Source organism: Lonchura striata, chromosome Z, assembly GCF_050655825.1.
Source record: "Lonchura striata isolate lonStrDom1 chromosome Z, ASM5065582v1, whole genome shotgun sequence".
Lineage (NCBI taxonomy): Eukaryota > Metazoa > Chordata > Aves > Passeriformes > Estrildidae > Lonchura > Lonchura striata.
The window spans coordinates 48,123,595-48,379,688 of NC_140740.1; the positions used below are offsets into that span (position 1 = coordinate 48,123,595).

Consider the following 256,094-nt stretch of genomic DNA (forward strand, 5'->3'; position numbering starts at 1 on the left):
ATTCCTGTGTTAGTCTAAATGTCATTTTTCTGTGTTTGACTAGCTCAATATCCCATTCAACATACACCTTTCCAGAGACCAAGACAGAGACAAACACCATCTTAGGAGTGTTTCTGTTACATCTGTTACACAACTCCCACACTAAGGGTCTTCACACTCTCCCATTGCTTTTCCCTTTACTTTTGAGGATCTTTAATGCTTCTATTTCCTGATTTATATCTAACTCAAGCAGCTGCTTGTGGCTGCCTCCTGGCAGAACACATGATGGGCTGTGTGCCATGCGGAGCCCAGCCCAATATCATCTGCCACCCCTCTCCAGTCTCGCTTCCTGTCTGATACCTCACAAGGTGAAGTCCTGTGACTTGCTTCACTTTTTTTTTCTTCCTTCCCCTCCCTCCAGGTGCATTCTTGTGTTGCGCTTTATTGCTTTCCCGGACTCTATCCATCAGCACCAGTTGTCCTATACATTAAGAAAGCCCAGGAGTACTGCATTCCCCGCAAAAAACAGAGAGCCCTTAGGTCTCCTCCTGCTTCCCAGATGATCAACAACAGCCCTGAAGAGATCGGGATGCGCTTTCTTCTCTTTTTTTCTTGCAGTAACAGCACCACCTTTTGGTTCCCGGCGCAATGTTGTGATTTCACGTCAGCAGCACAGCGATGCCTCTGCAGAATGCTGACCTATCCTCCCAAAAAAACCTTGTGTGCATTAACTGTTCTCATATTTCATCTGTAGCAACCATTGCCTAGGGAAGAGAGGACCCCACAAACCACTGGAGTGAGGAGTCATCCCCTCATCCAACCACACACCACCTGAGTACTTCTCCTAACTCAATGGCTTCCAGATAAGATAACTGGTTAGCAGGGAATTCAATCTCCACCCAGCACTGATCTCAACAAAGCAGATAGTAAGACGGCTCACAGCACACAGACCTTTTCAGCTTTTTCAGCTCTGAACATCGATAAACATACCAATCCTTTACCCTTCCCAAACTGGCCTCTAAACATGAAGTACTCAAAAGCAAAGGAACAGTGCTTATAAACCCATCTCTTGGAAAAAAATCAATACATAGTTGCCTGTTTGGGGCTGGTGGTGCACCTTGGAGAGGAATAAATATTGGGGAGTTTTCAGGGGGACAAGGCAGTAAAAATCTGATGCGCTAGAAGGGAAATGACAACACATAAGTATTTAAAGTAAAGGCTCAAATTCAATGTTCAGTCAAGGGCCTGAAACCCTGGGTGTTCACTTCCTTTAGTGGTGACATCAGTCCTACAGTTACAACACAAAAACTGCCATGGCTTAAATAACTGCTCTAACACAGTTTTCAGTCACACACCAAATTCCCCTTTCTCTTCCAGCACTGATAAATCAATCTGACTTTACTGATTCCCACCAGCTTGGCTCTGATCCTCCTGTTTGCCTTCAGGGCTAGCAACAGCAGCAGAGGTGAGGCTCTCCTAATCAGGCGCAAAGCAGAACAGATGTACCTCTTTAACAGTGTAAACTCAAACCAATTCCAGAAAGGAAAGTGTTTTGCTCAGAATTCAGCAGAATCTGCTTTATTTCAGGGATTAACCTTTCCTTTACACTCTCTTGTAAATCTCATTTGGGAATGCCTGTGACACCAGAACTTCTTAAAGATCAATAAATAAATGCACCTGCAGCTGTCTGATGATGCAGACCAGGTTACTGCTGTCCCTGAACTCTGAGATGAAAAACAATATAGGTTGACTCATGTTTTTTTGGACTATGACTGTGTGTCTTGGTCTCCACAGTGGTAGAAAGGGAAGTAATCAGGCATATTTGAAGATATACTCACCACTATTTACATTCTAATTTATAACGTGTTCCAGTATCTGTGAATTACATTTAGTATTTTAAATCAAATTAATATTCATTTGCAAGACTTTTCAAAATCAAAGCATAACTATCCAGTAACTTTCCTTAACTACTTCTCATTCACCTATTAATGATTCTAATATGCATTATTTTGTTTTACTTTTTTCTTATTAAGCTGATGATCCTGATTTCACAGGAGTAACATTAAAGATAAAGCATCAGGGAGTGCAGACACCATCATCAACTTGATATGTATATTGCCTGAGCTGAAATGCTAACAGTTTCAACAAAACTGGTATAAAAGTAGATAAAATGTCTTGTACACTTTTATAATTCCCAATTCATCTGTTCCAATGCATCTCTCAGTAGTTTTTCAGGGTCATAGTCTGGCTAATCAACAGCCATCTCTGGAATGAAAACTTGGTTGAAATGAGTATGTTAGCCTTCTTGTGAGTGTATCTAATCTCAATCAATTGAAAAACAAATATTCAAAGACTGGAACAATGTTTGTCAAAACAATCTAGATGACTGCAACATAGGAATGAAATAGCAAAGAGTTCAAATACACACAATAAAGTTGGCACAGTTTTTTCATGGTCTCTCCCACCTTCATAGCTGTACCTAGACAGGAAATTTCTAAATATCCTGCACTGCTAAACAGTAGCTCCTGAAGGAAAAAACAGAGCTTTTGCAAAGGCAATTGCTAATTCTTGTGAACAGTTTTTCTTTAGCTTCACTTACACCCTGATCCCAAACTCCTTGAGCTTATAGAAAGAGTCACATTAGCTACTTTAGGCTTTCATATGGATGCAAGTCCTGCTTTTCTAGTGGGGCTGCTATTAAAAAAAGGAGAGAAAATAAATTCATCTTTTATTTAGGTGACGGAATTTGTGATATTTAAATGATTTTTAGATTGTAGAAAGTTTCTGGTTTTGAGTCTTGCAATTAAAGAATAAGTTGTAATTGTTTGTGTTGGTTTTTAAGGTTGTTTATTTTTGTTTATTTATATCATGTTCTGTTGTCTTGTAGGTCTGTTTTGTAGGGCAATGTATGGGGTTCTGCCCTTCAATGGGATGTTATAAACATTATATATTAGAAATTACGTGTGTTATATTTATAATAATGTGCTAATATCTACCACTTACGTTGAACAGTGAGTTTTAGCTTAAACCAATAGAAAAATGTTAACACTACAGTGAAACATGGAGGGCACGAAGAAGAAGAAAAAGGACAAGACACTCCTAATTTTTTCTATCTTGTCTTCTTTGGACCCCTTATCTAGAATTTTAAAATTTTACTTTTGCACCCGTGCCACACTAATAATTACTTATATCAAATACTTAGAACTTGTAATTCATCCTGTAAGATTGAAAATTCTTTTCCATGGAGAGAGATCAGAGACAGTGACCCTTGGGGCTCTGTACAGGGAGATTCCTGACCTCCTTGCCAGGGTCCCAGGCCTTCCAGGGCGGAGGGATGCCCTGGATTCCTACATTTAGGCACCTGATAAAATATTTGAGTCTTGATCATAGAATCACAGAATGATTAAAAGGGACCTCAAAGATATCTTGTTCCAACCCCACTGCTATGGACAGGGACAACTTTCAGCAGACCAGGTTCTCAGAGGCTCATCCAATCTGGCCCCAGGGGTGGAGCATCTGCAGGTTCTCTGACAAACATAATCTGTGTTGGACTTCAGACCAGCTGGTCTTGTTCTGGAGCAGGGGAAGTTCTCAGTAATTTTTAATCTTATTACAGTACAACCTGAATGTATTTTGCTCACAAACCCAACAGCATTGGAAGATTTTTCTGCTGACAACTTGTTTTTGCCAGCAACCAGCAGCTTGACAATCTCTTGTGCTGACTGACCTCCTGGTTGCTCCAGCTGGAGCTGGCAGAGACCATCCAGCCCCAAAGAAGTTTAACGTATTTTGTTACCTTAACTTAATGAACAGAGTTAACTTAAAGCAGCTCTGAAATACCAATTGTTCCAATTCATCCACAGCAGAAGTGAGGCTAACAAGCCAATTCACTTCCCTGGAGGTACCTTTGATAAGATGACTGGCACACAGTCATCAGTAGCTTGTTTTCAGCCTGCAGTGGGAAGTATGATGTGATCATGAGAAGGGAAAGCCATCGCTGAATGAAAACATAAAACCAGCAAGGCTGGTAAGGAAACTAGAAAGAAAATGTTAATATATAAGCTAACTATCCATTAAAGCAAACAACTCCCCTAGCAATAAGAAGTGCAAATTTACATTGTTCTTTAATTTTATATCACGCTGCTGTTTAAGCAGTGGGAAGAAAATTAAGATCATCCCATAAGAAACTGGTAGTGTCAATTTCCCAGTGAAAAAACTGAGTTACTGTGAATGTTGGCAGTGGTCTCTCTGACCCCTGTCCTGCATGACCTGTGCTGGTGAAATACCTGGGGGCTTGGACACCACCAGCAGAAACAGAGCAAATTAATAAAAGCCGGGCACATTGTGACACAAGATCTCTTGTAATTTTTATTAATTGAGAGCCCCCTTTGATTACCCTGAAAATGCCATCCAAATCCTCCTGTCTCAGACCAGCTCATACACATAGCAGAAGGAGCCAAGCTACTAGAAAATGCCTCACAGCTGAGAAATGGTGTATCCCATGGTCAGCTCACTGACCTAAATCTTCAGTTATTCACTATAGAAGTTCCAGTGTGGTGAAGTCCTCACTTCCAACCCAAATACCCTTTGAATATATAGCTGATAATCAGTAGTGCATACTCAGTGCTTCTGACTGCAATTCTATGATTCTTCCCTTTTTCAGGCATTGTTTTATTTTTAGGATTTTTTATTTTGCAGATTTTCTTTTTAAGGAATTCTTTCCTTTCAGCATGTTTTGTTCTAGGTGTTGTATATAAATCCCAGTACTTTAAGGCACTGCAGCAACATTTAAAATTTTCCTTCTGTGGTCACTCTAATCCAGCTCCAGATTCCCTTCATCTGGCAGCAAGCCATGGAACTCTCCTGTGAACCTGTTCTCATGTGGTGCTGACCTTAACCCTATCCTAGCCCTGGTCACACCTCTCAGAGATGGGAATATCATGTCATAAACTCACAATCACTGGTACTCACAGGGCAGGATGATTTGTGGAACAGTCTTTTTACCACTACAGTGTGTTGCAAGAAACTGCTGGATAATCCTGCAGCACTGGAAAGCAATGACATAGCAGATTTAATTCAAAGACAGGCAACTATAAAAGAGTAGACATAGAGTGCAAGGGGGGAAAGAATCCCCTCAGAAAAAATTCAGCATCTCTCTCAGATGGCCAAACCAGTTCCCCAGACAATTATTCCCTCTTTGACCCTACCAGTACTTTCTAGAAAAGACAAGTTCCCTTAAATAGTGCATATGCCTTCAGTTTCAGCCTAAGAGCCCCATGAGAACTATGAAAACACAAAAGGTATAACCCTTTTCTGTCAGCACCCTCTCTAAACACCAGCAAATCCACCACTCTTCAGTAGGTGAGCAGTCATTCCTGTCTGAGTCTGGCTGAACGTCTCCACCAGGAGTCAGCTGTGAAGACCAAAAAGAGGCTGTAAACCCAGCAAATCAACTTGAAGAGCCACATGCTGTATTTAAGGCATCTTGCACACCCTGCATAGCCCAAGTGGTGTTGGCCTTGACATACCTGTATAAGGACCTCCAGCCCAAAAGCCACCTACAGCAGGATAGCACCTTTGTGCCTTGTTAGTTTGGGCTCCAGAACCAACATCTGTCAGAATAAAAATTAACATTTATGTACCCTATGTCAGATCAAGTTGTTTTTGTATCAGAATAGTTTGGGATGATGTATTTTTGCTAGTATCGTATGAATATCCTGCCTTTTCCACATCCACCTCTTAAGTTTTAATCCACAAAGGATAACAGAATCACAGCATCTTGGAAAAGTTTGGAGTGAAAGGAAACTTTAAACGTTATGAGCCATCTTCAACTCCATGAGGTGGGACAGAGCCCCATCCTGACCTTGAGTGTTTCCAGAGATGGGCATTTACCAACTCTCTGAGTGACCTGTTCTATCTAGTGTTTCACTACCCTCATTAGAAAACTTTTCCTATTTTTAATAATGAGAATCTACTCTCTTTTAGTTTAAAACCTGTGGAGTTGCGTTAATTACCCCTTGTTCTATTACAACAGGTCACGATAAAAAAAATCTGTTCCTGTCTTTTTTTATTAAATATTAATAATTGAAAGGCCACAATAAGTTCTCCCTAGAGCCTTCTCTTTCCCAGGATGAAAAATCCCAGCTCTTCCAGTCACAGCCAAGGTGCTCCCTCCCTCTGCTCATCTTGGTGGCCTCCTCTGGGCTGACTCCATTGGGTCCCTGTCCCTCCCGTGCTGGGAGCCCAGGGCTGGATGCAGTGCTCCAGGTGGGTCTCAGCAGAGCAGAGCAGAGGGGCAGAATCCCCTCCCTCCCCTGCTGCCCACGGGGCTCTGGATGCAGCCCAGGACACGTTTGGCTCTCTGGGCTGTGAGTGCCATGGCCGGGCCATGTGCAGCCTCTCACCCACAGCACCCCCAAGTCCTCCTGGGCAGGGCTGCTCTGGGTCTGCTCATGCCCAGCCTGGGCTGGTGCCAGGGGTTGTCCCAGCCCAGGTGCAGCACCAGCACTTGGCCTTCAAACTCATGATTTTTCTCATGGTCTTCTCCTCAAGCTTGTCTGGGTCCCTCTGGATGGCATCCCATCCTCCCAGTGTGGCAAACACATCACTCAGTTTGGTGTCATCTGCAAACTTGGTGAGGGTGCACTTGATCTCACTGACTGTGTCATTGATGAATAGTCCTGGTCCCAGTACAGACCCCTAAGGGTGATGAGCAATGAGGGACCACCTATCACTGACCTCCATCTGGACATTATGCCATTGACCAAAACATTCTGGGTGCAATCATCCATCCAATTTCTTATCCAGCAAATAGTCCATCCATCAAATCCATGTCTCTCAAATTTAAAGACAAGGATGTTGTCGGGGACCATGTCAAAGGCTTCACAGAAGTCCAGACAAATGAAATCTGCAACCCTTCCTTTGTCCACTGATGTGGTCACTCTGTTGTAGAAGGCCACTGGGTTGGTCAAGCTAGACTTGCCCTTGTTGAGGCCTTGCTGGTTGTTTCAAATCACCTCTTTGTGCCTCTGCCTTAGCAGAGCTTCTAGGAGGATCTGTTTCATGATATTCCCAAGCACAGAGGTGAGGCTGACTGAGTCATAGTTACCAAGTTGCTCATTTTTAAAATGCTTGCCATAAGGCTGTAATAAGGAATTTTAAACAGTAAGGAGTTTTAATAATTCTTCAGCTATAAAACACAATTCAAGTACTAAAAAATGTGGTCTTGATGCAGCAGGGAAGAAACCACAGGACTGCCACAATTTATGGTCAAGGGAACTGAATCGCAGAAACAGTGCAACATTTTCTTGTGAAATGTTAGTCTTACCCTTAGATGTCCTGAGTTTGAACTCATTTTGCTATAAATACTACAACAATTCCCCACAGTTCCTATTAGAGGACAGAAGTACTAGGGCTCTCAAGTCCCCAAAATAGCACAGTCATTGCAGTCATTTGCCTGAAAAGACCTGTTTCCAGATTTGTACGTCTGTTGTAGGTGATACCCAAATGTGTCCAGTAGGTGTCATTCCTGTCTACTCTTGCTTGCTTTACTAAAGGTTAATGGCAGTAAGAATTACTGCTTTCTGGTTTTGGAGAGAAAACTATGGCATGTGCAGAAATGACGGCGTTTGACCTTCAGGCTGAACAAGAATGCTCAGAATCTGTTTGATGCCAAATTATTTCTGGATTGCACTAAAACCTGGACAGGCAGGTCCAGATTTTGCCTGAAGTCCAGTTATGCAGGCTTTGGCATTCTAAAATAACTATGACCCAGTCCTTTCCATATATCCTCAGCCATGGTAAGCCACAGCAAACCCTCTTGGTACCTTTCCCTGTACTGCTGGGATATGAGATACGAAGACCAGAGATACAGAGATACCAGAGATACACAGATACTTTGGGTAAAATGTCTTACCTCTTTCCCTTGCTACAAACAAAACCATAAAGCACGGAAAAATAAACTTCTGCACAGAGAAGTTAGGCCATGGCTGCCAGGATTGGAGTCAACCAGCCAGAAATGGCTTCTTGTCTTTCAGATACACCATTTCTGTATTGCACAAACATCCGGAACAGGACATCAAGCACCAACGTCTATCATCAACCAGCATCAGGTCAACAGCCTTGACATGCAAAATCTGGCATGGCTTACTGTGGGCAAGCATAAAACATTTTATTAATTTCATAATTTTTTTGGTAACTTCTATTAATTATTCCCTTTGTCCCCATTCAGGAAACTTCTATCCCACAGGACAGCGAGTTAAGGAAACATATGCTTCCCCAGGGACACTTTAGAGCCAAGTCTAGTACTGGCTGCCATTGAAACCTTCTAGACTGGGAGTCTCAGCACTGGTTGGAGATGCTGGAGTTCCAGCCAGACATGATCTACCTTTGCCCTTTTGGCTGACACGATGGTAACCCCTGCCAGAGGGACACAGCAGCCATTGCTGTTCCCTGATCCCAAGGCAGAATACACACAGACATGTGTGAATCAACACCCACATGCAGGAGAACTCCTTGCTGCCTCCCACAAGGCTTGCAGATGGCATGAAGCCCAGATACAAGACTAAATCGGCAGCAGCCGCAGAGCTGCAGCTGCGTGGGGCCAGGAGAGCTGAACTCATCTGCTTCTTGTGGGCAGCTGGGGCCAGAGGGACTTGGCTTTGTTGCACCAGGGACTGTGCCAACACACAGGTGCCAGGCATGTTCCTCCTCTCAGTCACTGGACTGCTTGGAACACCACAGCTGTGAAAACTTCACCTCAATGCTGTGAATGACTAAAGTGAGGGCAAATGACTCCCCTAAAAAGGTCATTTTGCATCTACTGTCCTTTCTGGTGAAGTCAGAAAATTCATCTCTAAGTAGATGCAAACTACAACCATACATCTGAAATTTCCACACAGGCACCTTCCTGATGTTGAAGCAGAGCTTGCAGCAGTGTTGCTATTATGCAAGATGAAACCAGTTGTCTCCAGCTCCCCACAACTGTCCCCAGCTCCTCTACAAATATATGGCATCAAAAGCAAAAATTTCATCTGTTATTCTCCAATATTTCAGATTATTTGTCTTACTAAAGAATATCTTACTAAAATTAGTGCCCTCTTCCATGAACACACACTAGCCATGAGCCATCATTTTAGGCTAGACAACAGGGAAGCAGCCAGAAAATGTAATTTTGACAGACTTAACCAGTTTCTATGGTCAAGAAGTATCCCTAAATACAAATTCTACACTAAAATCAGTTTTTCAAATTCAAACAATTAAAGGCTGCTGTTGCTCATTTTTTCTCTTGCAGAGATACCATGCAGCTGTTTGCAAACTGCTGACTGGAATTTTTGTTTGCATGTCTAATAACAGGGTGTTGTGCCTGCCTCCAAACTGAAGGAATTTGTGCTGCAGTGTGAGTTTCAAAAATATAATAGCAAATTATCAATCAGAAAATACTTTTGTGAAGGGGCAAGCTGAATCTGAAGACCTCACACAGTCACACTGGAACTCAGTTTTCCAAGGTGGGATCCAGCCCCTCAAGTCATGTTGCCCAGACTCCAAGAAAGGTGCTACGCTTCTGAAGGAACTTGCTTTCTCATAACTGGCTTGGAGCCCCTTCTTCAGAGCACTTTTTTTTTAGCTGCCATTAAGTAAAAGCCTGGGTCCTGAGGCAGGCAAAACTCAACTACAGTTGATCATTGCTTTTTCAACCCACCAGCAATGATAAAGCAAGATAAAAGACATCTGGAAATGTCCCAGAAAAGGACAGTCCTTCTTTTCAGCAGCTCATTCAGTCACATAAACTCCTGACAGCAAATGCCTTCCTAATCAGACTACAGTGATCTTTGATTACAGCACACAGTACCTATGGAAAGAACTGCTCAGAGGAGCTGCTCAGCCCACTGTACCCAGAGGGATCTGTTACTGTAGCTGGTCAGAGAAAACAGATTTATCACCAGTCAGACAGGGCTGAACCACAAGGTGAAGAAAACCTCAGACATCAGCAACCATGCTTAATTCAAAAAGATACCTAGTATGGGAAGACTTCAAGGTGAGGGCTGAGGTTTTTCACAAAGTTATAAATAGAAATGATTAATGTACTGGGCTTTGGGGACCTTTCAATATATGTATTTACAGAAGCATGACATAGCCAGGGTGACCCATTTCACTGTGGTTTAAAGCTTTTCAGGATTAAGCCTTTCAACCAGAAAGTAATGTCTGAAAGGCTCGTCACATAGTCAAGAATTTCAATATTTATTTTCGCCCAGACTTGAAAGAGTGTGTGCTTTTTTTGTTAGTTTTGAATCAGTAACTTAGGGTTTGGTTTGTAAAATGAGGGCAACTGGATACACAACTCAAGCAAAGCTGGCAAATGGACATGAATTTTACCATGCTGAGGGCTGCTTCAGGGAATGACTCTTAGCTCCGCTGGGTAACTTCTGGCTGGCACTGATGTGCCCACTCATGCGGAATAATAAATTAACCCCCTGCTGAAATGATGCAATACCTGTTCTCTAGGTTTTACAGTCTCCATCTGAATTATCTCCTGCAAAGCCCGCATTTTCACAGGATTTTTGTAATGCTTGGGTTTTTGTTTCTATTATTTTTCCTTTCTGCAGAACAGGTCTGTATTTCTTCTCCAAGAACACAGAACTGCCCTTTCCTAGGAGCTAGCCTGGGAAAATCTTTGGTAACAACTTCCTGCTGTTGCACTGAGCTCTGTGCATCTCCTACAGGTTTTGCTTTACCAGCTATTAGAGAATAATAGACCATTCAGGTTTTCATGTTTCTGTTACTGCTTCCATGGGCATTGACCACAACAGGTGTAAACACTTCTCTCCTTTACCTTTTTAGCTCATACTTTATCATCTCTTGTACTTTTCCCTTTCACTCATTGATTTTTCCTCCTTCATCCCGAAGCAGCTTGAAAGGCTCTGGGAACTTCTCAACTTCCACGACCACCACTCTACCCTACCTGCACCCTTCCTCATGGCATCTTTCTCTCTTAAGTGCCCAGGAAACCTATGCAGGCAGCATAACAATGCAGGTGCTACATGGCATATTCACGGGCTTCTCAGGACTGAACTGAAAAACATCCTCAGTAAGCACCCATTCTCCATCGCTTTTGAGGGGTGGAAAGGCATTTTAAGGGACTATGCTCAAGTTAGATAGAGACCACTTGTCTCCCTTCCTTCATCTGGAAACTATATGAAGGTGTCTAAACAAAGGCTATTTGGAAACTTGTTGCAACAACATCACTGCATGAGCACTTGTGCATGCAAAATCTGCTCATGTTCCTCTGAAAATCAAGCTGCTTTCTGCCTCTTGTTAATTTCCCTTTGTTAAAAATAAATTCTTTGTAATTATTATGGCCTGGCTAGTACAAGGAAGAAAACTACTTAAATTAGTTTTATCATGCAGAGGCCAAAACACAGAATTTTAAAGCCTTTCTCAAAGTGTTCCTTACTTACAGTGCCTTTGCTGCCCTGTTGAACAGGTTGTTCACAGTCATGAGGGTATCTTCCTCAAACATGGGGTGGACCATGAGTCATTTCAGGTCCTCTTTGACTAAACCTGAATATCAGGCTTTTCAGGCCACTTCAGTGAGCAAATAAATTAAATTTTGCCAAAAGCTGTCATCTGCAGCTCCCCCATTCTGGGGCACAGTACAAACATTTTTTGCAGATATCTGAGCAGTCCTACAATGCAAAATGATGAGGTTTTAAAAGGCAGTATACAAATATGTCATCTCCCAAAAGCAGAAAACAAAGAGAAAGGGGAAAAAGAAGGGGAAAAAAAAAAAAAAAGACAAAAAAAAAAAAAGTAAGGAAGGGAGAAAGAAGGAGGAAAAAAATGAAGAACAGAAGAAATCAAACTGGCTGTGTAGTGAAGTCTATTGGTTGGGAGCTCATGAAACTGCAACACAGAGAGTTGCAACACCACTGAGAGTTCCTGTGATTATTTCACTTTCCTGTGGCGGGTGGCAGAAGCCACTGCAGAGGCGAACACACTTTTCTGAGCAAGCAACAATGTTTATCACCCCACCCCTCTGGGCACACACACAGAGGGGTTGGATCTCTCAGTACAACTTTACTCCAGTGCCTGTTATCCTAGAATTTGGATGGGGATTCAAGGAATATGCAAGCCAGATGTTGGAAGAGGGCCAAATTACTGTGGCCATGCAGGTGACCCACTGGAGCAGCTCTTTGAGGATACACAGCAGTATTTTAAGTCCAGGGGAGAGCACTGGGGGAAAGTAGTCAATTGATGTAAGTGTTAAACTGAGTAATTGCATTTGTTATACTGAGGCAACAAAGGAGAAGGTGATTTTTCCCATCCCCTGCTCATGCATTCTTGTCACAATGCCATGAGCCTGGCTCAGTTACCAGCTCTGTGGGCCAAAGATAAGAACTTAGAGAAGGAGTACAATTATTTATCTGATTATTATGTCCTTCCCTTGGGTGGCCTCTCCTTCAGTTTTCGTCTTCTGCAGCAATGACTTTGGGGCGGGGGGTGGGGGGGTGGGGGGCGGGGGTAACAAACAAACAAAAAAACCCCAAAACCCAAACAAACAAACAAACAAACCCCACAAAAACTCCCATGTCTATTTTGTAAAATAAATGCCAAAGGAATAAAGGAAAGAGAAAATATTACCTGTTGGGGATTTCCACTGAGTGGCTGTGGTCAGGCTAAAGCTCCATGACACAGTGGAGAGTAGAATGTATCAACATTAAACACAGACTAACTTCCCAGCATACTATCTACCAATTTAGTAATGAGGAATGAGCAGAGCTTCTGACCCCACACAAGAAGTTGCTACTCCTCTGGTGTCTGCCAGGAGGGAGAGAGTAGTTATGGAGGATGTCCATAAGGAGTCCTTGGATGCCTTTTCTTCTTTCCTTTTTTCCCCCCAGGTTTTGCATTTTAAGACTCTCTGAGAACGTAAATTAATGGTCTTAACTGAGTGCAGCTTTCCCCATGGTCCTGTTCATATGTATGTTTCATCAACTGTAAATATGTAAAGATTGTCCTCCTTCTAAAACTTTTAAATTTTATTCATTTAAAATGATTCATTTTCCCCATTACTAACATTGTCTTCAGCAAGTCTACACACAGAAGTAAAAATTCCTGATAATTCAGTGCTAAACAATCAGAGAAACACTATAAAAAGGGATTGTGGAGAGGCCTCTTACCCTTTTCTACCAGAGGTTACTGAAGTGTGGAAATATAAATTAAGGCCAAAGAAAAGAGAAATTAAGATAGATTTTAATTGTCTTGGGTATTGGCTGAAACATGTTTTAAACATGTAGTTTAAAGTTGCTCCATTTCCTCTGTTTCAGTAAATATAATATGTGTAGTCCATAATTACATAGACATGTTTTGATGACTGTTTTCCTCCCTTGCAAAACAGTTTTTCTCAGTTTTGTTCTTGAAGAGGCCCTCCCATCAGCTGATTTTTCATGCCAATTGATATAAATGAAACAGACTAACCAAACATCCTCAGAGAAAGAGCAGGCTTGGCCTAGGTTTTGTGAATATGTCTCATAATTTCTGGATTTCTGAAAGTTTACTATAGTTATCCAGCTCACGTGTCTTGCAAATTACAAATGAGTAATACTGGCAAAGCTAGAGAAAAACAATTAGGTGATAAATCAAAGCTAGGGTAACCAGGTTGCGGTTTGTTAACTCCTAAGTCAAAAGTGCAAACAGGTTTAGAAGAAAACTTCCTCTTGTAGGATTCAAAATAATTATATTTATTTAATTGGTAGCTCTTAAATATATTGTCTGAATAAAGGAGTCCTTATTTTTCTAAATTACAAGAAACTGGTAGAATAAAAGAAGAGAAATATTACTTCATGCCCATTTTGCTTTCAGTGGTCCAAACATCTTCTTTCTCAGATGTCCCATAGCCACCACTATTGGCATGTTTGAGCTGCCCCTGCCTGGCAATGATTTATGTGCTGTGCTGATTCTCCCTCAAACCCACAGCATGTGCTTGAATACTTTGCAACCACAGGAAAATGTACTGACCCAATTATCCCAGAGAACATAGTGATTTTGACCCTCCATTCCAGTAACATTATTGTCAAATGCTCCTCGACTCACATTGAGAATTTTCTTCCATCACATTTCACAGAATGAATCAGGTTGGAAAGGACCACACAGGCCCATGTAGTCCAACATCCCTGCTCAAGCAGGGCCATTCTAGGACATATTGCCAAGGATTGCATCCAGAAAATTCTTCAATATTTCCGGTGAGGGAGACTCCACAGCCTCTCTGGGCATCTGTTCCAAAGTGCAGTAACCCCACAGTGGTTCTTCTTCATGTTCAGGTGGAACTTCCCATGCATCAGTTCCTGCCCTTTGTCTCTTGTCCTATTGCTCAGCACCACTGAGCAGAGCCTGGTCTGTCCTCTGACCCCTCCCTGCAGACATGGACATTGAGGAGGTCCCCTCTCTATCATCTCTTTTAGAGGCTGAACACGTCTATCGTGCTCAGCCTTTCTTCATAAGAGAGAAGTTCCAGTCTCTTGATCACCTTTGTAACTCCCTGCTGGACCCACTCCGGGAGCTCCATGTTTTTTTTACCGAGGAGCCCAGAACTGGGCACAGCACTCCAGACGAGGCCTGGGCTGAGCAGAGGAGCAGGATCTCCTCCCTTGACCTGCTGCCAATGCTCTTCCTGATGCATCCAGGACACCATTGCCCTCCTGGCCGCAAGGGCACTGCTGGCCCATGGACAGCTTGTTGTCCACCAGGACACCCATGTCCTTGTCCTTCTGCTTTCCAGCTGTACTGGTGCCAGGGGCTGCTCCTCCCCCGGCGCAGGACACTGCGCTTGCCTCTGTGGAACTTCAGACAATTCTTCCCTGCCCACCTCTCCAGCCTGTCCAGGGCCCTCTGAAGGGCTGCAGAGCTCCCTGTGGCATCGGCCGCTCCTCAGCTTTGTGTCATCAGTGAGCACCCTGAGGAGGCCTCTGCCCCTTCCTCCAAGTCATTGAGGAGTAAAATAAATAATACTGGGCCCCGTATGGAACCTTGGGTGACACCACTAGTGACAGGCCTCCAACTAAACCCTGTGCCACTGATTACGACCCTTTGGGATCTAACCTCAGCCAGTTCTCACTCTGTGTTATTGCCTTCTCATCCAGCCCACACTGCCTGAGTTTGCCTACAAGGATGGTGTGAGACACAGCACTGGAGGCTTGCTGCTGGGTGTGACATACACTGGCTGTTGGTGGGGATGGAAGAGCAGCCAGATGCACCCAGCTGAAATGACCTTAACTATTAAGTGAAGGGCACAAGAAAATCTCTCTTCATGGCTGAGAGCACAGCGTTCCAGCAACAGCCTGCCTTGAGCACTCCCTCCAAAAAACTCTGCTCTGAAACATGCCTTAGCACCGAACCCTGGGACTGTGGACAAGAACTAAGTAGACAAAAAGAATATAGCAGTTAGAAAATACCTTTTTGTATGACAACTGCAATGCCTAGAGGGTCTGCTTTTATGAAACTTGCCCATTTTCTTACTCTATAGACAACACAGCATGTTCTGCTCCTGGGAGAAGTCTACCAAGGTCTTGGTGTCATGGGAGGTCACTGGACAGCTCCATTTCCGGGCTGCCAATGGCTCCATTTCTCAGTTCACATTTTTTCCATGCACTAGGTTTACAACCTCTTGAATTTATAGGGTCCTATTCTATTGGGGGATATAAAAAAATAATTGAAAAATGAAATAATAGAATCATATCATGGCTTGGGTTGGAAGGGACTTTAAAGATCATCTTATTCCAAACCCCCTGCCACTGGCAGGGACACCTTTCATCAGGTTGCTCAGAGCCCCATCCAGCCTAGCCTTTAGCATTGTCAGGGATGGGGCATTTGACACTATCACTTGACCCACAGCTTTTGTCAGCAACCTCTGCCAATGCCTCATCACCCTCACCTTCTAAGAAATTAGAATTTCTTTCTAATATCTTCTCTAACCTATTTTATTTCAGTTTAAAAGCAATATCCCTTGTCTTACCACTACATGCCTTTGTAAAAAGCCCCTGTCCAGATCTCTTGTAGCCCCTTTAGATTTTGGAAGGTGCTAGAAGATCTCCATAGTGACCTCTTTTATCCAGGGTGAAAAACCCCAACTCTCTCAAGCTGTTTTCACAGGGTTATCTTCCTGATCTCCTCTGGACTGTTCCAAGAGATCCATGTCCTTATTGTGGTGGGGGTCACAAAGCTGGATGCAGTACTCCAGGTGGGGTCATATTGGAATGAATATAGGAAATTGCAGTTAAGTATGTTTGCAATCTGTCTCTAGTAATGAACCCTGTACTACTGAAAGAGAAGTAATAGTGTTGCTCTGGTTTTAGGGGGAAAGCTGTGCCTTAGAGGTTTTGCAGGTCACTTTGCCTATGCATCCATGAAAAAATGCAATCTTCCTTTAAGCTCTTATAAGTATCAGGTGAAATGCATAATTTTGATGATTGCTCCAACTGATTGTATACCTCACATTTCCAAACATTATGTTATAAATTATCTGTAAATAAGACGTGCAATTTTTCACACTTTAATGAAATCAATAACAAAAATAATCATGATAAGAATAAGGATAAGGATAATGATAATGATAATGATAATGATAATGATAATGATAATTAGTGTCAATTCCGTGTCCTGAACTAATAACCCTCACCTCAAATATCTTACAACCTAGGATAGCTAGACCAAAAATAACAACAAATAAAATTGAAGATCAGTATGGTTACTGTTTACCAGATGTGCTTAAATACATTTTTTTGCTTTAATTTTTGAATGTGGTTGGTTGTTGGATATCATTCAGAAGGAAGAGACAAACTGCTGTTCAAAACCCAGAACTGCTGCTCAAAATGTGTTACAATACAAAAATATACTTAAAAAAGAAAAGAAAAAACTTAAGTAAGGAAATCAGAAAGAAACAGGCATTGTGAACAATACCATGGATAGATGCAATGATTTTTAGAGATGCCAATACTAGATTCAGTGCATTGCTTATTGTACATGCTTCATCATTTGGGGGATAAATTCACAAAGATGGCTTCTAGAGGTTCTCTGTGCTACCCAGAACTGCAATGGGTCATTGACTGAATGCTCTTGTGAGTCTGTTTTCACATGTACAATGCAAAGACATTTTTAACTGAGGCTTTTAAAAGCCTGACAAGGTATTTTACTTGTTGTTTTGATGGATGATGTCATTTTCCAATTTTTGACAATCACTGAGATACCACAAAGAAAGTGGTTTTCACAGTGAGTCAGCCCTTAGCCAAAACTGAAAGTTCACATTATTTAATTCAACTGAGCATCCAGACTCCTGTGGGTATTTCTCATCTGAGCCTCCTGGGTTTCTAGACTTGACACTATCACTGCCAATTTTATTGGCCAGATCTGCAGTTATGTAGGCCTGTGAATTCCTGGGTGGAGACCCAGATGCCACCATTATTACATATACTGCGACTTCTGCTTCATGTAGCCTCTGCTGGGCAGCAGGAACATGCAGCTCACGGTGCAATGATTACATTGCTAGTCCTGAGGCCAACTAGTCCCAGACCCTGGGACTTCAGGTAGGCTTCTCCACTTCTCACCCCTTCCCCAAGGTCCTCTGTCTCCTCCTCAGCACAGAATTCCCCACACCTTTCCCTTTCCATCACCATGCTATGCCATAACCACAGGTACAACCTGGTCACAGCAGCCTCTCCCTTGCTGGACACCTGAAAACACCTAACAATTAAATTGCTATATGTTAAAAACAAAATAGTACACAGAATAAAGAAAAAAAAAAAAAACCACACACACACAAAAAAAAAAAAAACCCAAAAAAAAAAAAAATTACAAAAAAGAGCAGAAAACCTTAAAACAACCAAACAAAAGAGAAACGACAAAACAAACCCTGACTTCCTGTATCTTTGCAGATTGAGACCTCCTTCAAAATTCACAGCCTGTGTGCACTTTTCTGCAGCTGCAGACCATAACCCACCACAAGATGATGAAATAGGCAGGGCAGATGGCATCATGACCACAAAACAGGATGCAACCCAAGATGCTGTCACATGAAGTCAGCTCCTACACCTGTGTCTGTGGGACACAACCCCCACTCTTGGTTAGACTGTCTTCCTTCAGTTTTCTCCTTCTGGGCATCCACACTCCTCCACTCCTCACCTGTACACATGGAGAAGGTGGGAATGGTGACAGCCCTGCTGAGGGGCATTAGCGCACACACACAGCACCCACACCCAAAAGGGAGGCATGGTGCAGCTGACATGGGTCTTTCCCATATCACATAGGGTTCAGAGAATAGAAACAGGTTATAAAGTACAAAAAATAGTTTCTAGTTAAGTGCAACCCTCTTTTTGCTGTTTCCCCTATTTACTTCTCCTTTATTCTCTTTGGAGTCAGCCGGTGCATTTGCAGAGAGGTCTCTGGTGAGGAAGAACATGGTGTCCTTACCCTTGAAGGGACACTTGTTATTTCTCACTTCTTTGTTTGCACTTTTAATGTCAAAGGTCACCCCCACAGCTTTCCCTCTCACACTAGTAACCAACACCCCTCAGCAGCCCCAAGTGTGTGTGCTGTGGGAAGATGCATCTCCCTGAAAAACAAAGTTATGGATGCATGACAGAAGTTCGCCGCCATGTTCAGAGCCAGCATGAATATGAAAAATCAGCTCTGTGCTGGTTTTGCATTCCCTGATGTTACCTGGAAAAAACACCAAGCAAGATCTCAAATGTGGGGTTCATTTAGCAAAGAGGGGATTTTCATAATCTACAGAGAGGATTATGACCTACAGTTGATGGTGCTACATGGAGCTGCTCCCCATAGGAGGGCTATGAAGCCGAGATGTGGGTGGATCCAATGACTAGGTCAGCATGGTAACAGGAACTCAGGGAGGACAGGACTCCTCTCTGTGTATGACCACCTTGTTCAACAACTTCCAGCATCTCCCTCTCTTCTCTGGGGGCTGATCCCACTCACAGAGAAAGCTTGGAGCCCAAAGGCACTCCTTTCTGACAGGAAGGGGCAAGCTTCCTTCCATTTCTGTGCAAGGTCATTGCCACCAACACATTTTTTATTGCAGCCCTTCATGCCTAAGGCCCTATGAGGCTTGTCTGCAGAGCAGCTGTGGGGGACTTCCCATCTCCTGGAAGGCTTTTGTCTCCTGTTCAGAAAAGGCAGCAAAAGTCATCCCCTTCTCTGCTGTGTGTGTCTGCAAATAAAAAATAGAAACGGAAATGAGCTTGTTTCAGTGCTATCAGTCATGAAGTTTAAAAGTGAAACTACCTCACAACATGGGATATTGTCAGCACTCACATAACTAAATCTGTTGTCAGACTAGTGATGATTCAAGTGGTCCCTCTGCCTTTGCGGTTTGTTGCCACCCTGACAGCTTTCACCAAGACACAGTTTCAGCCTGTGCCACTTCTCTGCCAGCGCAGCCCACAAAGGGACCTCTCATGTAGAGGTTTCACACTGCCACAATGCAGCATGCAAATTCTGAAATGGGAATGGTCCAGCCTCCCCCATCAATGTTCTGGTGGCAGGAAGCTGCTAGAATTCACTGCAACCCCCTAAAATACATACATAATCACAGCATGTGTGTGTGTGTGTGTTTATGTGTGCATGTTTGGAGTAGGGGAACAACTTGCTCCTATGGTTCTGACAAATCCTGAGGTCCGGACTGTGATGATCTACTCACAATAAAGTATCATACTTTTCACCGTGCCTTTTTTTTTTCCTAAATAGACATTTTGAAGTGAAACCTAAATCATATTATCTTTTTTTTTTTTCTTTACTATAGCAGAGATATGGCTCCAGGATGCACCAAACACACCTAATGGCTTATTCACATAAATCACAGGCAATTTGAATGGTAGTGGAGATCCTATACCGATTACATTGAACATACCATCTACCTTATTCAAATGTATAATTCTGATCTTTAGAGTGAATTAAATACCAAAACACTTCTCAAAGCCCTAAATATTTTAAGGAAGAATGTTTTACAAAAGATAATATATTCCACCTTGGTTCAGTCCCTGCATTGTCTTGTTAAATCTTTTTCTTTTTTGCTCTAAGTTCACATAATCATAAAAAAGCTTGGGTTGGATGGGATCTTAAAGATCTTGTTCCAACCCTTCTGCCATGGACAGGGACACCTCCCGCCAGACCAGGTTGCTCAGAACCCTATTCAAGCTGATACTGAACACTTCCAGGAATGGGGCATCCACAGCTTCTCTGGGCAGTGTGTTCCAGTGCCTCACCACCCTCACAGTAAAGAATTTTGTTGGAATCTGTGATATTTAAATGATCCCAAGATTGTAGAAAGTCTCTGTGTTTCTGCCTCATTGCCAAAGAAGAAGTCATAATTCGTCTGTGCTGGTTTTCAAGGTTGTCTATTCTTGCTTATCTCTAACATGTTCTGCTGCCCTGCCGCAGGTCTGTCCTGCAAGGCAGCGTGTGGGGCTCTGCCCCTCAGTGGGATGTTACAAACATTATATACCAGAAACTACCTGTGCTATATTTACAATAATGTGCCAATATCTATCACCTACACTGAACAGTGTGTCCCTAGTCTAAACCAATAGAAAAATGCCAACACTATAATGAAACATGGAGGACATGAAGAAGAAGAAAAGAACAAGGCACGCCCAATTTCCTCCATCTTGCCTCCTTTGAACCCCTTATCTAGAATCCTAAAATTCTACTTTTGCACCCGTGCCACACTAATAATTACTTATATCAAATACTCAGAGCTTTTAATTCATCCTGTAAGATTGAAAACTCTTTTCCATGGACAGAGATCAGAGACAGTGTCTCTTGGAGCTCTGTACAGGGGGTTCCTGACTCCCTTCCCAGGGTCCCAAGACCTTCCAGCGCAGCCAGAGGGATGCCCTGGATTCCCACAGAATTTCTTCCTGATATCTCATCTAAACCCTCTCTCTCTCAGTTTAAAGCCATTCCCCCTTGTCCTGTCACTACATGCCCTTATAAAAAGTCCCTCTCCATTTTTCGTGTCATTTCCCTTCAGCTACTAGAAGGTCAAAGTTAGGTCACTCCTAAGCCTCCTCTGCTCCAGACTGAACAATTCCGTCTCTCTCAGCCTTTCCTCATAGAAGAGGTGCGCCATTTAAAACCTTTTCCATTTCATGTCTGTTTTGTGGGATTTAGGGACACTAAGGAATTCTTTATCAAGGCAGAGATTGTTCAAAAGAGGCACTTCCAAAACCCAGCTCAAAGAAATCATTGTTCACAATAGTCTGAAAATTTCCTGCCCATGCAAAATAGCACCTGTCCCATCTGGAGAGCATTGGAAAGGTACAGGAGAGACACTGCAGCACTGTCTCTGTGCTACACTGGGAATCCCAGATCACCATGCTGGTGTCTAAGAAAGCTTGCTTGGATTTTCTACTTCTCCTGTTAGGCTTCACTGATTCACAGCAAGTCACCAATAATGAACCCTGTGGGGGTCAGTGGGTTGCTGCCTCAGCTGCAAGGCAGAGGCATGCCAGCAAAGTAGCAACTGTCTCACAAATGGGATTTCCCTTCTTTTTTCAACCCCATGCCTGCTGCATTGACTATACACAAAAATTATGACAAAATGCGGGGGAGGTGCAGGAAACAAGGGAACCAGAACAAGGGAGCCAGAACCCAAAAAAGATCTGGCAGAGCAGGAAGCAATGAAGAATTTCAGAAATGGAGCACATTCACATTCTCAGCAAAGATAGCAAGACAGAAAACAGCCGCAGTCATCGTCCAAGAGAGGACCTATGTGAAAACCCAGCAGTAATGGCACAGCTGTGCTAACACTATGCCTGGCGTTTGCACTGACACCTACACACATGGAGGAGAGCTCTTCAGCAAATACCAGCCTCATAAACAGCCATCAACGCCAATATTTACTTTACTAACCCCTACCACTAGATAGCAGTCAAAAAGACTGGCTTTTTTGAGGGTGTTGTCAACTTCTCAGGTGCTAAAACACACTTAACAAAGTACCTAGTGAATCTTTCCATCTTTTACAACCCTTTTTAGAAAGTTTAGAAACCTTTTTGGTGACTACTAATAGGATGAATTGGGAATGACTTTACAAGGAACCCCCTGCAGGAGCTCTTCTTTCTGCTTTCACAGAAAATTCAGCTCACCACATAATCTGCCCCACCTAATTTAAAACTGATCTTAGCCTAAGACTAGGAAAATTATGTCAACAAAAGCTCCTTAAAAAGAATTCCTGATTAAAGAATATAAAATATAAACTTTTTTACACTCCAGTTATATCAAGGAGTCTCTGCTATTCAGCCTCATTCTCAACCAAATTTTACTGCTCTCAGCAGGAATACTGGCTGGCCCATTCCGGCTTTGGTGGCCACCACATCAGACACATGTGAGTCATTTTTCAGTAGCATTTTACAAGTAATGAATTAGTGCTGCCTGCTTCGCACAGAGGCAGTCACAGAGAAAAAAGTGTGTGTTTAACCCTCTGGTAGTGACAGAGCACTGTAATATATGAGCAACCATGCAGTTCATTTTTACTGAGAAAATTATGCATTTAAGCTTTCAAGGGAAGCAGGCAAGAGAGAACAGCATAGGAGGGAAAGACTAAGAAATAATTGTGGGGCATTAAGTAACATTTAAACAGCACATGAGATCTGTGCAAGGGGGGGTTATAGCCCAGCAGTGGATGTGCAGTTCTTCTTAGTTTCTTTTCCTGGATGGTGTGGGATCACTTTGTCAAGTCAAAGACAAATTAGCTGGAGTATTTTACTTAACTACTGAAAGCTACATTAACCTTTTCCCTCACCACAGTGGACGTGTCAGCAGCAGTAGCTACTGGAGGCCAAAGTTTTACTGCAGTTGCCACCAGAATATTATTAACACAGAACAAGGCTATTTCCCTGAAAAATGAAGTTGAGATTAATGACTAAGGCTGGAGGACTTAGGAAGCTTTATTCATAACCATGAGAGAGATCCCTGGAAGAAAGATGTCTGAGAAGAGCAAACCAGAGAATCAGACTGATACATGAAAAAAACCCCAGCAAAAATAAAACCAACCCAAACAACCACCAACAAAAACACAACAATTAAAAACCCCCAATCCAAAACACCACAAAAACAAACAAACAAAAACTTATCCATGGCTCTCATCACACTCTTGGCATGGCCCATGGCCACATGCCAGTGCACTTTCCTGAAATGACCTTGGTTTGTACTCCTGACAATAGAGCCAAGTTTCCTGATCGGGTGCATAGACACACATGGATCAACAGGAACTGTCAACTCTGCAGTCTGCAGAAACGGGAAAAGGGAGACAGAAAAACAAACAGCTTCTCAGTTAACACGAGAGCTGTCAACACCAGTTTTGGGAAAATGAGAAGATAAACTCCAATGATGAAACAGTATCAGAGATTTATTTAAGATCTTAGAGGAAGGCGCAGAAACTGCTTGAAAATGATTCAGCACAAATAACTGTGTTCAGATAAAAAAAAAAAAACCAGCTAGTTTCCTTTCTCTCCCTCTCTTGATTTCGTTTCTGCAACATTCAATTTCCTTTCAGCAAGCCTGCCCACTCTTGTTATGTGTGGTGAGAATATGTCACATGCTGTCTTTTATGGACATGCTCCTGATAAAACCACATCACCCACAGCAGTGAAGCCTGGGGCACATTATCTAAAGATGATTTTCTCTTCTCAGCTGTGTAATTGCAATAATTTTAAATGGTACTAAGCAGAAATAAACTGAACAGCAGCTCCAGCTGGCCGGTGCTCCTTGAGCTACTGCTTTGTTCTCTGCCATGGCTGAGCCCACCTGGCGATCTGTGGTCCTGCTCAGTGTGGCCACAGCAAGAAAAACTTTTGTGGCTGCTCTGGTAGAGCAGACTCCCAGGGGTCTGTGCTTCCCACAGATATACTTCTTTGTTTAGGGGAATCAAAACAAGAAAACATCAGAGCTTGCCAGTGGCTTTTGAAACCACAATCAACTTCTTTTCGCTCAGCCTGTTGCACAATCCTATAATCAGCAGCGGCCCCAACATGCACTGTTCCCGCCAAAATGGGCTGTGATTTACACATCAGTAACTCCCTCACACACCAGTAAAACCCTGCGAGGATGTGGGCCAGATCTGGAACTTGAGGCAATTCCCCTCTAAGCAGTATTGAGTCTCCCTGCATTACACCACTGTACTCAGATACATGGCTCTGACTGTAGCAATTGGGAAACAAGCACTTCAGGTACTTGGGCTCACAGGATGGTTTATTAACCTATTTTGCACACCAAAGTGTACCCTTTTTTTTAACCTTTTATCCTTCTGTATTATCTTGTATCCTTTATTACATATTATCTTGTTTTTATTTATCTTTTTCACTACTTTAAAATAAAGAATATAAATTAATGCTCTCAACTCAACCATCCCACTAGTTTATGCACTGATAGGAAAGAATCTCTCCCCCACAGACTCAAAAGAAGCGCCCATCTCTTTGTGTGGCTGCAGGGGTATAGACAGAAGCTGCCCTTTAAGCTTATCTCCCTTCAGGGTGAGGAAGTGTTGCTGAGCAGGACAGGATTGATTGAGGTTAATTTGGTTTTGGCTTTACTTAATGAAGAGTAATTTAAATAATTTGCCAAGGATGTAATCTGTCTCCAGATTCACAAAGAAGAACAAGCCATAAGTCATAAATGGCTCTGTCTAAACATGCAAAATAAATGTGCAAAGTCACACACACATGCCAGTGGCATAAGAGACCAGTATGACCTCATGGCTTGAGTTTGTGGGTGCTTTGCCTGCACTGGGCTCTGCTGAGCACCGAGTAGGGCAGGAGGGGCATGTGGGGTGCCCTTTAGTAAGATGGCAGTCTCAGTTAGGCCCTAGCCCCTTGTGATGACATTCTGGAGCGGCTTCCATGATTTGTGGAGCAGCTCTTGGAGTGAGGCTATGAGATGCAGCCCTAGGCATCACATGCTGCAGACCACTACACCTCCTTCACGAGGTATGACACATCATGCAAACATCCTCCTGACCTGTTTACCTGCCTTGCCATCTCCTAAAACCCAACAAACTTGTTTTGAAGACATAGTTTCTTATGTAACAGGAATGCCTGAAAAAGGCCAGTTCTGCCTGAACAGGGCTGAGTTACTAACAGGCATGTTCATACAGCTGAAGGGACCCCAAACATATCGGGTCAAGGAAATTAGCCCACACGCCTTATAGGTTATATACCAGCTGAGAGACAAAGGCAATGCATCCTCAAAAACATTAGAAACTTTTCTGTGGCCAACCTAAGCTGCTCTGACACCAGGTCACGATCTGGCAGGGTGCACTGTGTGGTGCTGACAGAGCTGGTTTACTGCTTTGGGAAGGGCCTTGCAAAAGCTTCATCCAGCTATAGCTTTAATTTAGATGTCTCACCCTGAGAAATGTCTTGTCTGTGAGCTTGTATCACTGCCCCTCCCACATGCCAGCCCTGCAGCACCACTGTGCCAGATGCCTCCTGTCAGCACCAAGGGGCTGAGGTTTCCTACACAGGGAGAGAAATCAGCCATGTTTCAAGATGTTTTTCCATCATTCTGGGAAATAGCAGGGAAAAGGCTGTCTGCACTGTGCTGGTGAATGCTTCCCCTTTTAATGGAACTTCAAAGTCACCAGCATTTCTACACACTTGACTTCAGAGGTTTCTACCCCATAAAATGGAGCCTCTTAACATCCTGTTATGGGTCCGTATTACACTATGACATTTTAAGTTTTGTTTTGATGGGAGAGGTAGTAATTTACTGACTTTCAGCCATAAATCAGTTCTTTGTTATGTCTGACCCATCTGTGCTTTCTTTGCATCAAGCAGTTTTCATTTTCCCCTAAAAGCAGAAGTCCGTGGCATGTGTCACAACATGAAATATCAACTCTCTCAGAGACAGGAGGCAGATGAGTGATCCACGTATCACTGGCAGCTCTCCCAACATTCTGCAACAATCACAAAGACATGAGCGTGACTTTGTTCCAGCTCTTGTTTCCTGCAAAAAACACCATCTAAAATTACAGCAGCCACAGGTAAGTGTGCCCTGTCATGTGTCAGCCAGAACCATGCCATGCAGACCCTGCACTGCAACAGGAAATATCCAGCAGTGCGGGGGAGTGGCCCCCAAGCTGTTGCAAGTGGTACATGGAGATTGTTTCTCCATGGCTGGTGTGAGTGCAAGGTCACTATCACTTTGAATAAAAGTAAGGCTTAGAGAATTGGGGTTACTCAGCTTGGTAAAAAGGAGGCTCTGGGAATGCTTTATTGCAGACTTTCAGTATCTGGAGGGGGGCCTATAAGAAAAACTGGGACAGACATTTCAGAAGGAGCTTTTGCAATAGGACAAAGAGTCATGATTTAAACTAGGGGTGCATTGATTAGGTTAACTATAAGGAAGAAGTTTTTTATTTGTATGGTGAAGGTTGCCCAGAGAAGTGGCGGATTTTCCATCCTGGGAAACATCCAAGGTCAGGTTGAATGGGGCTTAGAGCAACCTGATCTATGTGACAATCTTTCTGCCGTTGTGGCTACAAGCAGCAAAATACAGGGGGACTGATCTAGAAAACCTTCAAGAAGTCTCTTCCAAATAAAGCTATTCTATGCTTCTATGATAATAACACACTCTGTTTCTTCTGCTTGTCCAAGCACTCTCCATCTCTCCACTTCTTCCTCCTCAGCATCATCATTGCAACCCTGTCCACGTTCCCTGGACCACCACCATTACAAGCGCAGCCCACCCTCCCATTTCTCTTTGCCTAGAGCAAGCCCAGCTCGCCCTTCTGCCTCTTTGTGCCCTGATGATACAAACCGCACTGTTCATCTCCCCTGACCCACCACAAACCCACCCCACGCCTCCATCCCCTTTTCGCTTAGCAGTCCCCATCCCTCCACCTCTGTTCCGCGCACAGCCCATCCTCCCGCTCCGCACACCGCACTGCTCCAGCCCTTTCCGGGCCGGCAGCGTGGGCGGTGTCCCGGCCGCGGCCCCGCGCCGCCCGGGCACGCCGCCGCCTGCCCGCCGGGCGCGGGGGGCGGGATCCCCGCGCCTTTTCGCTACGTCAGGACGGAGGGAAATCCCCGCTGGACTCGCACCGCGCTTTTAGCGCCGCGCTCCGCCCCCGTGCCAGCACAACGCTGCTGCCACCGGCCCGAGAGCAACCTGTGCGCTCCGTGCCCCGCCGAATCGAGCCTGAGCTCTCCGCGTCCCGCCGGGCCTGGGCGCCCCGTGCCCCGCCGAATCGAGCCTAGGCTCCCCGTGCCGAGTCTCGCCGAGCCCCGGCGCTCCGTGCCCCGCCGATCCTCGTCCCGCCGACGCGATGATGCCTGGCCGGACCCCGCGCAAAACCGCGCCGCCAGCCGCTCCTGCAGGTACCGGAGGGGAAAGGAAAGGCGGGGGACGGGACGGCATGGGATGGGACAGGGACAGGGACAGGGACAGAGACACACCGTCCTGCTCCCGGGCGCTGCTGCCCGGCTCCAGCACCGGCTGGGCGGCCAGCGCCTGGCGCGGCGGCGGACGCTCGTTTGGAGGCGAGAGGGATGCAGCTGCTGCTCCCAGTGAGTGGGGGCAGAGAGGGTGCGGGATGGGGTGTGCTTCATGATGAGTAAAAGGTAAAAAAATTGGACATAAAGTGGCGTACTCTGGGGGTCCCTTTAAAGCGGTATCCACGCGCGTTTCCGCAGGGCGCGAGGCGGCGGTGGAGTGCGCCCTGGAGCTGACCCGCATCGGCGACAGGTGGGACTTGCGGCAGAGGCTCCTGAACCTGCTCGCCAAGCTCTTCTGCCCCGGGACGTGGGCTGCCCGCGGACACGGCGAGCGGAACGCAGGAGGACCTTGGCTTTGCGGATTTGGAAGAAGAGGCTCCACAGACATTGGGAGATGAAGAAACTTCAAATGTCGCTGCACTGTATTTACCTGACTGCAGCTGCTGAGGATGGCTATCACGTGTTTTCTCTGAAGAATGTTACAGCAATACTGGCATATGAATGCCAGATGGGAAGAAAAAGATAACAATGGGCAGAGCCTCTAAACTGTGCTGTGGTGACTTCGGGCAAGCTGGTGACATGGGGAGATTTGGGACAAGACTGAACTTGCCCTTCACCATGGTCTGAGAACACCTTCAGGAACCCAGTTTCCCCAGTCACCCTCTGGTCCTCATGTCCCATAGCCATGTTTCACCGAGGAGTTCAGCCCACCTCCAGGATGAAATAAAAAAAAGTGTCAGTCTGTTGGAACTTCGGATCACACACCACACAGGAAAAGCCAGTTGCTGGATCTTTGACTGTTCCTCTTCTCTAAAGTGTGGATCCTGCTGGACAGGGATCAAGTGGTGTTCAAATTTATTCAAATTATTAAAATTTATTGAAGACAATCACTATCTTTATTGAAAGGTTTTTTGTTACAGGATGTTGTTTTGCAGACTAAAAGTTGTAATTCTACGAATCAACAGTGTTGCATAATTCTAGTCTATAGTATAAATATATAGGATAAGTTTATATATATAGTATGTATACATAAAATATAAATGTGTGCACTGCTAGTGCATGTCATGAGTATTTAATAGAGCTATTAATTGAAAGCTGTTTGTTTAATCTCAAAACACAGTATGAAAAAATGTTCAAAACATGACAAAACTCAATATTAAAAGGTATTACATAAACAAAAAAAGGATAATATTTTCTGATGATAAAGGAAATAAATCATGCTTCAGAGAGGGAATCATATTTTGGCATAATATATGTATCTGAATATATATAACACAAACACAGATACATAGGTAATTGTGGAAGGGTTCTTTCAATATTACAAAGAATTTCTTGATAACAGTACAATTCTGCTGTGTCTTTATAAGTAACAAAATAGCTTCAATAGAAGTAGATCCTAAAGTTGAATCGCAAGTTTTGCTGAGAATGTTATTTATTCAAAGAAGGTAACTACCTTCTCTTTGAAGAAATAATAGCAATAGAATTGAGCATTTGAGTAGTCCAAGAAAGTAACCTTAGATTTTTGAATGTTTAATTATACTTAAGGACAAAGGTTCTTCCTTGTACTTTATTTCCATTTCATTTCATTGACTTCTCATCTCAGTTCCAGAATGGTGGAGCTGTGGCAGCATATCCAGTGGATGGTTACATGGGAATGACCCATCTCACTGAGGGGATATTACGTTTGGCTGGCTTCGGAGGAGCTGAATTAAACACATTGGTTACTGTCAGGACAAACAGTAACTTTTCTAGTCAATTCTTGTTAGGCTCCATCCTAAACAATATTTTTCATGGGTCCAAGATACCAAGAAAAAGGCTGAAGCTGTTTCATAGCTACCTCTAAGGTCACTGGTAAGAGTTACTTCTCTTAACTACCCTTGTATGTGAGCACATTTGCATTTGATAAGGCTGTATAGTTACAGTTTGTTATTTGTGTCTATTCAAATTATGTGTCTTCTCCTGTCTTGTGGTGAATTCTTGTTTGTATTTATAATTTATTTTTCTGTTATATCTTCTTAATCTGCCTTTGCAAAATTGTCATTACGTAACTCTGGCCACTCTCACAACCAGCTGTGCAGGGGCTGTCATGTATTGACACTGACTTCTGTCACTCAGCAGAAGCTGACTGACTTTGCCTTCTTTCCAAATGGAAGACTTAGCTCCATCCATCCCAGTGGTGTTACAGAGAGATTTGCTGTTGGTTTGAGCCTTGTGCATGGTTCCCTTCCCCTCTAAGCTAGCCAGTTCCTTTTCAGGGAGAACACAGTATTTCAAAAATAGTTGTTATTTATCTTATACTGCAAAGCAGTGCATTTTCCTGACATGTACATAGGTGAGTTTTTCAGGTAATAAAAAGTAAAGGCAAAGAGTTTCAGACCAGCAGAACACCAGCTCCCAAGCTAGCACTGCATCCAGCTGGGCAAAACTTCATCAAAGACAGCTTCAGCTTCATAAGAAGGGTTGCAGTTGTGTATCCTCCACTTGGTGGAGTCTTGGAATCTTCATCAAGGACACCGAACAATGACCATGACTGTCTGGAACTCTGAGAATAATTCAGCATTAGCATTCACATTAGTAGCTGAAAAGTATGTGAATAAAACTGTTATGTTCAATGAATGCTACTTCCAAGGTCAACAGGAAACGAGGTGTGGATTTGTAGAACCCACTCTGTTCTTCAGGCTGTAGCACATATAAATATTACAAAAAAAAGTACACTCATACATGAATTGTCATGGGGATATCCAAGTTTACTGTTAGCATAGTATTTGTCTGCCTAGTTATGCAAAGACTATTTGGATTTTTGAAATGTTTTAGGTGTTTCTGTGCATTGTTAAGAATGGCAGTGTTCAACAGGAACTCAGGAAAAAGGCACAGATGCAAGACATCAGTGCCAGTATATGACCAAGTGCTTGCTGATGTCCATCCTAGATTTCTTTTGTTACTTCTGCAAAGGATCTGCTTTATGACTTTATCAACATGAATTTGTTTTCCGTAAGGCCTGTTCTGGATGTGTGCCAAATGTGTTGCTGTATGCCTCATGCATGTATGTCTTGAATTCTTGCTAAGATAATAAATATGAAGTGTTTACAAGAAAAATGAGTCACAAAGGTTGCTATCACTTGGGTTTTATTTTGTGGATTGTGAAAGCATGATTGTATTATGCAAATTCCGTCAATGCTTCCATGTCAACAGGGCAAAAGCAGGAGAGCAAGAGCAAAGTGCCAGCAGGTATGTTTTGGTGGATTAGGCTTTGCCTTCTGCCTTTAAGAGGAAAATAACTACAACCATGACCCTGAACTTCAAAATGATACACCTATTCTAGTATTTTTTGTTAACTACTGGCTGCAGAATATTTGGGTGGTATTGGGGGCCTATTATTTCTACCAGAGTAGCTGCAGCTTTGTAAAGGAGTACTCTTTGTAAAGGATAGACATCCAAATTAAGGGTTTTGTCTAAGATCCAGACAGAAAGGAATACAGCATTTTGTCAGGCAAAGTTTTACTTTCTCCACAGTTCAAAGCTGGAGTTTAGGAAGACTGGGAAATGAAACTGCTTATCACAAGGGAACAGCAGAGGAATAGTGCAGAGCACATTCTTCTTCCCTACTGCTGGGACCCAAAGATGTGTCCATGCAGAGGAGAGCCTGAGGTCCTCCCCTGCTATGCCAAGCACATCAGCAGGCTCCCTGCTCACTCACTGTACTGCTTTTTTTCAGCTTCACAGGCAAGGAACACCATCCCTGTAGCTCATAATCCCAATGCAAAGGGGATTAAGAATTTCTGGGCCAAAGGGTCTTGTTTCTAAAAACCAGGAAAAAAAAAAACAAAAATCAAAGAGATGCAACTCCCTGTTCTTTCCCACTTAGTCACCAGCAGAAGCCTGGAAGAGTTTTACTTTAGAGGGCATCAGTGAAGTGGTCCTGAGAAGGTCCTTCAGGATGCTACTGTAGGTGCTGCACAGAGGTCTGTTTTTGCAAAGTTTCACCAGCAAATCATTCTTGTGTGACTCATCAGACTTGTGAAAACATTCAGACACTCTCACCTGCTTCCCACTGGAGGCTGGCCCCTCTCCAGCCCTCCAGAGCAGTGTCCAGTCACCTACATAGCATGATGCTTGTGGCCTGCTCCTTCCTAAAGGATGGGGGGGGAAAATCCTATCACTGGGGCATGGCATTGCAATCTAAATGCACTTGACTCACCCACAAGCATCTGATATCAAAAAAGCAAAACAAACCCACCTAGTGAAGCAAACCGACGGAGCTGCCACCCTAAAACACTCTCCATTTACCAAAGCATCTGGCTGGACAAGTGCAGCCCTGGGTCATGTTTGCACCGTGGTTCCTAGGTGAAAACCTGCCTGGTCCCCTCAGCCAGCTCATGCCTTCATACCTGAGACTGGATGCACAAGTGGTATTTCCCAAACAAAGTGCCAGACAAGGAGATACTTCCTCTTCCCCTCACGGGATGTTTTTGTAAATCAGCTGAAAAACAATGTCTCATATGCTGCTCATTATTTTTAGTAGACACTGCTGTATGGGATTAAGTTTAATCACTTTCCTCCCATCAACATAAGAGGGTGTGAGGGCACGATGTGCATCCATGAAGGCATAAGGAGGCTGGACAGGAAGAGCTGGGCATATAATGTTGCCTTTCATTCTGGCAGGGTTTCCCCTGAAGCAGGTGACTGTCTGATGGTGGGACTGTCAGTGAGCAATAGTCCCAAAAGCTGTTACAGGTGTAAACAAGGGTCCTCACCCAAGTGCGTCAGGACACTGTCTGGCCCATGTAATAAATAGGCCACACCAAGGCAGCCCTGCCTTCTCACGCATGAGCTCTTTGCAATGCAATTCTCACCAGCCCTCTGAAAGCATGGATGTTGGTGTTGGTGTCACTTCTTCAGCAACAGGAGATATCCCATGAAATGGCAGTGACCACAAATAAAACAGTTTCAGCCATTCATCTTCAGCCATTTCATCTTTGGTGGCCTTGGTGTCATTCCCTCATCCCCATGGAAGTACGGTGGGAGCGCCACGAGGTTCGGAGGCTCAGCTCCTTAATGACATGGTCATCACTTGAAGGAGCAAGGAACCTTTTTGTAGTGGACAGGCCAGCTTGCAAATCTCAGAAAAAGAAATGACTTTCAGCAGCACCCCCAAATAAGGCCAGTAATAGGATGCTGGCACTTCCTCTCTCAGCTCCTGGTTCCAAGCTGGGATCCCTGCATGGCAGATTTTAAAGGCAGCATTCTGCTTCCACCTTCCCCTCTGTGCTCCTGACAGGGATGTGACAAAGCTGCAACAAAGGCTGGATGCCACAGTCATGTCTGCCCTACTTGGGATCAGGAATTAGGGAGGCAATTTTTGACAAGAGCAGGTGGACACTGGACATTACCCAGCACCACTGTAGCACATCAAGGAAATTGCTTTGGTATGTAGGGAAAAATCCAAGGAATTTCAGCATCAGGTAACTTGTTCGTTCAGTGCAATGATATTAGACTGATTCAGCCACAGAGGGGTGAGGCCAGCACATATGCAACTATCAGTGGAAATGCAGGAAATTCTGCATTTAATATTGACTAACATCATAAAATACCCTGACTGACACAAAATTTCCTTCTAGTCACAGCTTTACACTCTATGGGATGGAAGGGCATCTCCTTGTTTTAGGGCATGATGTTTATTTGCATGAAATGTTCTTTTTTATCATCATTAAAAGTGAGTGTTTTTTATAGGAAAACGACTTAGTTATTGCAATCATTATTAATTAGTGAAGTATTTTAGCTGCGCTAAGTGCTTTAATAAACATGGATACATAAAAGAGGAAGTAATGACTGGCTTTCCCTATAAACAGAGTCCAAAACAGGCTTTTACTAAAGGCTGATGGAGACTGTCTGGTTTCAGCCATGCTCCTGAGAAGAAGAAACACTTCATTTAACAGAAGTGGTAGGGAATCAGTCCTAGATAATGCAGATCATTCGTTCCTCAGGCATCTGTCGGTATGAGGCTGCTGGACACAGGAAGAAGGGGCTGCAAAAGCAGTTACACAACCCCGTATTGCATAGAAAGGAAAAAATCCAGCATGCAAATTCCAGACTAAAAATCTCTCAGCACCAGGCAAGAAAGCATGAGCCAGGGACTGGCAGCACAGAGGCATCAGGGTGGACATGCCAGCTGTGCAGCCATGGCTGGCTCTGTGGCTGACCCTGCATGGCCATGGGCACCAAAGTACAGCCCAGGGCCATGGTCTGGGAAGTTTTACTTGTAATTGCAGTGATGTGCTGCCCTATGGCAATGCTCTTGTGTTCATGGGTGCCATACCCAGCCACCACCTGCCCTGCTCCTGGCCAGCCACAGACTCCAGGGTGGCCTGTGGGAACCTTCTCCCCAAGGGTCCTCCTTCATAGCATCCCTGCTTGAGGACAGTGACCAATAGCTTCTAGTCAAATGTGGTAAAGTGGCATTTTTGATACATTCCTGGAATCAGAGATGAAGAAAGAGACATACCAGAATCACAGACCCTATTCAAATTTCATTCAGGGATGCCAAAAGGGAGCAGGAGAGCAGCAAAGCTGCAAAAAAAAGAGAAATGAAATGGGACTTTTTAGGTAAAATCATGCTTTAAGTTCCTCATTTTCCCATACCCTAAGGCTTTCACAACTGAGAGAAGTAAAAATTTTCTAGTACTTCAAATGTCTTGGTGGCTCAATGAAGTCACATGTACTAATCCATTTACAGGTAAGTTCATTGTGTCTTTTTGCTTTTGTATTCCTCTTTACTTAGCTACTGACTGTGGCAGTTAAGATTTCAATTAAAGATACTAAAGACTAATCTGACAAGAGGCAGGGTGCTTGGAGGTTTGAGCCCTTCTAACCCCACCTGAAGCCATGTGTTGGAGAAATCAGGACAGACAGGAGGATAGGATAAGGGGGGGATCAGTGAAAGAGAGGAGAGGAGCTTGGTTGGCACAGCGCTGGTGACAGCAGAGGGGAGCAGAAAGGCAAAGGAAAGGAAAACCATCCCACAGTTTCCCATCCATCTCCTTCCCAGTCTGCTTGTTTTGTGCCTTGCACAGTCTCACTACACAACAGCGTAAACTCTGCAGCATCCCTCATCATCATGGCTGTGTGCAAGGGAGAGGGATGGGGGGAAAAAAGGGTCCCAAGGCAAATGGAAAACTGGTATACCACAAAGCTCCTCCTCTTCCCCTCCAGCCCAGGAAAGAGTCCACGTGCCCAGAGGGCAGGCTGGGAGCCAGCCACACTGGCCTTTCCCACAGGATGAGTCAGCAGTAGCTGTGGGCTTATTCCTCCTCACGTGGCTTGCTTGCTTGGACCCTCACAGCATGGCACCTGGAGAAGGAAACTGAAAGCAAACACAGTGGCTTCTGGGGCACAAACCTGGGGGTGAGGGAAATGCCCGCTGCACCACTGGCATAGGAGAGCAAATGCCTTCCTTCCCTTCACACAAAACCCCACCTGGCCCTTTTGGGCAGCACTGTGCACAGGAGGAGAAATGAAGCTTGCCAGGCCTGGCACAAGATGCAGGCGAGTGCCATGGGTACACCAGGGAAAGGTCAGGAGTGCCCTGTGCCATGTGGGAGTGCTGCTTCAAGTGCCTAACCCACCAGGCAAACAAAGAGCAATGCACACAAGCCCGTAGTGCAGATATAAACACTCCAACTCGCCAGGCCCTGCCTCCAGCCCAGGCTTCCCTGCAGTGACCAGCTGATGTGTCCGTGTGCTGCCAGGCATACCATTTTGGGCACCTCTGGCATTCCACACATCAGAGCAGCTGAGAGGAGAGCTTTCTAGGCTGGCTCATATTTCCATGAGGAAAGCTTCCTTTGGTCTGCTGTGCAGTGACTGTGAAGTGACTTGTGTCTAAAAGAGTGGCCCACTTGGTGCAAACCTCCCCAGACAGGAGGCTGTGGTCTCCACCTCCCACTATGAGCTCTACTTCAGCTCCACTGCATCCACAGAGAGTTTCCAGTGCAGTCTATTCCACCAGCAAACTGTGGCTTTGAAGGGAATTTTATCCCCAGAGTAGGTGGGAAACTAGAACAAATAACAGGTTAGGCCTAGCCTTATATTTTAAGAGGGCACTATTTTAGTTCTAGCTTAGATGCTCACCCAGATAGCATTTACAGTCTTTGCTCTCCCTGACATCCTTGTCCCTGTGATGCCAGTTCCAACTGTGGACCAGACAGACTGGCATAACAAATCAAATATCTAGAAGAGTACTAAGGATACAATTTATTTTCAAAATCACTAAAAAACCCAAGCAAAACAGTTTATGGCAATACAGATTGACATAGAAGAGACAGAAATAAAAAAATGTACAATCTATTTCATGTTATTGCACTGACTTTTTTATAATATACAAGGCCTATTAAACAGTTTTAATTAAAAGAAGTTTTATTTATATAAATAAAAGTGTAAATATACAATATCATACAATAAGTGTATCAGACTAACACACAAAATCTACCTACAGTGGGATCCCCATTTTTCTCATGAGCTAGTCTACTCTTCATCAATATTTTCACTTGTACATTTACATAACCTAAACATAGAAACAGGTAAACATTCCCATCTGGGAACACTTCCTTCAGAATTTGACAAGAACCACTGCAGAACATTTATCAGGGTTAATTTTAAGTGAGGGTCATTGGGAAATATGAATCACTTAACAGTTTCTTAATATTTATCTATTCTTCTATTTTTATTTTTTTTTAGTGAGAAAATGATCAAATGTTTTTCCCTCCCTAATCTCAGAGTTTTCAATACAAATGCAGATCCTAGAGAAGCTGGAAAGAGCTTCCAGGTACAGAAGGTTGCAGAATATGCAATGGCAGCATCTCACTGCTCTCATATCCATGATGTGCACCTTCAGCTGCCCCAGGCCTGGATACACCAAAACTCTAAATCTTCTCCATCTAGGAGCAAACTCCCCTTGTCTGCAATGACTTCATCTCCCTGGTGAAGAAGTGCATAATTTCATCTTGATTTTTTGGTCTTCTAGGATGCAGCTGCCAAGTCTCTGCTCTCCTAGAATTTGGCCAACACTCCAGCAGGGTGAAGAATCACCACATGCAAACAGCAAGGCCAAAAATGGTTGTGATCCTACTGAACACTGATGAACTAATGCAACGTCCTCCATCATTTTAGTGCGACCAGGCTCTCAGAAAAATAATATTTACTTCGCCAGGTGTGTATAACCAAAAATTTACTACATCTGTTTGGTCTAACCATTTTGTCTGTAATAAAGCAGACACCTATACTGCATAAATCCTGGAGCTTTTTCAGGGCATGTCACCCCAAGAGAGATGTCAGGAAATGCTACTGTAATCATACCAACATCAGTGAAGATGCTGTTCTTTCATAAGGAAAAAAACCAAAAAGGTATTTTCAGGAGCAGAAACAACCAGGGCTAAATACAATTCTTCTGCTTGCTCTAATGTTAGTAGAGAAGTGTTATATTTCTACCCATAGTAACAATTATCAGATTTAAAACATTAAACCTATCTTTTAAATTATAGCCACTACTGAATCACACACAAAAATCCCCATTTCTGTTTGCTGTTACTCAGCCAACACTTATCTACGTGCATGTAAAATAAAATACTGAACAGTATCTGATTACTGAAAAAAAGCCTTCTAAATCACTCACAATGAACAGTACCTGCAAATAAGCATCTGAAAAAACCACCACGTATCATCTTAAGACACCTCAAATTAACTTTAATTTACGAAACTAAGACTTTACCTTTGAGCTCACACCGGTTTAGGAGTGAGGGAGACATATGCCCCCCTGCAATGGAACCTTCAGAATTCTAGACTGTGGACTGAAAGAAATGTCATTGCCTAAAACACAACTGTGATTTACCACATTAAAGTAGCAAAAAGTCAGTACTGCACTGCACGTATTATACGTATACAGGTATGCATTCACTACGCTGCATTAAATTCCACATGCATTTTATGTATCTATTATACACTCTATTACAGTCGGATTTTGGTCATTCCTGAACAAGGCCTCACCATTCAGCTGTCCCTGCTGAATTATTTCTCCTGTTTTTCAGCAAATATGCAGGGGTAACCTCTTCTATCCCACCACAGGCCTGGAATCAGTGTGGTCCTCCAGCCCTAAGAGCTGCATACTCCTGAAGCCTCTCCCACCATGGAGGTGACTGGAGGCATGGACCATCCCGACAGAGTGGCTGAGCTTTGGGTTCACAGCGGACCCAACTCCACAGTCATCTCACAGCATTGAACCTGATTTAGTTTCAGTAGAAATCCTGCAGGCAAAGGAGCTGTAGGACTACATACATACAGTATTGCCTTTCCTGTAACCAAAAGCTGCATCTCTCCCTGGATTCACATGCTAATACATCACTGAAAAAGAATTAAACATATTTATTCATTTTTAGGCAAACATTGCACGGCTTTTCTATTCATCTGGTCTCAGGTTGCCTTGCAGAACTGAATTTTCTTCTGCTCATAATGAGCTGCAGTCTAATGAAGCTGTCACAGAGATGAACCCAAGTGAGTGCTCCACTAACCTGGAAGCAATTGCTTCAAGCACTGTTGAATAAATGTAAATAAACCGAACTACAGTATGATCTTGGGGAAGGGCCAAGTGACAAGCCCAGACCTTTTTGTAACAGCTACGCAGTGTCTTGGCTTACTGAAAACAGAGGCAGCACTTCAGACTTGGACTGGTTCCAGGCCGAGGACTCTTCACCCTGGGCATGTTGGCTGCAAGCAGTCTCCAGCCTAAATGTGATGTACAACCTGAGTACTGTGGAACAAACAACTTGTTCTCAGCTGATAAGGACACTGGCCCATTTCCTCCTATATGCATTTTATGTTGTTTAGCTATCCCAGATGTAGGAAGAGAAATAACAGAGTCTAATCTCTTGCACCCATACACTCTCCTCCCAGCACAGCAGACTAAGCAGCATGGCTCACTACTGATACCTCTTCTGTGAATAGAGGTGACAAAATCTAAACTAGGCTCCTGTGGCACTGCAACCCTTTCTCTTTTGCTGTACCCAACACCATGGTTTCTCCCATCTACACAGTTTTCAGTTTCACCACCCAGAACCCTCAGTATCAGCCCAGTCCTGACACAGCTGGGGGTACTTGCATCATCCACACACATCATCAACCCACTGTCACACAAGGAAAAATAAATACTGGACAGGAGAAAACAAAGAAGACCAATTAAAAGCCACCACAAATATGGCCAGCTCAGATTTAATCTGTTATAATCCCCATTTTTAGATCACCACTTTTCAGTTTGAGTCTTTCAAGTTGGGCAGCCTTAAACCTCTTGAAGATTAATAAAAGCAGCCGAACCTGCAGACATTCTTAGTGGTCACTGAAGTCTGTGGGATCTGTAAGTGCTCAGCACCTAAAATTATCCCCCTTTAAAAAATATATATATTTTAAAGGTGCCTAACATTAGAAGCCTAAATTTGAAAATTCAGACCCCAGTTTTTTATCACCCCCATTTTAATCATAACTAACAACTCAGTATACACCTTGGTGGACAATCACCTATTATTGGGACATGATTTTCTTACAGATTTCTACCACATTAAAATCAAATGCTTTCAGATACAAGTTGCACCTCGAATTAGATTCAGTTGGGTGGATGCTGAGTTAGTTCATTAGTTTTAAGAGGACTTTTCAGCTTTGCAATAGAATTCTTGTATTTTAGCCATACAAGTTGTGCAAAATTATACTCTTTTGTCATGCACTTTTAGCAAAACTGCACTTAGAAGAATAAAGTGAGATTGTTCCAGACATTCTCTTATTACAACAAAAAAAAGGACCAAACCCTAAGGAAGCGTCCTTAAGTCTTATTACAGCTAAGTGATATAGTATAGTCTAAAACCCACCCTTGTCAACAGGATGGCAACCAACAAGTTCTACTACCAACACTCTGCAAGATACTAAAAATATCAGGGACAGGCACAGTGTTATTTATCTCAGTCAAAATACTTTAAATCAAACCCAGGAGAAGTCTTGAAGTTCCAATAAAACTGCCACATAATACAAAATTGTCTCTAACTTTTGTATTCCTTCATCCCCAGTCATTAGGTGAGATCTTTGAAGCTCATCACACGCTTGTTTAGTGGTTCTCCAAGGCTCTTAGCACCTCTCTGTAAAGCATTAAGACACTTCTGTGTGGCTTTATAAACAAAGAGCTTTTAGACAGTTATAAATGGTTTGTCTTAGCAAGTGTGATTAAATGTAGTGCTTCCATCATACTGCAGTTCTGTGTTTTCTGATTAGCAATTGAACAGGCCCCTCTGGCACAGATTTAATGATGTTCCAGGCATCGTAATGCATGAGCCCAATTAATGACTTCCCACTAACAGCAAGAATTTCATCTCCAGTTTCTATGTTTCCAGACTGCTCCGCAGCACCACCTAGAAGCAAAAGTGGGAGAAAGTCAGTATTAAAAGAAAAAGAAGTGAGCCCACAAAAATCTGACTTCCATTGGGATGAAATAAATAATTTTTTCCAACTTAATCCAATTTCAATCCAAGTTGCTAATGTTCACCTCAGCTCTATCAAGCTACCCCATGCCACATCTCACAGAAAAGGTTATTTTAACCAAGACAAAGCCTTGTTCTCAGAAAAGGTGTCTGGTTTTGAAGGAACCAACATAAGTGTATGAAATATGCTGAATGTTACTTCTGTAGCTGTAAGAATCCCTGGTTGATAAAATAACCATGAAGGTTGTATGTAGCATAGATGTACTTTCTCAACTTCAACAGGGTAATAGGCAGATAATGCAGCAGACTGTAAAACCTGGCATAACCACTGATCAAACACTGAATCAAAAACTGATAGCAAACTTTGAACAAACATGACTCATAGAAAGTTTCTAGAAAAGAGGCATACCCTTCACTGCTGATGAAAATATGATTTCTGTAATGATAATTAAACTAACATGAGACATCACAGGAAGGGGAAAAGGACTTTATGGAAGGATGTAAATTAATGAGTTTAAAAACTAAACATGCCCTTTACCCTAAGAAGCACTTTCTAGAGAGGGGAAAAACACACACACACAGACAAACTGACAAGCAATTCAGTAAATATGTGTTTGATTTTTTATCTTGATGAGGGAATAAATCACTGAAAAGTAATTCTGTAAAAATGCTGTGCACATGTAGATTCATCCAGAGTTTCAGTTGCCTTTAGAAATGGCCTTATTTTTCACTAAACTGACACGTGACATATGGAAGTCACAGCATAGTTTTGGGACTTGTTTCTTTCTATGTATGGTTCGTGTAAGTTTAACTACCTGCTGACAAACAAAGCACCCATGACTGGCAGCTTCTGACTACAAATATTCCATATTCTTAGGAAAACCTAATATTAACATTTAAAAATAAAACAATATGACAAAAATATGGTAAAATTCATAATTGAGCATAATGCAGGATGGTGCTTCAGTACCATGCTGATTATATGCACTATGCATTTCTTAGAAAAGAGAACTGGATAAGGCATGAATGTCTCAGACCCCTATACAGATGATTGCTGCTGTAGTCTAATGTCTAGAATAGTGGACAGACCCATACTTAGTAAAGCAGATTGCTCCACATTTACTAGCAGATGCAATTCCTAGCCATTGCCAGGAGAGTTTTTCTTTTAATGACCACTTTGGGCTAGTAAGTGGCAATAAATGAGAGCCACAAAACACACCCTTGCTTCAAAAAAATGCTGAGTACAGTAATTGAAATGTCTATACAATGCACAGACAAAAGGAAAACTGGGATAACATCCACTGCATGCATGTAGTACCTTTAAATATCCTTTTTACAAGCAAGGGCTGATCTCCAGCAATAGAAGCTTTTCCACCATCGAGACTGAATCCCAAACCAGCAGAGGTTTTCAATAATTCAACACAGATTACATCATTCATGTCCAAGTTTGGATCTGCAATTGAACATGCACAGCACCTTGTTATGCAGGTAACAGTAAACAGCAAGTTGTGTTTGGTTGGCTTTTGCTTTCGGTGCACTGACAGGACAATTCAGACAATTCAGTTATTCAGACTAGGACATGCCACAAAGTTTCTTTAAAGGGAATGTACTCTATTTTAGCTGTGAATGGGAGACAGTACAAAACGCATTTACACACAAGGACATTTTTGTTTTACACGTTCAACAAAAACCTGCCAAGGCATTTTTTGAGCAAAATTATAGCTAGCAAATTTAGCAAATACTCTAAATATCAACAAAATAACTGAAAAATTACAAAAACAGGGAGTGGAGAACATTTATTTTTCATTTATTTGCTCCCTTTGCTTATTAAATGAACTGTATCTTTTTAAGTAACAGGACTGAATGAAATGTTTAATTAAGCAAACATGTTCTAATCTCTTAAGCAAAAATTTGTAATCACTTACTAGAGTGAAAAATAGTTTCTGGTCTCCTATCTGTATATTTAATTATAATTAACTGTAGTTGTACGTAGCAGTCCTACATAGCAGATATTTCTGAAGTGCAGTATTGCTGTAGCTGACTTAAAACATTATTTTGTTTAGGAGGAAATAAATCTGCAGTTTTGGAAAACAGGATCCTCTTTGCCTTGTGTGAATGTAATAATTATGTAGTCTACGTTATCACAAATTACTGCTACTGTTATCTTGGACAACCTTAAACGTTATCTAAACGTCTGGCGATGTCCTTTGCCTGGAAGGGTGGAAAAACGTTCTGAATGACTCAACACTGTTTTGTTTGTGAGATAGTGTTGCCCCCTAGTGCCTGGACCCAGCAGATATTCTGCATTTGTCAGGGTGCAGGACGTAGGGAGTTTAGGGCAGAGAGGAATTCTGAAGTATTACACCGATTATATCCATGGGAACAATTCCAGGAAGGCTGATCCATTAATTAACAGAGTACTTTTTTACTTTTTTTTTTTTTAAGCTGTGTTACAAAGTCGTATCATAAAACCCAGTGTAAGCATAAAACAAAAGAAACTGAGAAGAAAAAAAAATCCCTGTGAGAACAGTAATTATTACATCCAACAGACTAAAAAGATTTGAGTGGCAGCTCCATGTCCTTGTTTTGGAGTGGACAGAGCTGAGTGCCTGGTGTTGCCCTGGAGGGGGAAGGGGGAAGCCCCTGGTCATCCTCTGCTCCTAAGCGGCACCATTCAGATAGGTGCTGAAGGGGTTTGGGTCTTAAATCTCAAAAAAAAATTCAGACATCTCTTCTCAGGTGCAGACTTTACACCAAAATGTTTTCTTGTTCCTGAACAGGAACCTAATATTCCAGTAATACCTCTCCACTTAAACCATTTGTCCCTACTTTCCAATGGATTGGCTGACTTCAATAGGCTTACTTCCATTTACTGCAACATAAAAATAATTTTTTCTATGTTTCTAGTAGAAACAGTAGGAAATCTGCTTTTACAAAGAACAAGCTCAGTCCCTACACTTAATAAATGGCAGGCCATGGGACTTCCTCTTTTAACATTTTAAAAAATGATTTCTGGTTGTTTTCTGTCTTGCTTTGACTACTGTTATTACTCAGCAGGCGTTTATCCTGGATTGGAAGAATATGCGGAACCACTTACCTAAGTCGAAATTGGATTAAGCCTTAAATTAGGTCTTCTAAGTTTGTGCCTAGTTACAATAATTAAAAAAAAACCCCAAACCACAAGAAAACCCCCAAACAACAAACCCCCAAACTGTATTTAGGTTCCAAAGAGAACAAATAAAATTTAAAGGTAATTTAATTTTCTCCCTTCAATCACATAAGGCACACATAAGACACTTTTAATCTAAAACACATGGACATTTTTCCCTTCAGTCTGCTCTGCAAAGGAATCCTTCCAACTATTCTTGGACAAAGATCATACCTGTTCCTATTTCCATGGAAACATCCTTTCCAGACCCCACACATTTTCTGCCAGTAGCTGATATCTCGAGTCTGAAGGAACTGTTTGTTTTGTCTTTTTCCTTCTGGATGACAATGACTGCATATTTGTACAGCTTTGCCTGATGAAGAGTATTCAGGACATCCCCGTGGACTGAGCTTGCCAAGGATTTGCCATTGATTGACAGAACAAGATCACCTCGATGGATAGTCCCTTCTTGAGATGCCACTCCCTTTGAAAACACTCTGTGGACCTACAAGAAAGGTAATTTTAACAAGGACCATAATTTTAACATGACCACACACAGCATTCTACACGTCACGCTGAACAGAAACACTCTACCAAAATTTGCAGCCAGTGCAAGCACACTGGCTATCAAGCATACAGCATTTGTTCCAGTGAACACCCTCAAAGTGACTAGACAGAGCTCCATCTGGGGATGGGGGAATTCAGAGGAAAAGATGCTGTTATTGCACAGTCATTTCTAAGCCAAAGATGACCAAAACTAGTAAGGGAATGTAATATCACAAATCACTTATGCTTTCATTAAACTCTTCAAAGGCCTTCATTTAACATATTTCAGGTGACACAGAGGTTAAATCCACTTTGTGTTGTAGCAACCACCAAGAACACTGTGGTGACTGACACCCACTCCCCCAGTTCCCACTGACTGGGACATGTATCCTGTGCTGTTTTCAAATGCATATTTCTAAACATCTGTGCACAGAAAGGCTCTGACTTACTGCAGCTGTACAAGTATTTAATTGTTTGCCTCAATATGACTGATCAAATATCATGCAAATAGATGGAATGGGATGACTTAGCAGCTTGAAATGCATTTTCCTAGAAAAAAAATACTCTATTCAGGGTAGATTAAACTTTGAGAAAACTTCCAGCAAGTTTAGATGTGTATCATTTACAAAAAGGAACTGACTAAAAGATTCAAGACCCAGTATTTAAGGACTTGCCTGTTAGGCACTCTAATTTTAGCAGCCAGAATATGGTTTTCCATGGAGACAGTACTAGGTCTGCCAAGCAAATGTTCAAGGCAGCAAATCTGTGGACACAATTCTGCATGGCAGTATCTTTAGGAATTTATCCTAATACCCAGACCAGCAGCAAGGCATCAGAAGCCTTTTGGCTCCTATTCTATCTCACTGTAGGGCCATGCTGAGATGGACACCTGCTACAACCCCACAGATCCAATAAGATAAATTTCCAGCCAGTCTAAGCCAGCATTCAAGGCTGGAATAACAGCCCCAATAACAGATGAAGGCACGCAAATGCAAGTGGAATACAAGGGTCATGCCCAAAAAACCTGCTGCCTTCCCTCAGTTGCTCACCTCCTCAGTACCTTGAAGCTCACTAGGCATTTCCATTTCTTCACCCAAGTGTGGATGTAACAGCCCATCTAAGCAGCACAGTGGCAACATTAAATCTAGCTGGGACCCAGAATTCCAGTAGGTCAAGAACATGATTAAGATCCCTTTACACCCTCCAAACAAAAAGCATTAGGATAGAGCAGGAACTCATTTGTTCATTCTGTTAGCCATGAGACTCATTTGGTCTCAAGGCTAACAGAATTCAGGAAAAGGACATCATCAGTTTCTCAGTCTAAGGGAGCTCAAGATCTTATATTTTAGGTAGAGTCACAGTCTCTAGGTAAGGAATTCTCTAAGAACTCTCTGTGGGGAGACAGACACTGTTAAGCTTTCCTCTTGTTCAGAGCTGCCACTGTTTGGGCCAGAGACAGGGAACAACTTCTATAGTGAGAGAAGTAGAAGCCTGCACTCTAGACTTTGACCATATTCTAACTTAATGACACTTCAATATAAAATACATTTATTTATATTGTCTTGTCTAAAAACCAGAAGATTCCTGCAAGGGCTTCTGCAGGCCCCAAAACTGAGGACATACCCTTCTTCTAACCTCAGCATTTAATGGATCTCTCTTTTTTAGGGCAGAATTTAAATGCATATTTTGTGTTAAAAAAAAATCATCACATATGAGTTTTCTTGGATTTTTCTGTCTCACTGATCTGTTTCTAAACAGTCTCTTTTAAGTACCAGTATCCTAACAGGACACTATCTTTGGTTCAAAATGCTGCTTAAGACTTAAAAAAAAACCCTAACCAGACAACAACCCTCATTCACTGACCCCCCACAGGTCTTACTAAGTCAAAACAAACTCATGACATGAAATCCATAATGTTTGCCGAGGTCTGCAAGAATCAGTCTCATGATCTGAAAAATTCTTCAAAAACTTTGCTGCACAGAGTTTCCTTTCAAGGGCTGGAAATGAAAGTCTCCCCTAAAAGGCTGTATGCACTGTAGCTGCATGCATAATTTTATTTACATGCATAGGATTTAGATCTAGCCCACCCCATCCAGTAACTTATTTTTAAAGCCTGAAAGTATAATTGTTATCCATCTCCAATAATAAAAATTACACTTCCCAGACACTCTGATTTCAGTAGCAGATGGTAAGCTGCTGCTTCTGAGAGACATTGTGAATGACTTGCAGTGAGTCTTGATAAACGAACACTTGATCTAATCACCTACTTTAAACTGAGCTTTGTAGAAACATGACTTGCAGCCATCACTTACTGTGACTGATTTCTGTTCCAAGTCTATTCCCCCAGCAACACTAAATCCCAGGCCAGCTCCTTCTTCTTTTTGCAAGACTACAAAGTACGTGTCTTCTTTGCTCTAGCAGAAAAAATGGAGGTGCACAGGAAGGGGAAGAAGAAACACAATACCAAAGATTAAGACCAAGTACCCACATAAATGACAAATTCCCAGTACCCACAAATTATAGCAGGTGAAAAAAGACAAATCAAGGAATTAAAACTGAGATATTAAATGCACTTCATGTTACAAAATGAAGCAGCCATCTAGGACTCAGGTGACAAGAAAGGTTTCTTCAGTCAGTCCAAGGCTAGCAAACAAAGTCAAACTTAAGTCAATGACACGGCATTAAACCTTGGGCAGTCTAATTTTTACAGGCTATAGACAGTTTTGCATTGTTCAACATTTTGCAGTCAATGTACTCTTCAGTGAATTACTAACAGTTCTGTTATCCAATTTCTTCTTCTTCAAAAGAGTAACATAGATGCAATGCAGTGCAATTGCATCACCCTCTTCTCAGCAGGCTGCGCAATCCTGCAAGGGGCAGTGGCTACATTACTGAAGCTTGGGAAGGTCAGATGGGACAACAGAAAAATCTATTTCACTTGGGATATGAAAGTAAGGAGCTGTAAGGACCTAAACAGGACTACAATGCTCTTGTAGAAATAGGAGCATCCTGCACAGGAAAAGGTTTGGTGCAGGTTCGCATCCAGCAAGTCTGACACTGTCACAGAGACCATAGTTTTTGGTGCTAGGGGTCCTATAGAAAGGAATTTGGTGGAACACAGTACCTATCTGTGGGGCAGAGCATCAGATGTGGGGAGTACAAAGCAAGTTTCTCAGCTTTTCCCCAGGATCCCATCTAACACCAGATATTTCCAGAAACTGCCAATACTCAAAGTAACAACAAATCATTAGAAACCAATCTCTTAATCTATTTAGTGTTATATTATATATTTAGTCCACTAAACTCAACATATTAATGCAGCATTTGCCTCTTGTTTCAGATGGCATAGGGAGCCAGCCACAAATCATTAGATTTTATGGTGAAACAACAGTCAAATTCTTGGTCTTATGACATGTTTCTCTGCCACACTGTGTCTGTGGAAGATTTTCTACACTAGAGGCATTCCTGCAATGTCAAAAATTGATGTCACCCTGCTCCACATCACTGATCCATCAGCTCTCAAGGAGAGAGGAGCAGTGAGGGCAGAATATCTTTATTCTCAATGTTTTGTAAATGCTAAGACTAGACTCACCTGTATCCAAGTGACAATGAACTTTACGCCTGGCTAGAAATAATAAAATCTAAGTAACTAGCAAATCTGCAATGGAAACACACATATCTTTGACTGTTAAGTACTGTAGCAACCCTTTTTCTTCAAGAGATTTCCAACCCTTAATATCTCATCTTAATTTGCTTACACTGGTGAAGGAAGGGAAAAACAGGAGGAAAAAAAAAAGTTCAGATGTTAAGAGTTATCTAAGAATCATATGGGTTGGGCCAGTCAACAACACAGTCTGGATACTGGCTTCCCATTCCCAAGGTGCATTCCCTCCCTCCTCAGCCCTCAAAGCTGCTCCTTGCCAGCACACATAATATTGGGCAGAGACCTGGCTGTAGATGCTTACACACAAAAGACACACCAGGCCTCCAGTGATCACCTCTGTTTAGATTCTTAGCCAAAGATACCAGTCACAGGGACCTAAATAAAATTACCTATATAAAATAATTATTTTTTTAAATTAATACCAGTAGCATTTATTAAATGTTAGCAGTAAATTCAGCACTGTTTAATTCAAAGGATGGTGTCAAACTCTTCCCAAGGAAGCTCTCAGTCCAAATCAGGCACTCCGTCTCATTTTTCAGGAACTGGATAACTATGAAGAACTGTTCTATTGTACATTCAATTTGAATAGCATAAAATTTTCCAGAATATGTGCCACACTGGGCTTAAATATGGATAAGAAACTATGCAGACAAAGAGTGCATTCCAAAAAGCATTCAGCTTTATAAATACTTGAGCTCTCAGGCTTTGAAAAGTGGCATAAATAAATAATCTATCCAAAAACACATACAAAATACTTTAGAGAACACTTAATTACCTCTGTCCAGTTGTGCAATTCAATCCTAATTTTATCAGTAAACCTAACTAGCCCTCTTGGCTCACCAAACTTTTCAGACTTGCATTCTTCAGCTATGCTGTCCCCTGGAAGGAGATAAAGCTGGATATTTTGGGGAGGTCTTTTCCCCCCCAGCCTGTTCTATGTTTGAAATTGCAATCTTTGTGAACAAAACTCAAGAACAGTCTAGATGCAGCTCAGCCAGCAGTTATGCAGACCAGATGGCAGTTTCCCTTCCAGCACTGTCATTATTTTATCAACTTCTGTTCTGATTTAAAAAGGATGTGGATGTATCCCACAAACAGAAACACCAAAAGCAGGGAAGTAATGTTCTGGCAAGCACTTCACTTTGGAAGCCTTCCTCAAACACCTACATAATGAAGCAGGTTATCTTGACACAAAAACCAGTTTCCACAGAAGAGAACAGAAAGGTCACAGGAGTCTCATAAACCCTTCAGCAGCTGCATTCTGGTGTTCAAGTTCAGCACTGAACAAAATAAATTCAATTTCTGTGACTGCAGCTTCTAGCAAACGACACCACGCACAAAGAGGAGCAAGCTTCCCCTCACTGGGGAAACTGAGTCTGACTCAGATGGCTGGTGAAAAGCTAAATTCTGATGTGCAGTTGCTGGGGAGCCTAGATGGAGGAATAGTTTTCCACTAAAAATAGGTCTATTTATTGTGACTCATAAATGCTTTTGAACTTCCTTACACAGAAAGCCATTAAAATCATCACAGGTTTATAGCAGGCATTTAAAACCAGCATTAGTAAAATTAACATCAACTGCAGTTGATAGTAATAGCCTGTCATGGGACTACTGGAGAAGCCCTGAAACAGTTTGGGAAAGATTTTATCTACCTTTAAGAAAACCCACAAAAATCCACCAATAACCCGGTTTTATCTTGTGGCTTTTTACCTTTACTTGTGCTTTGACTTCTTGGAGCATAGCAGCAACATCACATTTTGGTACTACCACTGACAAAACAGACTGCAGTTTTTGCTGGTCCAGAGTTGAGATGAGCAGCTGATCCAAGCTAAAATAAATGTAAAAAGGCAGAAGAGTTCTATATTTCCCAGCTTTGTAGAGATACATTTCATGTATACACTGTAGGCTGCATTAGGATACATGACAAACAAAGAATCTCAAAAAAACAGTAAGAAATGGTGTATGCTGGGGGAATGGGAAGGGGCAGAGAAGATTATTTAAGAATAACTCTGAAAGTCAGTCCCTGTTCTGTTCCCCTCATTCTTCCCTAATGGTTTTAGCAAGACATTAACAGGAGACAGCTACATCTGAAAACTACTTCTGGCAGGACAATAAGCTCATTTATCACCACAGGCTGTGCTGGCAGCCAGTGCTGTGCAGCCTCTTCTCAAACACTACTGCTGTGCTGTAACATGGCCAAAACCTGACCAAAACCAGCTAGAGGGGCCACAGAAAAAGAGCCCCACCATTCCAGGATAAAACGTTTAATTCTGTAGTAAAGCCAAGACACAGCAGCATGGCAGCTCCAAGGCATCAAGGTCATGAACCCCTGACCCTGAGGGGACAGCAGGCTGGGGTCACATCAGAATCTTGCTTTGGGGCAGACCTGAGGCACAATGGCAGCTTTGCCTTGGGCTGGGATGAAGCAATAATAGCAAAGCTGATACCAACCTGATAGACCAGCTGTTTCCCCCATCCAGAGAGCTGCCATGGGGTATGTCATCATCCGAGGCAGAACCTGGTGTCCCTGAGCTGCTGTCCCGGGGGCTGCAAGCTTGCATTCCCATCCCACCCAGCTCCGCGGGGCTGCAGTGGGCTGCTGCAGCTGGCCTGCTCTGGGCAGTCATGCCAAGGACTCTGTGGGGTGTGATTTCCAGCTCTGTCTTGAAGCAGGCAGGCTGTGGGGGCTCTGAGAAACCCTCTCCACACAGCTTATCCAGGTCAGGCATGCTGAGGGCTCTCAGCTCCCGCAGCCTGGAGCGGGACAGGGGTGGCCGCCCCAGGCCCCGGCTGCGGCGCACCTGCGAGGCCGAGGTGGGGAAGGCAGCCATGCCTGCCCCAGCCCCACCCTCCTCGCTCCTCTGGGGCTTTCCATCCCCTTTGCCACCCTCAGTCACACACACAGGTTCTGTGCCAAGGGAAGGCTTGGCCATGGCATTGGCTGGGCTGGGACTGCCACCGTAGGAGCTCAAGCTGCGCCGCAGTGCCCACGGTGCCTCACTAGACCTGGATGTGGCGGCCAACCCACCACATGACTTCCTGGCAAGGGGCAACCTTGCAGCCGAGCATATATCAATGGCCTTCACAATGGAACGATCAAAATTGGCCAGGTTTTCAAAGGATTTGATCCTCTGTTTGACAGAGAAGGATGAAATTGGCTCATGTGGCCAGTTCAGCTCATAGTAATAGTAATTCCGCCTGAAGCTTCTCAGTTTATCAGCAGTGGGATAGCTAATGTCACTGGCTGAAGGGGACATGTCATGGACCTTCTGGGCACTTTTGGAGGTGTAAACCTGCTCCTTTCCACTCTGGCTGTTAGGCAGATTCAGGTGAACCATCTTTAACATCTCCTTTGCTGCCTGTGGGTATTTCTCCTCTACAGTCAGGCCCTGGGGGCCTTGCACAGGGTGAACGTCTGCATCATGGCAGTCCTCCCGCAAGTGACCTGATAACTGGGATGGCATTGAGTAGGTCCTCATCACTGGTTTTGACAAGACACAGAGATGTCTGTCTCCAGCAGTATCTCCTCTTGAGAAATACCGCATGGTCCCCATCTCCTCGGTCAGCCGAGGCACTTCTGCGTTCACCTCTTCTGTTTTCTCCATCAATGGCAGTCGCAAAAACGACGCTGGTGAGGACGAGGCAGAAGAAGAAGAAGAAGGGGATGATGAAGAGGAGAGCTTCACCTCAATGAAAGTGCGTTGGATCTCCTGCCCTTCCAGCTGCTCCTGCTGAACTGCAGGGGACCCCAATGAAGAAGAGCAGACTCCAGCAGACGTTCCTACATTTTGCAGATCTAATTGCCTAAGGTCATCTGCACTATAGATGCTTTTGGTTGTGTTCAGGTCTCTTCCAGGGTTATCAGTCTTCCCTTTTATATATTCAGCTTTTGGTATCCCGTGAGGAGGTGAAGTGACTACGGACTGACTGTCTCTGGCTCTGAAATCATCCACCTTAGCAACCTTACCCTGACACACCACAGCCTGCATGGAAACTTGCTTCTCTTTTGACTTTCCCCATGATAGCTCCCCACAGCCACATTTCATTTCACCACTTGTGGTTGGACTGCTGCTGCCATTCAGGAGAGGCAGAAGTGGATCTTCAGAAATTACCAGAGATGGTTTATTTTCTAGCTCTGATTTCAGAGTCTTCGAGGCTGCTGAAATGCTCTTTCCAGGATCTGAGTTTGTAGGTGAGTTACGGGACAATGGTGGTTTTTTTCCCAGGAGTTTGGGGGACAGTTGTGGAGAAACAGAAGCCCTTTTCTGATCAGCCCCATTGACTTTGGTAAGAGTAATGCCAGAAGAATCTGAATTTGTCTTTGCTTTGCTTTTGATGGTGAACCCTTTTAGCTTTGGTCCTGCTTTAGATTTCTGATTATTTAAAAGGGTGTCCATTATACTTTTTTGTGCCATTGCCTTAGACTCCTGACAGGATTTTTTCTGTGAGGATAGGCTGTGCGGTACTGCAGCTCCTTTGCAGTGATTTGTGCCTGAGCTTTGGACTTTTCCATTTGAAGTCCTTCCTGAAGTAACAGAGTTAATTTTCTCATTTTTTCCTGGCAATTCGTGAGTTGCGTTAGCCTTTGGATCTTTAGATCTAGTGGGAAAGGGTGACCTGAGTGATATTCCTCTTGTTGATGATGCATTCACATGACTGCTGTCTGTTTTAGACAAGGTGGACAAACTATTGGTTTCTTTCTTCACCAAGCCATAATTAACCGCATGATTACAGTCATCAACTGCCATTTCACTTTCAGATTTGGATCTCTGCTCATCATGACATCCTTCTTTCTCAAACAAGCTGTTCTCCAAGACACTGATATTTCTAGCAGAGCAAAATGTCTTTTTGCAGTGCAGAGACCCTTTCTCTTCAATGGATTCACAGCATTTCTTATGTTCATTACTGCTCCCCAAATCCATCTGTTCTTCTGTACGTAAGGCACCATTATTACAGAAAGAGTAAACTTTGGGGATACTGACTGAATTCTTTAGGATGTCATCTTCCGGCAGGAGAACTGAGGAAGAAGAACACAAGGATGCAGAGGACACATCTGGACACTGTGAAGGACATGGAGTGGGACCACCATGATCATCCAAACCTAATTTGTTGATGCTTGTCTCCAGTGACCCACACATTGCACAGCCCTCATTCTGCAAAACTTTGCCACTGTAAGGGTGCAGCAGGGACAGTGAGGATGAGCTTGTTCCAGAGGTGTGATGTTGCTCCTGTGCAGGCTTCTGCGGCTCGTCGTTCATGCAACAAATCTCAATCTGCTCCTCATCTGACTCTGTTACAGTACAGCCTGTGGGAGCATTAGCAGCAGCACACTGCCCAACCTCACTAGCACTGTCAAACGCTTCTGTGACAGACTCTGCATCCGAGTGAGAATCCTCTGCAGCCCCATACATCGACTTTGGAAATGGGTCACTCCTCTTACCTTCCAGAGAGTTTGCTGCAGGCAACTCATCCTCATTTAAACTGCTAAAATTCCTAGAATAGTTATTTAAAGAGTTTTTATTCACAGTAAAAAGTTTGCCTGTGTTGATGGAGTCCAACACAGACAGCCCCCAAACCCCTTGTGCATTAGCTCCACAGTTCACAGTTTTTTCCAGCAGCTCCTCCTTGGGTGCTCGTGGCTCAGACCCAGGGCAGCCTTCGTCAGTGCCACAGCAGCACATCGTGGTGTACTCGTCGCGGAGGGGACTTTCTGCGCGTGACGGGGTGCGCGAGGCCCTGCCCTCGGGGGCACCCATCTGGCTGAGCAGGTCATCGATGTCAGTGACGGGAACGGCCACACAGTCCTCGTCACGGCTGCCCTTTGGGCTACCTCTGTGCACGTCCCTGCTTGTGGCATCAGGCGGCAGTGCTGCTCTCTCTGCCGTGCAGCCGCCGACAGCAGCCTGCAGACCTGCTCTTTCTCGCTTCCCAGAACTCTGTTCTTCCTCCGCTGTGAGGATGCTGTTGACATTGGCTTGATTTTGAGTGTCTACCCCCGGAGACAGGATGAGGTTTGTAAATCTGCTGACAGCTGCATCACGATTTAAAAAAAAAAAAAAAAAAAGGAAAATCCTGTCAAATATAAGAAGTGATATAGAAAACCCCAGGTTTTATTACAAAAATAGACACCCACATAGACTACATGTTTTAATTTTGATCCGCACTCCTCCTCTTCTGTAATGATGTTTACAACAACTCAAATTAATCACAACCATGTGTATTTGAGTAGTGCACAGAAGGGAGCAATCCACTTATCCAAGGTGAGTAGTCATGATCTGTTTAGGTCTCATCTTTGAAATTGCAGCAGTCAAGCAGCTAACTACCAAAGTGTCAGCATGCAGTAAGTCACGCTGAGCAGCACTGCTTCTCATCACTTGTTTCGTCTCTGAAGTCCCCAGCAGAAACCCCAGGGAGCACAGAAAGCCCTGACATAGCAAAGGTGACCAGATAACACAGTGACAGTCTGTGCATAAATAACTTGGCCCTGAACCCTCAGCACTTCTGCAGGTGTTCAATGTGACATGCATGGGTGACGTTATGCACACATTAAGCACATGGGCTTTACTGCATTTCTGGCACAGACCTCTCCTGGCTTCCAGTACATGTTTAACCTGTTCCTGGGCAGCACTCTGAGATTCCTGTCACTGCTGCACTGACACATTCTCCCTCACCCATTTTTCCACCTCTTTAGCTTCCAGCACTTCACCCTATCAAATTCTGCACTCCACTTCTCTACCCTGCTTCTGAGACATGCATCCCCATTCAAGCTGCCTTCCAGAGGTCAGTTACTATGACATGGGACCCAGAAACTGTATGGAGAAGGCTTATTCAGTGTCAGAATCCTTTCCTGCTCTGTTAAAGGTGCTTGCGCATCTCTGTACTTCTCACACAAACCTGCAGCATTATCCACATCACTTTACTTAGGAATCCATGTAAAGAAGTGCTGATTCCTCCTGGAATCAACAAGGGAAAAAACAACTCAAAAAGGCAATTCCAAGCAGCCACATTAGAATTTGAAGTATGCTCCTGCTTTAGCATGCTGAAGAGACTGCCTTTTTTGCAGAGTGGGATAGGAAAAGGGGAAGGCTGAAGTGCCTTACAAAGTACTGCCAATGTGTTCTTACCCCAATGTTATTGGTTCGAAAAGACACAGCAATCTAAGGAAACAAGAACAAGATCCAGCCAAGCCTGGAATTCCTTAAAGAACAACTGGAAGTCAAACATCTGGAAGCACTTTAAGTTCCCAGGTATTAATAGGTATACAAAGAAGATCATAAGTTAGAACAAAGCAAAATATTATGTTCTCCCTGAATTTGAAAAGTATGCTTTTCTTTTTCAAACACTCATTTCCACACCACATAATTTGTACAGTCTGTGGGGATTCATAGATTGCTGGAGAAGCATAAATCAGCCTTCATAATAAATCAGCCTGCATAAAGCAAGAAGGTATCAAGTATTTCAGGTCACACTAGAAAACTTTTTGTAATGAAACATAAAAATAAACATTTTTATAAGATTTTAGTTTTCTGTTTCATCTTCCTGCATTTTAGAAAATTCTGATATAATAAAAGGGAGGGAAATTAGTTTTTAGTGTCTTATTGTCCAATAAAAACATTACTAGAACTTCAGATTTAAGAGAGATAGATTTGATTATAAGGGGACTATATATTTTATGAACAGGAACAGCAATGAAATGAGTTGTCAGGATAAAAGTCACTGCCATTTTAGTTCCAGGACTGCATCAAATGACTCAGATCTCTGCAAACACTGGCAGGAGGGACCTACTCTATGTGGGAACTTTTAATACCTCACACACAGGAGTAGGTTTTCTCCCCTTATCATGATGCTAGAGATGACCCTGAAGCTTGACTTGGTGATGAAGTGCTTTGCTTGGCTCACCAATGCAGACACAATGTCTCCCCATCCTCTTCTCTGAATCCATGTGGGAAGCTAGGATAGCAGAAGGTCAGGCCCAGCTAATCCAAGGACATTTTGTTCACTTGTACCCAGAATAAATGGTTCAAAAGCAAAACTGCTTTCTCACCTGATGCTGCCTTCTGGATCTCCAGGGTTACGGATGTGGGAAGACACTGCATAAGCAAGCAGATTTCCTCATACATCATCTTGCTGACGGGGATGCTGTTGATAGTGGTAATCTCATCTCCTACAGCCATCTTGCCCATTGATCCCTGATGCAAAGAGAGATTCAAGGAAATTATAAATACACATCAGAAACCCTGCAGAGATTGCACTGAAGCAATTAATAGCTTACAAGCAACATCCTCTATTTCACGTCACTGCAGAGCACAGGTACCATGGCTGTCCGTTTGCCAGCACATAAATAAAGAACAGACTGTTTCTGCCAGGAGGAGAATTAAAGATCAGTCTGAAACAGGAAGGTCAGAAGATCTGCTATTTTCTCTGGGAGATGAGTATCATGGTGGATGATGTATCCCGCTTAGTTAAATGGAATGGGATGGATCAGCCCTAACTTCTTCAGTACTTGAACGCTGTGTGTAGTTTTTTTAATTCCATGCATGATCTACTTCTCAGGTGGAACTCTCTTAAACCAGTAAACAGACATGAACTGAGCTCTTAAGGTAAAGGTTTGTTTCTAAGTACTGTAAAATAAGTCCGAGAAGAAGGCAGGAACAATACCGAAATCCCCAGATCTCACAGCCCTATTCAAACTGCTATGCCACATCCCCTCTTACTCTAGTGGCTGCTAATGAGATTAAAAATGCTACAGCCAGGTTTGCACACCAGAGTATTACTCTTCTTTCTGCACTTCTGCATCTAGCAATTCTACAACCAGTGTGAAGCACATATCCATACTGGTATGGGCATGTACAAGATGCAGAAGAGAAACATGTTATCGGCACTACTGTAGCTCTTGGCAAACCTGGCCAGCACCTAAAGTCTCTTGGTTCCAGACCCTTTTAATACAGGGACATGCACATATAAAATAGTAAAGCATGTATAAGTTTGCTACTACCATTCTCTGCCACCAGGATTTACTTATTTTGTCTTTGCCCATAGTTAGAAAATAAATACAAAAATTGCATTCCCTGAAAATTGCAAGGGGGATGAGACCATCTCAGTGGATCTGTGTCCTGCTTCTCTTAGTTTTGAATTAGCCTGGGTGCACTCTGAATCAGAAATATTTTATTTAGCAGCAGCTCCAAAAAAACATGGGGTGAGACATTTTGCCCAGCAAGGACAAACACCTCAGTTGTGTTTTCTCTCAACAGACCACTTGCACAGTAATAATCATGAAAATAATAATCAGCCCCACAATGGGAAAGCACATCACTACAATGCACCCAAACTACAAATTACCATTTCGGCTGGTCCACCTGGCCGCATCCCTGTGACAACAACCTTTAAGGGCATGGCTTGGATTTCCAAATCCAGGCCAAATGACTCGTGCTCATTGCGAACCAGTGTGACAACTTCAACCTGGCCCTGTCCAGCCACATCAGGTGCTTCAGACTTCTTGCTGTGAGGGAGCATCCTGGCAACAGGCTTGCTGTAAGAGCCATGCTCCTCTGTCCTGTGTCTCTGAAGGCTTCGGCACTCAGTGCTCATCATGCTTTTCACTCTGGTGACTGCTCTGTGCTCAAGTTTTGGTGATCTCTTGGATTCAAGCTGTGCTTCCCGGAGTTCCCTCAAACTCAGGCTGCCAAGACGAACTTCGGGCACACTTGAATAATCAAAAGCTATGATGGGGAAAAAAGGAGATTCAGCTTGCTCCAGCGTGCTGTCTGCAGACTCCACAGAGTTGCTGAAGACAGGGGAAGATGTCTCCATGCTGCTGTATCTTGATGACTCACTGTCCTGGCTCTCATCATCAATTTCTACAGACGAGGTTGTAATGACAATGCCAGCATCCTCCTGGCTCTTGGCCCTCTGGCTTCTGTGCAAGTGGGAACTTTCATCATCATCGCTGGCATCACCATCATAGAAAACAACCCGCCTCTGTCGGTGAAAGGGGCTGCGGGCAGATTTTGGGCTGTCACTGAGGATGCCAGGTCGGACGGACTCCACATGCTTATTGTGATGGCCAGATGACCTCCCGCTAGCTGGAGAAGTCAAACCATTTGCTTTTGTCACTCCCACATCTCTAGCAGCTAGGAATAAAAAAAAAGTTAGACTTATGGATGATTTTTAACACCATGCATCTCACTACAGTGGCTCTGTTTGCACAGGAAACTTAACTTTTCTTCACAAAGCAAAAAGCAGGATTTTCATGTCCCCACTTTTAACTACTGTAAACATCAAGAGGACTGCAGATAGCACTACAATTTATGGGTACTTTCCAAAATCAGTTAATTGGCATGTTTAGTTCTATTTTTAGTTTATTTCTAAATTATGACTATGACTCAAAGAAGAAATGGATGCAAATTCAAATGTGTATTTTAGTTTAAGCAACAGACTTTCTTTCACATTTTCCTTATATCTAAGCTCAAGACTCCTGCATTTAACTCACAGAGAGTAAAAGTTGCTTTCTTCAACATAGACTGAAGCACACAACAAGCAATTTCAAACTAACAAGTAACAAACCTAAGACAAGGAACTGCATCTCACTTTTTGGGAAGTTTGTTTGTTTTGGTTTTTTTGGTGGCTAGTTAGAAACGTAAAAATGCTTTTAAACATTAAATAATTTCCACAGAAAATAAGATGTACACAAAGCAATTACTGGAGAAAGACAGGAAAGGGAGCCTTTGAATTTGTGATCAGGTGCACATCCATAAGGACAAACAAGGTTCTTTAAGTCAGTTACTATGGGGAGAAAGATACATGCAAAGTATCAGATGTAAAATTGCACATTTGTTCTTACTCATATATTGACTCTTTCAAAGTTTCTGAGGCAGCTATGAACACTTTCCATAAATGTAATAAATAGGATGATCAGTCATTTGAAAAAAAAAAAAACCTAACTCTGCAGTACTGTCAATCTAGTTTCATCCAAACCAATCAATGTAATTTTCACATTATCAGAACAGCATTTTGAATAAAAGAACATGGAAACAGGCATTTCTGTGGATGGTTGCAAATTCTTTCAATTTTCCAGAGCTTCATGCAATCAACAATGGCTTGCAATACACTGCCTGGCATTTCTTACCAGCACAGAGACCACCACAACTCTCCTGTACAGGAACCCAGCACTCAGTGACTCTCCCGCCACTAGCCCAATGACCAGACAAATTTGCAACACTTACTCAGGCTGCCAGCGAGAAGAGAGCCATCATCCAACCAGCTGTTCCTGTTCTTCTGACGGAGCTGATCTTCATCACAAGGGCCAGGTACAGCATCAGAGAAGGGGAGATGGTTCATACCATCGTGGGAGAAGTATTGTGAAAGCTCTGCCTCGGAGCTGACAGACCCCTGCTGAAGAGAAGTGACCCTGGTGACCAGCTGTCCTTGATGCATAAATTCCTTGCCGCATGCGAGCCCCACACAGACCACTCGTATTGCTGTGTCAATAAAGTACATTTAAACCCTATTTTTAAAATAGAGGACTTGTATATTGAGAGCCAAACTGTTGAAATTGGATGTCTGAAACATTGCACATCAACACATTTTTTGCCAATACAATAAATAAAAAAGGATTCCAAATCCCACTGCTTTGCAGGTGTGGTTCAGTGCAGAAACAAGGGATGAAACTATTCACATTTGCAGTTCCCTTTATACAAGTTCTACTCTGAGAGAAGGCAAGGCTTTGTACCTCTAGACACAATGTCTACAGCTTCCTTGGCTTTATGAGGAAAAACTGATTTTTCCACTGCAATGGCTACATAGAAGGACTTAAGTCTCAGCCTTCTGCCCACAGGCTCAGGTCCTTCCTGCTAACTTTGAATGTGTCCCACAAAGCAGCAGTGCCTTGGAGGTGGCAGGAGGTGGGACCCCACATCCTTCTCTGCTATGCTCTGCACATCACTCCCAAAGGCTACTGCCACACAGACAAACATGAGCTTGCTGCTGTCACAATTTAAATGCGTGACACAAGAGAAAAACTCTTTTATGGAGCTCATGTGACAGGGAATGAGTGTGCAGGTTTGGTTTTGAACCCTTTGTCCAAGTAAGAGCTTTATTAAAAGCTAAATTTGAAGCAGGCTCTATTTTTATTTCATCTAATCCTTTTACCCGGCTTGCTGGCTCCAAGAAGCGTTTCATAGTCCAGCTGAGGGGAGATGAGGTCTCTCCTTGTTTGGCCTTCACACTAGGAGATGGACTTTTTTGCACAACTCCTGTTAAACACAGATTAGTTAGATGCCAAAATTAAACTTGTGGTCCATATAATCAAACAGGCTTCTCATTTGTCTTCTGAGCTGGTGGTTGCATTTAATCACACTTATTTATTATCTGAATTGCTTTCCTAAAATGAGATTTATTCAACATTTCAAAAGTTCTCCCTCAGATCAGATGGAATGTTACCACCGAGACACATTACACCAGCCAGGCCCAGTGCTGTGAACAAGAGAGGAGCAGGAGATGGTCTTCCCCATCTGCTGGAGCATGCTGCTGACTAGGGACAACCTCAGAAGACAAATTAGCAGCCCTAGCAAGGACTTCAAAGCAGATCTTATCTGACACACATAAAAAAGGGATCATAACAAATCTAACATTTCTGTCTGAATATCACCTTACTGGTCACTCTGCCATTGACAAAAATTTGCTTTCATCTGCCAGACTTTGGGAAATGCTGGAGTTCAAACACATCACAGAGATGCCAGAGTACATATTTTGACATGACTTTAAAGATCAAAATGGTGTTAAAACATAGTCCAGTATGCAATACCTGGACTTTTTCAAATGGTCACAATATTTTTTTTGGGTTTTTTTTGCCATTAAGGGCAAACATACATAGATGAAGTAGATCCCTCCTGCTCTTTCCCCTACTGGAACATTGTGTTTCCCCTCATCTTGAAAAGAGTTCAGAAAAACCACCTCTTGAAAACCCTACTTTCAGGTCATGGCAGCCTAGTGAACAAAAGCAAGTTACATAAGCTGCAGAGCTGATCTATTTTAACTGGTTGTTTGTGCTAAAATTTCTGCAGTGGACAAAGTGATGATACTCCCTACACCGTTCTGCTGTCTTGAGGGCTCTTGAAGGCTGGGGAACTTCAGAGCACGCCCTTAATGCTCCTGCATCTGTGAGAGAACACACACTAGAGAAGGGAACGTGTTGCTACCTGTGACGTGAGAGGAGCTGGAGTCCTTGCTCTCTCGGTGGGTAGTACGTGCGATTGCTTCATCCATCTCCTGCTCTGAAACCTGAAGTGGGGTGGAAAACAAAGCTCAAACATGGTACAAGAAATAACAAGAGTCTTACCACTTACCACAAGTACATGATCCATTTCATATCAGCCACTATTTTTAAAGATGCAATAAAGACCTAGTTGAGCGCTCCTAAGCCCTTGTCCCCTGACACAGACTCACTTGATGCCACTTTTCCCAAAAACCAGGAAGTAGAAGCCTGCCAGCTCCATGAAGACCGCATCCAAGTGACACCCAATATAAACAAATAAAACAGCCCCAGACTTAAAAGTAATCAAATGAAGCTATTAGAGCCTGGTTTTAACTCAATTAAAAGCTGTGTATTGATTTCTTGAGAAAATATGACTTCAAAATAGATGAAGACTGCTTTGTGCAAGCATACATCAGAAACTTAAGCTATTCTACACTTAACCAACTGGAAGAATACCAGACTTCCCATAATATTAGCTATATTTTTAATTTTCTCCTTTCTCTCTTTCTTAAAAAGAAAACTAAATCAGTAATTGGAAATTAATGTTTTTCTGGTTTGAAAATAAATACTGCTTTACCGTATTTTCTAATTTAGCCCATAATTGCTGCCATACATTTAATTCTTACTATTGGAAAATGTATGATTTTATACAGGAACAGTGAGTCTGCAGGAATATAGATTTAAGATCAGAAAACAAATTAATTCTGACAAAAATACTTTCTATGCACACAACTTTATATGAATTAAAATTCAGCATAAATAGAGACTACAAATTTGAGTCTTCCTGAACCATGAAGATTTGAGAGATTCTGAAGCAAACTCAGCAGTTTAAACACAGCATAAATGCCATATTCAATCAGAATAACAAGCAGAAAGAAAATTTTGTGGTATTTCTTTTGAAAATACATGAAAACACCAAAGCAAACATATTCAGCAGCAAAATGTACTTTTGTGCTATAAAATAAGAAATTAGGTATAAGAATGTTCAAAACAACATGAACCTTTGTAAAAACACATCTCTGTTTTCAGCCTGTGTCATGACCTTACAGCAAACCAAAAGTCCCTGGGCTCCTGGGGCACAGGGAGTTCCTGTAGAACATGAACCAGATCCTTAGACTATGATCCATGGCCTTAACACAAACCTTTTGGTAAAACATATCCCAAGAATTAGAACAGGTCCCAGGCACACTGCAGTACATTTTCAAAGTTAACTAAAAATCCATGCTTCTGCAAACTCTGCCAGCTTTAATGTTTAGCATCCTTTATGCTCAGGCAGTTCAATATGGAAAGGGACAAGCTAATTCCTAACTCAAATCTACATGCTGGGGTATTATTATAAGAAAATTAAATAAAAATGAAATGAAATTAAATTGAAATTGAATTGAAATTGAAATGAAATGAAATTATAAAATACCCACACCTATTTATCGATCTACCATTGCTTTCAGAACATGGGTGACAGTAACATAAAAATAAATATGGGTTCCTATATGGACACTCCTCCAGGGATCCAGCCATGAGAGATTATGGATTCAATACTGCTAGGATTATGTATTCAGTACTGGAAAAATGCTTTAGGGTCTCTCAGCTCAACTTCTAGTTTTTCATATATTTCTTGGCAAAGGATTTGTTGTCATCTTAAATATCACTTATGGAAAACTGTAATAGGAGCCACTTAATAGTTTCCCTCTGTTACTGAGTAATACCAAGCAATTAGCTTAGCTCAGTTCATCCTTCCACCAGACACCAGGTTAGGTCACTCATCAGCTTTCAAGACCCCATCACAGCAACAAGAGGGACAGATGAGAAAGGGCAGGCTCTATGGCATAGCATTTTTATTTCATGCTTCTTACAGACACTCCAAAAGGTCTGTAAGCCTTAATAACACAATCACATTGAACCATTGTTTTGGTTCAGCACAGTACAGAGACTCACCAGAAATACTGCTATCTTAGGCTATATGCCCAATTCTTACCCTCGCCGTGCTTACCTTTAATAGGATCACAGCCTCTTTCTTTCTAGCAGCACAAGGCCTTCCAACAAAGATAATAAACTCTGGCATGTAGGCCCCTATTTGTTGACTGTATATTTGATTTAGCAGAAAATACACTATTAATTACGAAATAAGAACCCTGAGTTCTCTTAGATATGGCATTATTAAGGCTTGCATTTGTAGTTATGAGTTCAAAAGTCAGAGCTTTCTGGACCCACTAATGCAAATATTTTTACAGCTTCATTCCTGTTTAAACAGGAAGGTTTCGTACACTCATGAAATTCTTTGAAATACTGAAATAAAAGAAGCTGTTATTCCCTATAGCTTGCCTAATAGGCTTTCATCTTCTATCATCAATTTTTAAAAAATGCTTGAGAACACTTACTTTGTAAATACAGCCTTATTTCCAAACTGACTGTGCATGGATTCAGTAGCAGTGCACTCCATATTCTGAAGTTTTAATTCCTGAAGGAAAACTTTGATCTTTGGATAGATTTTACTTTATTACAGTTGATCAATTCAAGCTGTTGATACATATATTCCTGCCCCCTAAATCATATTCTACTCAAAGACAAAGTAACTGCAAATAACTTTTAGGAGGAAGAGGCCTTGTACTGTATTTGCACTGCTACTTCATCCAAGTACCAAGAAAAATGGGAACACTTCATTCAAGCAGTTCCAGGAAAATGCAATTGATCAGTGGTGACTAAGTGAAAAGCACAAGGGACAGTCCAGCATTGCTATGATTTACAAACCTGGGAAGCATCATTACAATCCTGACATCTTGCACAATACATGCCATAGTGAGAAAAAGCCATTTTCTTAATTTTCTGCTTTTCTGACAGCAAGACTCAAATTACAGGGCCAGATGAAAACAATCCAGATAGACTCACTCATTTTCTCCTCACCTTTGGGTTAGGATGACGACTAATGATTAGGCTGACTGGGCCTGGTCCACACTCACTGAGGATTGCGTAGGCTTCGCTTAATGCTGCGTGACGCAGGCTCACAGAATCTGCCTCCAGAATCTGGTCACCCCGGCTGCACAGAGACACAGAGTCACTTAATCACAACCACCTTCCATGCAAAAAAAACCTGTACTTTCAACTGATGGCCAAGATTTTTCAAAGACATAAGTGTTCTGGAAAAGATGTGACTTTCAAAGAAGGTGCTGCTACCAGTGATGTGAATGGTTTAAGTCCTCTTGAGTTCACAAAGGAGGCTCAGAGATCTCTTCTGCACCTACTGTCAGTGCAAAAATCTCTATTAAATCAACCAAGAAAACTGTCTGCATTTGGGCCAAGGTGAAAGCTTATTGAGCACAGAACACAAAAAATGGGATTCAGATGGGCTGTTCCTTAACACCACACTGAATTACTTAGCAGAAATACTGATAAGAAATTAATCATTTAGATATGACTTTATGAAATTACTCCAGGAAAGGATTGAGCCTGGTAAGCCTGTATGTGTTAAAAATTATCATATAGAACCCATTAAAAAGGAAAAAGAAAAAACAAAACTCTCCTGAAAAGAAAACACACTGTGTGATTTAAAAGTGCATGTAGTGATACAACAAGAGAGTATGGCTTCAAACTGAAAGAAAGTAGGATTAAATCAGGTGTTAGGTAGAAATTCTTTACTATCAGGGTGGTGAGGCATGGGAACAGGTTGCTCAGAGAAGCTCTCGAAGTATTTGAGACCAGGACGGATGGAGCTTTGAGTAACCTGACCTAGTGGAAGATTCCCTGCCCATGGCAGGGGATTTAAAACAAGATGATCATCTTGAATGTCTCTTCCAACCCAAACCATTCCATGATTCTATGATTGTTTAGCTCTTTTTTCTCAGTTTTGTAATTCTTGCTTATGATGCTCAGACATCGGGAACTATTCAAGAAAATATCATCAACTAGGGATATCATTAGAGCATTCTCCATAATTCCTGAAACATTTGCTTTGAGGAGACACTCTCAAAGAACCTACTACTGCTGACTTATGTTGGGCTACTTGTGACAATGACACTGTCATGTGTGACTCTATGAGTACACACTCCAAAGGCAAAGTAACAACTGCAATTCAGTCACCTGCATTTCTGGTACAGGCTCAGGAAAGTAAGGGTGACTTATCAGTTGTGCAATCATCACACTGCTCTGCCTATCCTTTAGACTTACACAAATGGAGTCACTTACACAGTCACATGACTGAGAGAGGGAGCTCAGATACAGAAGAGCTAAATTCAAACCTCCCCTGCCATTGCAAAGCCAACATTTGATTAACAACGTTTTCCAAAAATCAAAACCATCCTGTAAGTCTTGGCCTATAAAGCCATAAATTGCAAATGGGACAACAGAAGCAACGTCTCAAAAGAAGCAAGCTAAAAATCTGGGAAGCCTGCCTGGATATAATCAATCACATAAACCTAATAAACATTGCAGCTGTTACATACAGACATAATCAGCACTGCAATGTTTTCCAAAGGGGGCCTGCAAGAAAGCAAGTTACCCTTAAATGCTGTCTCTTGTAGACATTTCTATATTACAGGAACTTTCAAGGGTTTTGGCAGCAATGCCACTATAAAATTATCTTCTTCCCTCATTCCAAAAATTCAAATTTCTATCACAGTTTTCCTGGTGAGCCAGGAAACAGAAGGCACTCTCTAGCCATGTGAAAGCACGGCATTTGCTCAGCTTCTCTGCACCAGTGCTCACATCACACACTCAAAGTGGATCATACAGTCCCAGCACCTCTTCAGTATAGTCTCCCCTCTGGAGCCATGCTCCCAGCACCCACCAGCACTTATGGAGGAATGCAGAAAGCGGAAAGGTTTCCTGCAATGGTTTTCAAAAACGAAGCCTCCAAAAGAGGAAAAGCAAGTAAGTTTCTGTCACTTAATCCAATGTAAGGCACAAGGGAACCCTGGGAATGATTGCTTCCTAAAGACATCCCAACTCCATGACAAAGTGCTGCTGATCAGCCTGCAGCAATTCTGCCAGACTGAGTGCAAGGCCAGAAATACACTGCTGCGGCCACGGGCAAAGGCAGCTGCAGGAACATCTACCCCAGCTCTTTTTAGGAGACTTTCAGGTGACTGAGCTTTTAGCAGAGCTCTGTAAATTTCCTCCCAGTCAGGGGTCTCTGGCTACAGCTCTCACAAAAAAGCATGAGGCTGCACTTCTTGCTGCTCCCCTTTTTCAAAGGGTGCTATTAGGCTCTGATTTCTGTATAGAGAATTTTTTAAAAAAACAACCGAACAACTCAGACCTTAATGATCATGTTGTTTCCAGAACAAAGAATAATGTTTCCTGGGTATTTGATACTACTTTAGAATGTCTTTACTTAAATGCTTTCTTTTTGGTGAACTCTTAAGTATAAATTCCCTCCCTACATATCAACCGATTGGTGAAAACAAAATCTCAATTGATTTTATCATAAAACCACTACAGCATGTTTCTGCTTTAACCAACCTTAATCTGCCATCCATTTTAGCCACTGATCCTGGGGCCAGGCTGTGAATGTATATCCCGGGCGAACTGTTTTCCAGCGTGAGACAACAGGCACCAATGCCAAGCCCAACCCCTGGCTCTGTAAAAAACAAGGAGTACAAAGAAATGTGGCAGATTGTAATCACACAGGACACACAAGTGTTTGTGTTTCCACATCCCATCTGAGTTCAGGACTCATGTGATTGTTTTAGGGCTGGCCTTAGGTGCAGTTGTCAGGAAGCTAAGACCAACAAGTGGAAATCAGGATTGAAAATAGCTGATGCTGACTGTTTTCTGAGATTGCTGTATCTCAGAAAGTACTCTGTGCACCGTGGAAACCTCCTAGAAATGTCACACAAGGTCTGATCTGGTCCAAGACACAAAGGAGTAGAGGCAGCAGTCCAATCAAGATGTCATTTAAAATTACTGCAGAAAACACGAGCACAAAAGATGCTGCCAAATGTATTGCTCTCTTTTGTTAAATATCTGTATGGCATTCCTCAGCAAAGAAGCACAAAGGAAGGTGAGGCATTATCTCTGGTTCAATAGTCACCTCTGTCCACTTTCACCTCTGCTTTCCTTCAGGTAACAACATCCCTGCTGTAGGGATCACTGGACATCTTACATTCTCTCTCAAAATTTTTAATCCAACCTTTAAAATCACTATATTATAAATCTTAAAAATAGGCGTATTTGTCTACCACATATAACATATGCTTTAAGTTTATAATGAGCAATTATTAATAATGAGAGCAACCCTCATGGAAGAGTTCAAACAGGTTATCAAGGAACTTTTCAACACTGCGCAACTTTGCCTTCCCTGGAGATGCCCTTTAAGAGAAGGGCACAGCCACTTTGGCTACCACGAGGTTGATTTACATTTTGCCTGGTATCTCACAGCCTCCTTTTTTCAGCAGCACAGACACTGACTGCTACCCATAAGAGGCTTCTGATTCTGGAAAAGCAAAATGCAGAAAAGGGAACTCTTCAGAAGTTTTTGCATTAGAAGGTACTTTCCCCGCTCATCCTGTGGTTCCATGTCAAATGGGCATACTTGGGTGTACTGGGTACAAGAGTCTCTACCCTATTCCAAATAACTCCCCTAATAAGCAGAGATTTGTTCTCCCAGACCGTTTTGATGGACCCTCACCTTTATTGAGTGTCACATCCATGACGATCCTGTCCTTGGGGCCAGGTCCTTTGCGGCTGGAGGAGGAGCCCTCGGGCTCCTCGAGGCCGGGGACAGGCAGGCTGCTGCTGGCGCTGGGGGAGCTGGAGCGGCTCAGCAGGGTGGGGGTCACGCAGGGCGTGAGGCTGGGGCTGCGCAGCCGTGTGCGCACCGTCAGCGTCACCACGCCCTTCTTGAGTTGCTGCAGAGACAGCACAGAACCATCGTGAGGATACCAACACTTGTCACTAAATATGCACACAGTAACTCGTGGCAGTGTAAGAGTACCAAGTTGAGGGTAGGAGATGACAATGAGTGAAGAGGAACTTGAATCTCTTTCAATGCTAGATCCATGTTACCTTAAACCTCTGGATGGCCTCCTGATGGGTCAGTCCTTGCAGAGACTCTCCATTAACTTCCAGGATTTCATCCCCTGGTAAATAGATACAAAAAATGAGGTCAGCAATATAGAGATTATAAAGATCTAAAACATCTTTCCTGAACATGAGGTGATCCACTACTGTAAGGATTTCAGTTAATTATCCAATAAAAAGCCTTTTATTGTTCTCTATTTATTTTCACTTGTACTAATGTCTCTACAAGTTACTAGTGATGGAAAACCAAATAAAAAATTGTTCTTCAGGAGAGATCCTTAACTTGGTATTCCCATTCCCAAAAACAAGCTGAAAATGCTATGGATTTTAAATAAAGTCTGAAAATTATTATGACATGAAGTCCAAAGGTACTATAAAACTGTCTTTCTTTTGTAAGCATTAACAGGAGAAATGATGAACAAAGCGAAACACTACAGTACATTACTTCAAAGCCTGTTCAGAGAAAAAGAACCTTGCATCCACGTGCAAAAAGCAAATGTGTTCCCTTACTAAATGCCTGAGGAAAGAGAAGCATGTAGTAGCCCACACGCTGTGACAACAAATGTCTTTTTCACCAAGGAAATCCTGTCAGATTTCTAACAGCTTTCAGGCTCTGGGTCTTACTACTTACACCCAGCTGAGCTATCTACCTTCATTTTATTAATAAGAGGGTCAGCAGATCCAGATCCACTTCCTGAAATTTTATTTGTGTCTGTGCATAATTACATGGGGCAATATCACCAGCTAAGTCTACTCCTCCTCTCCTTTCCTAGCTTCGGTAAAGATAAAAAGAGAATTTGCAAGCTATGAATAGCCTGCAAATGATTGCTGGGTTTATGGGACAGCTGTTACTTATTGGCTTCCCATGGCAAGTGCACAACCTATGATGCGAGCTTCCCTCTGGCAGCAAGTGTGAGAGTTGGCACCAAAAGCAGCCTCAAATACAACAAGTGTGATAAGGCAGAAAAAGGAGAATGAGGATATGAGAAGTAACACAGGAGCAGCTTGAGAGAAGTAACACAGAAGCAGCCTTCCATGGAAGCAAAGTAACACAACCCCTGTAGAAGGGTTGTAAACCACCACTCTAAATTCATGGTCACTTTGTATTTCCAACACTAAGAGTCTGTCAGAATGCTGGGTCACAGCACTCAGACCATGGTGCAGCACACATGCAGCATGCTGTGCAATCAGCTCAGACACCAAGATTGGAAAAGCAGTAATAGAATCCGGCTATATCTCCTTCTCTAACCAGGGTGATATTACTGCCAATCCCATCCTTTTTTTTTTTTTTTTTTTTTTTTTTTTTTTTTTTTTTGTTTTGTTTTGTGGCTATGATTTTTGTCCTGTTAAAAACATACCAGGAGGCTTGGAGAGCACAAGGGCTCAAAAGAGCCTCTCCCAGACATGTCCTATATATAACGCCTTCTCAGTCCAGCATCTTTAAGCCACATGTTGTTTGCTATCTGTATTTTCCTGCTGTCACTGACCCAACTGAAGAATTGCAACTTGCTGTTTGGACAAATAAGAGTTCATGAAAGAGAAAGGGGAAAACAAAGCAGTCACCACTGTTCTGTAGCTCCCCCTGCTCAATATGAAATACAGTCAGGTTAATTGCTACCAATGATCTTCCACAGGACAAACAAACAGGCATTTTACATTTTCCAAAGCTTTTTGCTGCTGGCCAGGTGCCTAAACATAGCTGTACTTGAATTTTCCTCCTGGACTGAAATACTATCCCACTGTGGTCGTTTATGTGAAGTTGGATCCTCTCTACCATACCTTCTTTAAGCCTTCCATCAGCAGCTGCTGCTCCATTTGGGAATATAGTCTTCACAAAAATCCCCATGCGTCCACGAGCAGAATCTTGACCTCCCACAATGCTGAATCCAAGGCCCTACAGAAATAACAGATTTTAAGAAATTTTCTCTTTTCCTACAGAAAAGAGAGGAGAAGACACACAGCTGGCACCTTACTCTTACTTATCATCTGTGTGAGAAAGACTGCCAATAAACGTACAAGAAAAGGGAAAGATGAAACCTAAAATCTTCTGATTAATTGTTTGGCCAACCTACTCTCTTATTCCATTTCCTCATTTACTTTCACTCCATTATCAACACACTCATCAGCCCAAAATATAGCAGGAGGCATCCTAAGCTGATATAGCAAAAACTCTGAGAATATTTTGGTTTTTTTCAAAACATGGGGTCAATAGATTTCCCGTTTTAAAAACAGTAACACATTCAGTCTGAATTAACAGACAGTCAATTCCTACCCCTGAGATCTATATCCAGGATTAACTATAGGTTTCTTTTATGTCACAGATCCTACATTTCCTCAGGAAGAAGAAAAGCTTCAGAACATAACATAAGGTCAGTGCTGCAATGTCAGGAATGTAGCTCAAAGGAGAATGGCATGTGGGGGCTACAACTCACATGTACATTTTTAATTATTCTGGAGACATATATCACATTGTATTTAAATAAATCTAGATCAATAGATTCCCCAGGGCTCCATCCATTAGCTCTTACCCCTGCACTACCCCAACAGGCTATGGGACCATCTCGCAAAGTTGACCTGAGAACTGACAAACACAGGAGAATGAACCTCTCCCTCTTCTGCTGAGTTATTTCCTAGACAAAGCACCTCCTTGGTCTACAACCCTTTTCCGTATTTCCCCTATTGTCACTGCTGTTCATGCATTTTACAGAATAAAGGGAAAAGTCACCAACCAGGTGGACAAAGGATGTGGAGAACTGTTGCTCTTTAGTGATCTGAACCCAAGGACATTATTATTCCCTTGGGCAGTGCTCTCCAGCTGAGGGATGCTGCCAGGGCAAGCACGGAGTTTACAGTCCAACACAACAATCAGATCTTTTGTTTCACTACATGAATAGAGAGCAGGCCACCACAGTTATAAGCTTCTAGTAACTTGGTAAGAAAGTACTGATTTCTGGACAGGAAGCAACTTATCTCCCTTGTGCAAAACAAAACAACTCCGGTAACTGTTCAACCCTGTGTAATTACCAACTGCACATCAACCTACAGAAGGCAGGTGGCTCCTGGCACTCCCATGCCTGGACACAGGAGGTCTCCCCATGGCTCCATGGGAGGGTTGGGAGAAATAGCCTGTGAAGTACAGCAGTTCCTACACTAGCCCACTTTCTCAGAAAAGTGCTGCCACTCCACAGCAGGAAACCACCCCTTGCAGATCTGGATGCAAAGCTAAAGGCAAACCCTTGGCTCTCCACCACAAACACTGCAACTCTAAGGAGAAATGTTTCAAGTCCCAGGTTTGCACAGGGATAATAAACAGAACAGTATTGCACAAACTGTACAAGGTGCAATCTCTAACAGAGGACATCCCTCAAGAAGAGGGTGGAAGGTACACAGAATGGCAGCTGCTTTAGGCGGTTCATGATCACTAGGGTCTGCATTCTCCCATCTGCTTTCTAAAACCTTGCAGTTAAATGCAGAAAGGCAGGAGAGGTTGGCTTATACCAGGGGGAGAAAGAATCTAATTTCATGAGAAAAACAGAGTAATAAAATAAGTACATGAGAAATGAAGAAATGTTTGCTCATCATAAAAGACTCACAGCTCCTAAACCAAGGAAAGTTAAAGCAACTATAAGCCAGTCTACCCATAAGAGTAACCATTCCTGACTCTTTTTCTAACACAAAGCACAACCAGGAATTAGTTTTGCATTTGAGCTTGAAAGTCAGAACAAATCTTTTTAGTCCAAAACAAATCCATCTGATGACTTTAAAGACTATTTCACAAAAGCACATGTATATTTTTAGCATATTTAAATGACAACTCCAATACTAGTGTGGATTTGATTAGGGAAAACCATGTATACCTAGGTTAATGCTTATCTATTTTTTCTTAGCATTCAGCCAGCTGGTATCTAGCAAGTGTGTAAACACATTACTGGGGGAGAGAAGGCGACTCTTTGACCCATGGAATTCAGTGCTCTCAGAGAAGCAATCAGCCAGTAACCTCTCTTCAGGTTTAATGCTTAATTTGCAGTAATTTTTTTTTTAATGCATCTAGATTCCACAGAGGGAAAATATGCTTGTCCATAAATATACATGCAAACAGGTACTGTTCTGTAGCTGCACTGACTTTGCATAAATATACATGTTTAGAGATCCATTACAAATATTTGATATCTCAGTAGTGGCAAGATGCACCAAACCAAAATGAAAGCCACCCCATGACAAGGGATGACATGAACATCACTTCCCTTGTATTTGATAGGTTTGGCATTTATGTTTGGAAATGGGATTTGTTTATCATTAGCACCATTACCAGCAGCTGGAATTACAGGAGACACCTCTTAAATGCCAGCTCTTGCTACATGTGAGAAACATGCAGAAATCCTCACCTTGCCTTGCCCTTTCATCAGGACAATGTTGGAAATGATAGACGGCTGGGTCAGTCTCCATGGAGATTCCACCTGGGCAGCACTGAAGGAACGGGTGGATTTCTTCACAATATGGTAGTCCTAACATCAACAAACAAGGATAATTGCTCTGATTGCTTGGCTCAGATACTGCAGATGTCATACTGGGAAAATTGTATGTGTCAGGGAAGAGGGATGCAGTATCTTTAGAGATATATTTGGAGAAATGTTCAAGGGATGAAACCCCAGCTCACTACAATCAAAGTGAATCTTGCCACAGTAATTTTCCCACATTTTGCACAATAGAATAATTTTGAAATATATCAGTCACAATTTAAATTAAAAGGATTAAGGATAACCTCATGATATACTTAAGTCCTTATTTGCTTAAAAAAATGAGAAAGGAAAGGAGAAGGGAAAGGTCTACATTTTAAAATAATTAAAATAAAGAGCATTAGGATTTTTATTTTTTTTTTTTTTTAAGTCCTCAGATCTCTAGAACTGCAACTCCTAAAATGAACAGCCTTAGGACCTCATGGCCATAAGCAAGCAATACTCTCTTTCACAACACTCAAAGAAGTTGTCCACAGGTGGACAATACATCCCAGTTTGGTGTCCAGGCCTGTTTTCAGTCCCATGCTGTATCTATGTGATCCTGTTTCATGACCCTTGCCCACTTCTATGAGCTTCAGACAGATACCATAGAACCGAGCACCATGAGGTGCTCACAGCCAGCTCTGCCTTCCTGCTCACCTGTCTGGCTCCTGCTGACTCCAGCTGCTGGGGCAGAGAGTGCTTTCTTCCACCCCGGGAATATTTCACCGCTATTTCATAATTTGATTCACCATTTTCCACTGTCAGCTCATCATCTTCTCCCACAGACTCCAAGCGGGATCCAGCACCTAAGAAAAAACAGAGAAACACATCCAGCAACATCTGAGAGCTGCTTTCACCTCTCTCACCAGCATGCATAACCACCTACAGAAAATCCCAAATTAAAGTACCTTAAAACAATACTACACAGTTCCCAGCCAGGCAGTTGGGAACCAGTTTTGATCACACTCAACCAAGAACTTTTCCTGCTGTCATAGGTTTTATGCAATCTTTCATTGATACTGAACTCATGGTATTAACAAAAAGCAGAAAATAATTGAGTTGGTACCTCAAGGACAGAAAAAAATTCATCTGTTCACACCCAATGGCACTTGCCAGTGCAGTAAGCTCTCAAGCTTCATGTATTTAAAATTAAAAGACCTGACACTGCAGCACTATTCATTTCTGTAGGTGTCATGTCACTCTGAGGGAATTTTTTTCTGGAATGGAAAAAGTAAGAATGTGCCCAAAAAATGCTATTTTCTTTCCTTTTGGCAACAATTCTAGTTGTCTTAAAGAGAGGAGTGCAGAACTCATATAAGAAACAGAATTATTTGTCTTGAAGGACATCCTGTAATTAGCCACAGAGTATCCTACTCCTTGCACCAGGGCTCCTCCACTTCTAATTTTCTCCAAGGTCCCTGCAGAATTACCAGTCACAGCAGTTCCCACACATTTATCCCTGTCATTTGCACACCACACAGGTAAGGGCCACTAACCCCCTATTTTACATATGAAAAGCCAAGGCACACATCAAATTTGCACAAGCTGGATTTCAGATTACTTTAAACCAGCTTTATGTTGGAGATGCCACAGAGAGCAACAGCTTTGATTTCCTTTCATCCTCAATGTTTGTACCCCAGGAACAGGGAGTCATGGGCTGAGGTAGATACACTGAAAATTTGCCCAGGAGAGCCCCAAACACATTTTCTGCCACCTCTTCCTGGAGGCTGTGTGAGCATTGCTGCCAGTGCCAGGGAAGGATGGAGCACAGACCTGGGCCAGATGCTTTTTTTCACTCAGCATGAAAGCAGTTCTGCTGACATATCCATAGGCAGAATTTGCACCCACTGCCCAGAGCGCAATTTAAACCTGCTCCCTGCTTTGGGATCTGAAATTGGGATCTCTGCTTTTCAACTCCCCTTCCCCTGGCACACAGGCTGCTGCTGCACACAGACAGGAAAGCAATCTTGGCAGGACTGGCATCCTGGCATTATTTCATTCCCTGGCACCTACAACTAATCCTTTCCCATCAGTTCTCCTTCTCTTCAGGAGAACAGTTGTAATTCTGTGTTTTCTGCCCATCTCCAAATGAATCTTCATTTCTCATGCTGCAGTCCAGACTAGCAGATGCTCCAGGCTCACCCACAGCCCAAGGAAATCAGCACTCACAGCAACAGGGTCTGGATCCCCAACGACCACCAACTCACAGCCTCAGGGACTACAAACAGAGGAGCCCCCTGGAGTATCCTAAAAATACCTTAGTAATTGGAAATTAGGGTGAACAGAGGAGGGAGGGAGCCTCAGAAAGCATGAGGGTTGAGAACCTGATCAAGCTCTGCACACAGGTTAAGACTTGGGAACAAAGCAACAGAAAATCTGGGGATTAGTCACCATAACTGGCATTTTGATCAGAGCCCACTGAAATATACAGACAACACAAACAATCAAAAATAAAAAAAAGAAAGAAAGAAATGAACAAAAAGCCACTTCTAAAATTTGCATCACATTTCTGTTCCTACACTAGCTCAGCTCAGGAGGCTGAATACAACCATCCTACAGATGGGATTTTCCTTCCAAAATAAACTAATACGATTTCAAATAAATTCTATCTCACTTTTAGAGAGTTAAAATAAATACACTCCAGTAAAAAAATCTACAATTGCTATTTTCTATCAGTCCAGCTTTACCTTGAGATCGACTTCTGTATTTCAGTATGCCACTTGCCAGAGTTGAACTCTGATTGTTTCCTTTGGACACTTCTGCACAAGCTGAATCTTGAGACTTCTCAGTTTCCATCACCTAAAAGAAATTAAAAAAACAAAAAACAAAAAACAAAACAAACAAAAAAAAAAGTTCTTGTAAACCAGAGATGTTGAGGACATTTTTCTCATTGTCATTATGGGACAGAAAATTCCATTGCATGTCATCTTTGTTTCCAAAACATGTAATTGTATTAAATATTTTGGACATTACGGTCATGCATCCTCTGCAAGACACCACACTAATGCCTCCAAAATGCATTCAGCACTCCGTGGCACCTCACTTAGCTGCTTCTGCACATATTTGAACAAAATTCTAGCTTTTATTCCCATTTGTGCTGCTCTGCAAGTTTCCAGAGATGTCACATCTTTATAGAGAAAACTACTTTTAAAAAGCATTATTTTACTGTTAGTGTATGCTGAGCACCAATGCAAAGCTTGATGATGAAAAGCTTAATTAACAGAAAGTTATGACAGCTAAGCACTTTAAAAGCCTGGAAAAGAGCAATTAAAGTTTACAGGTGAAATTACAACCCCAAAACCCTGAGTAAATACCCCAGGACAGGAGGAGTCTGTTTACCGACTGTGTTTGCCCGGACGCCAAGTAACAAGGCAAGCAGCACGGCCACATGTCCTCTGCCTCCTGCTCTCCTGTGCTCTGGGACAAGCAGAGCTCCGCCCAGTCCCTGCATCTTGGAAGGTGCTGGTGAACTCCTGGAAGTCAGTTTTCAAAAACCCCACCCAAGTGGCCAAATACTTTCCTGTAAAACTAATTTCTGCTTCTGCTATTCAATCTTAAAAACATCAGTCTTTCCCATAACCTGCTTCCCATCCCCCAGCCCCTCTTATACCCAAGCCAACAAAGCCAAAGTTTATCTTTTGTGCAAAGTCTAGACTTCATGATTTTAGTTTGAACAGTAGAAACTTCAGGAAAACATAAAACTGGCAGAAACAGGAAGCTGGAATGGAAACTGCTTTTTATTCCTTCCCCTTCAACACGAACAGCTACATTTAATTTATGCACAGACAGTACATCCTAGCTAGTAGCTGTTGATTTTTCAAGGCATTGCAACAACTACTTCAGAGTCACTTCCAGCAACAAATGCTTTGCAGCTCACAGATCCATGTAAACTTAGAACTATCCAATTCATTCATCAGTCTGAAAAAAACCTAGCACCTGTGATTTGGTCATCCTGCAGAAAATATGTAAGACGTCAGATTCAGAACTCTACCTAAGAAACCTAAACACCAGCAATTAGGCCACAGCCCAAGTATCCCAAGCTCTCCTTCCAAGAGACTTCTGGGATACCAGACAGCAGAAGCACATGAAAATGAGGACAGGACCTCATGGATCTCACAAAGATACACTGAAATTTACCATACAAGTGAGCATACACTTTATGAAGTGAGGGTGACTCCCCTCAGGCAAGGGGTAGAAATGACTTTCACACACACAAAAATCACATGGTGGTTTTACAGGTGTACAAATCAACTGGTGCACAGGGCCAGTGCTAACTCTGTGGTGGGGAAATATATGAAACACAGAGATGAAGAAAAACAAGACGAATGTCTCCCTAAAGCAGCCAGTTTTGCTGGCGTGCTGTTTAACTATCTGAACAGATGGGGATGGGTCCAATCTGACTTTTCGGGAGCTAAGCACAACACAGATGAGTTGTTTGGTTTTTGCAGTCTGCATGGATATGGGCAGCTGTACTTGGTAAGACCACACAGCTTCCAGGCCAAAGCTGGACCACTTCCTCCAGCTCAGAGGAGAAAAAATGACTTAGTTTGTAGTATTGTACAGAGATCTTGAAATCATCTCTGCCAGGACCAAATTCCACCTTGAACCCAGGCTCAAGGGTGACCTATTCAGTACATCTTATGCCTCTACTACATGGGGTTTGAGTTAGGTTTGTTGCTGATATGTTGGGGTTTTGCTGATTTTTATTTTGACTGTGCCACAGTCAAAGTAAGAAAAGTACCAGGGCATTCTGAAACCACATCCATTTTCAGCTAGTGGGGCAGGAAGAAAAACACACATCTAGTGGGGTGGGAAGAAGGACACAATTGCCACTTCTATTAAAACTGTGCACCCCAAGCTACATTCCCCTCATGGCAATCCTGGAGCCTGTGAACCTACAGATAGCAAACACCCAAACCCCATGTATGATCCACAGAAGGTCACATATGTGCAAACATTAATGCTAGGGAAAGCCTCAAGATAGTCTTAACAGCTTCCTGAAATTATAGTTGATCCAACTATGCTTCAGACTACAATTAGAAAGTAAAACCACATAACTTATCTGTTTAATTAAAAACATTTACATTATCTGTGTTTGTTTTTATTTTTTTTTATTTTATAGAAGTATTTTTCTGACACTAATTATAAACACATAGGGGAAGACACCAACATTTGCAATGAAGTTGATATTCCTTAAGTTGTTGAGCTTGCCTAATAAACTACCAGGAATTTTACTGTATCCAGAAAACACTTAGAAATCTGATCTACAAAGCTTGCAAAAACTCCCCAAAGGCATGTGTCTGTAATCTTTGGCTCTCTCATAACCTAGACAAGAAGAAAAACCCAGCTCCACTGTATCCTTCTGGCAGCGAACATATCACTTTACTGTCTCAAGGTGGCTGCCCAGATTTAACCATGCCATTTTAATTTTCCTCACTTTCAAGGAAATGAAGCTTATTTCAGTCCTGTAGGTCCCTTATTAAACTAACCAATAAATCCCTCCCAATGCCGTCCCAGTGTTAAGGACAAGGGGAGCTTTAACACACACAGTAGTTTGAAGGGAGATCTAAAAATAGAGCCCATTTTGCCAGTTCATTAAGTAGTCCTGGGATCAAGTGACGGTGACATCTCAATTGATTTCAAAGGAAATGGCACTATTAGGGACACACGGTCCTGGCACTGCACCAGAAGGAACAACTGCCCTCGGACTCCTTGCCTTGGAAAAGCTCCAGCGTGACCAGGCTCTTAATTAGGCAAGATGAGGAGCAGGATTATGGCAGTCTGCACTGTTTAAGCACAAACATCTTAGCAATCCCTTGCCGATCTACAAAAACAAAGACAGCATACAGAGGCTGATACAATTTAATAAGCAAACTGCTTTTCTGCTACCCTCACAGAGCTCCTCAGCTGCGGCCTTTCCCATCAGCGAGCCCACCCAATTCCCCACAGCACAGCCAGTGCTAGCAGCATGCAGACCTGTTTATCCTGGTGGTTTGGGAATGAAGCAGTGAGAACCAGGCTGAGAAGTCTACAGCATAACAAATTCTGTCCTACCTGCACTGGCAAAGCAAGTCCACCAGTGAGACTACTGCCCTTCTTCAGAGCAGCCATGTGAAAGAGGAATGGCTGTGCACAAACTCAATGGGAAAATTCCACATCTTCTCTAGTCCCATTCACACTCTGTCCGGGTCTCCAGCCATGACAACTTTTCCTTAAGCAGCCTACTCCAAACATTTAACCATTAATTGCTCCAACACCAGCCATCAGGATGAACCCAACAGACCTCCACAAGGAGCCAGCATAGACTCTTCAGAATAATGTCCCAAACACCCAATGTAAATCTTCACTTGCTCCCTGCACAAAGTCTTTCTTCCTAGTCCCTTGAGACAAGCTGATGCCTTGAAGCCTTTAACCTTTCAAAAAATTTTCAAGATTTTTTTTTTCCATAATCTGGTGTAATTCTAGCTGTTTCAGTTATTTGAGCAATTACTTACTGCTTTATGGGGCACAGCATGCATTAAGCCTTAAATGTATCTGCTAGGCAGGGAACTCCACATGCCCCTTTTTCCTTACACAGAAAGTAAAATACCTTCACTTTTAAATTAGCTCTTTTTCACCTTAATTGAATCCATCTCACAGATAAATTACAAACTGCAGCACTATAATTTACAAGAATTAACATTGCAAGTGATGCAGAGGACATGGATTTTCTAATATTGGACAGCACTGAGTTTTCCATTCCTTACTGCTCTGTTTTATGGTATGTACAAAGCTCCACAGATCTAGAAGGAGGTTGATAAGTGGGAACACACTGCATCAGGATCTGCAGCAACCAGGGAAATTTTTCCAAAACACAGGACATCCCAAAGGCCAGGGAGCTCCCTAAACTGAACCACAGGGTTCTGAAGAAGGCCAAATTAAATCCAACTTAGCAATTTTTGGTGCAAGCTAGAGGACTCCCTGCTTCCAAAGGGCACTTGCATTGCTTCTCCTCTCTTTCATGACACAAAACTAGAGAACCACTTGGAAGAAGGGATGGAGGAATGAGAAGGAACATCACCTTCACTCCAGCATCAATTCAGTGTCTTGAACTGGCACCTCTATAAAAACCAGTAGTTTGCTCCCCTGGTGCAAAGCTGACAAGGCAGAGAGCAGTTCTGCACACTCACCAGATAGGCCTTGGAAGGGCTCAAATTTGGGCTGTGTTTGGCAGCACTGGTGAAACAAAGCTTCCACCAACTTCCCCAGAAGCTCACCTTGGAAATACACATGCTGGTACCACCAGACGCAGTCCATACTTCTCCTGCCCAGCCAAAGGAATGGGAACCCAAGCCCTCCTTTACTTTAACAAAGTGTTGGAAAACTCATGGTTCATATGTAGCAAGAGATCAGGAAATCTGATAAACAGTCAAGAACTGGAGCTGCCCAGCTCTCTGAATAGGTGGAAATGCCAAATAAACAAAACAAAAGCTTTTAAAGTAGTGTCTAGTCTGCCACTTTCACCAAATGCCTGCACTCAAAAGCAACCCTAAGACTTCAGTACAATGCAGTAGTTGCTAGACAGGGAATTACTATTTACTTCAGGAGGCACAAACCCCTAACAGTTATTTTTATGTCTCCTTAAATTCTACAGAGTAGTCATACACAAACCTGCACAAGAAACAAAACCTGGCATTCACCAGCACAAAGAGAGCAGCAATATCTACCCGTGCCCACTCTGTAAACAGACTAGAAATGCCCTGTGGCAGAGCTAAGATATTCTCATCTTCGTTAATGTTATATTTATTTTTTACAAGACTCTCCAAAACCTTCTTGAATGTGTTTTAAATACCACTGTTCAGAGGATGCTGGCAGGTTCTTGATGAAGCAGGGTCCCAGCTGTGCTGGCTCCAATGACTCATTGGTCAGAGCTACAGCTAAGCAAAGCACACTCAATTTTCAGATATCCAAAGAGTCACTAAAATTATTCATAATGTTTTGAAGAGAAAAAATCTTCTAAAAAATACCCTTTTAAATAGGAAGAAATGCAGGAAATGGCTAATGCAGCAATGTTTTCCAAGAAACATATCGCAGACAACACATGCCTTAGAAACAGTAAGATGCTCACAGCAAAACAGTTCCCAGTCCTTTTTGGACAAAATTACTCTTCTTCTGCAGTATATTATGATTTTCCACTAGAAACAGCTTTTGAGCTAAAGGAAATCAAATGCAAACAAACAGATCCCTGCTGTTCTCTTTTTTATGCTTTATGCTTTTTCCTCCCAAACATCAAAAAAGCAGGATATATGCTTTCCTTGCAGTTTAGTCACTGCCCACGAGATGTCTCTTTGTACTGCAGAGAGATCTCAGCAGACCAGTCTTAGTAAACAGCAGAGACCCAAGGGATTCCATGAATGTATGACAAACATGGAACTCAAGCACTGCGAAAGCTGGTTCAACTACTCCATTATTTTGTTTAATACATGCTCAGTTCATGGTTTAGCACAAATATTGAACCTTTACATCATAAGAAACAATTAATTGCTTATATATATATATATTTTTTTTTCCTAATGATAATCTTAATTCCCAGTGAAGGACAAAATGTGCAATAATCACTCTACAAAATAAACAGTTCTCCTGAGAATGAAAAAAGACTTTCCTAATACTGACATCAACCAACAGCTGCAGAGAGTGTTCCCATGACACCACTGGTGGGAGCTTTGGATTTCAGCTCCAAACTGGCATTTTATACCATCCTAAGTATACAAGAAAATACAGAATATGTAAGAATTAAATGTCTTTCACACTTGAATGAAGTGTCTTTCATACCTGCATCTTCAAGGAACTGAAGCCTCATGCATTATGGATGCTGCACAGCACATCTCAAATTATTTTTACCTGATTCCAGCCAAGATAGGACAGTGCACACAGTCAAAAATTTGCAGATGTGGTACTGAGACATTCACACTAACTCAAAAATTCTAGAGTGTGCATCATCCTTCTGCTAATATATGTGAACTGCATGGCTGTGACAGCATTTCTCTTGTTCTACTGCCATGAGGGTGTTATTTTTAGCTTGTTAAAGGCAGTTCATCTCCTTCAAAACTGGGCATCTATCCAAACAGCCAAACGAGAGAGAGGCTGTACTGTATCTGATGCTTTATGGGAAAAGCCCTCATTCACAAAAACAAGGACCATGCAGACCCTGTACTGTAGGTAAACTTGTGTTTCTATTACTCTGCTGACTTGACTTTCAAATACATCACATGGGAAGAGCTAAAACTGTAACTCTGGGCATTGTCCACACTGTTATTTATAGTCATGTATGAGAGGTTATGCTCCACCATCCCAAGCAACAGGAGGTATTCATGATTTGTAGACAGCATCGTGTCTACAGAAAACCCTTCAAGTACTGGATCCTAGGTGAAAAGAGCTTTCTCTGGTCTTTGCCTTTTAGCTGGAAGCAGTAGAAAAGGCCCAGAAGGGCGGGGAGCCAGGCACATGGAACAATAGTACTCTGAGGACCTCCCTCCTGACATGAAGAACCTACTCATGTTAATGTCTCCTCGACAGGTGAATTTTACAATGTGTAAAAAAACCCCAGTAATCCAGTGACACTGCACCCCTGGAGATCTTTCAGCACTCTTCCTCCTCCTCCAGCTCTTCCCCCAGCCCCGACCAGTGTCACAGCACCACAACCAGCCCATCGCTGAGCAACTCCCCAGCAACAAGTCCAACTGCAATTGCTTATTTTAATGTGATAGGGCTTCTAGAAACAACACACACTGTGTGAACAAGATTTGGACTCCAAGCATTTTATCATTTTCTCTTGCCCAAATTCCTAACTATATTTACTCTGAAATCTTGTGTCTGGAGTCACTGTAGCACACAATGTATCTCATCAGCCATAGCATGAAGGAAGGGCACTGCATGGGCACAGACCCATCAATATGCTGGACAAGACTACCTCAGAAAGGTATAGTACAGCCAGACTTTCAACAAATTCAGCATTTACAGCTGAGCAGAAGCTGTGAGCCATGCCAAAGTACAGCTGGACCTTGCCCTTGCCTGCCCCTTCTAAAAGTGATGGGGCACAGGGCAGGATCTGCAAAGATTGCCAGTCATCACCACAAAGTGGAAAAGAGTTGCTGAACTCTTCCCATTACATAAAAAACCCCCACACCAGGCTCATCAATTTCTTTCCCTTCTCACCCACCCCAACTAAAGCCTTTCTCTGCTAAGCAAATTTCTGCCAGGAAAGTATTTTTCTTGCTTTTCTCCCAGCCATTCACACTGAGGAGTGAGCTGTGTTTCTGCAGCCTGTGTTGAGACTGCAGTGCCCTAATGGGAACACTCCAGTACTCCAAGTAACGAGGGCCCCTCTCCACGCCCTGCACACATTTAATTGTTGAGTTATGCTTCCTGTTCCTTCTCAATGCTAATGCTTTCTCTGAAATTCTTTCTCAGTGTTTCCAGGAGAACTTTTGACCCCAAGATTGCTTTTAAAGTTATGGCATTGTTATCCAGTTCTTCATTATGCTTGCAAGGCTACAGGTAATTATGCATGGATTCCCTGGTAAGACAGAAAGGCTCATGACAGAAAACAACTAGTCAGACATACAGCACAGAAAAAAAGTATAAACTGAGAGGGAGTGGAGTTAAACAAATGCAATTCTTCACATTCACCAAACAGGTTTATTTATCCCCTTTCAGCTACATGTCTTGCATGAAAACCACAAGTGGGCTTTGGCAGGGATCAGGCAACCCGGATCACACAGGGAACCTTTAACAGCACACATCCTGTTTCTGTTGCTGGTAGGAGGGTTAGGACCTTGCAGGGTCACGGATGTCTCTGCATGCCACACGCCCAGCACTGACAAGAAGGCACACATCCCACACTTCAGGTCATCTCAACATGAGTAAATATGAGTAGAAAGGCCCTGATACCGCACAGCAGAGGGTCACACAGCTGGGAGTGCCACCAGAGGTGGTGTCGTGCCTGCACGGTGAGCTTGGGCACAGGGAGGCAAATTCCCTTCCCAGTGCCCTCTCTAAAGGAAGATATGAGGGTGACCTCCTTTTCTCTTTTGTATAGTTCTATTCTGCATGGGACAGACTAAGCTCAAGGTCCTGCCTCCAGCATCAGGAATGGCAGATTTAACAATCTGTGGAGAATACATGATTTAAGTACAGAGGAGCAGTCCCCAGCCTTCCATCTGTGCCTCCAGCAACTACAGATCCAAACTTTCCGAGGCAGACATCATCTTGCTGTGTTTTACTAACCTGTAGAAATTTCAAGCCATTAATATAAAGCTGGTCACCGAAGCTGAACATTTAAAAAATATTCAGACTATCAGATATTGAACCACACGAAGGCAAGTAACTTCTGAAGGAACTAAGAATGGCACATGCTTCTATCTAGGGACCAAAAATCCCCCAAATTCATTGGACACTCTGCAAATTCTGGGTAGATGAGCCTTCTCTTTAGAGTTCACTTCCCAGGTCACTCCACCAGTCAGCAATGCAATGACAGATTCAATTTCAAGCAACAGAAACACTAGTAAAAGAGAATTACAATTAAAAATAAATCATCCAAGGCAAATACTATCATATTATCCTATTTCACACTTGGACATAAATAGTGATATTTTAGAATAGCAGTGCCAATAGTGATATTTTGGAATAGCAGTGTCAACTGCACATGGCAAAATATGGATTGGAGTAGAGAAGTTTAAAACCCCCGAAATGTCTCAGGACCATTCAGGATAACACAACTCTCTGACAAGTGTTTCATGTCTGAAGTCAAGCAATGTTTTGGACAAACTACTCCTGAAAGAAATGCACTTTAAGGATATTAATGTAATCCTTTTTCTGCCTGGCAGCACAAGTTTTAACGAAGTTAAAAATTTAAGGCATGTTTCATGTTAAACATGGTTTTACATAAGAAGACTATAAAAGCAGAACTCCATTTAAATTGTAGTATGTGATCTTTATTAATGAAACTTAACAAGTGGACTTTCAAGTAAGACTTAAAGTGATACTTCTCCTAAATTACAGTTTTCAAGTATCACTAAACTCCTCTGCTGTGTCCTGGAGAGGCTGACTAGCTCAGACTCTATTTTCCTGTCTGAAAATGCCGGAGCAGATCTTAAAAGAATTGAAAACAACTGCTCATGGGAAAATTTTTTAATGACCAGCATCTAGAAAAGATATTTTCATTTTTACTATTTTTTTCACAGATTTTTAAAATAAGCCAGGTTGGAAGGGACCTTGTGGGGATGTCCCATTTCAAAACAGTGACAACTTATATCATGTCCCTTAAGAGCCTGGTCCCACTGAGTTCTAAGTAGCTACAAGGATGAATATTTGAATACACACCTTCATTCCGAGTGATTGTTTTTTCTAATAGTTCAGCCTTTAGGCAATCAGGTGCTAAAGCAGCAAGTCCATCAGGTCTATTAATTATGGTTCGGAACACTCAGCAGTGAATTATATTCACAGAGTAGTTAATGACACAATACCTCTGACAAACTTAGAAGCTCCTGCAAGTTTTTTACTATCTTCTAGACTTGTTTAAGAATTAGATAGACATTGTTCTGGATCAGAAAAGGGACAATGAAGCCTCAGCTGACAATAAAACATTCTGAATTACTCATTATGACATAACCACTGAGCACCTGACAGCATCTCTTTTAAGTTCCTCCAAAGCCCCGCAGAGTAAACATGAAAATCCATTAACCTCTTGTCAGAGGTGAGAAAGGCAACGCCTGGACAGGGCTGAGTTGGGAGTCAGCTTCAAATCTAAGACCTCTGACTCTCAGACTGAGATCACAGTCTCAGTTACCTGGTGCAGATCTTGAGTAACACCCATCCTGAAAGTCCAATACAACTACATTTGCACTGATTAAAAATAGTCCAGCTTAGTTCCTGCTTTAATCCTCAGCCACACTGTCATTCCTTATCTAGAGTACAGATATAATGGAATATATGCGAGAGAAAGAAAAGACACGTGAACATCATCAAAAGCATGAGAGCAGCACAGAGCAGTGATTTTCAAAGCAATTTTGCAATAATAAATTGGACTATGCATTTATATAAATTTAAAAATAAAATCTTGTGATGCTTTGTTTTCACACTGGCTTTGAAATCAGCTTTTAAGCTTTGCTATGAAAAATCCCCCCCAGTCTTGCTAGGTGGAAAAAAGCCACATGAATTTTATCTTTTCCATACATTTACCTTCCTCTGTGGTATGCAGTATTTGCACAGCCCAGCCCAGCTCAGGCTGCCCAGACCTGATTGGGATGGAGGAGGAGATGAAGGTAAAGCTGAGAGGTTTACACAGTACAGACTGCCCACCCCAGGCTTCAGAGAGACATGTCTGCACTCCAAGGCTGACACAGCAATTGCAAGGGGAACACAAACATTCTGTGCTTTGGATCAGAAAAGCAATGATTTAATCTGCAGATCAAGATAAAACAGAAGAGGCTCTGAAAGTATATCACCAGTAACTTATTATATTTCTTTAAATTACATCCTTTCAACAAAAGAAATTACTAGAAGCAGACAAGACAACAAGAAAAAAACCCCTGCTGATAGCCTTCTAAAGTGCTTACTGTACCCAGATTTCTGTGATTTCCCCTCATCCTTCAAATGATGTATTCTGAAAGCAAAGAGCTATTGCCATCAGGGGTGAGAGCGCCCAACAGTCAGGCAAATCCAGCTGGCTCTGAGTTAGTGGCCACCACCACTGCCAGCTGCAGTGGCACTGCGATGGACATCAGGGCAGGCTCTAAACTCAAGTCCAAGCAGAAGGGCTCTGGGAGGCTCATGCAGCTGTGTCCTCATGGTCACAAATACCTCAACCCTCTTGAGCTTCCCTGAGCACTACATTTATCTGGAAAGGAAACACTTGATGAAAAAGCCATCACTGGCAGAGCTTTGTTGGAATAGACACGAGGAAACAAAGTGACAAATAACTCCCAGTGTGTGCTGAAAGAGTCAGTGGAATGCCAGGGAGCTTAATCCTGAAGCCACACATAATTAAATTTTGTCAAAACTGATTTTTATATTTAAGTGCTGCTGAGCCATAACCTTATTATAAATTACCAGAATGGAAAGCATGATATGTAGAAGAATTCAAAGTATTTTTATAGTCAAAAGAATGCTTAGATGCCCACTCAAGTTTGCACACAAACACTACACCAACATCAGCATGCTAAGTGACCCCATTTGTTTTTCTCTTCATCCCCCCAAAAAGGCACCCTGGCACATAGAAGAGAAGACAGTGAAGAAATAACAAAATTTGTCGGAGTATTAAGATGTGTGAGAGTGTTACAAACATTGACTCAAAGTAAGTCAGAGATGACAGGCAGGTAGGAAGTAAACGCCAGCATCATGAGACTCATCCTGTAGAACAGTCTTTTTGCTCAGGTGTAAGTGTAAAAATATAAAATGAAAACAAATCACCAAACCAGTATCATATCTGAGCCATTCAAAGGTTTAACTGATTTATTTTAACTGATTTAAATGGATTTTAACTAAACAGTTAAAACTGTTTAATTTAACTGGTTTGGTTTTTTTTTTAATTGTATGCATTTTTGTAGAAAAGTGTGTGAGGGGGAGACAAGAAGGGAAAATAAGAAATAGATAAAACCTTCAAGTGAATCCACCTGTCTTCCCTTGCTGGAAAACAAGTCCACAAGCTCTGTAGATTAGAAACGTAATTTTATTTTTTTGTCTGCACCATACAAGAAAGGCCCAGAAGACCAACAAAGTTTCTTGCTACATAACAAATAAATAACAATAACAATAACTTCTTAATGCAACCCTGAAAGGAATGCAAGTGAGATTATCAACCGGCAGCATTTATTCAGAACTTCAACTATAGTTCACAGCCAGAAATTCCTGTCCCTCCTCCAAAGTGTCTGCTGGCTTTGACAGAGCAAATACAAACTTCAAGACTTGGATCATAAACTGTTCAAGAAGTTTTGTTAGAAAAGGAGGAGAAAGAAGAACATGTAACTGCGTAAGCATGGCAAGAGACTTTGCATCAGATCCAACAAAAGCAGTTGAAGTGGGTGGAAAACAATCGAAGAGAAAAACAAAACCATGATTGCAACATAGGCTGGAGGCCTCGAGAGCTCCTATTCCCTGTGCTGCTGCCTTGCAGCTCAGAGATGGCAGGGGCTGTGGTAAATGCCATCGCTTTTCCAGCTTCTCCCCCACATCCTGCACAGAGGAGGGCTGGGTGGGATGGGATTGCCTGGTCTCGAGGACACGCTCTGTGTCAGGGTGTAGAAGAATGTAACAGATGCAAATGGGCTTTGAGAGAGAGTAAAAATGTCACACCAAAACACACTTACAGCAACCAGTTTTTCAGGAGATACATTCACTCCTTTCACATCTTCTTCTTCCGGCTCTTCGTTTTCTTTATTGTCAGTGCAAGAGACAGAGTCTTGGACTGAACAAGTGCTAAGCAAGTCTGGCAAACTGGCAGATGGGTATTTCAGAAGATCCCCTTCAGAAGATTCCTACCCGAGAGACAACACAACATATTACATCACATGCAGAACAACACCAGTGTCACAGTAAAACTGCCCCATCTCACCTGCCAAGTGTGAGCTCCCTGGTAATCCTCCCTGTGCTACACACTTCCACATGCTCAAACTTTTAATGGTCTGGTTATAAAAAGCAGGCTTGTTTTTGAAGTGTATATATAGTAAACATAGGCCAATACACGTTTAAAACATTTAGATTTCATAATGAAGAATTTAAAATAAATGCTTCTTAGGCAGCCTGCTCCTATCCACTTTGGATTTAGTAAATGTTACTGAGAGTGAAGTGAGAGTTGACCGACCTCATTATTCATTCCATTGCAACCCAAATTGCACCCTGTGCTCCTGTTCCCTCTCTATGGATGTTCCCTTTACATTTTTATGTACATACAGACATAAGAATAATACTGTGACAATGCTGCTTAGGACAATACAATGAAAGCTGACCCACCAATCCTCTACCAACTCATTCCTGATGCTCAAGCATCTGCTTCCAGTCTTTGCCATGTTTTCTGGCAGGCAAACACATGCCTCAGCCAAAAGCAGTGGCCAGACAGACTCACTGCTTTCAGAAGAAATTCTGTATTACTGATCACCAGACCAAAAGCCAAAGCTGCATGCCTATACTAACTAATAATGTTCAGAGGGAGCTACAAGGGAACACTTCATCTATCTACACATTTTCTGGGGCTGCCAGAAAAATGGCACAGGTTGTATATCCCCTCCTGCTTGCCTTTCAAAGTCCCTCTTCCAGGGACATGAAAACTGTCCAAGTGCACAAAGCAGGGGACAAGCAGATTCACAGCCTGATGAGGAAAGTGAAGTTTTATGCCCTAAGTTTATGCATTATGATTATTTTAATGAGGTCACCATAGGAACAAGCACTTAATTTTAAGGAGAAATAAATGCAGTCTACTGCCTTGTGCTTTGGCAGAGTCCAGCTGTCTAAAGGAAACACAAAATGTACCACTTCAGGACAAAACGTGGTGTTTCCAGAATAAACACTTGTGGGGTTAATGCCAGACTGTGACCCTGAGGAAGGTCCGCAATGAATTTCAACGTCTAACAGAAATGCTACAGAAGTCACAGACTCTTCACTTTGGATATAGTGGAATAGAGCCTCTTCTTGAAAAACATGTGTAGGCAGCATCCAGGGAAGCCCTAAAAGCATCCAGACATTAAAACCACAGAAACCTGCTTTTCAATGGCAGAGGAAATCTGAAGGTGAAGCTAAGAAGAAAATTTAAAATTCTGACATGGTGGCTTGCTGCCACACTGGAAATGCAGGTATATGAGTGCACTGTTTGGGCCAAGATGTTCCTGTCACCACCTCAAAGGCCCTGGTGACCTCCACATTGCAGGCAGGTCCTAATTTGAGATCCCTGGGTGCTTTTGGGAGTGGATTGGCCACCCACCAAACACCTGCAGCAATCCACGTCCAGGGGCAACAGGATATGCTCCATGGAGAAGAGCAAATAGAGGTGAGTGGGATTTTCTTAAACAAAGAAGCAAAATATTATGTAATATCCTCTCAACCTCTTTGGTAATCAAGGCAGAACGAAGAGCCCAACTGATAAATGAGTTCCAGTCTCATTTCCCTGAAGTTTCATGTTCCTTTATCTGTAAGAGCTCCATTCCACACTATTAACAAGGACAAAATAAGAACTCAAGCCAAGAGATAATTTTCAAGAAATCTCAGGCACACAGATAGGACAGAGATGAGAGGTACACAGGTTGTGCAGGCAGGAAGCAGAAGAGGCTCAAAACAGCCTGTTTTACTTAGCATGTAATTTTAAGAAAATGGTTTTGGCCGAAACTTAGATAATGTCTGCATGAATAAATACTCATCTGCACACTGAGTGACAGTGACAGTACAAGCAAATCATTAATTTGGCCTATACTGTGCTGATTTGCCACAGATTTATGGCAGCTACTGATATATTTCCCCTTGCTATGCATTAAATTTAGAGCAGCAAAAGTGCACATGTGATTCCCTATGGAAAATACGCCCTTTTCACGCAGCACTTGCTCAAACACTTGCGGATGTACATTTGTGAGACCCAGAAGATGTCTGTACCTTGCTAGAGACCACCAGCTGCACCAGGCCAGTGGCCGAGCGGAGGAGGGCTACGGCATCCTGGTGGGAGAGCCCCACCAGCGACTGCCCGTTGATCATGAGAAGCTCATCGCCAGCCATCAGCCTGCCATCCCTGCAGAAACAGAGTGGGAACATGGAGCTGCAGGGTGGTTCTACCACAGTGCTGGGCTCCACTGGAACGTGGTGGGGTGTGGAGGCATGGACAATGTATGATCTCACTATGCTAAGCTTGCACCTGATCAGTGCAGTACTACTTTCTAGAAAAAGGGGCTCAGAAAAGTGCCCACAGGAAGTCATTGTTATAACCAGGGGAATTCCACCCTCTTTGCAGGTCTGAGACTCCACAAGTCTTCTCTGTGACCCACTGGATTAGTTAAGGGAACAGCAGCAAGCCCCATCTCCACCCCATCAGGAACAGCAGGGCAGTCTGTAAGCATCCTGGGGTTGCACAACTGATCCCATGGGAAAGGCACATCTTCCCAAAATGGACTTGGGGGAAAAGCCCAACAAGCCATCAGGCTCCTTGGTTTTCCCTCCACCACCAAGCAAGTGTTTGATCTGTCTACAGTACCTTCTAGAAGGAGCTTCAGTGATCAAACAAAAAAAAAAAATTTTTAGTCTGATAATGTCCATATTCTCACCCTCACACCATGGGAGGGCAAAACCCCTGAACCCCTCTCATGAACCCAGGTAACAGCAATGGCCATGGTTACTCCATCACACCCACCACCATGAAGGCACCACTGTCACCTCACCTGTGTGCAGAGCCGCCTTCCTCCACATGGGTGACGATGATGCTGTGAGGGGACCGCTTTGACCCTCTGCCTCCCATTATCTGGATTCCCAGCCCGTCTGTCCCCTTCCGGATGTGCATCTTCCATATGCGGCAACCTTCTTGCTGAGAGAAAACGTGCAGAAAGTCCTTCAGCTTGGATTTGGAGAAGGCTAGGAGGGTATGGGAGGGTACAGGAGGGAGCTATTTAGCACCTTGCTGCCCTTCACCACACACCTGTATAGCCCAAGTTATACTGGTGCTTCTGCTGAGCTTTGCTATGTTAGCTGTGGTCCAAGCGAAGGAGGCAGAAAGGAGGAGGCAGCACAGAGCAGGGTCAGCACGTAGAAGTTTCCTTGCAGGGGTATTTGCAGCTTTTATGAGGCACACAGAGGTGCAGCTCTCCATGCTCTGATCCTTCCTGGAGCAAACAGTGGCCTCAAACCCCTTCGCCAAAACTCAAGGATGAGACGTGCAGGGCTGCACAGACGCGGCTCAAGGGGGACCTTGAACATCAGATGGTGCAACTGCTATTGCAGCAGGGACCAGATTTGCATGACATGGCAGTGCTTCCCTCTCCAGAGGGGTTTGCAGAATTTGAGACACAGGAAAAAAAACCACCAACTTCAAATTTTCAGTTGCCAATCAAGTATTTCTTACTGGGCAGCTGTGGCACAGATTGTAAATAATAAGTTTACCCACTGTGGAGAATAATTTTCAGCATAAGCAAGGTAATAAGCAATGTTCAGGACACCTTCATTGGTTTTGATTATTTTTAATTGCTGTAAAGGTTTAACCAAAAAGTGGTTTACAAACTCCAGAGCAATATGAAATGCGAAACAGAAACTAGCTCCTGTGAGTCCTATTGGCAGGAAACACAAGTGTGACAGTATCAGCAGAGCAAAAAAGGAAAGAGAAAAACAAGCAAGCAAGACAAGTAAGGCAGTTGCCAGGATGCTGTCAGAGAGGGGAAGAACCAGGACTACGGGATTATGAAAAGCCCTTGGAAATTTTCAGGCTTGTAAGACAGCAAAATGCACAATTCAGAGGCAATTTTTAAGCCATGTGTTGTATTCACGAGGCACCAGGTCAGCTATTTCTGACTGGGTGTGTTATGCACACAAGTAACATTCTCACACTACCCAAACGCCCAAGAAGCAAAGATGATTAAAATTTCATAGCAAACTGTGAAGAGCATGCACAAATTCCTGCTTGTTTCTGAGAAGAAGAACTACCAAATATATCAGCAAACCCAAGGGCTGTGGCAGCAACCTGCAAATTTTAGGCCACTATTGTTTATCAGAGTATTAAGTGAAGAAAATGTGGGAGTTTTTCCCCCACCTGATCCCTGAAACTTTTAAAATACAACTTTTTCAGATAAAGGAACAAAGAGTTCAGTATCTACAACAATATCTTAAGAAAAAAAATGAAAAATAACAAAATTATTATAAATACTAACATTAACTAATATTAACATGAATATTAATAATAACAACAACTATGATATTAATGAATCACAGCCCTTAGACCATAGGTAGGAGAAACAGAAAAACCAAAGCAGGTTCCTTAAGAGGTGACCCAAAAGTTGAGCCTGAAAATATATACCTGTGGGTAATCTATTAACTTGAAAGCCTTGCAGATGGGCAATATCCCAGCAGGATCCAACTGGGATCTTCAATGCCTTTATAAAAGCCCAGTCTCCTGCTGAATAACAGGATATATCAGGACAGAGGGTGCTTTAAAATAAATTAGAGTGACACAGGAGACACTGTGTTAAATGCAGGAGCAAGAGTCAACTATATTTATCTAGTTAAAAAACAGAACTGAACTACAGCATGAAAATGCTACAGAGAAGTTTTATTGCTGTGAAGTACCTTGGACACATAATGAAGACAGTAGAGCAGAGAAATACAATCTCTCTATCTCCCCAACAAAGCCCAGGCCGAAATGATGATCATCCATTCTCCTCATAACATGCCTTAAGAGGACTTTAAATGTCCCTTTGTTAAACCCAGTTTGGAAGCAGACTTTCCAATAAAATTTAACAACGCAGTCATAAAATTGCCTTTAATGACTTGGAAAAGCTTTTTAGAACATAAGTTACACCAAGGCCCACAATGTGCCTGGCCTGCACTCCTTAGTGCTCTTTTCTATCACACATTTTATTGCAAAAATTCTCAAATTTATTCTTAACTAATCAACTCAAATATTCATATACAGAGCACTTGATAAGAGCAAATGGCAACTTTACTGCTCTTGACACAAGTACCAATCTCATTCCCTTTGAATGCCCACTAAAATCAAAAGCTGTTGTGAAGTAACAAAAGCATTTCAAAGTAAAGCATTACTCAGTCCAAACATGGGCAGATAAAAACATCCACAAAGACAACAAAACCATCTGGCACATGCCCAAACATGTATTTCTTTCACTCATTTTCAAATGCCACTGTCACCAAGTCCTGTGTAACAAAATGCTGTCCCTTCAGTCCTTGGTCAGCTGCAGGGATTTCACTGGGAATAAACAACTCAGTGTCGTCAGCTGGAAATCAGAACCCCTCACTGTTCTTTCCCTTTCCTTCATAAAACATTCACAGCTCTTCACTTAACCATGGACTGAAAGCAAAAGCCCCCCACCAACACACACGTACCTCTGAGGGATGACACTTCCAGATTTTGAAAGCTATGTATTGAAGAGCAGATTGCCAGCCTTTCTTTGAGGCCTCTGGAGAAAGGGGGTGTCCAGCAGAACCCCCTTTCCCTCCCCATGAACCTGCTGTGTCTTTTGTACAGAGCAGCATGGGATACTTCACAGCTGACTAAAAATGGTGCTGCTTTAAATGTGCATCTTAAGTGAGTCCATCACAGGAAAGCTTTAATGGTAAAGCTCTGTTCCAATTGCAAGGATTTGTAAATGCATTTAAATTTTACTTAAAGCTGGTTTTGCTGAGTTATTTGGGATTCCCAGGTTCAACCACACAAATTTTAAATGCTTTAAAAAATAAGAAAAAAAAAAAGTAGTAGCAATGAATGTGTTTATTTTTGAAAATTGCTGAAGTATCCTATTTTCAAGCTTTCCTTCTTGAACAAAAAAGACTACAAGCTTACTTAGTCTGTAAATGAAAGCTAGGATTCTGGTGCATTCATTCCACTCCAGAGACTTGCAATACCCAAAGGAAACTCCAAGCGTATTTAATTTTGGCATTTTGCAGGTCTGATGTCACTGCCCTTGGAGCCTTCTTAATCCCTGCCCAGAGGATGAGTTTAAATGCTGACCGCTCTTCTTTGATTCGACTGCACGATGCTCAGCTGCTGTCAGTTCCACATTTCTATCAACATCTGAATTTTCCCATTCTCTCAGAATAATTCTCACAGCTTCACTTCAGAATAACCCTCAGCTTTGTTCACCAGTGACACAAGAAATCTGTATGTGTGCGCTCACAGCTCCTGGTGCAGAAGCACTTCAAACACAAAGCACAGATGTGCTGATGCCAGCTCAGTCTCAAACTCCAGAAATCCTCATTAAGGACAGAGAGCTAGGCACTACCAGCCCCTACCGCAGCCAGGGAGCATGTGATATCCAGCCTTGCTTACTCCTTAGGAGACTGCACTATATTCCTTAGCCAAAGGCAGGTCACAAGCACCGTCTGCAGCACTTGAGGACAGGACAGGCTCATGACATAACAGGATGTTACAATCTGCTATGCAACAGTTGGCTTTTGCTACTGTGTATACGTTTTTGCAAATTATTATAAATTGTAGCTACTTCTGTAGATAAAGCCCAAATTGCATTTGCTTTTTTGAACAGTATAATTAAAATTGTGCATAAATCAAGGCTACTACAGGATGTAAGAGTGCTTGCAGAAAATATATCATAACACCACATGAAAAATGTATAACCAAGATAGCACAGGCAGAGAACAAAATACCATAAAAATACTACTTTAGTGGCATCAGAAGACCACCCCGTACTGTCCCCCGATAGATCCTTGGAAACTGTAGTTGTGGACTTGTGGAATGCTGTGGCAACCTAAAGCATAGTTGCGGTAAAACAGCTCCAAAAAGGTGCAAAGTCACTTGAGAAAGTAATGCAACTGCAACAGTATGAAAGGACTACTTGCTAAAAAACTGGGCAAGCCTCTGGCTGCTGCCATGCACCCAGTGCTATTATTTTTGCTTTATTGATCTGTCTTTATTAAACGCTTCAAATTTTGAGGCATGGGCTTTGTTTCTCACAATGAGATGAATACTTGTATATGACAATCTAAAAAATACCAAGCAATTCACCTGAGACTTGGCCAAGATAGACACTCAGAAAGACACACTTGCTTTGAGAGTTTCTAAGCCACAAGAAGCAAAAATCCATTGTTAGGGACTTGAACAAATCTTAGCTCTGTCCAGATGCACCCCACAGACTTTGCCTATAATCCCAAGCAGCAGCAGCCCTGCCTACATGGATTCCTCCCAGCAAAGGATTTCATGCACATGATGAACCAACATTTGTCAAAGTCAGTCTCAGAGGATGAGATGAGATTGGCTCATCTCTTGAAATCCCTTCCAGACTTGCATTTTTTGACTCCCCTCACACAGCAAGTAGAAACACAAATGGTCAAGCCAGGCTGCAGCTGGACTAATGGCTAATTTCTGTTCTCCACAGTTACATCACTCCCAGTGACTCAACTTTCCTCCCAACTTGGCTTTTTCAAGCAGGCAGCCCTTTGGACCAGATTTTCCTACTTCAATCTGATCAACTTCAAAGTGCCTAGGTTACAAATAATTAAAATGTTTTAAAAGACAGTATGAATATTCTACTTGGATTAATTGCAAAGTGGGGGGCCCACAGGGGAAGGGTCATCTTATGTAACAGACCACAAGTGAGAATAGAGAATACAACTGTCAGCTTCCACTGGGTCCCCACAGGCCGTTTTTCCTCCACTGTGATGCCATTATACATCAGGCAGCCTCTGCTGAGAGCAAGCCTACATCTGGAATAAACTAAGAGTGCTGCAGATCAGAAAAGGAGCATGCTGCCAGTGCGACGTGGGGAAGCTCGCCTTCCGCCTGCTCCGAGTGCACACCATCAAACACTCCATTTCATAAGCACATCATTAATAAAACAAAAAGGAATGTTTTTCCTCCGAGAGTTGAGGAAAATAAATAAATAAATAAATGAGCAAAAAAATACTGGAGCCATTCTTTCCCCTGCTTCCCCTTCACTACCTAATTGCAGGGGATCTAAAAGGGGTTTGACTTATTTTGACTGTGCCATGTTCAAGAAGCTGCAAATCTGTATATACAAAAAAAAAAAATTGCTTTGAAATCTTTCATAAAAGACAAGCTTGGCAGGAGCAAGGTGTAAACAAATGGAAAACAGAAACACCGTAAGTAGTTAAAAAGCCAGACAGTAAAATGGAAAATGGAAAATAGTTGTCTATGAAAAAGCACTTTCTGTCACAGCAGCAATTCAGATGAAGTTGATGTAAATATGTAACAATTTTAGAACAAAAACAGAGATAAGCCCTGATAAGAATATCAATAACCATGCAAAGTCTGTATGCACACAGCGGCTGACTGACTTGGACCTGAATGCAGCCCACAGGATGCCTCCCTCCCTCTGAGATTCAACGTGGATTTTTACTGTCTGTCTGCAGGGACCAGTTCCCACTTACAAACTTCTCAGGGTCTCACATTAGGAGCAGCAGAAGCAAGCAGTGAGATCTTCCTCACCAGCCATGAAGCTGCTCTAGAAACACAACACTTAACAGAAAGTTAAGTTCCATGCATTATAAAAATTTACTTCAATAAGCTTCACAGCAGCTAGCAACCAGTATGCTGATCAGACAGAGCTGAAAATTAGCACAAAATGCCCTGAACAGAAACGCATGACATTAGACCTGTAGTGCAACAAACCCTGTCAACATCAACAGGGAGAACACTGGGATGGTCCTGGCACAAACCACTGCCCAGCATCCTTCACTGATGTGAGATCAATTAAAAGCACTCCTCCCAGGTTCCCACCCCACCTTGGATCACATCATGCCTCCTTCCCACTATTTCCCATTCCCCAGCAGGCAGGTGGAACAGACAGATCAGTAGCTGGGGAATTAACTTGCACCATCACATACCAGGTGAGCAGCTTGAACACATCAGTCTTAAGATACAATCAAAAGCCCATCACTCTTCACATCTCAGGTATTAATGTGAATGACTCAGCACCAGAAAATCATGCCAAAATCTGACTTTTGCAGATTCATAACAAAGCAATTATTTCATTAGTGGATAATGAGTGTATTTTTTATCTGATCTTAGCCAAGTGATTTTTAAGGCTGATCTGAAAGCAGGACTCCTGCTTTCATCTACTATCCTGGGTTTTGTTTTCATTGTTGCACAAGCAAGCTCAACAACTCCAAGATAAATCAAAAGCATGTGAGGAAAATAAACTCAAATTTCTTTATCAATAAATTTTTCCAAGACAGGAGTTCTTTGTCCATCCTTGCTGCCTATGAAAGTTTCTTAATGCTGAACAACTGAAGCTTTTGGCTTCTGCCTCTGGATGATGTAAGCCATACAGTGTGTCTCCTACGCTACTTAAATGAAGGGGAAAATCCCCAAACCCAACAGGAATCACATAGTATTGATGATATAAATTCACCATGTCCTCAAAGTAGGAGCCAGAAACACAGACACAACTGTGATTGTGTTCAAGTGTTGGTTTCTGATCTCACAAGTCCCCTTGTTTGGACAAACCACCGCCAGACATTTGGCATCTTTTCACTAAAATGTGAGTACTTTCCCCATGAAAAGTGTCCTAGGGGATGAAGCCTGGGGAACAGTAAAAAGCAAATACACACCCTCCCCCAAACACAAACACATAATTAAAATACACAAAACAGGCAGCACAGCAGAGCGGATGAAAATTCCACAACTTTAAGCAAGACTGTCGACCAGGGTTCCATCTACCGAGACAGACTGCTTGTTGACATCATTTCCTTGGCAAGGGCTTTAAACATTTTATCAGCCAGTGCAAGCACCTGAACTATACCATCACCCCTCAAAAAACCTGCTGGAATCATTTGTCATCCTGAACCATCACCATCTGCATTGCACCGCTCTGAACTGTTCCACTCTTGCCATCAGCTGAATCATTATTGTGAGATCAGACAAAGGATTTTCTCCTCTGTCTCTGACCCTCAGGGGTTACTGCCTGGCAAAAGCCCCTGAGGAGGCTCGGGCTTTTATGGGCTACAGGTGTTTGCACTCTACTGAGTACTTTAGCCAGTCTCGTGTTCTTGGTGGGCTTTTGGGAATGGCTGGTTGCTTAGTCTGAAGTTTCTCAGAAAACACCCTTGCAGCCTGCAGCAGATTAAAGCCCAGCCTACAGTAGGTCACCACACACTGATGTCAGCTAAAGAGGGGTGTCTCACGGGGACTAGTATTACATCTGTCCACAGCAGGAATCTTTAGGGTTTGCTCAGGCTTTTAGCACTCTAACTCAAAAATTAAGGTGTATGTATCTTTTTAATTCCAACAAATGCCTGAAACATTACAGCACCTAAGCAGAAAACATACTCTATTTTTAGGCATGTCCACTTGTTTTAACTATTCGCACCTAATGATTAAAATATAAAATGGTATGAACTTGAATTTCAGCTAAAGCTAGTCATTTTGCATTTCATTTGCATTGTGGGTTTTCTGTATCTTTAATACGGCACACAAAATATTAAGAGAAAAGGCCCGAACACTCACTTTCTGTGTAGGTGGAAAATGCTTTCATAGGAGTGCTTTCACCTGCGGCTTATGATAGCTGAGTATGGCTGAGGCCTCCTGCAACAGAGCCTCGAACATTCCCACTCTGCCTTTGGGGACAGCTTATTTCCAAGAGTGAAGACCTTGTTTCAAGGTGACATAATAAAACCAACACATTGTAACTTGTCCATTACGGGACTACCTCTACATGCAAGCACCCTTGGAAAATCCAGTACAAAGACAAGATAAAAGGACAGGTTGCTATTCAAAATTTAAGTCTACAGCACCACAACTGCAGCCATCACTTAAATCACAGCAAAAGCAAGCAGAATCTTAAGTCATTTGAAAAAATTTGGCAGCAAGTGACTTAACCCCAGAAAATTGTGATGCTTGTTGTTTTATGGCAAGGTGGAACAGTGGAGCAGTGAAAAATATTAACTGTAATTTTACTGCTAGTTACATCAAAGCACTTCCTAAAACCCCAAGCAAATATAAGGCCAAGTTTTGTCAGTACTGTACAGCTGCAATTAAAAGATAGCCCTTGTCCCTAAGAGTTTACAACACAAAACAGGCAACAAAGAGGGAAGACATGTTTATCACAGTGCACATCAAAACTTCAAGACAGTAGATAGCCCCAGGATCCATGTTAATGAAAGTTGGAAGAAAACACAACAGATAAAAAGATGTTAAGAACTGAATCAGATTCCAAGGAAGGCCTTTACGTGACTAAAAGTATCTACATTAACACCTAAAACCAGTGTTATTTGTGTCTAAACTATGCATCACAAGAATCCCATAAAAGCCTTGATGAAACAGTAATTACTGCTTACGCTGCCAAAAAAAATTGATGTAAAGTGACTTAGCTTCAGTCGCTTCACTGGACTACCTTGCTCACAGCAAGTTATACATTTTGGTACAGCAAAAGGGTGAGAATTTTTTCCCCCCATCAAGTTTAACAAAATAGCAAAATTATTAAAGCCATTACATTATCTCAAGCCTCATGTTTTGATTCCGGTAACGCACTATTAGCTTCCTCTTCTGCTTGGCAAGATAAGGAACATTTTCCACTAACCAAAAGTCAAGGTAATGCTGGCATTTACCAACATTAATTGGCAAGTACTGCTGTAGAATGGCTGTCAGCCTTCCCTAACTGCAAAGTAAAATGCAATTCAAAAGCATTCATCCCTACCTGAGATGAGCCACGTCAGTAAGAAAGCAATAATGGGCCCGAGGAATGAAAAGAGCTGCTGATAAAATGTACCATGCAGTACAAAAGCAAGTCCTGGCTGGTTCTCTACATACAGACATGTCTGTGGGCACCTGTGCACAGGCTCACACATCTGGAGAGGGTTGTGCTCCATGCAAGCTGGGCTCAGTTGGGCTGTAAGAACAAAGCTGGCTAGGCAGGAACACTGCTCCGGGGACTGAGGCCAGAGTAACGTGGTTAACAGCATGGAGACAAGAGCCTGAACCAGTGCTATAATCCAGACCTACCCAAAAACCTCTAGGGGGCAAGACATTAACATTCCCTTGCCTTCCCCTTTCTCTCCTTTCATTAATAGATGGTACACTGACTTCAGAAAAGCATCACACAGAGTTTGCAGGACCACCAGATGCTAATCTGTTTCCATCCTGGAAATGCATCCCACCACAACCCCACCCCACAGTGCCACCACCACCCAGGACACCCTGAACTCCTCCCATGCCATGTATCTTTGCCACTGGAGAGATACTGAAATGCACAGCCCCAGCCACTCTGAACTGCCTCCCTTACCTATTGAAGTGTTTTCACTCTACCTAATGTCCCTTACACAGTTTCCACCAGTCACTGATAAATATGGATCTGGATTTCAAGACCTTAATAATTTGGATGCTTATAAAGAAGTAAGAGAATTCAAGGCCATTCTCAGGATGTCTTCTTTTTGCTGGGTTTTTAAGGGCTTTCAGAGCATCCTGCTGAGGATGGAGGAAGCCAAAGTGGTTAATCTGTTCTGGTATAACTCATCTTTGTCCAAGCTTCCTCTGGCTTCATCAGTGAAAGCCAAACCTGAAAGCCAAACTTCTCATCATGCCAGCAAAACCTGGATCAGTTTAAGGCCCCTCTGACAACCAGTCTCCAGGCTCTTACACTCCTAATCTGGTCTTTGCAAACCCCAGTCCTACTTCTGATCCCTGCCCATGCCAGCTGTATCTGGCCATCTCTGGGCACTCCTTAGGGGCTGAACAACAACCGAAAGCAGTCCACAGATCTTCCAAAAAGACCAGGACAGAGAAACTGAGAACAAAACGGAGGGATTCTCTCCTACCACTCAACACAGTTCAATCACAGGACTGATATATTGTGAGGAAAGCTCACCATTTCCTTTTCTTTATAATTTTTAGTGGACTCCAACAGCCCCTTCCCATACTTCTCTTCCTGTATAATTACCCTACAAAACTACACCCTGTTTCAGGCCACTGAATAGAAGAAGTAAACTTTGATATCTGTGTTTAAGCTCCCAATCTTCACAGGATATGATGGGTCATTACTCCAGCTCAGAGACTGCCTAATCTTAAATCACTGCCCGTGACTCCCACCCACTGCTGCCAGCCTGGGTCCTCTCCAAGGACAGGTCTGCTTTCCAGATCTTAGAGATCTTCCTGTCAAGGCAGAGACACAGCTTTGCTACTTTGAGTCCCCACATTTTTAAAAGTCATTTAAGTTCAGCCTAAAAATATTGCAGCATAATTTAACCACCTGTAAACATTAAATGCTGCCTGCTAATTGACAGGTACAATATTTACTGAGGGTTACATACCAGCAGACAGTCTAGCAGATTTGTTTATATACAGTGATAGCAATGCCAAGTGCAAGGAGAGACAGATCAAGATCTGAGACATGAAAGAAAGCCTGAAGAAGGGGACTGGCACATGCACACAAACCAGTAACACAGGAATCTCCTGGCAGGTTCACTCAACAAACAGCATTCATCTCGCCTGTCGTCTCATGATCCAGCATTGCTGTTATGAGCAGCATGCACAGAGAAAATGGGAGGGAAAATGGCAGAACAACCCCATGCTTGTATTAGAAGCACCCTGAAAGCAAAAGGCACTGAAATGGCATATAGATGTCTCAAAAGTTCTCCCAGCATAACAGCCCTTAGGCACTGGCCATGAGCTGGCCACCTGGATCAGCACAGTAGTGGCTGAACACATGCAGATAACCCAACCTTTTCTCCCCTGTTTTGGTTACAACTTCTAACTAATTTCCCCCAGAGAGGAAAAAAAAAAAGGAATTTTCCTGGACTCCACATTTCAGTTTCAGTGAAGCTCCAATCTGCCTCTTGGGGTGGGAAAAGAGCAATGGAGAGGACCAGCAAGGTCCTCCCACATCCACGTCCATGCTGGTCCCTGAGCAGCTTTTCAAAGCCTCTCCTCCCATCTGCAGCCATCTAATCTACTGTAGGCAGGGTCTCCCCCTGAAAGCAAATATAGTGCTCCCCAAGGGCACAGGGCTGACAGCTCTGGATATTCAATTAGCCAACATGTGGAGGAGATGGTGAGCATGGGGCAGGCAGTAGGGATGGCGCTTTTTCCCCATGGAGAGAGTGCCCTGCCAATGCACCCTGCTTGGGAGGAGATAACTCATCCTGAGGCTATAGGAGGTTTGCTCACACTTTGAAGCCTGGAACGAGGCTGCAACTTCTGACAGGACATCCTGGATGCTGTTTTCAAAAGGCTCCTGACACAACTGGATCTCACATGCCTGTGTGCTGGGTCAGGCTTTGAAAACAGAGCTGGAAGTGAGATCTGAGGCTCACAAGTCTATTTATTCCTCCCCTTTTTTCTTTATTTTAACAGGAAACAAATAATTTTGAAAATTTTATTCACTGTCTGTATTCAATACTTAAGAAACTGAATTAAGCTACTCATTACTCTGATAGCAGCTACCCCACAGATGCTGTAAGTGATGGGCCTCTATAAGGCCCCCTGGTCATTAAAAAGCAAAGGATGAGCTAGGCGTGCTATTCAGGCTCCAGCTATTCAAATTTCTCCTCATTCAAATGTCAGGAAAATGTAATTAGTAGTGACACAGACGGAGGTCATATTTTTGAGCAAAATATTAGGGGGGAAGGAAATAAAAAAAAAAAAAAGAGAAGCAATTTTACTAAATGACACTATACCACAACTGAACAAATTACAGCTCTTGAATTTTTCCAGTGCCTCAGTATGTTTTTACATTTTACAAAGCCATCCTGTATGTGCTTTGAATTAAAGAATTATTTATTGCTCACATTTTGATACATATATGTTCTGAACTTAACAATTTACTCCTCACAACATAATGATTCAAAACATCAAGGTAGCACTAGCACGAGATGGCTCTGGATCAAAAGTTTCTTTCTTTTAACATATACATTTTTGGCTTTCCACTTCAAAAAAAAGTCTGATCAACTTCATTTACAACGTGTGTTTAGACATCTTCAGAACAGACTCAAGAAGCCTTTATATATACCAGTACTTTCAAAATATCAAATGATTAATTTATTTTTAAGCTTTTAATGTTTTCTTTCAGAATGACTACAGTTATGAGGTTTGCAAGAACACACACACAAACACCCTTCCCTTTCTGTTGCAGCATAAATTCCAACATGTCTCACTGATGCAATGAGCCAAGTTTTTGCAATTATGCTTTAAAAAACAGAGGTTTTCTTAATTGCTTTTAGCTCCTACAAAGTACTTTAAATTAAATTACTGTAACTTTACAACCATGATCACGACTACCCTGGAGTAGTGCTGAAGAGCACTAATTCAGAGGGCATGTTTAATCCCCTGCTTTTCTCAACAGAATTTAGTGATGAGATGTCCACTCACAGTGCTTTGTTACCAGCTTTGAAGTCTTAAAACCAAAACCAGCTGCTGCAGCCAGCCTCAAGCCCAACAAAGCAACCTTCATCTGTTTATACTATCAGTGCCTCTGGAAAGATTGGCAGACAGTGCTTCTGGTGATAGATGCATACTGAAACCTGATCAAGGCTTGGGTTATTTTCCTCCATCCAGCAATGCTGCAATTCCAGACAGGCAACAAACCCTAAGATCTCCATTAGGATGAAGAGAGAAGCAATGAAAGCCCCAATCCCACTGTCTTCCCAAACATTAATAAATTGTCTATCTCATCAACTCTAAGCAAAATCCACAATTACTTCCATGTGGTTCCCAGACACGGGCCAAAAAATTTTGTACTACAAACACATGCAATGTGGTCTGGTGCATCAAAACGGGAAGCTTCAATCCCAATGTTAACATGAATTGTAAGGTGACATCAAGTCCAGGCAGAGCTAAACATGAAGCTCCAATGGACAAAAATTACCATCTTTTACTGACACCTACTGCTTCACTGTCGTAGGGTCATCAGTTGTCTCAACAAAAAATCCTGAGGCCAACCCTGACAGGTTGAGAGATAGAAGGACCTACCCTACATTGGAGATGGAGTATGACAGAGGTTTCCACCAATTACTATTTAACTCTCCAATCCTCCTGTCCCCTTTTTAGACGCCGGGTGCCCACATCTAAAGATGATAGCTCATCTTGTCACCTACAGGCTCAGCCCAAGGTCAGAGCATTGAAACCACAGAACTGCTTGAGAAATCAACCTAATTTTCTTGCACACCTGCTGCTTTCTTCTCTAGAAGAATCAAATCAAACATACCTGGGCAGCATGGTCCCCAATGTCTGGCATGCCATCATCCGATAGCTGGCCCCGGTATGGTGCCCCGGTGCCCTGGTGCTGCTCTTCCCCATTGCTCTCTGCTTCAGAGGTCTCTGGCTGAGCAACCTCCACCTCCATTGGGGTGCAGTGCCCGTTCCCGTGTTCCACGCCCAGCTTGTCCTTGCTGTCCTTGCCACCCGGTGTCCTGGTAATGACCCCAAACTTCCTGGTCCTTTTCCCATTTTGAGCAGCTCTGTCTCCAGGCTCAGGGCTGGGCTTGGCTTTGGGGTCGCAGCTGTTGCTGTTGTTGCCGTTGGAGGGAGGCAGAGGCGCTTTGCGCTTGATGCGGCGCAACATGATCAGGTAGACAAAGCCCCCATTCCAGCACTGCTCGGCCAGGTAACTGCAAGGAAAGGGATGTGTGAGGATCACCAAGCACCAAGACCTGCAGTGCCCACATCCCACCCCAGCATCCAAACTCGCTGCGTCCCATGATGTTCAGGCACTGTCTCAGCCAGCTGATTACCTGGTATAAGGACATGTTAGGATAACTTGAGGAATTGGCAAATGCTCTTTCCTCAGTATCAGAAGAAAATACCAGGAATAATTAACAGCTCTATGAGCCACCCACACTGATCCCACCACAGCATAACATGACAGCTGATAAATGCCACAAGTTCACACACTCTGACCTCTGTATCTGCAGCGCAACAACACATTAAGTTGAAGTAAGGAAAGGAGAGCAGAGAATGTTTCCAGCAGAGTATTAAAATAAATAAATATTTTCTAAAACAAATTTAAAATCAGGCAGGATTCATTTGTGCAGAGGCCCTTAGAGCATCCGCATCTGAAATGAGCCTTCTTAGTGAAACTGATCTTCTGCTTCAGCATATGTACATGCTTTGAAGGCCACTGAGAAACTAAAAAAATAAACAGCCAGTAGGGTAAGCAGGCACAGCACCAATGGCTCCAGTACAGCAAAGCACAGCACTACAACTCATCCCAGATGCTTTATAGGGAAGTGGAAATCAGGTGGGTTTCCTTCATAGCAAGCATATTCCGAACTAAAAAGGGGCCAAGACATCTCAATCGTGCAAGGAGCAGCCCTCATGTTCTCTTACCAGAGTCCCCAGGTAAGCTCCTACCAAAGCATCACTTCCCCTCCCAAAGTCTCTGGACGTGCCTTGGAAGAATTAACATTTCTGCTTCAAACAAGCCCTCTGTGACCTTACAGAAACTGCACCCACTGATGCAAAAGGGGAATCTAACTTCATACTTCTTTTAGGAACGGAGATACCTCAACCCAAATTCTTGAAATATTTGGGTTCTGAGCCAAGGGTGTAACCAACTGAGAGTACAAACAAGCTGGAATTTGTATGTAGCAGGTTTGTATGTGCCCTTTCACACTCATTTAGGCCCCAAAACTATATTGCCTTTCTCACTAGTGAAGGTAGCATGAATTTCCCAGAGCATTAAATAACCCTCTCCTGCAGCTGCAATGAAATGAATTCACTAATACAGAGCAGTTGCTGAACCCACAGTTTTTAGAGGAGATGAGAAACTAGGTTTCTCGTCTCTGGAGTTGAACCACAGAACATAAGAGAAAATAGCACAGCACTTGTGTTTGAGAGCAGAGGAACCACTCAGCAGTCTGCTACCAAGTTTTTCCCCTCCCTGCTGCTTGTGGGCTAATTTTCCATTTCCCCTTCTTAAAAGTTGTTTGGATGTAAAATAAATCCTTCAAACTTAATCCTGCATAGAGGTGGCTTAATGGCAAAACAGGAAAAGCAGCTATGATAACCCCTGAAGCAAAGGAGTGAGGAAAACACTCTCAGCTACTCAAAATAAGCCAGACCAGCCCAGCAGTGGCTCGAAGTAACATGATGGGTGTGTATTCCTGTCAAGGGACAAGGGCTGGTATTTTCACTCCACTTCTTCGCAAAGCTTCAATGTCCCCCACAGACAACACTGGCATTCAAATCACTTATATTTAATTAGAAAGACTGATGTTCAAATAAATACCACAACTAAATAACCTTAAAAGCAGCCCTGGAGCCACAGACGGGAAGGACAAGTATGCTTGCTGTGCCAAAGTTCCCAATGAATATAAATTGAACTCCAACTCCCTGGACAGTCCTTTCACTTTTCACCAGGCAATCCTTTTTTCTTCCACTTCCCCAGAAATAAAGAATATTTAAATAAAGCCCTAAACCCATCTTTTTCAAATGGCTGAAAGCAGACAGCCAACAAGCCCTGCCAGTTGGGGAGTCTCTGCAGCAAAGGTCAACTGTCTGGGTGGCCACAAGGTGACACTTGGCTCTGGGAAACACATGAAGCTGGCAGGACCTGAAAAGTTAGTGTAGGAAAAAAATTCCTGAGCTAACATGGAAGTATTTTTGATTATCAAGTTAAAAGAAGAATTCTTTTAATCAACTGAAAAGGGGCAGTTCTGTTCCAGAAACAGTATGGGCTGCCTGTTTTTCACATTTATCTTTCAACTCAGATTTCAAGGCAGCCAGTAAAGTTGATTAAAATTCATGACTTTTGCTTGCAGCAATACCAGTGCACTCTGATCCATCACACATAAGCCTGATAGCACTGCTTCTCTGGGCACATAGAAACAGGAAAGCAGCTCCTTTTCCCATAGTCATGTGGCTTACATGGGTGCTACCCATCCTGTCTTTACACAGTGTCAGCTCTGCCTGATTTGTTTCTGTGCAGGTGCATGTATATGGGGCTTTTTGAAACACCAATCTCTGAACTAATTACTGATGTACTTTTTAATGTCAGCAACCAAGTGCATGCATATCAACTACTTGATTTAGGAAGTACAGGGAACAAGACGGGACTTTGCATATGTCCAAATAAAGTCATTCTAGAGAGCCAAAATAATTTACTATTTCACCTCCACTCATGGCCCATTTATTCTGTTCATAAAGTGTACAGCTGTAAGAAAAAAGGGAGGGTATTTTCCTATCCACTCTTTGTACACAATCATCCCTGCAGTGTGGAGCAGGGTTATAACAAGTGGTTATAGATGCAGCTGCACTGAAGTCAGCAGAGCAGTGTTGATTTACTCCATATGTTGAGATGGCCTGCATGTTCCAGGCATGCAGCCTGTAGTAACTCATGGACTTATGTCTTGAGTACTTCTCAGCAGTTCAAAGAACACAGTAAATTTCCAAAAAAATAGAAAAAATATGTTTTCTGGGTCAGTGAGCAGTTACCTTTGCATGGCAGCAAGTCACTGCATACACTGGATCATGTCAGGTATTTCCAGACAGGCTAAGCCCTGCTGGGACCAGGGATGCAGTAAGTGGTATCATTATCTCAAGAGTTTGTTTCAAACCAAAGACTAGGAAAACTAGCACTGATAGAACACTAAACTCATACCACAGGATAGGAGACAAGTTGAAAATAATATACTAAGAAATTGTGGTAAATTTATTGTATTGCCCTTCCAAGATAGGGATGATAACCAAGGAGGCTGATCCACCTGCAATTTCTGCTAAGTACATTGCAACTACTTAGCTGGGTTCCTTTTCCTTTACAATTTCTTTCCTGTTTAAGTAAAAAGGAAAACAAACAAACAAAAAACAACCAAAAAAAAACAACAACAACAAAAAACTGACCAGGAAAGCATAGTAGGCTTGCAACACTGTACAAAGAACAGGTAAGGTTGTATTAAATGAGTAAGAACCTTCATACTTTAAATTGTTTTCTATCAATCCAGGAGCATCCTATGCCAGAAGGGAGTAGTGGCATAAACTCAATACAATGTAATTATGCAATCTCTGGACAGCAGAAAACTGCAAAAATATAGAATGGACCTCAAATCCCCCTTCTCAAGGGGTTTAAAGTGTGCAATGCAGAAAAGCCTTTTTTTTAAGATTTAGTCCCTGTAGAGCACTTGCAGAGATTTTAGCAATCAATACACCAACAGTGTCTCAGGCAGGGCAGGATCAGAGCTGATGAGCATATGCAGCAGCTCTCAGCACAGATGTGGGGAATCAGCAGCAACCTCCCAATTGTCACTCAGTTTGAACACAGACCTCAGCTCAGATGGAGAAGGTGTGTGGACAAAAAAAATCCCTATTTCAGCTTGATTTATCTAAATTTATTGGAAAATGAGACTCTCTGTTTCTCACTTTGGTGTACAGAGGATGGAATAGGTTTTGGTGAAAGCTTTGGATCTCATACTCCAGCCAAGAAACGTTGAGCCGATACTCCAGCTGCCACCAAATCACAATGCATAACAAATCCTATTATCACTGATTTTAAGAATGCAAGACATTTTACTAGCTGATCATACATCTGTCAGTATCAGTTACCAAACAAAAACATTTCACCAGCAGAACACCCATCCACACTTTCTGTATTTTCCAGTCTTTGCAAGGTAGTGTCAAATCTCCCTGGCACAGCTGGGAGTCCCCTCAGACACTGCAGCATCATCTCCACAGACAGGATCTATAAAGAAAGAATCACTGAAATACTCACTTGGAAATGTTTCCCACTGGCTTGCTCAGAAGGAAGGACCACCCAGCTGCTCCTGCTTCTTTGATCTCACCCTGGCACCAGTGCTGGTAAAACCCCAACCCATATAAAATGTAACCCTTAAGCAGTGGGGAAGACTTGTTCTTCTCTGTAGTAGAGAAACCATGATAATGTTAATAATCCTTAAAACCAGAGGAAAATTGTTTTACACTTGAAACAGAGCTGGAAAGTTACTTCTCACAGAGCTCAACCACAGGCTGGAAAATGCAACTGTAGCTGGCATCAAGGGACATTTAATACCCTTTTTGTATCAGAGCAATAAAGACAGAGACACACGTTCACTTCCCTAGGAGACTATTTTGAGTTATTCAGCCAAATCCCATTTCTCCCCTACACAGCTGAACTGACTGCTGTGATCATTAAACCTGATAAACTCATTGAGTTTATTCCAACCTCCCTGGCACACATGTGAAGTGTCAAACTCAGAAATAGTGTCTTAGACTAAGACAGTAATTTTGTCCTTTTTTATATACACACACACACATATATATCTTTGAGTGTATGCATGTATAAATATAAAGGTTTTCTGACTTGACAAGAGCATGCTGTGACAACCTCTCTGTCACATCCTATCTCACTTTAACAAATACAGACAGTCACACTGAGCCATGGAAAAACCAACGCAGATCCAGCAGCCATAAGAAAGCATCTGGATCTACTTTAGGGCCAGAAATATTGAAGTATGTTTATTTTACACTAATAATACTATTTAGCATTTTTCCAGAAACCTTCATCCTGACAGATCAGAAAGTGCTTTGGAAATTATACGCACAGAGCATCACTGACATCTTGCCAGTGAGCCCATCATGCAGCTCACCAAGACAGAAACTGAGGCAGAAACTGAGCAAAAATCTCAGTTGAGACAACCACTTTTAGAGCCCCTGCCTAGCCCTCCTGGGACCTATAATGTCCTTTGCAGGACAGACAGACTACTAATTCTTATCCTCTTCTCTAAAGGACTTTGGCAGTGTAAAATGCCTTGAAACTCAGTATTATTCAGTCTGGAAAGATGAAGGGCAGTGCAGATACTCACAGAACTGAAACCTCCAGCCCCAAGAGGGATTTTAAAAGCCAAACTTAACATTTCTCTATGGCATCTGCAAAGGAGCTAACTTGCTTTTCAGGTAAGGCAAATTAATGACTAACAGATAATGACTGATGTTCCTGTTGAAACCCTCACCTCACCGCTGTCACTGTGCAATAACATCTATCCCACTAAGGACTGGTTTTGGCAAACACCAATGGGAATTTTCCACAAATTGCCATGTCTTCAGCCAGGAGTCAGGCCTGCCTTAATGTCTGCAGTCAAAAAGACCAGGGCAAACCTTGCTGCATCCAAGCCTGCAAGAGGTTCCATCACCTGAGAGTTGCAAGGATACCTGATGACCAGCCCTCTCATCCACCTCCTTGGAGGATTAAGCTCTCCAGCCATAATTTATCTCAGCAGAAAGCAATGGTGTTGGTAAACCTGGCTACTACTTCAACACAGTCTTAGGCACAGAACTGAAGCACACAAGGAAATGAGCTTGATCCAACATCGCATCACCAACAAGCCCTTTCCTGCCCCAGGCTCTGCAAGCAATGGAACAACAAGTGACACAATGTTCCCTGCCTCCCTTAATAAATTTGAGGAAAGGCAGAAAGGCAAAGAAGTCAGTCATGGAGCTCAGCTACTAATCATACCCAAGGAGAGCATTCAAATAGTGCAGAAGGTGCTCTCATCTCCCTTTTCAGGATGAGCAATCCTCAGCCCTCAGGTTGTCACCAAGGTTAAGCAGCAACAACTTTAAGTCTCACAGCAGCTGTGGCTCTCTATGGCACACTGCATTTTTCTAAGGATAGTTAAATTGGCAGCTTTCTGAAAAACAGATCTTTGAATCCTGTGTTTTTGTTTCCACAATTAAAATTACAGCACAGAATGCAACTAGATTTAGCGAATTTTTGAAGAAAAAAACAACTATGGAAGTTACACTTCAAGGTACATTTAGTAAGGCTGGCAGAAGGCCTTAGGCAAGACTTCCCTGCACACTGTGAAATCCTGATCTCTCAGGAGGGGTGGAAAGGGAGTGGAGGGAGGATTCCTGCTGCACTTTCATGGACTCTGTGCCTGCCTATAGCTTTTTCTGGAAGAGGGAATTGTGACACAGGACCAAGATAAAGCCTGGTGAGACACTTCACTCCACCTGGTATCGACACAATGATGTGGCTTTGAATTTGGGAAGACTGAATTCCTTTCCTCTTCTTGAACTCTACATCCCTGACAGCACCGCAGGCAAGTCTTTCCATGGAAGGATAGGGCCAACAACATGGCATCCCACACAGTTACTGTAAGGTCTGAAGTGGTGAAGCCACTGGGTTTAAATATTGCAGTTTCACAATCAGCTCATATCTGGGATCAGCCCACACCAAATAGTACCACAGATTTCCACCCACCCCATATCCTGCCTGCTCAAGTGCTGGCACAGTCATATGGGCAACAGTACAAATGAACCCGAGGATGGAAATGATCCAGCTTGTTTTAAAAATTCAGAACTCAATACGAGGATTTTAAACACAGACAACACTCTGATCTGGTCCCAGTGGCACAGAGGCAAGGACAGGAGGAGAATGGCAATGGCAGGGGACCACACTTCCACTCCCACAAATGGCCTTAACCTACATAGGACTGAGAGACATGTGTGGCCACAGCCCAGGGCAAGGGAGTTGCACACACCGTGCAGGCAGGCGCAGTGTCTGCCTTTGGCTGCATGGCATTCACACCTCCCACTTCTAAAACCCAAAGGATAGCCACCCTCTCCACACACAAGGAAGCCTAGCTGAATTGCATCTGCACCACAGGTATGGAGAGAATATAGGCTGGATTATTTAATTTACACTGGCACGACACAAAACTCACATAGGTCTGCCCTGCATGCTGTTGAGATGCTTCAAAAGCATATGCACAGCTCTGGGACAACAACAAGCAGAGCAGGGACCCTCAAATTACACTGCACATGGAAAAAGGATGCGAATGGCCACACTGATCCCTCTTTCCTCCCAGAACAAACAGCTGAATAGGATGACTTGAGGAGCTTTATAAATTCTCCACACCTGAAGAATCCCAAAGTTCTGATGAACAGCCTAAACCTAGCAGATTTTGCAACTGCAGGCATCATAAAATCCTTTGATATTTGCTGATGTATGGCTGTGCTAGCAGGGCAGAGCAGTGACACTGCATTCCGACTGCAGAGATTCTGGACTCAAGCTTTACACATCTGCATTCACAAGTCACAGTGGACAGAAACACATGGTGCTTTTTGGGTTTGGATGCTTGAGACAGACTAATGGGTGTTAAGGAGTCAAATTCTCTTTGTTCCTTGGTTAGTGGCAGAGTGTATGAACAGAAGTGGGCTAATCCAAAAACCATCCTGGTCCCAGTTTGTTAGTTTATAGCTCTGCTGCAAACAGACATTCAGCTGGATACACAGTCACATTCACAAATATAACTTCCAGTTACAATATATCTAAGCAATTTAAAGTGGCTAAAAGTTATCAATTTAAAAACTACAAAAACCTTGGCTGTATCAGGCCAAAATGATAACAAATTTCACATGAGCATTATCACCTGCAATTTCTGAGTAACCCATACTGCTGTTCACACACAGTCTCTCCCACCACAATGACTACAGAATACAAGATCCTGGAAGCTCCAATCGTTTTCCTGTGCAAATGCTCCCAGTTTCCAATGGCCTTCTGTACAACTGATGTTTCATTGAGCACTTAAGAGGCAGGTTGAGTTTTACACCTTTTCTATGCTTTTACAAAGAAGGCACTAATTTTCCTTCCTCTGTAAGCCCAGAAGTAGATGTGCTCTTTTCTGCATGACATATTGCTCCTACCAAAGTATAAGACTTGCTCCATACTGGAATCCCAAACAAGTTTTCATTTACAAAACATATAGCAGAATCATAGAACACTCTGAGCTGGAAGTTTCCAACTTTTTGAGTTGGAAAGGATCCAACATGGATCCTCAAGCACAATTCCTGGTCCTGCATAGGACACAATCCCACTAATCACACCATGTGCCTGAGAGCAGTGTCCAAAATAAACCACCCAGCTGGAAAACACACATGCCTCACATGAAGGAAGAAGGAAGAGGGTCAAAAGCCATCCATGTGTGACCCATGTACAAAGTATCTCCAGTGTGTGATGCTGCTGCCACATCACCCTGAATACTCAAATCTTGTTACTGTGTTTACACCTTAACACCCTATTTCGAGGGCTTCCTGCCTTTCCTCTATGCTATTTTAGGATCACCCTTCTAAAACAACTGCTTTCTAAGCATCCAGCTCACATCCTTCCCTCTTCCTCCCTGCAAATCTTTTATCTAATTTTGCCCCCAGTTTCAAATCACACCAGGAAGCAGTGACAGCCAGGAATAGATTTAACCGGAGAGAAATGGTTTGTACTCAAAACTGAATGAGAAGTTCAGCACAGATGATATTCTTTACCATAATCCAGGAATTTTGCACAGAGAGAGCTGCCAGGGAGGATGCCATGAAAATTTCCATGTGTGACTTTGACAACTCCTTGATGCCAAACTTAGTGGTGGGAGGGCTGCAAGACCGTGGGGTCTGAATCTGCCCCCAGCCAGCACTGCTACAGCAGAACAGGGAAGTGCTAGTGGCAGGCACAGGCTGTTTCTGGGAGGTGAGATCACCCCTTTGGAATAAAACTGCCTATTTTTCCCCATGCAGAAATTATCACAAATGCCCAAAAGCTAGGAGAACAAACACATCTCACTGAAACACCTTTTATTCCATCAGCAAAGTTTTACAATAGTATCTCAAATTGGGGGAGAAATAAACAAAACAAAATAACAATCTCTGCAACATTGTTTTGGCAAATCACATTATTTAGGTTCTAACATCAGTTGTAATTCCCAGCCTACCTCTTTCCACTGAGAAGTGAAGGTTTGGATGTCTGCAAGCAATGAAAATGAGAGCCAGAAAATTTAATCAAGTCTATTTTACAGCAGGATGCAGTATGCTGGGTTAAAAGAGACTTATTTCCAATGCTATTGCAGGCTCACTTGAGCTCCTGAGAGGAGCCCTATTAACAGAGAGAGGCCAGGCTTCAAATAACCCTGCAACTGCTGCGGGGCAGATAGGGAAGGAACAAATTCACAGTTCTCAGATTTAGTTGAGGGGGCCAATTCTACCAGCAAGAGCTACTCGGCTTCACAAGACTGCTTGGCTTTGAGCATTTTCCAGGATTCTTCCTAATATTGAAAATGGTAGCTACTTAAATCAACCGCTTCCTCTTTCCTGTTATTCAGCATCCCAAGATCTTGCAATTTGACCACAAAGCCAGAAACATGTATTTGAGATGAGAAATACAGCTCTTCACTAACAGCAAAATGGAAGACCGAGCACTCTATCAGAGCAGGGGAAAAGCTGGAAAGTATGATCTGACACTACTGGAAGAAACCTTAACAGGTGGAAAAGAGCCTGAACTCATACAAATGTACTCCTACATACATTACTTTTTGTGACTTCAGAACAGCTAGGCCCAAGGAAGAAAAGGAGTGAATTTTCCACAAGTGGTGAGACTCTCTCAACATGCCCAGCAATGCCATCACCCACAGTCAAAATGCTTACAGGCTGCCCAGACTCAGCCCTCCCTACTAGCCTGTCAGCATCTCCTTTCACTTGCACCCACTATTGCAAACAATAATTTTGCCTTTTGATGGCCATTGCCTGCAGGGACAGGAGGTTTATTAAGCTATTTAACATCACTGTTTTGCTCTTTGTGGTGGGGACTAGCTGCACACACAATAAATCCTGGGGATGAACTGCTTTTGGCTCTGACTATGGGCTTGCTGAACCATGCTTCCCCTGCACGCTGGGACAGGTTTCCAACCATAATAACCCTGCATAAAACACCATCTCTTGCTCAACAGTTTCTGCCAGTCACACCAATCCTTTTCTCTCTCCCACTGCCTAAACACATCTTTGATATTCCTGCTGTTTGGCCAGAATAAAGGACTCACCCTCTCTAAAACAAGGAAACCATACTGACACCCATTCAGTTTTACAATTCCCCATGAGAACAAACATTTCCCAGCTAGCTGCCCAGTGACGGGCCTGAGGTTACTTCTCCCAGGCAAGTGCACTGCTTTGCATTCAGGCACTTCATCGATGGATGCTCAGGATCCCCAGCCAGAAGCAGATCATCAACAAAAGAGCAGCTTCTACCAAGCTGCTGAGACTGTCCCTGACCCAGGTGTCACACCTGCTCAGGTGACAAGTGCCCCCAGGATAACACCTCCACCAATACTGCACATCCCTAAAATCGATTGCTCAAGTACATTTTGGGAACTACAGCAGGTCTCTGCAACACAACAGCCTGCAAGGCAGGAATTGAACTATGCCAGATATATATGCACCTATCTGCCTGTAGGGAATTTGCCTCTTTCCATGGATCCTCACATAAACCAGCTTCTAACTACATCCTCACTTTCTGTTTTTACCACAGTGAGTTTGAACTCTTCTCCCAAAAGGGAGAAGAATTAAGGAACACATATGGCAGTAGCCATAAACATTTCCCAACTTCAGAGAGCCCATGGACTGGAGCTTGCAGATTACTTCAATGTTCCAATGAATGCTTTGCACACAGTGGAGTTTCTGGATTTAATACAGATTTTGCAGGCTGTTGTAACCACACTTCCAACTACAAAACACACAAGCATCCCACTAGCAGGCCACGATGGTGACTAAAATCACAGAAAGTGCCTTGAGACAGTCCTCACCAACACCCCTGGAAGTGAAGATTATTTTGATAGGAGGGCAAATAAAAGTCTGCTTTCTGCAGCTATTCACATAACATCCCAGCATCAAATCAATCTTCCCCAGCTGCTTCTGCAGCCAAAACTCATCAGGATTTGCCCCAGTTGTAGCTTCATTAGATGCTACCAAATACAACACAGGTGCAATTCAACTTGGAACATGACAGCAGAGTTAAATGCTTTTTTTTTTTTTTTTAATTAAAACAATTGAAGACAGCAAGCTCTCACACTTCATCCCATGTCAGGATACCAACATACAGCTTTTCTGCCCCATATCTCTATCAAACCATGACAACAGAGAGAGTTGCTCATTGATTTGTGCTCCTCATGGACTCAGAAGGAACTGTCTGTGGCCATAACCTGGGCTTTGAGTAGGGGCTGATCCAAAAGGGTGTCCGCAGGTGTGCCAGCCCAGTGACCAAGGATGAAATCTATGATCACAGAAGCAGGTAAGGGCATGAGTCGCTGCGCACCACTCCAGACAGGCAAAGTCCCTGGCACAAGCAGTAGGACACCCTTCTGCCTAAGCTGGGGGGACAGTCCCATAGGAGAGGCATCACACAGAACTGCAGACCCCACTGGGGTTGCTGCCCAGCAGCTCCTGGCTTGTAGGAAATGCTTGGTGCTGTGGTACCAGAAGCATTACAGGCAGAAATACTCCTAGGAGCCCAGTGAAGAGTTGTGCCAGATGGTGAGGAGGTGCAACACCAGCCCTGTTCACCTTGCACAGTGCAGAAGGGAAGATGATATGGGGTATCTCTTCCCCCCAGCTGCCAGACCCTGGGGCTATGAAGGGTCTTTTTTGCTACTGGGGCATTGCCAGTCCATGGAAAAGCCAGAGCCAAGGGAATTAAGCACAAAGCACTCTGCACTGTGGCTGTACTTCCCAATGCATCATGCTATCAGCTTGATCATCCAAACTGACACAAAACAGGAATGACTGCCCTCTTTTCTTTCTTTTCCCTTTTTTTGTCTTTTCTAGATTTTACAATCCCCCTCAGAAATCTGCAGCTCTGGCATGAGACAGACCAGCACCACGTCACAAGAAATCCCCTGTAAGCCTTTCAATGACTTTCATCTATTATTCACTTACTGCAAATCCTTGCCATTAACAAACTGCACTAAGGGAATCCGAACTTTCAAAGCCACAAATCTCCTAATAACTACGGCCGCTTTATACATGCCTTAGGATTAGCCATGTCATCTACTTAGAAACTCAAAGCTGCTCTTCATTATTGGATCTAACCTGCCTGCAAACAGGAAACAGACTGGTAATACTGCCCCTGATTTCAATGATGCAGAGGCAGTCATTACGTGACATCCCCCTCCTGGGCACATCAAGCCCAGTGGCACACATTTATGCTGCACTACTGTGCCAAAGACCCAGAAACCTCCCTCGAGCACACTGACACCAACCCTGGCAGACGGCACAGGAGTAAGCCTGAATCCAAGCACACTCAGGCTTCACACTGGCTCCTAGTATGCAAACTAAAGGCAGTTTTACAACTATCTGCTCTGTAAATTAAAAATGCCTTTAGTTCCTTTGAAAAATAAGAGCTTATTTAGTCAATACATCGGCTTCTTCAAAGAGCCTTCAAACTAATTAGCCATGATAACTGAGTTACTATGAAAATACAGAGCTTGCACTCAATACTCTTGATGATAACAGAGCTGCTGCTTTGGTACTGAAGCTATAGAATTAGCACAAACTTCATCAGATGCATTTTCCTATAGGCTCCAAATTATATTTCAAACTGAATATTTTCCTTTCCTGCGGTGGATGTGGGAATTCACTTAATTCATTTGTAAGTTCAAAGCAATAATGATTTTTAGCCCATGTGCAGATCAAGAGTTTGAATATTCAACAGTGACAGCATGAGGGGAAGGAAGACAGACACACAAGAGAAAACACAGAAAAAAAAAAAACTGCAGTAAAAAAGTAAAGGAGGGTAAAAAAAATAGTTGCTGCACTACAGATGAAATATACAGCTGCTCCGGTTCAAATTTTTCAGGACAGAGAAATGAGGATTGCTTAATTTAACAAAAAGGGCATACTACCCAGAGGCAAACCCTCCCTCATAGATGCAGATAGGCTGTCAAGCAAAACAAAGTTTACAACCCCCCACAAGATATGCAAAGGGCAGAGAAGCAGACTGCAAGGCTCACAAATTTTTATTCCAAGAGTTCCTGCCCACCCCTGCTTCTTAAAGAGCAGGTTTACTTGGCAGATAAGCCGTTGCTTCTTAAAAAAAAATTCAAAAAAGTAAAGAAAGTCAAAGGCAACAACATCACAGGAAAAGAAATTTCCCTTTTTTCTGACTTCCATTTATCTGCTTTACATGCAGGTTTACTTACAGCAGAGACCAGCAGGGATGCATCCGAGGGCTCAGCACCACTGGCACTCCCTAAAACCCCAATCTCCCTTCTTCTCTTGCTCCTCCTCTGCTCACTGCCCCACCCAAAGCACCCAGCTCTTCCACCAGCTCTTCCAGCTCACTTCCCCTCCCCAGGGGAATCAACACTGCTTGCTCCAAAAGTGTGACAAATCGTAATTCTAAATTTCAGGGCAGAACCTGGCAGCAACTATGGGGAGGGGAAAAAAAAAAAGAGTTCTGACAGGGGAAAGGGGGAACTAAAAATTACCATTACAAATCATCACAACTTTGTTATTAGTTTATAACATGTCATATAGCTGATTTCCTTCCCCTCCTCTTCCTACACTTCCACTGACTGTATTGATTGGACTTGTCAGCACGTTCTCACATAAGACTGAATTCAATTAAATGAAATACAACCAACAAGCCAGCAGGTATTCGATGTTTGCTTAAAAAAAAAAAATCAAGTAGCAACACGTGCAGACAGCCAGTGTCACCTGAAAGGAGGATGCTCTGTAATGTGTTTAGTAACTGCCATCTGGACAGAAAAAGCCAGAAGCAGACTTAACCAGCAATTCTCTGCAAGTGTCAGGACAGCAGCAGAGTACAACAAATACTGAATCTTATTTCACACGCTGGATCAGAGTTTAATCTGAGCAGTAGCCACATAAATCCAGAGGGGCTCTATTAAAAACCAGTGCAATGACTCATCCCACAGGGAAAAGCATAAATTCAAACTTTGGGCATCTATATATTTCTTAAGTAAGCCTTTTGTTTAGCAACAAGAATTTCTTTGTTGGACAAGCAGGGCGCTGGATCACATCCTTGTAGCAGGACATTTCTGCTCCTTCAGCAACACAGAAGGCATTAAGACAGCCCACATGCAAAGCAGAGACTGTACATGTCTATGCCAAGTAACTCTGCCATGGGCACTTCAATACAGTGGTATTTTCAATCCTCCTCGGCCACTGCAACCCTGCAGCAGCCCTAAGGCTGCCCTCTGTCCTCATCCACCCCCATTGCTAGCAGCAAAACCCTGACAAACCCTCACCCTCCCCAAAAGTCAGTTGGCATTTTGCCACCTGCCCTGCACAACCAGGATTTCCTTCCGGGAGCACAGTAATAGCTCAGAGCCATTGCAGCTCCTTCACAGCTTTTTGAAAAGCTTTGGCAAGAAGAGTACAGTGTCTTTTTTTAGAGACATGTCCCCGTTCATCAGGTGGCACAAGACTCTCCTTCCTGCCAGCCAGAAGTTAAGCCCTTAGCCCTGACCCAGCACAGCAACAACTGTCCCAGGGACTTCCAGCTTCCACATTCTTCTCACTTAACACCAACCTTCTGCAGCAAGGCTTTGGGTCCACCCCTTCCCTACCAGCCAAAATTAAAGCAATTCAGTGTAATACCAGCTTCTTTGAAGACAGAAATACCCAACACCACTATCAGTTCCCCAAGGCCATTGTGCTCAATGATAAAGTCAATTTGTGGGTCACATTTGTTGGTGTTTACTCAGATGAGAAGCACCAAAACACATGCTCTCCACTGGCTGTGCTCATGGAAGTGACACATATCAGATAATCTCAGCAAATTGCTACTGATCACAAGAAGAGACACTTCAGCAACCACATGGTCCCAGAAACAAAAGACCCACATCCACTTTAAATCGCCATTGTGCCCTGTTTCCATTACAATGATGGCACAACCTCCATTATGCATAAGGAATGAGGTATTAAAAACAAAAACAGGAAAATGCCAAAACCAAAGGATGGGTACCTGTTGATTATCTCCTTCTTCTTTGGTGCTATCTTGATGCCAAGATACTATTAACACCTTCATCTGTTATATGCAAAATCTTAAAATTAGGCTGCTTCAGCCTTTACACTGAAATATTGTGGCAGTTGCTCTCCCAAGAACAATTTTTCTTTGTCTGGGGTATGTGCTCTCACACTGATCAAATACAGAAACACATACCCACACAAAAATTCTGCAGTGTGATGGGCAATTGATTTGGTTGCCAGCTCAAAGTCTGGGGCCTGGATGATTAACACAATACATGTTTAATCTAAATTATGACAGGACATAAAGCTTGGCATTAAATGCAGGACAATGATATAGATATTAATAAAAGTTATAGGATCTTTTAAAATAGAACAAAATGGTTATCCTAACCACTACAGTTTTCAAAATTATTATCAAACTCCAATAATTTGATTAAATCTGATGTATTCTACTGGATTTTTCACTTTTGTTGTACACACATAAAATACACATACTCTATGCAAGTAAACAGAATGCTCTTGATTACCTTGAAGGCACTGAGACAGTACTACCTCAGTCTTCTCATCATGCTGTTTTCTGTTTCCAAACTCCTGTTTCATTTGACCTAGCAGCATCGTCCTGCTATAGCTGTTACTGCATTTTTGATGTAAGATGCTACATGTTCCCAAAACCAGAGCTGGCCTAAGCTTCCTGTGACACGGAAAGCAAGAGGGGACAAGGGGCAGTACTGTACTCACAAAGCCCTTCTTGTAGTGGCTATGACTAAAGTCCCTCACTTTGGGGAAGTTTTTGGCAAGGACTCTATGGAAATGTGCTGGCTAACAGCAGAAGAAGATGCTGTCAGCTCTCCACATGCCCCTAGCTCTTGAAAATGCCAGCCTACCTCCCAGTTTAGATGTTAGCCCTCCTCTCCAAATGTTTTTCTCCTCAATCCCTCACAGCATTTTCACTTTATTCTGCAAGAGAAGAGAGGCATAAGTTCTTCTTTCCCTCTCTAGTTCTGAATAAATCAGCAGATGTCAGGGTTTCAAGACAGCCCCTTGCTCAAGCAAGGGGAATGCAAAGCCAAAGCAGGAGGCCAACTATTTGATCAATACTCTTTGATTTAATTAGCTTTGGACCAGGCTTAAAGTTGATGCCTTAGAGGAGTGCCACAGGCAAAATTCAGTTTGCGTGAGGGATTTCTTTCATAAAAAAAGATCTAAACCTTGGAGGTACTAAGGACAATTTACCGCCTAGAGAGACTTGCCTTCAGCAAAGCAACAATCATCTGACTTACTTAATAGTTGAACTCCTATAAAGAAAAGACCTATCACATTGAACTTACTTATATATTTTGTGCCATTCCACTTTCATTTTTCAACTTACTTAATATATTCTACTTATCTTCCTTCTGTACCTTCCTAAGTCAGTTCTTTGGATATGAGGCCAGTATTGCCCAACAGTCACCAGTGTAAAACTTCCAGCTCTCTCCAAAATGGGTCACAAAAGCCATTTGCTGCACATAAAAGCCTGTTACCTCCTCCAGTTTATTCAGTTTTATCTGAAAATCAAGACTTTGATGCATATATATGAAACAGAGCTGTGAACAGAGCATACCAATATCTACCATATTTTTAAGGCCTATTTGCACTTGCCAATATACATATATTAATCTTAATGTATTGGATCTGGACCAGAAGCTAAAAGCCAGGACAATAAGGCTTGAAGTAGCAGTCTGGATTCAAGTCCAAACTTGGCAGTTTAAACTCATATATCATAATCATCATTACTCAAATTCAGTGAAGGGAGGGCAGACCTTAAATCCTTATTAGATTTACTGACCTATTGATTTACTCAGCTTATTAATTTCTTTTGTACCTTTACAGATCCTGTCACAAAGAATTCAAATCGGAGCTTCCTAACCTAAGGAAATTATGACTGCAGCTGAACACTTGCCTTATATCATTAATGACACCTCCAAGATGGGTCAAGCACCCCTGAAGACTCGAGTGTCAGACCCTGCATTTCATCCCCAGATGAGCAGTGAAGCCTGCAGTGCAAACTGAGTGAAGTCAGGAGCTGGCAAGTGTCTCCTCACCCATCCCATTGCACCCTTTTACACACTACTCAATGTCTGCTAACATCTTTGGCACCCACATCACAGTTTGTTCACTGCTGGTCAAAAATATGCATGACAGAGAGCAATTAATGAGTTCAGTGTGAAATAAATTAAATCGAATTATGACCTCACAGCATCAACAGTGCATTAATCTCTTACACCAAAGCCATGCAAGGATACAGCTGCAAGACTGGAGCTCTACAGGCACTTGCTGTGAATCCCCCCATACAGACACTGAGGGCAAGCTCATCTTTTGGATGTCCTCCACCTTGCAGCACACACACAGCTTGCATCCCTGAAACTCAGCTCCATCTTCCATCCATAAAAGGAGCACCAGGAGCAGACCTACAACTCCCAGCACCCAGGGCTGATCTTTAATCTTCTCACAGGAGGGCAGGCAAGGTGTGAGCACAGGCCTGCGAACAGCTCTGGTCTCAAACACATGCAGAGATGAACCGACACAAATATGTGACAGAAAAAACATAGGGACATCTGCAGCTCTGCCAGGGTCCTGACTGCCAGCCCTCCTTCCAAGTGATCAAAGGGGAAAACTCCTACATGCTATGTGAAGTGTTGTTACTGGAGTACTTGCCAGTGTTAGTCTGACCAAAGTCTTCAGTGTCTGGAAAATGAGAAGCTCTTAAGCACCTCCAGCTCACCTGACCAGGGCTAATGCAGGTAGGCTTTGGGTCAGCTGGGCTCTGCCCTCACCAAATCCAACAGCAGGAGAGTTCTGACAGGCAGACAACAAGGACTGTTGGTAGGAGACCCACCATGGCTACTGCCACATAAATGTGCCTGTGGCACAAGAGCAAACTAGGAAAGAATGATTCACCTTCCATTTTCAGGGTCACACATCATCTTTTCTGCCAAGCAGGTGGAAAGGTCAAACTACAACTAGGAAAAACGCAATTAAAGGAAAGCAAAAAAAAGGATACAGACCCTCTCTAGTAACTAAATGAAGGTAATAAAAACAGTAACTCATACATGAAGTGACAAATGGGGCCACTGGAGGAGGAGTCGGGGGCCAGTAGTCACAGACAACCTGTGAAGTCCAGAGAATGGAGGAAAACCCGACTATTTCAGACTTGCCTAGCACATAAGAATTGCTTTTGTCTGCATTAAATGCTGCACTGCTTTCACCACCAATGTGACCAGCAGTTACAAAAGGAGAAATCTCAACAATAAAATGCTGAACTATGCCATGTCAAAAGGCTGCTGTCCCACGCCAGCAATATTCAGAGCTAGACCATGTTGCCTGCTCACAGCCACTGTCCACAGGACAGAACAAAAGCTGTGTCACTACCCTGTATGCAGAAGAAGAGACAATAGCTCCCATAAAGAGCTATGCAAAGCTTTTTAGTGAGACTTCTGGTCTATGATCTAATCTGATCCACCCCTTAAAGCTTTAATCAGCTGTGCAGTCAGTTGGCACACCACCATTTTAGTATTAACCCTTTTAATTATCTATCTGAGCACTGTTCCCTAACCCCAGGAAAAAGGACACTAACCCCACAATGTCCCATATCTGTACAACGCATTAAGACATGGTACAAGGTATCATGTCATACTGGAAATCAGCAGAAACTGCCCTCATCTCTTCAGGCTTTTCTGTATGCCTATTTTTACTCCACAGATCTCTTCAGAGCTAGTGGCCAAGAAAGCTGCTTGACCACAGCAGCTGAGCAGGATGAGTCAGGACACATGAATGTCTTTTAACCCCTCTACACCTGTGCACTGAAAGTATTGGCTGCTCAGCTGAACACAGCTGGGATTAGTCCTCTCCCATGGAGGAAAACTCATGTGATCCCACAGCAAGGTCAAACCTTCCTAATTCTCAATACCCTTCAGCAAGGTTTAAGAGAAAAAAAAAAAAAAAAAAAAAAAAAAAAAAAGAGAGAGAGAGAGGGAGAGAGTGAGACAGACAAGCCCCAAACACAAGGTACACTCTTCAAATGACTGACAAAGAAATGCAGCCATCAGAGCACAAAACATATTGTGATAGCGTGGCACATAATATGATATAAATCGAGCACACATCAGAGCCTCAGCCAGCTTTATGCTTTGCAGAGCCCACAACTTTCAAATTCAATAAAATAATAAGCACCCTGACCTTAATGCAGTCATCAATGCTAAATAAAACCAAGCACAGTTGTGCTCCTTTGATCAGTCTTTTCATAAAGGCAGTATAAACAGTGTTGCTGCTTTTCCATATCCTAAGAGGATTTTACATTTGGAAAGTGTTACATGGGCACACCAGGAAAATAAGTAGTGTTTTGTTTCTTTTTCCTTTTGGGCTTTGTTGTTGTTGTTGTTTCTTTTCAAACTGTAGCGAGAAAAGTTAAACAATCAACTCCCAGTGACCCAAACAATGTGTTTACATAAGGGTTTACAAAATGAAAAAGCAAGTTACTCTACATTCAGATATTCTGTGGTCCTGCCAAGTGTCTCTACAGACTAATGTCCTCTGAGACACAGACTTGTGCTATAACATTTCTGGCCAAAGCATTTGAATTTTAAAAGCCAAGTACAAAGAGACAGAACCACAGCCAGCTGTACAGCAGTGATCCCTGGTGTGAAGCAAACTGAGGGTTTGGTTTGCATGGGTCAGTGTTTCTGCTTCCTCACCATCATTAGGAAGGCAGGGATGGACCTGACCATTCCTGTACCCTCAAGGATTTTAGCAGCCTTCTCCATTACATGGCTCACATTACCTCAAGGAGCACCCTGCATAGCCCTGTGGCTGTCAGCCAGGCAGGACTCCCATGCTGACCTGGTCTCTTAGCTATGTTTAGCATAGTGTCTGCAAACTTTTGGCAGCTCCAGCTTCTCCAGAAACACAAACCCACAGCAATGCCAGTCAGTTTAGGTCCTCAAGCCAAGCTGATTTCTTTCTATGTAGTCTTTCCACAGGTTTTCACAATGCCCCAGTAATTCAATTAGCACTGGCAATTAGAAAGGCATTCAACTTCTAGTTTTGAATCTTAAAAACAAATGTGGATGTGCGTGTTTTAGCCAAGGGGTTATAGCATGGGCTGGCACATGCTGTGCAGTAGTGTGACCCAGCTTTACCTCATTTAACTTATTTCTGCTAATAAGTGAAAAAAATTTCTTTCTGTAACAATTAATATTATCGCCATTACCCTTCCAGCTGATGCACGCATGCTCCAGAAAGAAGCTGTTATCATGAAGATGGTATTTTAAAATATTACCATGAACAGAAAAGAAATTTAACCACAAAATGGAGATGTTTTACACTTGCCATGACTAAATACACTGGCCCTTATTAGGGAGTATTGAATCCTGCAACACTGCTTCATGTTTTGATCCAAGTCAAACACAGGCTATTCAGAGACCCAATGTAACACAACAGTGAAAAATCTTCAGATGCTGCAATACCACTGATCTTTAGAAAGTTGGGTAAATAACACAAATAATCCTGGGTAAATCACAAAAAAAGAGCAAGTAAACAAATCTGGGTTTATATATCTCAGGTACATGAGTGTCCTGTCTACTTGGGCTAACCTGACATCACATCAACGGTCTAAAAAGAACATTTGAATCCTTTCCTGACCTAATGCCTTAAGGCAGCACCAAGGGAATATGGGAAGAAGTATTTCCCCTCATTTGTCAAATGCATCTGTGTTTCCATATTCTCCATCTTGTTTTCTCCCTTCTCCACCCCAGGCATGAGTCCTCCATGCCCAGCAACCTCCCAGAGGCAGCCTGAACTTTCTTCTATCTGCAAAAATTACCTTCAAGCCTCAACAAGGAGAGAAGAAGAGACCTTTTTACACAGAATGTGAGGGTCTAAAATGCAGTGACAGAAAAGATAACCAACAAAATATTTGAAGTCTTCAGTCACAGACTCAGATTAGAGGGGCTACATTGCTGAGAGTATTCCTGCAAACAGCAACTCAGCCACCAGTTTAGATGAGAAAAATTATCTCAGGAGCAGAATTTTGGAAATGCACAGCCCCAAGAGCTGCCTGTAATGCCTTTTGGGACCTCACTTCACCCTCTACTTGTGGGGAATAATGCTTTCAAAATGCAAGTCCCAAGAGGGTTGTTTTTTTTTTCCCTAAGAGCAATTTTTCCATTGTCAGTCCTTTAAAAATGCTAACTTTTTTTTATTTTTTTTACAAAAGCTTTATAATCCTCTTCTTTTTCATCTGAGTGGAAACCACTATATGACAGCTTTAAACTTTTCTTTCTTTAAACCCAGCACTCCCTCCTCAGCTATAATCCTCCTATTGGAAAGATCAGTTTTCAAGTCCTTGCCTCCAGGCAGCCACATCACAGCAGCGATTACAGATCCAAAAATCCAATCAAAACCCCTCATCTTTTAGATCAATGGCCATGACATTAACTGCACGACAATAACAACAAGAAAATTAAGTGACAATTTGAAGTTATAAACTCCTCCCAACCCTCATCATTCATTTTGGCTCCAAGATTCTTGAACTCTGAGGATGGGCCATCTTAAAGCACCAAAATGGCTTTGACATCAATGTCCCATTTTTAAATTCTCCCAGGCACACTGGCTTCTGAGATCTTTTGGACTTTTGATCACCCTCTGGCTCAGCCTGGCTTTTCCTCCTCCTTCCAATTTTATCCCCAATGACAAATGTTTAATAACTACAGAGGCATACTCAAGTTCTTACATTTTCTCTGCAACATGATCTGAACAGTGTCTGTGTAACTAAAATGGTAGAATTTTAGCTCTAAAATTATAACTAAATTTTACCTCAAATTCTGTGAAATCAGAACCGAATAGTTTTTTGTGGGGAATCAAAAGATGGCAAGCTAGCAGTGCCTGAACTAAAACTGAACTGATTTTCTCCCCAGCAAAAATTAGGGGCATAAATTATTTGTATTTCAGGCACAATGCAGTCAATACAATTTTGCTGTGGATTTGCTTTGTTTTGGATGAAAAACACAAACCCCTCCTTTTTTAAAAACTGCAGTAAAGTCAGAGGAATTGCTGCCATCCAGAACAAATCAATGACACACCCTGAAATCAACCAGTTCCGAGAGGAGAGCTTCGGTCAGTCTGCCATGATCACAGGAGAAAGCTGCAGAGTTCAGCTCAGGATCCCATTAGTCGCAGCTATGCTTCAGGTCTGCTTTTCTCTTGCAGAAAATACAGGCCAGAAAAAAAGCCCCTATGCAGTTCTCTGTCTACTCCCTGCTTCACAGTACATTTCAGGCCCAGAAATTTTTGCTTCTATAGCACAAATAATCCCCCATCAGTGCAGTGTCATTTCTAGAAGCACCCAGCACAGTTGTCCTGCACAACTGCACTGGCACATGAACAGGCAAGTCTCTTCTAGGTGTGTTCTTCCCTGCATCCACCAGGAATCAGGGTTTCCCTGGACTGGAAGAGCATGGTAGCCCCAAGCTGTACACCCAGCCTGCAAAAGCCCTGAAATCACAATAAGTGAGAAACTAAAGTTAATCCCCACCATCCAAACCCTTAAAATTACACTTTTTTAAAGACTTTTTTTTTTTAATTGAGCTACTGATTTGCACTGAGGTTTTTCCTCACAGAAACAGTAATTAAACAAAGAGGGAAAACATTCCTTTGAAAAAAAGAAGTAAAATTCTGGAAAGGAAGAGCATGAGATACTGACACAGTTGTTTGAAAGTTCTCTCCCAGTACACATAACACAGAAGCCAACTCTTACTTTCACAGTACTGCCCATTTGGAAAAACAACCAAAAAATGGGGAAATCTTTTGCTTTCTTATTTTTACTTCTTTCCTTGTTCTAAACTCTTATTTTTTTTCCTTTCTTAGAAAAGAGGGTAGTCTCACTCTGCATTGCTGACCCAACTTCACTCTATGTCAGACAGCTGCATGTCTAGTTGGATCTCTTCCAGGCATCTCAACAGACAGCACCAGCACCACCCCATAAACACACCCCCTCCCCAGAAATTTGTTTTGCTAATTACTAATCTGTTTTCAGAACAGACAGTAATCAATGAGATGTAATAAACATACACAAACCCTGTACACCACAACCTTTTGTGATGTGTCAAAAAGGCACCCCAATGACACAAACAGGAGCTGGAAGCTGAAGTGTCCAAGCTGGCTTTATACACTCCAACCACAAGTGTGTGGACTTACCCACAGCATCACTTATTCTGCTGCCTCGGGCCACAGCTTAGCAAGAAAGTAAATCTAGTCCTGAGTCCTATAAAATAAGCATAAAATTGTGCCAACCACTCTATGCAAAGGGCCAAGTTACTGCAGCTACAGAACCCAAGTATTCATTTTCAAGTGTCATAAAGTAATCCAAATATTGCACTGGGTTTTCCTTCACATCTCTATTTAACTAGTCTCTTGTGTACATTTTCATGTTTTTTACACAGCAAATTCAAATTTAATTGAAAATGAAACTAGTAAACAACTATTAGAATCTAGTTCCAAAAACAGCTTCCATAAGCAGGTATGCAAAAAGGAAACAGTTCAGAAATCCTGAACAAGATCAGCATCCAAGTGGGAAGAGATGTCTGTATTTCTTTATCCATGAAGTGAAACATTATTTGTAGTGCCTCCAAATTTTTTTTGGTACATCAAAGTCATCAAGCATCATAAAGTCCCAGAAAACTTCCAATTCTTCATCTCAGCTCCTTGTCATATCATCATCCCCTGCACCTTACACTTAGCAACTGCAAAGTATCTTACCCTTCAGGTAAGATGCAATGGCTGATTTAAAAGCTTTACCATCAAACAAAGGCCATGCAATTAATACAGAAGTGGGGAAGCAATTAATATTGCTGAAGACATGTTGAAACTTCCAGCTTTTTATTTGATTGTCAAATGGGGTCTAGGCAGCTTTAGTCAAAACATCTCTGTGCTTGTACTCTAAATATCAAGTACATGTAACTAAATCTAACACTTAAAAAAATCCTCCCTATACTCTGAGCTAAAAGTATAATCACAGTGCATCTGGCATTTAAGTAAAATAACCATTAGCACAGGAAACACACAGTATAAAAGCACCAGGTCAAGACGAACAGAGAGAAGCAGCATGGGATTGGATTTAATGCCATGTTTACTAGGGATCTGCTGCACTGAGAAATGTAGAGGACTTAATCTGGCAGGCTGAGCTACAGGATTAAAAATGCTGGCTATGACTAAAAAAAGGAGATTTAATTATCTGACTTAATTGGATAAGGAGGAAAACCAGCTCCAACTTCAAGAAAGCAGCAAAATAAGAGCAGCTAGGACACCTACAGAGCTCTCAAGGCTTGAAGGATTTTTCGTATTTCCCATGAAAACATTCAGGTATCTATCTGTTAACTAAAGCAATAGAAAGGAACACTAGGATTTAAAAGGAGAAACATATTACCCAAAATGAATTGGATTAAACCATACCAAGACTACAGATTAGCATGAATTAGCCTCTACTGTTAACAAGTCCTGGCAACACTCCGACCCACCATCAGCAAACAACTCCATAAAATTTCAAGTCACATTCACAATTATTAATCAAATCACATCAGCAGACAAAAACCAATCATTGGAAAACTATCCTCCCCAAAGCAGACATCATACCCAACCCCACTGACTCATGAAATGCCCTGCAGCAGGTCATTTGAGGGATCTGTGCCTCAATAAATAAGAGCAATATTTTTGTGCCTTCATACTAATTGCCACTTTAGATCTGTAGATGAAACCACTATGGAAGTGATTACTAATAAATCACACCATGATATTCATAGCCCAAAATTCACTTTGCTCATAACTCAGCAGTGAAAAAGAGTACTTTCCTCTTAAGTGTAATCCAATTTGTTGTGTCTCTTTTCACAGCAGCCACACTTACTTGCACAATCAGGAAGGGCTCCCATGATGTCCTTCTCATCATTGCACACCATTCAAACAAACCCATGCCCATGGGCCCCTATAGAGATATAACTGACAGCCCAAATTCTTTCAGCTTTCACCAGTCCCTGTACTGGGATGTAATGTAAATGTATGTGCCACACAGATGTGGACTTGCCCATGAACCCAGAGCCATGAGGAGATAAGAAACAAACAAGTATTTCACCAACAAACTGCGCTCAGCTCTCAGCCCTTATTAGTCCACATGCTAAACTGGATTACCTAAAGCTGGATGCATCCCTCTGCTCCACACAGGTCACTAGCATTAGCCTTGCTGTGGAAAAACCTGTGACAGGATTACAGTGACTGCCTGAGGCCACTCAGCAAACCCACCGCAGAGCTGAGAGCAGAAGCAAGATTAGGACAAGCGGAATCAATGCCACCGTGGTGTGTGCCTGTATGCTTTTGCACTCCCATCCATGTGCCATGGCCATGCAGCTGCTCCATCAGCAAATCAGGGATATGATCCAATTTAAAAAAGCAGTCTCCCAGGGATTTGGGAGAGTCCATATTGCTGGAGGTTTTCAGGATGTGAACATGCAGGGTGCTACACAGAAAAGCTCATCCAGTCTCCTATTCCCATGAAACGTTTGACTAGATGATGTCTCAAGTTCACTTCCAGACTGGGATGATGTATGAAAAACTAATCTGGGAGTGTAGCACAAGGGGTTTTTTTTCAACAGCACTAGTCCCTTGACCTGTTTGACCATCCACCCATGCCAAGAGTGGCATCAGCGCAAGGGCAGGGTGAGAAAGCATGGCCATGATCAAGGTAAAGGGAGGAAAAACATGATATTCCTATTTCCCTCTGAAAGAGTTCTCAGGAGGCTCCAGGAAGAACACCATGTGCTAATCCGTCCCCAAGTTTCTACAGGAAAATAGTAAGTGTGCTAAGAGACCTGAACAATGCTTTCACCAAACAACTGCTCTGCCACTTGTTGTGCTGCTTGCAGATATGAACCACCGCCTCCCAACAGCTGTAATTTACTGGGACATCAACTGGCTTGTTGTGGTAGGCAAGGGAAACTGATGCCTCCCCACTTAATTGCCTGTTTTTCTTCAAACTCAAACCTGGTTGGCTAGTAGCATCTCACAAAGATTTCCAAACTCAAGACACAGATTTAGTAACACCTTGCCTTGCTAAAACACTGCCCAGTTAAGAACAAGGCACTGCTGGAGGAGTTTCTTAAATGTAAAAGCCTTGTTTTGCTTCCTTTCCTAATTGATCCAAATGACCCAATTCCCAAGAAATAAGATCTTCTCTTCACCAAAGGTCTGAAATTTGGGTTGAGGAAGCAAGAGTCAGATCATATGCAATGAAACATCCACAGCTAATTAATAGGCTGCATCTAGCTTTCCTCTCATTAAAAAAAAAAAAAAACAAAACTAAAATCCAACACAAAAGCAAACTCTGCACCATGAAAGAGAAAACATTTGGATTAAGGTTTTAACAAGGTCCTGCCATGCAATTGCCCATGAGCGAGCACCCCAATCAACAAAGCCAGGCATGGCCTCCTCTAACCACTTTTAAACTATTTTTTCATAATTAAAGAGTGGCCACAAGATCTCACCTGCACACTGTGCCTGTTGTGCATATGTACATGACTGGCTGGCACACCCAGAGATCACCTTGCTGATCAGACCTGCAGGGAATTAGGTCTAAGAACATGCAGTTCATAAGTCACTGCAGCATGTCCAGGCATGAGCCTCCTGACCCAGCCACGAGGTTAGTGGCATCGAGCACGTGCTGCTGCAAAGCAGCTGAGATGCCCTGGAAAACACACCCTGAATCCAGGCCATGTGGGTAACTCACAATGTGGAGCACGCCCGGTGCCAGGGAATGACAGAGCTCTGTGCTGGCAGAGCACATAAACACTTCTCGGTGCTTACACACCTTTTAATGTGACTCTCACTCAAACTAAGCAGTTCCCAGGGGAAGGGGAGAAGGGGACACTGCACCTTATATCCTAAACTGCAAAGGAGATCAAAAGCACTTCCTTGGTTTAATTTCTGTATCTCATTAATCCACCGTGAATAATCAGGAACTGCAATGTTGAGAGCCATGCAGATGGATATCTGAGCTGCTTATGGAATTGGAACTGAGAGCAAAATCCCATCCCAAAGCTTGGACTGACTGATTATATGTTTCAAACGTCACTCAAGACGGTCTAGAGCTATTTCTTATACACAAGGTCAGACTAAATGGAAACAACTGCCCTTCAGACCTGACAATCTCTCTTTTTGCATACCCTATAATTTCTATCCCTTTCTCCTTACAATTTTACTCTGTTTCCACTATTAGCTCAGTAGAAATAATCAGGATATTTATGACAATTCAGCTTAGATCAGCTAATTCATTTTATCCTCCAGTCTAGAGGAATCACTAAAGACTAGAAAATTCAGAGATGTCATTTGTCAAAGGCACTTCAAGTGAACTTATTGTATAGATACATAGAGCTTATCAGGTGTTTCCCAGTGGAGAGGCTACAAGTGGAGATTGATTTTCCCATTATAATACAATGCCATTTAATGTAAGTATATGAAGTGTCTGTGTCACATCGTCACACATTTAGCAAAAGAAATTAAGGACACAAAGGAAAGTGGAGGCATGAATTCTCCAAATTCAGTGCTGTCCAGACAGTAGGAAACATTGAAAACACTGTCTCGTGCATTTGGAGCTGAGCCTTTCTGAATAAATTAGCATTCAGCCAGTGAGGACACATGGAAAGAAACTTTGCAAAGTGCCAAAAATTACTTGTCTGAAAAGAATTCAGTAAATAGATTTCAGTGTCTGACAAGTGTAAGCTGCATAGAGTATTATCAGAGAGCAGTACCTCTTAACCAAGTGGACTTATTTGCTAAATGGCAGCTCCTACCAGCTGAAGTCCAAGAAAGATAATCTGAAGAGTCCCAACAAGGCGAGACTGGAATGATCACAATGACAGATGCTGCCCAAGCAGGCTACTCAGAAGTCATTGCATAAACCATATCAATGTGTTATTTATTTTCACAGACTCGCTCCAGATTGTATTTCTGGCACAAGGGGTAAGATCAAGAGCATTTCTCTCAAGAAACTAAGCTAATGAGGATAATTAACGCAACTCCTAAATATATAAACTGTGCAGATAACGAGCCTCATTTGAATTTTGCTTTTCTAGAAAAAAACAGATGGATTGATCTGACCTGTTTCATGAGGCTTTTGCCTTGCCAAAAAAAGACACTCTCTCTTTAGCTAAAAAGCCATAACCAGGCCAAAAGTCCTCTCCAACGCTTTGAGGACATTTCAGGCTCCACTTTAGCTTACTCCTTGACTTCTGCTTCTTCTGCCAAGCAGCTGGGGGGAGAAGCGGATCCCTCCACCCTGCTCTCGCTGGCAGCAGCATCCACATGGTGTGCCCAGCCCAGACCCCACAGAAACACAGGTTTCATCCCTTCAACAAAGAAGCAACGTAATGGGACTTTGATTCAAATCCTGGATTAAGGCCAAGTTAGCACTTCAGCTGTGAGGTTTTCAGAGTGCAGGACTTCAAAAGATCAAGAGATACTAGACAACAATGTAATGCAGGGAAAAAAATGAATAATGCAGTATTTCATTTTTCTGCATGGATGAGAAAAAGATCCAGGAAAATAATGTAGTACTTATGATCAATAATGCATCAATTTTAACCAATTTTGCTATAGGCCAGGAAGCAAATAAATGCTACATGAATAGGGCTCCTCTCACAGGGCCAATAAAGAATCATGGAATTAATTAGGTTGAAAAAGCCTTCTGAGTCCAACCATTAACCCAGGACTTCCAAACCCACCACTCAACCATAGCCCTGGGTGTAACATCTGCATTTCTTTCAAACACCTCCAGGATGGTGACTCCACCACTTCCCTGGGGAGCCTGTGTTTGACAATTCTTTTGGTGAACAACTTTTTTCCTAATATCCAATCTAAACCTCTTCTGGAACAACTTGAGGCTGTTTCCTCTTGTCCTGTCACTTGTTACTTGAGATAACAAATCAACCCCCACCTGCCTACACCCTCCTCTCAGGTAGTTACAGAGAGGAATCAGATTCCTTCCTGAGGCCTCCCTTCCTATAGGTTAAACACCCCCAGCTCGCTCAGCCACTTCTTATCAGACTTGTGCTCCAGAGCCTTCACCAGCCCCACTGCCCTTCTTCAGAAATGCTGCAGCAAGAGAACAGAGGAGTAGCCAAATTGTCATAGCCAGATCGAATCCTTTTTGATCGCAATGACTCACCTCAGCCGGCAACTGTTAAGCAGATTTCGGAGTCCACCTTCAGGAGATATCCACCCAAACCTTGCCTGTCACACACACACACATATTTTTTTACTCCTTTCTCATGTGTATTTGCTAAGTGGCCCAGCATCTTCACTATTGTTGTGTCTGAAAATTTTGTTCTGGCCATCACCCACCAAGCTCTCTCCAGCCTCCCATAATAATCACCAAGCTTGCACACACCAAATGTTGGCCATCTCCGCAAGTCACCCACAGCATGCAGGTGTTCCAGCACTCACAGGAGAAAGTGGTGAGGGAGAGACATGCCTGTGTTACTGCACATCTCTTCCAGTCAGAGCAATACAATCCTGCTGCAAATACAAAGGATTTACAGCACCCACAGGAGTATCATATCCTGCGCTAAAACTGCTCTGAACCCCCTGACCGCCAAGAAAATATCCAAAAGCCTCATCTGCTAACAAATTTTGGCATCTGATGGGAGGCAGCACATGGCAGGCTCCCAAAGTCTCCTCTCTCTGTTCTCAGTGCTTTTTAAAAAGGCATCCATACTGTCAAATTAATATGGATTATATTTAAACAGTTTTTAAAATGCTTTCAGGGCACACAGAAAGAAGAATCTATCATGTGGGATACCTGCCATTTAAAAGATATATTAAACAGAACACTATAGACTGCAACTGCCATTATAATTATAAAGAGTAATTCTGCCCAGTGGTCCCAGCAAGGCAAGTGATGATCCCTGCCAAGTTCACACCTGGCATGCATATGGGTCTGATCTTTGCACACAAATCTGTGGTTTTATTTACAAAGCAGGTACATATCCATGCATACCTGGAGCAGCACACGCTGTCAAGAAACAGAAGCCATGCACTGCTAAATGCACTGCTTGTAGTTGGCAGCTGTCATAGTAGATCTTTAAACACCTAGAAGAGGCCACATATTTTCCTCAGTTTAATATTAAAATTTATTAAGATGTAACTATTTTGAATGGGGATTCCTAGAGCTGGTTGCCACAGCCCAGGTTTGGGGATACAGTCTCAGATGCTCAGGCAGGTAAAAACCCAGTCCCTCACCCACTTCTATCACCAGGGCACACAGTCACCACTTTGATCTTTCCCCCTTGCTAACAGGTAAGAGGACTGCTGTACCTGCCTAGTCTGAACTCAGTCCTGCCAGCAGAATTTGAGTTGAATGAAGGAGCAGACCGAAGCTCAGGATTGTCACCAGCCTGGGTACCAGACACCACAGGATCACAGACACTTTCTGGCGCAAAAAGCTCTCACTCAGCAGCCTTGCCTTGCAAGTCCAGACTGAGTCAGCCCAATATAAGGTCCAAGCAGTCTTTGTTCATTTTTTTCACGTGTCAGCCAAAGACTACAACTGGCCTATCCTTGTGGTTTTTTCTCCATTCTCTTCTCTCAAAGTATAAAATGCTTTTCACCATTCTTCCTCCTATGCATTATTTCATCCATTTCAAGTCCTCCTCTCTGCTCATTTCTTACATGATGGCCTGAAGTTATAAATCTACAGTGCTTTCTCACAGATGACACTTTCACAAACAATGACATCCCAGTTATTTCCTCTCTGGAGTTCTCTGGCGCATCCTGTTTATTCCATATCTCCCTTGTTTGCATTGCAAACTCCTCAGAATAAGGACTTTCCATATTTTCTGACCTATACGGGTGGAAACATGACTGGAGCTACGCAATTCAAGGCTTTCAAAGCCAGAGATCATCGTAATTATCGAGACTGACCTTTGGCCTACCACACAACAAATTTCATCAAGTGACTTCTGCATTAAGCCCCTGATAGTCCACATAAAGGCATGTTACTAACAGATGATCACCACACCATTTTTTATTTTACATTTTCACCAATTTTGTTACATAGTCACTGTTTCTCTCCTTCATACTCAAATCTTTCCAATATTTTCAGCAATTAGCCCATGGTCAGATTTTAGGAAACATTCTAAAATACACATGCATGTTACTTCTATGATGTCTGCATTAAAACCACTGTCATTAATTACTTATTATACTTTTCATTTTCCTGGTTTATATTTAATGTTCTTTTGCCAAGATAAAATATATAAAGAAAACAGAACTTTATTATAAATTATAGACTTACAATTCTCCTTGTAAGGAGGTACATCTGTAAAAGATTAAAGAACTGAAATGGTCTGAGAACAAGGTAAAGGGAGAGAATAAGCTGATGGTATTGCAGGCATGCAAGGTATTTTTGTGTTAAAAATGTATGTAAAAAAACCTTTCATACACTCTGAATACCTGTATTAACTTCAATGTCCATCATGCTATAAAATGATCGTTTTCTGAAGAAAAAAAATATTAAATCCCTTTGAGCCAAGTATTTAAAGCATTCTTAAAGCAAACAGACACAAGAAGAATGCTCACAAAAAATCTGGTTTTCATCTGTCTAAAATACATACTGGCTTCAGCTAAAAGCCAATCAATCAATATGCAAAGAATAAAAAACGTTCTAGCCATTTACAAATATTTTTTTAACTACAATCATCTGGCAGTGGAGCACAACTGACCTAACTTCATGAGCATCTGTCAGCTGGTGATGGCCATGGTGCTGTCAAGAGAAGAAAACAGACATTTTGCTCATTTAACTGAGCAGACTAGAAGTGACCCACCACAAATCACAGCAAGTGGCACAGGCTGGAGGGGAAAATTGCCCAAAACAAATGTTCAAGGAAACTGAAGAAAACCTGCCCTGCCCAGTGTACCCAGAGCTCTGGGAAGCTGTGAGGCACCAAAAGGCTGCAAATTTGAAGTGCAACAACTCCATTACTATTAGGTGGTTATCCATCAGATTCTAATTTCACTATTTCTCCTAAAAAAATTCAGAGCTGAAGTTTCTGTGAACATGGCATCATACAAGGCATTATACAAGAACGACAAAAGCGCTTCTCCAGTTTTCTCTTAATTGCCATGGCAACTGTGTTTATTTGGATTTAAGCATCATCCTGGGATGTTCATAACGCCAACAGCACAACACAGAGAAGCAAAGGGAGAGTCGTGAGACAGACACTCATGTGGCCAACTTTTGTCCAAACCAAGTAATTCAAAACCCCACAGCAACATCTGTAGTGTAGAATACAAAGGGTATTACGAATCCAACAGAAACAAGCATTTCTTGCCATTTGCACTTTTTTGTAGAGGTGGCAGTCCTCTTGCAACTCCAGCAGCTTGGAAAACAGAGAGCTCTATCAACCTACCCAAGTACCTTTCTGCATTTTCACCTGCCTGCAAAAGTGAGGTTTTAAGTTGTGGCATCATACAGCCTGCTCTGCACAAGGGTTTTTATGTTCATAGAAGGCCCACCAGTTAACTGAAGATCCACTGCACCCACCTCAACAATTTCTACTTGGACTTTCTACTGGGCTCATCAACAGGAATGATTCAACAGCCTAACAGGACATCAGCACTACTTGCAGCATGCTTAAACCCCATTTCCCCACAAAATTAGGCCAAAATTATGTAAGCAACACCCAAGATCACAGTGAAACTCATGTAGCAGCACTTAAGTGTAACTACGTGAAATGACTTGAGCTCAGGATGCTGTGTTTATGGGTTATGCTGAATAGACATGAAGTCCCCAGAAGTACCACCCTGTATCTAGCAAGCATAAGTAAAAATGCACAAAGAATCACAGAACATTTCAACCTGGAAGAGGCCCATACAGATCACCAATTCCTGCTCCTCACAGAATTGCTTTAGTTTTAACTAAGCCTAGCAGGTCCTTGGACTCTGAGAGACATGGTGGCATGAACACTTCCCTGGGGTGCCTGCTCCAGAGATCAACCAGGGAGACAGAGTTACCAACTCCCACCAGATATATGACTCAACAATGCAGGAAAAAAGAAAAGGGGGAAAAGAAAAGAAGAAGAAGAAAAGCCAAATAAAACAACAACAACAAAAAAAATCACCAACCAACCAGAAGATCCCCAACAAACCAATGAACAACAAAAAAAAAACTCTAAAAGAAAAGAAACAAGCAACATAATTTACAGTGTTGCCATGGTTAAAATTAAGAACTGAGCACTTGTTATCAGACAATAGACAATTGATGAAAGAAATCAAGAGAAGATCCTGCAATCCACCATGGAGACTGTCCAATAGTTTGGAAAGCGGACTGTCACTTCATCCATCAGGAATTTCTACCACCCAACTGGCTACAAATGTGACCCTGGCTGGCAGGGTGCTGGACTGATGTCTCTAGGATTCTGGGAATCAAATAGTTTGACACCTTTCTAAAAACATACAATTTACCTTCACATTTTCCAAAATTACCAATACAAGGAGACTGCTTTCAGTCAAATACTCTGCAAGCTAAGAAAGTTTGTCCAAAGTAATGCAGAGAATTGGTGAAGATTAGCTCATTGCCCCAAGCACAATTTTTTCTCCTGTACCAGGGGCTGGCTACTATCCTACCTTCAACCTCTCCAAGCTTTTGATGAAGGAAACATATTTGTTCCACCGACACTGATGACTTTTATTACCTTGGAAGAGCTGTAGAAATGTTTTGTATGCACCAGTGATCTCACACACCAGATGAGGAGTATGGCAGAGGTATGTTGGGGTCCAGCCTTCAGTGAGCACGCTCTCAAACTGCCTCTGCACTATGATTCAGACATCCAGAGTTTAGATGCCTCTGCATAAACCACACAGGTGCTATCCCCACCCACACATGGAAGAAAGGAGTTTATTCAAGTGACCCTTATTCCCTCAGCACAGCAGAAAGAAGTCTGGATAGTCTCTACACACGGCAACAAACATGGCAAGCACTGAACCTGCAATTACAGCAGCCCATGGGGACAACAGAAGCACCATTACTCTAGGAAGACCAGAAACTACAGAGGAGTTCCAGCTCAGCCTCCCAGTGTACCCAGGGGCACAAAATCCACTGCCACAGCTGCAATGTCTTGCTTGCTTAACTACCCACACAGAACCAGTTCTGTTAGGACTGTATGGAGGGACGAGTCATTCAGGCCAAACACAAATGTCTAAAAACAGCAGCAGGGTGGAGATTATATTTTTAATTATTTTGGAACTGAAGTGCTGCAGCAGCCTGACACTTAAAAAAAAAACAAAACAAACAAACAAAAAAAAAAAAAAAAACAAAAACAAACAAAAAAAAAAAAAAAAAAAAAAACGAAAAAAAACAAACAAACAAAAAAAAAAAACCTCAACATTTTCCTCAGCAGCAATATTCTTAAAAGGGTCTGCAGAAGTAACATGTGACAGATACAGGTGCATTCAAAAATACCATTAGCTTCCAAAGTGACTTTTTTGTGACTGGTCAGGCTTGGACTTAGCAGTAAATTGCAGCAGTCCTTTTAAAGAAAAAATCACCTCTGACTGCATTTGTGAAACAAACATACAGAGATTAGAACTGCATGGAAAACTGCTTCTCTGACAAACCACCCCAAATCTTTTGAACAGTGTATTTCATTTTAGCCCCATCTCTACAGAACATGGTTAGTTAATCTCACATTTAACCCTCTGTGCCAACATTTGCACAGTTTCTGTTGCCATGCTGGAATCTGCACATAATGTCATCTGGCTCAGCGCTCATGGTGCTCCAGGGATCAATTACCATTTTATACATCAGTGTTTCATTACTGAGCCGTGAATGTCCTCCAGCCAATCAGACCCCTAGCTCCGCACTCCAGGACTCTAATCTTTGAAAATTAGGTATTTGGCAAGATACACTGTAAGAAAGAAAAATTGCTGCACTCATGCTGTTTTGAATACATCCAGCATCCATTCAAAAATACTGTCATTGCAGTGGCCACTAGATGTTTTCAGTGATGTGATTAAAAAGGAAGCGATGATAATTTTGGAGTGGAAATGCACTCTCAGCTGTCACTTCTCTTGGAAAATAATGAGCTCTCTTCCTTGTTATGTTCACTGCAATATATCTTTGGAAAAGTCTTATAGAGATTAATGCTCAATTGCTTTAAATGAGCTTAGCTTTATTTATTCTACGAGAGGATCTGGTCCCAAAGTCCCAATAAGCAATTACTTCACCATCCTCATTAAAGGAAAATCCTATATGGTAGCTAAAACAGGACTTTGGTCCCGTGTCTCCCCTGTAAATTCAGTGATAGGAGATTTGGCATGCTTTACATCAACAAGCCATGCCTAAGTCCGTAGTTTAAATGAGACGAAGATACACAACAGCAAGCACTGTAAATCTCTGCACAATAAGACAAACTCGACATTTCTGCCACTCATCTTCAGCTTTGCTGCCTCCTCCCCATGGGCTGCCACAGGACTTCAGTGAGCTGGCAGCACAGGAAACTCATCTGCAGTACTACAAGTACCTGAAGTAGTTAATTCTTCTTGAGCAGCATCTCTGTAGTGGAGACTTTGGGGAACAGAAGCACCGCATGCCCAGACAGACTGCCTAGGCCCCTTCTGGACTCTAGGTAGCAAGAAGGGAACTTTGCCACTGGGAGAAAAACCCTGGGGAAAAAGCAATTGTGCTTTTCAAAACCACTGCAATTCCAGTCATCTGTTTTGAAACTGCAAGTGCTGTAAAGTGACAACACACAAGCCACAACCACATGTCGGAGAGTTTGTTTTAAATCACGAGGTGAAAATAAGATTCTATTATAACTCTGTTTAACATTCCTGGGCTGGTATGCAGCTATGCAGCCCACGCAACACCACAGCTGTGGTAGCAAGGTCTCAAAAATCTGTTCCGACAGGAGAAAGCACCAGAACCAAAGGTTAGGACAGTGCCAAAAGTTTCAGACAGACAGCTGCAATCATCCCCATGCAGCCCTTCCTCTTCCATTACTTCTAACAAACCAGGTGAATCCAGATGGTAGGACAAAAACTGGCTCATGTTTGGAAAGCACTTTTTGCACAAGTTTCACAGTTCAGCAGATCTAAGGATCAAAGTTATACTGGCCACCCAAAGTACAAACATTCACTTAAATAACTACTGTAGAGAATTGGGGCTTTCCACACCTTTTGGAAAGTAATTGCACTTCAAGCAGAAAATATTTGAACAAAGTGATAAAAACCCTCTGTCATGCAACTTAAAGAGATCAGCCCCCATAAAGGCTTCATGAGCCATTAAAAAAAAAGTAAAGGAAACCTGCACAATTGACACATAACTGGCTAAATACTAACAACCAATCACATGACATTTCCATTACTTTAACAGAGATTTTGTGAACTCAAGGCTGGCATTCTGATGAGCAAATATGTGCAGAACAGCAGCAGGGAACATATGTCAGGCACTGAAAAAATATAAATTTTTAAATCCTACCTTTAGATGATTCTTCAAGAAAAAAAAGATCTGTTTGGGATGTGATTTGTCCTCCTCCAGATACTAATACAAGGACAGAACTCTAAATTGTCTCTTCAAATACACACACAGAGAGTAAGTTTTCGCACATGGATTTTTGTGTCTGGATGGCAAATGCTGTTCATTTTCAAACTAGCGTAGTCCAGACTCTCACTGTACCAGCTGAACATCTCAGAGATGCCACAGAGTTCCTAATCCTCCTCTGGGCCCAGGAATGGCCTGCTTGCTCCTTTTATGTGCTAGAATTCTCCAAGTGTGCTTTAAAGCCACTGAACAAAGGAAACATAGCAGTTAAGCGTGGGTTTGTAGTACTTCACCATCTTCAAACAATGATTTTAGTGACTATCATATAAGTACAGATTTCTCTCTCTGACACATGTATTCACAAAATGTATAAAGCTAATGCACTAGATCTGTTGTGTCCTCCATTAATAATTTTGATTATTGGCCATTTTATGCATATACAACATGTGCTTCAAAATATAGCTTTTTTTTTTTTTTCCCCATTCTATAATGACCAACTTGATGTGTTTGATGTTTTTAGAAATGGCTGTGCTGCTTGCTCAAAGCTCTGGGAGACCACAGTAATCCTCTCCCAATTTGAACTGGGCTTCAATGAGGCTCACAGAGATGATCTATTCTGGTGTTTTGGCACTAACCATAAAGAAAAACATAGATCAAGGTTTTCAAGACCATTTCTGCCAGAGACACACTCAAATAAACAAGTGAGACAGTGACAATTCTATTTCAGTTATGCCTTCAATGCTCAGAGATGATACAAGTGGTATTTTCAGCTCTGTTAATAAGAATATAAATTAAAAGTGCCATTCCCACTTTACATTAAAATCATTGGTTACATGTATCTATTAGTCTTCTGAGTTTGAGGGGTTTTTTTGGTTTTTTTTGGTTTTTTTTTTTTTTTTAAGATGAAAATAAAGCTTCTCCAGGAACTGCTAAGTGTTGATAATAACAGAATAGAACACAAAGCCATTTTTCTCTGTCCAGGAGGAAATATTTACCATCACAATCCTGACACATGTACTCTTGTTGCCAACACTCAGCACGCCTGTCTGCATGTGGATCACCCACCAGCCCAGCTCTAGAATGCATCCTGTTTACTATTTAGGACCAGAGTTAAAGCCAAACCAAGCTCCACCTCCCAAAAGGCAGAAGAAGGGCAGCTTGTGCAGATGTTGAAATTCTGGTGAGAAAGACAAACTATAAACAGATTTCCTAAAATATCTACCTTGGGACAGTCTTATCTAGCAATTTCACTAATTCCCTTGATAGGAAAAGTAGGGGACTGTGAATGAAATCTGCAGACAACATATAGCTGAGAAAGTCTGTCAACCCAGAGGATGGGCAGAAGTGTATTCAGAACATTTGAGGACTAAAACAACTGACAGGAGGTACAGCTTGTAATAAAGCCAAGTGCAGTCATGCACTTCAGGATTAAAGAAATATGTTCTGCAGTTTGAAAGCTCAACAGTTGGAAGTGATATAGAAAGGGAAAGATTTGGATGGTTTAGTGACTCATGGCAAGAGTGTAAAAAAGACAGATGTTGTTCGAGTTCTCAGTGAGGAATGGGAAAATATGCAAAACACTAGTACAGTCTCAGCTGGAACAGTGTTATAATTTCAGGTTACAGAGTTCAAGAAAGGTTATGTGACACTGGAATAGTGTAAGGAAAGGTCAGCAGGGTGACCTCTCCCATGAGACAAAAGGGCAATGGCTTTGCTACTAGAGCAAAACAAGTTCCTCTTTGAGGGATAAAAAAATAAAGATACAGCAGTATGAACCACCTAAGAGGCTTAGGCCAGAACTTGAAAAAAAGGCTTTCAAAAAAAAAGAAAAAAAACTATTAGGCAGGTAGGAGACTGACTGTTCAGTACCTGAAACTCTACAGGATGGTTGCTGAAGACAGCCAAAAACATGGCTGTCAACAAGAAATGCAAAGTTGGTCCTGATAATATACATCCTCACCATCTACAGCCCAGTGAGCACACCAAACAAGATTCAGGAGCTGCTTTGTTACCCTAGAACCTCCCAGACCTTCCCCCACCTGACACCCCAGAGACATGGTGTTTAAGTGTATGGAGAGTTCATGACACAGACACAGTAGAAGCTTCTTTGGCTTCCCAAATCTCTACACAGTTGAAAAGGGGGTAACTTCTTCACAGAAAACTTGAGGCTATGCCCAAACCACGTCAAAAAAAGACAACAAAGGGAGGGTTGTGGAAAGCACAGCAGGTCACTCAAAATTAGTTAGAAGACACACAGTTCTAAAGGAAAGGAGGTTGTTGGTGGCTGAGGGCTTTAGAAACCATCACTGTGATAGCAAATGATTCACCCTCATGGCTGAGCTTCCTCACTATTCCTCAACACTGCCCAACAAAATTAAGAGTGCAAGCAGATTCAAATAAGTGCAGTTGACCATCTTGCTACTCCAAATTAATCTCTGTTTCAAAGAAAAACATGAAGTTAAAAAGGGGACAAGGGTGAGAGAAGGAAAACATAGAGGCTAATTAATGTCAATCAATATAAAGACCCATGACTGATGCTTTTGACATTACCCTTCCAGACAGTGTTCCTGCAGACACTCAAGTGAGCGTGAGGCAAGTGCGAGAGTACTGCATTAGAAGTGGGATTACTTAGGAGGTGCCTGGAAAATCCACATAACACAAAAACATCTTTCTCTAATACTTATATAAAAATAACCTTTCCATATGTAGCAGTATAGAGACCTGTGGATGTTTATGCCTTCTGTAGCATCTCTACAGAAGGCATCTCTTTTGCATCTCAAAGGCTCAAAATGCCTCTGTAGCAGGATAGAAATTAGACTCCACATAACTTCCATTAACTACTGCCTCTGCCACAGGAGATGTGCAAGGAAGGAGAACTACCCCTACAAGCTAGCTTTTCTTCTGTGAATTTACCACAGAATGCCACCTTAGATTTAGAGAAGACACAAACAGAACAACTTGCTCATTTCAGACTTTTTTTTCCTACAGCCAAATACTTTGCCAACAGAGGGACTTCATGTATATGTGTATTTGCAGTTACTTTTTGAATTCTACTCAAGCTTCAAACCTTACAACAAAACATAGGGTATTTTTAGGTCACCTGAACTCCCTACCCATGAGAAGAAAGTGAGTCATTAGTCAATTACACAGTTTATACAAACAGAAATTACCGATTTCCCTCTATTCTTTGGATCACAATCTAGTACTTTCACTATTCTGCATCTTTGGGACTGGCAAATATGACATCCCCTTCATTAAACACTATTCTGAAAGTCGTCATTGCAAGACCAAAGACAATTTCCTACTCTTAACCAAGAACTGGCAGGAAGTTTTGCTAAGCAATGAGAACATCAGAGTGGAAACTATCTGTATATTGTAACTTTTGAATTCCAAATGAAATGATAATCAATTATTTGAAGTGTCCCTGAAACTAGCAGTGTGTGTTCCCATGTCCCCCGAACCCTCTGTTACAATTCACCTGAAACACAACTGCCTTTGGCCAATTCTGTACTGTTTTTACACAGCAGATGAACTCCTGCAAGACAAAACTAGACAATTATTTTTCCCTGTTCCTCCAGAAGTGCCCTGGCTGCTCAAGACAGCTGCTGTACTTTGCAGGCACCTGCACTCTCTTAAATTTTAGTTTTAATGTCAAAACTAATTTTTCAGCCATCAAAAGTTCAGCTTTCTACATCGCCAGCAGCTCTTTCTAGAAGGCTGCTCAAGTATCATGGCTGAGTGGCAGTTTCTTTACAAGTTTCTTTGCTGGAGGATAACCTCAAAGACCATCTTAGCCGGTCTAAACTTCTGCTTAACGGAAGGCACATCATGGTTTTTAAGTGAAAACAACAGTTTTAAAGGATTGCAGCAGGTGGACATGAAAAGAGATGACACACTATCCCTTATCCAAAGCTTAAAACAGAGCTTACAGCTGGGAAAGAGCAGACACATTCCTACAGATTGGTGTAAATCACAAATAATTTAATCTAAGCTGGAGAGTGAGTACCCTGAAAAGAGCTTTCCCTTTGAAGCCCCATAACTTCTGAACTCCTTTGGAAGAGCCCAGCAATGTCTCAAGCAGACAGAAAATGCTGCTGCATTTTCTGCCCTGTCTACAAGACACATCCTACTGTCTCAGTTTACTTGCACTTCTAGCAGGCACTCTTCAGAACTTCTTGGCTTTCTCTCACAGATGTGTCCACCACCCTAGAGGAATGTTCCATTCCCAAGCTCTTTTTCACTCTTTACTCTGCAGTTCTGACATCAGCACTGGGAATTCAGCAGGGCAACACAGTTTTAGGTCTTGCATCACTGTTGGGTCTTGTTAAGCAGGCAGTGCCTACCAAAAGCATTTTACTTTTTTCACCTTTATTTCATGAACAACATGAAAAAGCTGAAATGATTTCATGCATAAAGCATTTCTACATCCTTCACAGCCTTCTTCCCAGAAGAGATACAGGAAATAACTTCCCTTTTCTGAAGAAAGCAATTTTCCCCAGTTTCTTACCAGTTGGCTCAACATCAACCAAGCAGTGGAGAATTTACACCGGAGATGCCACTCAGTCAATAAACAAATCTGCTTTGTACTCAACCACAAAAAGGCTGAGTATCAGCTCAGCATGTCATACTTCTCCCTCGGTCACTGGTCGAGACTACAGAATCAAGACATCAATTTCAATAAATATTTTCACATTAAAGAATCTGGGAAAAAGCCAGGAACTTCAGCCAATCAGATGAATATACAGTAAAGCCAAGCAGTTCCCTATGGTTAACCTGTCTCTGGAAACCGGCCTCTTAGCAAGTAATTTACATCTCATGCTCATTCATATTTTAAAATGGTCTTTTAAAAGCTGTTTCCTACATGTCAGTGTTTAAGGATCTCAATAACTTTTTGCTTTTCTTGCTGCATCCCCCCCATTCAGCTTTGACCTAAAAGAGCACCAGAGCTATAACTGGATCAATCACATCGCAAAATATCCTGCCCCAAAAGAGGAAGGTCAGTGTTCAAAGACAAAGGACAAAGGTCTTTTGCCTGATATCATTAGCTGACTGCAAGATAATCTGTGAACAAACAGCACGTAAGTCTGACCCCAACAAAGCATTCTTGACCATCCTTACAAAAACTTGAAAATATGCTTCCTTCCTGTTCAGTAGGACAAGATTCCTGTTCCTCTCTACAATTCCTGTGTCAGCAACATCAACACTGCCCTTGCTGATTTCCCAGTCCACCCGCAGCTGCAGGGATTTGCAGATACATTCCCTGTCTATTTTGTATATACTCACAGTAGTACTTGGAAGCCACAACAGGGTTTCTTGAGACAAAAGGTCAAATTCTGCAAATTACTGCAAATTTCAGCTCTGTCAGAATTCATCTGCAGTCAAGAGCTTCTTCATGCTCTTGGGACATGTGGGACAAACCAAGATGTTGTGGGACAAGTGAACTACAGCACGGTGGATCTAAAGTTTCAGAAAGCAATGCTGGCAGCCACATCAACAGCTTTCCCCTTGCAGTGCTCAACTTATGTTTCAGATTTACATTGGATTTACGTAACATTAGTTTTAGTCAATCACTTACTGTCAGGAGGAGATTTGTATATGACATGGGTATGACATGCCCCAAATCCAGCACACCTGGGCCAGCTCACTCCAGTGCAGGGCTAAGTAAACATAGCCACATCGCATTCCATGCTGGTCTATGCGTAGCAGAGCCACCTTCTCCTAAGGCTTTAGGGATCTACTGGACCTGAGCTAACAGAGTGCTGTGATCTCCTTCCCACAACTACTTGTCCTGCAGATCAGCCTCTGAGACATTAGATGGACTGAGGTTGTATCCTCAAGTCAGAGTGTTTCTACACACCCCAGTTCTCTACAACTCTGAAAAATAGATCAAGACCTGTGCCAGGTTTTGGCTCATGTGACTTCAACCCCTGATCACTATCAACATTCATAAAGCACTCTGCTGAAAAGACAACATTTTCCCTGAATCCTGCACTAAGCTCTTAGTCACTTACTACATTTTGGCCTACAATAACAGAATTCCACTGTGTATTTTAACTGAATATATTATTCCTCATTAGCAGTCTCAGGCTGTTACAAGTCTTTAACCTAGCAAAACATTGAGTGCAACTACTCTATAAATGATAACACTCCCATGATGAGCAAAATGTTTCTTGCTCATCAGGTGGAGCGGAGGTACCAAATCCAGCTCCACAAGTTGTGAACCACCTCACAGGCAGTGCAGACTGAGCTGCAAACCCAGCTTCTGCACTAAAACTACAGCTACCACAGGGCAAGGTTGAGGGGGGAGAAAGAGGAAGAGGGAAGAAGAAGAAAATTTCAAGACTCTGAAGAAATCTCATCCCTACATTGAATGAAAGTGCATGTGCTTAAGTCTGTGTATGAAGTCAGGGCATATTCAGGTAACTCAAACCTAACTAGGATGCTTGCAGCCAGCATCTTCAGCCACCATTCCTTAGGAGCTGCTGCCTTTCTGCAGTCCCTAGTAAACATGCAATACCCACAGCAACATCCATTTCTACCCACACATGTCAAACAGGCTACCACCTCAAGTTCCCCGAAATCACAGTTCTACCAAGTCTGTGGACCTTAAATTACCTTACAGAACCAGCCACAGAGAAGAAAACTTGACTGTTGTATCCCAGGGCTAGGAGAGAGGAGAAAAAAACTAACATGCAAACCAGCCAACAACCCTTCATGCCAAATGAGCAATTTTATTAAGGAAATAACATCTGAACAAGGCATGCTGCACACACACACATTCTGCAGCTGGAATCTCTTGAGCTGATGTATCTCTTCATGATACATAAGTAAGAAAATAATTCAGCTCAGCCTTGGAGGGCTGGTGTTAGCGGCTATGTGATCCTATCAAGCACAAAGGTTGGTAAAAAGCTAAGCACAGACATTAAAAGATAGAGCTAATCTGCTAAGAATCACCTTTCCCGCCACCACCCTCACAGTGCACTCTGCAGACAAAAAATTATTTCAGAGAGTCACCAATGTTCAGCCTCAAGGAAAGGGTTCTGTGAGCCACCACAGCTCATGGGAGCTATCTATCCCCTTCCCCAAGTCCTCCTGCTGCCAGACTGCATGTGTTAGAAGGAATGTCTCTGCATGCAAAGAGGGGACACTCTGCACCGTGGCAGAGAAAACTGCTGTCCATTGGTATGGTTAGAAAAACCTCTACTGAGAGTGCCCCACAAAGGAAAAAGCAGAAGCAGCACCAAGACCACACCATGCTGCCGTTGTAAATTCTTACTGTAAACCTACATGATTTATCATACTTTAGGCAATAACAACAAAGCACTACACAGCACTGACATACTGTTGGGCACTTGCTGAAATACAGAAGTCAACTATACAGAAACAAAAGAGATCTTCCCAATTTCACATAGCTGACCAGCTCTAAGAAGTAACACTTTATTGCTTTGCTACCCCCATGAGCATCTCTGATCAGTGACAGAACAGCCCAACACCTTCCCCTTTCAGTCTGGGGTACAGTGGATGGATACATAACTCTGGCTGTCACAAGCAAGACAAGCACCCTGGTTGTACTGTCTGACTAAGAATCTTTCCCCCTTGTCAGTGGCATTTGAAGGAAGTTGTTCTGCACCAAAGAGAGGGCATACAAAAGATGCTCCACAAAGGAAAGTTCCTGCCATCTCACTGTACTTGCAGAATAGGATTCCTTCTGCTGATATGCAAAGTCAATCATAGTCATACATCTGCTAAATCACAGCAAGATCCTTCCACAGCACCACAGGTTTTCTATTTCAAATGGATTAATAATTTGCAGGCAAGATACTTTCCTGACCATGCAGAAAAATCATGACAGAAAGGATGTATCATTAACACATTTCCACTAAAAGATCACACAGAGAGATGTATCAGGAGAGATGACTAACCCTTCTGTTGAGAGCAGATCCACGAGAGGAAAGAAATTCTAAATTATGATTTTCTAAATACCATGATAATATTTAGTCACTAAGTGAAAAATCTTTCCAAGACATAAGAAGTAGCATAAGAGACATGCTCTCTTTTCAGGAAATAAAAGTGAGAACGTAACTTCCATTTTCCAGTAGGAGGGACTTTGGTATAAGAGATCCCAAGACCACACAGTTCAAGACGAAGAAAAAGCCTTCATCACCCTTTTCACCCAATTTTTACCAGTACCACCCAGAGGCTTCTTAATGAAGGGGGAGCCTCTTTTTGAGCCAGGAGATGGAGCCAAAGGGACACTCCCTACTGCGAAGAAAGGGTGCTATGCAGGGATAAAGAAATTGGGATAGAAAAACTCAATTTCTATTGTTGAGGGTGTTGCTATCAGTCAGCATAAAACGTCAATTCACAGGTGCTGTACAATACAAGGGACAGCTGCATCACTCAGAAGATAGCTCTAAAGAAGTTGAGACACCACCCACCTGAGCTAGCAAACACCAGTTATTCCTCTTAATCACAATTTAAGACTATCTCAGAATTAGAAAATTAGGACATATACTAGTTTCTAAGAAACATGCTGACCAGAGATGTCAGGCACCAAAAGTACTGTCAGGAAAGAGATGAATTAACCTTCATCACCAGAACTGCTGCTGTTTCAGACACTAATGCATGATATTTCTGAACACCAAAGGGTCCAGTTCAGATTATGGATGCATTCATAAACCCCAGTTCTGTGAGCCAAATGCACACACAGTGCACTGTTGTGCAACACAATACTTAAGAGGCTTCCCATCTGCACTCCATTTCAAAGCATATTTTATTTGTTAGCTTCATTTAGAAGGTCCCCCAGTTCCGCTGCAAGAAAGGACCCTGCCAAAACTTAGCTGAGTAGAAGCACTGGATTTGTATCGCCACAAAGTAACTATGAAATAAGAATGAAGTACAGCTCTGATCTACATGTACCAAACACATTAAACACCAATAGACTTTTGTTTGCTTGGGGATTAGGAGATATTTAAGGAACATGATGGTTGTGGCACTTGAACGCCACCAAAAGCTCTCCTAACTGAAAGCCAGGAATCGTGATAGATTTAGGAAATCATAATTCAGCTCTATTTTTTGCATCCAGTTGAAAGACTATATTTTCCTTATTAAAAGCCTTCAGTACGCTGGCTTGCCAAGAGAAGCTTCTCTGCAAGGCTTTCGGCAGCACTTTCATTTTAAAAATCTGGTTTTCGTATGTCCTAAAGGAAAGCATTTTGTGCCTGGAGTTGTAAAGATTTTCTCCAAACGAACTGTTTAGTGGTTTTGAACCGAGTCCTGTCCCCACGAGAACGCGTATTCTCCTGCCAGATCCCAAATGAAGTTTCTGCCCAGCCCCGAGCCCGAGGCCCCCAGCACTGGGTGGGGAGAGTCCCGCAGCCCGCGGGTCACCGCGGCTCCCGCCGCCCGCACGGACCCTCCGGACCCCGGCAGCCGGGTCCCCCCGGGCCGCCGCACACCCGCCCCGCTACGGCCGCGGCACAACTCGCGGCTCCACGCTGCTGTCCGCCCGGCCTCCCGTCCTTCAGCCGGGCGCAGCCTTCCCCGCTACCGCGGGCGACACGGCCGGTCCCCGCAGCCCGCCCCCCCAGCCCGCTCATCCGCTCCATCACCTGCCGGCGCCGAGCCGCGGAGCCGGAGCGCGCCGGCGGCGGTGGCGGCTGCGCTGGTGCCTGCGCCCGTGATGCTGCCTGTGCCCGTGATGGTGCCTGTGCCGCTGCCCGTGCCCGTGATGGTGCCTGTGCCGCTGCTCGTGGCTGCTGCTGCTGCTGCTGCTGGCAGTGCTGCCGCCGCTGCCGCCGGCGGAGAGGCACCTTCGTCCGCGGCGCCGCCGCCTCCCGGCGCGGGGCGCGGCTGCAGGCGGCCACGCACGGCCCCGAGCCGCCGCCGCGCCCCGCCCCGCCCGCCGCGCAGGTGGGAGCGGCGACCCCGGCGCACGGGGACACCCCCCTCCGCCCGGCACCTGGGACAGAGCCGGGCCCGAGCCCCCGGCGCCCACCCTCCCGGAGCTCCAGCCGCCCCCGCCGGGGGGATGTGCCGAACAGTCTTACGCTGCCTTCGGGCACCTTCACAGGTCGCTTTCCAGCGGCACCTGCTCTAGATGGTGCTTCTCACATTTGCTCCACCCGAAGCAGGCTCCTGTTGAAAGGTGTCCTGTGTATGCCCCCCCCCCCCCCCCCCCCGTTAAAAATATTTCTCACTCGCGAATTCCAAATTAAAATCCCCACTGCTACCTCCACAAAACTGCCAGGAGCTGTTTCCTTCCCCAGAGCCTGGCCTGTTGTGCCAAAGCCAAGTGTCTTTATCACAAGCTGTCATTAACATCTCACGGCCATTTTCCAGGTGTGTGGCAGCCAATTCCCGGCAGACCTAACAGCAGCTAGTATTATATTTTCTACTTCTGCCATCTAAAATATACAGCTGTGGAATGGCCATCTCCTGATACAGAAGTTTTGGCCATAGACAGGTAGAAAACACATTGCTATAACTGGGGGGTTGGGGGGGGGGGGGGGGGGTGAAGCAGAAAGGTATAATGATATTTGGCCAGAGAGTGAGCAGATCACAACTGTAATCAAGATGGACAGGGATTAAATTCTTCTGCTGAGTCCCATGTTGTACTCAAGCCATCTTTTAACAGTTTAGCTTTGCTCACATCAGTTCTGGCTCCCAGAAGTACTACCCTGCACAGAAATAACTGTCCCTCCTGTTTTTCAGGATTTTCAGCGCGATTTTCAGCCTTCTATGAGCTTAGAGGGAGACAAGAGTTCTAGAGGAGACAGAAGAGCCTCTAACTAGTGTTCCTTGGAGCGAAATGCATGGCCTGATGTCAGTGCCTCAGCTTCCAGGGAGCACAGGCAGTTAATTAGATGCCAAAATGAAACACACCAATAGTTAACATATCTAGAGCTAACCAGAAGGGAAGCTTTCAATCCTTGGGATGTGCGACTTTCTGGGGCTCAAGACTGCTAACCAGGAACTTCCTCCCTTCCCACCATGATTCATGGCCTGACATCTTCTGAGGAAAAAAAAATACACAAACTCATAAGCCCCTTCATTTAAAAAGCAGAGACCAAATTTTGAGCACAGTGAGAAAAGGCTGTGATGGCTGTGTGCATCTTCCGAGCAGCAGAGGGGCTGGGAAGTTCATCCAGGATATGGACAGCAAACTCCATAGCCTCTGTTCAAGAGGAGAGAAATGCTACCAGCATTATTTTCCTAGGAAAATAAGTAGCTCCCAGACAATTCCTGCCCAAGGCCTCCCCATCACCTCTTCTTTTACATGTATTCCTCTGTTGCAAAACAGAATCAAAAATTCAGAATGTTAATGTGGGAGGAGAGGTTGTTCTGAGTCCCCACCCAAAAACTGTGTTTTGCCCATGGCCTGGTTATTATAAGAATAGAAAAGAGTTTTGGAGTAGGAATCACACCCTGAGATGTCTCCTTTGGTGTCACTATTTATGCTATAATTATAAACAGAAAAGAAACTACAGCAGTTATTCTGCACACTCTCCTATCATACTTGGATGTCCAGAAGGATCCAGCAAATGTTTATCCTATGGGCCACAAAATATGACCCAAATTTCCTATTCAAATGCAAAGTAAAACGCAAAGTCCTGCCTGGTAAAACCTTGGCTGAAGCAGCCTAGGGAGTGAGAAGGTGGTTTCTCACACTGACTGGCCTGAGGAGGCAGAGTAGAGAGGGAAATGGCATACAGGGTCCCCAAGGCACAAGGAGACAGATGAGCTGCTCAGGCTCAGGCATGACTGAAGCACCCTGGAAGAGAGCACAGAAACTGCCTCTTGGGCATCAGGAAAGTCTAGAACTATTAGACACCTCCCAGCTTGGTGACAGCTGTGCAGGGCTTTTCTAGGTCTGTTTAGGAGCCAACATCCCAGTGAAACTTGGGGGATATGGCCCTAAATCTTCTCAGCTTTCATTTTAAAGAATATTGATAGCATTTACATATTTTACGCACATACACGCAGCTGTGCATTTCAAAGTAATCTGTTGTGCTATAAGCCAAAACAGGATTTGAGTCATACAGTTCTATAAAGATAAAGCATTGATTTATCTAAAGAAATCTGTCTAAAGAAAATTGGCTTCATACATATGCAAGAAGAACTACTTAGCACAGATCATTCTCTTCTGCCCCACAGAGTTGGGTGTCATTAATTTCTAGCTTGAATTTCAGGAGTACAAAAACGAAAAATTAAGAAAATTAAGGATGGTGGACTGATGAAACCGGTTCTCAAGGCGGTCAAAAGAAAGCTACAGAAAAAGCCACTTCAGTGCTTAGCTAGTAAAGGTGCAGTTGGATCCCATGACACACCACAGGGGCAATGTTGCATAGCATTTCTGGGACTGTCATTATTTTTGGTTCTTTCCTTATAATTGTCTCTGTATAAATAAATTCTTGATTCACATTCAAAAAAACAACAAATAGCACAAATCACCACAGGCCACATTCGTACAAACTACATGTCACTAAAATAAGTTTCATTAATGTCTGAGTATGAGAAGTTAACATTTTGAGGAAACAACTGAGAAAAGTTCTTAAGTATTAGCTCTGTTCTTAAGTACCTTAAACTGCACCATTTTTAAGCCTTGCTTTATCTCAAGCATTATCTGCAGAAGCTGGAACACCAGAAATATTTGCTCTTTACAACAGTCACAGACATTTGCATTCTCTCAACAATGCTGTGTCCTGGGCAGCAGATGTCTGCCATTCCTGACATATAATACACAAAGATAAAGTTAATTATACAGCATCTTCCCAGGATCCAAGGCTTTGTGGATCTAATGGGCATCTAAATGAAAGTGCATATTTAAAATAAATTCCTTTAAAAACACAATAAGCATTGCCAGGACCACATATAAGCCAGGACAACAACATGATGTTCCATTTTTTTCCTAAAACAAAACAACAAACTTCAGGGCTCAGCCATAAACCACAAAAATTACACAAAAGAGGGTTAAAACTGCATGGGCATCCAGCATGCCAGGGTGGAGTGAAGGACTGCAGAAGCCATGATCTGCTCCCAGGTGTGACAATGTAAACACAAAAATCCCTTCCCTGACCTCTTCGTGGCTCTTCTCACAGTTCACTCGGCCAATCTGTGGCATTCAGGCCACTGAGTTTCCCGAGCCTCTGAAACCACCACCTCCAGAAAGCCGCACATATTCTTACACTATGAGAGGACTGCCGCAGAGAAAACCTTTCCCGCTCCATTTCTTCTGCACACAAACAAAAGTAGTTTGTGTTTTTTTAAAAAATGCAAGTTTAAAAGCTCCAACACATAGCTACTATAAACAACCCTGTAGAGCTGAATACCACAGCCCACAGCAGCATGCCCCTAGAGCGACCCACATCTCAGCTGGGAGTTACACCCTAGTCTTTTTGTGCTGGCTGCAAGTTCATGGAGTGTGCAGAACAATTCCAATGACCAAAAAAAAAAAAAAAAAATTCAAGTAGCTCCAGATTTGGCTGAAAACAACCCAGCCCTTAGGTTTTATGTGCAAATTGCAGGCAGGCAGGCCTTTACAAGACCTAAACTAGAATTACTGGTAAACACTCACTTATTCCTGCCACCATACAAATAGTAGGAAATTAGATGCTTTTTCACTGATTTTTAGGAGACATTCTGATGCCTTGCCTCTGTGCCTTGTCAGCAAGCTTTTCATCTGTGCTTCTTACTTACACGGGCTACAGTCAGAGATGTTTTCTACAACAGAAGGCAGGGATTTTTAGGTAAAATATGGAAAGCAATCCATGGGAAACTGTATTGAGAGATGTCAAGAAATTGAACCACTCAATTTTATTCTTCTATTCACTTGTCTGTAATTATTATTTTTATAGCACTCAAAATACAGTCAGTAGTTTGTAATGAAAACACAGACATAGGGTCTTTGTCCCAGAGGCTGACACTGTGACTTCCTATGTTAAGGCTAATTGTTATTTAAAATGTTATTTAAGATCAGTAGTCTCCAGTAGACTCTTTTTCTTTTCTGTTTTTTTTTTTTTTTTTTTGCTTGCTAGTTTCCTTGCAGTGATGTAAGGTGACTGTATTGATAACACCCTCCCACTGCTCCCCACAGGCCCTTTCTGCTTCAAAATATGCTCCATTAGCCAGAGGTTGAGCTCTGAGGGCAGAGAGCTGTTTGTGGAAATGTTTATATTTAGTAAGCAATTATATTAGAGCTGATTTTATGCATTTGCAGTTTATTTATAAGCTGGTATTTTTAAAAATCAATTATGTAAATTTAAAAAATACTCATTTTTAGAGAATATTCCATGAAACTCCAAGCCATGATGTAATGTACCTAGATTATATAGCTCTGACCTCACTTTTTAATTATATTCCCTATGTGCTTGTAGAACTTATTTAGTGGCTTCTATAAACTGGGATAAAGCCTTCTCACCCAGAAGTTCTCTAATTCAGGTGAATTTGTAGTGCCAGAGCAATGCGATATCACATAGTTCACAACAGTGGTGATTTACATGGCATTAATTATACTGTATTTCATTTCAAAATACAAAGCAATAGCTCAGATTGGAGAGCAGAAAACAGATATAAGGAATGTACTGGTATTGCTGAAGTAAAACAGAGAGCAATAAGCCAGAAATCATATAGCCTTTAAGCAATTTACCTTATCTGCTACATTTAACTCCAGCTACAGTTATTAGAATGAAAAGAAGCCATCAAGCTGTCACATCGGAATCCCTGTTTACCGTATGCATTTTCTCAGTAATGTCCTCTGTTTTAATTTAAATTTCTGTTCACTTAATACATTAACTTCTTTACAGTGTATGGCCCAGTTTTGAAACTCTACACAGGAACATGCATGTGCTCAAAACAATCTGTTATCACTAAAAGTGTTTTTTTCCAGAGTGGAAACACATATCTAAGCTTGTTTTTAGAAATTATAACTTGCAGGCCAAATTTAGAATTGCATTCTAAAATCAGATAAAAAGTGAAAAGCCAGGCTTTACTGTGCATTGAATTCAAAGACTCCCAGCAAGATGTTCATCCACTGCACATAGTCAGAAATTTTCTTCCAGATAAACTTTCAAGCTCCAAAGAAAAAAATACTTAACAAAGATCTAGTATCCTACATTATAGACTCACCCTTAGATTTCCATTTAAATTCCATTCTTTCCCTCCACAAGGTTATGGCACTTTTCTCTGCTCCTAAACTTTCTGCCATATTGTGCAATTAAGGCAAATCTTTTTTTTTTTTTTTCAGCATTAAAGACTGATTTTTCCTTACCCTGTTATGTCCAAAGGTTACCACTTCACAAAATATCCTAAGGACATTTTACTACCAAGAAATATTTTGACAACAAGAACTATTTTTAACTCCACTAAGTTCTGCTGAGTGTAAAATGTTGCATGGGGTGCTCAGCAGCCTAGGGGAATGCAGCTATCACAGGGGCTTGTTTCCTTTGCACAAGAACAGCAATCTGAATATTTTCTGTACTCATAGAATACAATGTACATCTCATTATAATCCCAAAGTGTCAGTAGAGAGGGGGAAAATGTACCAGATCCACCAACCCCAATCTAGAGGTAGCAAGGTGCTGCTACAGGTTGGAAGGGTTCTGCACACCTATGACTGTTCAAGTCTCACACTGGGATTTCTAAAACTACCAGAGGAAATTGATTTGGGCAAGAGATCAACCAGCCCATCAAGTTTTTGCTGGCAAACTGCTCCAGGATTGTGCTTCCAGGTGCTCACCCTGCTTTCCCTCACTTGCAGTGTTGCAAGTGACTTAGCCATGACACAAAATGGAACATGACCACATATCCCAGGAAAAGCGTAAGGGAAATTAAGTATAAGACAAAGACAAGAGAGGGAAGGGCCTTGGAGAGGAGGGCTGGTGCCAGTTCCCAGCCCCTGTCACTACCTTGACTGCAAGGATAATGCTGGGCCCTGGGCACCAAGGCCAGCCACTCTGCTAAAGTTTGCCAAGAGTGCACCAACCCTCAAACACATCTCAAGGTGAGTAACACAAGTTCTGACACTGTGTGTTTTCAGAGCACACCAGGGAACAGAGTGTTTTACCCCTTTGCAAACACCCAGCAGGATGCTTAGGCTCTACTTGCACTGCCAGCACCAGAGCTAGCAGGACTTGTGTAGCAGGTAAGGCTACACAAGCTCCCAGTTCAGGAATTAACTTTCCCAAGTTCCCAATTCATTGCCCATATGTGGTTGCTCACTAGGATTTCCTGTGAAAGCAACACTTTTCCCTTCTCTTTAACTATGAAAATCATGTAGGTTACAACAGAGGCTGTCCCCTCTAGCAACCTGTACTCCACCCTGGAGTCACTTTATATTACCCCAGTGTCCTAGACCAGAGCTGCAGAGATTGTGGCTTTCGTTTTATGCTAGAATAGCCTCCATTAATGTAATATGCTGTGATCCTTACAATATTCCAAGTGGAAGCCAAGACCTTGTTTGCTTTTTAAACATTGCAAACCATCCTGCATTTCATCTGTGTGTACTTCCCAGCACATACTAGACTATGCCATCCACTCACCACTTATTAATGTTTCAAGAGTATTCCTTAAAACACACATAAAATTTAGGGGGTATCTCGTTCCAGGAGCCTTCTGATCATTCTGTGAAGTCAGAGAGAGAGTAACTTTATTTCACAGACTGGATTTAATATACAGAAACATACTGCATCTGTTACCAAATATTTTCTTTCTAAAACCATTATGAAAAGTTGTGCCAAAATACACTCATTCCTCTTTAAGGAGGAAACCTAATTTGGGTTTCTTGATCCAGATCATCTTAACACCCAGGCTCAATTTTGCTTGCAAAAGCAATCTACAGGCTCCAACTAATACAAATTTAATCTGCAAGGCTTCCTGCTTGGGCTGAATGTGTCCAGCATTTCTTTATTACAGGATCCACACCATGTATCAGCAGCATCTGGTACTGATTGCAGATCTCAGACACTGTACCTATGGGCTCCATGGGCAGTATCCTTCTTGGATTTCTGATCCCTTTTGGATTTTTCCCTAGGCTATCTCTTAATTTTGTTGGATTATGACTGGTCCTTAGCTTTTTTGTTTTTTTGAGGTGTGATGTTTTCTTTTGGACTAATCTGTGGTAGCTGACCATATCTGAGAACACATCCTGCAGGTTCAATTCTCCTTTTACATGGTCATAAACCAAGAGTCACCTCTTTAGTTGATCAATCTGCCTTGCCATAATGCTTACACATATGAAAATCAGGAACTGCTCCTCCATCTCCTATACTTGGGATTCACTTCCTTCCCCCTGAATGAATATATAACCATTTTACAAGGGATGAAAAATAGTTTGCCTTTTGATTGTCCTAATAAAAAAGGGGTATTCCAAACAACAAATGCTCTTCCTTGGCTTCAAGTTTTCATTTGGTAAGGTTCCAAGCCTTCCTCATAGGTCAGGAGCAGATTTTGCCATCAATTGAAAGAGAAGAAAAATAAAAATCAAGCTTTAGTAATGACACAGGAACATTTTGATCAATTGCCACAATCTAGAGGCTAAAAATTCCAAATGCAGACAACCTGGGGGAAAATAAGAGCAATGCGAAGTTTAAAACTTATATCAAGCTCTTTCTCCAGGAGACAACGTCCAGGTTACTTTGATGAATGCTGCTGAAAGAGCGTGTAGCAAAATGTGACAAAACAGGAAATTCTCAGCCCAATCTCACAATCACTTTTTTGTCCCATTCCATGCACCAAGTTAGCCCTCAGAGAAGGAGGCTGGGGAACCCCAGAAACAGTATTCCATGGACTACATACAAACTTTCTCTCTGTGTCTGCACCTGAAACTCCCACATCACTCCTGCACATAGCCCATGGGCTCCCTGACTGGCAAAGTAGGGACCACAAAGCAAGGGGGATGTGTGAAGTGACCATGAGAGAGGGTAAAGTTTGGGAGCTGGGGTAGTGGAATGGCCTCTGCATTACCAGGCTGCTCCCAGTGTGTATCTGCCATGCAATGAATTATATTTAATCCTGTTTTTCTCACATGCTTACCTTTGATACCAGTTCCTCCTCAGCTTCCCAATTAGCCTGTTCATACTTGCAAGGAAGTTCTATCAAAATAATAGTTGTGTTAAACAGGAAACTACTTAATCACATTTTCCCCAGTAAAGACATAAAGTGGCCCCTTTTTCTTTAACAAACCCACATCCAAAGTCTTCAGCCTTGTGAGACTTTTTCAGTGTTTCAGCTCTAAAAGATAACACAGTAAGGTATAATATGCAATGGTTTATAAACTGGAGCAAGCACTCCAACCAGATAACTGGCAGCTCCCTCAGGACTGGCTTCAGACCTTCTCAGTTCACCACAGATCTCAAATACTGTAAATGGAAATCAGACTTCAGCTGTGTGTTGGCTAGATCATACAACAAAAAGAAGGCCAAGGGGATTTTTTTGGTTTTGTTTTTGGATTTTTATTTCCCCACATAGCAAGCAGTAGGCACAGGAAGGGACAAGGTTTTGGCTTCGAGGCTTTGGAAAAACAGAATTCAGTTTTTCCATTCTGTCATTACTCTAGGAAACTCTACACATTAAAAAATCTCGCTCTTGTACATAGACGCCTCTTGGAGATACTTGGGAAGACTGGATAATAGCTGAATTCATAACCAGGAAGGTACTCCTAAGCTAGAGCTTACTGGTATTGCTCAAATGTACTTCTGCAGGAACAGGTATTACAAAGAATTTTAACTCTTGTGAAGGTACTCTGACTTTATAACGCTGCACCAGACAAGCAAGTACCTGGAAAGAAAAACTCTGCCATAAAACCCAGCATTTAATAAAGTGGTTTTCCCCCCGAGAGCTCAAGCACCTGCAGAAAGTGAGCTGCTGTCATCACCTCCCTGATACTGAGGCCATGACTTGTTCACAGCATGGGGAAAAAGCTTGACCAGAACCCAACACTTCTTAAGCCCACACATGCTAACGATTAGGCTGTAAGACCTTGACAGGAGGTAGATACATAGCTCTAAGTCATATACACTTTATGAAAGCATAACTTACAAGTCAATGATTTAAAATAGAAGCATGTGGAAGAGAAGTGGAAGGTGAAGATTAAACCAGCATGGGCCTACTGTAGACAGCAGCATGAGCTACAAGCAAACAGCAAATGCCACTAATTTAAAAATATGTGAAGAAGTCAAAACTTTATATGGAATTTAAACTAGTTCTTTACACTGGGTTCATGCTGGATTGATTCACCACCTTATGACATATATAGCACAGTATATGACATTTTTTAATCTAGAGGAGATCTTCACTTGGCTTCGCAAAGTCACTCATGATTCCCCTGATGTAGGACATGGACAGGGCGCCCCAGGTGTGCTGCTCTGCATGTTGAAGATTATATAAAAAGGGAGACTATTACTTTTCATATTCTTTAATACTATTACTGATACTATCATTAAATGAGAGAATATCCCTGAGGCTGGGAAAACCTCGGGGAATGTGGGAGCTAACACCTGGACTCAGGATTGGTTTCCTTGGCTATTAGAGCTGGCTGAATGGTTTGAACAGATAATGGTATCTAATTTAATTACACATTAGACAAAACACTTCTGATTATTATTCATCCAGCCAGGATTAATGAATTTCTAAGTCCTCCTTCCATCCTAAATTTTTTCTACTTTCTCATCATTTATCTCTTTTGTTTTGAAGCTCATCTGAAATCTACCTGTCTGAAGAGAGAGGTTTGCTTCTCTAACTTGCATGATTTTTTTATAAGTGATGATGATCCCTAAATTCATTTCCACAGTTCATAATTTGTTTCTCAGGTCATCAGAGAAAGCATTTAAGCCACAAAATCATTCTTATAAAGCACTGATATTCCGCCTTTCTCATCCACTATATAATATAGAGTCCTTTTAAAGGCAGAACCCTGTTGTAAACCCTCATTGATTTAGAATTCCATACATCAGCCATTAATTTCTAATCCATTTGGCATCTGTACACCTTTTTAAGTATTATTTCTTTCTCCACAGCATAACCAGTGAACTATTGAAATCCGATTTATTTTAACCATGTAGTTCATCCTGATGAAACTGGATTACTAAATAATTTTCTGCTCTGCTGTAGACACCACTTACTTTCCAAATGCAGACCACAATAGAAAACCAGATCAGGGATTAGACTATTTAGTGTATAGCTGGGACAGATATGCAGTGGCAGGAGGAAATTTGGAAGGCAAACTGGAAGGCATTCCAGCGAAGTCCATGGTGCTACGGAATTGTCAGAGACGTCGGGCACAGCAGCAAGAGAGCTGCACTGCAGAGACTCACCAGCAAAGCAGGCAGAGGAGGCAAGGAGAAGACAAAGGTAGCTGCAGCCATGCAGGCGTGACATTCCCTGGGCTACCCACGAACAGAGATCCCAGCCGAGGGTGCACAACCTCCCCACCACCCACAGCCCCAAACATAGCTCCTTTCAGCCAGGCAAGGAATAATCCCCCAGTGATTAAGCATTAAGCTGCCAGCTAATTTAGAGACAGTGAGATCTAAACACAAGCCCTAAATGAAGGTGATGATGAATATAAGGTTCAAAGACGAAGCTTCTCATGAAGCAGGAGAAATGAAACTAAGAATATTTACTTTCCTCTGAGGTCTCTAAAAATTTTTCTTAGGAACTTAACATTTGCAAACTGCTTATCATATTTCTCTTAAGGCAGAGTCTAGGAAAAAGTCTGGCCAGCAGCAGTACATAAAAAGCAATTCTCACCTATTTAAGCTTTTAAAACCTACAGAAGACCTCAGATTTTTCTTGGAGTTGCTATTACTCAAAAGTACATGGCAAATCTTGCTTTGCTACCTAATACCTGCTGGTTTTGAAGCCAATGCAAATACTGTTTTTTTATTCACAGGCCATTGTTTTCAAAGTAAAGCACTTTGGGGAATAAGTGTTTTACTTCAAATAATTGTGTTTCCTGTTTGGGGAAAAACAAACTAACAGGTTTATTCATTTAGAGAACTTCACAACTGCAGATTGCCTTCTACTTTTTTGGAAAAAAAAAATTTTATCATGTTAAATAATGTTAACCCACAAATTCAGTAAATGCATGGTATTTGCAAGATAATCCAATAAGGCCATTATGGTGAATCTCCAAGGGACTAGTGGCCATCAGGAGGGGAAAGGAGACAAAACTGTGAAAGGAATTCCCTAAAGCCATTTTTATATTGCAATGTCAGGAGAAAATTTTTGTTTTACAAATATCAGTTTGGGAGAAGGAAGGAAGATAATGATACAGGTAACAAAAAAGAAATTTATGCCCATGGAAATATATTTCAAATCCTACACAAGATCTTTAAGGAAAACAAAACAGCCTTTATCTATATAGTAATATAGATATTTTTATAGTTTATAGTAATAAGATATTTTTACCATTTTTATACTACAATAACTAAAAATGTTCCTTAAATTAAATTACTGAGGTCCAGAGTGACCACCTTTGAGTCATACTAATTTTAGCAGCTGTTTATGTGGACAAATAATTTGAAATTTGTGCTGTTACTAACATCCATCAAACAAGCAATACAGTTACTAAACCCAGGAATATATACATAAATTCTTATGGAAATAAATAGCACAATACCTTTGTGCTTCCGAGATCTTATGAACCACTTAGACCTGGTATTTAGATTTATCCTCTGCTCTGAAATTCTAGCTACCAACGTAAACTACAACTGGTAACTTCATTCTTGGAGCACTGGATTTAATCTTTTTTACAGTTGTCACATAAAGGGCAGTTCCTGGAAGTACTTGCAGCTGCACAGGTAGAGAAGAGAGTCAGGTCTTCATCAGCAGTTCCTTCTTTGCATTCCAAAATAGCCAAATCTACCCAAAATGCGCAACATATTTCTTGCTTCTTAAAGGGATTAGCTACTGCACTCTACGAGCCCAACAATCAGATTATATTATGTATATACACATCTTAAAAGCATGTAAAGAAACAATTTTCACTGCTGTCTTGCAAATTCCTAGATAAGACAGGCTAAAATTCCCGGTTGACAGAACCCAGAAATTGCTTTAAATATTTATATGACATTGCCCTCTAGAGGAAACCGAGAAAAATCTGTTTTAGTAGAACTCTTCCACAGATGAAAACATGAAATGTTGTTTTCAGCAGAACAATTACTGTTTGTTAGAAACCATTTTCAGTGAGAACATTACACATTGGTTTGGCTCCATTTGTCATCCACGAGCTTTCAAGACAGAATTCCCCAACCTCTAGCCTAGGGCTCTGTATTCACATAGATGGTACCACAAAGTTTACTGGCTATCACATGTCTGTGTTTTTCTCTTTGTTACCAGAATAAAAATAGCCCAGGCTACAAAAAATTGGTAAGCAGTTAGTAATTCTTTAGTTATGATGGCAAAAAAAGACACTGGTCAAAGTGCAGGAAGATGGGAAGGAAGACTTCCCTGACTTTTGTTTCATCGAATTCTTACCCTGCTAGCCTGGACCTATTTCAGTGATTAAGTAATGACCTAGGAAACACAGGTCAAAGTTATTACTATATTCAAATATTTATTTTGCAAGTTGTTTGTTTTTTTGAAGATCATCTGGTACCGACTATAGAGAAGGGTTAAAACCAGACCTTGATACCTTTTTAAACAATAGAAATAAGTCTTAGGCATCAGCTGAAAGAATAACCTCTTTCAGTCATGTTTTGACAATTCTGTTTTATTTTGAAAAAGCCTGAATCCATTTTCCATCTGTCTCTAGTTTCTCACATTCTTGTTAGAGAGGCTTCAGTTGGTATTCCTGAGTCTTGGATGCTCTAGGGTGAAGTTTGCTGCTAATAGTCACCATTTGTCTTACTCTTGTCCTGTTTTGGAAGGTACAAGTATTCTTGAACTGCCCCAAATCTTGTCACAGTGCCTGCCAACTTATCTTTTCCCTGTTATGGATCTGTTAAACATGTTTTCCTTTGGAGGTTCAGGTGATCTTGCTGAACATCAAACATTTTACCCAGAGAAAGAAGCAGGAACAGTGAGTGATACTGCAGAGTCTGCAGTTGATACATATGCCCTTCCCATCTTAGTCAACATCTGATAAAAAGGAGACAGAAAAATAAGTTTCAAGGAGCATGTGATACTGTTTGGAGCTGGATGCAAGTATCACATGAGCTAAAAAAAGCAATGAGTTTTCCATATTAAAAAATCCCATCCCAAAAGCCTTCCACTGCAACCACTTTCTCTGTGATTATATACCTGTCTCTTTGCTGATCTCATCTGTTTATTGTAGTTATCCTATCACTTATGTCCACAGATGGCAGGTCCGTGTTGACAAACTGTCTCTGAGGCTGATGTTGAGCTTCTGACTCCTTGTTCACCATTTTCCAACCCTCCCTGCTCCTGTCCTTTACAGTCAGGCCAGATTTCCAGTGACAGGGGATAAGTGGGTTTTAAGCTGCCATCATTGTTAATACTTTTAGCTCTGGAGGGTCACAGTTTAGTTCTAGTACATCTTCCAGGAAAGCAATTGTCACACCCAGAGTTTGCCAAGAAGGTATGATCATGTCCTGCTTGCAGAGCAGCCGCAAAACACATCTAAGAATGAGAATGCTACTCACTTAGACCATGCTGTAAGAAAAACTATTTGAATGAGGACTGGAGAAGCTGTCCTTTCCAGGGCTCATGACACATGAGTCAGTACAGGTGGAAAAGGACAACTTCCTAGATTCTCACTGCCACTCAGTAATCTGGCTCTAGACACCTTTTCCTTTTGCACCAGCTCAGAGTGTCTGTCTCAAGAAAATCAATCTTTACCCACAGCCTGCTTTGTACAAAATTCTGGACTCCCAGAATACAAAGAGAAAGTCACATTTACACTTTAGAAGATGCTGTGAATTACTGCACATGGCAAACTGGTGTGTTTGGGCACGAGCATTATAGAAAGAGTAGGAATAATGGGCATGGAATGTTCCTTGCTTGTGTCTTTGAACATCTGTATTTTTAATTATTGATGGCTCAGACACTGTTCTGTGCTAGCAAATGCACTGCTGGAGAGGCTGTGAAAACAACTGACGCTGTGGCTGAAGGCCTCACCTGTTACTTGGCTGAGCAGTGGAAAAAAGCAACTCTTAGTTTGCACATTCCAGCAGTTTTCCAATTAGCTACATTCTCCTGCACCTTGACTGTACTTCAGATGACCTGACATCACAAAATGTTTGCTGTGTGTCAGGCTGAAAATCCCACTCAGGGTGTAAAAGTGATCCTGCTAGCACTTTGGTATCAAGGTAAATGACAAGGCACAAGGCTGATTCACCAAAACAAGTTGTTCCCACAGAGGATGAGCAGGGAGGGAAGAGCAGGGAGGACAAAGCTCCCTCCCAAACACTGGGCTTGTTCTCTTGTAATTACAGCATGGTCAAACCAGCAAATTAAATGGAGAGGCACAGCCATACACTGGGCAGCAAGGTACAGATTTCTAATCAGAACTTTCACAGCACATTAAAACAAAAACAAAGCACAGAAAAAACCGTCTCTATAACCTCTGAAGTTTTTACACCTCCTAAGACAACATCACCAACCACTGTCCAAGTCTTTCCAAGCCTGATGCAATTGCTTGGACAAACATGCAAACGCGTAGAGGATGTGAGCTATTTAAATCAGTGGAAGTCTTTCCATCACTTTTTATGGGCTTTAGATAAAACTTGTCTGAGCAAGAAGATCAGATGCAAATTTGAGGCAGATGAGGGGTTCAGAAAGTCTGTTGAGGAGGCAGTTGTGGTGATGGGATGTTGCTAGTGGCCATTGCTACAAGGGAATGAGTTGTGCCTCTACAGCAGCTTGGCATAGGAACATTAAGCAGGACGGTAGGAACCAGAGGGTGAGGTGAGGAGGGAAAACTGAGTGAAGAACACACTCAGATTAATAAAGCAAAGATGACAAACCAGCTAAATGATCTCTGCTGAGTCTGGGGATTAGTGACCTTCTATTTAAGATTTTGGCTCTTAAGAGAGGATTTGGAATAAAGCTCATTTCTTCAGAGCAATTTATTTCTCAACACGTGTGGCTAAGTCTGCTCATACCCTCCAGGAAACATAAAACCAGGGAAGAAAAACATCTCTTCTTAGTTTCTCAGTTCTGCTAAATTTTAAGAGAGGGGAGAAGGGGGAATTTATATCCACTATCAAGCAGGGGATTTATATCCACTATCAGTGTAAAATACAGCAGCCATGCTTCAGAGGGGACTGCATGCTCCAGATCTCAGGAGCACAATGAGACTTAGGCTGTGCCTTGCAAATGTTAGACATAGGCTTTCTCTCATTTTGTGCAGGTTTAGCACACATTTACTGTATCCCAGCTCACAGCAGCTCAACAGGATGAGGAAACACTCAACCAAATTCCCTATGTGCTGCTTATTTTCCATCCTCAGGATTTGTGCACCAGGCAGCTTGGAGGGCACATCAGCACAGGCTTCTCATCCTTGCCCATGATACCAAGCCCCACATTTCAACCTCTGTGCCCTGATGCATCACTTAGCAGCAGGAAAACTGGTAATATGGTATAAAAAAGGAAACTAATTCAATTCCACAACAGGTTGGGGGTATTTTTTAGGTCAGTTACAAGAACATTATTCCCTGAGACTGCATTTGGAGGCTGCAGTCTCCAGGACCACTGTATTTGTTTTTCACTGTGTAGTCAATGTTGTTAATATTTTAACATGGAGCTTACACATAATGTTTGCCCCTTGGCCAAAGGCAAAGGGACAGGATAAATTTCCATTATTTTTCCTATTAAAAAAAATATTTTCTTGTGGACATAACCAAGAAAAGGCCCTACTAACACCAGGAAAAGCAGCTGCTTATACTGAGCAGCACTTTGTGTTGGCAGCACTTTTGTTATAGGAAGGAGGTGAGGAAACACAGTAAGGCAGAGCAATCGATCCATGCAACCTGATGTGCCTGGGAGTTGGGGGTGCTGTTAGACAAAGCTTTCTCCGATGACCAGTGATGGTTTTCTTGGGGTGATTTTTCTGTAATAAAAAGGATGTATAAAGGAGATTGCACTGCCAGGAAGATAAATCCCCAAAAACCTCCAATGAAACACAATCCCATCATAGGCAGAGAGACTTGAACTACCCCCTTCCACCATAACACAGGCATTCATACACCTCAACACACAGCCCTACTAAGGAATGGATTTGTTACCCAAAACATGGCCTGAGAGCTGCAGCTGATGTGCTGAGGGAGTTCCCACAGTATCCCATCCCCACACATCAGTAGGGGCACATGGATGCATTTTGAATACACGCTGAGTAACAGAGTTAAACAAAATCTTGCAGATGCTCCAAAGACAACTGCAGCTGCCAGGACAGGGACAAAGTAGTCATGGCAAAGACAGCCATCCTCCTGAAGCAGTGACAGTGCCTCAACACAGCATGGTAGGAAGCAGTGCCCCATGGAAAATGTAAAATTGGAGCACTTGAATATCAAAGAGTGACCACATTTGGAGGGGAAGCATGTTTCTCCCAGCGAGAAAATATTTCTATTGCAGGAGCAAAGCAGTTTATTAAAAAAAAAAATAATCCCATTCAAACTTCTGAGGAAAGGGGATCTCAATAAAAAAGTGCCTTGAAAGTGTTTGTCTTCAGACAAAACAGTTTTTAAATCACATCCAGATTTTTGAGCAGCTCTTCTCAGACACAGTAAATACTTCACTGCTCCCAGCCCCAAAGCACATGCACTGCTCTGCAGGTATAGGTCCGCTCCTTGTCTGCAGGGCTCACAGCACAGGAACAAAGAAGATTGCCCTAGTGAAGACCCCTGTTCAGAGCAGAATCTGTCTCTAATTACAGCCAAAAACTGCATGATTTGTTTCTAGCACCAGCAAGAACTCATTTTTTCACAAAGAACATCAAGATTTCACCCAGCAGAGACCAGGACTGTTAATTAATGCCACAGCAGGCAGCACAAAGTGCTGTGCACATTTTGAGACCTGTAATTTCGTTGGACATTTTGAATTGTCCTCTGTAATCAGCTGCTAGCACTTACAGAGAGGCAGGACAGTGCTTAGAATGTCCATATATCACACAACTACTAATGGCATTGATGTGTGAGGAGCAGCAGGACTTTACCTTCATAGTTCCAGCTATCCTGGAGGCATGAACATAAAATGTGCAGTAGCAGCAAGCACTCATGAAAGACCTTGGCTCTACTGGAAACCCTCAGCTTCAGCTAAAGTAAAAGATTTGCCTTTAGTAGTGGCACTTGAAGTTCCCTCTCCATTGCAGACCTGATTCTTAAAGGTCTTTCTCAACATCTCTGAAAGGAAACTGAATTCCCTGAAATGTGGCATGCTTTACCTATTCTGAGGAGGAGTCTCAGCAACTTCCCCAGGACACTGACTGAAGAGGAGAGACTAAAAAAGCACTGTGCAAAGGTATGGCTGACAAAATATTTCACTCTTTGGATTTTTTGGAAGCAACTCCAGTTTGTGGGTTAAAAAGAAGCCAGCCACTTCTCTGACTGTATTCCCACATATGGCAATGTTTGGTGATTTCTGGCAACAAGAAAGATGGTATCTTGAAGGAGTGGTTGGGTTTTCTCAATGACAAAATTATAATACTAATTCATGTTTCTACCACACTGTCAACACTGGTGATGTATCTTACTCTGCTTTTTACAAAAATGAATTTGAAAATCTACTTAGCACTGATTTTAAAGATTAAATGTATATGGTAGCCGTGTCCAAGCACTGCAGCTATGCTTGATGAAATTCATAATCAAATATTTCAAACTGAATTATATTAATGAAAAAATTTTTTTTTTGCAGTGCTCCAAGGACTTTCTCTAAGAACCCCCACTCAGTTATGTTCAAGAAATGAAGGATCCATCTGTTATCTCTAGAAATACTAACAGCATCCCTTCAGCAAGTGAGTAATAGCCCAAAATGAGTAGAGTTGATCCAAAATACATAGGAAGTTGTTGTCGGGGGGAACATAACCCATGCATTTTGCAGATACAGTTGTATAGACAGAAGATAGATAAATAAATATGCAGAGTTTTGACTAACCTTTGTTCAATATTCCAATACAGCTAATTTCCCTGCAATTGTGTTTGATAGACACACAATTTGCTAACTCTAAAGAGAGCAATAATTTTCCCTCAATCACTAACATCACCAAAAATGACACCACCTACATTATTCCTCTCTAATGTAATAATACCCTGTTAAGCAAAAAGCTTTGATGACTTTATTACTCCATAGTGTTTTTCTAAATGAAAAGGAAAAAAAAATAAAATAAACAAGTTCAGCAATAATCAACCCATCTCTGCTGTTTACATGAAAATCATGTGGAATTTAAATAAATAACCTTTCTTTAAAGAAGTCATATTCAGCTTTCTTAGCAAGGAGAGAGAGATGAGTGGTACTCACAGCTGGCTCCTCCAGGAAGTGTTTTGCTGCTCTTACTGTGTCTGATCCCATCACCGTTCTGAGACATGAGGACCTGTGGGCCCACCAAGCAAGGCCAAAACAGCCCTGTCTGTCCAGGGCTGCCCAATCTGTTCCAGCTCCTCTGACCTTCCCCTGCATCCTCTAGAGGCTGACCACATCCATAGGATAGCAGAAAGGACTGTGTACCCTCACCTCTTCTCTCTTGTTTTCTGGTGCATTAGTTTAGCCCCTTGGAACAGGGAGGATTTGGATGGCAGGCTGGAACTAAAGCTGAGGTTACATGAAGCCCAGGGTATGTGAGAACACTTCTGCAAACCCTACTGCAACGTGGAGCTGTGAGACCCCCATGCCAATTCCTCCATTGTAAAGGGAATAAATCAGAAGATTTTCCATAGCATCAGTTTGAAAAATTTCTTCATCAGGCAAGATAGGGCTGCCCTGGAACACTGGGCAGGCGTGGAATAAACACACAAGCAGTGATTTTGCTTGCTGAGTCTAACCTGGTGCTGCAGGAACTAAGGCAATATTTTACCTTCACTGATCATGTCTAGGCCCCACTAAGTAAATCACACCACAAATCAGAGCACCCACAGCCCCTTGTATCGACCTGGAAATGTTTCTCACTCAGCCAGGGAATAATTAGGCAGTCAGAAATTGAGTCAGTACTAGTGTGCTGTCAGACAATGTACTAGTCAGTGTGCTGTCCTGCCCCAATAACTCTTTGAAAAACTAAGGGGAAAAGGGCTTTGCTACTTCCACCATAGCAGCAATATGGAATTCTCTAGGAAAGCTTATTCTTGGAAGCAGTCTTCCCAGAAGGCAAGTTGATGTTGCCTTTCATACTATTATAAAGCTAGACAGAATTATTCTGAGCACCCCAGTGGAGAAAGATTCTCAAAGCATCCTCAAGCACTCCAGATGCACAATGTGGGAACATGGGGTTGGAGCTGCCAGCCAGCTCCCACATAGGAAAAAGCCAGCTCTCCAAACTGGGAGCATCCTCAAGGTCCCAAATTGCCATCCATCAACATCACCTTTGTCAAATAGCAGTTAGACAAATAGTCAAATAGTAAGTTACATAAGGATGCTGTGGATGTTGAAAATAAAATGGGTTTTGACTACAAAATGTCCTAAATTTTGGCCTAAATTGGATGTTGAATATTCTAAAACAAGATTTTAAAAACACTGGCTCCACACCACTAAAACTGTGTCTTTGTAATGGCCCAAAAAAGTAAGGAAAATGGAGCACTTAGTTCCCATTAGCTGCAGTCACAGCTTGCCAGTTTAATAACAGAACTTTCCAAAAGGAACAAGCCCCATATTAAGCCCTCAGAGATAAGCCAAAAGAGAACAGATAGCCCAAGATTCTTGGCTTCATTGGCTATTAACTCTCATTTTGCATTTTTAATAAGATAACATTATTGCTGCCCACTGCAAGCAATTCCCTTGTATTTAGAAAAAGTGACATCTGACAAAGGGGAAACAGCAAACTAAGTGCCTTTTGCCATAAACACTCTCAAATTTGGAGGTGCCACTGACCGATACTGCCACAGTACCAGTATGTATACACTTACTGAATTACAAGCTAGGAATTACAGATCATACCTGTAAAACCACAGAAGGTTGAGCTGCCCAACACCCACAGATTGAGGAGTCACTGCTTTTATTCTGCCACATGTCAGAACTGGGAGTGATGGTCAGCCCAAACTCCTGCCACATTCAAGTGAAGTTATCCTGTTGTTGGGGTCACTTCACTAGGATTTGGTTTCCAAAGGTGTCCACCCCCAAAATAAATTCCCTTTTGGCAAGAGGGAGAGAATTTCATGCCCTCAGGTACATTGTAACCTCAGGAATGAATGAATGTTTACATCCTCATCTACAGCAGAGAAAGGGTTTTGCCTTTGCAAAGGGTAATGTGAGAAAGTGTACCAGCCCACAAAGAGCAATACTGGGAAAGTAACTGAATTTACAGAATAGCTGAATTTAAAAAAAAAAATACCACAAGAACAATCTGTATCATTACAAGAATCCTAATTTTTTGATTTGAACTCTTAAAGATTTCAAGTTTTCTGGATCAGGAGACATCAGAAGAGAGCAAATGTATTAAAGTCAAAGGGAATTTATTAAAATGAAGTTGTTCCAAACTGGAAAATAAAAAATGTCTTGCTTCGATAAAGTCTCAGACAACACTTGGCTGTCAAATACACTTCTCTCAACCAAAATAATTCAACAAAAAATATGAGCACCTGTAAAAATATCTTCCGGTGCTGCTGCATCTGTGTTCATTTTTGCTTAAGAAAACCATTTTATAAAAAACCAGGAAGGCTCCTATTTTAGTAAAGCCCCTCTGGCAATTATGATGTGTAATTTTTTGACCCAGTGACTCCTGAAATGTTTTCAGCGGAAGTGTTAGTAGCACACGCAGGCTAATTATCAATTTGCTTTTCTTACTTATTTTCTACAAGGCCTTAAGAATGAATCCAAGACTCTCTCTTGCAAAGGTCAAAACCTCTGCTCCTGGACTTCCAACTGTATCAACTGTGATTTGCACCATGTGGCACCAGAGGCAGCTGCTGCTGGTGGCTCTGCCACCCTTACCTTGCTCCAGTGACATCCACACCGACCATCAGCTGCCCGTTCAGAGAAAGGATCTCGTCTTTCAGGCGCACTCTCCCACACTTCCCAGCCGGACTGTTCTTCTTCAAGTCTGTCACCCAGATGCACCCAACATCGAGCACAGGCCCCTTATGCGCCTTCCTCTTCTTTCCTCCCCGGCGCTTCTCCCCATAGTCCCCCAGAGCAGGGATATTCCCAAAGCTCAAGCCGAGGACTTCATTTTTCCGCATCTCTTGGGCCAGGTACATGGTGCAGATCTCCGTATCCAAAGCCCCACAGCTCCCTGGCTGCAGGTTGCTCTCGTCCACAGAGAAGTTGAGCTGGATGTACTCGCTCAGTTTCTGGACGGCCGAGCGGCAGAGCTGCTGCTCGGCTCCCTCGGCCCCCTCCCGCCAGCTGTTCTGCAGCCACTGGCACAGGAGGGGCAGGAAGACCCCCGCGTTGTCCTGTGTGATGGGCATCGCTGTCCCTGGGCATCCCCTCACGGCCTCAGCCCCGGCCCCAGTCGAACATGCTGGAGAGGGACTGCACGTCCAAAGCAAGCTCCATGTAGTCTCACGGAGATTTTCTGGGGGGTTCCAGCTGTCCAGGAACAAAGTCAAGGAATGTTTGGTGTCACGGCGCTACAGCCGTCCCTACGAACAGGCTGGTGGGACAAGTTTGCCAGCGTCTGTGGCCGTGCAGGTCTGCCTGCCGCCGGTGTCCCCGCTCGGTCGGGTACCAAGCGTCCTTCCCACCACGAGCCCCACGGCGTCTCGTCCTGCGAGGGCAAAACAGCGCGGTTAGAAGGGCCCGCTCTCCTCCTGCCATTTACCACTTGAGGGCACCAGCTGCTCTCCTCAGCAAGGGAATAAAAGGTCACCATTAGCTCCTGACCTTGGCGGTGAAAGGCGGATTACAGAGCCCAGGGGATGCTCCTGCTGCAGCTCCGGGGCTCTGACCCGAGCGGGGATGACACTCCTGCTCAAAGGGCCGCTGGAGGGGCACCGGCCTCACCGGCGACTGAAGCTGACAGCCCTGCCGTCCTGACAGCCCCCCTTCCTGACAGCCCTGCCGTCCATGCCGGTGATTTTGGGCTGGATAGGCTCAAACCGGTCTCTTCCCGGACTTAGCTCCCCGCCAAGCTGCACGAGAGATGGGCAGCAGCAAACAGAAAGGCAAATATGCCAGTGGGGTCCCTCTCTTCATGGCAACGGTGGTGCACAGCCACCTTGTGGGTAAGGCGTCTAAGAGAAGTGACTATCCAGCTTCCCGGGAAAAGAGTACGGCAGGTGAATCCCCCAACTCCCTGCAGTTTGGAGGGAGGCACACAGACAGCCAGGAGTCAGTGGGAGGCAGAGGTTAGCAAGCAACAGGATGAAACAGGGTTTTTTTTGCCAGGATCATTAGGATCTATGAAACAAGAAAAAACCCTGACCCGAGTCAGGTCTGGTTGACCGGATTCTTTCAGGGCTTTATTTTCTAGCAGTGGATGCTGCTCAGTGAGCTGTGCACCAGGAAAACTGAAGAAAGCAGCAGCTTCGAGCTTGCAGTCTGCAGGTGTGCTCTTGCAGATGTGCATAAAGGCTTGTGTTAGGTAGAAAAGCTGTAGGAAGAGTTTATAACCCCAAAAGAATTAGTGTAGAGGGAGGCTCTTGCAAAATGCTGCTGCCCAAAACCTCTAAGTTCTGCCACCTCCTTGGCTGTGGGGCAAAACTTAGATGGACAGAAGTGACCCAAGAAAGCTTAGGGTCAACAACAAGCTCAAAGGTCAAGGACAAAGCTCAAGGACAACAACAGCTCAGGGCCACGTGATGCTTCTACAGGAGGACACCAGCATCTTAACCAAGAGGCTGATGTTACACCAGTGGCTCAACAGGGATAGACATCAGCTTGGGAAAGGAGGAACTGGCCCCTTGCTCAGAAAGAGAGACTTCTGAGATAGGCTCAGGGCAGGAAAAAAAGGGAAGAAAAGGGGAAGAATAAAGACAGAAACTGCCTAGGCACATGTCTAAAACAAGTGGTGATAATACAGACATGGACTGATCAGGAGGTAAGGATAAATCCTCTGAGCATTTTAGATACCTAATGCAACACTGGTGAGTATGTGGGATTTTTTTAACACAGAATTTAAGTCTTATTTAAGATCTCATATTTAAGACAAAAGCAATGATTTAACTGACATAATTGGAACTTACTGTTGTAAGACCTATATCTGGAATATTGATCTAAAAATGCATAGCTTATATGTGGACCAACAAAGAAAAAGTAGAGGCAGAACCTCTTGGCACACTGAGAATGATGTGTATATTTGCTCTGAGGTCCAGAAGACAGGAGGAGTAAGAACTGCTAAATTATCTAGTTAATAATAAAGGCAGAAAGCACAAAACAAAATACACGGGAGGGCACAACAAACCCTAAACCAAGAACCTGATAACAGCTGACTCAATGATAATGGGAAAGTAGAAGCATGAGATATCTGCTAGAAAAAGAAAGTAGTAGGAGATAGAAAGTCCTGGTGCCTTCAGAGCAAAATTCTCACATAATGGATGGGGTCAAGTAATCAGCAAGGAAGTGCCTCCAGAGAGAGATGTGTAGGGGATAAGAAGGTGGAAAGAAACTCCTGTAAGAATGCCTGTAAAATCAAGGGATTGCGAACAGCAAAATAGAAATGACTGGCTTCAGTACATTTAAAAAAAAAAAAAAAAAAAAAAAGAAACTGCTAGGAGAGAATTCATGGAGAAAAGTTTAAAGAAAAAAGAAATCAAGGTGAGCTATAGTTTCTTGAAGAAACAATATTTTTTGCTTAAAAGGCACAGGCACAATAGCATCTCAATGAAGAAGGATCAGAAGATTTGGCAGCATCACGAGCTTTTTATTTTCCCCAAAGACAAGAAGAAAGAACACTAAAAGGTTACTGAGCACAAGTTTAAAAAAACCAGCATGAACACATAGGCAAAAATAATAGAAACATCAGGGTATAAAAATGAAATGAAACTTGCAGAAGATAAAAAAAAAGTTACTCTTTATATGCATATTAATACGAAGAAAAACATTGCTCAGAGAGAAAGTTATTGAAAAATGACACAAAAAGAGGCAACACTGGTTTGAGTTTTGCTTTAGTCCTTTTTAAAATTACCAACTATGCATGGGGGATTAGTACACAGTGTGACACAATATCAGTACAGAGGCATACTACCCTCTTCTCTGCCTGTTCCAGAGTAAGAGATTAGTTCAATTCAGGCATTTCCAGTCCAGCAGAGTTGGGAAAACCACCATTTAAATCTCCTACAAACCAGCTAAAACCATCTCAGATGGCTGGTCACTTGTGAGAATTCAAACAGGTAAGGTGTCAGAATTAAGGACAACAGCAAATGCAGTGGCTGTCTTCAAGGGTAGAAGGAAAAGCAGCAGAAAAATGTGATATCAGTCAATCTAGCATCAATCATCCAAAAAACTCCAAATCAAACAGAGAAATAGTTTGCATTTATGGGGAAGAGAACAAAAATATAAGCAGCAGCAGACACAGAAGAGGCAAGAATAAAATCATGTGAAATCAACTTAATTTCTTTTCATAATGGAAAGTTGTCAAATATAGTTCATCTGGGCTTCATTATAGCTTTTGTCACTGTCTCAAACAACTTTCTCATAAATATACTTGGGAAATATGATTAAATGAGACTACTGTAAGTCCATACCCAGGGAGTAGTTATTAATAACATTCTGTGAAACATACGGACACTGAAAGTGGAGCTCTGCTGGATCTGTATAGTCTAGTTTTGCTCAGCACACTCATTAGTGACCTGGACAATGAAAGCAAATATACATATTAAATCTGCAGATTACACAAAGATGGGCATGTCTGCAGACACACTGAAGGACAGGATTAGCATCTAAAATATTTTGGCAAAAATCAGAAAAACATACTCTAAAAATTAGGGTAAAGTTCATCAAGGACAAATGCAGAACACTGCAAAAGAAATATCTCACTTAGAAGGGACTGGCTATGTGGCAAATCTTTGGCAAGAGATGCAGCATTTTCACAGAATCACAGAATGGATTGGGTTAAGAAGGAATGTGGTCCCAAACCCCCCTGCCATGGATAGGGACACATTGCTCCAGACAAGAGCCCCACCCAGCTTGGTTTTGAACATTTTCAAAGGTTTATAGGGAATCATTCTTGTCAATATCCTGCTGCTGGAGAAAAAAAAGGGTCATTGTCTCAGGATGTGTCAGCAGGGACAAAGGTAACAAGGCATATGAAGTATTTCTGTTGCCTCACACATGGCTTGGAAGGTCTCAGCAGCAAAACTTCCCAATTGGAAGAGTTCTGACATGACTTGGCAGTCTTGAAAGTATGAATTACTAGGAAATATTCAAAAAGTTAGGGCCTGCTAAAAAGGAGAAAGTATTGCAGGTAGGATTTGAGAGCACAAGTTAAAGGTCCTCATGTACTTTAAAATGACCCACAGTGACCATGAGGAGAAAAGCAGTCTGTTCCTCTTGTCTGTGATGGAGTAATGCATGTGAATCACATCCAGGGAGTGGTTATGTAACACTCAGAAGGATGAAAAGTATCAAGACACTGGGGAACACTATCACAGCTGCTGGAGTCTCCAACACTCACGGTGGTCTCTGCAGAAGGTCAGAGATCTGCCATGAACAATGATTGGAGCCAATATCTCTTGGGTTGTGGGAGACATTAAGATTTCTCCATTTCAATCCCTCTTACTTTTACTTCCTTCAACATAATTTACCGTCCTAGTGAGAGTACAGTAAGAGGTCATTTAATGGATAACATCTGTGAGTTATGACAATGACACCCTTTGCTTTAACAGCAAACTTTGGTACAACTTTCAGTGACCATATACAGTTCAAAACCATTCAAGCTCTAGAGAAGATGGGACCAGATCATACTTTGAGGCTCTTTTTGCCTAATAATTTAAAGTTTTGTTCTCAGCTGTTTATCAGGTTTGACATTGGGTAGACATATTATGGACTGTCTTTTGCCAGCTATTCCCAGATCAAAAGCACTGCCAGGGTCCCTGGAGATCTCAGGGCTCCTTGAAAGCAGCTCAGAGTTGTAGCTCAAATCTCCAAATCTCATCTGCATTGGCAAAGGGCACTGATGATGACTTCAGCTTCAATCCTGCAGTTAGCTGTCAGAGCGTTCAAAGGCATCTGCATTCCACGCAAAACTCATCCATCATTCATTTAGCAGCATTGCTGGAGGGCTCTCCCCCTCCATGTACACACATCCCTCCAGAGATAGAGGATGATGGCCCCCTCCACGCTGCCAGAGGCAGGCAACCTTCAAAACCCCATTCCTTCTCCCCACAGGAAAAGCTGTGGGCATCAATACACTGCGGGTTGCTTGTCTACGCCCCTGAGTTCACTGCAGAGCCATGGCAGACACTTAAATTAATCATGTAGATAATTATACGGTACTTTCAAGGGATTTGATATTCTCAAACAAAACCTTCTGGCTTTGGAAAAATTACTCCAGACAAGCATAAATAGGAAATACTCCTTCCAGATGTAGCAGACAGCACAGCACTGAGCTGAACAGCTTTGTGTTGGTGAGAAGAGTGGCTCGGGTGTCTAGTGCAAATGGAAGCAAAAAATAGAAAGGTGGTAAGCTGTTCATCAAGGGAAAAAATAGACCTGCCTGATAAAAATGGAAACCTCAATGCTAGGAAGAAATTTATTTTTACTCTTGACTTCCACAAAATAGACTCAAGACCCATTTCAGAAAATTTCATGGAGTCACCACCACCTTGCTTACTTGCTGTAGGTCTGACAGATCTGCCAGACCACCCCACCTGCCTTGAATTGAGTACAGACCTATACACAAAATACTCTAGATTATGCCCAAACTGGAATTGCCTAGACTTGTCTGGAGTAAAACAAGCCAGAACTGGGAATGGGAAGCCCCCTGGGCCCAAAGTCCTGTCTTGTGAAAAGGAGTCCCTGTTCCTGGGGACAACTTTCTACCCAAGAGATTTTGTCCTGGTTGCTCTGAATCCCTCTGAGGCTACTGATTCACACTCTGGTAATTAAATCTCCCATCTTACCTACATCTCAGTAGTGTGGTCTGTTGAGATTTTTCATTAGCACTTTCAAGGATAAAGTGAACTAAGAATTTGCAGATAGTGTGTTTGCAAGCACAGAACATCTCCACTGGGAAAGTACTGGGGTGGCAAATGTCAATTAATATACTGCATGTGATATGGAAAAAATATTAATCCTGTTCAGATAGAAGGATCATGATGATGCAGAGACTACATGACCACTCACTTTGAGGAGGACCCACAAAGGGGATTAGCCTTTCATGGGTGTTTATCTTAAAAAGACTCTCACCATGATAAGTAGTGGTTTTAGGGCTCAGGCTTACACCCCACTGCTGTGGCAGCCCACAGACTGAACCCAAAGCCAACCCACAGCACAAGACAGGTGCTCTCCTTTGCAAGAAAAGAAGCTTTTGTGCCAGATGCTCTCCGAGGACCAAAAGATGCTGCAAAAATCTTGACAGAAGCATGGTCCCCTCTCACTCAGCAGTGCCAACAGCCAAGTCCTACTCCTTTCCATCCAACCACAAGCCAGCCTGGCTGCAGCCTGGGTGCATGCCTCTTCCCAAAGCTGTGCCACCAGCATCTGGTGAGCAGAGCTGCCTGATCCCCTTCCTTGTGCCACCAGCCATAAAGATCCTCCTGGGAATCATCAAATCCAGACCCCAGCTATCACAGCAACTTTTTCATGCTCGAATCAGTAAAACTCACTGAATTTCAAATAGAAGTAAAGAACACTTACATCTCTGATACTTTGCTGGAAAGCTGCCCCAACACTTTGCATAGTTGGAAATGGTCTGTGTTCTGGCTTAAATGTATTCATAATCAGTTTATATCCACAGACATGCAGCTTCTACAGCTCTCTCCTCTTCTTAGTGTTTATCAGCTCTTCTCACCTTCATCCCTGGAATATTTACAGCCAGAAAAATCAGCTTTTACCTGCCCTTGTTCCACTCAGCACGTCCACATAAGATGTGCTCTCAAAGGCTGAAATACCACCCACATAAATAAACTGGCTATCTCCTTCTCCATTCTTCAGTGAAAGTTTTTAGTTATGGCTCAGGTAGTAACACACTTTCTTCCTTCCAGCCTTTTAGTTCAAAATACCAAGTTAAACATATGGTATGTAGGTGAAGAGAGGCTGCTTCTTTGAGGCTTTCTTAAGGCAGCAAAAAAGCTGTCTTAAATGACTGCTTATGGAAAAATAATAATATTTTCTTTAAACAAGTTGAGGCTGGAACTGTCAAAAAGCATATGTGGATATTCAATGCATAAACAATAAGATTTTTTTTCTTTTCTGACAAATTGAGCTTTTTCTTCCTATGTTGTCCTCAAAGGAATGATGTAAGGAGTTCCAATAATCACTGTCTCACAGGGGGAAACAGAAATGTAAAGGGTCATTAAAATGTCCCATTAATGGTTTTTAAAAGGTGATTTGTGCAAATGGCCAAGACCCAATCCTCCAAGACAACCCCTTTGGCATTTCCAACCTGGCCTAAACTTCCAGAAAAACATACATACAGTTATTCAAAAAATTGCCTTCATCCCCTGAGTGAGATGACTTTATAATTGCTTTAAAGGTTATGTTTGACATGTACCATAAATCTTTATATATATATATAGATGAAGGCATTGTACTTGTTTTCCTAAAGTCATCTGGGCATTTCAGCACCAGAGAAATAAATCTACTACCAGCAAAAGACATTAGCGTACTAACTTCTATTCAAGTGTAACTTTTACTTATTAGTTAGAAACAAATAGCAAAAAAAAAAAAAAAAAAAAAAAAAAGGAAAAAAAAACACTTCGGAACCGAATCAAGGTTTTTCACTCAAAGACACACTTTTGCTGTGTTTAGATGGTTTTGCTGTGATGGTCTGAGGTCTGAAATCCTTCAGGACAGCAGCAAATCTGTTTTATTCTGGATTACCCAGAGGTACAAATCAGATCCAGGCACATGGTTATGTTTCTGCTGAATTAGCCAGAGTGCACATTTACAGGTCAGCTTTATGCCAGCCACAGGAAGACTTCTGATATTTAACCTGGCAATAAAAATTTAAATCTTACGCTGGGAGGCTTTGAGAGATTTTGAACAAATTTGAATTGACAGAAAGTTTTATAGCAGTCAGCATTTTATATTTCATAGTCTCAGTGGTTTTAGTACAGCTGTAGGAGCCCTAAAGCTGGGGTTTCTGCACAGTCAAACCACAGCCTCAGGTTTGACCTCCACACAAGTAACCAACAGGAATACAGGAATATTAAAGCTGGGATTTTTGTTCTTTAACATCAGCTGAATCTTCATCTGAGCTTGTTGCCATGGGCTTCATTTCTGGTCAAAGGAGAAGAAGGAGTACTCTACAGAGAAAATAGTTATCTGGCCTCTTGTAGATCTTTATTTTCAGACTTGACATCTTTCAAGTGCACTTTCTGCTCCATTGACTAAAAAATGTGTTTAAGTAAAATAGAGGTATCTGAATATGATCAGATGAAACCTGCTTAAATGAGTTAACAGGCAAACTGGACACAAAAAAATCTAATATAGCATAGCTAAATAAAGGCAGTGGTGAAACTGTATCAATTCTTGCAGACAAGTTCCCTGCAAAACCTTCTTAACTGCTTTGATTTTCAAGTATTTATGTCCACAATATTTATTTATTAAAGATCAAAAGACCTGTGCAAACATCTAGGCTTACTAAATCAAACCTAGTAATTGCCAGGACATTTACAGTATCAGCCCAAGCAAGCCCTGAGAACAAAGAACAGTTCACCAAGAGGACACTAAAACAGCTAAGCATAGAAATGCGAAATTCTTGCAGGCAACATTACACTCTAAAGTGGGACACAACAGTTAGGTAAAAACTGAATCACATACTTGGATTTGTTTTGAAAACTTCGCCACCAAAAAGTTCTCGACAGGAGTTATTTATTTCCAGGTGTTCACACAGTACCCAAAACACAAAAAATGGCAATTAGTAAAATCTTTCTGTAAGGAAATGAGATTGTGCCCATTTTTATAAAGAGGGAATGGAGCTACAAGAAAGTAGGCATGCCATACTGACTCATCTGAAGCTTGCCTGTAGGCATAGGGCCACTGGGAAATTTCATAAGGATCACATGTGCCTCCACTACTAGGCATCACATGGAGCATTATGGCCTACCAGAGGATGGGAAGAGAGCAAGGTTCTCCCCATTCCTTCTACCCTTGCTCCAGATCATCTGAGTGCACTGCAGGACTAGATCACTCTCAGTCCAGGGACATTGTGAAATCCACAGCAGCTTCCACCACCAGTACTATCTCAAAGGGTATGTCCTTGTCAGCAGCACTGCTCAGGAGGAGCTGCCTCTGTTCTCATAACACCAACCAGTGACTCTTGGTAGAAGCTGCTTGATCCTTTCAGAGCTCTGAAGCCATCCACTTCCTCTTTCCTCTTTATGTCCATAAAACATAAGCAAGCTCATAAAAAGAGACACATTTCCAAAACATTGAGTGAAATTATACCAAAAATCAGGGATCAGAATACCCCAGAAAGCATTTCCCACTGGACCAGGAACATGGTGGGATTTTAATGATATTAATAAAATAACATTAATAGGTGAAAGCTGAAGAACACATCCACTATATGTCAGCAGTTAACAGCAAAGCTCTGAACTGTGGTATTGACCAAAAGCTCCAACTGCCATTCCAGGTCAGGCAGCATAAGCCCCTCCCTCACTGCATGTCCTTGCAGTCTTGCCTGTGTTTAAGAGGTTGGTGTCCTCTGGGGACAACAAACATAATGTATTTTGGGATGGTGAGCAGTCTTGCAGGCAGCCCTGCTCTGAAAGCAGGGAAAACCAAAACCAGTTAGGTTGCAGATAGTAATAAAATGTTGAGCCAGGGCTGTGATGATACAGCTTCACAGTTTTAGGTCTTTTGTGTATTAAATAACACAATAATAGGTTGTTTGACCTGCTTGGTTTGGTAAGGAAATCTCCCAAGTGCACTTTTCAACATACCAAAACTGCTGTGCTGCAAGAGGAGATTCAGAGACAAACACAGGGGGCTTTTAAATTGGAGAGAGCTGGGCTCAAACCACTGGGCTGCATTTTCCACCATCATTCAGATGAAATTAAAAAGAGACAGCAGAGGAGGAAGCATCCATCTGGCCACCCATTATTAACAAGAGGATCAAATCTAAAACTCTTTCTGATACTGATACAGAAGCCCTTTAGTACAATGAAATTATTCTCTTTCGTCCTCATGCTCTTTATACACAAACTGTCTCCAGGAGCCTCTTCTCCAAGTCCAGGTCAGGTGGGAAAATGACAAAGTTTCACAATTTCTAAGCAATTTTCTAAATCTTTACAGTATGTTTATCCTCAATGTAATTTTGAGTATTGAAGTAAGATAGGCTTGCCTTTTTGCATCCATTTAAACCAGAACAAAACAACTTACTTCAGACAAGACTAAAAATCACCTTATTCTCATATGATCTAGTGTCCCAGACTATATCAAAGCAAACTTTTTTAGCTGTCAGAACATGAAAACTACTTATCTACCTCTAAGCCCTTACAGACTATTCAGTTTGATAACAGAAAAAACAAAAAAAGCATGTTTAAGGAACCAAGTTATTGCAAGCTTGTTCAGTCATGAAAGAACTGTATTGAAAGAGTTTCTTGAAGAATGGTACCCATCCAGTTCTGCTATTATTTAGTCTCCTTTGCACATCAACATGCATTATCATACTTTGGATCTCTTCCACTTGCTGAACAGTTCAGAGCTGATGCTGGGAAGCACCATTATGAATTTTCAGAGTACTCAGAATTCATTTCTGACATAATTTATAGAAGTAAAAGTCTGCAGTAACATAATCAGTCAGTGATGCTTTTCTGGATTTACTATACACTTGTGTAACAACAGAGGAAATCTAATTATAAGTATGCAGATTCCAAGAAACATCCCTTTTCCAAGTTTGAAACTAGCACACACTCACACACACACATATTTTCACACAGAAAACTAGTTACAACTACAGGCATAAGTATGTAACAGAGTTAGACTTCAAATTTAGATTTAGGTACCTAAATAAGTCACACAGTTTTTAAAGGCCCTTGCTAATGTCAGCTACTCCTGTATGACTTTGAAACAAGCCCCTATTTACCTATATACCTTTATACCAAAACCCCAAATTTCTCAATTGCAAAGCTTCCTGAGGGACTGGGCTTCCATGTAATGTTTTGAACCCTCTATAGAAATTTACTGTACACTGCAGTTCTCTCTGAAAAGAACACATATATTAAAATAGGGACAAAAGTAGAACTGTAATTATTTTTAAATGCTTCCTCTCTTTTTAAGATCTTCCTGTGGGAAAGATCTCTGCAATAATTATTCATAAAACAAGAACATGTAAATAACATGTTAAATTTGGACTGCATTGTCTGCAGGAGTCATGCATTTAGTATCACAAACAAACCACAAACATCTCATGTTCCAACACTGATTCTATATTAAACAAGAAAATGTCCCCAACAAACTGTTTAAAATTAAATGTTGATAAGCACCAAGAAAACAACTTACAACACTGCAAAATTAATACAGTTGGAAGGTGGACTGAAGGGATTTCACTGTGTTACTGGAAAGGCTAAAATTTTAAATAAAAAATATATATTTATATTTTATATATAAATATTTTTTTCTATTTTCCCATAAGTCTAAATTAAGACAAACAAAATAATAATTATTATAATATAATAATATAATATAATAACAACAACAACAACAGATATAACAATACATATTTCCACATTGCTATTCCCAAAATCCATCAATCATCTCTAATCTGATGACCTGAGAACTGGAAATAATTAACAGCCTGCTCTGAGTGCTCCCGAGCAAGTATGCCAAGCAGAACTTAGGAAAGGACTTTCAGAGAAGATCCTCTCCATCTTGGCTTTGGCAGTGTCCTGGGATGATTTCACGATGATGAATTGTATCCCCATTCACCTGTTTAGCCCAGAAATAAGTTCTGCACCTCTAAGACAGGTTCCAGGAGTGAAGGGGAGATAAGAAGTGTCCAGTTTGTCTGCACAGACTGCACTCGCTTCCCTGCATTCCTGCTCACAGACTGCAGTGTCTGCAGCACAGACAGACAGTGGGACAGAGCTCTCCTTTGCTTTTAGTTCATTTTTAGCTGGCTGAGGCAGAGAAGTTCCCCAGACTGTGACTCTCTTTTTTCTTGGAACTGCTCAGCCCTGGTCTGGACTGAAAACCCAGAAGAGCACCGGGAGCTCAGCCTGTGGCCCACCAGGGCCGGGACACGGCATTCCAGCCCAGGAGGGACGGGTGAGAGACTGAGCCAGCCCAGCTACAGCCCATGACAGGACTCCCTCTGAATCTGCCATCTCTTCAGAGCAGTGAGAGGTTCCATTGTTTAACAGTGTTCATTTTTTCATGTTTCTGAGTACTTTGCTTGTTAAATAAACAGTTTTTTCCACTTTTCTTGAAGAGGGGCAGCTTGAATTTGCTTTCTAGAGACCATTTCAAAAGTTTCCTCCTGAAATTTACCCTAAATAATGATAGGCAGATCCCACAACGCTGCTCACTTACTCTTCATCACTGATGTTCTTTCACTTCCCACTCAGCCAGGAGGTGAAAAACCAAAGGACTTTAAGATAACAGTTTACATCTCTACCACCAATATCTATCTGGAGGCAATATCTACATTTCCCTTCAACACTGCATAGTTACACTTCACTCCTTCTCCATGAAGGGTTGGTCCAGGTGTGTGAAGCATTCTGACACATTAGCAGAGCTCAGCTTTGCTCCATACAGCCCTGATAGGCAAGAGCACACATGAAGTTGACTGGTCATGACCTCCTTAGGGAAAGCATCTCCAAAACCAGGATATGGCTTCGACCACAACCAACAGCAGGATTTCCACAGATGGAGGGTCAGGCTCTGCAGTTTTAATTTAGTTCCCATTCCTGCTTTCAGATCAATGCAGAGGATACTGAGGCACAAAGGGGTCATCTGTGACCTCTGAGGGACACAGACCACTAAACCATAGCACAGTCATTGCTGCCTCTATCCTCTTAACCTCCAGCTGAACTACAGCAGCCTCCCAAAGCATGCATACCAGATTGAACTTTTCTTTCCCAAAATGAAGGTTAACCCTGCTGGTAGAAACTCACTGGAAGCAAGAGCTATCTCCTCTCAGAGAAGAGATGTTGCTGATACTGACCACAGCATCCATTTCTTTCATAGAATCACAGAATCATTCAGGTTGGAAAAGACCTCCAGCTTCAGCACCTCAGTGTCTCTCCTGTAATAAGGGACTCAAAACTGAGCAGGATTTGAGGTGCAATCCCAGCAGTGCTCAGTACAGAGGGGCAGTCACTGCCCTGGTCCTGCTGGACACACCATTGCTGGTACATTCAGGATGTCCTTGGCCTTCTTGGCCACCTGGGCACATTCCAGTTCATGTTCAGCCACTGCTGACCAGCACCCCCAGGTCCTTTCCCATCCAGCAGCTTTCCAGCCACGCTGTCCCAGCCTGGAGCTGCAGGGGGTTCCTGTGACCCAAGGGCAGGACCCAGCACTTGGCCATGTTGAACCTCACACAATTGGCCCTGGCCCGTGGATCCAGAAGACAGTGCAGATCCTTCTGCAGAGCCTTCCTGCCCTCCAGCAGATCAGCACCCACACCCAGCTTGGTGCCGACTGCAAACTGGCTGAGGAGCTCTTGATTCCTCTTGTACAAAATTTCACATAGGACCTGCCCAAGTACTGACCACAGCAGCAGTATCTTTCTAGCCATACATCTTGGAACACGGATCTGGAAGTCTCCCAAGCCTCTTCTGACCTTTCTCAGGCAATGTGTGATCGTGGTTTTGGAGGCAGCTGAATTTTATGGCTGTTTCTGAAGTTCCACACAAGCAAGCCCAGGATGATCCTCTGGTTCCAGAAATAACTAGATGAGGTAATCACTGCAGTCTGTGGTCTAGTGCCTTTCAAACAGAGTTCTTTGCCTAAATGAAAATTATCTGTCAAGAAAAAGGAGGGGAGAGTGCAGCTAGAGATAGAGCAAGCTTCTTAAAATGTAAGGGGGATTCTACCTAGCTTTGGTAATTGTGAAGTATTTGCTGCCATAAATGTAGGACCTACCCCCAGCCAGCAGAGCCTGTGATCTCAGGGGAAATTCAGAAGATGCTTGCCTTCTAGGAAGTCTGCACACAGAGCTCATCAGAGTCCAGATACTGCAACCCAGACACGCGGAGTCTTCATCAACTTCAGTCTTCAGGAATGCTGTCACCACCATGTATTGTTCAGGACACTAATTTTCTACATACCATCACACTAAATCTGCATAAGGTCCAGGGCAAAGGTTTCACACAGAAGTTGCTGTCATGGTAGTTCTTTTGTATCTCTTTGCTGCTTTGGAAGACTTCAATGCTGAATTGAGCCCCAGTTAAAAATACAAAAATAAATGTTATGCTCTATAATAATTATTCAATGCTTCATCTAATCATGTGCTTTTATACAGTCATCATCTCTGAAAAGACAAGGAGCAAAGCCTGGAGTGCAAAGTCTTGCCTTCAGGCATTTTAAATATTCAAGTTTCTGAGTCAATGTTCTTACTGGGCTGAAGAAACAAAAGAGGGAATCCAATCAGAGCAAACATACACAATAATCTTTACTATCCCAAACAGTATTGGTGTATTAATCACACACTGACTTAAAGACACATCATATGCACTTTCATGTTGTTCAGATGGGTGTAACTGCAGATCATATCTAAAAGAAGCTAGGCAGGCTTTCAGAGACATGCCAAAGACTAAGAACATGCAACAAGCTGACTCCCCCACATAAGCTCTCATCATAATCATTCTCTGTAACAGGATATAACCACTAAAAGAAAAGACACAAAACAGAACTACCACACACCCCCGTTTTTCCCCCAAATTTACCATTAAGCTCAAGCTTCAAAGTGAGCCTTATTTAAATCAAACAGATTTTTAAAAACTAAATTTAGTACTACTATAATATTAGACTCAAATATTATAAATTAAATATACATTTGGGGATATTTTTAAAGAAAAAAGCAAGTGCAGCATAGGCAAAAGTCCAGTTATCAAAAACTAACTACCTTCAAACACTTAAGGAACTATGCAATATTGCTCATATCAACAGACTTACAATGTATCTGTTTTATCATGTGCTTAGAAACATGCTTGAGATCAGGAGCTGAAATATGTATATGTTGTCACCAGAGTATTCCCAAAGACCATATTACATATATCAATGTTCAGCATATATTTCAGCAATAGAAAATTCAATCCAACTCTTAGTATTTGACAATAATTTTCTTAAACACTTTCAGCTTCAAAGTCATCACAGCATCCAAAGCAACATATTAAGATACCATCAAAGAGAGGTATTTGATAGCCATATCACTGCACTATGTATCTACAAAAAAAAAAAATCAATTTACTGGTGACTAATATTTTACTATGAGCAACCTGCAGGCAGGGAAGACTCGGAGCCAACAAGAAAAACAATCGAGAAAAAGAAATACCCTGACATTGCAGAAAGAACCAGTCTTCCCAAGCAGGAAAGCTCATGAAAAGTTGCCAGCAAGAATTTACAACCCAGTAGCCAGGAAAGCCAAAGCATGACAAAGTGTTATTCTTTCCACCCAGTGCCAGAGAAAGCAGGTACAACCTTCTCTGCTTTGCTAGTCCCACATTCTCCTGTTCTAGCAACAAGCAAGCATGGACCTGATTAAATAGCATCTCTTTTGCAATAGCTGTTAGCATGGTCCAATTTGGGCAGGGTGGATAAAGAGAGGAGCAGAAGGGTGTCACACACAACTTTAAAAAGACCCCATAAAACCTGAGCAATCCGCTCCACCAAAATGCAAACAGAGGAGAGGTGACAAACCCAGAAAACACCTTCACAGTGATGGCAGTGAGTGGCAGGAGAAGATTTGCTCCACTGAACCTGATTCACCCTTAGAGGTGCCAGTGAAACATGTCGCAGCAGCCTCCATCCCTCACTGGATTATTCAGTCATCTTTGGAGATCTTCCTTAGCTGGCTCAAAGCCCAGTGGACACCCTGCACTGTCCCAGACAGCCTGGGAAAACCTGCAGCCTCTGGAGATCAGACTGTCCAGAGCTCCACCCAGGTGGCAAACCAGGACTGAAACACCTCAAACTCAAATGCAAACTAATGACGTGGCAGCTCTGAGAAACTGTGTGGCAACAGCAGTTTTATCAGCAGCCTCAAAAGCAACTGGGCTGACCCCTCCAACACCAACCTCAGGAGGGCAAGGTCCTCTTTTCTCTGTCTTCACCTACTTTTCTTCCATTATTCTAAAACATGCAAGGCTCCCTTCAGATTTCTGCATTTCTTCATATTTTGACTGACTGTTTAGATTATACCCAGGAGCCATCCTACAGCTGTGCTGTGTGCAGAGAGGCAGAGACACACCACAATCCAAACTCTGAAATTATTTCATAGGAAAATGTGCTGAGTGAGACTATGAAAGACAAATCATAAATTATAATTACAAATTACAATTAGAACATTGATCATATTTCCTGGAAAAGGGTATTCTTCTTTAATTCCCTTTTGATTTTACCAGAGCCACCAGAGCCCTTGTATGAACTCATGTTGTTACAAAGCATAGAAACTCATTCAATTATCTTCACATCATCTGGAAAGCAACATAACAGTATTGTAATTCTGTGCTTTGTCAGGTGAGCCAATTTGGTATCACAGTATTTATTTAACATATTATAATACAACAGTTTGTAACTTTGGTTTCACTTTCTTTGTTCTGTCCCATGATGAAACACTGGGTAAGTACATATATGTCAGTACAGCATTTTGTTTCTAAAAGCTGATTAAAAATGCATTCTTTAAAAAGGAAATGTATGGAAGTGACTTTGGAGGCCTAGATTTTAAGCTTCTTTCAATTTTTTTGACATCTGTTAGCTGAGTGCATATAATTTCTCCCTTGAATTATTTAAATGTCCCAGTGCTTTTTTCATAAAACAAAAACTGAACCCAGATGCCCAGCCTCAAGATGGAAAACCTTAAAAGTACAATAAAACAGTGTTAGTAAAAAATTGGAATTCTCATCCACTGGGAAAACCCACTATTTTAAAGAGACATATTTACTGGAATAGCATATTTAAATTCCTGTGAAAGTTCCAAAGAACTACACTAAGAAATCCCCTAACATTTTCTTTTCTTTTGCCTTTTCCCCTACCTTCAGTCTTAAAAATCTGGAGAGTTTAGGTGTCTGATTCTGTTCTTACAGATGAGGCTGATGATCACACATCCTCATCCTACCTGTCCTCAATCCAATGTAGAAAGCCTGATGTGTATTGCAAGGGCCAAGCCTGAAAAGGAAATGTTTCCCCTCAAGAGGAAGAATGCCCCACAGGAATTGCCACTGCAGGCTTTCCCATAAGGAACAGCTAATTTATGGACTCTCTATTCCCCACAGACAAAACACACAGAGGGAAAATCTGCCCTGCTTCTACAGAAAGCCTAAAAGTGCAAACCATAACAGGAATCCATTGAGGAAAGAAGCAGAATTAAATGGGATTTCTTAAAACCATAATCTGCCGAGAGATATTTTGGATTATTTTGAATAGACTTGACACACCAGGTAATAGTATTTTTCAAAGAAAAAATCAAGCACTTGTTTAACCCATCTCAGCTACTCATCCCTGGGGTTTCCAGCCTTGCAGTTCTCCTGGGGATGGGCAGGTTGCTCACAACTTCTCTTCTCCCACTAGAACACTGTATTCTTACATTTACATCTTGAAACTGCTAATCTTTAGTTGGGAATTAATTGTACTTAAAGAAAAAAAAAAAAAAAAAAAAAAAAGAGGATGCATACAAGCTTTCTGAACTGTCATATGAGAGGGATAAATATAAAGCAGAGCAGTTTCCAAAGCAGAAGTACAACATTTGGAGAGGAAGAGGGAAGAAAATGCTGAAAATAAGGTTGCTCAGATAAATTCCATTGCACTTCATAATTTTAAGATGGATAGAGTTGTGGGAGATTTAGTTTCTGCGTCATTATCCATGTGACCACAGCTCATTAGGGTACCAGCTCACCCTACAGGCCTTAACCAGCACCTTAGGGTAGCAGGGACTTGCAGGAGTGGAAACTCCTTCCCTCAGACCTCAACTTGGGAGTGCAGGACAATAAATAAGGGACTACAGCTTGGCCACAACCCAGAAGAGCCCCAGTATACAAGTACAAACACTGAAATGCACCTTAATGAAGATCAAGTGAGAGGTCACCAGTCTGCCTCTGCTTCAGACATCTCAGGAGTGTGAGCTGTGATGCTAATCTTTACATTTAAGGCAGTAAAGACTTTGGAGAGCAGGGATTTCTTTAAGACAGCAGACAGAAATCCAGCCAGGCTGCCCTTCTCAACTGGCACACAGTCAGTCAAGAGCAGGACCATGCCCTGTGAAGGGATTTTGCTCTCTTCCTCCAGCAAAGAAGACCCAGTCTTTCCTCTCTTTCTCTCCCTCTCTCTCTCTCTCTCTCACACACACACACACAAACCAGACACTGTCTTTCCACACATCTCCCTCCTCTGCCCTCTTCCACCCTCCCTTCCTACCATCATTACTCTGGGATGCTGTTATCAAAACTTATCCTGCTTCACTTTCCATGACTGAACAGCCCCACCAGTCTGAACCACAGGAGTGGTTTGAGAGGCTGAAGGCAGAATTTTCAACCCCCTCAAAGGGCTTGTAGAAACCAAACTCGTTATGCTAAAAGCAATGGTTTCTAAAAACCATAAGCAGCCTCAGCAAACTTCAGACTTACTTTGTGAGTCACAAGAGTAGAAGCAAACCTCATTTGGCACCAAGAAGCAGTTTTTGTGTCTTGGAAGCTACACAAAACATTTATTGTCATGAGAGTGGTGAGAAAGTAGAAATTTAAAATCTGACAATCTATCTAGAAAAAAAATTCAGAGCCCAAGCCAGTCATCATGGCTGAGCAAGCTCCTTGCTGCATGTTTGGGAATGCACAGTCCTCATATGCTCCCTCACCCAAGGATCCAGAGAGTAGCTGGTCTGGGGCAGAACCCCTGCCACTGCTCCAGAGAAGCAGCCAGGCTGGAGACCTGGCCACAGAGGCCTTAGTGCTTGTGAAAGGGAAGGTGCAGGACCATGCCCTGGCAGCGAGCAGGACAGGAGCCCCACAATGGCCTGGTTTTGACCTCTTGTTGACTGTCAGAGGCAATCACTGAGCCCCAGTTACCACAGGTCTGCTGACCTATATGAATTGTTACCCAGTGCAAACTCCACTGTGTGCCTGAGCCTGAATTTCCCTACAAGCACAATATAATGGCTCACTCTCAAGTCACCTCTAATTTTTATTGCCTGCTATGAACCAGGTTGCATTCAGTGAACTGTCTCTTGGGGATATTAGCTTTCAAGGTCTTGTTAATCAGCTTTCCATTGAATAATGAGTTTAAAAAAAAATCTTTGGTTTTACTTACATACATACCACTTACTGGACAAGAATGACTCAACAGTGGAAGGAAGTATCTCATTTACAGTTCTGTGCAAATATGTACAACCAGGTGCTGAAGAGTATGAGACCCCAAATGTCATCTCTGTTTTGGAGATATCTTGGGCAGTAATAAATAGAAAAATCTTCCTGAAGTACCAAATAACACATTTGTTCACACTGTACTGAACTAGTAAGTCTTACAAAGCCAAAGGATAAATGCTGTTTTAACATCACAGCAAACAGTTACTTTTTGAAGCTTATGACCTGCTTAGGGTCAGGGCATTCCAGTGCAGCTGTAAAAGTGTTATTACAATTACTACATGTCTTCTTGGACTTACATTCAGCAGAAAAATATAAAATTAATCTCAAGACCTGCCAACTTTAGACTACCCATTTTCTGAAGAGCCCTTAGGCAGAGAACTTGCTGCTAAGAAACCCAAAGGTCTGGAAAAAAATCAAAGCGACTTTTTGCAGCTATGGGGATGTGGATCTTATTCTGCTCTGGTTGTACATAATTTTTTAATGTCAAAAATTCTTTGCATTAACACACTTCTCTGTCTTGGGCAAGGACAAAGGAAGGTAAGACTTCTGCTTTCTTGATTTTAACCTAGTATAACCATCTTCAAAGGCTGACTGCCCTTTTTCTGTCACAGAAAGCACACTAACCTAGTTTGTAAAGTACCTCAGTGGGCCTTTGCTCAACTTCCCTGCTTGAAATAGTGTTGGACAGACATGGCACATCCCTGCAAATTCCTGCACAACAATCTCCACTGGTGTGGATTCCCCAGCCTGTCTGGCTAAGTGACCTCAACCCTTACAGTCAGAATTTTCTTCTCTAATATCTGAATTATCCCTCCTTTTGCTGCAAGCTTATGTCCATGGGCCATTTTCCATCTGGTGTTAGAAGGGGAGGGGGTATGAAAGCTTGTGTCTTTCTCATCTTTAAAATTCTTGGAAAATTACAGGCACAGAGCAAAGGAGAGAGAGGACCAAATGATACAGACTGAGCAGAATTTCTGTGTTAGTTTTATTCTCACATTAGACAAATTTGTCATTTTTAGTTTATTCTAAATGCTAATGTGTGGCAACACCAGCTGCCAATTTAGAGAGACATACTTGGCATGCCAAGATTTATGTCAAAAAGCTTCCATCCCTTGCTTAATTCTCCTGATAGTCACCAACCCCTCCAGAAAGACAGATTTACTTGGCACTGTTTAAAAAACACTTACTTGATGAATGATGCTACCTCAAATAATGAGACTCCCAAACTCAAAACTCTTTGTCTAATGAAAACTATTACTGCTTTTTAATAAGTTCTTCAGCATTTAAAAATAGCACTCCTAATTTCCTGCTCCACCGAGCACCACCTTGACTTCAAGTCAAATTATTCACAACCTCTTCTCCAACAGCCCTGGGGGATACAAGTCTTATATTTTGGGGCTAAGTACTTCTCTCAACAGCTGTGAGAAGCTCTCTGAAGCAGGAAAGAGCAACTCACTCCTAACGTATCAGACATCAAAGCTAAGCCACCCTGTTTTCCCTGCTATTTTAACCCAGATACTGTAGAGTAACAAGCAGCAACACCAGCAGGATTTCTTTGAAGCAACTTATACTCAACTAAATTATATTGTGGAAGAGCAATAGCCCATAAAAGAGATAACATTACCACTAAAGCAAGCCTTAGCAGTTTTGGCTTGCTCTAGTTCTCACCATGCACATTTCTCTCACGAAAACACCAGAGGCATAATACTCACAACACAAACCCAAAAAAAAGTGTGTTACTGTGCCACAGTGTCACAAACCTCAGTACTGATATTTAAAGCATCTCTTTCATGAACAAAACCAGTATGTGGGTGCTGCACAAAGCCATCCAGAGAACAGAGATTTCCTTGCACAGGTGTTATCCTAAGATCCAGACATGCACGGCTCCAGAAACTCACAGAGTCTTTACATGGGTGGAAACTTCGAGGGCACAAACATCACCAGAACCAATGATCTCTATATTCCATTGTCTTGCCCTTCTTCAGAAATTGTCACTAAATACTTCTTTCACTGCTTCCTGAATTTTGTCAGACCTGCAAACCTACTGAATTTCTTTACATGTTTTTGTAAATCATTTTTTGAATTACTTTGCTTTTTCTTGTTGACAGTTCAAGTATTTCAGACATTCTTAAAAGTCTGGTCCTTTCCCAAACTGCCTGACTTCCTGGAAAACTGACATTTTCTCAAATATTTTACAAATCTCCCTGTTAATTGCCTCATTAGAACATCCTTCTGTGATTACATTTTTGTATGTATGACACAAAAAGTAACAGTGCACCCTAGTGTGACCTACTTTTCTATAAAACTAGAAAAGATGTTTTTAACAGACATGGGAGATAAATTCTGCACAGTATCTGCTTTTAAAAGTTCAAACAGAATTTTTCTAAGGACTTGAGGGAAAACATAATTTTTCTGGAAAAAAATGCTGTAACTGAGGGCTTGTCAAATGGTCAGTGAGACCTTCCCTGTTTTATCCTAAAGGTCACTTTATATTATTTTTGATTCTGCAGCCTGTGCAATAGGAGACAAAAACCAGTCAAATACAAGCTGTCTGCATTTTCTGAATCAGTTATCCAACAGCTCTGATAAGACTCTGCGCCCTGATCCTGTGGATCTTTGAAGAAAATACCAGCATGTTCTTTCTCTGCAAAATTTTTATTTGGGATATTGACCCATTAAGTTCATGCAAGCTGCTTTTTCCTGAGTATACAAGTTGCTCATCTTGAGGGGAAAAAAAAATAAAATCCAAAGCCAGCTCCTGGTTTTCAATGTGGCTAAAACTCTAGCTGGCTCCAGCAGAACTACTTGTAAAACCAAAGCAACATTCAGAAGACTCTGCTAGAAGAAGGCACACGAATACAGTGAGAATATATACTCATAAAACATGAAAATATTAATTTGCAATATATAATGCTTGACCTTCAAACTACATTAAAAAGTCCATTGGAAGCTTTTAATCCAAAAGTTTAAAAAAAATTATTCCATTGAATGGAACTGCAGTGTTTGTCCAAATCTCCCAGCAAACTCAATTGCAACTTCTCCCTTATTCTTCACTTTGCAAAGAGACAACCTTTATTCCACATGCAACTTTTCTGTACTAACAGCACAAATTTTATAGAGACTCATTTCAAGCATTACATGAGTTTCTCTAAAAGAAACAGGCCACAAGGATGCTGTGCCTAACACATGAAGATCTTGCCTTCATTCTCTGTGTTACAAACCATCCTGGAGGTTTGTAGTCCTTACTGGAGGACCACTTATGCTATAAACTACTCATGCTATAGTCCTCTTTCCTGGAGGACTACTTATGCTATAAACATCTGCTGGACTCAGATGGCTGGAAAAAGCAAAATAAAAAGCTGTCTATAGTTTTCTTAAGATTTTTTGACACTGTGTTTGAGTGTTTAATATACTTTTATATATACACAGAAAAACCAGACACAGGACAACCTACTCTCCTATAAAAACTATTAAAAGAGCTAACAATTCGAAAATAAGGCTAAAATTGTGACTATAGGGATTTTTTTTTTTTCACTAGGCCTTTTTGGGAAATGACTTGTGATAATAATAACAGGTATATGAATTCCTTAAGTAAATATCATGCTCACTATCGTTTTGTGCTAACACTGCCTTGGCCTTATTACACATGCAGAAGGATCTGGACTTTGGCCATAAAGCATTTTTGTATTGCCTTTAACCAGAGCTTTCTGAAATCAACAGCATCCATACGCTCCAGTGCATCCAGCTTTTTTCTCCAGGGACAGAAAAGAGGCCCAGTTTTATACACACTTAATTAAATTAAGAGCTACACAGTGATAGCCTTTAGTAAATTTTAACCTCCTCTCTACACGTCGTTTACTAACCCAGCATTAATTAAACACAGTTATTAAACTAGCATCTTTATAATTACTGCATTTTCAATGAATGAACAAAAGCTTTTTATGGAAACCAACCAAATGGCGCCTGTGCCTTTGCGGTGCAGGACTGAGCGCAGATGCCCGGAGCCAGCTGGCATTTCAACAGAACAAACAGCAGTCCACAGACACACAGAGGCAGGTCGGCACAAATATCTTCTGCCCAGAAGGAAACACTGCACTAGAATGCTTTAAATTCCTGCTTTGAACATTTACTGCTGAAAAACACACCACTGTCAGGTGCCTGCATACCCAGAGGACCCACTAAGCCCAGCTCACCAGCACAGCCCTTCTCCAGATCTAACAGGTTGTGATCCATTGTCTTCATGAGTACCTTTGAAACAGCTTGGCACAAAGTGCCTTTAGATACCAGGAAATACTAAATACTTGTGTTACCACCACCTTCAAGCATGTGTCTCTCATTGAACAAACCTCTGGAAAGAATCTGCTCTGGCTGGAAAGGCATGCTCATGGATGGTTGAGTGACAACTCCTCTGTGCTGCCATAAAACACACAAGCCTGCTGAAGTGGACAGGGATACAGGATGTGCAGTCCACATCTTCCCATTAAATCATGTTTAGCACCTTCAGGTAGGAAGATTAAGATTCTTCAGATGAGGCAGCATAGGACTGACACTGCATGGGCTCTAAGGCAGCTGCAACACCCAGATTACCCACAGGCTTTTCAGCATGTGGTACCAACGCAAACAAACTAGACAAGTGACAGCAAAGGTAGAGAAACAAAGCATTTATAATTTACACGACTAATCCAGAAATTTGTAACAAATGCATAAAAACTCAAGGGCAGATTTGAATTTTTAAAAAGGGAAAGAAAAGGAGTGTTGCCTGTCTTTACAAAAATAAAATGCTAAATGTTTTTGCATACTGCTTTTCATTCATGTGTAAATAAGTGTGTGACCCAACCCTCCTACATTGTTCTATCTGGGAATGTTTGTAGCGTTAAGTGTAGCAACGGGAAACTTAGTTTAAAGTTAGCTCACAAAATCAGCAAGAAAATTGACGGTCTTTCTCCTAGAAACATAGTGAAAGGGCATCTCGACAGGCAATTGACATATTTGTTACACTGTTTTCAAATCACTCGAGGGAGGGGATCCTATCCTGGCTACCTGCCTTTTTAATAGTTTCCATTAACATTTTCTATTTCATGTCAGGTACCTGTGATGTTCGGCACAGATGGCTCTCCAAGGCAGGTGAGGGCAAGACCTGGGCTACACTTTCCTGCTGCACCGAATACTGAGGCACAGAAGAGAAGAAAACCTCCAACACTGAGCAAACCATCACAATTCAGTCCACTTGGGTGATAGTGACCTCAAAGTGGGAGAGGCCTTTCTTGGAAAGGAACAGTCTCACCATGTGATCAGTGTCAGGAAGTGCTGGTGTTGATGCTGAATGATGCTGAATGCTGATGTGCCTGCGATCCTGCACCATGAGTTCAGCAAACTTACTGACAGCTCTTGCCGCAAAGTCACATCTTGCAATGGATAAACAGCTCACTGTCAAAATGGAGATCAGTGATGAGTGGTGACCCTCAGGGGCCTGTACTGGGACCAGGACTATTTAATATCATCACTGACATCATGGACAGTGAGATCAAGTTCACCCTCATCAAGTTTGCAGGTGACACCAAGCTGAGGTGGTTGGACACACCTGAAGGACAGGATGCCATCCAGAAGGACCCAGACAAGCTCAAGGAGTGGCCCATGGGAGCATCATGAGGTTTAACAAGGCCAAGTGCTGGTGCTGCACCAGGATCAGGGCAGCCCCCAGTAGCAGCCCAGGCTGGGCATGAGCAGACCCAGAGCAGCCCTGCCCAGGAGGACTTGGGGGTGCTGTGGGTGAGAGGCTGCACATGGCCCGGCCATGGCACTCACAGCCCAGAGAGCCAAACGTGTCCTGGGCTGCATCCAGAGCCCCGTGGGCAGCAGGGGAGGGAGGGGATTCTGCCCCTCTGCTCTGCTCTGCTGAGACCCACCTGGAGCACTGCATCCAGCCCTGGGCTCCCAGCACGGGAGGGACAGGGACCTGCTGGAGTCAGCCCAGAGGAGGCCACCAAGATGAGCAGAGGGAGGGAGCATCTCTGCTGTGGACAGACTGAGGGAAATGGGACCGTTCAGCTTGGAAAAGACAAGACTCCAGGGAGACCTTATTGTGGCTTTTCAGTAAAGGAAGACTTGTTAAAAAGATGGGGACAGACATTTTAGTAGGGCCTGTTGTGACAGGAGAAGTGATAGAGATTTTAAGCTAAACAAGTGTAGATTCAAACCAGATGTAAGAAATATTTTTTTTTATGATGACAGTGGCACAGGTTGCCCAGAGAAGTGGTAGATGTCATCTCCCTGGAAACACTGGAAGACAGACTAGGGCTGTGAGCAACCTATTCTAGTTAAAGGTGACTCTGCCCATGTCAGATGGGTTGGAACTAGATTCCCTTTAGAGAATCCAGCCTATCTTACAATTATATTATTTGCCAAAAACCAGCAGAAAGAAACCATGATGTCTGTAGACCCATCTTTCAGTGCCTGGTTTAATAAATGTGCATGGTTCAGAAAATAGGTTAGATAAGGAGCACAAAAACTTTCCTCTTAATTGTTATTTAAAAATTATTATGAAATCCTTTTCTTATTTTACTTCATGGTCAAAAAGAAGCACCATTTTGCTTTGCCAGCAGCATTAAAAAGCTTTCACACCTGTTCCCAACAGCATTGCTACACAGCCCCTGTTCACTGAACACATCTGCAACTCTGGAGCAATTACTCCTGAAGCATATTGCAGTTTAGCCTGCTCATTTGTCTTCTAACAATTATTCTGCTTTTCAAAGAACAAACTCCTCCCCTCACATGAGCAGATGGAGAAATGTCATCTCTCGTTCTTATAGAAGCTTTGACCAATGTTCTGACTTGGGCATTAAATAGAGCAGAAGTCTGCAGAGCTACCTATGCATTATGGCATAATTTTTTTTATGCATGAGCTCTGCTGTCAACAATGTCAGCAGGAATATGCATGATGTTACATGCCGTGTTTGTCAGCTGGTCGCTTACTATGCAACAAGGGCCCGAGAGCAGCAGAGAGTGGAAAATCAGAGCCCTCTTCATTTAAATTTATAATCTGCAAAATCAGGACAATGAAGAAAAATACCAGAAATTGGCCCAAGCAGTAAGATTCAGACCAAGATTCAAGATGCTGAAGGTGCAGGAGTGCTCAGGAGCAGTAGTGATGACTCAGCCCATTAAAAAGTTCAAGAAGCAAAGAGGCACACAACTGCAACAGCTGGAGAAATGCATACAGCACTGAAAGCCAAGAGGCAGCAGGGCCTGCCCTGAACCAGAGAAGGACAAAAGCAGCTGAGCACAGGGAAAGGGGCAGCCTGGGAGGTATCTCTGCTCTGGGAGTGCCACAGGAATATGAGTGGCAGCGGTGGAGATTTGTTCTTGGGGACAGCTATGAGGGGTGCTCCCCCCCCAACTCCGAGGCAGGGTGTGAGGGATGCACTTGGCACCAACCACAGCATCACTGGAGACAACAGTGACAACGAGGGCACACAATAGCACTCTGTTGTGGCCAACAGCTGGCAATGGCCACTAAACTCAGAGGCAGCAAATCAGCTTGCATTATAATCTCCTGGGTGTGCATGCTCAAATCATATAATGTTTGGTTTCCATAAAAAGATCTGCCATTGTATTTTTAATTTTTTTTTGTGGAGGAGAAGGAGGAAAAATTATTTTTCATTAAAAACTACTGGTTTTTGCACTACAGTGAAGATGAGTGGAAAAAGCATGGTTGCAAAAATAAAGAAGAAATGTAACTGCATTTCACTGAACAAATTTCCTTTTAAACCTGGTATAGGCATTATTCTTCTCAGGGAAGCAAGTCAGTGACAGTTGGGAAGGAGAAGGCAAGCAGCTATGGGAGAGGTGAGCTGAATATGGCACCAAAAAAATCTCAAAAGCAATATGTAACAGTGAAAACAAGCATAAGATTTCTCTGTGCTCAACATCAGGATGTGCCAACACTTCAAATATTAAGCTGATCTTTACAACTAAGCTACCAACACTGTGTGAGACTGTGTCTAACAGTAGCTGGAAAGAGAATGGAGCAGCCACATATAGTTCCAATATCTGCAGTTCTTCCTCTTCCTAACTATTTGCTAAAAATGTATTTTATAAATGCCGTATATCAGAAAGCAAACTGTGGCATGTAGGCCACTGTTGTTACCTATGAACTTTGCCATCCTATTTACAGGCTGGAGGGGTTTATTTGATTTTTACATCAAGCAGTGAGGGTAAAACAAACAGCACAAAGTAGTTAGTCAGCCAAGCTTCAGTGCCTCTGATGGGACTCAAGCAGACATCTCAGTGATGTGCTTTGGCTCTCAAACCAGACTACTGGGAGTACAAAAGAATTGATAAAACAGTGAGTAATTATGCATAACAACGGCTGAAGGATGCAGTTGCAGATGCAGCTGCTAACACATCTTTAAACTATTGTTTTGTTGGCAAAACGAATGCTTAGAAAAAGTAAAAATTACTGCAAGTACCAGGAAGACTGTACTGCACACCCTTTCTTGTCTCCGGAGGGAACAAAGACTCAAGTGTTGGTATGGTTGAAGACCCTTCTTGGGTGTATTTTGTTTCTCTTTTGAGTTGTTCTTATAGCATAAGTGTTCTCCTTTGCATACTCTAAGGGTCAATGTGAAGTAATGCTCCACTTTTCTGGAAGAGCTATCAGAATACTGGTTGCAAACTTGCCCTCTTTTTGATCTGTTCTGAACTGAGCATTTACACATGCAACTATTTCTCCCCTTGTTTCCAGACCTTCATTGTTTAAAGACATCCACTCTTAACCATACATTTCAAAAGAGCATTTATGTCCCCAGTGATGCCTGTACTAGATTTGGATGTCTGAAATCCTGTCTTCTCCCCCAAAGTCAGGAAAGCTTTTTGGCTGCTTTCAGTAGCATACTGAGTACCTCTCCTGGAGCAAAGGAGGGGACATCCTGGGGAGCACCTGAGTGCGCCAGCCGCCCACAGGGCTGGGCTGCACCTGAAATGCCAACAGGATCCAGGGCATGCCACCAAAAGCTTTCGCAGCAGACAGAACAAAAGTCTGTTCAGGGAGATTACAACCACTCTCACCCTCAAAGAGTCTGAAGCACAAAAGGTATTCCTCTATCAGACAAGAATAGGAGACTGTAGGGAGGTTGGTGAGACAGACACAGACTTAATTTGAGAAGTTAAGCCATTTTATTCATGGAACTGCTCTGCAACACTTGCAGTATTGACATGAGCAGACTGTAATTGCCAGGATTGTTTTCTGCTGAGTTCTCACTTTCCAAAAAGTCATTACCCAATCAGTATGGAAAGTCATTAGCTAATCCCCTTAGACTGTTAACAGAATTTGGTGGGCTGCCTGGACACTAGCTGAAATTATTATATATCAACACAGAAATGAAGGAAACATCTTAAGGATTACTCAGCTGCACTGGGAAGAGCTCTTGCTCAAAGGCTGTCTGCTTTTCTGTGCCAACTTCAACCCAGTCAATTGCCCAACTCAGTTCTGAGAGAATTTCTGACCTGCCCTAAATTGTGCCAGTCTGCAATCCCCACAGTCACTGCTGAACTTCTAACAGCATGTTTCCTGTGCCAACAAGAAGAGTTGCAGAGGTGGCTCTACACTGGTGGAGAAGGTGAACATCAGTGGGCAACCCACTGTGTTGCAAGATAAACCAAGCATGTGTAAAACCCAGATTAATTAATGCAAAACCACAGGCTAAAGAAAAAAAAAAACAACCTAAGGATTAAAGATTAGAGTATAGGGAATTGGCTGAGGCACAGCAAAGATACAGCAGGCAGGGGATATCAAGGATACCTGGATTTAGCAAAATCAGGGAAACTGGGGAAAGAGAAAATTGCATTTTGAGATGAGGATTTGTAAGGACTACTTCGTAAGAAAAATTCCAGGCAGAGTCTTGTGGTTTGGTGGGAGACTGTTGCTGGCCAGGGTGAAGGCAGATGGGTGCCAGCTCAGCTAAACAACTTTTCCAGAAGCAATGATTTAGCTAAGGCATCTCTCGTCCCTAAATGCACAGCAGTTCTGCTTTTTTTTTTTTTTACCAGTTATTTCTCTATTAAAAATGTGTCTTCTGATGAAAGACAGCCATTTGTGCTGAGCAAAAACTGGTAGTTAGCATGGGAGAGAAAATAAAATTCAATTCCCAGTGCGTCTACAAGTTCCAAGTACTTCCCTAAATGAGCTGCACGCATGCAAAACATCCTGCATGAGATCCTGACACAGAGGAAGGTGCACTGCTGCACAGGCAGGAATATGATGGTGATTTGATAACCATCTGCACCTGGTAGCATCCATAATATGGTGATGGAAAAATGTAGAGTTAAAAGAAAAAAAAAAAAAACCACCCTGATTTATAAAGTAGAATTTCACATTTCTAAAAAGATAGCAATGCAAAGCTAAGTAAAGGCACCAAGTGCCCCTTGGTAAATATTGTGGGTTTTTTTGTTTTAGTCTTCAGAGTTCACCCCTTCCATATAACAGAAGCCTTCACCCAAACTCTGAGCACCCGTGCTGTTATGAAGAATTCTCCCAGCATCTGTGGGCTGCAGAAATCCCAGAATACAAAGCATTTTGTCTTGGATACAGATATCTTGTTCTTTGCATATAAATCATTATACCAACTGTGTTCCTCTCACAGGCACTTGTGTCAAGCCCAGACACAAGCCCGTGCCTGTCAACCTTCTTCAACAACATAGATATTGTCTGCAACAAAGCACTTAGAATGTTTTGCAGAAAAGTGGTTGAAAAAGGAAAAAGAAAACTCCCTCTCTTCTGCAGATGCACATATTTGGTTAGGCTTTGCTTTGTTGTACCCAAAACACTAAAACCTGTCTTAGCTGGAGGAGTAGCTCCAGCCTGCACACTTTCGTGATGGCCAGACCCAGAGGCTGTTCCTTGCATGGCTGCTCAGTGTTTCCAGCCTGTTGACACAGGCACCCAAAAAGGACGGGCACATCCTTCCACACCAGTGCCCAGCTCTCTCCACAGGGAGCAGCAGCAGCCCAGGCAGGCAGATGCTCACACCATATTTTTCATAGTAGCCTAAACTTTGGAGTGTGTAGCATGGGAAACTGCCCAAAAGGCCAGGCCAGCCAGCCATGGAGCTGGCAATTAACTTTGGCTGTCTGTAACCTGAGGAGAGGACACACCACGCCACATGACATGGCACAAAAATCCCTCCAGGTGATACCGACTGTGCTTTTTATAAACTAGCCAGTTTCTGCTGCAACATTTCTCCCAAGAAACTAAAGCAGAGTGCAAAATAATGCTTGGAACACACTGATTTTGTACATATTGAGAATCAGGACAGCTACATCACAATATTTTGCTGAAGTGAAATATTAATTGCAGGTCTGTGCCATTATCTCCTTTCTTTGTGCAAAATATTAGTGATATAATCTGTATCCATGGTATGGAAAGTGTGATCTGTTGAATAAATTTGGAACTATAATTTACTTTGTGTTTTCTTCGCCCCTGTTTCTTCATTGTTTTTAAGAGAAAACCCTCCCACACAGTCAAATATTCAGCTGCAAGAAAATAGTCTGAAGTCGTTCAAATCCACAAAGCAACTCAAGCTCTGGTTGCCCCCACATTTACAAAATTGCCCTGTGGTATTCTGGAAGATGCACAATTTTTGCAGCAGGGCTTTGAGGTAAAAAGGAAGAAAAAATACCCATGACTCCCTAAATCTTTCCATCCTATATTTTGAAAGGAAGAAAGAAGCATTTAAATTGTTGCTGTATAAAAAGGAACTTCAATAATATTTTGTGTTAAAGAAGATTTTTTTTGCTTGCATGTACTCATATCTGGGGAGTACTTTATAAAGTCATCTTTATATAGAGGTTAAAAAAAAAAAAACTTCTTAGAAATAAAGATAGCCATGACAGATTATAACCAGCATTTTTCCATTAATTATCTCCACTGCATACAGTAATAAAGATTCTTAGACAACCTTTTAGGTGACCAGGAGGAATATTCCAGATTTTGGATATTTTACTGCAAGGTGGGTGTCCCTCTGTGGAAAGGCTCAAAGAAAGGAATGTATGTGTGCTGAAAAAGAGAGGTCTGAACACAGTAAGTCTTCAAAGCTGTGTAAGGCTGCAAAGAGGACAGCAGTAAATTGTACTATACGTCCATTGAGAGTAAACCAAAAATTAATCAGCTTAATTCCCAATAAGGAATATCTAAACTACATATTAGAAAAAAAATGCAAGGATGGGGCAATGGAGCAAGCCAGTAGGAGATGATTTTGCCTTAGGTTTTTCAAAGAATAGGCATTTTAAAGAATCAGCGATGGCCTAAGCATATTTTTCTGCTCCAAGATGGGCATCTGGATTCCACAACTCCCAGTATCCCTCTGGACCTACATTTTGTTGACTTTCTGGTCCAAAAATCTCCTCAAAACAAAAACAGACACCCATCAGAAGACAGACACAAATCCCTACAAGGCTAAGAGCACTCCCACAGAATGCTGTGCTCTTTCTAAGAACACAGACATTTCTTTTCTATACTGGTCCCAAAGCACAGTCAGAAAAACAGATATTCGTGGACTTGAAGTCAATACCCATCTAACAGCAGCTAGGCATGGGTAAAGCAAACATCAGTGGAAGAAAAGTTTCATCTCTGATTTCAAGAGCAAAGCAGATATTTTCAATCCCCAAGCAAAACAGAGATCGTGTCAACCATTCCCAAAGTACCATCAGAAAGAAAATCCATGAGTGAAACAGGACAGCCAGCTTCACCAGTGACGAGTGCCATTACCTTGGTTACAGACTCACAGGAAATTCAAATAATTTGCAGTAGCAGTGCACTGGAGATGATGAGTCAGAGATGAGTCTGGTCACGGAGCTTCGAATCAAGACAGAAGATTCCCTGGCTTCCTACTGAGTTCTGCATGTACAAGAGCACCAGTTCAGTGTCCACAGGCAGCACAAACGTTTGAGATCCCTCTAAGTTTTCGGCAGTTTGTGCAGCAGCAGATCTCACCAGAAAGGTGAGTATTTTCAAAGGTATTCCCCTGAGGCAGAGATAAACATCTGGCACCCCCCTACAAAGTGTTCCCTGACACCCACACTTGGGCTGGACACCACATTGTGCTGTCAAAAACCTCAATCTGTTTTTAACAACTAAGGAAAAACATTTCCGGCAAAACGAAACTTAACCTAAATGTTCCTTTGCGAAGTGATGCCGGCTCCTTTCTGATTACATTTGGAGGTGGTGGGGTGGAAATTCACAAGTTAGAAAAACAAATTAGTAAATCACTGGCCACTGCCCTCCCCCTTCCAAAAAAAAAAAAAATCAAACAAAAAAACCCCAACAACAAAGCAGGAAAAAAAAAAAAAAAAGAAAACCCCTCTCAATTGAATCTAAGTTCTACCTTGGTTTCTACTATTCAGTTTTGGTTTCTAGTTGATCTAAAAGTTACAAGCCTCCCATGTGAAAATGCCAGAAAGGAAGCAGGACACCGTCAGCCTCCCCCTGGGATACACACAGGCACAAGGGGATTTTCAGCCAAACCCCAGGGAAATCAGCTGTGAGAGTGAGCAGCAGGAAACCACAGAGCAGAAGCCAACAACTCCCAGTTGCAGACAGATTTCAATTTTCAAGGCTGAGCTCAGTAAGCCAGTGTTTAAGGCAGAAACCTAACCTTTTCTTTCCTCTAATTAGCAAAGAGGAAAGAAAAAGCAAAGTGTCTGTGAGGAGGTGACGGTTCTGGTGTGCTGGCCAACTGATGAGGTTTGTCAGGGCTCAGCAGCATTTCCTCTCTGCAGTCTTTTATTGCCACCCCATCCTGTAATGTCTAAATGCTGCATCTAACACCATATACCCAAATGCACACCATTATGTATTCCCAGGGTATAGATGGGGTTATTTGCAGCTTGCTGCAGGTCCTTTGTACACCTTCCCCAGGCAGCATATTTCTAGAGTCTGAGGATGTGGAGCTGAACCATTCCCATCAAATCCCACCCCCAGCACCATCTCCGGCCTCAGTGCCTCTCCATTAAGCCTCTTCTTTCAGTTTTACAATTGGCACACATTCCCCACTAATATTGAAAAAAAATTATTATAAACAATATGCAATATATTGCTGATACTTGCCAAAACAAAGATGTAGGATTCCAGCATTCAAAATCATGCAAGCATCTTAATCCCAGTCCAGGGTTTCCAGGACCTACCCCGGTCATGGGAGATCAGACTGGTTTGGAGAGCTACTTGACATCCTGCCTTCTTGTCCTACTTTTTCCAGCTATCTGAAAAGAGTTTAATTAAGCCCTTTTAAAGGACATAAGAAACACATACTTATGTAAGAAGCTTACAAATGAACAATCAAATTACTGAGTTTTGGGCTTTATACTTAGATGACAATTGAAGATACTTGGACAAGCATGAAAGGGAAGTGCACAAGCCTGCTGTTCATACACATGCATGAGAACACCAGGCACACGGTACCCCTGAGTGTTAACCACCCCACCAAACAACAGGATGAAAGTATACTGTAACATCAACAACAGACAATATTGTCATTCCCTCTAAATTCACTATTTCATGCACCTCAGACAGGGATCTTTGCATATCTGACCCCATAAATACAACTTGATATTGCATAGCTTCATTGTATTAATTCCCTTTTATTGAAAGGATCTGATGTTATTAATTTTTACATCTATTCAATTTCATATGCTTTTTCCCTGACAAATACTTCTAAGACAAAAATAATTTAAAAATCACTGAAATTAAGCCCTTTGTATGGCTTCCATTTAAAAAAATAATAGTCAAAGCCATGAGAGAGGCATACATTAATTAATAAATGCATTTACAAAGCAAGCCCTAAACCTCTGACAAGACTTAATCAGAAATACTCAATAGCCGTAAGTTTCTGTTCAAAGCCCCATTAAGTCAGGTGGTAAATCAATTCCACATTTTCCTCTGTAACTCAAAAAATCTCAGGTACTTTCAGAAATTACGGAATTTGAAGAGGGGGAAGGACAGGCCAAGGCCACAAAGCAGAGAACTCTCACAGCAGACTTCCTTGGAGCTATTATGGTGTCTATCATAATTTTGTTTAAAACCCTACACAATATAGGCCTGCTCAACAATAATCATAATCATCATCACCATCAGTCCTCGTGTAGGAAAGGTGCTTGTCAAAGCAAAAGTAAATGGACAATAGTTTGTTCATGGCTAGAAACAAGCCTTTTGAAGTCAAACAAGAGTGAACCCAAGATCACTCTGCAAGCTGAGGTTTTCCTGTCTGTTTCTTTGTCCATCCTGATCAGCTAGTGGTGGCTCCTCCAGACGAGTATTTTCTGTAGATAAATTGAACATTACACTGCAGAACACAACATTTCAGCTCAAGGTCTCACTCAGGGGCTGTACGATGGAGAAGAGGCTGGAGCTGAGTCAGGCTGCCTACAGCAGCCCCTTCCCTGAGAATGGAGAAGCAAGGCAAGTTCTCCAATGACCCAAAGCCCCACAGTGATACCTCTCCAGTGCTGGCAAACACTGCAAGGCACAGACTTCAAAGAGGTAAGGGAGTATTTCATAGGTGATATTTTTAAGTTAGACAGAAAACAATTTTCTCCTTTATTTACGTTACACACAAATATTCAGCTCCCCTTACTTTCCCTTTCTGTAGATGCTGTCTCTGGTTAAAAAAACATTGCAATAATTGTACTGTTGCATGCTCAGCTTTTAAAGCCAACAGTTTTTTGCATCAAGGCAGAAAATACAGCCTTATAGCCAGAGTTAACTACATTACTTAAGAAATCATCCAGCTGAAATACATTTTCAATGATTACAATAAATTATAGACATGATTTGTTGGCATATTAGTTACAGATGCATGTGTACCAGTCTGCTGGCCAAAACGTTCTAAGATCAAAGGAGAAGCTGAAAGTGGACAAGATTATTTATTATCATGATGAATACCATGCTCAAGAAGTCGTCATCATAGCCATGGGCTGTACAAGTACAGAACAAACAGACACTGTCCTCAAAAACTGCATGCTGAAGCAGAGATCATGAAACAGATCCAGGGACAAGTCAAGGATGGATTAATGCATCAACACCTCACTTTTTAATTTAACTGTATTAAAAAAATATACTTGAATCACTTTCTCTGCCTCTGTCATCATATAACCATTATGTAAGGCAGTATAATTAAAAATAAACTTTTTACTCCCCAGCAGCAGTTATGCAATAACTTTTAATTAACTAAGATCCTTCATGATCAAGAGAACATTTAAGGAGTTTAAGTTATAACTCAATGCCCTTCTTCACAGCTTCACATTCAAATCTTCTAACATAAAGTATTTGCATTTTTTCTCTCATCTCTCCAGTACAAAAACAGTTTGTCAGGTTTTATTTGGTTTTATCTGCTTGCAAGATGCTGTCTCGGGGTCCTAAAAATGCAGGGACATATTTTGTGCAATCTGTCAGCAACTGTCTTCAGATGCAAGGCTACAGGAGTTGATGAGCTCTTTTCTTATCAGAATGAGTCAAAAAAATGGATTATCCACTCTTAATCGTCCCTACACTGGAAAATTTCTCTTTTTGTTTTGTACAAAAAAAATAAAATAAAAGTTAAAATTGGCCTGATGAAACCATATAAGAACAGTTTTCTCTTTGAATGCTCTGGTAGAAGAGAACATCACTCTGCCATTTTAGAGAGCCACAGAGTTTCCAGCACCCGTTCCATTCTTCTCCAAAAGCATCCCCCTGGTTCCAGGACCCATTCTGGCACTATGGATGGTTTCCCCCCTTACTCTGTGTTTTTTTGTCATATCCTGTTTCCCCCAAGATGTTGTATAGTTTTGGGGATTCTTTAAGGCTTTTTTGAAAAGTCATCTTCTCTCCACAAACTTTACAAACAAGAAATCATTTAACCTGTTTTCTTCACAAAACCATAAAAGCCTTTTTCACCATAAAAGTCTTACTAATCTGCATTTGCTTGAAATGCAAATATTTTTCACAAAATTGTTCTGCTAATTTTCATGAAAGCCAGCACCGTACAGGATCACAACCCCCTCACTGAAACTGTCTTTCAGTAAATCTCAAAAGAACAAAACCTGAGGTTGGGAAACCTTCCTTCCATTTTGAATGGGGATTTAGGAAGAGAAGTGAGTTTTGCTGCTGTTTGCTAATCCAAACAGAGAGAAAAAGGAATCCAAACTGCCTGAGAGCTCGTATCTGAAAATAATGTGATTTTCCTACAGGATTTTTAAAAATGCATCTCTTCATAGATTTAAGCTTAAAGAGGAAAAAAGTAGAAAAAAAAGAGGTCTTCATACTTCTAACATATGGTCCATGGCCAACTTTTAGTGCAAAGCTGCCCCATCAGACTGCAAGCTGATGGACAGAATGGAAAGTAGGGCTTCTTCTTTATGGTTATTTTCTTGCTTATTGGATTTGGTTTTTTAGCTTCATTCTGAAATACTGCCATGCTACACTGAGTACATAGTAGCTGGCATCACTTTAAAGGCCCCGGCAGATCTCAGTCAGCAAACCAGATTAGTTACACCACGCAGGAAAGAGGGCTTATGTGTTTTGGGAAGCGACAGGGAAGCAGGAAGACATCCTGTTGTGCTGGTGAAAGGGGCACTGGTGGAGGGAATGGGAGGGGAGGGAAGCAAGCCTGCTCTGAAATTTGACTTTCATCTCAGACAGCGTGCTCCACTTAACTGCACAAGGCCATTATGCATGGATACTGCTTGAACGTCCTGGGAGACCCTGGCAGCCTGCACTGCACGTGAACAGCCTCGCTACCAGAGCAGAAGTTGGTGTCCTGTCATGCCACATCAAATCCAGGTTTGTGAGTGCTGTCAAGGCCATGGAGCAGCACAATCAGGGTCTGCATCAGCGCAGGCAGCGTCCTATGGGTGACATGCGAAGGCAGCGGTGGGTGAGCACCTGAGCGGGCTCAGAGGGCAGCAGCACCGCTGGGTAACAACCCTGTGCTCCAGAAAACATCCTGCCCCTCAAGGTTTCATCTTCCACCCACATGAAGGAGGCTTCACCCACTGCCACATGCCTGTGCCATACCTAATTTGCCAGTTGCTTTGAAGGGGGCTCAGGGCCAAGATCTTCCTATAAATTACTCCTTTCTCTGCAAAACCCGCATAAAGGAATTAAATGAAGGATCTGTTTGGCCCATGGAGTATGTGAAGTGCAGAATTAGATTTTATCTCAATCCATTACAGAAAGTTTCAAAATGAAGACTGATTTTCAGTCATAGGTTGATAAAAGTTATTATAAAATATACAATGTGAAAGTATGAAAGGATTTTTTCCTTCAACAAACCATTTTGAGATACATGGTTTATTCAAAGCATGTACATCGTTAATGAATTATAAATGATAGCTACAGAGGAACTGAATGAGAAGAAAACTTTATTTTAAAATTCTCTTTTCCAGTTTTTCACATAGACAAGAAAAAGCATTAAAGCATAATCATAAAGATTACTCTGCAAGGAGAAACGAAAAGGTCCCTCACATGCTACCTAAGACACCAAACAAAGTTCAACATATTTGACAATCTTCCATTCATTAAAATATATATTTGGCTAATCCCCTTGGGCTTAAGAATTTCCCAAATTTAGGTTAATGTGTCCTGGGCTGCATCCAGAGCCCCGTGGGCAGCAGGGGAGGGAGGGGATTCTGCCCCTCTGCTCTGCTCTGCTGAGACCCACCTGGAGCACTGCATCCAGCCCTGGGCTCCCAGCACGGGAGGGACAGGGACCCAATGGAGTCAGCCCAGAGGAGGCCACCAAGATCATCAGAGGGAGGGAGCACCTTGGCTGTGAGGAAAGGCTGAGAGAACTGGAATTGCTCAGCCTGGAAAGGAGAACATTTCAGGGTGACCTAATTGTGGCTTTCCAGTACCTGAAGGGAGCCAGCAAGAAAGATGGAGGGGGACTATTTACAACAGCCTAGAATGACAGCACAAGTGGAAATGGGTTCAAACTGAAAGAGAAAATTTTGTTTAAATTAGGTACCAGGAAAAAACAGTACAGTGAGAGTGGTGAGGCACCTGGCACAGGCTGCCTACAGAAGTTGTGGGTGCGCCATCCCTGGAAGTGTCCAAGAGCAGGCTGGAAGGGGCCTTGAGCAAGTGGTCTTGGGAAAGGTGTCCCTACCTATGGCAGAGAGGTTGGAATGAGATGATTTTTAAGGTACATTCCAACTTAAGCCAATCTATGAACCTATGATCTCTAACCTAAAGTTAAGGTACCATCTTTTCCCCTCTATCCTGTTACTTTTTTTTAAACTATTTTAGCACTTTTCCTACTAACAAAAGAAGAGGAAGTTACTTTTATATTTTAGACCTACCCCTCGGAAACGCTGCTTCCTCAGCAGCCAGATTTTGCTTAGGGCACGACTCCCTTTTAAAGGATTGCACCCTGCATAGAAGATAAAGGAATAGCAAAACAATTGCATGAGGTATTATGTATATCTGGGAATTACACCACCTTATCAATTAAAAAAAAAAAAGCATGTAAAAGGATGAAAACATATTAGGTCATGTTCTGGTCACAAACCACTACTTCCCTTTCCACAGTGATCCTCCTATCTTTGCCTGCATCACCTCTGACAATGCTCCTGATGCCCTCACTGACCATCACCAAGGGCTGTGTGACAATACTTGTTGCATGTCTGTCACCTCTGGATTGCACCTTGCCTCCCCAGGAAGAGACATTTGCAGTGCATAAAGATGGTCTTTCAGAACTATAAAATTATTTTAACATGACATGCACACAGAGTGCCATCGTGGGGCAACCTGGTACGAAGTTTTCCAGACATTTTGTCACTGTAGGAACTACAGACTGGATTAATTTCAGCTCAGTTCTGCTGCCTGTATTATATATCTGAGTGCATGTCTGAGCTGCTCAAAAAGAAAGGTGGCTTTTAGAAGGAACAATTTATTGGATTTTTCTATTAATGAGTGTGAAGGTTACCTGAGCTGCCCAAAGCACTGCCAGTTTTAATCCCCCTGTGTCAGGCACAAAAGCTCTGACAGCATTTATTTTTGGTCAGACAACCACCCATATATACACACCTGTATACTGATTAAATTAATAAAACCCCAGAAAACACAGTCTGCAAGAAATCAAGCCTCTGCTTTTAAGAAGCCAGCTATTGCACAGGGGGAAAAAATATGAACAGCTGACTCTAGGAGAAATTACTAAAAATTAAAGCATTAACACACTGGCAGAAAAGCTGAGCTGCTCCTGCTATTCTCTTCTGCTGTGGAGGCAGTGCAAAGGCTCAAGACTTGGCTCTGCTCAAGTCCATGTAGGATCAGTCCAAAATCAATGCCATGTCTTACCTGTGATGTTCTGCCTTGTCCTCACAAAACTCTCAAAACTGTGTCTGACAAACACACAAACCCCTCTGATAATCCCTCAGGTGGAGCAATGTGGTGATACAGAGGGGTTTCCTAGACCTGTGCCTAGACCACAGGAGAGCAATGATCCAAAAATGACCACACAACATCAGCATCACACAGAGTCTTTAGACAGCACAGAATAAATGCTCTGAGGAGATGAAGAACTGTATTGTAGTAACACTTCTATCCTTCTTTCAATAACTTTACAGCAACAGGAAAAAATACCAGCCCTTTCTATAAATATACTTAAAGTATTACTACCATGTGTGTGGAGAAGGGTTTTTGCTTTTTTGCACTTTCTTTCATTGCAGAGCTTAAATCTTGGCACAATCTTGAGTAAAAAATGAAGCCAGGGGTCTGCTGCAGAGTCTGTGTGTGTACCACAAACCACCAGGCGCCCTGGTACAGCCCATCCCTGCCAGCAGCTGAGGGCCAGGACCAAAATAACCCATGGGAAAACTTCCAGAGCCACTACCTACCCACTTTAACAAATACAACTCACACTAATTTTCAGAAGTTCCTTGTTTTACTCACATGATCTAACAAATATGCGTGAGAAAGCCAGCAATGGAATTTAGAAGAGGTCCTGTTTAAAATTAGCCTCCCTGAAGATGTACGAGGAGACAAAGGACAGGCAAAAAGAGAGATTAGAAAACAAGAATACATCATCTGTAGAACAAACACACTTTGTGCTTTACTACACAGGGATTGTATCTCCTGCACAGAACCTGTACACAGCTGTCCATACAGAGAGCCTGAAGAGCAAAGCAGTCATATGGGAAATGCCCTAGGTTGGAACAAGCTGGTTTCTACCAGCCAAACATGAGGCAGACCCAGAAGTCTATCTTCCTGTGCCATTTCCTACAAGGTTGAGTGCTTGGACCTAAAAAAGCATTTAGGAGAAGGAAGGATGGGCTATGAACAGTCTCTGCTATGTGGCCACAAATCAAGCAACAGTGTACAGAAGGCTGAGACAAGTGCTATCAGAAGGGCAGCTATAAGGAGTCCCCATCTGGGTGACCTACTGACCATGACTGAACCTATCAGCCATGAAAAAAGTAAGGCAAAGGAAACACAAGGTGGTGTCTCCTGCACTGAAGGGTCAGCAAGGGTCAGCAAAGGCTGCCACAGCACCAGACCAGATTTACATTGAAGACCCTCTAATACCGCAAAGCATGTCTACACAAGTGGATTCACCCAAGTTAAGTAAATCCAGATGCAAGCAGAAATTACTCTTCTTCGTTAATGGGACATGGGATGAAATAAAATCAATTTGTAATAAAAGTTCCAAAAAGTAAACTGTCAGGGAATTCATAACAAACAGCATCTCATGAGGACAGGTCCTTAGTTTCTTCCTACACCACCTGAGATCTTTCACCCAGGCAGGAAACCACCAAATACGAACAAAAACCATGAAAACAAATGTTCTCATGGTTTTCCTGTAGACATTTGCAGTAACAAGTGGAGCCAGTGCCAAACAGAGAGAATGGATACTGGCAGCCATGTGGTAAATCACTCCCGACCTAGACGCCAGCTTTTTGGAGAGAAGTTTCTGCAGACTGCAAAGAGAAAGTCAAGCCCCAGGCTTGCATCATCCCACCCCTGAGTCATCCCACCACACAGATCCTCTCTCCTACCATCACTCCTCAGCCTGGCTCACATAATTGCACAGCTGCAATCATCCCTGTGCTGTCGGAGCAAAGCCAGCATCCCCACCCACACACAAAGAAAAGAGCTACACTTGCCACAAATTCAACACCACAACACTAAATTGAGACCCCAGGATAAAAAGGGGAGGTAAGCAGAATCCGTCAGGTTCCTCAAGGGATTCAGGAAGGGGATGCTGCCTGAGATACAGGATGCCCTACATAAAGGAGACGGGAGAGGGGACAGAGTGGGGGATGGATAATCCTCCTGGCTCGTGTCTGTGACCAGGTTATGTCAGGTGCTATTAAGGCATGAGGTGTGAGCATGCATGCCTGAAACCCCACTGCAGACTGCTCCAGCAGCCTTGAAATGAAACCTCCTTTAAAAAAATATATTTATGAAAAAAACCAAGAAAACACCAACAACCAAACAGAAAACAACATCATGCCATATGCAGTAGTTAAGAGAGAAAAACATGCACCCAAATGTGCCCAGGGGAGCAAACCAAGGAGACCTACAGCTCCAAAACCACCCTCCTCCCCTGGGCTGAGTGCTGCTGCTGCCATTTCGTCTGCTCATCTCCACCGCCCATCCACGTCCCCTGAAGGCAGAGCTGCAGCCGCCGGGGAGCTCTGCCGTGCCTTCAAAGAGTCTAAACTGGGTCAGCAGAACGGAGAGAAAAAACCTGATTAAAGCATGAAGAAAGCTAGCAGACCTGCTGGCTGAGAGACAGCAGAAGGCAGGGAAAGGCACTCACAGGCCTGCATCTCCTTGGAGGCACAGAAAGACATGGGCTGCTGGTCCCCCATTCCACAACTGCAGGGAGGGAAATGTGTTTCTCAAATGTGTAATGGGATGCAGGCAACAGAAATACATTTGGGGATGGGAGAGTATAAGTAGATAAATGTGTCCCACTGTCCTCTGTAGCATTCTGCCCAGGGCCCTCACCCACATTTCCAGTCAATTTACTCTGACTTAAACCAAGTGAAACAATTTAAATCCATGCAAATCTAAAATCTTTCATGAGCCTTATGGCTACAATTTGCACAATCCTTTCTTGTGCCTGAATAAACCAAGAGATGTTGGAGGAAGGGCCCCAACAGCTGCCAAACTCAAGCAGCATCTTTTGGATGCAATTAAAAATGCTAAACAGGATAAACAAGAGGACATGAGGAGGACACTTTGTTTCTGTGACAAAGACTTCTGACCTTAAAATAAAACAAGCCAAAACCACCTCTGCATCTGCAGCAAAAGGGTTTTGGGGACTGCCAAGTTCCAGGAGCGAGGTGGATCCTTAAGGAGCACATGACTGCTGGAACTGTAATTTGGGTGACATTCAGAAAGAGAGTTTTGCAAACCACAGAACTTGGAGCAGCTGAGAGCTCTTGCAGTGACCAAGGCTTTAACGATGTCCAAATCAAGTGCTGGTGGATAATAGAGATGTTGTTATCCCATGGTACCACCACAACCTCCAGAACAATATACCCCATCTCCCTGAAACCTAGCATAAATCTAACCCCACTCTGGAAAATACCTTCTCCAAGCCACATTGCTGAAAAGACAAACAGGTTTTTCTCCACAGATCCTGGGAAACCAGCTCCAGATCCCTGTGGAGCTTCACACCCACCACCACTGTGGTCTGTGGGCCCACACAAAGCCATCACACCCTTGTCCTGACCGCTGGCTCCAGGGTGGGCTATGTATTTGCTTAAAGACATCCAATGAAAATATCAGCTTAAGAAATCACAGCAGCACAGCTTGGGTGGGGAGAACATTCCCTGCTCAAAAGCATCTGAGCTCTGCAGTTGCACATATATCTATATGTTGTTATAAAGACCTCTGTCTGCAGAAGGAATAGGAGATTTGATCTAGTACGCAAATAAAAATCAGAAATCTCTCCTGTCAGCCACAGAAAAGGCTATCAATAATTCATTTTAACAAAAAAGGAGATCAAAGAAAAATGCTGTGTTAGTTTGACATTTTGATATGTTGGTTCAGGATTCTTCTTTAATGTAATATGTAACAAACAGCACAGTTCATCTATAAATGCCAGACACGCTTGCAAATTGTTGAATATAGGAGGTCGTGTTAATATTCACTTAGATTTTTTAAATTAATTCATTTTTACTGCCTCTATATCACTTTTACTGCCTCTTTTACTGCAGTTGTAGGTCAAGTGGAGCTCTCAGAAATGATACACAGAGTTTCCAAATTAAAGTTTCAAATTTGTAACCACATGTCCATCTATTTCTTCATGTTACCCACCACATAGCTTAATGTCCAACCCAACTTATTTGACTATTACATACTTGCTGTGAATTACTTCTGAAAATTGTACAGTCAAGAGCCAGAATGAGGTGCTTTTGCCCTAAATCCACTGTCTGTGCAAGTTCACTCTCATATATTGTGGTTTAATTTCACTTACAATTTCCTTATGGGCACTTGGTGGAGTAGATGAAGTATATTATACTCCAGAAAGCACAGGCTTGCAATCCATAAGATTTCAGTGTTATGTTGCAAGAGGTATTTATTGCAGTGGAGAACTGCTGGTAAATTTAACATGTATTGCTCAAGCTCAGTCTGTATTCCCTTTGCGGTGCAGAAAACACAAGGGGACTCATATCTTCTAAATTTAAGCAGGGTACAGCAAATTTCTTGCAAGATAAAATCCCCTCTAAAATGCAGAAAATTGTTAACTCTGTGACTTATCTGTTCCAGGGTCAAGTAGAAAAGCAAATACTCCTGTTGTTACATCACTTTGATTAAGGATTCTCTTTAAAGTACATTTTTAGGCAATATTGAGGCAGTTCTTTTAAAAGCTATTTCCCTAAAGTCCTTGATGGTAAAAACCTTTGTTACAGCCTGACACAGTATTGTGCTGTCTTTGGAGGAAAAGCAGTAGTCACTCAAATTCTGAGCATGGCTGGGCAGTAGAGACCCTTGGATACAGACTTTGTAAATCCATGGCTTTTCTAGGTATGGCTTTTGTAGCTTTTAAATTACTATTTACATTGGCTGCTCTGTCTAGGGAAGAGCTGTAGTTTGGAGGGGGCAACAGTTACCAAACGTGATGACACTCTAAATGGTAAAGCTGTGACCTGATTCAGGCGATAAAGTTGTCTCATCTTTGTTACATCCAGTCCATTGAGAACAGGAAGAGCCAAAATTATGTATTTTTTCTTTTCCCCACCAAGTGTCTGCAGAGTGCTATGCTGAGAGTTGCTTCTACTGGAATCCTATGGCACTGCCATATCTCCAGAAACAGCGCTCACAAGACTGAGCTGCTTTTACCCATGAGGGAACTGCCAGAGGAATGCCTTTTCCTCACACACTTCAACCCAAGGACTCCCATCCTCACAACCTCTCATCCCAAAAAAATCCAATCCCTGAAACTCCCATCCCACAGACAGTGTCTCTTGGTTCAGTTCTGTTTGCAAGGAAGCAGCACCAATGACAAGATCTTAAACCCAGGCCAACCCACATCTCTGTGTCTGCCTGACTGTCTCCTGGGCATCTCTCACACCATGCAGGTGTTACACCATATTGAGGAAAGCAACTCTTGGCCATGCCTGCAGATGATATACCTGCAGGTGGGACCAGATGGTTCCAAAGGTGGCCTTGGGTCTTCCCTTAATTAGATGTGGAATATGCACAGGAAGTAGAAGAAAAATTTTCAAGCTAAATACAGCTCTCGAGTCTTCCTTAGTCTTGTTTTCACACATGCCAATAAATTTGTTAAATCACTTAGATGCTTTTGAAAATTTTATTCACTGTTGGAATAAACCCCAAAAAAATCCCAAAAGAATCTCAAAACAGGCTGTCACTCAATCAAAGGGCTGCAGTGAGAATTACAAACCTCTGAAACCTGTTTACAAAAGCCACTCCAGAGCAGGAGGTAAGGAACTGCCACAGCCAGCCAGCAACAGACTGACATGCAGTAGGGTCCCATCTGGCAGCATGAATTTTATTTCTGATTACAAAAAACACAGCCCAGAGGCGCAGCAGCTGGACAAGGATCTAGCAGCTCAGACTGTGACCCTCCCACTAACATGAGAGCTCTGAGCTCCTGGGGTAGAGGTCTGAAGCAGGTACCATGCCCTGGTCCCAGCAACACCACAAAACAGAGAACAGAACACTGAGCTGAATTTAAGGGGGTTTAAAGCACAAGACACAACTTTACATGAGCCTGACCACTCTCAGATCTTCACTGGTATCATGAAATCAGGAGGAGGGGGAAGGAATCCTTCCCTGACATGCAGTATGAGCACAAACAAGTTATTATTTGAAAGGCTGTACAAAGGTTAAGTCTTTAATCCCCTTAATCCAGACGACAAACAAACAAAACCCCAAGAATGGGATCCTGGAGCACAGCTAAGTGTTGCCAGGTCTCTTGTGGGCGCTCTCTATTCACATTGCTGCAACCAGTTATGAGCCTCCAGCTAAAAAGTTGCTGCAAATAAAATAGATGCAGGCATGGTTTTATTCCCAGTTCTTTAAAGCTTATCATGGGCAATTTGGCAGCCTGGGCTCATGTTTCAGTGAGCAGGGTTTGATCCTCAGGTCAGTGGTACCAGGGTTACTGGATTTCCAGGTCTGTCTGCCATTGCCCTCCTACTGACTCTTGAGTGCAGTGACTCCTGCTTGTTACTCGTGCACAGGGCAAATGCAGATTCTGCTGAATGAAATCAAGAGTGGTGAAGGTAGGGGAGGAACCAGATAGTGACACAGCAGCATCAGAAGATGAACTGAAGAGTGACTGGGGCCAAGGAGAGCTCCTCTTTTGGTGCACCTTATGGAAAAATTTGGGTCAATGCAATGCATGCCAGCATTTGTACCACTCCCAAACCATGCCATTGTGGTAAGCAGACAGCAGTGCAGGCACTCAAAGGGTTAAATGGATTTAGGACCTGACCTGGGTTTATAGAATACTGGGAAATTCTTCTACTTATTTCAGGAGAAATTGGGTCAGCTGCAACCATGCATCCTAAATGAACCACAAGAAGAGTGTCGCTAATTTCAGTAGTAGTATTCATGCAATTCAAAGTAGACATGCGGTTATTTACCTTGCTGGATCAAGTCTACAGGAAAGGTCTAAGACAGTGAAATAAGCATCACATTTTATGTTCTTTCTGCCATACAGCCCATCACAAGCTGATGAGCTACCAAAGATGAGGTGCAGGAGACTGTAATTAAAAAACACATTTCCTCTCAAAGTTCTTCTCATCTTTTCTGTATCTGTCTTACCAAGTATGAGCCATTCAGTGCAAGTCTGTCAATCTAAAGAGAAGAATTGGTGAACATGATCTAAAAGGTCACAACTTCAGCAGTACTTAGCTAAGTCAGAAGAAGAGTTAACAGCATTGGTACAGTCCAACCCTTGACAAGAATTTCTAAGTGTTTTTTTGGAAATGAAAAGTCCCCTTTCTACTCATTTTGGAGACTCTCCAGGTTGCTGCAACAGTTCCCTAGAGCTCTCCCCACATTGCTGCAAGTTGAATTGGAGCCAGTCTTTCACTCTCAACAGAGGTCAGACCAGTCACACTGGCAGAGCAGCAGAGCACGTGAAGGCTGGAGGGCTGAGAGATGTTCTCTGGTTATTGAGCAGTCACTCTGGTGAGCATCAAGCACACCAGACCCACATAATTCCTGCAATCCTGCTCACTGTGTCCCCGCTGCAGCCAGAGCTGCAGGTCACACACAGAAAATGCAAAAGGCATGATACAGATAGAAATTATGCAGTTCAGCCTCCAAATGTCAGCACATAGGGCCAGAAAAAGAACACAAAGGCTCCTACCTGAGCTGATGAGACCAACACTAACCAAATCCAAAGGGATGTGCAATGGCACAGGCAGCTCCTGCTCCGCACAACACTCTGTCTCTGGTCTCAGCAAATTCTACTAAAGCGTGTTATCTATTTGAGATTATATGTGCAGTGAGAGATAAAACTAGATGGGAGGAGGTAAAGAAAAAGACACTCAGCGCAGATCCCTGTTTGTAACTGGGCTCTGAATTACTGTTAGAACAAGGCTCTCTCTGCCATGACGATGGCAAGTGTCTGATCTCATTTTGTAGAACTGCAAAGATCACTGTGACACTACAGCTCAGTTCTGGTTTCATTTGGAAAGAAAAAAATTCCATGGTTCATTTAGATCATTTGGGAGCAGTCAGTCTTCTCCCAGCTCCCAGAACAGAAGTCCCATCTGCCCAGTCTTTCACCCCACTTTTGCAGAGCCTACCAGTTGTATTTCAAGATGCATTATAAAATCAAAAGGGAAGGGGCAATGATTGTAAAGCCCAGAAAGGGTGAAAAGGACTATGAAGGGCAATAAACCCCCTTATTTAGTAGAAGCCCGTTCGTGCCATACACTATCAGGCTGCCAGGCCCCCTGCCTGCCTGAGTGCTGACAGCCTTTCCATCCCTGACAGTTCACAAGGTCATGGTCCCTGATGGCATTTCATTCCACTTACCAGCCTGGTTTTCCTTAGCCCCACCAATTCTGGGTCTAATCTCATAGCCAGTAGCTCAAGAATATGACAATTAAAGATTAATGTTGTAAGTGCATGGAAAGTCAAAAAATCCAGATTTTTTAAATGTCATGCCAGACCTATTCGCTTTTAAACCTTACCCTTGTGCTTCAAAACACCAGTCCAGCAGTGTCACTTTTCCCCAGCAGGCTGCAAATGCATTCTTCCTTTCAGCTGCCAACTAGTTTTATGGGCTAATATATTTTTCTTTATTTAATTATTCACTGCAACACATGAAACATTAAGCAGCTTCTTTCCATGAAGAAATGAGTGCTGTTTCCCAATGACAATATGTTAGTATCCTTAATAACAGAATAAGGAAATTAGTTTAGTAGAACAAAGGGGGAAAGGGCAGGGAAAATGAGAGAAACTCAGAGCAACTAGAATTTACTAAAACAAAAAATAAAAAACAGCAAGACTTCATTTCTAAGAAAATTGTCATAATTAGATGATTGGGGAAATAAAAGCAAAAAGAAGCAGAATTTTAAAGCGTAAAAAATATTTTCTGATATGACTTCTGGGCTACAATTCTTCTCTTTCTCAACACTGGTGGTGATGGGTCAGTGAGAAAGAAGACACAGATGCGATGTTACAGTGTGTAACAGTTGTGTTTCCTTAGTGGTGCTAAACCCCTGATAGCTGTGAGAAATGTGTGTTCTTCCAAAGAACAGAAAGTTAAAGGCTGAAGTCATCAACAAAAGCCTATCCAAGCCACAATTTTTCCTGTGAAAGCAGTACTGCAAACACAACTTCCAGAGTATGCTCTACTCATTTAATGTCTTTTGCAGCAGCAGCAGCAGCAGCAAGGGATGGTCTCAGGTTACAGAGCATCGTGCCCTCCTGAGAGCACCCCACACCACTGCACTGCCAGCTCACCATTGATCCAGAATGGGACAAACCTGGTGACCTTGACACCTCTGCAGGCTCTGATGAAACTCTTCATTCTGCCCTTGAAAGCCTGGGTAGGATTGTGTGGGCGAAAGGATTTTTCCTGATTCTGGTTTTTTTGTTGGGTCACAGAGGTAAAATTATCTCTGTTTGATTACTTAAAGCTGTTGGCTGTGGAGATAATCTGTGCATTAGCAGCTGTACGGTGGGCGGTTTGCAGTTCTGAATCTGTAGCTGGAAGCAAGGAAGTCATTTTGCACAGCACTTCAAAACTGAAAATTGGGCATATAGGACAAGAAGCCCTCCACGGCAGAAGTTGCTTTCTGCAAGGAGAAATCCTCTTATTTTCTGGAGGAGAGTGAGCATCCAGCCATGTTCTCCTGAACTCTCCCACCTCCCATGGCAGCACCCATGGAGAAAGAACACCTCGAGCAAACACCCAATGGAGCCTTAACTCCTACATTGCAACATCTGTCTCTTTATGCTTTCACAAGAAGAGACTGATTACCAGCAGCACAGCTTAAAACAGTCCTTCTCAGCAACTTTGTTTAAGAGCTATAAATTTGCTATCACAAATCTAAATCCCATTACCCTTGGGAGGAAGGGGGACTCAAAACTCCTATCTGGGCACAACTTCTCTGGGAAAGGTGGAACAATGCTCTTGTGCACTGTGGATAAATATTTAGAGTGCAAACACTGCTGGATACAAATATCTAAACTCTCCATCTGCTAAGTCACCAAGCAGCTACTCCTTGCCCACTTAGGCTGTAGGAGAACCATAGCAAGCTGCCCCTTCCAAGGCAGTATAACTTTGGTTTGTACATTCTTCTCTGAGGATTTGCAATTTTTCACCTCTTACCTTCACTTTGTCTGCAGCTGCTGAGCTTTAGTCCTGCCAAAGACGAGTGGGGGCAGTTCTCGCTAGATTTCAGGCTGGAAGATTTATAAAGAACAGACATCAAAACCAAAGAGCAGAAAACTGATAGAAGATAGCAAGGGACATGAAACTTCCCAGGGACAGGAATTACAAGAAGCAGAGATGCATACTTGTTTTATTAAAAATCTGCATATGAAAGCAGAGGGGAGCATCTTCACACACAACAGATCTGCCCTGTGCTGTCTCTTCACTTTAGCATGGCCTGAGACAAAGCAGAGACACACAGCTCATGTTAAAGTATCACCCATAGGATGTTTTTGGTTGTTTGGGATTTTTTTTGGGTGGGAGGGGGTAGCAGTTTTATCAGCACTCTCTATGCAAGTGCCTTACTGTGGTACAAAGACACGTGCAACCTTCACACAGCCACAACTGCACCAAAGATCTGTAGGCACAACTGATAATATCTGGAACACATTAAAAAATTAGAATATATAGTTCCCTGAGCAACTGTACTACTTTTCTCACAGTCTTTGCTAATTAACATACATTGAGGAGCTACCAACAATCACAGGCCCAAGGTCGTGTTTAGCTTCCTCTCTAAACAAGGCACAGGAAAATATCTTCAGCACTGGCAACACTGCAATGTCACATGTCACAGAAATAAAACTTCAAAATTTCTTTGCCCCCCCCCCCTTTTTTTTCCTCTCTCTCTTTTTTTTTTTTTTAATTTTAAATCACATAAATCAATCAAATATGGCATATTCGTGGATTGTTCCAATACCTCACTTTTTCCAACCTCACCCATTAAAATCCTGCCTGACTTTGGGAGCAAAAATGGAGTAAATTCATCCCCGTGTATTTTATAATTCAAATTATCACACGGAAAAATTTACCTCAAGGAAGGCAGCCAACAGACAGCTCATTTTTGTGAAAGGGGTGGGAATGGAGGACAGGGAGGCAGCCAGGGCAAGAAACTGCTCAAGTTTTCAGATCCCAAAGGCAAGCATTAAAACCCATTCTGAAGCTCTCCCAACATTTCCACTGCCATCCTTCCTGCACTTTAAAAGCTATCTCCATTGTGCAACCAATTTTTATATCTTTTAGCAAATCATTTAAGCTAGTTTAATCTGCTCATTAACATAAAGAATTAAAAGTGCCATGGTCTATATTGTCTCAGTATGAGAAAAGGGACAGACAAGGCAAATGTTTTATTTACACTTTAAAATTGGATGTGGAAAGATTTATAAATTGATTAATTTTAATTAGTGTCCTCATTTTATTAAAAAAAAAGCATGCCTTAAAATTAATGCATTGCTACCCTGAGTGTTAACAAATATGTCAAGTCTTTGCTTCTTTTAAAGATCTTTTGTTGCTTAGAGTTTTTTTATTATATATCAAAAGCAGCCTCTGATGAGCCTAATTTTCAAAAACCATGGTAAAATACAGCATGGCACAAACATTTTTCTTGGTTTTTAACAAGATAGGCCAAATAACCATCATTCTTTGGGGTGAATGTTTGCACTGTAGCCTTTGCAGCACGGTGGAGGCAGGTCCTCCCCCAAAACTCATCCCAAAGAACCTCTTTGCTGTTTGAGAAGTTAAAACTAGGTACCCATCCCAGAGCAGAAGCATAGAAGCATTTGAACAATGGCTTTAACATTTGTGTTTCCTTGAACTGTTTCTCTAGTAGCTGCAGAAACTGGATTCCTCACAGATAAAGCGCAGGTGTGGTATCTGGGAAGATTTTCAGAAGACCACATGAGATGCCTTGGCATTTGTGCTGTATTTCATTAGGGCACCAAGGAAAATGGAGTCACAGCAAGGCCAAAAGTAAAGATTTCATCTTTCTGGGGTTCAGTAATCCAAACCCTGCCTACCTGAGTTTCTTCTGCAGATGCCAGCATCACAGACAGCAGAGTCTGTGACCATTAGTATTTGTCCCCACCTTCTCCACACTGACTTGTCACAAGCACAGAGAGGTGGTGTCTGCCTTAGGGAGTTTACTTGCTGTACAAACCACATTAAAAAGTCTCAAGCCATTTGCTATCTCCAGGATATCAAGGCTCAACCACCTTATACACAAGTTCACTTGCAATATTCGCTTGTAGTATTTTTGACATTTTAGGACCATCTTGGAAGCCATCCTAGAGTCCCATGAGTAAGCTCTCTTTATCTGAGCTGCTTCTTCCTGTGGAAGAGCCATCAGATTCAGCCTTCCCCCCCAACAACACCACCACTGAAGTTCTCTTCAACTCCCAATCAGGTACTGCAGCCTCTTCCCTCCACACAATTAATCTGACTTGCCTCCTCTATAGCCAGCACCACAACTGAATTAATTAATTTTAAAAATTAACACCACTCTATTCCTGCTTCTTTTTTCTTCTTCAGCACCTTGCTGCAAGTATCTCCCAGTGCTGAACTTTGACTGCACACAGAGGTCCTGGCACCTCAGTCACAGCAGCCCTTTCCTTACTCAAGCCACTAAAATTATTTCCTGTGCTGGGAAGGGCTGGAGAGGAGCTGCTCCTACAGCTCCAATGCCTCCATGGCCATCATCTGCTGCCCATGCCCACACCAGATGGAGAGGTCCAGCACATGACACAATGCCCACACCTGAACAAAATGGACCATCCCTTCATTGTCCTCTTCCACATTTCCCCTGAGCACCCTGCCCTCATTGCGCTGCCCAAACATGTGGGTGTGACTGCTCTCTAGCTCCTGACAGCCTGTCCCCAGACTCCTGCTCCTATTCTGGCACTCCAAGAAGGCATGAAATAAAACCCCTGGCCGTTCTGGAGGGCGGGTTGCTGCTGTAATAGCCCAAACACAACCCGCCTGAACATTTTAGCGTATCACAGCTGTGCATGATTGGCTTGTGAAGGATGAAGTCTGGCACCTTCCTGTGCTCCAGCCAAACAAAAGGGACGAGGAAGAGAGAGAAGTAACACTTTCCCCTCCACTCGATAAAAGCAAAATCTGATGGAGGTGTGCGGGGGGAGGGGGGGGGAGAAACAGTCTGGGGCGCTAAGCCCCTTATTAATTAATGCATGTTTTGAAAAAAAAGAAATGCAACAGTGCACTCATTTCAGCTGGTTTCTAGAAGCTTTTGTGACCTTAATAATTCATGTTTATTCAAGCTGCTTATAATATTAAGCAGTTGGGTTTTGTAGATTATGTCCATTGTATTTAACTGAGATGAATATATGTCTAGCTGTGAAATGAGGTTGGCCATAATATTCACAGGGAAACTTTAAAAAAATTAGAGTGTTTTTGGAAGGGCTAACAAAATTCAGAACTTTGTCTGAAATAATTTTCCACCTATTAATAATACACACAACACAAGAAACAGAAAATAATTTTTTACCCAGATTTGTCCTTTCCCTTTTCTTTTCATGTTTTGGCAGCATTTCCAACACCATTTACTTGCTTCTCAAGCACATGATTAGGGTCTCCTGTCTGTTTTGTCTCTCTTCATAGCAACAGGAGTGTAAAGGGGGGATTACAAATATTATTCATCCTGGAATAAGCCATATATATGTAGACTTATGTATATGTAGAAGTGCTATTACCTACAGGTTCAGGATGCAAGATGTGCTGCTCTGTCTCCTAAATGGTGAAGAAAAATGAACGTGTGCCACTTTAGACTAATCCCAAAAAAAATGGTCAGGAAAACTATGAGGCAGGTGAAATTCATATTTTGGATATCATTTTGGGCTCCTGCAATGCAGAGCAATAAGTAGCAAGAGCACTGCTAGCACAGGGAGAGGGTTTACTATTCCAGGCTTGTCACCTGTGGACACAAAACTCCTCTGAGACACCACTTCAGACAGTGCCTGGACAGAGCAGCAGTTTCTACTTGACAAACCAGGTAGCCAGAAAAAAAGCATGCCAGCACCCAGAATAAGCAGCTGCTTATTGTCCTGAATATCTTTATAAGTCTTCCGAACACACCAGATATGACTATTCCTACACACTCTTCACTGAAACAAACAGGTTTCTGAAAAAATCCACATTCACTTTTTCTCAACACAAGATAGGCCACTTTTCTCACTATCCCTTCAAAATGTGGCAATATTTAAGGGAAACTGAGAGCCTGCTCTTTTCTGAGCACCTTCGACAAGGAGACAGGGATGCTGCTGTAAAGGGTCACCTCTCCGAAATGCTGGCAAGCTTGCACACCTCCCTGCCAGGCCATGTTTAAACTGGAAGCTCTTCCATAAAGACTCTTAGTTGGTTTTTAACCTTTTATTTAAACAAGTTCTTATTTAAGAGAAGCATTGTTCATCTAAACTGAAATCACAGTTTACTCCTCAATGCAAACTGCCAAGGGCACCTCCCAGCAAACAGAAAGTTTCCAAGTGCAGCTGAGCAAGAGCGAACTGTCCCTGCAGTGCCAACAGCATAATGAAATAAATGGAAGTGGGAGCTGAAAGAAAAGGATGACTGTAAAACACATGGGGTTTTGCTCTGGGTTTGGAAGAAATGGGCCCCAATGAATCTTCCCCCCACCTCCAAAATAAGGGCTGTTGACTTCTAACACAACCTACACATACAATGACACACACATTGACACTCAGAGCCCACACAATGGCCTTGAAATACCAACCATTTTTGGCAGTCAGTGCAGCCAGGTGAACTCCAGGCAATTACAGACCAAAATGAAACCAGGTGATTTTAAGGCAAATATCAGGTTTTCCATAGAAATCTCAAGTTCAGTTTTAACAGACTAACAGTTTGTTAAAAATATAAAAATAATAATGTCATCAGTTTTAGCAGCTTACAGTAGTTCTTGGAGCAGCCACCTGCCTCCCACCCACAACGAAAAACAGTGGATCCAGAGATCTCTGTAAGTATGAGCCCATGGCAGTATCATTGCCATTAGCTAATGTAATGTCCACTGTCTTAACTATCTAATAGTACATAAAGTTCAAAATATATTTCCTTGCATACTTCCATGACTTAGACTAATAGGTTTACTTATTATAGATTAGATACCTAAATCAGTTGGCACCTAATCCAAGCTCCATCAAATTTAAGGCATCCCTTACCCCAAGATAGGATTATCCCCTCTGAACACCGAAGAGAGACACTTTAGATGTCATATCTTACCTTCCAAACAGCAGGACTTCCTGCCTCCCATCAGAGAGATCACTCCAGAGCTATCATCCTGTCTATAGGAGGTATTAAAAGGCCACAGATAAAATCATTAATCTCAAAGCAGGCTGTCTCCAGTCAAGGCTTCCTACTCACAGGCTCCATTTTTCCAGTGTCTTTATGTACAGAAAAGCTATTCCATTAGAGGACCACTCCAAACAACAAATAACAATTCTAAATGGTTTCCCAATGTTTCTCAAGCTGGGCTACCATTATCAATGCTTGCCCACAAAAGAGTCATGTAGGACACACTGCCCTTCAGATTGACAAACTTGAAAAAACAGTTCATTTAGGAAACGTGCAACTGTGACACCTACCTCCCAGCCCTAGATGCACATGAAAAGAGGACAGCTGCCCTCTCTTTGGCTGTGATTTCACAGTGATCACAGTGATTTCACATCTATCAGACTGGAGCACTCAAGCTGCCTCCATGCTGGGAGCACCACAGCCAGCCAGAAGACTCTGACAATGAATTTTCTTTTCTGCAGCTCTAACAACAGGCCATTACGTTTCATATAGAATACATTTAAATGTAAATAAATGTACAAAGAGCCAAATGATTTAGTGGAATGCTCTGCAGACAAACAATGCTATCTACCCCTAAGAATCAAAATTAATTGGAGGAGGAAGAATATTTTAATTGATACAGCTCTATATTGTAAAATGGCACTTGAGTGACAGGCAATTACACTTCAAGCAATTTCTATGATATAGTTCTAACAGAACAGATACAGCAGGAAGTAAAAAAGTCAGCAAGCCTAAATACCACAAGAAATAAAATTTGTGTGCACTCTCTGTGTGATCAATGCAAACATAGCCACAAACATTTGCATTACAACAGTGCAGTAAATAACAACCTCACAACTGAGACATTTACAGGCACATTAGTAGATCCACTTCCACATCTCACAGAGAGGTCAGCAATTTATTTAACCACCCAAATAAAACAGGAGTCATGCTTTAATTAGGAAGGATCCTCCTAAAAGTAAAGCACAGGTGACCCAGCAGGTCCTTTCCACCCTACTCCTCCAGGAGCTGTGATTCACCACACTTCAGACGACTCACTGCACGGACGTGGCCTGAAAGACAAGGCTGCAGGCCAAGCCAAGCCCATCACACCCCACTCCCCAGAGCCCCACACCTCTCAGCAGCCACAGTGCACCAACCTGAATAACTGTGCATTTTGGAATGGTGCCACCTATTTGTTTGCTGCATTTATTTCTTTCCAACTGAGCTACGGGACAGATTTCCCATACAGAAATGCTTACAGCTTTATTCAGAAGATAAACAGGAGGATATTTTCTACTCCGTAAGAAGGGGAGATGGATTCCTGCTGGAATAGTATGTGTCACATGTCATTGTACAGCCCAAGCCCCATCATAGCAATTAAGACATTTCTCTGCTCAGCTCCTCATCCCAAGAAGTCGAGGATTGAAATACAACCATATGGAGGAAGGTTCCTCTGTGGTACAGAAGAATAAAGGGTGGGGAAGATGATTAAGAGAAGGGGAATATAATCTACACTGTTGAGAGCCTGGGAAGAAAACTGAAAGCTGGCCTGAATTCAGCATATTTGTATTCCCAGATAAACATGGTGAACACATTCCCAGCAGAAACACCTGTGAGGAGGGCTTGAAAACTGCAAAGTGGCACTGCAGATCTGGAATGACCATGAGATAGGCAGTCATCACTTGTGAAACTCCTTCAAGCCCAGACACACTGGGAAAACAGGTAAGAGTATAAGAACAGGATTAATATTTTAAAGATGAACAACTGGTTAAAGTTTAATACCTGTCCCACTTGTCATCTGAAATCCTCCATGAAGGCAACTGAGTTCAGATTAGACAAGGACTTTTGTCTTTAACATGGGGTCAGTTGCCATTGAAGCTCCTGCCAGCCTTGATTAAAGCTGATGGGCTGAAAGCCAGGCACTAGAGTGAGCAGAGGTGGCTACCAGGGGTCCCATCTACCCTCCTCCCCAGCACAGAGGACACAAAGGAGCTGCATCATGTGCACCAGAGCGTTAGGGTGGCATTAAGTAAGCAGAGCCTTTGGGGTTTGTTTTGCTGCAGACTTTGGACAGAAGCTTTCTCAAACCCCATGGGTTCTAAGTCTCCCTTTGATCTTTGTATTGAGAAATGCATACCCAACAGATCTCAGTTATCAGTTTTCACTGGCAACCTATCTTCCCACATCCCTCGAGGGACGGACAGCAGGATGGAGACTGTGGGAGACCAAAGTCCCTTCCACTCTATGTACAGATCAGGTCTTTGACCACCTAAATACATAATGTAAATAACATACTACCATGTAAATTCACATGACCCACTGAGGTGCATCCCAGAACCCTGAGAGAACTGGCTGATTGGTTTGCAAGACACTCCCCATGATATTTGAGAAGTTGTGGCAGGTGAAATCCCAGGTGACCAGAAAAGAGGAAAGATTGTACCCATCTTTTAAAAAGGGAAGAAAAGAGGACTCCAGGAAACACCTGTCACCCTCATCTCTGTGCCTGGGAAGACCATGGAACAGGTTCTCCTGGAGACTGTGATGAGGCCCTTGTAGGATATGGAGATGATTTGGGACAACCAGCACCGCTTCACCAACATTAAGTCCTGCCAGTGACCTTCTGTGTTGGAATGGCCACATCAGCAGCCGAGGGAAGGATACAGATGTGTTTTATCTGGACTTTCGTAAAGTCTTTGACATGATCCCCTAGAACATCCTTCTGTCTAAATGGAAGAGAGATGGATTTGATGAGTGGACTCTTAAATGAATAAGAAGCTGGTTAGAAGGTTGCATGTGTGGTCAGTGGTCAGTGACCAGTGGAGTCCCTCAGTGGCCTCTACTGGGACCACTGTGATTTATTATCTTTATTTATGACACAGATGAACGGATCAAGTTCATCCTCATCAAGTTTGCAGGTGACACCAAGCTGAGGTGGTTGGACACTCCTGAAGGGCAGAATGCCATCCAGAAGGACCCAGACAAGCTCAAGGAGTGGCCCATGGGAGCATCATGAGGTTTAACAAGGCCAAGTGCTGGTGCTGCACCTGGGCTGGAACAACCCCTGGCACCAGCGCAGGCTGGGCATGAGCAGACCCAGAGCAGCCCTGCCCAGGAGGACTTGGGGGTGCTGTGGGTGAGAGGCTGCACATGGCCCGGCCATGGCACTCACAGCCCAGAGAGCCAAACGTGTCCTGGGCTGCATCCAGAGCCCCGTGGGCAGCAGGGGAGGGAGGGGATTCTGCCCCTCTGCTCTGCTCTGCTGAGACCCACCTGGAGCACTGCATCCAGCCCTGGGCTCCCAGCACGGGAGGGACAGGGACCTGCTGGAGTCAGCCCAGAGGGGAGGATGCTAAGATGATCAGAGGGCTGGAGCACATCTGCTATGAGGAAAGACAGAAAGAGTTAGAATTGTTCAGCCTGGGAAAGAGAAGGCTTTGGGCTAGGACCTAGTTGTGGTCTTCCAGGACCTGAAAGGAGCCTGCAAGAAAGATGGAGAGAGACCCTGTAGTCCTGTACTGACAGGACAAGGGGGAATTGCATCAAACTGAAAGAGCGTGGATTTAGATTAGGTATTAGGAAAAAAATTCTTTGGTGTGAGGTTGGCAAGGCATTAGAACAGTTTGCCCAGTGTTCAAGGCCAGGTTGGATGGAATTGGGAGCAACCTGATCTAGTGAAAGATGTCCCTGTCCACAGCAGGCAGGTTGGAATTCCATGACCTTTAAGGTTCCTTTGAGTCCTGGCCATTCTATGATACTAAGACCAGCACATCCAGTAAAATACACAGCTCAGTATCAAAGCTAGACTTTCCCCACACCACCAGGCAACTGCTTTTGCCCTGTAAGCAGAGAGGGAAGCAGGAGCGCGTTCCTTCAGTCAGTACACAGTTTCTGATTTATACAAGTGTTGTATTTGCATACAGCTGGAGAACTGGAAAAACCCTGCTCCAGCAGGAAACAAGCCGTCTTTTACCCATCTGGGAAGATGGGAGCATTGCTAAACCTACAGATAACATGCAACAGGACAGTGGCGCAGGCGAGAGGATACCTAGTGAAGTCCAAACTATTTACAGGAGACCAAGCAGCTTGGCTGCTCTCATGTAGATCAGTAATACCAGGAGGCAAAAGCAGGATGTTTTCCCTGGAAGGCAACAGTGAACACAGTGGGTTTGGCATCTGTTCCAGGAGGTCCTACCTCTGTCGAAATTCTGGACAAAGCCTGTTTGTCTGAGAATGTGCAAAGAGTGGAGCAAGCATCAAAGCTCTCCTTCGTTTTGTAGGTCAGGAAGGCTTTGGGTTTGGCAGGGTGTCAGCTCATATGTATTCTGTAAAGTGCACTTTAATTTTTCATTGTAGCAGCACCTACAGACTTTGATTGAAATAAATAATGAACCAATTTGTATCATGAATCTAGGAATCACTCTCTTCTGGTCCCCATCATGTAGAGGATTTTCTTCTCAGTGACAAGTGTTAATGCATTTATGCCCTAGTTTCCCACAGTGGGTGTCACTATTGAAGTGTCAGGAAGGAAGGTTAGGGCTGCTTTTTCAGACAGTTCCTGTCAGCCTCAGCAGTCCGTTTTGGATGAAAACATCCCAGCAGAACACAGTCTGAAAGAAAGCTGGATTTTAAACAGCACAGCAAAAGTCTTTGTGTTGTATATGATTAAAATGTAACATTGAATAGATCTTTTTCCAGTCTGAGTCAGGGAGGATAGCTCCACTGTGTAAAAATTACAGGGTTTTTTTGCAGAATGATAGAAGTTTCAAAAGTCTTTAATGTAGTTAAGAGACAATTTTCCACGGTGTTCTCATTTTTCAATGCTGTATTTTCTGACAAGTCCCCAGCAAAAATGCTGGCAGGTACTGTTCCACTTGTGAGAGCTGACAGGGGACAGCCAGCCATTTACCATGGTGAGACCCCAAAGCAGTGCCTACCTTCACTTTTCACACAGCAAAAATGGCCAGAACCAAAACCTAGTAGGATCCAGACCCTCTGTTTGATTTGAACCATTCTGTGTGAGGTCATGACAATTTTAATAAACACAGTTAGTTGGGGGGAGGGGGGAGTCAATTATCAAAAGCAGCTTTACTGAAATTTCAAAGTTTTACCAAATTATGTTAATATAATAATTCCATTTAGAGAGAAATTTAGATTAAGTGCACACAGTAAGTGCTGTTACCCACCCAGCAACTAACTCCCTTTGCAAACTGTCTAACACTGCAAAGAAAGTTAATAAAATTCTGGCCAAATTGAACAATAATGAAATTAAAGCACAACAGCATGACTTACGACAATGTTCCAGCAGCATCCTTGGGAGGTTGCACTAAAGAGGTGAAGTAAGAGGAGAAGTATTGGATTGCAGTATTACAGCTGCTCCCACCTCCCTTGCAGAGCTTTACAATGTCACAGCAAGGCAGCAATATCAGTGCACTGATACTGATTAGGAGCCCTTTTTAGACAGAAAAGGATAATTGTTTTCTCCTGGAGAGGACCCATAAATTAATTTTATTCACCCAGACCACCTCTGTCACTGCTGCAAGCTGCTGCTGAAGGACCACAGACTCTGCCCTAGATGACACTACATCACATGCAAATCTCCAGCTCAGAGCAGTGGTAACTGCACAAGATATAATGTCTTGTGACACAGTGAAGGTCATTTTAGACTATTTGACCTTCAGGCTAAATTTATCAATTCAGTGGAATATATTAATAACACAGTTTTTAATTAAGACAACATCATAGAAAGAGCAACACTGCTTGGTCCATTGCAGATCTGTATTAAAGTACAATATTCATTTAATCACTTTTGTGCATGATCTAGTTAAAATTAGCCAGGGGAACTGTTACTACAGCATGTGGGTAATAGAAGCAGAAAGCTGAGGCTCACCAAAGCTAAGCCACTGAAATTCATTACAACCACAGCAGCCTCAGCAGGGCCAGACATGCCAGTGGGGAGAGGCACAAGAGGGAACGCTCAAGCATAATACATGCTACAACTCAGTCCTTAAACAACAAAATGCAGCTCATTACCCTGCTATTGTTTTGACAGAAACAGACCCTAAATTACTCATTTGTTGCTGCTATTTTCACCCCATCAGCAGTCAAGTATGCCTGAGTCAGCACTGGACACACTGTCCAGCCTGGCATAAGGCAGTGCCAGGCTTTCCCAGGCTCTGTGCAAGACCCAGCTGTCACAGGGACAAGGGGGGCAAATCCATAAAAACACTCTTTTATACTCCTTCTCTGCATACGTTAAATCTACGTGCTTATTCCTGTTTACATTATGAGGTGTATGTCATAAAAGAGTTTACAGGATGTGTACTGCAGCCAAGTTAATATTGCTGTTGGAGCCTCAGCCTCTGTATTTCCTGACTTAACATTGCCCAGTTAAAACTACTTGTATGTTTTACTTTTTTTTTTTTTTTTTTTTTAATTCTACATTTGTCTAGTGGAATTTATGAGTAGTTTGAACTCATTTCAGGTAAGAATGCTACACCAAGCACCCACAAACACCTGCAGGAAACCCAGCAAAAGAACAAGTTCTATACTGGAGACAATAATCATATACAGAAATATTAGCTAGTATAGAAATGTGTACAAATATAATAAAGAACGTACTCTTAGCAACAACATTCAGAAGAGTTTAGAAATATGTCTGCATTATAAGACCTATTACTCTGGTGAAACCCAGACCTTTTCATTTAGGGCAATTCAGCTGTCCTTTCAGGACACAAAGTGTGCAATGTACAAGAACTATAATAAAAAAAAAGGAGTTTTTTTTCCACAGATGTCATGACTTGGACTTTAAAGGCAGGAAGCATTTCCCAATGCTTGTGCAGAGGAGCTAAGACAGATGGACCTTGTATTAAAGCCTTCCCTACCTCCCTACACAAGCACTCTTGCACCCAGCCAAAATCCTACCCAGAGATGTTCCCTATTTCACAAAGCTATTGAAAAGCTAGTAAAATTCCCATGGCAGTATCACGAAGATATGCAATAGCTATTAAATTTGACCCTTACAACATTAAGGTTTGATGTCACCAGCATTGCCAAATAACCCCTGCAGTAGATACCTGCCATGCAAGATAGCTGCAGCTCTCTGCATTCCTAGGAAATTCTTTGCAATACTACTTAGACTCTGACCTTCTCTCCCTACTTCAACTCATTTGAGACAATCTGTGTCTTGATTTCTACCCTGGGAAGCCTGGGCATCCCTGGCCAGACCCAGCTCTGCTGTGCTGCTGGCAGAGCTGCTGACAGCTGCATTTGCCAGCTCAGGAGCTGGTACACCAGACTAAACATCTACTCACATATCAAGATTTTTAGACTAGCATTCCCCTGTCAACATTTCGAAGGGAACATAGAAAAGACCTCATGTCATGAAAACTGAAATACTTTAAAAATAAAAAGGAAGAAAAAGAAATCCTTCTTGCTTCTGTAAAATGTTCATGAGTTTTATAAAAGTTATAAAAAATAGGTTTCCTCCAGGCTAGGCACTGAATAATTTTAAAGAAAAAACTACTTCAAAGACACATTTTCCATTCTATTTGCATTCAGGCATTTTGTTTTTCCAAAAACTATTAACTCAGTAGTATCGGTAATATCACAGGCTGTTCTTCCACTTGGCATGAGCTTTGGCTACCCAGATAATTCATCGAGTGCAAAGACCCATGGAAGAGAGGGAGAAAGCTCTCTACAAAAGTTTGTGAGTCATCCCAAGGGATTAGCACGGTATTTGCAAGGACATGCATCCTACACATGAACCTGAGAATTGCAGAGGGTGTACAGGCATTGCAGTGTGCCTTAAAATGAAGGCAGAAGAACCTACACCAAGGCTGCTGAGCACTCTGGTAACAGCACCCTGCTCACAACAACTCCAGTCGCCCCTCTGCCAGCAGTAAAACAAAGCCCAAACCCTGATGTCTCCACTAAAGGTGGTGAGGCAGGTGCAGGGACAGGGCTTGAACCCAACTGCACTGGCCAGAGTGCACCTGCATCTTATGTCAATCCCGCACAAACTCCCACAGCCCCCAGGGATGAGGGAGCGAAGGCAGTTCTGGGAGGATTCCTCTCCCAAGGCTTCACAGCGCTCTTTCCCAGCGAGAAGCGGCGAAGATTTGACAGCCCGTTGAGAGAAATTCACGAGCATTGCTGTTCATTAAAAGGATACTGAGGGAAAGCATTGAGGTCAACGGGATGGGCTATATTAAGCCCATTTACAGCTTTATGGCGCCTTCAAAGGGGCATCAGAGCTTTTTACCACCACGTGGAATGGTCAGATAGTTAAAAACTGAGACAGGTTTAAGAGAATACCCCAGGCCACCCGAAGGAGAGACAGCACAGCTAACTTAAGAGTTTGAGGTCAGCTCTTGATGTTTTCCTTTTACATATACCTCATCCACAACTGTTCCCCGGCTTACAATACTGCATATATCACAGCCTGCTTTGTGCGAACAGAAGAATTTAATGGCACAGAGAACTACCTTCTGATGATTAGGGGGGAAAAATCGGCCACATGCTTCATGCTGTCTGATTTTATTAAACTGCTCTGTACATGGAAGTGGGGGGCGGTTGCTGTTTTTTCTGCAACGGCAGCCCCTCTTCCTCACATCCCCGAGTGCTGTGCACTGCAAGACAGTAACAGGCACTGTCACAACATGACCTAATCCACGCCGGGAGATAGGACAAAGTGTCACAGCAGGTGATGGAGCTGCCCCTCGCCCCCCAGGCAGGCACGCCGGGATTAGCAAAGCGAGGGCTGGTCAGAGATCCTACAAGCACCCCCAGATCAGGGGATATGGGCCACTGACTCCCAGAGGAATGAAACCCCACCAACCCCGGCAGGACGGACCCTTATCAACACCTGCCCCACTGACCTACAGAGCGATGGATCCCACTGGACATCGACTCCTGCAACGCACCAGCCTCCTGAGGATGGAGCCCCCAACAAAATGGGGTTCGCATTCCCCTGAGCCCCTCTAGAGGAGATGCGACACTCAGCAACGCTGGACATGGAGCCCCAGGGATCACGGGAGAAGTGTCACCCACTGACACATGGAGGAGGGGCTGCTAACCCGTACGAATAACTCTGGGTAAGACGAAGAGCCTCAGTCCCGGGGTGGGGAGATGTACCCTGCCCTCCCGCAGGAGAGGAGCCCCCAGGCAACTGGGGGAGGCACCCACGACCCCCGGCAGATGCAGCCCCGGTGCTAGCGGCGAGGGGGGCTGCACTCACCGTCCGCCGGGGCATGAAGCCCCCGGTGCCGATACCGGGATGACCACAGCGACCGTCGGGCGATGCAGCCCCGCGTCCCGCTGCGGCAGCGCGGGGGGAGCGCGGCGCCCAGCCCAGCCCAGCCCAGCCCAGCCCAGCCCAGCCCCGCGGGAGCGAAGCCGCCGGCGGGGCAGCCCCGGCCCCGCCGCCCCGCGCCCCGCTCCCCACTCACCTCGGCGGGACGGGGCTCCGCGCCCGACACCTGCCCGGCGTGCCCGGGGCAGGCGCAGCCGGCCCGGCGCCGCTGCCTCGCCGGCTGGCGCGCCCGGCCCGGCCCGGCCCGGCCCGCGGAGCGGCGGGGGCGGCCCCGGCGGGCGGGAGCGCGGGGATGCCGCGAGGGGCGGCCCGGCGGGGTGGGCGGCGCTCCGCCTGCCCTCCGCGGGACACCTGAGGCCGGGCGCGGGGATGCCGCGGGAGCTGCCGGGCCGGCCTTGTTCTCTGACAGGGTTTTAATGTCTCAGGGCACATCGGGATTGTTTCAAGTCCTTTAAACGTTTTCCTCGTGTCGCTTTTATCTTCGGTTCTCGCTCAGCAGGCAGTGCTAGTTCCAAGGATGATTTAAATGAACAGTGAAATACCCTTTTTTTTTTTTTAATCTAAGCTGATCCTTTCTAATATTTTAATAAAGTTCCTTTTTTTCCTTCAATAAAAACCTCAAGATTATCAAAATGAAACTGCATTCTAAAGTGTTCAGTTGCTTTTTCTGTTGCTTTTTTCACTTTCCTGAAGTACTGCAAAACTGAATGGTCAGTGTCTCTGCTTTCTTTCAAGCCAGAATCCTGTTCTGACTCGTGGCCCTGTACAAGGCTCCAAGAGTGTGTTTCCACCACTGCTGTTCTAAAATTAAATTTGGAAAAAAAAAATCAGATCAACCGAAGTGTCTCTAAAGTATTGTCTTTATTAAAGACTGTCAGGTAATCACGTTACAATTTGGCCCAAATGCTCTGCCTATCACTTCTTTGAAGATGATTGCTCGTGATGGCAATGTCTGGGCTGATAACTAAATCAAGCTCAGCGTTTAGAGCAGTGGGTTGTCTACAGGCACTTGTTGCAGTGACAGGCTCGCCACAAGATACCAGGCAGTGCCTTAGGACTCTTCAGCACAGGGAGGACGCTGTGAGCTGAGCTGAATTGTTCTTTGAATGCATAAAGCTTCCATGCAAACAGAACAGTACTGCAGAGCACAGCCCCGACCACCCTTCGTGCAGAGCAGCGAGGTTTGCCTGGTGTCGCCAAGGCCATAGCATGCAACGAGAGAAGATACCCAACCCCTTTCACACTGATGAAGTCCAGGATGAGGTGCAAAAAACCAGGTGTGTGATTCCAGTTGGTGACCTTGTTTCCGCAAGGGAATCCCAGGCACGTGGAGCGAGCCGCAACTGCTGGGATTGGCAGAAGAGCAGCTCCCAGCGAGCAGAGGTTTTTCCACCAGCACTGCCAGCAAACAGGCTGACACCTCGCCAGGCCCCATTAACTCACAGCACACAGGAGGACCTCGTCCCACCCTGGTTTTCCCTTGCATCTTCGCTCTGAAGTGTGAGCCTGTTAGGTGGTTCCCTGCACAGCCAGGGTTAATTCAGCCCACAATTCAATGAAATGTCAGTGGCAACAGACTTGGGGGTGCAACAAGTTCTGCCACTGCTCAAGACCCCATGTGGCTAATGCTACCCCGTGCCCTTGTCAGTGCAACGTCACAGCATATAAAGGCCTCTCTAAAAGCACTGCTACATTAAACTTTTCCACCATTTTCCATGACTTTTCCCCCGTGTTTCTAGGAACCTGTCTTTGAATGATGCTCAGTTCATTATTTATCCCCATGAGAACAGACATGCTTGCAAATCACTCCTCTGTGCTGCCAGGTAGCTCTCTGGAAATGGTGCTGGCTCACAACAGCAAAATGGATGATAAAGTGAAGCAGGATAACTCTGAGAATAATACCTTTTGACTCTCCAGTTCAAAACTGTGATTATATTCCAGTGGGACATGAAAAATTCCCAGAGGGCCCTTGGCAACCAGATTGCTGACCCCTTATTTCAGAGCACATCTTTCCCTTTGTGATTGGTTCTGCTGGGAAATAATATCCAATAGACATGCAAATGTTATTATTAACTTTAGCACCAGTGTATGGATCAGAATCGCCCATATAAACATGCACTGACTTCTGATGACTCATTATCTTAATTTTTTTAAGGTGCACAAGTCCAGCCTATTTGTACGGCTCACCAAGGCAAAAGAGCAGATTATGCCTGAATCATTCTTAATCATTTCAGAGGAATTCTGTTCATTTCAGGGGTTACACCAACAGAGAAGTGGCATGGAAAGGGACTGGTTTATCTTTCTTTCCTCCCATATAAAAGTATCATTTAAATATCTCTAAAGTCAGTCATGTCCATTTTCCCCATTTTCTGCATCAATTGCAAGACAACAATATAAAGCACACATGGCCAGGTGCTCCTGCTGTAGAGCATTTGGCCTCTGGCAGGATTACACACTAGAGTCAAAGCTGATGCTCATAAACAATGTCTTTTACTAAGCTTTCATGGGCAGCTGTTGGCCTTTGGCTTTGTGATGTAAATCAATCACATCTTCTGATTTTGGGCCAAAAGGCGGAAAAAGACACTGTGTTAGGTTTATTCTGCAGATCTCTATGGAAAGGTCAGCTTTCTCTACCACCTGAATCAGTCATTCTGGAGGCTGACAGCAACATTTTACATTCTCCTGTTATACATCTGAGAAACACTTCTTTTCCTACTGCTCTTCCTGAAGATTATGCACCTCTTATGCAATATGACCATCAAAATCCTAATTAAATGGGGTTTCAGGAGTATAGATCTCCTGATGCTGATATATAGGAATTGCAGTACTTGTAATTTTTCAGCCTGGTCAGATGTTGATAGCATCAGTATCATTCTGTGTTTTTCTCAGACAGCAGCTGAGTAGAGATTTAATATGTCCCTCAATGTCTTTAATACTAGACCTCCCAGGGAGTGCCCAAAGTCTTGTTTTGTATTGCTTTAGATAAAGGAAGAATGCTGAAATTAAAACAGTTATCTGGAAGCCACAGGAGCCTTAAAGAGGTTCTGGATCTCAAGGAAAAAGTGAAAACCCGGACAGCAGCGAGAAAGATCAGGTTAGGCCAATGGAATAATATTCAGCTTTTGAGATCCAAATGCTCCTGAGATTATATAACATTGTGTGACTATATCAGCAGGACTAAACTTCAGTAGCATATTTTCTGAAACATGGAGTACTTTCAGAGTTGCTACATAGCAGAATTTTGTCATCCTAACAACATTTTATCTCAATGCCATCTTCAGCAATCTGTAATTTTGTTACATTTTCCAAGAGCAAGCAGGATTTTCTGCCCTGACCCATGCCACCCTGGCAGCGTCCATCTTCTGCTGAGTTTGGGAATAGCTGGACAGCATCCAGCAATTCAGGCAGATCAGCTGAGCTGTGACCTGCCCTCAGCTCTCCCTGAAGTCCCCAGATGTGGAGGGTTTACATTATTCTGAAGTTTTCCTGTACTGATAGGTCTTTTTTAGTGGCTTGGGGACAGACTGTCTAGCAGTAGCACAGAATAAAGCATAAAGGAAAAAGCACAGCATCATCATATCCAGGTAGGGTGCACATAATGCTGCCACCACTGACAGCAAGAAGTGGGGCAATAAGTATCTGGGACTGATCAACCTGAGTTGCTGTCTCCTAGCAGCTTTCAAATTTCAGACTGTGATTTAAAAACCGCAGCATGAGTCCTGACACATTGTGAGCTCTACTGACAAGACTTGTGCTTTGCTGTGTTTATGGAACAAAACTGGTACCTTTAATTTTTATTATGATATAATAATCTTCTCTCTCATCTTATATCTGCCCTTTACACAGACTCCCCCATGGACATAGCTGGTATGAAATAGATCAAGGACAAGCCACCACTGGCTGTGCTATTGTAAATTCCATTCACAAGGAGGCTAAAATGAACTATTCTACATGGAAAAATTAACCAGCATGATTACAGTAATAATGCAGAGTTATCATGATCCTCAGGTGGGCACACTGTTCCAGTTTTATTTGGAAATAATTACTTCAAAAGCAGAGCAATTTTTCCAGGATGCTGTCTTACTTTGAAGGAATGTATCCGTCCTGCTTCATCTGCAGCAGCAGTGACAATGATTTTCTTTGCATAAGCAAAGCCCAAGAGAGGGAACACATTACATATGTCTCCTCCATAATGCGGCACAGTAAATATGAGACTAAAAGGGTTGAAAAAGAGAAATCTTGGAAGTTGGATAGAGCCTTGCACAGAAAATGAAGAGTCACACCAGGCTTGGAGCCACAGTCACAATTTGGCTCTGAGCAGTCTTGTGTCATCTGTAGCAGTGACACTCCACTTTGTTCCAGCTTTGGTTTGGATCATCAACCACAAACGGGAGCAGCAATAATGAAAAATAATGATTCTGATCCAATATTTTTTCACTCCTTTCTGAAACTCTACATCTTTATGGCAAGGGGAAAAAACAAGCTAAGAGCTGTGAATCCATCAGGAGGGGTTTCTCTCCATTTAAAAGTCTCTCCTGGAATTTCATAGACAAACCACAAGCTTAACTAGGATGTTAAGTTCCTCACATGCAATGGGTTTCCCTCAGAGCACAAAAGTGGTCAACCCCTAAGAGGTATTTAATTTTAATTAGTGTGATACAAAAGCATAAGTGCCTCAAACATATAGGGTGGAGAGGTAAAGGCAGGAAGCAAAAGGGCCATTATCAACAAGATTAAAATTTAAAATTAAAAAATATACATTAGGTGCATTTGCTCTATATTGTCTGTGGATATCAAATATTAAATTTTCATTTTCTGCAAAAGTCTAAGGTATGTTCTTTATATAAATACTTTAAGAGACTAAAGTTAATATTACTAGTCAAAGAGTCTCAGATTCAAACACGCAGTTACAACTCTTCATAGAAATATTATTTTTCCAAGCCCCTGAGAGTAAAAGCTTTAGATTATTTTGGTTTACATTATTTACATTTGGTTTAGATTATTTTGGTGTACATAAGACACCCTTCCTTGGAATTCCAAGATCAACACTTGTTTCAGTTTCAGAGGACAAATTCACTCACTGGATGATCTTAACTGTAGACAAGAGACCAAAGAAATAGATAGATATATCCTAAGGTTAAAATAAATCAGTCACTAGAGATCTTAGATTTTCTCATCAAGGTAAGATTTTTTTGTTAATTTCTAATGTCTAATTTTGCTAATTTGCTAATTTCAGCAAATTAGTTATTCTCTTCTTTATATTGTACAGTGTTTATCTGTATTTTCTGACACTGTGTTTGTTTTTCTTTGATTTCTGTTATTAGGTAATCAATTCCTCCCTTTGCCTACAGAAATGCCTCTGTGTGTCTTAAGAATTCATTAGATTTCATTGTTAAGTATTTGGTCACATATATAGAGTCATTTACCGTTTGAAAAGCACCTTCTTCAATTTGAACTTCATCTTTGTACAAAAGTCTTTATCTGCTCATACCTATAGGAGAAATCAGAATATTTTATTTACAATAGTTGAGTGTGTACTGTCTCGACAGGATGATAAGAAAAGCCCTGATTGAAGCCTTTCTGCAGAGCGCCAGCACCAAGGAGTTATCAAATAACTGCAATAGATACCAAGCCTTGTTTAAATATTTCCAGAGTAATCTGTCAGCAGGGAATGCCCACAGCCTTAATGCACAAATAGCAGGAGCAGTGCCTAGTCAGTATCACATTAATCAGGGGCTGTGCAAAGAGAAGTGTTTTAAAAGATTAGGGAGTTCTGGAGAAGCACTGCCCCAAGGCTACCCAGCTGCCAGCACTCCCCCGTTCCTGGGTACTGGCACTGCTCCTGCTTTCCCTCTGCTTTATCCAACACGGCCTACGGTCCACCAGAACCAAAGGGATCATCCTGATTTCATAACACAAATAACCAGTCTGGTGTCCTCCTTGCAGGAAGCATTTGCTGCAGACAAATCCCTTAAACAGTCTACTCGTTGTTCAATAAAATGCTTGTCACACATGTTCATCATTATAATCCTTTGCAGTCAGATAGTACCATTCTTCTGATGAGCTCAGCCTACAAATTTAGCTTGAATCTGGTCTGACATCTGCCTCCAAGTATGCTTTGATTTGAAAAATCACATTAAAACCCAGCCTAGAATTGTCTCTGCTTGTGCATGTGGGTCTCTGTGTGCCTGGACACATGGATAGAAATTCCTAATATTTCAGTGTTGCTTGAATGAGTGCTGAGCACTGCAGGCCATCTGCCAGTAACTGTATTTCTAAACTTGGAAAAAATTAAGAAAGGAAGAGATATTTTAAAGCTTTTGCTCATAACAGCAGTGATTTTTCTGGAAATTCAAGCAGCTCTGAAAGGGATGTACCATTTTCAAAGGCAGCTCTCACGCAACAGGTTTCTTTGAGCTCTCCATAACTATATGTCTTCATATTCTGCCATGTTAAATAAGGACAAAAAATTATGTTTTCATCCCCAGGGTCCATACAGTAGATGCCTGTCCAAGGCATTTGGAATCTCAGATGTAAAGTGCTGAAGAAAGGAAAAATCATCTTGTTAAATGAGGGCAAAGCAGAAATTAGGTGCATTGTCAGAATGTCTTAGTGGATCCGGAAGGTCTCTGTAATACTGCATATAGATGTTCAATATTCATGAGAGACTTTTTAATCTGTCATTTTTTAACAGTATAGGATATGCAGAATCCTTTTTTGTTTATATTTTTTGCTCCTAGAGATTTCTCCCCAAATTTCATTTGTTACAATTAGAAATCCTTCATCACAAAACTTTTCTGGGGAAAAAAACCAAAATTAAAAACATCCAGAAGAACAAGAATATCACTAACTTCATGGGCTGCAGTTAGTATTTATCAGACTCCCATTGCACAGCCACAGCAACCTTTCTGAATATCTTTTCATTGAGGCATTTGCACTGTAACATTTGATTTTGTATTTATTCTACATCATTGTTGAAAACAAACAAACAAACAAAATCCCCAAAAATAAACATAGGAGAGTTCCAAAACTAGCTCAATATTAACTAGTTAATGAAAAAATCTGCATGCTTGAATTCTGTAGTCCTCAGAGCATATGCTATAGAGACCTGTGAAGCAGCAAAAATCTCTCAGAGCTTCCAAATCTTCCCTCAGTGGTCATTTCTAGCAACCAATATTTGCTTTCCTTTTTTTTTTTTTTTTGGTGAAACATGTTGTTATTCAGCTTGAACTACCTGGGGTCTAGAATTCTGAAAAAAAGTTAATAAAAAATGTTTTCTGCACAGTTCTATTTTTGTATTGTACCCAAAGCTCTGCAAGCCAGAGCTGTTATTTCAAATAAATGCTTTTCAGTGCCATTGAGACGCAGGTGCATTTTAACAAGCAAAAGAAATCCAAAGGACCTGTGAATCAAAAAAATCTGCAGAAATCATGACAGAGAGGAAGAGACAAAAAGACAGACCTAGAAAATTAAACTGCTACACTGCTCCTGAAGGAGTGTAATTTACATTGATGAAAAATGTCCTTGCAAATAACATCATCACAAAACTTCCAAGAGATGAAATGTCAAATACTAATGCAATATTGCTAAATATCCCCCATACAAACCCCATTTCAGTGACATTGAAGAGTCAGAAGGTAGAGAATTACCATCTAGAGAAGGGTGGAGTGAAGATATGCCTGAAGAGAGACAGGTCCAGCTGTGGGCCAGAATCAGCAGCATGTTAGGTTCTCCAGCCTGGTGAATTCCCACGTGGAAATGAATTAGCACAAAAAATGTTTATATGCCTATTTTCTTTCTGAGAATGAGCCTGCTCCTTATCATGAATCTGTCAGGTTTAATGGAAAGCTTGGACTGATTTTGAGTAAATTTGCTTGGAGTAAAGAAGCGTAAGTGCCATAAACACCATGAGTATCAAAGGGGTCTAAGTGACACTTGTGTGATCCAAGTGGCTGATATGCAGGCAACCAAAGGCCTTTGCATAAGCACTTTTTTTATTTTTTTCAAGACTTCCTTGGCAATGTCAGTCTGAACAAGTACCTGGTGCCAAAGGGATCTAGGGACACCCAGGTGCAAACCTATCACTCCTCACCTGCACAACACAGCTCAGCAAGCAGCTGCTCCTGCTCCACTCCTTTAGGGAGCTGCAGCACCACAGATCTGCCCACAGGGGAGGAAAAGGCAGCACAGCAATGGGTTGATAACTCCCAAGTACCCAGTCTGCAAGCTGGGAATGGGGTAGAGGCACAGGAGCCTCTTCCCAGCTGGAGGACGGCAGAGAAATAGCCCCCATCAGGTCTTTATTTCAAGGGGGCAGGCCTGCTTGGGAGCACCTAAAGGCTGTGAAAACCTTGGCCTCTGAGGTCTTGTGTGACAGTCTGGGCTCTGCCAAGTTTCTGTCTTACAAACCAAACACACTCCTGTCTGCATGGAGGCCACTGGACTGTGGGCCTGTGTGTACAGATACAACTCTGAGGTTGTAGTTCAGGGCTGGTGGAAGGTCACTGAGCAAATGCCATTTCTGAAGATGCCAGATTACATACTGGTAGACCTACTTTTGACAACTTCTATCAGTCACTTTTACATTCCTCCCTAGCCCAAGACATAAAGTCCTAGAGTCCTTCACATCCCCTCCTGGCCTGGCATCCTGTCTGCTATGGGACACCTGTGTGACTGGGGGTGCTGAGCACCTTTATCTGCCCAGTCTCATCCCATCACTCTCTAGTGCAGTCACTCCTAACTGTACTCATCTGGATGGTGGTAGAGAAAGCACACAGAGCCTCGGGACCATGGTTCACCAGCTTAGGTCAACACAGGCACAACAATGAGGACAGCTGGCATTCATTCACAGCACCACAGAATCATTTGTGTTGGAAAGACCCCGAGTGTCATCAGGGCCAGCCTTTGACAAACACTATCATGCCAACCAAACTCCAGCACCAAGTGCCACAACCCATCCTTAGATATTGTACCTGTGAGTGTAAACTTCCAAAGTTACTGAGCTGCAAACCACATCTGTCTAGGAGATCAAGAAGGTTTTTCCACTCTGCATTTCTGCATGGTGCCCAGGTCTGGAGAATGCTAGTCCAAGGCGAGGAGCCTTCTGTGGGCCACCATCCTGGCTGAAATGCTGACCTGACTGTGATTCAGAGCCCTTGTTCAGCTGTGATGAAAAAGTGAGACTTTTGCAGAGAAAAATTTCATTGAGAGCAACACCAAAGCTATTGCTGTGGGCAGAACCCACCCGCTGTGACAGATAGAAGGCTTCCCAGAGCAGCTGAAGTGGAGGAGCCCACGTCTGCTTCCCTTTTCTCTACAGCTGTAATGCAAAAAGAATATGCCAGGTTGCTTCTTGGACAGAGAACTTCAAGAGGATTCGCTGCTTGAAAGCCGAGCTCTGCCTATCCTCTGTTTCTGCTGGCATCTCTTTGAGCTGCTGCAGCTCTGTGTAGACTAAGTGGGGACTGTGGAGCCCTGACAAAGGAGAGGGAACCAGTGGGATATTTCTATTTCTGGAATTGCCCATTAGAGAAGCTATTCTGTGGTAAGCAGCATGCCAGCGCACTTTAAAAAAATAAATAGGAACAAGAATATTAGCAGAGGAGGCATATGTGGCTTCAAGACCATGACTCATCAGGTTAAATCAACCAGCTGAGGTCAGTGCTTCTATTTATCAGCTTTTAGTTGCAAGAATGGCAATGGGGACAGTGATTCTATTACTTAAATTTTACATGCTGTGAAAAATATGGCAGTGATTAATGTCTGTAACAGGCAGCTAAATGTGCTGCTTTTAGAATCAAGAAGCTATTTCAAGGTCAAGGGTTTTAGTTTTCTTCCTAAAGTGGGTTTTCAGCTGGAAGGGAACTTCACACAGATTTCAGGGTATTTATGGGCAACAAAAATATTTTTTGTTCTCATCATCATCCAAAACCAGCTCAAGTACAGCTTGATAAGAAAAGCCCCACTAATTGCACTTCTGGAGTCAGCCATCATTTGTGAACTGTGGAACCATGAAAGCATTGACAAACATGAAAGCAGTGACAAACATGAGGATATCTTAACAAATACAGAAAAGATTTCTGTGATGTACTGTTGGACTTCTCTCTGACGACCCAGAATTTGGCTACCAAGAATACTCACCTTAGGCAGTCTGTACCCTGGTCATTTATACCATCAGCATGGGGGACTCTGGACTAGATGCTGCAGGGACAGAGGCCCTTGCCCTTGGTTTGATCATGGGCTGCTACTGAGGGCACATTGAAACTCGGGCTTGGATAGGTAGGGGGAAACCACCTGTTTGAGGAAGGTCCACTGCTGCTGCCAGGACACCGCATACAGATCATTATGATAGGTGCAAACAGCCTTACATTCCTGCTGTCTTAAATGTGAGTTGTTTACATTTTTGCTGTGAAATTATCCCATTCTGGTCCTTAGTGTCAAATTTTAAATAAATAAATAAATAAACCAGACGTATTGCCGATGGGAGGACAGAAGTCTGTAGACAAGTCCATATACCATGTGGTTGTGCAGGAGAAGAGATGCCCTGCTCTCTTCCCTTTCACCGTGAAAGTAGGATGATGACAAGGCAAGCCCAGAGCTGGAGAGTAACTGCATTATCTGCAGTTATCTCCGATTCCCAGCAGAGAAGCAGAGGTAAGTTAAAACCGAGTGACTCATGCCTCTGATTCACCTCCCGCGGCCGCTGCCCCTCGCCGCGCCGCTGCCGCACGGGCAAAGGGAGCTGGGCGGATCTCCCCAGTGAAACCCATGCTGATCCGGCAGCGGAGCTCACCGCGGGACGGCGTGGCCGCCAGAGACTGGCTCGCTCTGGTGTCTGTCGGTAAAACCCAGAGCAGTAACCGGGGGACCCCAGCCCCGCAGCTGTGCGCCCCAGCCCCGCGGGGCAGCCGGAGGGCGAGGCCGGCGCTGGCCCCGCGCAGCGCGGCTGGAAGCACCGACGGAGCGCAGCCACCGCGGTGCCGCACCCGCCAGAGGCTCGGCAGAGCTCCCCGGCTGCCAGCCCAGCGAGGAGAAGGCTGAAGGGTCTGTCAGCTTACTAGCCAGCCCCTCCAGGCATCTGGGATGGTGCTCCCAAATGTGTCTCTCTTCCCGCACTCGTGCCCTGCTCCTGCAGCAGCCGTGCTCCAGAGACAAACCCCGTCCCTGCGGCGCTGCCCAGCCCCGACACCTGCGGCTGTGTCTGCCTGCACCTCCCAGCAGCCAGACAGCCACCGGAACGCGCAGAACTTCCACGGTAATTGCAGCAAACCCTGGTGCCGGTCGGGGCTGTGCTGTGATTGCCGGCAGCAAAGATAAAAACCTCCGTGCATGCTCTCAAAGCTGTTTAGATGATAACCCCGCTCAGACCAGGGCTCTCTGCAGCAGCACCGTCTTTCAGCAAAGTCAGCTTGTGTCCGTGCGGGGCTTTGTGCAGCGCTACCTGCTCACTCATTCTTCAAGTGTTTTGTTTGTTTGTTGAATTTTTCTTTTTGTTTTCTCTTGAGGTCAACTTCCAAATGAGATACTTTGGTAAGATTTTCTCCCTTAAAGCTCTCACTAGGCACCACTTCCAAGGTTTACACTCTTGAATTTCATTATTTCTGATGGAAACTGCATGCATCCCAGGTCCCTGGAGCATTGGGAGGAGGTGATTTAACTACTAATGTCAGTCTGATAATTTTGTACCTGGGTTTGGAGGCATACTCTGTGGCTGGTTCTCCACTAAGTGCTTGGTGTGTTGAATTTTTCATGGGTAAGACATCTATGACTAAGGCATCCAGAAAGATTATTCTTTTTAAGTACAGGTTAGGTACTCTTTTATTTGATTTGTGTGGGTGTTATTTCACTCAGCACTTGTGTCTTGTGACCCACTTACAGGTTGAAACAGGCTCTAGTGAACTTTCATGCCTTTATATTCCTGTTGCTCTTAACTTACCCCCCCCAAAAAAAAAAAAAATATATATATATATTAAAAAAAACCAACAAAACAAGAAACCAACCTAAACCAACCTCTGAGGCAACTATCTTTGAGGTATAAATCAGAAATGGCTCTTTTGTACAAGTGATTGTGAAAGTGTTCAACTCGTGTGTCTCATGGGCTGTGATGGCAAAGTGGGGTCCCAGCAGGTCCTGGGGTGCTAGGCTTTTCTAGAAGGATAGCTAGTGGCAGGGACTGTCATGAGCTTTTTGTTAGCCATTATAAAAACTCATGTCCCACATCCAACAGGATCACGGATGCAGGGCATCTCCAGATTTACTTGTGGCATTTGGGGTAAAGCTGCTGCAAAGGCTCAGGCGCTTCTCCAAATTCTCCCCCAGGCAGACAAGAGCACTGGGAGAGCTTCCAAGATCCCTTTGGAAGGAGTTTAAAAGAAAAGGAAAAGAAAACGTATTTCTACCCCCAAACAACAGTACCCCTGTGGGGAGATAGCTGTGTTGGTGCCTAGCACTTTATTTTACTGGTACCAGGAGGATGTGCATGCTCTTCTGTACAGACATGTTCATATGGAGTTTAAGTAGTTCAGTCTGTCTTTGAAGAAGTTCTGAATTGACTTAATTTCAATGTCAGTGCATCTTCAGATGGAAAATATCTCAATATAATGGCTGAAAGTTACAGTTAGGATACTTGCCTTGGAAATGTGGAGCCCTTGCACAGTATCAGCATCACAATAATCTCATCCAAATGAAGTTAATGAAGCATGAAAAAGAAGTGTAAGGCTCTCAGTCTCCTGACATCTCCTTACATCATAGCAGGATGTCTTATCAGAAAATCTGATGCAGCCAAAACCCATGATACCCATGATACATGAGTAACAGACAGAGGGTTTGGTCAGGAGATGGGACTTGATTTACCGACAGCCTCTCCTCACCTTCAAAGTAACATTCTTAGCAGCCATGGCACAAGTTCCTGCAGCTTCAAGGAGAAGTTTATCCATCTCAGAGCATGCCAAGTGATGATGTAGATATATAGTGACTCTTTACTACTTGGAGTACCTGACTGGTGTGGAATACTGTGCATTTTACTTTGGTTTGGGTTGGGTTTTTTGGGAATCATGCAATACAGCAGGTCATGAAGGAAAGTTAATAAGAAAGTAAAGTGACTCATTTAGAGAAAACACAGAGAAGAGACTAAGAATTGTCCCTTCAGTCCTAGAAGTAAGAGGCACCTTAGTAAGGTGCATCTCATGTAAAAACTTGAGAAGTTCAGCTCATGCATTGGAGAACACAGAAACTTAAATGTTGGATGCTTACTGAAACATGCACATTGTCTGTCCTGTGAAAAAAGCTGGAGACCTCACAACCACATAAACAGAGACAACAAGGACAAGAATTGAACCAATATAACATTTTTTACATTCACTTATAAACAAAGGCAACAAGAAAAATAATTGTCATGATATAACATTTTTCCAGTCACACAGAAAAAACTGTCTTCCAAAGGCAACAAATGCTTTCAAAGCCACTGATTTCCCTCAACACTGGGGTCAAGTCTGTGCTTTCAGTGAGTTCAAAGCTCTACCCCTTCCTCTCTGTTCCATCCTGTCTCTGGCATATCCCACTGTGTATCCAGGGATCCAGTTTCTGGTGGTTGTTGTAAAACAGTCTTTTTGAAAACTTGGAGCACCTGTTTTAAAACTTCCCCTTTCTTTTCCCAAAGATTTGGAAAGGCTGGTTCACATGCCCTGTGGCCTAAAGCAAGACTGAAAGTGGTGGGTAGTTTCTAAAGAACTCTTGAACGCCTACATGCTTTTTAATTATATAGCTATGTGCACACTTAATTTAATTAAAAAACAATTACCACAATTTATGATATGAGTACTACTCTTTAGCAAACCAGAATTGCAGCTGAGTTTGCTTTTTTTTTTTTTTTCCTCCTTCTTTTTGTTGTTGTTTTTGATTGTAAAGTGATCCTGGCTGATGTTTCTCCTTATGGAATAAAAAGTGTTTCTTAGGATTGGTGCTCTGACTGCTAATTTCTGAAGTGGCAATAGCCTTTTCCTCTTCCTGAGGCAGGCTGGACAGAGGCAGCAATTTTTTTATTGGACTTAAATTATGCTGAATTGAAAAACAGGAGACTACAAGAAGCTATGCTGAACACTATGCTGTAAATTAGAGAGTCTCTTACTGTGCAGAGCAGTACAGCAGAAGAGATCCCTGCAGGGAATACAAGTTCATGCTACACCACTAAATTCCTTGAGATTCATTCATAGAAATTAATGTGCATTAATTAGGAAATGCAAGTATTTCACCAGTGCAGATATGCTATCCTGTCTTTGAGGAAAGTGACAGGTGTATGTATTGGCTGAAAATATCCCATAAATTCATGTTTTGAAAAATAGTTTCTCACCTTCTTTTGTTTAACAGAAGTATCCACAATAAAGGTTTTCTTCATGAAGAAGAAAATAACTATAAATAACACCCATGGGCTTGAAGGACATTGCAAAAGCTCAAAAAAAGTCTCAGCTCTGATATCCTAACAGTAGTGGGCAGAGGTGCAGAGTTTCTGTCTCTCCCCACATACTTAATACCAAATTACAGGCAGTTGCCTTCCTTGGGGTTTGCTGGATGAGACCCCTTGGTGCATTATCTGCCTGATGTTGTCACCATCTTGCAAAAGAAGATTGTGTGAGTTTGGCTGGCAAAAATGGCAGTTTATCTGTCAAATTAGACATTCAAAATCTGCATCTAAATCCAGTCCCATGAAAGAACTGAGCAAAGCTTCTGGCATGTGTGAAAATTTGGGGCATTCAGGACAAAGCTGAATTATATATATTGTGAGGACGGAATTTCTGCTGGTTGAAGAAAAGTAGCAGACCACCCTCTGTTTCCCTATTTGACCAATTTTCTGAGCAGGAAGCTTGTTGGAGTATCCAACTTAGCAGCCACCGTCCAAGCAATGAAACTGATCACAGGATTACAGAAACATTAGCTGAGAAGGACCTTTGGAGGTCATCCAGCTCAACCTCCCACTTGGAGAAGGGTTTTTCCCAACACTGGATCCAGTCAGCTGTGGCTTTGTCTAGACCAGTACACAAGACCTCCAAGGACAGAGCTACCACAGCACTTTTGGTTAGTCTTTTTCTGGGCTGTAGTCTCTTCCCAGGGAAAAAATTTTCCTGAAGCTCAATTTGAAACTCTGACAGTGCAGTTTGGTGTACTACCTTCTGCTACTGAGATAAATTAATCCCTGCTAGTTTTGTAATTCCCCTACCAAGTAGTTGTGACCCCTAGGCCTTCTCTTCCCTAGATTAAAATATCCCAGCTCTTTCCATCTCTTCACGTAACCATGTCCCCCAGACCCAGGATCATCCTGACTGCCCCTTGCTGGACCTTATTTCTTCAACATTCTTTCTGAACCAGGGGACCCCAAGCCAAACCTCACATGGTATTGCTAATGTTGATAAGTTCTTCCACAACTTCTTTCCCAAAAATGATGAGGTGGTGTTGTGGTCTGACAGGGAAGTGAATTTTCTCAGGAAGTTGGGGTCAAACTAATTAGTGGTTAGGTTTGGATATTGGTATTTATAGTGACTACTGAAAGCATGGACATGCTTTTGAGAATACAGGGGGTTAAAAGCCAGAACTCTTAAGGGGAACTTTTGTTTTTAGTTCCAGTTAGTGTAGAGCGCAGATTCTCCCCTGCCTAGACACAGGCTGGGTGGAGGAGTAACCATAGACTGAACCAATTTCTCGTGCAATAAGGACTGCATTTTTAGAGGAATGCAATAGTAAGCCAAGAGACCGGCTTCAGTAACTACCAGCACAGGAATAAAGTGAACAGAGGGAAGTTGAGGAGGGTGTGGTAGTACTCTCTGTCTTCAAGAAGATCTCTGTTCTTAAGACCCTGGCATTGGTTTGACACTGATATTGCGCCAGTGTCAAACCATGACAGCTGATGCTGAAAGCCTCTCTGAAACCAAGCATCCACTGTTACCTCCTCCTAGTCCACACAGGAGGCATTTCATCACAAAAGGCAATTTTGTCAGGCCAAGTTGGATTTAATGAATCTTGGACCATTCCTTAGTGCTTTCCTGCATTACATGTTTGGAGTGGCCTCAAGAGGCTGCACTTCCTGCACCTCTGGAGGATTTGAGACAAGGCTGATTGCACCCTGCTCTCCACCTCAAGACAGGCATAACACTGGCCCAGTTCCCAAGGGCTTCTCTGAGTCACTGTGGTTATTCCCAGCTGAATCTGTCCATCACTGTCAGCTCCTTGGGGCAAATCCCATCCAGCTGTATGGATCTGTACATGCAACCTCCCTGAGCAGTCCCTGATGCTGGCTGCCAACCTTCATCCCAGGCTCTTGGGGCACACCCTGAACTCTGGGGCAGGCGGAGAACAGCACATACCAGCATGTCCTCATCTCTCATGTCACTTGGTTGTCTCCCTCACTTTCAGATTCACAGTGCTCACTGTGGGTCGCCTCATCTGGGAACACAAGTGGTGCTGTGTTGTGAACCTGATAGATCCCCAGGGCTGAGAGAGGGAAGCCCAGGGACATGAGGCTCCTAGCCTTGGAGACGGTAAGAGCCTGGAAGCAGAGCAGCTTCCACAGCAACCTTGACAGTTGGCTGCAGATCTGAAACAGGCAAGTGGCAAATCTGCAGAGCCCTGGGCAGCTCAGAGACATTGACATGGGAGAGCTGGGACTCATTTGACTGTATAAGCAAAGAGCTGAGGACCAAGCAGAACTAAACCTCATTCATTACTGCAGCCCCACAGGGTTTCTGAACTCCTTTCTGTGCTGCTGATGAACAGAGCCTGCAAGACACACCAGGAGCAGCATAGTCACCAAACTGCTTGTACCTCTAGTTATCTCTGAAGCAATTACCTTCAGAGGACATTCTTCAATTAAGGCTGCTGCTTCTCTCTATTGCTGTGCAGAGAAATTGAAAATGTGCCAGACATATCTGCTGTTTGTGGCTCACAAATCCTTAACCCTTGTGCTGACTATCAGCCATATGTGATCTTGGCAGAAGGTCCTGTCCAAGAAGAAAGAATTTAAAATTTAAAAAAAGGATACTTCAGTACAATCAAAAGACAACTTTGTCTCCTCTTAAAAGATAATGTTAGGAGATTATTCAAATGTCTATATAGGCTGTGTGCAAATTTCTTTGCATATCAGTACTGCTTGGACATTCTGATGTTTTTTGATGAGCATCTCAGACTTTGCTGTATTAAAGTGTGTGCAAATCTTCAGCTGGATCTCAGAAGGAAGCTCTCAATAGCTAGAGACTAATATCAGGCAACATCCTTGCAGTGAGGCATCTACAAATGCAGCAAATTTAGCTCCATTTCCTGTTTGCAACATATCCAACAAACAGACCCCTGTTGTTATTATGTGTTTATAATTGCATTTTATTTCAGGCCTGCTTTATTTGTACATATTCCAGTTTGAGGAAGGTCACATGCGCTCCCTTGTTTCAAGCAGAGCCGCTCGCCTGCACGATGTGGCGCTTTCTGGGCTGAGTGGGACCCCTGTGAGCAGCGGCTGCTCCCTCCCACGCAGGCACAGGCGCGGCCCCAGACACATCTGCAGCACATTCACTGGTGGGCACGAGCCAGACTCACTCCACAGCTCCTGCCTCCTCTGCTGTGCTCCAGGGATAAATCCCCAGCCACAGAGGTCTCTGGGGCATGCGGGGTGGGACTGCAGGGAGAGCAGGCTCCAGGGAAGGACGCTCAGGTCTGCCATGGATATGAAGCTCATGGCCTGCATGGATGAAGATCAGCTCCCACTTACACCCAAGAGGCACCAAGTGCTTCCAGCCTCTGGCTCACAGCAAATGCCAATTGCACTGGGAGTGAAGAGAAATGAAGCATGTATCCATGCAAGATCTTAGGAACACTGAGAAAGGGTAATGACCTGAGGAATCCCAATCTTTCCAGGACAGGAAGCTCCCTTGGATCAGTTTTTGTTCAGGCAACAGTGTGACTTCTCTGCCAAGGACTTGGCTTACTGCCACTGCTGAGTGGGTTACCAAAAGATTCCTGCTTGGAAAAATTATCTGGCTTTGATAAATTTCTTCTGCAAGTTCTCTGAAAATACAGGGTCTGAGATTTTTAATAGTGTGTAGAAGTTGTTCTGTTTAGCACTGCAAAACCAATTCATTACTTAAATTGTATTTTTCAGAAGTGTCTGAAGTCCTGAGGAATTTAAGGAGTTAAAGCAGGATTCTAAAAGCTGGTTGAGACATGATTTGGTTTCATTTAACAGTCAGGAAACAAAGAAGGACCTATAAAGACACCTTGGCAGTAGCAATGAAAGCTTATAAACTGCCTGTCATTGCACTTCACAAAGTCTTCTTTAACATTTACCTTCAAGATCAATCACATGTCAAAGGGACAAAAAAAGTCAAGATTTGAATAAATGTAAAAAATAAAGGGGCAACAGAATATAAATCTTGAAGGGCTAGTGCATTAGATGATGGCAACCCCTTTTTGAGCAGACATCAGATACACTAGATGAGAATTAACTGAATGATGAATTCAGGTAATAAAGGAAACAAATGAAAGATCAAAACATTTTAGTACATTGTGCCACAAAAATTACTTACTCCATCACACTCTAAGTCTAATTATACCTTTTTCTTTCCCCACTATTCCCTTTTAATCTCATAATATACATGTAAAGAAACCTTGTAAATAATGTGCTTCTTTGAGCTACAACGCAAACTCAACTCCTTAAACAAGCAGAGAGCCCAAATGAGAAAATTACTGTTGTATAGAATACTCTCACTGTAGGAAAAGCTGGAGTGAGAGATAGCAAGTCCTTGAAGCACTGGCTTACACGATCTACTTACATTAGAGTTCTTCCTGCTGCATTGAGCCTAAGTTGCTTTAGAAGTGGGCAAAGAGAAATTTCAAGGTAAATTAGCACCAGGTTGCGTTCACCTTAACAAACTGGGTGTTATGAGTTAAAGCAGGCCACCAGATGCTTCAGTTTAGCCATCAAGGTAGCTATTTTTGACAAACCCTTTTGCTGACAAAGAGGAGGCTCCTTGAGGCTTTGATGGGGAATAAAATCAAGAGGGGAAAGTGCTTTAATCAAACACCACCTAAAACACAGACCTAAGTGCCACATCCAGTTGTTTCCTTAACACTTCCAGGAACAGTGACTCCACCACCTCCCTGGGCAGCCCATTCCAGTGCTTAACCATCCTGTCAATAAAAAATTCTTCCTGACGTCCAACCTGAACCTCCCATGGCACAACTTGAGGCCATTTCCCCTTGCCCTGTCACTTGTTCACTGGGAGAAGAGCTGATCCCCACCTGGCTACACCCTCCTTTCAGGGAGTTGTAGAGTGACAAGTTCCCCCTTGAGCTTCCTTTTCACCAGGATAAACATCCCCAGCTCCCTTAGCTGCTTCTCAGAAAATTTATGTTCCAGTTACTTCCCCAGTGTTCCCCTCCTCTGGACACACTCCAGCACCTCAAATGTCCCACTGAATTCAGTGGCCCAGAACTGGACATAGAACTCCAGGTGTGGCCTCACCAATGCTGAGTACAGGGGGACAATCACTGCCCTGGTCCTTCTGTCCACACT

General features: G+C 42.7%; 2 protein-coding genes across 11 annotated transcripts; one reads left to right on the top strand and one right to left on the bottom strand.

The window, feature by feature from the left end:
- The first annotated feature begins 24,744 nt into the window (after nt 1–24,744).
- Nucleotides 24,745–32,192, top strand: PMAIP1 (phorbol-12-myristate-13-acetate-induced protein 1). The gene is made up of 2 exons (XM_021554674.3): nt 24,745–27,359; nt 27,675–32,192. The coding sequence occupies exons 1-2, from the start codon at nt 27,308–27,310 to the stop codon at nt 27,872–27,874; spliced, it is 252 nt and encodes an 83-aa protein (XP_021410349.1). The 5' UTR covers nt 24,745–27,307; the 3' UTR covers nt 27,875–32,192.
- Nucleotides 32,193–35,711: 3,519 nt separating this feature from the next.
- PDZD2 (PDZ domain containing 2) lies at nt 35,712–236,789 on the bottom strand. 10 transcript variants are annotated; one of them, XM_085567089.1, is made up of 26 exons: nt 236,682–236,729; nt 222,055–222,128; nt 172,113–172,890; nt 103,944–104,346; nt 90,495–90,637; nt 89,719–89,851; nt 87,450–87,617; nt 74,793–74,904; nt 72,763–72,911; nt 71,992–72,111; nt 69,386–69,500; nt 67,592–67,665; nt 67,215–67,434; nt 66,047–66,164; nt 63,494–63,626; nt 60,537–60,618; nt 59,488–59,591; nt 58,563–58,731; nt 56,680–57,470; nt 55,385–55,529; nt 49,792–53,371; nt 49,051–49,168; nt 45,989–46,090; nt 43,365–43,635; nt 41,301–41,435; nt 35,712–39,913 (listed from the first exon to the last, which is right to left on the bottom strand). In XM_085567089.1, exons 3-26 carry the CDS (start codon nt 172,589–172,591, stop codon nt 39,747–39,749), a joined length of 8,031 nt encoding a protein of 2,676 aa, XP_085423215.1. In that variant the 5' UTR covers nt 172,592–172,890; nt 222,055–222,128; nt 236,682–236,729; the 3' UTR covers nt 35,712–39,746. The 10 variants fall into 10 exon arrangements, with proteins under 10 accessions (XP_085423215.1, XP_085423216.1, XP_085423217.1 ...); XM_085567090.1 differs by lacking the exon at nt 222,055–222,128 and having other exon boundaries at nt 236,682–236,789; XM_085567091.1 differs by lacking the exon at nt 236,682–236,729 and having other exon boundaries at nt 58,563–58,728; nt 222,055–230,348.
- Between the last annotated feature and the right edge of the window lie 19,305 nt (nt 236,790–256,094).

Bases quoted from the DNA above. Each gene is read 5' to 3' on its own strand.
- PMAIP1 (XM_021554674.3), top strand. From the start codon at position 27,308: ATGATGCCTGGCCGGACCCCGCGCAAAACCGCGCCGCCAGCCGCTCCT. The intron at 27,360-27,674 runs GTACCGGAGGGG...GCGTTTCCGCAG, and splicing joins GCCGCCAGCCGCTCCTGCAG to GGCGCGAGGCGGCGGTGGAG.
- PDZD2 (XM_085567090.1), bottom strand. From the start codon at position 172,591: ATGCCCATCACACAGGACAACGCGGGGGTCTTCCTGCCCCTCCTGTGC. The intron at 90,638-103,943 runs GTATGTTTGATT...GTTTTCTCTCAG, and splicing joins TTGGGGACCATGCTGCCCAG to CAAGAAGGTTGCCGCATATG. The intron at 53,372-55,384 runs GTGAGAAAGCAG...ATCGTGATGCAG, and splicing joins GATCCAGAAGGCAGCATCAG to CTGTCAGCAGATTTACAAAC.